This window comes from Syzygium oleosum, unplaced genomic scaffold (genome assembly GCF_021117445.2).
Source record: "Syzygium oleosum isolate NSW1041296 unplaced genomic scaffold, Sole_v2.1 Sole_v2.03, whole genome shotgun sequence".
Lineage (NCBI taxonomy): Eukaryota > Viridiplantae > Streptophyta > Magnoliopsida > Myrtales > Myrtaceae > Syzygium > Syzygium oleosum.
In genome coordinates, this window is record NW_026607487.1 from 19,299,918 (window position 1) to 19,571,501 (window position 271,584).

The window sequence follows — 271,584 nt, forward strand, 5'->3', positions numbered from 1 at the left end:
CGAGAGAAGCCTGAAGGTTTTAAGTGAAAGAAATTTGCTATGTGGTTATGTGGCTAATGAACTGAATATATGCAGGTGCTTTGATTTAGATCAACGGCGGAAAGTGCAGTTCAGTACGGTTGTTTAGGAAACCACGTATATTGCAGAATTAATTCACTTAGATGTTCGCAGGTTGTCGCGATTTCCTTCGAGGAAGAGTGCCAGATTTATGCTAACAGTTGTTGATGACTACTCGAGGAAGACTTGGGTGTTTGTGCTTAGGCACAAGTTTGATACTGTTGTCAGGATCAAGCAGTTAAAAGCTTTGATCGAAAAGGAGACTGGTAAAACGATCAAGCAGGTGCGGACTGACAGTAGTATGGAGTTTTGCTCAGAGCTGTTAAACAAATTCTGCATGAGGGAAGGCATAGTGAAATATTGCATTAGTGCCATTGAACCACAACCGGTTGCAGAGTTGATGAGCAAGATATTACTAGAGACGGCTCATAAAATGCTCTCTAGTGCTGGTATGGTTAGGAGATTTCTGGCGGATGCGCTTAGTATGACGAGCTACCTGAAAAATAGATCCCTATCGACTGCGATTGAATGTCAGACTCCCGAAGAAGTGTGGTCAGGTAACGTTGCTGATTATTCTGTTCTTAGAATATTTGGTTGTCCATGTTTTGTTCGAGTTAGTGATGGTAAGCTCGATGGAAGGACAAGAAAGTGCATGTTCCTAGGTTATGCACAAGGTGAGCGGGGCTATAAGTTGTGGTGCCCGGAATTAAATACACCTGTTGTCAGCAGAGAAGTTACATTTGACGAGTCTCCAGTACTTCTGGCTATGAGTGTTAATAGCAGTGTTTATACGGATCTAGACGGTATTCAGCTTAAGGTGGAGTTGCAACCAGAAACTCCTGAGGTAGCGGGTACTAGTGAAGTAATCGACACGGATGGTGCTTGTAGCGAGGTGGAGCCTATTGAGCCAACGGTTGCTATAACTGCTGATATTGACAAATTGCTATAACTGCTGATATTGACAAGGTGTGTATTCGGTCTCCTTGTAGATATGGATGCAACGATGATTTTGCTTTATCTGCGATTGAGGAGGTTGTGTCGGAAAATCTTTGTGGAGCAGTTAAAGGTGCATGTGAAGTTGGTATTCTGATGAGGTCCACGGCTATGGCGAAGTTCAAGCGAGGCTTGGACTTGAAAGACGTCTGTGGCGGTTGAGCCTATCGAGGGCTGTGGGAGAGTAGTAATGAAATTCGGATTCTATCAAAGCGATTGTGACTTGGCTCAAACGTTGAGCCAATGTGGAGATTGTTAAAAATATATCTCGAGTTTGAGCCCAAAACGAAAATCTGAATATTTCGAATTGATATTTTGCGGACGTCCGAAATTGAGCATAACAAAATACGATAACTGTTCTTTGGCAAGTTGAAGTCCGTGAAGAAAGAAAGAAAATATACGCACGAATTGGTTTCTACATTGAAGTCAAAGTTGGAGAAGTCTGATTGTGTCAGAAAAGGAAAGTCACTATTCTGGACTTTGTTTCCTAATCCCAGTCGGCGTGGACTCCTTTGACTGAGCAACAATGGACTTCTTTACTCGGTGCATATATATATATATATATATATGGCTTTCACGTTGGTTCCAGAGCAAGAGTTGATCGTGAGTCTTGAAGCGCCCTTTCTAAGTGAGTGCTTGGCAGTGGGTTCGTGTTTTTGTTCGTGAAATTACACCAAGAGTTCAAGTGTTTGTAGCGATTAAATCTTGTGGTAAGATTTGTGTATAATTCCTTTGCGAGATTGAGAGATTATTTCGTGAGGAATTGTAGGGCTAAACACTGTGTGAGTTATTGAGTGGAATTCCGTGCTGCTCTCCCCGTGGACATTTCCATCTACTTAAGCACGCAAGAAAAAAGGGTAAGTTTGCAGTCTACAATTGTTTTTACCTGCTGGAAATAACTGCTCTTCCCGAAATGAAAAATGAGTTTAATCACAATCTGCTTAGAAAAGTTGAATTCTGGTTTCCCACATATTTCATAAAAGACAGCAAAAGGAGCACCCACCCCCTTGTCTTTGAATGAGGAGAAAGCCTACTTGATGGGCTCAACTAAATATCCAGGTGTTCTTCTAATAGTTTCAGTACCCACAGGGTTATTAACAGTACATTTTTCGAGAATGTTAATAAATTTTGAAATCCATTTCGTCGTCCAGTATTGAAAACTGTATTTTTGATTGGTATTGTAGTGGCTCTTTGGTTGGGTATTGGAGTAACATTACCTGTTGATTCAAAAAATCGCGACTTATAATATTTAGGGAATAGTTGCTTCAAATTGAATTTTCCCTAGATACATCCGTTTAGTTAAATATGGATTCATTCCAAACATATAAATTATCCTAAAGGTGAAATAAAAGCCATTTCGTCTTATTTTTCTTTATAAAAGAAACCAAAAAGGACTATTTCGAATTTATTCTTCGTCAAATGGGTTTTGTGAAAAATGATTTTTCTATTTCTAGGCTGTCCACTAAATGTTTTAAATCTTCTCTGCCAATATCTTCCACTTTCATGTGTGTCCATCAATTAGGGCCCATCTTGGTTTCTACGGAAAATTTTTGTGCAACCAATTGGACCAAGCCAAATTCTTGATCAAAAAATTGGACCTAGCTAGTTTGCTGTCGTTTAGGAGGTCCAGCATTATAATTTAGTCCAATGACCATTTGACATTGGACAAAGCTCTTTTCTGGCCTAACCAAGTTCTGCTTGACTATCAAGCTTGTTCTTTATTTCCAAGATTCCACTGATGTCCATTGTCCCCACCTCTAGACCTAAAGGGAAAAGCTATGTACACCTAGTTTTGTAAGTTGCTAGTTCATGAAGTTGACTTCGGTTATGTCCCTGCATTATACACATATCGCGACGAAATTATTCTCTTTTTAGGATTAGGATCTTCTCAATTTTAGTAAGTAAATTGAACTAAAAGGTGATTCGCATTGCCCTTATTAGAGATCTGACACATCTTACGTGCCCATGTCTTTGAGATAACAGCTACCACTAAGATGAGAGACTAACATATATCGGGTATGTTCAATTGATACGGCACCATCTCGAAAGCAAAATTCTTCTTGACCAAATCTGAAATAGCTTAATTAAGTATACTACTTTTCTTCTTTGACTTTAGTGGATTCAATCTTTATCTCCATATATTCCTATTCTATTCTTTTCCTTTTGCTATTCTGGAGAGAAAATGCCATCGGCAAACGTCGTGATAGGTGAGCAAACTCAACCCCGAGGGTCTCTTTAGTAGTAAGTTTTCCATCCTCTTCATTGAAGAACTGAGTTCGAAACATTGTCTTAATGCATTCTCTTGAAGCCAATCTTGAAAATACTAATCAGTGTGTCTATAATCAGTGTGTCTTCAGTAATTGCAAGTGCGCGCGCAACGGGGGAGGCCATCGTAGCCGAGGAGGATTTACCATATGCTCAAGCAAGCCTCGGACACCCTCTCAATGTTTTCTTTTAAATAAATAAAAAAAGCGAGTAGACTCATCCTTTAAAAAGTGAGAAAATGACACAAATAGTCCTCGAACTTTGGCCCAATGTGCAATTTGATTCCCGAACTTTTAATTTGTTCAATGTAGTCCTTGAACTTTATTCTAATGTTCAATATATTGAATATTTTCATGTAGTTCAGGAACTAAATTGAACATGTACCAAAAGTTTAGAGACGACATTGAACATTAGAATAAAGTTCAGAGGCTACATTAAACAAATTAAAAGTTCAGGGAACAAATTATACATTTGACCAAAGTTTGAAGACTGTTTGTGTCGGTTTTCCTAAAAAAGTAGGTGAGCCTATCTCTAAGATAGTGAAGTTCTAGTCCAAAAGATAAGATGACGAGTGGAAGGGATACGATCAGCAATTAGCTGGCACTAGCAGAGAGTGAAAGAGACCGCCATCGCAGTTTCCATCCAATTAACTCTGTATCCAACTATCCAATATAACATAAGATGATGAGCGGAAGGGATTTGATGAGCAATTAGCAGGCACTAGCAAAGAGTGAAAGAGAGCGTCATCGCAGACTCCATCCATTTGATGAGCAATTAGCAGGCACTAGCAAAGAGTGAAAGAGAGCGTCATCGCAGACTCCATCCAACTAACTTTGTATCCAACTATCTAATATAAAATGAATTTAACGCTCCGTTTATTTTGCAAATAAATAAATGATTTTGAAAATATTTTTTTCTAAAAATGATCACTTATATCACTTATAAAATTGAATGAACGAAAAATATTTTCATCGTTCACGAAAATATTTAGACATAAATTTTTGTCAAAAGCGAAACATTTTCCATTGACTAATTATTATAAGCGATACAAGCAATTGTTTTTAGAAAGTTCAATGATCACATTAAATAATTTAAAAGTTCAGGAACAACGTTGCACATTAGATAAAGTTCAAGAAATATTTGTCATTTTCTCTTTTTTTTTTATACTATCATAATCATATTGATGGAATCTTGATCAAGTAAGAAAACGTTTGATTTCGAAAGTATTGGTTACACATATCACGAAAAGAATTAATTTATTGAAAATCGATCTACTTCCTTATTTAGTTACTTAACAAGTGTCGTCTCGTGGGCATTCATTAACAGAACTCTTATTAAGAAGTGGCCCTTTAAATTTTTTAAACTACTCAAGTAAAAAAGATGTTTGTAAATGTTAAAAATAGTTTGGAGAGTTTCGTTGCCAAAGTAGATTGATCCCTAGTTCAGCTAATCGGACCTCCTGAGTATGAAAATAGATTCACCACCATTTTATGAGCAACGTGCTTAATTCAATGGTCGTACATTACAAATTGAAGATCTATCCAATTTCCTATTTATTTTTTTATGACTAGGAAACCAGAGGTTTCAAGTTCACCAAATACACACTGATTTCATGAAATTCAATAAGACGCGTCACGATTTATGGGGTTGCTTAAGTGATAAGCGTGATTGTCCCCCTCACTTAAAATTTGGGTTCAGACCACCACGCATGCGCATTCTTTTGGCGCAACTCTAGAAGTACAGACCTGTATGTGCGAGACGGGTGGACTGTTGTGCTCAATTAGGGATTAGTTGGGTTCTCAAAAAATCCCGAGAAATCCTTTAAGACGTAGTACGAACTAGAAATTTACTCAATGACATGAGAAATTAAAACGATTTCGATGTCCTACTGTTCACTTGGAAATCCATCAATCTTTTTCTTTTGTTGAACATAAATCAAACTTTGGTAAGTAATTTTGGGCATTGATCTGCAGTCTGTCCTCTCCATATATAAATATTTATACCAGCTTGAGCCAAAACTAATCTGAGAAATAAATATATATATACCCGTTGACTTCCATTTCAGGAATCAAGATTCCCTATCCCAGCGGATTTGCGCGTGATTCCCTCTCCTGGCAACTGAAGGTTGATAGCAAAACAAAATATCATCATATTTAATTTTCTATACCATCACCTCCTAATTAAATGGATATTATTAACAAATTTCCCAAGAACACATGTTAAGCATCTTTATAAAAAAAATTACATCATTTTCAAAGCACTATTTTCTTAGTGCCTCGCACACTCGATGCATTGAAAATGAAATTCTTTACTATTATGTATGGTTAATGAGTGTTTTGAAAATACTCGCTAATAAGATTGTAATTAAATAAACCCGGTGTAAGATCTGAAGACACCTACCATCCGAGTGCCTCGAGACATGTGCTTCACGCAACCCACATCACCAAGTCACTATATTATTATTATTCTTTTGCCTATTAAAGGTTAATAGTAAAGTTAAAAAGACTAGCTATTTTAATTTAGTACACCCCTTATTAATAAACACAAACGCAAAAAATAAGAACCTTTTCAACGGTTTGGTGATACCCACTTAATTTCTTCTTCTTCTGTTTTTTTCACTCGAATATATATATTTTTCGAGTCATTTTATTTTCTTGATTTTTAAAAATCCAAAAACAGTATTGTTCAAAATATTGAACACAAGTGGTCCTTGACATAATAAAAGAGTATAGCTCGAACGGGACTTCAATTTATTAATAATACATTTGGGGTCATGATGAGGAATGAGATGTATTAACAATAATAATATGACAAATGAGTGATTTGGAAAATATTTTCCGAAAAATGATTGTTTATATTGTTTAGAAAAATTAGTCAATGAAAAATGTTTTCATCATCAGTAACAATGTATGTCTAACTATTTTCGTAGGCAATGAAAAAAATCTTCTATTCATTTATTTTTATAAGTGATATAAGCAATTATTTTTTGAAAACTTATTTTCTGTGAAACGAACGCACCCTTAAATCCCAACAAATTTAAGCGACGTGGGATATCGCAACAAGTACCGCGTACTCTTTTAAACGTGCAAAAAATAAGAAGAAAAAGTGAAAAAAGAAAGCGAAGAGATTCAAGATTTACGTGTTTTTTTTTTTTTATTCCTATGACCAAACCGCAGATTCCTGCCCACGAATCGAGCGGGTAAACAAATACCGAGAAATTCAGTAGGAGGAATCTACAAATAATGCACATTGCGAGGGCTTGGTAGCAATAACCCGAAAGTATCGAAGCTATAAGGCGCTTTTTACGTAAGCTCCACGTGGTATGATATCACTGCCTTGCTCCTCTCCTCGTGCGTGCGGGAACGCCGGAGCTCTTCCGGTCGTCGCCGGTGACTGCATCGGCCTCGTTCTCCCTTCGAAATCGAGGTGCGTCCATGGCGTCTCTCTCTGTGTGCGCACGTGCGTGAGCATTGTTCTCTGTTCTTAACCTGCTTCGAATCCGCTCGCGTCGTCGCTAACGTTGCAAGTTGTGGACAGTCACGATTTTCTGCTGTTCCGACTGCGGCAACGTCGACGTGCGGATCTTCTTTAGCTTGTCGCCGGTGGTCTGAAGAATGCTTAGGTTGTTTGCGCGTGTCTGCAAATATTTGAGAGTGCGGTTTGCAGCTAATCGCCAACTTATTTTGTAAAGCGGTGGTGAAATCTCTCAGGCGACGGTTGCAGTGGCCGATTGCCTGAAATTTCTCGAATTTTGTTGGTTTTCTGTCGTCCTGAATCGGTCTGTGAGACAGGATTCGACACTGAAAACATGTTGAATTTAAGTATTGAGGAATCCCATGATGCGATCTTCATGAACGTGGTGCTTGTAGTGCATGGAATAAAGTTAAAAAGACATTTTTTGAATGGGAGGACCTTATTCTTTAATTTAGTATTCTTTCTTGGGAGGATATGATTGTTTAATGGATTGTTCTTTGGTCTTCCTCTGTGGATGATAAAGTTAGGGTGACGCCTGTTTAGGAATGCTCTGGTCTCGTCCCTGTGGACTACTCATTCCTGGGTGAGATTCGAAACGCAGGCCATAGTTGACGTTGAAAGATACCACAGGCACTAGTAACGTGAAATATTTCTTTGATTTTCCGAATAGAAGTAGCATTCTACTGATAACTATTCCTGTTTGACGAGAAATTATTAATTCCAGAGTCCTGATATGAGTCTGTTTTAGATCGACCTGCTTACCGTGATGTTGGCTTGCTGAGTTTTCGGGTGGTTCTTTTGAAGTTACATAGGTTATTCAGAGTTTGATGGACATCATGGCCGAAGAGGATATTTACACAAAAGATGGGAAGGTGACCATCCGTGGTGATCCTGCCGATAAGACGAAAACTGGGAACTGGAAGGCGTGCCGCTTTATTCTGGGTATGGTTCAGAGGCGCTATTTGTCCATCTTTAACATTCCATATGTTGAACTGGTTGTAGGATTCCTCTCTTGTCTGGAACTGCATGACCTTGAGAGTGTTATATTCTAACACAGATTCTTCCATCAGGAAACGAAGGTTGTGAAATGCTGGCATTCTATGGCATGGGCGCCAATTTGGTGAACTATCTCAAAATTCGCCTGAACCAGGGTAGTGTTGCTGCATCAAATAATGTTACCAATTGGTCAGGGACCTGCTACATTACTCCGCTGATCGGAGCCTTTCTAGCGGATTCATACTTGGGACGATATTGGACAATAGCCATCTTTTTAGTGGTTTACGTTCTGGTAAGCATGGCCAAGAATATCAATGCTATTGTGAGTGTTCTCATATGACTGCACTACAAATCGGAAGCATTTCGATGCATGCGTGTCTTTGTCTCAAAATCAACTGGATAATTATGGTACCAATTAGATGTTACAATCATGAATATTTCTTCTGCCCAAAGAAGACCAGGAAGATTTTCTTAGCAAAAGAAAAAAACGACTCTGAGATTTGGTATAGGCCTTGCCGTTAAAACAAAACAGAATCTGATATTGAAGATTTACTCCTAATTCACTCTTTATAGATTATAATGGCTTTTCTTCTTTTCCTTCTGGTTGTATCAAGGTCAATTGAAATGCATCCAGTGTCTGTGATGGTGTCTTTTGATCGAGCATCTCTGCTCCTTTGATGGGGAGAATAACTTGGAATCGCGTTCAGATGGACGGCTAGATTATTTGGGAGACTTGTAGAGATGATGAAAGCTGAGATATATGAAGCATCTTTACGTATTCTTTTTCCCCTTCTTTTGACTGAGTTTTAAAAAAGATGGATCTTCTAAATCTTCTGCAGGGGATGACGCTGTTAACATTATCTGCTTCTGTTCCTGGACTAAAGCCTTCCTGTGAAAATGATAAGTGCCATCCTTCAACATCCCAAACTGCAGCATGCTTTGTGGCACTGTATCTGATTGCTCTTGGCGTTGGTGGAATCAAGCCTTGTGTTTCATCCTTTGGTGCCGATCAATTCGATGAAACGGATGAAGCTGAGAGAAAAAAGAAGAGTTCGTTCTTTACTTGGTTTTATTTGTCAATCAACATCGGCGCACTTATTGCATCATCGGTCTTGGTGTGGATTCAAATGAATGTTGGTTGGGGATGGGGATTTGGAATCCCAGCAGTTGCAGTGGCCATTGCAATGGTATTTTTCTTGTCTGGTACCCGGTTGTACAGGATACAGAAACCCGGAGGCAGTCCCCTCAGAAGGATTGCTCAGGTAATAGTTGCATCCTTCAGAAAAATGAATGTAGAAGTTCCAGCTGACAAGACTCATCTACACGAGACAGCAGATGCAGAATGCACTATCAAAGGAAGTCGCAAGCTTGAGCACACAGACGAGTTGCAGTAAGTGTCTAACTCCCCTGATTTTTTTAGGTTCAAAATATTTCAAAGATTTTCTGGGAATTTGTACACATCGTCATTTATTTATGCCAGATTTACCAGTGGTCTCTGTTAGGATATGTTTCCACGAAATAATGAACGTTGAAGCTTAGTGAGTAGGTTAAATTCCTAGTAGATTTGGATAGTTAATTATGTCCTTGCGAAGGATATGGATTGCACAAGTCAGTCGCTGTTGTTGCATCTTGCTGTCTCCTACCACATGTAGAAGCAAATATCTCTTCTTTATAGTACGTTCCACAGTATACAATTTGATGCTCCTTTTCCGATACCATAGGTGGCGTGAGAAGCTGTTTGGCTCGTCTCGCATAAAAAAAGTTGGGATGTGTTCGTGACTTATGCTTCTGGGCACACTTTTACCTCCTAATTATGCCTTACAATTACAATGCTGAACTATAACTGGGCATTTTAATTTGTAGTAGATTGACACAATCAGCTTTAGCAAGCTTATAACATGCTGACGATTGTAGATAGTTTAACCTGTGGCTGCTAATCAATTTCAAATTGCAGGTTCTTTGATAAGGCTGCTGTTGAGATCCCAACCGATAACATAAGGGGGAACCCAGATCCCTGGTGTCTTTGCACGGTCACACAAGTGGAGGAGCTTAAATCAATCGTCAGGTTGCTTCCAGTATGGGCATCTGGAATAGTCTTTTCGATGGTGTACAGCCAGATGAGCACGATGTTTGTTATTCAAGGCAACACTTTGGACCAGCACATGGGACCACACTTCAAGATCCCATCGGCTTCCCTCTCTCTCTTTAACACTCTGAGTGGCATCTTCTGGGCTCCTGTATATGACCGAGTTATCGTCCCCTATGCCAGGAAATACACTGGCAGGGAACGCGGGTTCAGTCAGCTGCAGCGGATGGGCATAGGCCTCGTAATTTCTATCTTCTCCATGGTTGTTGCGGGGGTTCTGGAAGTCATTCGTCTCGCCATTGTAAAGAGGAACAACTACTACGATCTTGAGTACATCCCCATGACGATATTCTGGCAGGTCCCTCAGTATTTTCTCGTGGGTTGTGCCGAGGTTTTTACTTTTGTCGGGCAGTTGGAGTTTTTCTATGACCAGGCACCGGATGCAATAAGAAGCTTGTGCTCTGCTCTCTCTCTTACAACCGTGGCATTGGGAAATTACCTGAGCACTCTGCTTGTGACCATAGTGACTAAAGTGACCACTCAAAACGGAAAGCTTGGATGGATTCCTGATAATCTGAACCGGGGGCATCTCGACTACTTCTACTGGCTCTTGGCGATTCTGAGCCTGATCAACTTCTTGGTCTTTCTCTGGATTGCAAAGTGGTATACATACAAGAAAGCGATAGGTGTTGCTCATTGACAGAGCCCAGTTTCTGTGATGCTGCACAATTTGGTTATTTATCTTCCCTCTGCTTTGGAGTTATATTTCAGTGTCTTGCGTCTGGCATACATGATGATGTGCTCGTAGTTTGTAAATATGTTGATTCCCTTGGTGTATTTTGGACAGCAAGTTGTTGATTGCTCTATTAGATTCTGCCTTTTCCTTCTCTGACACATATAAGATTACTTTCTCTTGGACATTGTTCATTACTTGGTTGCTCAATTGGCGATCAAGCTTCACTCACGTGTTTGCTCGGAGGTAATGGAGCGCGCAACGCATCTTGATCCTGGCTCCTATTCCGTTTTCCTAACAGCTGTTTGGTAAGATTACCTTATGTTCATGATGACTTCTTCCGTTGGCCGGCTAAATAGAAACTTAGAGAATAATGACATAAGTGGTCTCTGCATCTCACTCGAAATTGAAATTTGTCTTTGCACTTATTTGGTTCAAACAGTCTTTGAACTTCCTTAAATGAAACGAGGGCTTGTGGTGGTAGGACGAGGGGAAAATAGAGATTGGCGCTTGGCGCTTAGATGTGAAATAAAGGCTATTGGAATATTATTACTCTTGGTGTTTTAGCCTAGGATGTTAAGCGGTAGTTTTAGAAATAGAGGATACAAAGCAGTATATCTGTCACTCTTACATTATGTATGGTTAATGAGTGTTTTGAAAATACTCAATAATAAGATCGTAATTAAATTAACCCAGTGTAAGATCTGAAGACACCTACCATCCGAGTGCCTAGAGGCACGTGCTTTGCGCAACACACATCACCAAGTCAATATATTATTATTATTCTTTGGATTAATACAATGAAAAACCTCAAACTAGTACACCCATGACAAATTTATCCCAAACTAACCTCAAACTGGTACACTTGTGACAAATTTACCCTCCATTAGTTTTCGTTAAATTTTACCATCAAATTTATGAATTGGATGACACGTGACAGTTGACTGGTGTACCAGTTTGAGGTTTTACCCTTCCGTTTATCACAGGTTTACCAATTTGTGATTTTTCATGATATTAATCCAATTTAACGGAGGGTAAATTTGTTACGAGTGTACCAATTTGGAATTTTTTATGGTCACAAAATTAGTTTGGGGTAAATTTGTCACAGGTATACCAGTTTGGGATTTTTTGTGGTCAAAAAATTAGTTTGGGGTAAATTTGTCACATGTATACTAATTTGGGGTTTTTCGTGATATTAACCCTTATTCTTTTGCCTATTAAAGGTTAATAGTAAAGTTAAAAAGACTAGCTATTTTAATTTAGTACACCCCTTATTAATAAACACAAACACAAAAAATAAGAACCTTTTCAACGGTTTGGTGATGCCCACTTAACTTCTTCTTCTCCTTTTTTCACTCGAATATAAATATTTCGAGTCATTTTCTCTTCTTGATTTTTAAAAATCCAAAAACAGTATTGTTCAACTGAAAGAGTATAGCTCGAACGGGACATGAATTTATTAATAATACAATTGGGGTCATGATGAGGAATGATATGAATTAACAATAATAATACGACGGCGTAATGTGAATCGTCAATCGCAATCAATTGCTTACATCTCTGCACGAACATAAAATCATCTGCTCCATCAGTTACCCGGGTCAGGCGCGCTCAGGTGTAAATATTCAATCGATTCAAATTCACACGAATCGGCAAAGTGATATTTTTTTTGGGCTCAAAAGTGGTTACCTATATGAATCGCACGCAAATTTCACAAAATTCAACGGCTGTGATTGTACTCAGTCGATGTTCGAAATTCATATATTTCCGCAGTATCTATGTAAAGGAAAAACGCCAGCCGTTTATGCACTGTCGTGGGAAATGCAAATTGTCCAAGAATGTTGTCTTTGACCTAAATTGGTCGGTGTCTGTTTTTCCATGTACAAAAAAAGCCAAAAACGGCATTGAGGATCCGTATAGTGCCAGCTAACAACATACAAGATAGGGGTGATCGGTTCCCGATTTCCAAAATTGGGAACTGGGGACTAGACCGGTTGGTCCTAGGATCGGGAACTAGACCGGACCGTCGATCCGGTCCGGTTCCAGTCCGGTCTAATAGAACCGGTCACTTAGGATTTAGTTTTTTTTTTTGGTCAAACACTTAGGGTTTAGTTCACATTTTAATAATTTTTGTCAATGAATTTATATTAATGAAGTTCACTTCGGGTTTAGTTCACATTTTACTAATTTTTATCAATGAATTTATATCAATGAAGTTCACTTAGGATTTAGTTTACATTTTACTAATTTTTTTTAACAAAAAATATGTCGGTCTGGTCCGGTCGGTCCGGTTCCCCCTTGGAGCCGGGAATCGGATCGCCTAGACACCAGTTTCACTTTTAGGAACCGGGAACCAGATCAACACTCCTCAGAACCAGACGAAACTAGCAGGTCCAATCCGAGCGGTTTCCGGTCCGGGCGATCCGTTTTGCACACCCCTAATATGAGGGCGATAAATCCGACAGATGAGGTGGATTCATGACTGCTCCAGGATGCCCACCTAAATTTGCCAAATCCATACTACTAGTTTTCTCCGAAGGGCTTCTATTCTCTGGTATTTGTGCTTTTGGCCCAACATATTTGCAACAGCCGCCCATAATTCATGACTAGAATATTACGAATTTTGCTCGGAAGTCCAACTCGGAAAGTTTAAATTCATAGGTCGAAAAAGACTGCATGTATATAAAGAGCATATATGCCTCATAGTCAAGCGACGTGAGATATTAGCTGGAGTAGGATTGACGAGTGGAATTTGACGAATGACACGCACGCAAATAAATCGGAGGCAGCACCCGAGATTCAATGTCAGAGAGTCCAGCCCATTTATAGGTGGATGGAGACGACATGTATGAAAAGAATATATAAGGCTTCCGTAGTTTCGCAGAAAATGAATGATTTGAATATTTTTTAAAAAAAATGATTAGTTGTATCACTTGAAATAATTTGTCAACAAAAAATATATTCATTATCAATAACAATTTATGTCTAAATATTTTCGTGAATAATGAAAATAATTTTTCACTTACTCATTTTTTTTGGTGATACAAGCGATTTCTTTAAGGACGATATTCTCCGGATCATTCATTTTTCCGTGAAACGAAAGTACTATTAAATCCCAAAAAATTTAAGCGACGTGGGATATCGGCAACAAATATTGCATACTCAGAGGATATACTCGACCTTTCGACGCGGTGCTCGCACGAGTAGGGGTTGACTTGAACGTGCAAAAAATAAGAAGAAAAAGCAAAAAAGAAAGCGAAAAGATTCAAGATTCACATGTTTTTTTCATGACCAAGCCGCAGATTCCTGCCCCCGAATCGGGCGGGTAAACAAATACCAAATAATTCCGTGGGAGGAATCTGCAAATAACGCACATTGCGAGGGCTGGTAGCTATAACCCAAAAGTATCGAAACTATAAAGACGCTTTTTACGTGAGGTACACACAGTATGAGATCCCTGCCTTGGTTCTCTCCTCGTCGTCGTCGTCTTCCTCTCCTCGTGCGTGGGGAAAACCGGAGCTCTTCCGGTCGTCGCCGGCCACTGAATCGGCCTCACTCTCCGTTCGAAATCGAGGTGCGTCCATGGCGTCTCTGTGTGTGCGGGCGTGTTGTTCTGTGTTCTTTACCTGCTTCGAATACGTCGCGAGAACGGGGGCGTGCTTCCGTTCTCGCGTCGCTGCTAACGTTTGCGAGCCGTGGAAAGTCGTGATTTCCTGCTGTTCTGACCGCGGCGACGTCGATGTGTGGGCGGATGTTCTTTTTGGACAGTTTTAACTTGTCGCCGATCGTCTGAAGAATGCTTAGGTTGTTTTCGCGTGTCTGCCAATATTTGTGGGTGCCGCTTGCGGCTAATCGCCAGCTTATTTTGTAAAGCGGTGGTGACATCTCTCGAGCGAGGGTTGCAGTAGCCGATCGCCTGAAATTTCTCAAATTTTGTTGGTTTTTTTGGTCATGCTGAATCGGTCTGTGGGACAGGATTAAGAATTGAGGAATCCCATGATGCGATCTTCATGAACGTGGTGCTTGTAGTGCATGGAATAAAGTTAAAAAGATGGATCTTCTAACTCATCTGCAGGGGATGACGCTGTTAACATTATCTGCTTCTGTTCCTGGACTAAAGCCTTCCTGTGAAAATGATAAGTGCCATCCTTCAACATCCCAAACTGCAGCATGCTTTGTGGCACTGTATTTGATTGCTCTTGGCACTGGTGGAATCAAGCCTTGTGTTTCATCCTTTGGTGCCGATCAATTCGATGAAACGGATGAAGCTGAGAGGAAAAAGAAGAGTTCGTTCTTTAATTGGTTTTATTTGTCAATCAACATCAGCGCACTTATTGCATCCTCGGTCTTGGTGTGGATTCAAATGAATGTTGGTTGGGGATGGGGATTTGGAATCCCGGCAGTTGCAATGGCCATTGCAATTGTATTTTTCTTCTCTGGTACCCGGTTGTACTGGATACAGAAACCTGGAGGCAGTCCCCTCAGAAGGATTGCTCAAGTAATAGTCGCATCCTTCAGAAAAATGAATGTAGAAGTTCCAGCTGACAAGACTCATCTACACGAGACAGCAGATGCAGAAGGCACTATCAAAGGAAATCGCAAGCTTGAGCACACAGATGAGTTGCGGTAAGTTTCTAACTCCCCTGATTTTTTTGGGTTCAAAATATTTCGAAGATTTTCTGGGAATTTGTATACACAATCATTTATTTATGCCAGATTTACCAGTGGTCTCTGTTAGGATATGTTTCCACAAAATAATGAACGTTGAAGCTTAGCGAGTAGGTTAAATTCCTAATAGATTTGGATAGTTAATTACAGAGAAATGTCCTTGCGAAGGATATGGATTGCACAAGTCAGTCGCTGTTGTTGCATCTTTGCTGTCTCCTACCACACATAGAAGCAAATATCTCTTCTTTAGTACGTTCCACAGTTTACAATTTGATGCTCCTTTTCCAATACCATAGGTGGCGTGAGAAGCTTTTTGGCTTGTCTCGCATAAAAAAAGTTGGGATGTGTTTGTGACTTATGCTTCTGGGCACACTTTTGCCTCCTAATTATGCCTTACAATTACAATGCTGAACTATAACTGGGCATTTTAATTTTGTAGTAGATTGACACAATCGGCTTTAACAGGCTTATAACATGCTGACGATCGTAGATAGTTTAACCCGCGGTTGCTAATCAATTTCAAATTGCAGGTTCTTTGATAAGGCTGCTGTTGAGATCGCAACCGATAACATAAAGGGGAACACAGATCCCTGGCGTCTTTGCACGGTCACACGAGTGGGGGAGCTTAAATCAATCGTCAGGTTGCTTCCAGTACGGGCATCTGGAATAGTCTTTCGACAGTGTACAGCCAGATGAGCACGATGTTTGTTATTCAAGGCAACACTTTGGACCAGCACATGGGACCACACTTCAAGATCCCATCGGCTTCCCTCTCTCTCTTTGACACTTTGAGTGTCATCTTCTGGGCTCCTGTATATGACCGAGTTATCGTCCCCTATGCCGGGAAATTCACTGGCAAGGAACGCGGGTTCAGTCAGCTGCAGCGGATGGGCATCGGCTTTGTAATTTCTATCATCGCCATGCTTATTGCGGGGATTTTGGAAGTCGTTCGTCTCGCCATTGTCAAGAGGAACAACTACTACGATCTTGAGTACATCCCGATGTCGATATTCTGGCAGGTTCCTCAGTACTTTTTCGGGGGTTGTGCCGAGGTTTTTACTTTTATCGGGCAGTTGGAGTTTTTCTATGACCAGGCACCGGATGCAATGAAAAGCTTGTGCTCTGCTCTCTCTCTTACTACCGTGCCATTGGGAAATTACCTGAGCACTTTGCTTGTAACCATCGTGACCAATCAAAACGGAAAGCTTGGATGGATTCCTGATAATCTGAACCGGGGTCAGCTCGACTACTTCTACTGGCTCTTGGCGATTCTGAGCCTGATTAACTTCTTGGTCTATCTCTGGATTGCAACGTGGTATACATACAAGAAAGCAACAGGTGTTGCTCATTGACAGAGCCCGGTTTCTGTGATGCTGCACAATTTGGTTATTTATCTTCCCTCTGCTTTGGAGTTAAATATCTGTGTCTTGCGTCTGGCATACATGATGATGTGCTTGTAGTTTGTAAATATGTTGATTCCGTTGGTGTGTTTTGGACAGCAAGTTGTTGATTCTTCTATTAGATTCTGCCTTTTCCTTCTCTGTCACATATAAGATTACTCTCTCTTGGACATTGTTCATTACTTGGTTGCTCAATTGTCGATCAAGCTTCACCGATTGCGTTTGCTCGGAGGTAATGGAGCGCGCAACGCATCGTGATTCTGGCTCCTATTCCATTTTCCTAACAAATGTTTGGGAAGAGTACCGTATTCATAATGACTTCTTCCGCTGGCCCGCTAAATAGAAATTTAGAGTCTGTTTATTTCGCGAAAAATGAGTTATTTGTAAAATATTTTCCAAAAACTGATAGCTTGTATCAACTAAAATAATAAGTCAACCAAATATATTTTCATTATCGACAATAATTTATCTAAAATTTTTGTAAATGATGAAAAAAGAATTTCGCTTGTCATTTTTGAAAGAGATACAAATGATTATGTTTTGGAAATTTCAAAACGTTTATTTTCCGCGCAATAAACACACCCTTAGAGAGTAACGACATAAGTGGTCTTCGTGACTCTTACTCGAAATTGAAAGTTGTCTTTGCACTTGTTTGGTTCAAACAGTCTTTGAACTTCCTTAAATGACATGAAGGCTTGTGGTGGTAGGACGAGGGGAGATTAGAGATAGGCGCTTGGGGCTTAGATATGAAAGAAGGCTATTGGAATATTATTACTCTTGGTAGCCTAGGATGTTAAGCGGTAGTTTTTGTCACGCACCGACTCCCATAGAGCACGCGACTTACCTTCTATGGTCGATTGATGCGATGTCCCAGGGTATCGCCGACCCAAATTTCTTATCAGAGATTTAAAACGATCAGCGGAAACCTCAAATACCCGGATAATAAAAACTGGGGAATCAGGGAGAATATACATACTCATTTCCATTTACCAAACTTGTATAATATTCACAATTTACAAGCCACCAACATACATTAGCACACCGTGCTATAAATCACCGACAACAAAAAGATCGATGACCTGGATACCCTATCCTCAAAAGTGGTACACTCCCAAAATCTGATCATAACCCCTAGTCTAACCCTTACGCCCTCTGCTTGGCGTCCACTCTGAGTCAGACTCCTCATCATCTGAATCTGAGTCCCCCTGAACAGTCTGCTCCTCCGAGGACTCTGGCTCGGCCTCAATCTCGATTAGGTGATCTATATCGCCCGACTCAGCTGGAATCTCGACCTGTTCCTCCTCGACCAGCTCCTCAAAGAAATCGTCCTCGGGTACAAAATTGGGATCCATCCACTGTTCAAACGGGAGTATATACTCCGGTTCTTCTGCGGACTCAGCGGGTTCATCCTTAGGTTCAACCTCGGGTTCTTCCTCCTCTGGTTCCTCCTCTGGGATCGGCTCAAGATCCACATCCATCGGATCGTACTCCGCCTGCGATCCTTCGGGCTCTGGTTCCTGCTCGGCCCCCAAAGACTCCGGCACTGCTGACGCAGGGTGAAGTCCTGACTGCGCTAGACTAGTCTCCAAGCTAGTCAACTCGCCATCCGGAGGAGGTATAGCAAACGGGTCCCAGTCCCCAACTCCATCAAAGGGGACGTCAAATCCTCGGACGGGACCGAACTCATCTATCCCGTCTCGGAAGAACCACGCGGTATATGTATGGGACTCCCACAGGGGTAATCCTACGTCTACAAAGACTACAGTTGTATGCTTAATGCAGGTCATCTGGTCATCTATAGGAAACTCTACTACACTATGCTCGGTATACATCGGTACTCCAAAACGTTCATGCGGCGGCGGCGGAGGATTCATTGATCAGGCCGGGGTTCTGAAAAATATTGGTTGAAACAACCATGAGATTACATCTCAGTAAGTACACCCCTAAACCCCACCTAGGCTATCACGTACCTCCAGACAATCACAACACACAATCACACACCCAACCATCACATAGCAGGCACATCATTTATTCTTACATGGGCCTATCCTGCGTGCAACCTGTACGTTAGTCACAACCACACCATATGCAATCACATGCATGTTCAAAACTCATTTCACGCATACGTTCGGATTTCATCACATCTTTTCCACAACTCACGCCAGTGACCCGCGTTGAAGTACACGCCTCAGGTCCACTGCGACCAACTCATCACAACACTCCAGGACCCGTGTTACAGTACACGCCTCAGGCTATGTATCTTGCCCGCGTTGAAGTACACGTCTTAGGCTCAACACCTACCACCTACGGCACAACCCGCGTTGAAGTACACGCCTCAGATTGACCGTCCTCCGGTAATACCGGGCATTGTCCCGCGTTGAAGTACACGCATCAAGACGGCACAATTCCCCACGTAATAGTACCGCCTCAGGGATTTCCACAATCACACATATTGCACCACACGCACTTTCTCACTCGTTCACATGCTCAACAATTGGCCATTCACACTTGGCACGTGCACGCATCAAACCACGCATTTCTCATGCTCAATCAACATTCAAACTCAGCCAATTGATAATCAATTCAATTCGGCTCATGCGTGCACATAATCAAGCATATATTAATCAATCAATTACACACCAATGCACCCAATTTCATCACCACAATTCAGCCACATTACAAATACACAATCGACATACAAATTCTCATTTTTCCACTTCCAAACTTCGGCGAATCAATTCCGGCCCTTCACGACATTTTCTCACAATTAATCGCCGAATCCAAATACCCAATTTACGTACCGAACGGCACATCACAGCACACCTATCAGCCCATCACAGCCCACTTTTGGTCTCCAATTTTCCACCAAAGTCTCCCAAATTTAATCCTTAGGCCCGCTAACAATTTCCGTTCCTAAAATCATACAAATCCGCGCCTAATTAGACCCAATCACACCTCTAATTTTGTCCGTCGATACCCGACGTCCTAAATAGGGTTTAGAGCACGACTTACCAAGCTCTAGACTAGCGCGGCTAGAGCGGAAAGCGGCGGCTATCTGCAGGGACGGCGGTGAACGGCGGTACGGCTTGGCGGCGTGGACGGCGCCGGCGATGGTGAGCGGCGGCGATGACCTCCTTGCTGCGGCTCACTCACGGGAGGGAGAGAGAGACGGCGGTTGAGGGCTGGTGGCTCGGCGGTGGCGCGGCACGGCACGGCAGAGGCGGTGGCTGGCGATCGGCGGCGATCGGACGGGCGTGACCGCCGGCAACGGTGATCGACCAAGGGGGGGGGAGAGCTCACGTGAGGGAGAGGGAGAGAGAGAGGGAGTTCTCGGTGGGAGGGGGGAAAACCGTGAGAGAGGAGAGAGAGAATGAGGAGAGAGAGAAAGTGGGTCTTGACTAAATAGTCCAATTTTGACCCATTTTGGCAAATGACAATCTTGCCCATCTCTAACTATCCAAATCGATGGCCCAGATTCGATCTTATCTTGAAACCGACGGCCGAGATCGAATCTTTCCAAAAATATCCAAGGGCAATTTGGGAATTTCATAAAATTCCAAGGGCAAAAATGTCCAATCAAAAAGTTAGGGCAAAATGACCAAAATGCCCTTCCCTCATAAAATATGCCCTTCATAAATTCCCAAGGGTAAAATGGTCACTTTTCCATTTTCTTGCCGAAATTGAATTTTTCCAAAGGATTCGGGACATTCCAAAGTTGCACGTCCCATCCGCAACGTCGTCCTAACGCCCCGTTATGACTTCCAAATTTTCCGATGTCCAATTTGGGCTCAATTAAATAATTAAATTTTATTAAACGTAACTCGAGCGTTTCTCAAACTAACGGGCGGCTTTTTGGGGAAATTCGCATATTCGACCCGTGACTGATTATAAATCGAGTCACGTGTAAGTTTATTCAGGTCGTGACGACTTCGATTGCCACTTAATCGCGAGGATCGATCGCTAGATCCGAGGGGCACGATTGTTTGGTATAGGTTCAGGATCATTCGTCAATTCATTTCGTGGTCCGACGGAATCACCCGCGATCCACTACTATGACAGTGGCGAACTAACTCCTGGCTACCCTTGGATCGGCCAACAGTGGCTCAAAATGTCACCTCGGCGATTTTATGGTCGAAATTCAATTCACGATGGAATTTCCTCTTAGTCGTACGAATTTAAATCCCTAGTGAGCCTTTCCCTAATGGTTAGTATCCCAGGAATGATCAGTTCCGGGCGAGAACTAACTACGAGTACGTTCATAAAACCCAGCATTTCATAATTCCCAAATGGACAAATTTTCAGGATGTCACAGTTTTTGAAATGGAGGATACAAAATAGGGGTGAGTATGGTTCCAGAGTAGAAATTGAAATCTGAAAACCTGACCGATGGAAACCTAACTCACAAAAGGTATGCAAGGTAGGTTCCAGGTTTCATAAATTGCGGAACCTGTTTTGACGGGTAAGTTTCAGATTCTAGGTAGGTGGAACATGGAACCTTTAATAAGATATTTGTGTTTTTTCTTGGTCTATGTCTTCGTGTGATTCTGCGTTGTTCTATGGAATTAGATGATAAATGTATAATCAGGAACCACTAGTCTGAACTTTTATTTTATGACTTGTTAATGTTTCATATTTTTCGTCTCTCTAAATGTAAGTTGTAGTCAGTGGATTGTAACAGTAAGTGATGGTAGGGTGAGCATGGTTCCAAGATAGAACTTGGAATCTAAGAACTTGATCATTGAGAACCTATAGGTTCCAAGTTCCAAGATATACATGGTAGGTTACAGGTTCCAAAAATTGGATAACCTATTTCGACGAGTAGGTTCTAGATTCTAGGTAGGTGGAACCTTAAACCTTAAACCTTAAATAAGATTTTTGTGTTTTTTCTTAGTCTATGTCTTCTTGTGATTCTACGGTGTTCTATGGCGTTAGATAATGAATGTATAATGTGGAACAACTAGTCTGAGCTTTCATTTTATGACATGTTAATGTTTCATATTTTTTGTATGTCTATATATAAATTATGGTAAGTGGATCGTAGCAGCAAGTGATAGTCATTAAAGGTGATGATTCGTTGCAATTGTTCAATTAATAATACAAGTAGAACCTGAATAGATTCCGGAACCGACCTTGGAACCTATGACAGGTAGGTTCTAGGTTCCAAAGTATGTAAGGTAAGTTCCAAGTTCTAAAAAATGAGGAATATGTTCCCATGATTAGGTTTCAGGTTCCAAGTGAAACCTTTACAGAACCTAAAACCACTTATCCCTAATACAAAGTAGTATAACTCTCGCATTGACCGATTCCAATTTCCGAACATTTGAACCTCATATATATAATCGAGTTCACCGTCGTGACTAGTGTTTAGAACCCTTACCTTCTACTAATTAGGTTTTAGATTGTCGTTAGCAAAGGGCAAAAGCCGTCTCTGGCGAGAGTCTCTCTCTGTATTGATGTGAAATTAATCGGGTCAAAAAGCGATATGTCCCATTTGTCAAATTGAGCAATTTGACGGAAGGCCTAAGATATAACGATAATTATCATCGCTCATGAGTTATTATTACTCACCATGTGGACTAATAATAATATTATAACTAGGCAGCATGTAAGAATAAGATAATGCAGCACAAAAACGAGAGGTACAAAAACAGTCCCAGAAAATGACAAAAAAGAAAAATCCCTTCTTCCTCTTCTTCTCATTCTCCTTCTTCTTCCCCATTTTTCAACCAAAGAAAAGATTTTCCAAACGATGATCGCACTCAAAATCCTGCACACCTCCTTCTCCCCCACCGACCCCTCCTCCTTCCTCCCCTCCAACCCCAACCCCAAGAAGAAGCGCCCGGCCCTCTCCCTGTGCAGGTGCAAGCACGACGGCTCCTCCTCCTCCTCCGTCCCCCCTCCCGCCGCCGCCGCCGCCGGAGGGCGACGCCCGGAAGCAGGAGCTGCTGGCCCAGATGGCGATGCTCCAGGCGCAGAAGGTCCGGCTCACCGACTACTTGGACGAGCGGTCGGCGTACCTTACCCAGTTCGGCGAGGAGGCCGGCGACGAGTTCGACAAGATCGGGGAGGACGCTTTCCGAGGCCTCGACGAAGCGGGTAACCGGTTGTGTTCATCCTCATGATTTTTCCAGATCCGATTAGATATTGGGATAGGAGAGTGCGATTGGTCGAAGTGGAAAATATTAAAAAAGAACATTTCGAAATTGGTTTTTTCTCTTTCTAATGCTGCCTTCTAATTTGGGAAATGGCAAAAAGAATATCGGTTGGTACTAAATTTTTGCAGTTTACTTGATATTATGATATTACGCTTGGAATTAATTTATATGCTAAGCATACTACTGTTGCATAATAAACTTTTGGGCTAACGTAAGTAACAATGGTGATCTTTTGCACCCTCCGTCTAGTGAGAAGTATTTTGTATGGCGGATATATCACGTAATAGGAACACGTGGTGTAATCGGCCAATCACAAGTGAGATGTATATACAAGATGCTGTCAAGTATGATAAGATTGATAGCGCGTCGGTAATCGGTAATGTCGATTGGTTGGTTATATCACGTCATAGGTGTCACTTCTAATGTTTTTTTTTCTCATTATGTATGTACATGTATACTTTCTCTGTATTATGTAAATAATATCTTTTTCATTAGTTAGTAATTTAAATATTTATAATAAGTTGATCTTGCAAAATCTTTTAAATGTTAATTTTTTGTATGGACGCAGGTGTGTGCACCTTTTCTAGTAGGGAGATATTTCTTGATATTGCTTTCATTGTGGTACATCATGTTTTACAAGGAGAAACATAATTTTTCGGGTATCTTTTTGAAAGCACATGTATGTCTTCCTTTACACGTATTATTGGCAGATAATGGAGAACATAGAGAGCAGAATGCAAGCATTTGAAGAATCCACGGAGCTCAACAAAATGGAGATCGAGGAGAGCGACAAGAAGTTGGCAGAATTCGAGGGACAGGTCGAGAAGGACCGCAATGAGGGGCTCTTCTTCAAGAGCCTCACCCAGAAGAAGCCGGTCGAGAAGGCGAAAGCCAAGGAGGAGGCGAAGAAGATCCAATACGTCGCAAAATAGAGCGCCGGGTCGAAAACCCGAAGGAACATCTACCTCGTGCTGATTGGCATCCTGGTTGCCGGGATCGCTGACTCTTTCATCTCTTCCTTGCCCGATTGGAGAAAAGTTGCGGTCCTTGGGGCGATTCTAGTGGCTTTGATTACTTAGTTCACATACGAGCAAGGGATGCGGTCGGCAACAGAGCAGACGGAGAAAGAGAGATGCGATCGAGAAGATAAGTAAAATTTCGACCTTTTTTTCCCTCCATGATCTAAATGTACATTCTTTGCTCACTGATGACTCGGGCAATAGACAGGATGATGCCATACTATAAAGCAGAGTCCATAGTTTGGTTTTGATATGATATATGAAGTTCGTTCTTTCTTTCCTTCCCTTGACTATGTATTGTCAGGATTAGGATGTTTTAGGATATCTCGTGCATGCATACTCAAACATAGAGATTTTCAAGAGCTCTTCAAAAGGATGGTTGGCCTTGTCGCTCTCCGGGTGAAAATGCTCTGCTTTGCATGGTACTTCCTTCGGTGCCTCAACATATCTCAATAGTTGATAAAAATCTCATCATAAACTAATTGTCGAAATTTATTAAAACAACAAAGATGGTACCGTGCGGGATAAATGATTCACGTCCTTCTCATGTATTCATATTTTTCGTCAAACTGAGTAGCTTTCACAGAAAAGCTTATGTGACATTCTGAATTTCGACTCATTTTCAGGATTTATGAAATTAATATTTATTCAATGCCCATTCAGTTAAATCTCGCTCGGAATTGATCACTCTCGAGTAGACTAACCGTTAGGGAATGGTTAGCTAGAAATCAAGTACGTGGACCTAAGAACTTGGCCATAGATCGACATTTCGACCATAAGAATTGACGAGGGGATATTTTGGGCCGTTATAGGCTAATCCAAAAATGGTTATGGAACGATTCGCAAATGTGTGCAATTGAATCGGGGGTGATTCCGCATAGCCATTGTACGAATTTCGAACGATCCTAAAATTAATCCGAACGATCGCGTCATTCAGAACTAGTGATTGACCCTCGCAATTACATAACAATCGAGGTCGTCATGCTGGCATCAGAGTCCAGATTACCAACAAGTCTAGACTCAACAAGTTCACGGGAGAGATACAGGTTGTTGCTGCCTATGTAGCATCGACACATTGGTATGGCCAACGTGTCTGTGTCCGACACCGACACGAGATCAAACAAGTGTCAGATTTCCGACATGCGGTCAACGCCTCCGACACGCGAGTCTGGAATCTCGACACGCGATTCCGATATGCACGGGGTCAATTTTATAAATTTTCAAAAACTTAGGGGTCAAAATGTAAACTTATAAAAAAAAAAGAAAGAAAGAAAAAATGGAAGAAAAAGGGGCCAAACACACACGCTCTTTCTATTCCCATCTTCTTCGCTTACCCAGACAACCTCCCCCTCTCAAATTCTCTTCTTTCTGTCCTTTCCGTCAACCAACGACCATCGCAAGGCTCTCTCTACGCCACTCGCCGCCGCAGCCAGGTACACCTCTCTCTGCTTCTTCCCCTAATCGTATTGCTCTTCTTCACTCAACCTCCAGTTCTTCGTTGTCCGCCCTTGGGCTCTGTGACTCATTCTGCTTGATGTTAGGTTGCCTCGGCAAGATCCACTGGAAATTGAGCGAGAGAGGCATTCTCCATGATTTTTTATGGATGTGTTTAGTAATTAGAATCTGAAGCTATTTCTATAAGCAACAAGCATGTGCTACCAAACAAATGCAATTGCGTCGGCATCTTATCCGGTATACCCATCTTCTTCGTCCCTTTTGAGCCCAAAAATACCAATTGTTTTTTGGAGGCTGAGCACATTCAATGCTACATTCAATTTTAGGAAGAGGGAATAAGGTGATATCTTAATGAAACACACTCCTTTTCAACACCGTAATTGCATGTAAGTTGATAATGCCGTGAATTTATAATTATAATTGTTTCATCACATCAGTGAGTTTTCTCCTTATGCCCCTCGGACAAGGTCTCTCTACTTCTTCTTGTATGATTGTTTGCAACATTACCATATCAACATCAAGTTTTCCTGAGTCCTAGATGCTTTCAGCCTACGTTTCGTTAGGGTTGGAAGAGGCCAGTGAGGGCCGCCCTTGCCGCTCGCGGCCTGGGTGAGGGTCCAACTCTTGCCAGATCCGGCGAGGGCAGCCATCGCCCAGGCCGCGAGGGTCCAGCCCTCGCCCTCACTTGTGGCCGGCAAGGGCCGCGATGCCCTCGCCGGCCACCGACCACAGGCCAAGAAAGAAAAAGAAAAAAAAAATTTCTCTTCTATTTTTTATTCTTATTCCTGAAATCAAGAATCAACTATTTTTTTATTCTTGATTCTATTTAAAAATTATCCGTGGAACAAAAAATTTACTAAATGAATTTCTGTTTTTTTGTTCCTTAGAATAAAAGAATAGAATCATGCACTATTTGATCGGTTACTAAACAGCCCTTAGACTACTGTGTTTATCTTGTTAAAGCTCCATGTCCGACAGGCACAGAGCTCGAACTTATTTCAATCACACTTGTCCTGACGCAATCTCTCTGATTCTTACGGTCTTTTCTGGCAGCTTTTATGTTGGAAATGATCGAAACTGCCTAAACATTTGAGAAAGATTTTGTTGTTTACACCCAGCTTAATTACCAGCACGTGGACAGTCATGTTCTCCCTTTTGTTGACCATATATCTGTAAATTTACTATAATATAAAGGAGGGTTTTAATATAATGGGCATATATCACGAGGCAGGGTTAGTCTTTTTATTTACTCTTTCTTCTCTATTTTCCTTTTTTTTGCCATCTATTATCTCATTAAGAATGAATGGGATAATTGTTTTTATCAGGAATTTTGAGTAGAGTTTAATTTATGAATTAAGCAATAATTTCATTTCAATTGATTTTATTGTGTAATTGAAATTGATATGAAAATGATCCTTACTTTTGATTTCTACTTTGGAAAAAAAAAACTTGCAATTTTGATTATGTTGATCATATATTATGGTCTGGTCCAAACAAAATTTGATAAAAAGGACATATTTACCAACTCAGTTTCATAGATGAAATGTGCAGATAATTTTGTTGATTTGGCATAGATCAAATTACCTTCTAATAAGGAAAAAGGATATAATAAATACTCCGTGTTCTTAAGAAGGAGAGTCTCTCCATAAAGAGGATCTTTCCCGACATGTGTACAACTTGATTCTCTTGCGCGATTTAAACAAAATGTAGTAATTTTTTCTTATTAGCAATGCAAATAAAAATGAATGAAGGGTTACATCAATGTAAAAAAAATTATTAAGCATCTACAAAAATAAAATTTAAGATAAAAACGATACTTGCTGCAAAACACAGGTTTTTCACTATTTGCACATATATTAAAGTGATTGCGCGATGGATAGTACATTAGTAATCACATGATGTGGCCCTTTGAGAGTTTTCCGATGACTTTTATATTATATTCCAAACAAATTTTCTTTATCTATATAAATTTATATTCGTTCTTTCACCTGACCCTAAAACAACTATGTTTATCCAATATGTTATTATGAATAAGTGGCTGAAATGGTAACGATGGGATCATGTTCTCCTGAGGATTTCTATTTTCTAATGAAGTTCCTCCAATATCACATTCCTGTGGATTCTTACTTTCGAAATGAACTCAAATTAATGCAAAATACAAAAATTTAAATAGTAAGAGATTACGGAGGTGCTGGAAAGTTTCTTAATGAGAGTTTTACTTTCTATAAGATCCACACTTTATTATTTTGTTTTTCTTCTTACTTTTGATTTCGCATTACTTTTGAGCTAACATTATAGTAGTATTTTTGCATGACTCGTGATGCTACGTAATTATGTTATTTTGAGTTCTTCATGTATTTTGCAAGCAATTTTTTTTGTTTTTTGAAGCAAATTCCAATACAAATTGTATGTAGTAATGAGTAAAATTTAATCAGTCCCGTGCATCTCCACGTGTTAGATTCTAATTTTACATTAAATTGGGTAGGGCCAAGTGCGAGTGCTTCCCAATGAAGTTATTAGAAACTTGTCTTTCCCGTTCAATTATTACCTTTTTCTCTAAGTAAAGATGAGTGAAAACTAAGGTGAGAGAGATCAGAGATAGTATAAGGTATTTTATATGTTGATTACACAAACTGACGTGGTATAACCAACCAATCATATTATCTGGGTGATTTGTGTCTCATCTTATTTGGTGCTTAATCTTGAAAACATTCAATTTTAATTGGCTTGATGCATCTCGTGTCGCTGTCATGTGATACATGGTATAGCCATGCGATATCTAAATCCAAGAACCAGCACGGCAGTTTCAAAGATCACTTAACTTTTAGAATCACGAAAAAAGTAAAATATACCTTTGTGCTAGCACAGATATTTGTTATTGGCCTGGCATGCTTTGGAATGGCCTTTTCTTTCTTTCTTTTTTATCTTTCTTTTGTAACTTTTAACAACTTTTTAACAGCCTCTAGCAATTGAATTTTTCCATTTACAGTGCAAAAATCTGTTTGCGTGCCCAGTCGAAAACGTGTGACCAATATAAAAAATTTTAAAGCGTGCAAATGTGTAGCAAATGCGATTCGGAGACGAAATTTCTAGAATGATGAAAAAGGTATAATTCAAAAAGACGAGCGAGGAAGTGGGTTGAGTTTGTTATGGCATGAACAAGCCATAACTTTTAACAAGCCCATCACATCAATTAGGAAAGCTCATTTAAGGTTGCTATACTTTAGCAGAATCCATCATTTTTTGCATATTTGGGGTAACTTCCTATGTTGAGCCCCCTTGTTAGAACTCCTTTGGCCCATTTGTAATCTTTACCATGTTTATAGTTTAGCTGTTTTTCAGGACATATTTTCGTGTTAATTAGGGTTTCCTAGGCTTTTAAAGGTACTCTTATTTGTTTTTGTCTATCTCGGACACTCAATATGGCCTCTTTTCTAAAAATATAAATTGCTCGAGAGTTTCCTCGATTGCGCTTGGGCGTGTTGCGCCTCTCGTGCGTATTTGGTCAAGTGGGAGCCCCAATTCGTGTTTAATCGTTTACATTAGGTCGGAAGGACTCCTGATCTTTCAAGACAAAAAACAACTGTTGGATCCTATTCTTTAATGGTCTTCTCAAAGAGGATATGGAAGAAAAACATTGTAAAATGCATTAATAATTATATTACTGGATTCAACACTCTTCCACCTTGTTTCCACATACTACATGTTATATTACTTATGATGTACAACTGGGTCCTGCCATTGTTTCGAGATGTAGATCTTGATTTGAAATTCTCAATGCAAAAATTGGTTGATTTGTTATTTTATTATACTTGGGAATCAAAGAAACCCTAAAAAAATAGGAGGGCATTATCGTAATATTCTTTGGCGATTGAATATGTATAGGCAAAGCCAAATAATATTGCTTAGAAAAGTTGCATTTGGAAATGTGTAATAATCACGAAACTCGATCACTACGGTGGGGTGGATGGAAAATAATATAGGATACAAACTATACTTGGCGCCCATATTTGTGTACAATGAGCACGTATCATTTAGCTTGGATCAGATTGGAGTTTTTTCTTATGCGTGCTCCAAAACTCAGGCAATGTGAATTAGTCAAAGTACCTTTAAACTCCATTCTATTCTAGTGAGTTATAAGATATATTTTGCACCACATTGAGAATTCGTCTCTTTGAATCTTGATGGCACTGGATCGGCACTCACAGGGTACCAGACCCGTCCCAAATCCTGATAAAGTTTGCGGTTGTAGTTAAGGGTAGCGGGATGAAATTCAGTTACCAAACCCAATAGGGTTTGAGACGGGTTCAGGATTTGTGTTGTCGTTGCCCTGAAACATATACCCCGAGAGCCATTTCACTAAAGTATTTGTATTCTCATGAAGAATATAAGGCCACCTATGTAATTGTATACACCCAAAATAGATCCTACTTGTGCCCATTTACATTCTTATTGCAAACATTCATTGTTTCCACATCATTTTTTATGATTCCTAAAATTTATCGGAGAATTTGAAATTAAAATGGTTGTGAAATTGTGGATTTGCAAGATTACATGTGTAATTATGAGATGGTTTACTAATTATTTTGTGTTAAACCAATTTTTAATAAGAAATTGTATAGGAGAAAATAATAAGCATAGTAGTTCCGAAAACCCGTTGAAAACTCGATGGATACCTGAAAAAACGCAAATAGGACGGGTTTGGGATTTTATTTATAAATTCTATAATAGAGTTTGGGACTGGTTTGAGAAATACCCAATAGTGGGCTAATGAGCTACAGTCTCTCTTTGGGTCCATGGGCCTTCATAACATCTTTTGAAATGAACATGTTGACATCTGTGGATTTTTTTTCTTTTGGTCAGAAGATATATGGGGATTAGTACACATAATTATTCCAGTAAGTACATCTTTGTCCTTGAGAAATTGCGTCCTCATGAGGAACTGATGTGGGAGAAGAGACGCAAGATAAAAGGGAAGAAATACAGAAGAATTTTATTTTATTTTTTCATGATCAGGGCACAAGCGAAAAGATCTGACTATTTGGAAGAAACACAGAAGAAATTTAAAAAAGATAGACAAGAACTTCGGAAGGAGTAACTCAATATCAGTGTAATCTTAATCATACGAATAAATGAAAAGAAAATCCCAGGCTAAACAGTGTATTTGTAGTGTCGACGGCTTGCTTGATAAGAAACGAAAAATGAGAGCAACCAGAAACAAATAAGAATTATGGAATATATCAAATAGGAAAAACCTAGAATAACGGGAAAATTGTTAGGCAAGTGTTAAATCTATTGCATTTATGCCAATTTAGTCTTAAATCTTTTAATTGTGTCAATTTAGTCTTGAACCTTTTGACCTAGAGCCAATTCAGTCCTTTCGGTTAATTTTGGCTGGATATTGCCTATGTGGACACTGACTGGCGCTAACGTGAATAACTTTTAATAATATTTTCATTTTTGATTGATTTATTTATTTTTCCTTTTATTTTCTTTTCTTCCCTTCCTTCTTCCTCCAGCTGGTCGCCAGACCTCAGCAACTGGCTAGAAGCAAGGGCTGGCCTCGCCAGTAGCTGTGCGAGGTACGATCTCACTGGATTTGGCGAGGTTAGGCTGCACCCATGGCCGGCAAGGCTCGCCCCTCGTCAAATCTAGCGAAGGCGAGGCTCACTAGAGGCTGGCGAGGTTGACCTTGCCGGCCCTCTCCTCTAGCCAATCAAAGAGGTCAATGATTGACCGGAGGAAGATGGAAGGGAAGGAAAAAAAAATAAATAAATAAATAAATAAATAATTGAAAAAATATTTAAATATTATTAAAATTTATCCACATTAGTGCCGACTGGCCTACATGACACGACCAGTATCCACGTCAGCAATATCTAGCCAAAATAAGTGGAAAGGACTAAATTGGCTATTGGTCAAAAGATATATGACTAAATTGGAACTATTAAAAGGTTTATGATTAAATTGTCACCAATGAAATAGGTTTAAGACTTTTCTGACACTTTTTCCCTAGAATAACAATCTGACACCCACTTGTTTATTTAGAATTAAGTTGAAGTGAATAATACTTTTATGCTTTGCCGCTAAAAATTTGAAATATAATCCAAATTTTAATTTTTTTTTTAAAGATCTGTATGTGAATTTACGCGTTAATATTTCTGCATGTTTCAAGTGATTAGGATGAAAAAAATTCAAAGTGATGCATCGCAAGATTAAAGTTAAACAAAAGTTAAAAGTTAAAAGTCCATCTAGATACTAACAAAATTATAAGTTTATTCTTTGAGGGGCATGGTGTCGCCCTGATCTTAGGTGCAATTTCGACACTTCATGTGCTCATCAGGAACTGTATAAATTGGCTCCAGTGGTGCTTTAGTTATTGATCTGCTACTCTTATCCTTAATGGTATAAATGACATAATAGTATGTCGCGAGTCAAAATCCAAATGGGTGGTCTCGATATTGGATTTTTTGCAATGCGTAATATAGGGAGTGAAACTTTGTGCCATTGCTTAAGTTAATGTATGTAAATGCACGTCAGTAGGCTTTATGAAGAAAAATTTAAGAGCGCAACGTAAAAAAATCATCGATCCAACGTAATTAAAAATGTTCAATCCAAGATCGGTATATAGATTTAGAACACCTAAATAACAATTCGATAAACAAACACTTGATGAAATCAAATCACACACTGCCGGTCTCATCATGAGAGTTGGCCGTACCCAAAGTCGTTACTTTAATTGCAAGAAGGGGGATGCCGAAGACATGGTCAGTGACTCTGTAGCAAGGTAGTTGTATTTGAACGTGCAGTTTGATCACCTCCTTTTTGGGGAGAGCTAATGTTTGTTGGATATTTAGGTTTGATATTGCTTTACACCCGAAAAGAGGTGAGCTACATTGAGTTCAACTTGCATATGGAAGTTATCTTTCGTTTATGGATGGTGAAGTAAGACCAGGCTCACAAGCCGAGTCCTTATTTGAGACTGATTAGACACTTCATGATTTTATTTGACACTTTGTTTACTTTGGACCCCTGTTTGAGAAAAAGCCTCCACTTGGGGTACCAAAATGAAATTTTCCCATATTTCTTTTCTCCGGCTAAATCATGCATTCAGACGTCATCTCTAGATTCGCCCGCAACCCGATGATCGATCTTGTACGTCGTACGTCTAATTTATGACGACTAGGACCACATCATCATCATCATCAAAAAATTTGTTTTTAGGAATAATTATATAAATAGTCAATCAATTTTGATTCAATATTCAATATCATTATTGTGTTTTAAAATTATTTAATGTGACCCATCAATTTTGATCCAACGTGCAATGTTATCGTTGAATTTTTAATTTATTCAATATAAGGGATACGTATAGAATGCATAAATTGAGTAAGGACACCAACTGCATATGCAAGAGCAGGTTGCACGAAAGAAACTAGCATCTCATCTCATCTAATAAGGAATAGGAACCGATGAACTTTTGTTATATATTCAATTTAGATTAAAACTGTTACGGAAACATTGAATATTTTCATATAGTCGAGAGACAAATTTAAACATATATCACATTAAATAATTTAAAAGTTCAGGAACAACGTTGCACATTAGATAAAGTTCAAGAAATATTTGTGTCATTTTCTCTTTTTTTTTATACTATCATAATCATATTGATGGAATCTTCATCAGGCAAGAGAACGTTTGATTTCGAAAGTATTGGTTACACATATCCCGAAAAGAATTAATGTATTGAAAATCGATATACTTCCTTATTTAGTTACTTAACAAGTGTCGTCTCGTGGGCATTCATTAACAGAACTCTTATTAAGAAGTGGCCCTTTAAATTTTTTAAACTACTCAAGTAAAAAAGAAGTTTGTAAATGTTAAAACTAGTCTGGAGAGTTTCATTGCCAAAGTAGATTGATCCCTAGTTCAGCTAATCGGACCTCCTGAGTATGAAAATAGATTCACCACCATTTTCTGAGCAACGTGCTTAATTCAATGGTCGTACATTACAAATCGAAGATCTATCCAATTTCCTATTTATTTTTTTTATGACTAGGAAACCAAAGGTTTCGAGTTCACCAAATACACACTGATTTTATGAAATTCAATAAGATGCGTCACGATTTATGGGGTTGCTTAAGTGATAAGCGTGATTGTCCCCCTCACTTAAAATTTGGGTTCGGACCATCACGCATGCGCATTCTTTTGGCGCAACTCTAGAAGTACAGACCTGTGTGTGCGAGACGGGTGGACTGTCGTGCTCAATTAGGGATTAGTTGGGTTCTCAAAATATCCCGAGAAATCCTTTAAGACGTAGTACGAACTTGAAATTTACTCAATGACATGAGAAATTGAATCGATTTCGATGTCCTACTGTTCACTTGAAAATCCATCAATCTTTTTTCTTTTTGTTGAACATAAATCAAACTTTGGTAAGTAATTTTGGGCATTGATCTGCAGTCTGTCCTCTGCATATATAAATATTTATACCAGCTTGAGCCAAAAATAATCTGAGAAATAAATATATATATATATATATATATACCCGTTGACTTCCATTTCAGGAATCAAGATTCCCTATCCCAGCGGATTTGCGCGTGATTCCCTCTCCTCGCAACTGAAGGTTGATAGCAAAACAAAATATCATCATATTTAATTTTCTATACCATCACCTCCTAATTAAATGGATATTATTAACAAATTTCCCAAGAACACATGTTAAGCATCTTTATAAAAAAATTACATCATTTTCAAAGCACTATTTTCTTAGTGCCTTGCACACTCGATGCATTGAAAATGAAATTCTTTATTATTATGTATGGTTAATGAGTGTTTTTAAAATACTCGCTAATAAGATTGTAATTAAATAAACCCGGTGTAAGATCCGAAGACACCTACCATCCAAGTGCCTCGAGATATGTGCTTCGCACAACCCACATCACCAAGTCACTATATTATTATTATTCTTTTGCCTATTAAAGGTTAATAGTAAAGTTAAAAAGACTAGCTATTTTAATTTAGTACACCCCTTATTAATAAACACAAACACAAAAAATAAGAATCTTTTCAACGGTTTGGTGATACCCACTTAATTTCTTCTTCTTCTGTTTTTTTCACTCGAATATATATATTTTTCGAGTCATTTTATTTTCTTGATTTTTAAAAATCCAAAAACAGTATTGTTCAAAATATTGGACACAAATGGTCCTTGACATAATAAAAGAGTATAGCTCGAATGGGACTTCAATTTATTAATAATACATTTGGGGTCATGATGAGGAATGAGATGTATTAACAATAATAATATGACAAATGAGTGATTTGAAAAATATTTTCCGAAAAATGATTGCTTATATTGTTTAGAAAAATTATTCAATGGAAAATGTTTTCATCATCAATAACAATGTATGCCTAACTATTTTCGTAGGCAATGAAAAAAATCTTCTATTCATTTATTTTTGTAAGTGATCATATAAGCAATTATTTTTTGAAAATATTTTTCAAATTACTTATTTTCTGTGAAACGAACGCACCTTTAAATGCCAACAAATTTAAGCGACGTGGGATATCGCAACAAGTACCGCGTACTCTTTTAAACGTGCAAAAAATAAGAAGAAAAAGTGAAAAAAGAAGCGAAGAGATTCAAGATTTACGTGTTTTTTTTTTATTCCTATGACCAAACCGCAGATTCCTGCCCCCGAATCGAGCGGGTAAACAAATACCGAGAAATTCAGTAGGAGGAATCTACAAATAATGCACATTGCGAGGGCTTGGTAGCAATAACCCGAAAGTATCGAAGCTCTAAAGGCGCTTTTTACGTGAGCTCCACATGGTATGAGATCACTGCCTTGCTCCTCTCCTCGTGCGTGCAGGTTAGGCAGTTCAATATATAATAATCACGACACGTACGTGGCACACATTATCACATGTACGCCAATCACATGCTCATGCACCGAGTCTCACACACTCGCATGCCAATCCATGCATGTTCACGCATGCAAATGTCGTCGACATGTCACGTGTATTTCCCGACCCACTGGCCCACACTGGCAATCGCCCAATTTATTAATTATTACGACGACTCGAGTCAACAACATTTACGGCCCGGTGCATCTAGCCTGCTTCAAAGTGCATGAGGCGCAGCAACCGATCTGACCCAGTGTCTCTAGCCTGCTTCAAAGTGCATGAGGCGCAACACTGAACTCCTTACAAACCAGAGCCTGCTGCAAAGTGTATGAGGATGGTCGTCTTCCGGACGTACCGGGCATCGTCCTGCTTCAAAGTGCATGAGGACGGTATCGACCCGAAGGTCACGACCCGAAGGCCCTTAGGTGATCACACAACCCATTATTATCTGAACCCAGCGTAACACACATCAGGGTATTTTAGGTGATCACATGCTCATGACAGGCACGCAGTCTCACACAATTTCATCACAAGCCTCATTCTCGGCATTCATAATACGTGCCATGAAATGCAACATGAGCATCCACATAACATAGGCATATGCACACAGTTCAATCAGAGTCATTCCACAGTGCCTAATTCACAAGCCACGTGCTTACTTGGCCTATTAATACCGTGCGGCCCAATTCCAAATACACAATTCAAGCCATCAATTGGTCAATCACACTCCGCACGATTCCGCCACACAAGCACGCAATATGGCATTTCACAATTAAACACAATTGATCACCAATCAATCAACAGCCAACCATTCTGGGTAATCCCGGCCATTCAACTAATAATTCTTGCTGTCCATTATAATCCGGTACATTCCTCAAAATATGGACAGCCGTTATTTCATCAATCCGGGCCCAACAATTATCCGTAATAATCCCACTAATTTCCTCGGATTTTATTTCCACCAAACCATCCTCAATCCAGTCCGAATTACACACTGATACTACCCAAACCTGTCCAAAATACACCGATAATACCTAAGCCAGTTCAGAAAATCGCACTATCAGTCCTAATCCGGGTTTAGGAATTTTACTCACCTAATCCAAGGTCACGACGACGGGGAACGGCGGCTGATCACTGGTGAACAATGAAACCGGCGGCAGAATTCCCGGCGACGGCGTACGGACGGCATGAACAGTACCCCCGTACGGACGCTGAGAACAGTAACCCCTGTACGGACAGGCTGGGAACGGTGGCCGGCGCGACGGCCGTACGGACGCGACCGTACGGCGCTACAGTGCCGACCGTACGGACAGTGCATCTTTATTGGCGTCGTACGAAGGCGTGGGTGGGACGGCGGGCGTTGACGGAGCAGCGATCGGAGCTCCGGCGAAGCTCCGGCGGCCCTATTTGTCGGACGGGAAAGAGAGAAAAAGAGGGAGAAAGAGAGAGAAAGGGAGAGAGAAAGGGGTCGGACAGGGACAAGACTGAGGCTGGGGGATGAGGTGGTCCACGGCGGGGCACGGTGGCCGGCGGTGTGCTCCGGCGAAGCCAAACCAAGAGAGAAAATGAGAGAAAGAGAGGATGATCTGCTGGTGGGGGTGGTCTGGCCGTGAGGGAGGGTGAGGAGAGAGAGAAAGCAGTCCAAGTTGGTCAAATATATCAGCCCACAAGTGCTACGTGTCGCCGATCCGCGAAAAATGACCAAAACGCCCATAATCTAACGGTTCTAAAGAGATAGGCTTAAATAATTGAGGGGCAATTAGGTCTTTGGTGCCAATAATGCAGCTGATAACCTCTGGTAATTATCCCAAAAATATCCCAAAAATTCGGACCCGAAAATAGCCCAGGGGCAAAACCGCCATTTTCCGGTCCCGGGGCGAAATTCCAGTTTTTGCACGTACGTGTTCCATATGTGTGTGGCCAACATAATGTGGTGTCGGAATCGCGAAATTCATCGCGCAAGCCCTCGAAAATTGACTGCAAAGTTCCGGGAATAAAATAATATTATTTTTCCAATTTTTGTTGAAATTCCAATTTTTGGCCAAAACCACTCTAAATGTGCGCGGCCACCCCAAAATGACCTTGGCCACGAAAAATAACCTCAAACGGCCTCCGAATCCAGCTTCGATGCCCACAGGGGCAAAACCGTAATTTCTTAGTTCCGGGTCGAAATTCCATTTTTCAACCGTACTTACCCCAAACATGTGTGGCCAACATAATATGACGTCGGAATCATGAAAATAATCTTTTAAGCCTTCGAAAATCGACACTGAAATTTGGGTCCAATTTCGTGATCAAAACTCGCTAGATTTCAAATTTTAAAGCCTCTGACTAACAGGCGGCTGTTTAGGGTTTACGCGTATCGACCTAGGGTTATCCGAGTCATGACGGTCTCGATTACTCAGAGAATGAGAGGAATTATCGCTAGTTCCAGAGGTCACGATCGTTTGGTACAAGTTCGGGACTGGTTGGCCACGTGCACTTTCGGACTTGCAGAATCACCTGCGATCCGATGGCACATCGTTGGCCTTGGCCAAACCAAATCCGTCACTTTTCCTAAGATCAGCCCGCATTGACCCAAAATATTCCCTCATCATTTCGCGAGATCGGGGTTCGATTCTGGATCGGGTCCCTGGTCCACGTACTATTCTCCTAGTTAGTCATACCCTTTTGGTTAGTATCCCTAGAGTGATCAGCTCTGGGCGAGACTTGCTAAAATGAAATACGAAATATTGTCAGTTTTATTGATCCCGGAATCATATCGAAATTGAGGCTGTTACAAAACGTATGCAGGGTAGGTTTCAGGTTTCATAAATTGCGGAACCTGTTTCGACGGGTAAGTTTCAGATTCTAGGTAGATGGAATATGGAAACCTGTAATAAGATATTTGTGTTTTTTCTTGGTCTATGTCGTCGTGTGATTCTACGTTGTTCTATGGAATTAGATGATGAGTGTATAATCGGGAACCACTAGTCTGAACTTTTATTTTATGACTTGTTAATGTTTCATATTTTTCGTCTCTCTAAATATAAGTTGTGGTCGGTGGATTGTAACAGCAAGTGATGATAGGTTGAGCATAGTTCCAAGATAGAACTTGGAATCTGAGAACTTGATCATTGGGAACTTATAGGTTCCAAGTTCCAAGATATGCATAGTAGGTTCCAGGTTCCAAAAATTAGATAACCTATTTCGACGAGTAGGTTCCAGATTCTAGGTAGGTGGAACCTGAAACCTTAAACCTTAAATAAGATTTTTGTGTTTTTTCTTAGTCTATGTCTTCTTGTGATTCTACGGTGTTCTATGGCGTTAGATGATGAATGTATAATCTGGAACAACTAGTCTGAGCTTTCATTTTATGACATGTTAATGTTTCATATTTTTCGTATGTATATATATAAATTATGGTAAGTGGATCGTAGCAGCAAGTGATAGTCATTAAAGGTGATGACTCGTTGCAATTGTTCAATTAATAATACAAGTAGAACCTGAATAGATCCCGGAACCGACCTTGGAACTTATGACAGGTAGCTTCTAGGTTCAAAAGTATGTAAAGCAAGTTCCAAGTTCTAAAAAATGAAGAATCTGTTCCCATGAGTAGGTTTCAGGTTTCAAGTGAAACATTTACAGAACCTGAAACCACTTATCCCTAATACAAAGTAGTATAACTCTTGCATTGACCGGTTCCAATTTCCGAACATTTGAACCTCATATATATAATCGAGTTCACCGTCGTGACTAGTGTTTAGAACCCTTATCTTCTACTAATTAGGTTTTAGATTGTCGTTAGCAAAGGGCAAAAGCCGTCTCTGGCGAGAGTCTCTCTCTGTATTAATGTGAAATTAATCGTGTCACGCCCCGTACCCCACGAAGCGCGAGCATCCCACCACAGGTCGATTTGTGCGCGACGTCCCAGGAATCGTCGCCGACCCAACGCCCAAATCAAAGAACAAACACAAGGGGAAGCAATTTAAATAATTAAACAAACCCCGACAGATAATAAAGGAGACCAGAGTAACCAAACAGCCACCAAACACTTCAGAAAAATATGCACAATGGTATTGCTATAGAAAACCTTTTTACAACGTACTTCATACAGATCAAAAGATTATAATGAAGACAACAACTTCTAGCAGCCACCAGATCAAAAAGGTATTATGGCTGGGGAAAGGTGGGGTCAACTACAGGGAAGATCGCAGTCAAAAAGGTACTAGATTCCCTATAAAGAGTTGGGATCTAAGCTAGGGCTCCCAATCCGGATCTGACGATTCTGAGGACTCCCATGCTGAACTCTCTTGAGGCTCGGACTCTTCGGAATCCATATCCGATGCTGCTGCCTCTTCGTCTTCCGTATCCGGTTCAAGCTCTGGGTCAAGATAAAGCCCTAACTCATCATCGAGTCCTACTTCTACATCCGATCCTACCTCTGCTACTTCCCCATGGTCTTCATCAGAATCTAGATCCATGTCCTCCAGTTCGTCTTCTTCCTCGGCATCTTGGTCTAGGTCTTCAGCTATCACCTGTGGCTCCCCATCCATAGGTTCATCAACGCCATCTACATCGTAAACATCCTGAGGATTGATCACCTCGCCATCCGCATAAATGGATTCCATCAATCCATTTTGACCGATTGGCGCATCAACAGTCCTATGAGGTTGCCCGAGGTTTCCGTCTGCATTTCGCAAGCACCAAGCCACGTACTCTTGAGTCTGATGAAAATATTCTCTCACGTTCACGAACACTATGGATCGGTATCTTACATACGCTTCCCCGTTCCCTGCGGGGAAGACTCTCATCGTACGATGAATCTGTACAGGGATCCCAAAAAGTGGTGGCGGCGTCGGCATGCTCAGGGCTGGGGGTCTGAAAATGTGGGTTATTACAACCGTGAGACGAATCTCAGCGAGTGTAACCCCTAAACCTAGGCTAGGCTAACATGCATTCTCCTGACAGGGAAAACAATCACACACACTCACAAACAACAATAATGGCCTAGGCCCTCGGGCCCAGGTTGGCCACATTCTTGACCCTGCAGGTTAGACAATTATATAAAATGCCCAAGGCACACACGTGTACTCATTTAGTCACACGTGTACTCATTTAGTCACACGTACGTCAAACGCATGCTCATACTCATAAATGTTCATGTTGCACATCAGTCATCGAATTGCACGTTCTCGCACTCATGCACCCACGTGCCTCTAATATGCCATGCTCATGACTCGGCTCAATATCACACGCTGCCAATATCTCAATTTATTACTCGACCCGCGTAAAACGCATCAAGTCTCTTTCTTAGATCACAACACTCCGTGGCCCGCGTTAAAACGCATCAACTGGCCCAGTGTCTCTAGCCCGGGTCAAAACGCATCAGGCGCAACACCGCTCTCCTTACGAACCAGAGCCCGCGTAAAACGCATCAGGTTGGTCGTCTTCCGGACGTACCGGGCATCGTCCTGCTACAAAGTGCATGAGGACGGCATAACCCGCGTAACACACATCAGGGCGAAATGTGATCACACGTACACACAACTGGTTATTATCTGAACCCCGCGTAAAACGCATCAGGGCATAATTAGGTGACCACATGCTCATGGCAGACACGCATTCTCGCACAATCTCATCACGCGCCTCATTCTCGGCATACACAATGCGTGCCCATGTAATGTCACACCATGCACCATGAGCATCAAACATAACTCAAGCACTCAATTAATTCAATGCCACAAACACGTGGTCGGTTTATAAATAGTATGCTCACTTGGCCAGTTAATACCGTGCGGCCCAATTCCCAATACACAATTTCATACTCAATTCGAGCCGTCAATTGGCCAATCACACTCCGCACGATTCAGCCACACGAGCACACAACATGGCATTTCACAATTAAGCACAATTAATCACCGATCAATCAACAGCCAATCACTCGGGGTAATCCCGGCCATTCAGCTAATAAATCTCGTTGCCCGCCATAATCCAGTATATTCCTCAAATCTATGGACAGCCACTATTTTCCCAATCCGATCCGATAATTATCCATAATAATCCTACCAATTTCCTCGGATTTTATTTCCACCAAACCATCCTCAATCCAGTCCGAATTACACACTGATACTACCCAAGCCTGTCCAAAATACACCGATAATACCTAAGCCAGTCCAGAAAATCGCACTATCAGTCCTAATCCAGGTTTAGGAGGTATACTCACTTAATTCAAGGTCACGACGACGAGGAACGGCGGCCAATCACTGGTGAACAGTGGAACCGGCGGCAGCGTTCCCGGCGACGGTGTACGGACGGCGTGAACAGTGACCGTACGGACGGCGGTGAACAGTGACCGTACGGACGCTGTATGGACGGCGATGAACAGTGACGTACGGACGTCGACAACGTCACAGTGGCAACAGCTCAGCCGATCGGGCTCCGGCGCGGCGGCGGTGAGGCTCCGGCGCGGCGGCGGTGCTAACCCGGGAGAGAAAAAGGGAGAGAAAGGGGTCGGGTGAGGCTGAGGCTGGGGACAGAGGTGGTCGACGGCGAGGCACGGTGGCCGGCGGTGAGCTCCGGCAAAGCCAAGCCGAGAGAGAAAATGGGAGAGAAAGAGTGATCGGGAGGGGAGAGAGAGCTCTGGCCGAGAGTGAGAGTGAGAGGAGAGAGAGAGGATTAAATTCTGGTCAAATAATAGGGGCTAGGGCGCCATGTGTCGCCAATCTAGGCAAAATGACCAAAACGCCCCTAATCTAACGGCCCTAATTAATCCTTATCCAAAAAGTGAAGGGTAAAATGGTCTTTAGCCCCAATAATGCAGCTGATAATCATCAATAATTATCCCAAATAATTTCCTAAAAATTGGGACCCGAAAATAGCCCAGGGGCAAAACCGTCATTTTTCCGATCCCGGGGCGAAGTTCCATTTTTCGCCCGTACCAACCCTCCATGTGCGTGGCCAACATAATGTGGTGTCGGGATCGCGAAAACAGCCCTTTAAGCCTTCAAAAATCGACTGCAAAGTTTCGGGAATAAAATAATATTATTTTTCCAATTTCTGTCAAAATTCCAATTTTTTGCCATAACGACTCCTGGTATGCGTGGCCACCCTAAAATGGTGTCGACCTCGAAAAAATAACCTCATTTGGTCTCTAAATGCAACGCTGGCGTCCCGAGGGGCAAAATCGTAATTTTTCAATCCCGGATCGAAATTCCAATTTTCAACCATACTTACTCAAAATATGCGTGGCCAGCATAATATGACGTCAGATTCCCAAAAATAGTCTCTTAAGCCTTCGAAAATCGGCATTGAAATCCGAGCCCAATTTCGTGATCATAACTCGCTCGATTTCAAATTTCAGGGTCTCTCACTAACGGGCGGCTGTTTAGAGGTTACGCGTATCGACCTAGGGTTATCCGAGTCATGATGGTCCAGATCATTGAGAGAATGAGATATTATCACTAGTCTCAGAGGTCACGATCGTCCGGTTTAAGTTCAGGACTGGTTGGCCACGTGCACTCTCGGTCGTGCAGAATCACCTGCGATCCGATTGTACATCGTTGGCCTTGGCCAAACCAAATCCATTACCTTCCCTAAGATCGGCCCACATTGGTTCATAATATTCTCTCATCATTTCTCGTGATCGGTATCCGCTTCACGATCGGATCCCTGGTCCACGTACCGTTTTTTCCAGTTAGCCATACCCCATTGGTTAGTATCCCGAGAGTGATCAGCTCCGGGCGAGACTTACTAAAATGAAATGCGAATTAATATCAGTTTTATTGATCCCGGAATTACATCGAAATTCGGGCTGTTACAAATCGGGTCAAAAAGCGATATGTCCCATTTGTCAAATTGAGCAATTTGACGGAAGGCCTAAGATATAACGACAATTATCATCGCTCATGAGTTATTATTACTCACCATGTGGACTAATAATAATATTATAACTAGGCAGCATGTAAGAATGAGATAATGCAGCACAAGAACGAGAGGTCCAAAAACAGTCCCAGAAAATGACAAAAAAGAAAAATCCCTTCTTCCTCTTCTTCTCATTCTCCTTCTTCTTCCCCATTTTTCAACCAAAGAAAAGATTTTCGAAACGATGATCGCACTCAAAATCCTGCATGTGGCATCCTCAAATTTCGACCATATTCGGGATGTAATGAAATGATGATTTTAATCGATGCACTATTAGTAATTCTCACTCTGAATTAATCACTCATGAGAGACTAACCGATAGGGAAAGGCTGTTAAGGAATTAAGTATGCACGACCTGAGAACTCGACCAGGGATTGACAATTCGACCATAAAGATTGACGAGGGACAATTTTGAGCCATTATAGACCGATCAAGGGATGGTTATAGAACGATTCGCCAATAGCATACAATCGGATTGCGGGTGATTCCGCTTGACCGTTGTATGTATTGCGAACGATCCTAAACCCATTGACTGATGATCGCGTACTTTGGAACTAGCGATTGATCCCTCGCAATTACATGACAATCGAGATCATCCATGGTTCGAGAAAACATAAATGTGGTTTGATACCGAATCAACCACGGGTCGAATTCGCGTAACTCCTAAAAGCCGCCCGTTAGTTTGAGATATACTAAAGTCGGAATTGATTGATTTTTACCAAGAATTAGAATCCGAATTTGGATGTCGAATCTCCGAGGATTTCAAAACTAAATTATTGGACACCGCCTCATTGATTTGCTCGTTTATCGGTTTGCTCGAAATTCTCGGAAAATGATTTATCGGGCCGAGAATTTGAGCCCACGAGGAAGTGGGCCGGATGAAGGCACATTGGGTCTCAAGCCCAATGTGATTCGGCCACATGAGCCCAAGGCAAACCCAAGTGGCCCAATTTAGCCCATTGAACCCAATTTCAAGCCCAATTTGAATTCAAACCCAAGTTTGAGCCCATTAGCATTTTCAAGTCCATTCATAATCCGTTTGAGCTCAAATTTGATTTATACGAGTTCGTACAAAATTCTAGCTCGTATACGCATATAAATATTTTTATACCTTGTGAAATTACCAAAATACCATTCTAGCTTTTATGACAAAGAAACAAAGGCATTTAAGAGAAAGAAGACTTTTGTGCATTTTTGAATGATGAAAGAGGACTTTGAAGGCTTGCCTTAAATGAGAGAAATATCTCTCTTTTGTCTCTCTTTCCTCACTCTCTCTCATTTCACGTCCACCCCCTTCTCTCTCTTTTCTATCTCTCCATTTTCCTCTCAATTTTCACTCTTCTTCCCCCTTTTCTTCCTTTCTCGACCAAACCAGCAGAACAGCCTTTGGGCTGCTGTTCTTGCTGCCTTACACCACTACTGAACCACCAGCAGCTCGCCGTGTTCTCCTGGAGCCGTACACCGCCCGTTCAAGCCTTTTTCCGCCGCCGGTTCAAGGCCGCCGAGCCAAAAACAGCCGCCCCAAAGCTGCTGTCCAGCCGAGACCCAGTCGTCTTTCCGTGTCAATTCCGGACCGTGCAAAGCGTAGCCCTCGCCGCCGCCGACGCACCGGTGTCTCCGGAATTTTAAGCGGGTGAGTTTTCGCACTAATCCTTTGATTAGTATGTTAAACTTGCTTAGGATTGATTAGTTTAAGTTAATTGTGCTTAGTACTCATTGATTAAGGATTAGTGATAATCTATTTGATTAATTATATTATTATTTTATTAATTTTCGGAAATAAAATAATAATATTTTATTAATTTTCGGAATTAAAAATATTATTATTTTATTAATATTTTTGTGGAAATTCCGAAATTAAATTGTGTTTATTTTAGGCTTAAATTGTGATGCCTAAGCTAGAATTTGCCTTATATATTGGTTTGTATGCCAAATTGAATTGTTTGGTTACGGTGAAATATAAAATTACGGGTATTTAATTAATAAACCCTGAGGTGTCGGGTTTATTTGTTAAGTTTTATGTGAGAAATATGTTGTGGATACTTGAATATAGAAGCATGCCAAGATTGGGAATTTATTGATATGTGCATAATCACGTGTGAATATTTTAGTACATTTTTTTACGTGTGAAAGTTGCAATATTTCAACCTATTAGCACGGATCATGTTTACATCTGCTATTGAAAATTATAATGATGGAACCTGAGTGTTGCTATGTGTGCATGATCACCTAAAGGTTCCTTTCGTGCCCGGTTATACCGGAAAACCGTATACCGGATGACCGCCAACCTAGGGTTTGGCCGTGGCCCTAACGGGTGTCCCCAATTTGGTAATTGGAAGCCGTCGCTGGTAGCAGGGGAGACGTAGTCATTCGCGAATCGGATTCGGAATGAGCCCATTTATGGGATATGCCGTCATTGAGGTTGGTGAGACGATGCCGTGCCCGATGGTTGATGCGTATTCTGATTGCATTATATGCTTATTGGATTATCATGGCATATGGTGAATTATAACGTATAGGGCGTGTGCATGTGCCAAGACAAGGTAAGGCTGCCTGTGATTGTGTTGTGAAGTACCTGTATGTTCTATATTGAGTTGTCTGCCATCGATGTATCGTTGCATGGGTTAGGTACATCAGAGATGAGTTGACCTCCTAGTCGAGGCTTAGGTCGTAAACTCGCTGAGATTTATCTCATCCGTTGTTGTTAACCACTTTTCAGGTCATCCGAAATGAGTACACGTACCGTTTCTTGGGAACCGGCTTTTTGAGGGAGAATACCTTTTGCGATTATCCTCGTAGATAGAGGAGCTAGGTTAACCCCTACCTGTTCTGGTTGTAATCGGGAAGGTTCGCATGGCGGACTTGTAATATATTAACCCGATGTATTGCTGATGATGTTGTTTAAATTGAGGTGTGTTTTCCTTACTATCCCGTTTATTGATTGCTGTTGGGTGAATTAAGTTCGCTTCCGCATGCGTTTAATCGTTAGTAATTCGATTGGGTCGGCGATGCATCCTAGGACATCGCATTTATAACGACCTTGGTGGGATGTTAGTGCGCTCGAGGGTCGGGGCGTGACACTGCACACCTCCTTCTCCCCCACCGACCCCTCCGCCTTCCTCCCCTCCAACCCCAACCCTAAGAAGAAGCGCCCGGCCCTCTCACTGTGCAGGTGCAAGCACGACGGCTCCTCCTCCTCCTCCGGCCCCTCTCCCGCCGCCGCCGCCGCCGGAGGGCGACACCCGGAAGCAGGAGCTGCTGGCCCAGATGGCGATGTTCCAGGCGCAGAAGGTCCGGCTCACCGACTACTTGGACGAGCGGTCGGCGTACCTTACCCAGTTCGGCGAGGAGGCCGGCGACGAGTTCGACAAGATCGGGGAGGACGCTCTCCGAGGCCTTGACGAAGCGGGTAACCGGTTGTGTGCATCCTCATGATTTTTCCAGATCCGATTAGATATTGGGATAGGAGAGTGCGATTGGTCGAAGTGGAAAATATTAAAAAAGAACATTTCGAAATTGGTTTTTTCTCTTTCTAATGCTGCCTTCTAATTTGGGAAATGGCAAAAAGAATATCGGTTGGTACTAAATTTTTGCAGTTTACTTGATATTATGATATTACGCTTGGAATTAATTTATATGCTAAGCATACTACTGTTGCATAATAAACTTTTGGGCTAACGTAAGTAACAATGGTGATCTTTTGCACCCTCCGTCTAGTGAGAAGTATTTTGTATGGCGGATATATCACGTAATAGGAACACGTGGTGTAATCGGCCAATCACAAGTGAGATGTATATACACGATGCTGTCAAGTATGATAAGATTGATAGCGCGTCGGTAATCGGTAATGCCGATTGGTTGGTTATATCACGTCATAGGTGTCACTTCTAATGTTTTTTTTTTCTCTTTATGTATGTACATGTATACTTTCTCTGTATTATGTAAATAATATCTTTTTCATTAGTTAGTAATTTAAATATTTATAATAAGTTGATCTTGCAAAATCTTTTAAATGTTAATTTTTTGTATGCACGCAGGTGTGTGCACCTTTTCTAGTAGGGAGATATTTCTTGATATTGCTTTCATTGTCGTACATCATGTTTACAAGGAGAAACATAATTTTTCGGGTATCTTTTTGAAAGCACATGTATATCTTCCTTTGCACGTATTATTGGCAGATAATGGAGAACATAGAGAGCAGAATGCAAGCATTTGAAGAATCCACGGAGCTCAACAAAATGGAGATCGACGAGAGCGACAAGAAGCTGGCAGAATTCGAGGGACAGGTCGAGAAGGACCGCAATGAGGGGCTCTTCTTCAAGAGCCTCACCCAGAAGAAGCCGGTCGAGAAGGCGAAAGCCAAGGAGGAGGCGAAGAAGATCCAATACGTCGCGAAACAGAGCGCCGGGTCGAAAACCCGAAGGAACATCTACCTCGTGCTGATTGGCATCCTGGTTGCCGGGATCGCTGACTCTTTCATCTCTTCCTTGCCCGATTGGAGAAAAGTTGCGGTCCTTGGGGCGATTCTAGTGGCTTTGATTACTCAGTTCACATACGAGCAAGGGATGCAGTCGGCAACAGAGCAGACGGAGAAAGAGAGATCTGATCGAGAAGATAAGTAAAATTTCGACCTTTTTTTCCCTCCATGATCTAAATGTACATTCTTTGCTCACTGATGACTCTGGCAATAGACAGGATGATGCCATACTATAAAGCAAAGTCCATAGTTTGGTTTTGATATGATATATGAAGTTCGTTCTTTCTTTCCTTCCCTTGACTATGTACTGTCAGGATTAGGATGTTTTAGGATATCTCCTGCATGCATACTCACACATGGAGATTTTCAAGAGCTCTTCAAAAGGATGGTTGGCCTTGTCGCTCTACGGGTGAAAATGCTCTGCTTTGCATGGTACTTCCTTCGGTGCCTCAACATATCTCAATAGTTGATAAAAATCTCATCATAAACTAATTGTCGAAATTTATTAAAACAACAAAGATACCGTGCCGGATAAATGATTCACGTCCTTCTCATGTATTCATATTTTTCGTCAAACTGAGTAGCATTCACAGAAAAGCTTATGTCACATTCTGAATTTCGACTCATTTTCGGGATTTATGAAATGAATATTTATTCAACGTGCTTTCAGTTAAATCTCGCTCGGAATTGATCACTCTCGAGTAGACTAACCGTTAGGAAATGGCTAGCTAGGAATCAAGTACGTGGACCTAAGAACTTGGCCATAGATTGATATTTCGACCATAAGAATTGACGAGGGGATATTTTGGGCCGTTATAGGCCAATCCAAAAATGGTTATGGAACGATTCGCAAATGTATGCAATTGGATCGAGGGTGATTCCGCATGGCCATTGTACGAATTTCGAACGATCCTAAAATTAATCCGAACGACCGCGTCATTCAGAACTAATGATTGACCCTCGCAATTACATGATAATCAAGGTCGCCATGCTAACATCAGAGTCCAAGTTACCAACAAGTCTGGACCCAACAAGTACACGGGAGAGATACAGGTTGTTGCTACCTATGTAGCACCGACACATTGGTATGGCCAACGTGTCTGTGTCGACACCGACACGAGATCAAACAAGTGTCAGATTTCCGACATGCGGTCAATGCCTTCGACACGCGATTCCGACACGCACGGGGTCAATTTTATAAATTTTCAAAAACTTAGGGGTCAAAATGTAAACTTATAAAAAAAGAAAGAAAGAAAAAATGGAAGAAAAAGGGGCCAAACACACACGCTCTTTCTATTCCCATCTTCTTCGCTTACCCAGACAACCTCCCCCTCTCAAATTCTCTTCTTTCTGTCCTTTCCGTCAACCAACGACCATCGCAAGGCTCTCTCTACGCCACTCGCCGCCGCAGCCAGGTACACCTCTCTTTGTTTCTTCCCCTAATCCTATTGCTCTTCTTCACTCAACCTCTAGTTCTTCGCTGTCCGCCCTTGGGCTATGTGACTCATTCTGCTTGATGTTAGGTTGTCTTGGCAAGATTCACTGGAAATTGAGCGAGAGAAGCATTCTTCGTGATATTTTCTAGATGTGTTTAGTAATTAGAATCTGAAGCTATTTCTACAAGCATGTGCTACCAAACAAATGCAATTGAGTTGACATCTTATCCGGTATACCCATCTTCTTCGTCCCTTTTGAGCCCAAAAATACCAATTGTTTTCTCGAGGCTAAGCACATTCAATGCTGATTTCAATTTTAGGAAGAGGGAATAAGGTGATATCTTAATGAAACAAATTCCTTTTCAACACCGTAATTGCATGTAAATTGGTAATGCCATGAATTTATAATTATAATTGTTTCATCACATCAGTGAGTTTTCTCCTTATGCCCCTCGGACAAGAAGGTCTCTCTACTTCTTCTTGTATGATTGTTTACAACATTACCATATCAACATCAAGTTTTCCTGAGTCCTAGATGCTTTCAACCTACGTTTCGATAGGGTTGGAAGAGGCCAGTGAGGGCCGCCCTCGCCACTCGCGGCCTGGGTGAGGGTCCAACCTTTGCCAGATCCAGCAAGGGCAGCCATCGCCCAGGCCGCGAGGGTCCAGCCCTCGGCCTCACTTGTGACCGGCAAGGGCCGCAATGTCCTCGCCGGCCACCGACCACAGGCCAAAAAAGAAGAAGAAAAAAAAATTTTCTTTTCTATTTTTTATTCTTGTTCCTGGAATCAAGAATCAACTTTTTTTTTTATTCTTGATTCTATTCCAAAACTATTTTTGGGAACAAATTTGTTCCTGGGAACAAAAAATTTACTAAATGGATTTCTATTTTTTTTGTTCCTGAGAACAAAATAATAGAATCATGCACTATTTGATCGGTTACTAAATAGGCTCTTAGACTACTGTGTTTATCTTATTAAGCTCCATGTCCGACAGGAACAGAGCTCGAACTTGTTTCAATCACACTTGTCCTGACGCAATCTCTCTGATTCTTACGGTCTTTTCTGGCAGCTTTTATGTTGGAAATGATCGAAACTGCCTAAACATTTGAGAAAGATTTTGTTGTTTACACCCAGCTTAATTACCAGCACGTGGACAGTCATGTTCTCCCTTTTGTTGACCATATATCTGTAAATTTACTATAATATAAAGGAGGGTTTTAATATAATGGGCATATATCACGAGGCAGGGTTAGTCTTTTTATTTACTCTTTCTTCTCTATTTTCCTTTTTTTTGCCATCTATTATCTCATTAAGAATGAATGGGATAATTGTTTTTATCAGGAATTTTGAGTAGAGTTTAATTTATTAATTAAGCAATAATTTCATTTCAATTGATTTTATTGTGTAATTGAAATTGATATGAAAATGATCCTTACTTTTGATTTCTACTTTGGAAAAAAAAACGTGCAATTTTGATTACGTTGATCATATATTATGGTCTGGTCCAGACAAAATTTGATAAAAAGGACATATTTACCAACTCAGTTTCATAGATGAAATGTGCAGATAATTTTGTTGATTTGGCATAGATCAAATTACCTTCTAATAAGGAAAAAGGATATAATAAATACTCCGTGTTCTTAAGAAGGAGAGTCTCTCCATAAAGAGGATCTTTCCCGACATGTGTACAACTTGATTCTCTTGCGTGATTTAAACAAAATGTAGTAATTTTTTCTTATTAGCAATGCAAATAAAAATGAATGAATAGTTACATCAATGTAAAAAAAAATTATTAAGCATCTACAAAAATAAAATTTAAGATAAAAACGATACTCGCTGCAAAACACAGGTTTTTCACTATTTGCACATATATTAAAGTGATTGCACGATGGATAGTAAATTAGTAATCACATGATGTGGTCCTTTGAGAGTTTTCCGATGACTTTTATATTATATTCCAAACAAATTTTCTTTATCTATATAAATTTATATTCGTTCTTTCACCTGACCCTGAAACAACTATGTTTATCCAATATGTTATTATGAATAAGTGGCTGAAATGGTAACGATAGGATCATGTTCTCCTGAGGATTTCTATTTTCTAATGAAGTTCCTCCAAACTCACATTCCTGTGGATTCTTACTTTCGAAATGAACTCAAATCAATGCAAAATACAAAAATTTAAATAGTAAGAGAATACGGAGGTGCTGGAAAGTTTCTTAATCAGAGTTTTTTTTTTTTTTTTTTTTTTGGTAACCCAGGGAACCTCCGCACGGCCAACAGCCAGGGGAGTAAACCCTGGGGGCGACACGTGCTAGCCACCACACACGTGCCACCGGTTAAGTCACTCTGCGGCGCCCGGGATTCGAACATTCAACCTTTTGCGAGAGGAAGAGTGCGCGCTCCAGTAGCGCCACCCAGGCGAGTGGTCTTAATGAGAGTTTTACTTTCTATAAGATCCACACTTTATTATTTTGTTTTTGTTCTTAACTTTTGATTTCGCATTACTTTTGAGCTAACATTATAGTAGTATTTTTTGCATGACTCGTGATGCTACGTAATTATGTTATTTGAGTTCTTCATGTATTTTGCAAGCAATTTTTTTATTTTTTTGAAGCAAATTCCATTACAAATTGTATGTAGTAATGAGTAAAATTTAATCAGTCCCGTGCATCTCCACGTGTTAGATTCTAATTTTACGTTAAATTGGGTAGGGCCAAGTGCAGGTGCTTCCCAATGAAGTTATTAGAAACTTGTCTTTCCCGTTCAATTATTACCTTTTTCTCTAAGTAAAGATGAGTGAAAACTAAGGTGAGAGAGATCAGAGATAGTATAAGGTATTTTATATGTTGATTACACAAACTGGCGTGGTATAACCAACCAATCACATTATCTGGGTGATTTGTGTCTCATCTTATTTGGTGCTTAATCTTGAAAACATTCAATTTTAATTGGCTTGATGCATCTCGTGTCGCTGTCATGTGATACATTGTATAGCCACGCGATACCTAAATCCAAGAACCAGCACGGCAGTTTCAAAGATCACTTAACTTTTAGAATCACGAAAAAAGTAAAATATACCTTTGTGCTAGCACAGATATTTGTTATGGGCCTGGCATGCTTTGGAATGGCCTTTTCTTTCTTTCTTTTTTATCTTTCTTTTGTAACTTTTAACAACTTTTTAACGGCCTCTAGCAATTGAATTTTTCCATTTACAGTGTAAAAATCTGTTTGTGCCCAGTCGAAAACGTGTGACCAATATAAAAAAATTTAAAGCGTGCAAATGTGTAGCAAATGCGATTCGGAGACGAAATTTCTAGAATGATGAAAAAGGTATAATTCAAAAAGACGAGCGAGGAAGTGGGTTGAGTTTGTTATGGCATGAACAAGCCATAACTTTTAACAAGCCCATCACATCAATTAGGAAAGCTCATTTAAGGTTGCTATACTTTAGCAGAATCCATCATTTTTTGCATATTTGGGGTAACTTCCTATGTTGAGCCCCCTTGTTAGAACTCCTTTGGCCCATTTGTAATCTTTACCATGTTTATAGTTTAGCTGTTTTTCAGGACATATTTTCGTGTTAATTAGGGTTTCCTAGGCTTTTAAAGGTACTCTTATTTGTTTTTGTCTATCTCGGACACTCAATATGGCCTCTTTTCTAAAAATATAAATTGCTCGAGAGTTTCCTCGATTGCGCTTGGGCGTGTTGCGCCTCTCGTGCGTATTTGGTCAAGTGGGAGCCCCAATTCGTGTTTAATCGTTTACATTAGGTCGGAAGGACTCCTGATCTTTCAAGACAAAAAACAACTGTTGGATCCTATTCTTTAATGGTCTTCTCAAAGAGGATATGGAAGAAAAACATTGTAAAATGCATTAATAATTATATTACTGGATTCAACACTCTTCCACCTTGTTTCCACATACTACATGTTATATTACTTATGATGTACAACTGGGTCCTGCCATTGTTTCGAGATGTAGATCTTGATTTGAAATTCTCAATGCAAAAATTGGTTGATTTGTTATTTTATTATACTTGGGAATCAAAGAAACCCTAAAAAAATAGGAGGGCATTATCGTAATATTCTTTGGCGATTGAATATGTATAGGCAAAGCCAAATAATATTGCTTAGAAAAGTTGCATTTGGAAATGTGTAATAATCACGAAACTCGATCACTACGGTGGGGTGGATGGAAAATAATATAGGATACAAACTATAATTGGCGCCCATATTTGTGTACAATGAGCACGTATCATTTAGCTTGGATCAGATTGGAGTTTTTTCTTATGCGTGCTCCAAAACTCAGGCAATGTGAATTAGTCAAAGTACCTTTAAACTTCATTCTATTCTAGTGAGTTATAAGATATATTTTGCACCACATTGAGAATTCGTCTCTTTGAATCTTGATGACACTGGATCGGCACTAACAGGGTACCAAACCCGTCCCAAATCCTGATAAAGCTTGCGGTTGTAGTTAAGGGTTGCGGGATGAAATTCAGTTACCAAACCCAATAGGGTTTGAGACGGGTTCAAGATTTGTGTTGTCGTTGCCCTGAAACATATACCCCGAGAGCCATTTCACTAAAGTATTTGTATTCTCATGAAGAATATAAGGCCACCTATGTAATTGTATACACCCAAAATAGATCCTACTTGTGCCCATTTACATTCTTATTGCAAACATTCATAGTTTCCACGTCATTTTTTATGATTCCTAAAATTTATCGGAGAATTTGAAATTAAAATGGTTGTGAAATTGTGGATTTGCAAGATTACATATGTGTAATTGTGAGATGGTTTACTAATTATTTTGTGTTAAACAAATTTTTAATAAAAAATTGTATAGGAGAAAATAATAAGCATAGTAGTTTCGAAAACCCGTTGAACACTCGATGGATACCTGAAAAAACGCAAGTAGGACGGGTTTGGGATTTTATTTATAAATTCTATAATAGGGTTTGGGACTGGTTTGAGAAATACCCAATAGTGGGCTAATGAGCTACAGTCTCTCTTTGGGTCCATGGGCCTTCATAACATCTTTTGAAATGAACATGTTGACATCTGTGGATTTTTTTTCTTTTGGTCAGAAGACATCTGGGGATTAGTACACATAATTATTCCAGTAAGCACATCTTTGTCCTTGAGAAATTGCGTCCTCATGAGGAACTGATGTGGGAGAAGAGACGCAAGATAAAAGGGAAGAAATACAGAAGAATTTTATTTTATTTTTTTCATGATCAGGGCACAAGCGAAAAGATCTGACTATTTGGAAGAAACACAGAAGAAATTTAGAAAAGATAGACAAGAACTTCGGAAGGAGTAACTCAATATCAGTGTAATCTTAATCATACGAATAAATGAAAAGAAAATCCCAGGCTAAACAATGTATTTGTAGTGTCGACGGCTTGCTTGATAAGAAACGAAAAATGCGAGCAACCAGAAACAAATCGGAATTATGGAATATATCAAATAGGAAAAACCTAGAATAACGGGAAAATTGTTAGACAAGTGTTAAATCTATTGCATTTATGCCAATTTAGTCTTAAATCTTTTAATGGTGTCAATTTATTCTTGAACCTTTTGACCTAGAGCCAATTCAGTCCTTCCGATTAATTTTGGCTGGATATTGCCTATGTGGACGCTGACTGGCGCTAACGTTGACAACTTTTAATAATATTTTCATTTTTGATTGATTTATTTATTTTTCCTTTTTTTTTCTTTTTTTCCCTTCCTTCTTCCTCTAGTTGGTCGCCAGACCTCAACAACTGGCCAGAAGCAAGGGCTGGCCTCGCCAGCAGTTGGGCGAGGTATGACCTCACCGGATTTGGCGAGGTTAGGCTGCACCCATGGCCGGCAAGGCTTGCCCCTCGTCAAATCTAGCGAAGGCGAGGCTCACTAGAGGCTGGCGAGGTTGACCTTGCCGGCCCTCGCCTCTAGCCAATCAAAGAGGTCAATGATTGACCGGAGGAAGATGGAAGGAGAGGAAAAAAAAAAAGGAAAAAGAAAAGAAAAAATAAATAAATAATTGAAAAAATATTTAAATATTATTAAAATTTATCCACATTAGTGCCGACTGGCCTACATGACACGACCAGTATCCACGTCAGCAATATCTAACCAAAATAAGTGGAAAGGACTAAATTGGCTATAGGTCAAAAGATGTATGACTAAATTGGCACTATTAAAAGGTTTATGATTAAATTGGCACCAATGGAATAAGTTTAGGACTTTTCTGTTTTCCCTAGAATAACAATCTGACACCCACTTGTTTATTTAGAATTAAGTTGAAGTGAATAATACTTTTATGCTTTGCCGCTAAAAATTTGAAATATTATCCAAATTTTAATTTTTTTAAAAGATCTGTATGTGAATTTACGCGTTAATATTTCTGCATGTTTCAAGTGATTAGGATAAAAAAAATTCAAAGTGATGCATCGCAAGATTAAAGTTAAACAAAAGTTAAAAGTTAAAAGTCCATCTAGATACTAACAAAATTATAAGTTTATTCTTTGAGGGGCATGGTGTCGCCCTGATCTTAGGTGCAATTTCGACACTTCATGTGCTCATCAGGAACTGTATAAATTGGCTCCAGTGGTGCTTTAGTTATTGATCTGCTACTCTTACCCTTAATGGTATAAATGACATAATAGTATGTCGCGAGTCAAAATCCAAATGGGTGGTCTCGATATTGAATTTTTTGCAATGCGTAATATAGGGAGTGAAACTTTGTGCCATTGCTTAAGTTAATGTATGTAAATGCACATCAGTAGGCTTTCTGAAGAAAAATTTAAGAGCGTGATGTAAAAAAATCATCGATCCAACGTAATTAAAAATGTTCAATCCATGATCGGTATATAGATTTAGAACACCTAAATAACAATTCGATAAACAAACACTTGATGAAATCAAATCACACACTGCCGGTCTCATTATGAGAGTTGGCCATACCCAAAGTCGTTACTTTAATTGCAAGAAGGGGGATGCCGAAGACATGGTCAGTGACTCTGTAGCAAGGTAGTTGTATTTGAAGGTGCGGTTGGATCACCTCCTTTTTAGGGAGGGCTAATGTTTGTCGGATATTTAGGTTTGATATTGCTTTACACCTGAAAAGAGGCGAGCTACATTGAGTTCAACTTGCATATGGAAGTTATCTTTCGTTTATGGACGGTGAAGTAAGACCAGGCTCACAAGCTTATTATTTTAGGTCGGAACAAGTTGATAGGATTTCCTTGTAGATATCCCTATGCCCCTCCGGCGTGGCGATATAGGTGCAGAAAGGGAAACAGAGGGATGTGGTTTCTCCTGCTTTTGACATAGCGGGCCTCGGGGAAGGCCCGCACGACAGGCTATTAGTTTAATGGCAAAGAATGCTCCAAATAATTGCATTGTTGTCTCTGTGACGGCTCTTGCCCACATGGATAATTCAATATATGGAATCTAAGGGAATTTGGTTTTGGTCAATCCCTTTTGGGTTCGGTCTTCCTCTCCAATCTAGGACATTTGTGCTAGGAGTGGACTTTAGCTATATATATAACAAAGCCCGATGTGATTTGATCATGTAATTGTATTATGAGTATCTAGTATTGTCTCTAATAAATTTTATTTGCTTTACAACGGCCTTTTTTTTCGCAAAACAAAATATTACCCGATTGATGTTAGCCGACGGCTATAGAATTTCTAATACTTCATCCACAAGTACTACCATCCAGTCTTTTTCCAAGATCGTGTAGCCTCTGTTTTGAGAAACTGGTCAAGAATTTGCAACTTCAGCAAATGGCAGAATCTTTTTCTTATCCAGAAAAAAATTTACAGCACCTCTCTGATTAAAATAATCTCTTACGAAATACCAAAATTGCAATCAAAACAAGGACTTTTCTTTTAAAAAAAAAATTCAACATGCTTGAGCAATAGTCTCCCTACATCTGCTCAAGAAACAATTCCGATCTTCATTGTACTAAGTCAAAACCACCTACATAAGCCATTTCCTTTGTGGTCAGGCTCTCCTTTCTCTTCTCAACACTCTTCATCTCGAGCTGCCGCATACGAATTTTTTCCTTGTGGATCAACACTTCGGAAGATCGCTCGGAGGCGGTAGAAGCGACGGGTTCGGGCCTTTCCCGTTGTCCACCAAGAAGGCCATCTTCAGTCCCCACGTCGTGTGAATTTCCAGATAACAATGCATGAACCAAACGCCTGCACAAAGTTTCAACGACAGGGTTCTGAAAAACTTGCAGAGTAGTTAAATTTATAGTTTAGGCTATAGAGTAACGAGAATAGTACCGGGATTATCTGCTCTGAATCTGATTGCGACCCATCCACCAGACGGTACTCCTATTGTGTTCCTCTCAACAGGATCAACAAGATTGAACTTCTTCTGATCCGCTTTTGGATTATAATTCCCTAATCCCTTCCCGACAGCGAAGAAATTGAACCCGTGAAGATGGATTGGGTGGTTCTCCGGGGCGATGATCCCGGTGTCTTGAAACACAAGCTGGACCGTCGAGTTATAACGCAACCGGTACACCTTGGTCCCGCTTGTGGTCTGCAAATTTGATGGCAGCATCCCCGTGTAGTTGAATTTGGTCGGCAGGTTACCAGGGAAATCGATCGTGAAGACGCCGCTCATGTTGAAGAAATGCGCTTGGAGAAGGGCTGTCTTCGGCATCACGAACGTCACGTTGTTCATGCTTGCCACGACTCTGCTTCCGTTGCCAGCCTTGCACGAAGGGCAAGGGTTGATTCCTAGTCCAATCGTGAAAAGGAGGTTGTGATCGATGGTGAGCGGGACTTTGGCAGGGTAGCTCTTTGAGTTGAGGCTTCGGAGCGAGTTAATGAAATTATTGGCCACCGTGGTGGCATTTTGGGGGGGAGTCTTGGTGAGGGTCGTGGAGGTCGTGGCGAGTGTGCCGGAGTAGTGTAACGTGGCGGTCACAGTCACGTTGTCAACGGCAATCGGGGAGTCCATGAAAGGGGAGGCGGCAACCAAGTACTTGCCCGAGCTCTGGTCAGCGGAGACGAGGGCATTGGTGGTTTGGCCTGGCGCGATCACAATCGTGTCCATCTTGAAAGGCTTGACGTAGGTGGCGTCGACCTCCACGATGGTCAGCTGGTGTTCAGCGATCTTGAAGGAGAGCTCCTCATTGAGCGCAGGGGAAAAGTGCCAAAAAAGTCCTAAACCTTTTGCATTAGTGCCAATTTAGTCCTAAACCTTTTTTTGGTGCCAATTCAGTCCTAAACCTTTTGCATTGGTGCCAATTTAGTCCTAAACCTTTTTTTTGGTGCCAATTAAGTCCTAAACCTTTTAAATTGGTGCCAATTCAGTCCTAAACCTTTTGTTTTTGTGCCAATTTAGTCCTTCCGGCCAATTTAGACCGGAATTTGCCTACGTGGACGCCTGCCGGCCGGCGGCCGGTCACCGGCACCGACGTGGCGCCGACGTGGACAACTTTAATATTTTTTAATATTTTTTTGAATTTTATTTTTTCCTTTTTTTTTTTTTTTTTTCCACTTTTTTTTGGTTGTCTTCCTCCTTACTCGCCGGTCGCCGGTCGCGACCGGCAGTAGGCCGGAGGCCGGCGAGGGCGAGCCTCGCCTTGGTCGGGCGAGGCTCGAGCCCTCGCCGGAGGCCGCAGGCGAGGGCGAGCCTCGCCATGGTCGGGCGAGGCCCGACCTCGCCGGATCCTGGCGAGGTCGAGCGTCGACCAAGGCAAGGCTCGAGCCCTCGCCGGAGGCCGCGGCGAGGCGAGCCTCGCCATGGTCGGGCGAGCCCCGACCTCGCCGGATCCCGCGAACGCTCGACCTCGCCGGATCCAGGCGAGGTCGGGCCTCGCCCGACCATGGCGAGGCTCGCCCTCGCCGCGGCCTCCGGCGAGGTCGGGCCTCGCCATGGTCGGGCGAGGCTCGCCCTCGCCGCAGCCTCCCGGCGAGGGCTCGAGCCTCGCCATGGTCGGGCGAGGCCCGACCTCGCCGGATCCGGCGAGGTCGGGCCTCGCCGACAGCCGGGCGAGGCTCGACCTTGCCGGATCCGGCGAGGTCGAGCCTCGCCCGACCATGGCGAGGCTCGGCCTCGCCGGCGAGGCCGCCCTCCCGGTGGCCGGCGAGGTCGAGCTCGCCGGCCCGCGGCCTCAGCCGGTCGCCGGACCGGCGACCGGCCGAGATGAAGAAGAAACCAAAAAAAAAGTGGAAAAAAAGAAAAAAAGGAAAAAAATAAAAATTCAAAAAAATATTAAAATATTATTTAATTTGTCCACGTCAGCGCCACATCGGCGCCGGTGACCGGCCGCCGGCTGGCAGGCGTCCACGTCAGCAAATTCCGGTCAAAATTGACCGGAAGGACTAAATTGGCACAAAAATAAAAGATTTAGGACTGAATTGGCACCAATTTAAAAGGTTTAGGACTTAATTGGCACCAAAAAAATGTTTAGGACTAAATTGGCACCAATGCAAAAGGTTTAGGACTGAATTGGCACCAAAAAAAGGTTTAGGACTAAATTGGCACTAATGCAAAAGGTTTAGGACTTTTTTGGCACTTTTCCCTTGAGCGCAGCATTGATGATTCGGAGCATGTATCTCTTGCCACTCTCAACAGGCAATGTGAATCCACCCAACATCAGAGTAAATGAAGGTCAGCATCAACTCAGTTTAAACATTAAAAGATTCAGATGTTCTTTTCATGGCAATTTTTGTCGATGGATTGTTACCCTGGGAAGGGCAATTGGAATTTGGCCCTGGATGGCCATTGATGGTGTGAGCATCGGAGAAGTTCAGCGCCAATCCGGACTAGATGGCTTCATTGATCACGGCTTCTGTATCAGACTTCCACCATTCACCTGATTCACAAACCCCAGAAGGGTGAACAAATGTAAAGACAGAAGGGAGAATAATTCAGGGTAAATTCAGATGGTTCTGCCAAAATTGAACATATATTGCCTAGGCTAGAAACGCGGTCGATTGAGCGGTTCGAACTAGCCAAAGGCGACCTTCCACCGCATCAATGCAAAAGGAAACACCGGTTTGGCGGATTCCGTATGGCCTATAAATCCCGACAGTACACACCACTCTTTCTATCGCGGATCGACTCTACACAAGAATTTGTTCAAAATTTCTTATTTTGGTGAAAATTTGGAAAATATGTTTTCTTTGTCTTTTGACCCCTCGTTCAGAACTTGTAATACATGCAGTTGACCTAGCAATGATGGATCTTTCATTCTGGAAGTGAAGTAGATTGGAAGTGAAATGGAGCATACCCAGTACGACAACGACTTCCTTGTGGGGTTTAGGGAAAGGGTATGGAACGCCACGCTTGGGCAAGATGACAATGGCTCCGTGCAGGGTTGCCCTCAGCCAGAGTATGTGGGCATGCCAGAGGAGGGTGCCCCGTTGACCTGTGATGGTGAAATTGTGCACGTAGCTTTGGCCCGTCGGGATCAGGCATTGGGTAATGTACGCCGGCCCGTCGGCCCACCCCGTCCTCAGCTGCCGGACACCGTGCCTGGCCACACATATACACCGAGATCAATATGAAATCTCTCGAAGATGGCGGTTTAATTTTAACGCCCAGTTGAGCTCACCAGTGGATGGTGACATCATATTTGACGCAGTTGGTGACCCTCACCAGCACGGTGTCGTCTTCCCTAGCGTAGAGAGTGGGCCCCGGGAACCTCCCGTTCACGGTCACGATGGGCTTGCTCGAACACAGCCTACTCGTATTCTTCATTACGACCTGCCAATTAGGGGAATAAATACATATCGCACCATGAGCTACGTCCGAACGAGCAAGTTTTACAGAGGAATACTTCATTTATACAATGTTATTACTTAAATTGAATGTGTAGTTCCGAACTCGGCCCTCGACCACGGCCAGAGCGATGAATGCAGCGAGAACAAGGATTTGAAGCCAAGAGTCCATCTCTTTTTAGCTTAATTCGAAGCAAGCTTTGTTCTGGTGATCATCTGATGCAAAATTCGGACACTTAAATAGAGGGGGGACAATCGCCACCAGATTGCTGCTACGTCGTTTTCTTTATCGTTAGGTTGATATGGAGGGGATTCTTACAAATCAAGATTCATTACGAAACGAATTCAGATCACTTCTATGCGATTCGAAATTTATAATGTTCGAAAAATAATTTATTTAGCAAGGACTCGCATAGAGCTAGAACGACCCTCATAAATTGCAAATTCTGATTCGTTAAAAATTAATCGGATCAAAACCATGGCGTCATCGTTTGTTAGAATATGTATCTATCAAACAAATTGTTGGAACTTCTAAAGTTATACGTTAACTAGAAAAATCCTTAATTGTGGGTCTCATAAATCCCTTAATTATCTATCTAGTTTTTTTTTGTTAAATTATTCCAAAGGACTAATGAGGTACATTCCGTTAGAAGAAAGTACCTTAAATTTCGTTTTCAATGTACCATTCGAAGCTTTAGTTGGTTCCAACTTAGGTAAGTTTCGGTGCTTTTTTTTCTTAGGAAAACTCATAACCAACTTGATTGTGAGATTTCGACCAATTTGACAATTCTTGACTAGCATTTGACTTTTTGTTTCTCTCATATCTTACGCATGCTCGAAGGAGGTTCATGATAAGGTTCTTTACTGTTACTTTTTTTGTTCCTCATGCTTGTCGTGCTATGTTTCATGTTCTAGGTTCCATGATTATAATGTGTTAGGGGCTCTGCTGCATGCGCTGCCATCCGCTTGAGGTTAGAACACCTTAAGTGTGCATTTGACCTTGAGATGACATTTTGACCTTCAGTTTCATCTTTCATCCACATAATCTTTTAAAGCTTGGATTTGATGTCAATTAACTCTTAACATGTTACCCAACTTGAGATTGGCCCAGTGGTAAGCGCGTTCTCAGGTTTTTCACTTAGGAACGGATGGATGTGGGTTCGATTCCTACCGTGGGGAACTTGGATTTAAGTGGAGGACCATGAAGGCGAGGTGTTGTACTTAGTTCTTCTCCAGGTAGCCAGTTAATTACGATTGTACCCGTGGATCAGAAAAAAGAAAACTCTTAACATCTTAAATCATCAAACACCTACAGAAGTATTACCACAAAATTTGTTTTTTTTTTTAATTTTTATAAATGAGAATGATTTTCATGCTTTGGTGGGAAATTTATAGGCAAGGTAAAGAAAAAGAACAGACATAAATGGAGACAAAGGAACTCAATAGACATGATCATGAGCTTAACGGTCCTCGGCGCGAAGGCATTTTGGGCGAGCTTGGGCAACGTCATTTAGTGAAAAAAAATAAGCCCAACCCGATTGGGTCCAAGCCCGACTCAGCTCGACTCAGCTCGGCTCGGTTCGATGGTTTGTATATAAAAGTTTGGGCGAGCGTGTAAAATGTTTTATGCCTAACCTGATTGTGTCCGAGCCCAGCTCGTCTTGGCTCGGTTCGGCTCAATGAGCGCGGAAAATATTTTACGCCTAACCTTACGGCACTACTCGAGTCTGCCGAATGATCCTATAGCCCCCCGAGTAGGATCTCAATCAGCGTGTTGCACTAATATTGTCCACGAAATTTCCTGTGCTGTTTCGGAAGATTTGTACGTGATTTTTATATGCTTTCTTTTTGTTAAGAAATATATTATAAATAAATTGTTGACATGTTCTCTAACAGCTTAAATTCAAGGAAAAGTAGTTTGTTTAACCCAGTATCTAAGCGCCCGTTAAGAGTTCAATTTGATGCTCTCAAACTCATTACTCATGGCGAGTTCACAACTTGCTCACACAACATAGGAGCCGTGCCCATTTCATAACATAGAGACGAGTCTTGCATTACAGGGACGAGCTTGCACGCCAGGGAGAGCACTAAGAAATATGTTATAGATACTTTAGTAATACGTTTCTAACGGTTCAAGCTTATGGAAAAAAAAAGTTTGTCCAACACTTCTCTTGACAATTTAAACTTTAGGAGGGAAAAAGTGGTTATTCAATGGGAAGAGGACACTAGATGTGTCATAACTTTCGTACGGTGCTTATTTTAGCACGCCGGATTATTTGAATGCCAAATTCAATTGCCATTGGCTGCGCTGTAGAGGGTGAAATTGAGTTTGCAAGGAAGGTATTCGTTGGAATGACAAAGTTGAACTCTATTTCGAGGAGTTTTTGTTCGAGATAGTGATTCATCTTAGGTCTTCTTCATTGTCCTCAAATCCCCAGAAAATCGCCACTACCGTTGCTTTCTGCCGCGCCCATGGCCATGTCGGGCCAACCTTTGTTCGCCCTTATTTTTGGAAGCCAACTCTGAAAAGCTCATGCTGCGGCTGCCATTGCTTCACTTGTTAAATCCAATCCTCAGAGTTGCTTTCGTGACGCTCTTGTTCTGGTTCAGTCCTTGATTGCTTCAAGTAGTCCTTCTATATTCGATCAATCGTGTTGGCTTCATCAAGTCTTGTCTGAAATAGGGTTTGAAAATTTTGGGGAAATGGCTTGGATTTGTCCAAATTAGGGTTTATATTTAGAGCAAACATGTAAACGACATCGTTTGAAACTATTAATGTTGACTGGCCAAGCCACGTGAGTTGGAAAATTGATGAAAAAATTTCATATCGGATTTCCGGTGTCCCATATCGAAATTGGCATTTAAGTGATCTTTTTTTTTTTCAAAAGTGTTACTGAAATAACCCAACGAAAAATTTTGGCACCAAAATGAGCTCCATGCAAAAGTCGAAATTGTTTCGACCTGCTTCGAAAGCAGTGCTTCCCATAAATATAATTATCTATTTCATGTGGTTATTACATTCACATCTTATGTTCTACATAAGTAGATCAACTCAGAAATATGAGAGTAATGATGAGATAATTGTTATACACTGTATAAGTCACCGACGGCTTAAATTTAAACCTTGCACGGTTGCATTGCATAGACACAATTTGACAATTTTGGTTGACAAGTACCTATCTTCAAGTTTTCTCTTAGGAAGAAGCAGACGTCATCATGAGTTTTGGAATGCAATAAGATGAAACCGAAGGTGGGTGAAGAGGAACCACTCACAGCACTATACCCTCCTCCCCACTGATTGCGTGACCATTTCTGGTCATTTCCATCCACTTAAGCACACAAGAAAAAAGGGTAAGTTTGCAGTCTACAATTGTTTTTACCTGCTGGAAATAACTGCTCTTCCCGAAATGAAAAATGAGTTTAATCACAATCTGCTTAGAAAAGTTGAATTCTGGTTTCCCACATATTTCATAAAAGACAGCAAAAGGAGCACCCACCCCCTTGTCTTTGAATGAGGAGAAAGCCTACTTGATGGGCTCAACTAAATATCCAGGTGTTCTTCTAATAGTTTCGGTACCCACAGGGTTATTAACAGTACATTTTTCGAGAATGTTAATAAATTTTGAAATCCATTTCGTCGTCCAGTACTGAAAACTGTATTTTTTATTGGTATTGTAGTGGCCCTTGGTTGGGTATTGGAGTAACATTACCTGTTGATTCAAAAAATCGCGACTTATAATATTTAGGGAATAGTTGCTTCAAATTGAATTTTCCCTAGATACATCCGTTTAGTTAAATATGGATTCATTCCAAACATATAAATTATCCTAAAGGTGAAATAAAAGCCATTTCGTCTTATTTTTCTTTATAAAAGAAACCAAAAAGGACTATTTCGAATTTATTCTTCGTCAAATGGGTTTTGTGAAAAATGATTTTTCTATTTCTAGGCTGTCCACTAAATGTTTTAAATCTTCTCTGCCAATATCTTCCACTTTCATGTGTGTCCATCAATTAGGGCCCATCTTGGTTTCTACGGAAAATTTTTGTGCAACCAATTGGACCAAGCCAAATTCTTGATCAAAAAATTGGACCTAGCTAGTTTGCTGTCGTTTAGGAGGTCCAGCATTATAATTTAGTCCAATGACCATTTGACATTGGACAAAGCTCTTTTCTGGCCTAACCAAGTTCTGCTTGACTATCAAGCTTGTTCTTTATTTCCAAGATTCCACTGATGTCCATTGTCCCCACCTCTAGACCTAAAGGGAAAAGCTATGTACACCTAGTTTTGTAAGTTGCTAGTTCATGAAGTTGACTTCGGTTATGTCCCTGCATTATACACAGATCGCGACGAAATTATTCTCTTTTTAGGATTAGGATCTTCTCAATTTTAGTAAGTAAATTGAACTAAAAGGTGATTCGCATTGCCCTTATTAGAGATCTGACACATCTTACGTGCCCATGTCTTTGAGATAACAGCTACTACTAAGATGAGAGACTAACATATATAGGGTATGTTCAATTAATACGGCACCATCTCGAAAGCAAAATTCTTCTTGACCAAATCTGAAATAGCTTAATTAAGTATACTACTTTTCTTCTTTGACTTTAGTGGATTCAATCTTTATCTCCATATATTCCTATTCTATTCTTTTCCTTTTGCTATTCTGGAGAGAAAATACCATCGGCAAACGTCGTGATAGGTGAGCAAACTCAACCCCGAGGGTCTCTTTAGTAGTAAGTTTTCCATCCTCTTCATTGAAGAACTGAGTTCGAAACATTGTCTTAATGCATTCTCTTGAAGCCAATCTTGAAAATACTAATCAGTGTGTCTATAATCAGTGTGTCTTCAGTAATTGCAAGTGCGCGCGTAACGGGGGAGGCCATCGTAGCCGAGGAGGATTTACCGTATGCTCAAGCAAGCCTCGGACACCCTCTCAATGTTTTCTTTTAAATAAATAAAAAAAAGCGAGTAGACTCATCCTTTAAAAAGTGAGAAAATGACACAAATAGTCCTCGAACTTTGGCCAAATGTGCAATTTGGTTCTCGAATTTTTAATTTGTTCAATGTAGTCCCTGAATTTTATTCTAATGTTCAATACATTGAACATTTTCATGTAGTTCAGGAACTAAATTGAACATGTACCAAAAGTTTAGGGACGACATTGAACATTAGAATAAAGTTCATAGGTTGTATTAAATAAATTAAAAGTTCAGGGAACAAATTATATATTTGATCAAAGTTTGAAGATTGTTTGTGTCGGTTTTCCTAAAAAAGTAGGTGAGCCTATCTCTAAGATAGTGAAGTTCTAGTCCAAAAGATAAGATGACGAGTGGAAGGGATACGATCAGCAATTAGCTGGCACTAGCAGAGAGTGAAAGAGAGCGCCATCGCAGTTTCCATCCAATTAACTTTGTATCCAACTATCCAATATAAGATAAGATGATGAGTGGAAGGGATTTGATGAGCAATTAGCAGGCACTAGCAAAGAGTGCAAGAGAGCGTCATCGCAGACTCCATCCAATTAACTTTGTATCCAACTATCTAATATAAAATGAATTTAAGGCTCCGTTTATTTTGCAAATAAATAAATGATTTTGAAAATATTTTTTTCTAAAAATGATCACTTATATCACTTATAAAATTGAATGAACGAAAAATATTTTCATCATTCACGAAAATATTTAGACATAAATTTTTGTCAAAAGCGAAACATTTTCCATTGACTAATTATTATAAGCAATACAAGCAATTGTCTTTAGAAAGTTCAATGATCACATTAAATAATTTAAAAGTTCAGGAACAACGTTGCACATTAGATAAAGTTCAAGAAATACTTGTTATTTTCTCTCTTTTTTTTCTATACTATCATAATCATATTGATGGAATCTTGATCAAGTAAGAAAACGTTTGATTTCGAAAGTATTGGTTACACATATCACGAAAAGAATTAATGTATTGAAAATCGATCTACTTCCTTATTTAGGTACTTAACAAGTGTCGTCTCGTGGGCATTCATTAACAGAACTCTTATTAAGAAGTGGCCCTTTAAATTTTTTAAACTACTCAAGTAAAAAAGATGTTTGTAAATGTTAAAACTAGTTTGGAGAGTTTCATTGCCAAAGTAGATTGATCCCTAGTTCAGCTAATCGGACCTCCTGAGTATGAAAATAGATTCACCACCATTTTATGAGCAACGTGCTTAATTCAATGGTCGTACATTACAAATTGAAGATCTATCCAATTTCCTATTTATTTTTTTTATGACTAGGAAACCAGAGGTTTCAAGTTCACCAAATACACACTGATTTCATGAAATTCAATAAGACGCGTCACGATTTATGGGGTTGCTTAAGTGATAAGCGTGATTGTCCCCCTCACTTAAAATTTGGGTTCGGACCACCACGCATGCGCATTCTTTTGGCGCAACTCTAGAAGTACAGACCTGTGTGTGCGAGACGGGTGGACTGTCGTGCTCAATTAGGGATTAGTTGGGTTCTCAAAAAATCCCAAGAAATCCTTTAAGACGTAGTACGAACTTGAAATTTACTCAATGACATGAGAAATTGAATCGATTTCGATGTCCTACTGTTCACTTGGAAACCCATCAATCTTTTTCTCTTTGTTGAACATAAGTCAAACTTTGGTAAGTAATTTTGGGCATTGATCTGCAGTCTGTCCTCTCCATATATAAATATTTATACCAGCTTGAGCCAAAACTAATCTGAGAAATAAATATATATATACCCGTTGACTTCCATTTCAGGAATCAAGATTCCCTATCCCAGCGGATTTGCGCGTGATTCCCTCTCCTGGCAACTGAAGGTTGATAGCAAAACAAAATATCATCATATTTAATTTTCTATACCATCACCTCCTAATTAAATGGATATTATTAACAAATTTCCCAAGAACACATGTTAAGCATCTTTATAAAAAAAAATTACATCATTTTCAAAGCACTATTTTCTTAGTGCCTCGCACACTCGATGCATTGAAAATGAAATTCTTTACTATTATGTATGGTTATAATGAGTGTTTTGAAAATACTCGCTAATAAGATTGTAATTAAATAAACCCGGTGTAAGATCTGAAGACACCTACCATCCGAGTGCCTCGAGACATGTGCTTCGCGCAACCCACATCACCAAGTCACTATATTATTATTATTCTTTTGCCTATTAAAGGTTAATAGTAAAGTTAAAAAGACTAGCTATTTTAATTTAGTACACCCCTTATTAATAAACACAAACGCAAAAAATAAGAACCTTTTCAACGGTTTGGTGATACCCACTTAATTTCTTCTTCTTCTGTTTTTTTTCACTCGAATATATATATTTTTCGAGTCATTTTATTTTCTTGATTTTTAAAAATCCAAAAACAGTATTGTTCAAAATATTGGACACAAATGGTCCTTGACATAATAAAAGAGTATAGCTCGAACGGGACTTCAATTTATTAATAATACATTTGGGGTCATGATGAGGAATGAGATGTATTAACAATAATAATATGACAAATGAGTGATTTGGAAAATATTTTCCCAAAAATTATTGCTTATATTGTTTAGAAAAATTAGTCAATGGAAAATATTTTCATCATCAATAACAATGTATGCCTAACTATTTTCGTATGCAATGAAAAAAATCTTCTATTCATTTATTTTTGTAAGTGATATAAGCATTTATTTTTTGAAAAATATTTTTCAAATTACTTATTTTCTGTGAAACGAACGCATCCTTAAATCCCAACAAATTTAAGCGACGTGGGATATTGCAACAAGTACCGCGTACTCTTTTAAACGTGCAAAAAATAAGAAGAAAAAGTGAAAAAAGAAAGCGAAGAGATTCAATATTTACGTGTTTTTTTTTTTTTATTCCTATGACCAAACCGCAGATTCCTGCCCCCGAATCGAGCGGGTAAACAAATACGGAGAAATTCAGTAGCAGGAATCTACAAATAATGCACATTGCGAGGGCTTGTAGCAATAACCCGAAAGTATCGAAGCTATAAAGGCGCTATTTACGTGAGCTCCACGTGGTATGAGATCACTGCCTTGCTCCTCTCCTCGTGCGTGCGGGAACGCCGGAGCTCTTCCGGTCGTCGCCGGTGACTGCATCGGCCTCGTTCTCCCTTCGAAATCGAGGTGCGTCCATGGCGTCTCTCTCTGTGTGCGCGCGCGCGTGAGCATTGTTCTCTGTTCTTAACCTGCTTCGAATCCGCTCGCGTCGTCGCTAACGTTGCAAGTTGTGGACAGTCACGATTTTCTGCTGTTCCGACTGCGGCAATGTCGACGTGCGGATCTTCTTTAGCTTGTCGCCGGTGGTCTGAAGAATGCTTAGGTTGTTTGCGCGTGTCTGCAAATATTTGAGAGTGCGGTTTGCAGCTAATCGCCAGCTTATTTTGTAAAGCGGTGGTGAAATCTCTCAGGCGAAGGGTTGCAGTGGCCGATTGCCTGAAATTTCTCGAATTTTGTTGGTTTTCTGTCGTCCTGAATCAGTCTGTGAGACAGGATTCAACACTGAAAACATGTTGAATTTAAGTATTGAGGAATCCCATGATGCGATCTTCATGAACGTGGTGCTTGTAGTGCATGGAATAAAGTTAAAAAGACATTTTTTGAATGGGAGGACCTTATTCTTTAATTTACTATTCTTTCTTGGGAGGATATGATTGTTTAATGGATTGTTCTTTGGTCTTCCTCTGTGGATGATAAAGTTAGGGTGACGCCTGTTTAGGAATGCTCTGGTCTCGTCCCTGTGGACTACTCATTCCTGGGTGAGATTCGAAATGCAGGCCGTAGTTGACGTTGAAAGATACCACAGGCACTAGTAACGTGAAATATTTCTTTGATTTTCCGAATAGAAGTAGCATTCTACTGATAACTATTCCTGTTTGACGAGAAATTATTGATTCCAGAGTCCTGATATGATTCTGTTTTAGATCGACCTGCTTACCGTGATGTTGGCTTGCTGAGTTTTCGGGTGGTTCTTTTGAAGTTACATAGGTTATTGAGAGTTTGATGGACATCATGGCCGAAGAGGATATTTACACAAAAGATGGGAAGGTGACCATCCGTGGTGATCCTGCCGATAAGACGAAAACTGGGAACTGGAAGGCGTGCCGCTTTATTCTGGGTATGGTTCAGAGGCGCTATTTGTCCATCTTTAACATTCCATATGTTGAACTGGTTGTAGGATTCCTCTCTTGTCTGGAACTGCATGACCTTGAGAGTGTTATATTCTAACAGAGATTCTTCCATCAGGAAACGAAGGTTGTGAAATGCTGGCATTCTATGGCATGGGCGCCAATTTGGTGAACTATCTCAAAATTCGCCTGAACCAGGGTAGTGTTGCTGCATCAAATAATGTTACCAATTGGTCAGGGACCTGCTACATTACTCCGCTGATCGGAGCCTTTCTAGCGGATTCATACTTGGGACGATATTGGACAATAGCCATCTTTTTAGTGGTTTACGTTCTGGTAAGCATGGCCAAGAATATCAATGCTATTGTGAGTGTTCTCATATGACTGCACTACAAATCGGAAGCATTTCGATGCATGCGTGTCTTTGTCTCAAAATCAACTGGATAATTATGGTACCAATTAGATGTTACAATCATGAATATTTCTTCTGCCCAAAGAAGACCAGGAAGATTTTCTTAGCAAAAGAAAAAAACAACTCTGAGATTTGGTATAGGCCTTGCCGTTAAAACAAAACAGAATCTGATATTGAAGATTTACTCCTAATTCACTCTTTATAGACTGTAATGGCTTTTCTTCTTTTCCTTCTAGTTGTATCAAGGTCAATTGAAATGCATCCAGTGTCTGTGATGGTGTCTTTTGATCGAGCATCTCTGCTCCTTTGATGGGGAGAATAACTTGGAATCGCGTTCAGATGGACGGCTAGATTATTTGGGAGACTTGTAGAGATGATGAAAGCTGAGATATATGAAGCATCTTTACGTATTCTTTTTCCCCTTCTTTTGACTGAGTTTTAAAAAAGATGGATCTTCTAAATCTTCTGCAGGGGATGACGCTGTTAACATTATCTGCTTCTGTTCCTGGACTAAAGCCTTCCTGTGAAAATGATAAGTGCCATCCTTCAACATCCCAAACTGCAGCATGCTTTGCGGCACTGTATCTGATTGCTCTTGCCGTTGGTGGAATCAAGCCTTGTGTTTCATCCTTTGGTGCCGATCAATTCGATGAAACGGATGAAGCTGAGAGGAAAAAGAAGAGTTCGTTCTTTACTTGGTTTTTTTTGTCAATCAACATCGGCGCACTTATTGCATCATCGGTCTTGGTGTGGATTCAAATGAATGTTGGTTGGGGATGGGGATTTGGAATCCCAGCAGTTGCAGTGGCCATTGCAATGGTATTTTTCTTGTCTGGTACCCGGTTGTACAGGATACAGAAACCTGGAGGCAGTCCCCTCAGAAGGATTGCTCAGGTAATAGTTGCATCCTTCAGAAAAATGAATGTAGAAGTTCCAGCTGACAAGACTCATCTACACGAGACAGCAGATGCAGAATGCACTATCAAAGGAAGTCTCAAGCTTGAGCACACAGACGAGTTGCAGTAAGTGTCTAACTCCCCTGATTTTTTTAGGTTCAAAATATTTCAAAGATTTTCTGGGAATTTGTACACATCGTCATTTATTTATGCCAGATTTACCAGTGGTCTCTGTTAGGATATGTTTCTACGAAATAATGAACGTTGAAGCTTAGTGAGTAGGTTAAATTCCTAGTAGATTTGGATAGTTAATTATGTCCTTGCGAAGGATATGGATTGCACAAGTCAGTCGCTGTTGTTGCATCTTGCTGTCTCCTACCACATGTAGAAGCAAATATCTCTTCTTTATAGTACGTTCCACAGTATACAATTTGATGCTCCTTTTCCGATACCATAGGTGACGTGAGAAGCTGTTTGGCTCGTCTCGCATAAAAAAAGTTGGGATGTGTTTGTGACTTATGCTTCTGGGCACACTTTTACCTCCTAATTATGCCTTATAATTACAATGCTGAACTATAACTGGGCATTTTAATTTGTAGTAGATTGACACAATCGGCTTTAGCAGGCTTATAACATGGTGACGATTGTAGATAGTTTAACCCGTGGCTGCTAATCAATTTCAAATTGCAGGTTCTTTGATAAGGCTGCTGTTGAGATCCCAACCGATAACATAAGGGGGAACCCAGATCCCTGGTGTCTTTGCACGGTCACACAAGTGGAGGAGCTTAAATCAATCGTCAGGTTGCTTCCAGTATGGGCATCTGGAGTAGTCTTTTCGATGGTGTACAGCCAGATGAGCACGATGTTTGTTATTCAAGGCAACACTTTGGACCAGCACATGGGACCACACTTCAAGATCCCATCGGCTTCCCTCTCTCTCTTTAACACTCTGAGTGGCATCTTCTGGGCTCCTGTATATGACCGAGTTATCGTCCCCTATGCCAGGAAATACACTGGCAGGGTACGCGGGTTCAGTCAGCTGCAGCGGATGGGCATAGGCCTCGTAATTTCTATCTTCTCCATGGTTGTTGCGGGGGTTCTGGAACTCATTCGTCTCGCCATTGTAAAGAGGAACAACTACTACGATCTTGAGTACATCCCCATGACGATATTCTGGCAGGTCCCTCAGTATTTTCTCGTGGGTTGTGCCGAGGTTTTTACTTTTGTCGGGCAGTTGGAGTTTTTCTATGACCAGGCACCGGATGCAATAAGAAGCTTGTGCTCTGCTCTCTCTCTTACTACCGTGGCATTGGGAAATTACCTGAGCACTCTTCTTGTGACCATCGTGACTAAAGTGACCACTCAAAACGGAAAGCTTGGATGGATTCCTGATAATCTGAACCGGGGGCATCTCGACTACTTCTACTGGCTCTTGGCGATTCTGAGCCTGATCAACTTCTTGGTCTTTCTCTGGATTGCAAAGTGGTATACATACAAGAAAGCGATAGGTGTTGCTCATTGACAGAGCCCGGTTTCTGTGATGCTGCACAATTTGGTTATTTATCTTCCCTCTGCTTTGGAGTTATATTTCAGTGTCTTGCGTCTGGCATACATGATGATGTGCTCGTAGTTTGTAAATATGTCGATTCCCTTGGTGTATTTTGGACAGCAAGTTGTTGATTGTTCTATTAGATTCTGCCTTTTCCTTCTCTGACACATATAAGATTACTTTCTCTTGGACATTGTTCATTACTTGGTTGCTCAATTGGCGATCAAGCTTCACTCACGTGTTTGCTCGGAGGTAATGGAGCGCGCAACGCATCGTGATCCTGGCTCCTATTCCGTTTTCCTAACAGCTGTTTGGTAAGATTACCTTATGTTCATGATGACTTCTTCCGTTGGCCAGCTAAATAGAAACTTAGAGAATAATGACATAAGTGGTCTCTGCGTCTCTCACTCGAAATTGAAAGTTGTCTTTGCACTTATTTGGTTCAAACAGTCTTTGAACTTCCTTAAATGAAACGAGGGCTTGTGGTGGTAGGACGAGGGGAAAATAGAGATTGGCGCTTGGGGCTTAGATGTGAAATAAAGGCTATTGGAATATTATTACTCTTGGTGTTTTAGCCTAGGATGTTAAGCGGTAGTTTTAGAAATAGAGGATACAAAGCAGTATATCTGAGTTTAGGGATTAAAAGGGTTTTAAACCCCTAAAAAGGATTAGACAAACCAATAAATCATGCTTATTGGTTTTTTCACTTATAACTTGTACTTATAGTTAAATAAAAGATATAGATTTGAATGCAAAAAATTGGGAATAGAAATTTTGTGCGATTCTACCAAATGCATTTTGTTCTTTTTCTATTCCAGGAATAGAAATTTTGTGCGATTACCAAACACATTTCTATTCTAGAAATAGAAATTTTGTGCGATTACCAAACGCATTATTTTGCTCGAAACTCTTCCGGGGAAATAGAAATAGAAAAAACTATTTCTGAAAAGAAATTGTTCCCAGAAATAGAAACGTTACCATACGCACCCTTATTACTCTTGGTGTTTTAGCCTAGGATGTTAAGCGGTAGTTTTAGAAATAGAGGATACAAAGCAGTATATCTGTCACTCTTACATTATGTATGGTTAATGAGTGTTTTGAAAATACTCAATAATAAGATCGTAATTAAATTAACCCAGTGTAAGATCTGAAGACACCTACCATCCGAGTGCCTAGAGACATGTGCTTCGCGCAACACACATCACCAAGTCACTATATTATTATTATTCTTTGGATTAATACCATGAAAAACCTCAAACTAGTACACCCATGACATATTTACTCCAAACTAACTTCAAACTGAAACACCTATGACAAATTTACCCTCCATTAGTTTTCGTTAAATTTGACCATCAAATTTATGAATTGGATGACACGTGACAGTTGACTGGTGTACCAGTTTGAGATTTTACCGTTCCGTTTATCACAGGTTTATCAATTTGTGATTTTTCATGATATTAATCCAATTTAACGGAGGGTAAATTTTGTTACTGAGTGTACCAGTTTGGAATTTTTTATGGTCACAAAATTAGTTTGGGGTAAATTTGTCACAGGTATATCAGTTTGGGATTTTTTGTGGTCAAAAAATTAGTTTGGGATAAATTTGTCACAGGTATATCAATTTTGCGTTTTTCGTGGTATTAACCCTTATTCTTTTGCCTATTCAAGGTTAATAGTAAAGTTAAAAAGACTAGCTATTTTAATTTAGTACACCCCTTATTAATAAACACAAATACAAACACAAACACAAAAAATAAGAACCTCTTCAACGGTTTGGTGATGCCCACTTAACTTCTTCTTCTCCTTTTTTCACTCGAATATAAATATTTCGAGTCATTTTATCTTCTTGATTTTTAAAAATCCAAAAACAGTATTGTTCAACTGAAAGAGTATAGATCGAACGGGATATGAATTTATTAATAATACAATTGGGGTCATGATGAGGAATGATATGAATTAACAATAATAATACGTCACGGCAGTAATGTGAATCATCAATCGCAATCAATTGCTTACATCTCTGCACGAACATACAATCATCTGCTCCATCAGTTACCCGGGTCAAGCGCGCTCAGGTGTAAATATTCAATCGATTCAAATTCACACGAATCGGCAAAGTGATATTTTTTTTGGCCTCAAAAGTGGTTACCTATATGAATCGCACGCAAATTTCACAAAATTCAACGGCTGTGATTGTACTCAGTCGATGTTCCAAAATTCATATATTTCCGCAGTATCTATGTAAAGGAAAAACGCCAGCCGTTTATGCACTGTCGTGGGAAATGCAAATTGTCCAAGAATGTCGTCTTTGACCTAAATTGGTCGGTGTCTGTTTTTCCATGTACCAAAAAAGCCAAAAACGGCATTGAGGATCCGTATAGTGCCAGCTAACAACATACGAGGTAGGGGTGATCGGTTCTTGATTTCCAAATGGAAGTCCGGGACCGGGGGCCTGGTTGGTCCCGGGGTGAACCGGACTAACCATTCTTGATTTTCAAAATTTGAGCCTGGGACGCTTGGTTGGTCCCAGAGGATCGAATCTCGGGACCAATCGACCCGGTCTCGAACTAATAGAACGGTCCCACTTAGGATTTAGTTTTGTTTTTTTGGTCAAACACTTAGGGTTTAGTTCACATTGTATTAATTTTTGTCAATGATTTTATATTAATGAAGTTCACTTAGGGTTTAGTTCACATTTTACTAATTTTTATCAATGAATTTATATCAATGAAGTTCACTTAGGATTTAGTTTACATTTTACTAATTTTTTTGAACAAAAAATATGTCGTACGTCGATTCCCCCGTGGGAGCGGATCTCGCCTAGACACCCGGTTTCCTACTTTTAAGGAACCGGGAACCGAGATCAACACTCTCGGAACCCGGACCAAACCCTACTCGGTCCGGTCCGAAGCGGTTTCCGGTCCGGGCGATCCGTTTTGCACACCCCTAATACGAGGGCGATAAATCCGACAGATGAGGTGGATTAATGACTGCTCCAGGATGCCCACCTAAATTTGCCAAATCCATACTACTAGTTTTCTCCGAAGGGCTTCTATTCTCTGGTATTTGTGCTTTTGGCCCAACATATTTGCAACAGCCGTCCATAATTCATGACTAGAATATTACGAATTTTGCTCGGAAGTCCAACTCGGAAAGTTTAAATTCATAGGTTGAAAAAGACTGCATGTATATAAAGAGCATATATGCCTCATAGTCAAGCGACGTGAGATATTATTGGAGTAGGATTGACGAGTGGAATTTGACGAATGACACGCACGCAAATAAATCGGAGGCAGCACCGGAGATTCAATGTCAGAGAGTCCAATCCATTTATAGGTGGATGGAGACGACATGTATGAAAAGAATATATAAGGCTTCTGTAGTTTCGCAGAAAATGAATGATTTGAATATTTTTTTTAAAAAATGATTAGTTTTATCACTTGAAATAATTTGTCAACAAAAAATATATTCATTATCGATAACAATTTATGTCTAAATATTTTCGTGAATAATGAAAATAATTTTTCGCTTACTCATTTTTTTTGGCGATACAAGCCATTTCTTTAAGGAAGATTTTTTATGGATCATTCATTTTTCCGTGAAACGAAAATACTCTTAAATCCCAAAAAATTTTAGCGACGTGGGATATCGGCAACAAATATTGCGTACTCAGAGGATATGCTCGACCTTTCGACGCGGTGCTTGCACGAGTAGGGGTTGACTTGAACGTGCAAAAAATAAGAAGAAAAAGCAAAAAAGAAAGCGAAAAGATTCAAGATTCACATGTTTTTTTCATGACCAAGCCGCAGATTCCTGCCCCCGAATCGGGCGGGCAAACAAATACCAAATAATTCCGTGGGAGGAATCTGCAAATAACGCACATTGCGAGGGCTTGGTAGCTATAACCCAAAAGTATCGAAACTATAAAGACGCTTTTTACGTGAGGTACACACAGTATGAGATCCCTGCCTTGGTTCTCTCCTCCTCCTCGTCGTCGTCTTCCTCTCCTCGAGCGTGGGGAAAGCCGGAGCACTTCCGGTCGTCGCCGGCCACTGAATCGGCCTCACTCTCCGTTCGAAATCGAGGTGCGTCCATGGCGTCTCTGTGTGTGCGGGCGTGTTGTTCTGTGTTCTTTACCTGCTTCGAATACGTCGCGAGAATGGGGGCGCTTTTCCGTTCTCGCGTCGCTGCTAACGTTTGCGAGCTGTGGAAAGTCGTGATTTCCTGCTGTTCCGACCGCGGCGACATCGACGTGTGGGCGGATGTTCTTTTTGGACAGTTTTAACTTGTCGCCGATCGTCTGAAGAATGCTTAGGTTGTTTGCGCGCGTCTGCCAATATTTGAGGGTGCCGTTTGCGGCTAATCGCCAGCTTATTTTGTAAAGCGGTGGTGACATCTCTCGAGCGAGGGTTGCAGTAGCCGATCGCCTGAAATTTCTCAAATTTTGTTGGTTTTTTTGGTCATGCTGAATCGGTCTGTGGGACAGGATTCGACACTGAAAACACGTTGAATTTAAGAATTGAGGAATCCCATGATGCGATCTTCATGATCCTGGCCCAGGATATAAGAAAAGTTTGGAAGTTCATGTGTTTGAAGGTGGGCTTTGAGAGTTAGAATTGAAACGAGGGGCTTTGATCTTCATAATCAACACAAGGATGACTAATTACATAGTTCCTACCATCTTTTAATCATTTCTCTCCTTCATAGTATTTACAGGCTTTCTACATGCTATTCAATATATGATTTAGGAAAGTAAATGTAGTCAATATGCTATGCTATTGACTGTGAGTTTTATTTTTCACTTTGTTTTTGGTTTTGCTATGATTTACTATAAGATCGCTACAAAGTTTTTATGTTTTCATTGAGTCAATATGACTTAAAAAATCTACACTGTTTTTGTTTTAAGTATTCCTTGCCCAGTCATATTCACTAAGTACATCTAAAACATATTGCTTTAATTGATAGGTTCCATGTAATATTGAAATATAATATCCTCATATATATTAGTGTTGACACTTCAATTTTGGCATCGTATTTAATAATTCATTGCATAGAAAATTATGAATCGACCTTGGTCCCTAAACAAAAAAATCAATTAGTTTGCATATAGATTTTAGGAGCATTTAGCATATAGATAAGCCCATAAATTGCATTTAATTGGACCGGTAGTGGATTAAGGTTCTGAGCTTGATTGAATTATATGGAAGGAGCCCATAAAGACAGCGAAATTTGGCCAAGCCCATGCACACTAGGCTAGTTGAAAAATCACAAGAGAGGGGGGGAATATTGAACTTTAATTGAGGTGTGTTAAGCCAATAAGAGCTTGAATTAATAAAAGGCCTTGAACTTAAAGTTAATAGAGCCCATTGACCCTTAATGAGGCTTGAAATTAAGCCTTTTAATCTGATTAAAGATAGGTTTTTGCTATAAATATGTCATAATCCTCACGAGTGAAAAGAGGTCGGCAATTAGAGAATTAGAGCATACATAGAGAGAAAACACACGAGAGAGATACAGAGAGCAAGAGAGAGAGAGCGCTCGCAATTGAGCTTCATAATCGTGACCCGTCGTCGCCGACCGCGTCACCAGCCTTGTCGAACCCCATGACGTTGCTGCTCTGCTTTTCTTCTCCCACCGACAAATGACGACGCTTGGTGAACTCTCTGTTCCACAAAGACAACGCCACTAGTTGCTTTGCTCCGAGCCCTCCGGCAGCGCTCTTGCTGCTCTGCGTGTCGAATGCGGCCTTGCGACATACGCCTCCCTGCATCCGCGATGAAGGCGTCGTTGCTCCCTCCGGCCAAACGGTTGAGCTGTTGTATCCTCACCGGCGTGACAACGACGCTGCACTTGCGAGCCTTGCACACCTGCTGTAACACGCCCTTGCACTTATTCCTCACGAGCCGGTGGTCCCTCCTCGACTTGGAAAAATTCTCTGTTTTGTAGGCTTGTCGACCACCAAATTGAGAACCCTCACCCACGACGCACCACCAGTCCAAGTGTCCTTTGGCCGAGGTCCCCTGCCGGCTTCCGTCCGAGCTTCACCGTTCATCGGTCCTCGATTTGGAAACAAGATTTACAAACTAGGTAATTATCAATTTCAAATTCGAATTCAACATTTTATTACCTATTTTAATGATACTGTGATCAAACTTTGAATATTTTAGATTTCAAATTGGGCAAACTTTCCTAATTCATAGCGCACGTATAATTGGTAACTCAATCTCTAGGCATTGAGATAGGGTTACTGATTGAATGGGAAATCAATAATGTGATCTTTAGGCCCTAAGATCGGGTTGCTGATTTTTTTTGTTTCCAAATTCGAATTGGATAATGGAACCATTTTTTGAGCTTATCTAGTTTGATCTTATGCTTATCTTATTTGGCTTGGTGTTTATCTTGATTTACCTTATTTGAAAAAAATACAAAAAGATTGCATGCTCGAATAGGATAGTTTTCTAGGTAACATTGCATTTTAGGAAGGTCCTGTTCGGCTCCATCTCCAACAAGATCCGCAGCCTCCTCGGTCACGACGACAAAGACAGCGATGCCGAGGACGACGGAGACATTACTGTAGTCGGCTAAGTTCGTATATCAGAAATTAAAATCAAACGTTAAGAAAAAAACTAATATTGGACAATCGTCTCCAGATAATTGGCTCCAAAAGGTTTAGTATTCGGAGGACTCCAATGAACGGTTTAGGGAGAACAATCGCAAATGACAAAAATGCGTAGGTTTAAAATGAACGCCACACTATATGCAAAACTAAACTTTTTGGCACTCCTTTCCCTATGCTATTGACTGTGAGTTTTATTTTTCACTTTGTTTTTGGTTTTGCTATGATTTACTATAAGATCGCTACAAAGTTTTTATGTTTTCATTGAGTCAATATGACTTAAAAAATCTACACTGTTTTTGTTTTAAGTATTCCTTGCCCAGTCATATTCACTAAGTACATCTAAAACATATTGCTTTAATTGATAGGTTCTATGTAATATTGAAATATAATATCCTCATATATATTAGTGTTGACACCTAAATTTTGGCATCGTATTTAATAATTCATTGCATAGAAAATTATGAATCGACCTTGGTCCCTAAACAAAAAAATCAATTAGTTTGCATATAGATTTTAGAAACATTTAGCATATGGATAAGCCCATAACTTGCATTTAATTGGACCGGTAGTGGATTAAGGTTCTGAGCTTGATTGAATTATATGGACCGAGCCCATAAAGACAGCGAAATTTGGCCAAGCCCATGTACACTAGGCTAGTTGAAAAATCACAAGAGGGGGGGAATATTGAACTTTAATTGAGGTGTGTTAAGCCAATAAGAGCTTGAATTAATAAAAGGCCTTGAACTTAAAGTTAATAGAGCCCATTGACCCTTAATGAGGCTTGAAATTAAGCCTTTTAATCTGATTAAAGATAGGTTTTTGCTATAAATATATTATAATCCTCACGAGTGAAAAGAGGTCGGCAATTAGAGAATTAGAGCATACATAGAGAGAAAACACACGAGAGAGATACAGAGAGCAAGAGAGAGAGAGCGCTCGCAGTTGAGCTTCATAACCGTGACCCGTCGTCGCCGACCGCGTCACCAGCCTTGTCGAACCCCATGACGTTGCTGCTCTGCTTTTCTTCTCCCACCGACAAATGACGACGCAGCTGAACTCTCTGTTCCACAAAGACAACGCCACTAGTTGCTGCTCCAAGCCCCTCCGACGACGCTGCTGCTCCTCTGTGTCGAATGCAGCACTGCGACATACTGCCTCCCTGCATCCGCGATGAAGGCGTCGTTGCTCCCTACTGACCGATGGTTGAGCTGTTGTATCCTCACCGGCGTGACAACGACGCTGCACTGCGAGCCTTGCACCTGCCTGTAACACGCCCCTGCTGCACTTATTCCTCACTGAGCCGGTGGTCCCTCCTCGACTTGGAAAAATTCTCTGTTTTGTAGGCTTGTCGACCACCAAATTGAGAACCCTCACCCACGACGCACCACCAGTCCAAGTGTCCTTTGGCCGAGGTCCCCTGCCGGCTGCCGTCCGAGCTTCACCGTTCATCGGTCCTCGATTTGGAAACAAGATTTACAAACTAGGTAATTATCAATTTCAAATTCGAATTCAACATTTTATTACCTATTTTAATGATACTGTGATCAAACTTTGAATATTTTAGATTTCAAATTGGGCAAACTTTCCTAATTCATAACGCACGTATAATTGGTAACTCAATCTCTAGGCATTGAGATAGGGTTACTGATTGAATGGGAAATCAATAATGTGATCTTTAGGCCCTAAGATCGGGTTGCTGATTTTTTTTGTTTCCAAATTCGAATTGGATAATGGAACCATTTTTTGAGCTTATCTAGTTTGATCTTATGCTTATCTTATTTGGCTTGGTGTTTATCTTGATTTACCTTATTTGAAAAAAATACAAAAAGATTGCATGCTCGAATAGGATAGTTTTCTAGGTAACATTGCATTTTAGGAAGGTCCTGTTCGGCTCCATCTCCAACAAGATCCGCAGCCTCCTCGGTCACGACGACAAAGACAGCGATGCCGAGGACGACGGAGACATTACTGCTGACCAAAGCAGGGCCGTGGTGCTGTACGAGGCCAAGGCCAACGAGACACGGCCAAGCACGAGCAGCACGGAATTTTACGGCGGACATGACGCTGAGGCTGATGATAAGTATCCGGACCTGAGGCACTCGCTCTTCGACGAGGAAGAGGACGACGTCGACTTGGGCGGGTCAGTGATCGACCTGGTCAAGATCGCGAAAGAGGAAGGGGATGAGTTCTGCCTCGAGGATGAGATTGACCACGTCGCGGATCTGTTCATAAGAGGTTCCACAAGCAGATACGGCTGCAGAAGCTGGAGTCGTTCAAGCGGCTCCAAGAGATAATCGCATTACATGTCGGCTCGTGGAGCGACGGGGTGGTGCAAGGTTCAACTAGGTCTTCACTTAGGGAACCAGCTGATCGCTAACCGGCCTCGACTCATCGTGCTTGGGTTTTAGAGGGAAATAATGTTATGTTTCTAATTACCTCGTATTCTACTTCCTAGTCGAGTGGACTGATTGCATATGAGCTCAATGAATCCTGATCATCAGATCACCTAAGATTCATAAAATTAGTAGTTGTGATGTATTAGGTTCATATGAGTCCAATTCGTTTACAAAATCTGTTGATTTCACGAGAAAGGCGACTGGTACATGTGAATTTTCCTTTACGGAAAAAACTCGTGGCATCGTACTATACTTGTAAAGCTAGTAAATCATAATCGGATAAGATACTATAGACCTTTGCTATCTCTAGAAATAATTTGCGTGTATACGAAGTTTTTGCCCGCGACCAATAATGATGTGGGTGTTAATATTGAACACTAAAAAATGCGACTCAAAATTAGCAATAGGTACGACTCAAATTGAACATTTTGCTGTGCATGTAAAACTCTTATTATAATATCCAGGAGCTCACTCATGCCGGTTGCTCCTTCCCACACTTTTAGGTATGACTCAAACCAATAATTGATACCGGTGCTAGTGCCCGAGTCCTCGGTGCCTCGGCCCGTGTCAATTAAGGCCGGGCCCGAGTTTATCAAGGTCTGGCTTGGATCCTCGGTGCTTGTGCTCATATCCATCGAGGCTGAGCCTAGGACCTCAGTGCCTATGCCCGAGACCCTAGTGCTTGGGCTTGTGTCCCAAGTCCATTGAGGTTGAGTCTGGGACGCCGGTGCCTGCCTTAGTCAATCAAAGCAAGCTCGAGACCCCAGTACTAGCGCATAAGTCCATCAAGGGTGAGGCTGTGTCCATCAAGGTCAGGTTGCCGAGATCGGGACTCCGGAGCATCCTTGGCGCTTGGTTCGGGGTCCATCGAGGCTGCACCTAGGAACTTGGTGCTCATACCTAGTTCCGCAGTTGCTTATGTGCAACTTACTAGTGCCCCTCAATAATGTATGTCTTTTATAAAAAAAATCAAATAAGATTTTCCTTACCAAATGTCGAAAAATATTTTCTAGTTCATTTTCAGATTTCAGCCAAATACCGAAAAATATTGTCATTTTCTTGGAAAATATTCTATGGAAATATCACATTTTTCGCGAAACAAACGGAGCCTAAACCTTTTAATTTGGCCAATTGAGTCCTAAACATTTTAACGATTTGTCAATAAAGTTTTTCCGGTCAATTTTGGAGAGAAATCGCTAACATAGACGCCGGCTGTCCTATGTGGAGTGGCCAGAATTGATGTGAACAATTTTTGCAATTTTTTATTTTTTTTTTCCTTTTTTCTTGTGGTCAGTGAAGTGAAGGCCACGCTCACCAGTTGCAGGCGGGGGTCACCCTCGCCGACCACAAGCAAGCCTGAGCGACGATTGCCCAATCGAGGGCGGCTCTCGCCGATCGTTGCCCTTGCAAGATGTGGTGTGGCAAATAGTAGCCCAAATGAGGGCAGCCCTCACCTGTGGTTAGCTGGAAAGGGCAAAGAAAGGAAAGAAAAGGAAAAAAAAATTAAAATATTGTAAAAATTATTTATATTAGCACCCTATGTCATGCAGGATAACTAGCGTCTATATCAGTTATTCGAGCTAAAATTAGCCGAAAGGACTACATTGGTAAATCGGCAAAAGGTTTGGGACTCGATTGGTCAAATTAAAAGGTTTATGACTGAATTGCTAGAAATATAATTTGTTTATGACTTTTTTGATAATTATCCCTGCTTAAATCCATGGGCGAATTTAATAGTTTAGAAATGGTCTTTCATGTATAGCAATTAGGTGCACAACCTAATTTACCCTTTTAACCACTGAACGTAAATAATTCAATATATTTGATGTGCGCTCGGTCTGAACTCAGTCTCACCTAATTCTCGAGGTTATTAGAGCATTTCCTGAGCCTAGAGTTCATTCGCCTAAAATGGATTTTTATTTTTTAATTTATCAAAGAGCGATCATCGTTCCTTTGATATTGTTGCTAGTCACCACCGCGACCAACTAGCTATTGACGCCATGTTTGCCGCCATATCGGCGCTCTTGCAATGTTTGAAGGAAATCTATGTATCGTGAACTAAATCAAATATTGAGAAATGGCCATTGTCAATAAACTGAAAATGCCAACCGATGGAAATCCTTTCGACAGAAACAGAAGATTTGGTATTGTTGCCAATATGAAAGGGTGTCAATGGGTCGGGTCGGGCCAGGTCTTCATGATACCCGACCCGACCCGAAACCCAAGAGTGACGTCCTTGACCCGAATTGACCCGACCCGAGACCCGTTCAGCATATAACCACAGCGACGGGTCGGGTCGGGTCGGTCCGGGTCGAGTTTCGGATTTTTTTTTTTTGGGGGGGTCTCACGGGGTACCTTTAGAAGCAAGTCCAGCAATATATAAAAAGTGATATATATATATATATATATATAAAAAGAATGAAAATTTGTTTACCCACTCAAAGACTGGGCAGAACGAACACGAGGCAACGACCCGAAAAGATCTCACAAAAAATGCAAGAAGAAAGTTCAATGACTCGGGCATTAATTTATTGAGCAAATCAATAGACAAAAGAAAAAGAAGATATCAGCATACCCATTCTTGATCCGTCACTATCAGCAACAGCATCAACATCCCACTTCTACTTGAATATACAATATAAATTTACAAAAAAAAAAAAAAAAAAAAAAAAAAAAAAAAAAAAAAAAAAAAAAAAAAACAAAAAAAAAAACAAAAAAAAAAAAAAAAACATCGAGGCAATGCTCTTGCAATGTTTGAAGGAAATCTATGTATCGTGAACTAAATCAAATATTGAGAAATGGCCATTGTCAATGAACTGAAAATGCCAACCGATGGAAATCCTTTCCACAGAAACAGAAGATTTGGTATTTTTGCCAATATGAACGTTATATGCAATCGGAACTTCGAATGGGCCGGGGCGAAACAGAGCCTTTCGGCCCAAGAGGTAAACAGAGCCCAATAGGCCCAAAGCCCACTTCGTGGACCCACGACCAATCGTCGTCCCCGGCATCGCCACGTCAGCCTAATTGGCGCCAAAAGTTCCCGCCAAAACAGCCTCACCCGCTTCTCCGAGGGATAGAGATTGCCCTAATCCAAGCCAGCGCCACCCAGAACAACCGCTGCAACAAGCACACCGGCGCTTCTCGTTTCTCTCTCTCGGTAAGGAAAACATGGCGAGCGACGGAGACAACTCCGGCAATCCGCCTCCCGGCAACCCGCCCTCTACGCCGGACTCGCCGGCGTTCAACACCGATCAGCTGCCGTTCAACACCAGCCGCACCTCCGAGAACTTCTCCACCGACGACGAGGCCTCCGTCGACCCCGACATCATCCGTGACGAGCCGGAGGAGGTCGAGGAGGAAGAAGAAGGAGAGGATCTTTTCAATGACAATTTCATGGAGTCAGTTCTTCGGATCCCCTAACTTTGCTCTCTAATCGAGTCTGCATCCGTTTACCGGTCTCGTTGACGGAGTTGTTGTCGGCGGTTTCCTCGCTTTGTTTTTGATATGCAGCGATTATCAGAGAATGGAGGAGAACGATCAGTATGAGTCGCTTGGGCTCGACGAGTCGTATGAGGACGAGAGGGACTTGGATCAGATCATGGCCGATCGTAGGGCCGCTGAAGTCGAGCTCGAAGCCCGCGATGGCCGTGTCAATAATCGCAAGCTCCCTCAGCTTCTCCACGACCAAGGTACACATAAACATATTGCGGTCAGATTTCCAAATTTGGCACGGGTTTGGCAATGTTAGCACCAGCTCTGTGTTAACTCAGTACATCGAAGCTTCTGTTTGTGTTGAGATGTAGAGATCTCCCCAAATTCGTGAAAGAATGGAATTTGGCTTGTTCTAGTTTTTTGTTAAAGAATCGAATTTGTCGACGAGTCCCTATGAAATGATTACTACAGAACAACGATATGCAGAAATTCTTGTATCCTGACTTCAATTTGCCGCCACAGATACGGATGATGACACCTATAGACCTTCAAAGAGACATAGAGCTGATTTTAGACGTCCAAATAGGCCGAGAAGCACTGATGATACTGATGGCCCGCCAAGTCCACCAGGAAGATCGCCAGGGGGACACTCAAGGGAGGATGTGCCAATGACTGATCAGACTGATGATCCATACGAGGTGATGGACTGCATCACATATATTCTTGTGTATCAATTTTTTCAATGTGTCTATATCTCGTGCTGTTCTAGGGGTCAAAATAACCTCCCTTTCTCTGAAATGCTGTGAGGTGATTTTGCAGGATGAGGACGATGAGGAAGGGGAGTTTGAGATGTACCGTGTCCAGGGAACACTGAGAGAATGGGTAACCAGGGATGAAGTGCGGCGTTTCATTGCCAAGAAATTTAAGGAATTCCTACTTACATATGTTAATTCCAAAAATGACCGTGGAGAGCCTGAATATGTTCAGCTGATCAATGAGATGGTGTCAGGTAAATCATCTCATCCTACTCGTACTAGTAAAAATGGAGAAGGGAATAGTCAACTGATTCATAGTTGTTCAAGCGGTGGATAATTTTTTCAGTGAATTTGTACTCCAGCTAGTCAGTGTTCCTTTTTCCTCATAGATCGATCCCTTTTTGCAGCCAATAGGTGTAGTCTGGAGATTGACTACAAAGAATTCATATATGTCCATCCAAATATTGCAATCTGGCTGGCAGATGCCCCTCAACCTGTTCTTGAAGTCATGGAAGAAGTAGCCCAGAAAGTTGTATTTGAATTACATGAAAAGTACAGGAACATCCATCAAAAGATCTATGTTCGTATTACGAATCTACCTGTTTATGATCAGATACGTAATATAAGGTAAGAAGGGACTGCAACGATGAGGTAGATGTTTCTTATCCTTCATATACTTCTTCATGACTTATTATTTTCAGGCAGATCCACCTGAATACCATGATTCGAATTGGGGGAGTTGTCACTAGACGTTCCGGAGTCTTTCCTCAGTTGCAGCAGGTAAAGTATGACTGCAACAAGTGTGGGACTATTCTTGGACCATTCTTTCAGAATTCCTATTCCGAAGTGAAGGTTGGTTCTTGCCCCGAATGCCAATCCAAGGGACCTTTCACCGTCAATATTGAGCAGGTAATGATGATCCATGGTCCTGTTTATTTCACCCCAATGTTGCAGATAATGCCAATAGGATTAAGAGTGATTATATTTCACGTTGTGATTGAGGATGCATTATTGCAAAGTCGAGAAAGTAATATAGGGCCTAGTTGATATTGATGATGAATTACGTAACTGAGCTCACATATCCATTATCCTTGCTTGTTCCAGACAATCTACCGGAATTACCAAAAACTTACACTGCAAGAGAGTCCTGGAATTGTTCCTGCTGGTCGGCTTCCCAGATACAAGGAAGTGATACTGCTAAATGATCTCATTGATTGTGCCCGCCCTGGGGAAGAAATTGTACAGTCATCTTCAACTTCTCTCTTGAGCTGGTGATTATACCCTGATTTCTAATGAATTCTATTCTTCCAGGAGGTTACTGGTATTTATACCAATAATTTTGACCTATCTTTGAATACAAAAAATGGATTCCCTGTCTTTGCTACTGTTGTTGAAGCAAACTATGTGGCAAAGAAGCAAGATCTCTTTTCTGCTTACAAGCTCACTCAAGAAGACAAAGAAGAAATTGAAAAGCTGGCTAAAGACCCCAGAGTAGGTGAAAGGGTACGTCATTGTGATCTTCCCTATTCCACTTATCTGATATGTGACTTGGCAGATTATTGTTTTTGCTCATTACATTGCCAAACTAAACTTCCAGATTATTAAATCTATCGCTCCGTCAATATATGGTCACGAGGACATAAAAACTGCGATAGCCCTTGCTATGTTTGGAGGACAAGAAAAAAATGTTGAGGGGAAGCACAGACTGCGTGGAGATATTAACGTACTTCTCCTTGGTGATCCAGGCACCGCAAAATCACAATTTCTCAAGTAGGTATTTTTTGAGGTCAACTATGATTTTTCCAAACTGATACAAATATATACTTCAATTATTTGAGGATTTTGTTGAAGGTATGTGGAGAAGACGGGGCACAGGGCTGTGTACACCACCGGTAAGGGGGCCTCTGCCGTGGGTCTTACTGCAGCAGTACACAAGGATCCAGTCACAAGGGAGTGGACTCTTGAAGGAGGAGCCCTTGTCCTGGCTGACAAAGGAATCTGTCTCATCGATGAATTTGATAAGATGAATGACCAGGACAGGTTTGAGAGGATATATCTGACTTGAAGTTACTGGACCATGTTGTTTTTGCAACACCCTCCTTAAAACATGGACATTTCGCTTTTCAGGGTGAGCATACATGAAGCAATGGAACAGCAGAGCATTAGCATATCGAAGGCTGGTATTGTCACCTCTCTCCAGGCGCGGTGCTCTGTCATTGCCGCTGCAAATCCAATTGGGGGAAGGTATGCTGCAGTTAGTTTACTTAAGTTGGAATAAAAACATCACAGGAAGTGAGCACTAGTCACTAATTCACAATGCCTCGTCTTAATGATTTCATAATCAGATATAATTTTCCAAAAAGCGCATAAAGAGAGAACTGTTTGCCTTCAGAGCAGAGAAACTGTGCACCTTTCAGTGAATTTGTTGTTTATGCAGCTAACTGTATCCCCTCCTTTTCCTTGTGAACCTGATCCATAAATAGGCGTTTAAGTATAAGCTAAAATGATTAACAGTTTACTTGACTGCAGAAATAGAATCAAGCTTCATGTTTGATAGATTACTTGTTATGCAGATATGATTCCTCAAAGAATTTTTCACAAAACGTGGAGTTGACAGATCCTATTGTTTCTCGTTTTGACATTCTCTGTGTTGTAAAGGTTTGTATTTGCAAATGCTGCTGTTCCCTTTTTATGGATTCCGGTATCTAGAGTTATATGCTGACTGGAATTAAATTAACTGGGCAGGATGTGGTCGATCCAGTTATTGATGAGATGCTCGCAAGATTTGTTGTTGATAGTCATTTTAAGTCCCAACCAAAAGGTGCAACTATAGATGATCAGTCTCAGGGGGGATACGAGGAAGATAGTCAAGCCTCTGCTGTACCTCTTGATCCTGAGGTTCTAAACTATTCTCTTGGCATTTTTTAAGTAGTTTATTTTGTTGTTTGTGCTTGTTCACCTTCCTAACCATTTTGATTTCTATATTTTTGTGCAGATACTTCCACAAGATTTGCTGAAGAAGTACATAACTTATGCCAAATTGAATGTTTTTCCAAGATTGCACGACTCTGATATGGACAAGCTTACACATGTTTATGCGGAACTTAGGAGAGAATCCTCGGTAAGTTCTCGCTTGTATGGGATTTACTTTGTCTTTGGGCCTTATTCTCTTGGCAGTAACATGGATGCTCTTATTGTTCTGATATGCAGCACGGGCAAGGAGTCCCAATTGCCGTGCGTCACATAGAGTCAATGATACGTATGTCTGAAGCACATGCGAGGATGCACCTTAGGCAGCATGTCATACAAGAAGATGTGGATATGGCAATTCGTGTCCTACTTGATTCATTTATTTCTACACAAAAATTTGGGGTACAGAAAGCTCTGCAGAAGGTATCAAACAAATTAATAATCAATCTCGTCTAATGCACTTTTTCTTATTTCTCTTGGCATAAGTTGTGGTAATTGAGCTGTTATATCTTTCTTCATGTTTCTTCTCCTTATTTATGAACTCCTTAATTTGTTGTTGTCGTGTGTAATGAATACAGACTGTTGATTCTGCATATAGCATGACCATGAGGGATGCTTTGAGTTGGCAGATACCCATAGTTGAAGAAACTTGTCTCAAAATCTCTAACCAGTGAAGAATGTATAATGGATTTGAATGTTTCATCAGTACTTTGTCCTATTTTTTTTAGCACCGTCTCTAACCTCATTTGTGACTCCCACTGGGCAACTGTGCAATCTCTGCAAACCCAACCCTACATACTTTGCTTGCGGTCTATTTCAGCTTTATATGATTGACACTAGCACTGACATATTGAGTCAAAATTTGGCTGGTAGGCCATAAAAGCTCAAGTTTTTTTGTACCCTTGAAGCTCTTGAGGTGGCTGGCTGACATGATTTGAAATACATCGTTGCAGAGCTTTAGAAAGTATATGACATTCAAGAAGGACTACAACAAACTGCTCCTCCATCTTCTCCGTGAACTTGTGAAGAATGCACTTCATTTTGAAGAAATTGTAAACGGTACTTCTTCAAGGTTCATCACCCAAATTGACATAAAGGTAGAAGAACTGCAGAGCAAGGTAATTGAACCTCCGAATTCACCCATACTTATCATGTGGAGTTTTGGTCTGTAGGTGTTTAGAACCAGACTTACAATTTTTTGCCTCTGACTATATCACAGGCGCAGGAGTACGAAATTTACGATTTGCAACCTTTCTTTTCAAGCTCCCACTTTTCGAGTGCTAATTTTGAGCTTGATGTCGAGAGAGGACTGATCAGGCATCGTCTGCCTGGACCAGATGTTTCCTAATGACTGACAAGTTCTCGGTAACTTGAAGATTGCTTAGACTTCAAGGAGCACGATTGAATATTCTGGCAGTTGGAAGTCGCCATCTAATTTGCTAAAATCCTGTATGGAGATCAAATTCCTGAGTTCAGAATGTATGCAGGTGTCCTTTAAAGGCAGTGCTCAAGAGTGAACTACGATTAGACAGTGAATATCTTAACCCGTGTGATGTAACACCTGAAAGCTCAGCATCAGTGTGATCATGTCTTATACAGACTTTAGCAACTATAAATTAACCTTGTGGTTTATTTCGCGAGCTTGCATGGCAACATTAATGTGCTTCAAGACATTGACCATTATCACTTCTTCGCCACCTCGGACCTTGGACGTTCTTTTGATCAACTTAAGAGCAACTCGCATGAATGAGATGTGGAGACATGAGTATCTACTTCTCCCAACTTCGATGTAATGTAAGTACTCCCTTGCTTGATTCGTCGGAAGTCGAAAATGCCCTTTAACAGGCTAGGTAGATCTTAGTATGTTCAATATAGTTACAATCTATGCGATAACCTGTGAGCATCATCATCTTGACTATGTATATGGTAAATTTAGGTAGTGGTGTCCTGCAATTAGCTACTTTCACATGATTTTCGTAATATTGGTTAGTAATGTTTAGAAATGCTTTCTAAAACTAGTTTATGTAACTCATTTGCAAAGTGACTCTATCGATTGACCCTTCGGGGTAATCAATCACAATTAGTCATATCAATTTTGTAAGCTGATTTTTGCAGACCAACATAATCATATTTAAGTTTTTAGGGGTTTGAATTTCTCTACAAATTAAATGATAAAAATAAAACTACTCGGGTCATGGACAGGAAACATCGAACATCCACCAACTTTCTCGCGTACTAGGATAGGAAGCTGCCCGTGTAAAGCCCGCCTAACGGAAAGTCAACGTCAACGACGACCCGCGCACGACCAAACCACCACCACTCGGTTAAATCCCTCTTCCAGAAGGTTCCCAAGTCACATCAGGACTCGAGGTCTGCCACCAACCAGAAAATTTTAAAATGTCCGCTTTGGCTTAGTTTGGTCATCAACCGCGCCCAGGGATATCTAATCCCATCTCTCAAACACCTCCCTCGAGACGATGACATATCAAAAAATCAATCGATCAAAAATGAATGCAAAAATATAAAATGACAGCGCCCGCAACAATTTAATCGGCCTATCGTATTATATCATCTCAGGAGTGTGATTGTTGCATGAAACGTTATTTTTACTATATTAATTTTAGAAAAATTAATCAATAAAAATGAATGCGCGTCATTTTTCCGTTATGATGCAATTTTGCCATATTTAATTTTTAGAGCATTGATCAGGTAAAGCTCACAATAAAAAGGATAGAGCGGAGGTGTATATGGAGTGTTGTAATACGCCAGTTCTACAACAGTATTGTACTGTACATAACCTCGCACGTGCTGGACGTGTCTCGTGATCAATTGGTTAGTTACACGTCCGTACAAGTATCACTCTTTTTTTCCTTCCCTAAAATGACCCCGGACGGCGGCTTTTGAGAATGCAACGGTGCACTGGCACAGCAATAGCACCAGTCTTTCCTTTCTCTCGCAGTATTTGTACTCGTGAGGTCGAAGTCGTCGTTCGTCTCGAACACCACCGCAAGTCTCTTCCCTGTTGCGTCCCGTTTCCCCCGATTCCGATAGCGAGCGCCGCTCAACGGTAACGACCTCCGGGCTCGTCCTCCGACCTCCGATTCTTTTTAGTAACTGCGTCGAAGCCAGTGCAGTGCTGAGGATCGGGCGTCTCTAGGGTTTCGATTCGGTTTGGTTTCGTTTCGGTCGTCGCTGAAATCGATTCTTGTTGTGCGTTCGCCGTTCTTTTTCCAGCGCCGTTGATGAGGATGGAGGGAAGGAGGCGGATCCCTCGGCTCGCGCCGGCGTTGACGCTGTTGCTGACTGGCTTCGCCTTTCTTCAGATCCGCGCGTCCGAGGTAAAACGCGCGTGCTTCGATTGAGCTGCGCTCTCGAGCTGTATTTGTGTTTGTTCAGCGTGCGGAATCAGGACATGTTTGTGTGCAGCCATGGATTTTCGATTCGAGCTGATCTTTGCTTTGTTGTTGTTGTTGTGGTTGTTGTTATTTTTGGTTGTAGATCTTCTACGAGTCGTTTGAGGAGCCATTCGAGGGAAGGTGGGTTGTGTCTGAGAAGGATGACTACAAAGGTACGGATTTTTGTTGCATCGTCGAGAGTGAGTGCGTGTGCTTGGTGCAATTCGACTAGTAATGTTGACAAAGTTTCTGGTTTCGGGAATGAATATAGTTTTCTCAAGCTAAAATTGCATTTGCCCCTTCTTCAAGCGCATTTAAAGTTGAAGGTGAACAGCCGATTTTGTTATGTAATTGAGAAGCATTCTTGGTAATGTTATTGCCATTTTTGATGTCTAGGTTTTATTGGTTTTTTGTATAGTTTATCTTATCTTATTTCATTGTCCTTTTGATACCGATTTCTTCGTCGGATGTCGTAGATTGCGGGAATCTCCTTTATGCCATATATCTGCCTCACACCAATCTCCTATTGAGCAAGTTTATTTCTAACAAGTGTGTTGTTGGAATGTTTGTGCAATATAATTAACGCACCTTGACTTTAAGGTAACAATCTAACAAGTGGATTTTGCAAGGAAATTCTTTTGACTATCCATGTCTTATGAAGGTTTGATCAATTTGAGGCTTTTACCATTTTGTTACTGATTAAGTACCATTTGAGATGTTTCCTGCTTTCAACTTGAGTTAATTGTGACACGTGGCAATCAATTAAAACAACAAGATTTGGGTCCATAATGGCTCGAGTGATGGTAACATGGTGACATGCTTAAAATAACATCTAAATGAAGGTATAGGGTCTCACTTGCATGCTAGAGAGAACGATATTCTCAAACAGAGCAATGAAGCCTTTCCTCTAATGATTTCTATGTGGCTGTGATGATGGATTTCAAACGATTTCTCAACATGTTAGTACTGCAGTATGCATATGCCTTTGGGCTTCAGAATATAATTTTCGACTAGCATTATCGGGTGGGTTGCTGATTATTATCTTTCACTTTTACTGCATTGATTAGGCTTTTGTTCTCTCTCTCTCTCTCTCTCTCTTCACATCCAACTGCCAATACATTGTCGCATGAATGGCCAGAAATGTCCTGATCGCCGAATATTCAACCCACCATCTGGCTGCTATGTCTATTTTTCCTGCATTTCCTTTCTCTAAATGAGGCGCGTTCTGTCAGTTTTGCCGGCCGGATCATTTTAGGATGCCCATACTATTATGATTTTCATGGTGCAAAGGCATGTAAACTGTTATTCTGTTTGAAGATATCATTTGCTTGCAAAGATGAAGCGTACATGAATGGGAAGATCATTGCATTAGCATCTAGGATTCCCATCCGTAGTTGCCGTGGTGTATCCTGTGGTTCCATTACTCAAAATTATCTGCATGATGCTTCATGCTTTAACGTTTGAATGTGTTATGCAGCATACTAAACGGTTTTCTTTGTCAATTCTGCGGTTAATATATGTATCATATTTGGATTCAGGTGTATGGAAACACTCCAAAAGTGAGGGACATGATGATTATGGTCTTCTTGTCAGTGAGAAAGCAAGGAAGTATGCAATTGTGAAAGAACTTGATGAGATGGTTAGTCTTAAGGATGGAACGATTGTCCTGCAATATGAAGTTCGACTCCAGAATGGGCTCGAGTGTGGTGGTGCATACTTGAAGTATCTCCGACCTCAGGCTGCTGGATGGAAAGTCAAGGAATTTGATAACGAGTCTCCTTATACTATCATGTTTGGACCAGACAAATGCGGTTCAACAAACAAGGTGCATTTCATTTTCAAGCACAAAAACCCCAAAACTGGAGAGTACGTGGAACACCATCTCAAGAACCCTGCATCTGTGCCCAATGACAAACTCTCTCATGTCTACACTGCTGTATTGAAGCCTGATAATGAGCTGAGGATATTGATAGATGGTGAGGAGAAGAAGAAGGCAAATTTCCTCTTGGCTGAAGACTTCGAGCCGGCACTCATCCCACCTAAGACAATTCCCGACCCAGATGATAAGAAGCCAGAGGATTGGGATGAGCGAGCGAAGATCCCAGATCCTGATGCAGTGAAGCCAGATGAATGGGATGAGGATGCCCCGATGGAAATTGTAGATGAAGAGGCAGTGAAGCCCGAAGGTTGGTTGGATGACGAGCCCGAGGAGATTGATGATCCTGAAGCTACAAAGCCTGAGGATTGGGATGACGAGGAAGATGGTGAGTGGGAGGCTCCCAAAATTGACAACCCCAAGTGTGAAACAGCACCTGGTTGCGGTGAGTGGAAGAGGCCAATGCAAAGGAACCCTGCATATAAAGGGAAGTGGCATGCTCCTCTAATTGATAACCCGAACTATAAGGGCATCTGGAAACCTCAAGAGATCCCGAATCCTGACTACTTCGAGCTTGAAAGACCAGACTTTGAGCCGATAGCTGCAATTGGTCTTGAGATTTGGACAATGCAAGATGGAATTTTGTTTGACAATATACTAATCGCAAGTGATGAGAAGGTAGCAGAGACATATAGGGAAACAACATGGAAACCCAAGTTTGAAGTTGAAAAGGAGAAGCAAAAGGAGGAGGATAAAGACGCTGATTCCCATGGTCTCTCAGCCATCCATGTAAGTGTTGATCCCTTTTAGCTTTTGAAGTTTTTTGTTTTCCTATCTTCTTCAATATTATTCTGAAAAGGAGTTTGGGTGATGCTTCCAGAAGAAAGTTTTTGACGTCCTCTACAAGATAGCTGATGTGCCTTTCCTGGAGCCATATAAACCTAAGATCTTGGTATGGCTATCGTGCCTGTACTTTCAATAACCTTGATATCAAATTATCAACAGCTAAATTAAGTCTTTTTTAACTCAACTAATTTTTTGTGCTTGCAGGATCTTATCGAGAAGGCAGAGAAACAGCCGAATATAACGGTCGGCGTGCTGGTTTCCATTGTGGTCATAATTTTGACATTTTTCTTCAAGATCCTTTTTGGTGGGAAAAAACCAGCGGTATGTGCACAACCTGTCTCCATTTTGCTAATTTTAGCCTAAGATATGTTGGAACAGTTAAAGCAATTCTTCTGCTGCCATTTGTGTTTCACCCTCCCCTGCAATTTGAAGGTCATTGTGCCGGAGGCACGGAGTGAAGCAGCTCCCGATACTTCCGATGGTCAAGGTAGCGGTGGAGACGAGGAAGACGAGGACGAGAAGGAAGAGACAGCTGCTGCTCCTCGTAGGAGATCTACCAGAAGGGAAACTTAAGCGAGGCACCTGTGAATGGCTTTCTGCGTCATGACTACAAATTTTGAGAAGTAGTATATGTTGCCGGGCATCAATAAAAGTTGTAGTTGGATGATTTTTCGATTCTGTCATGGGGTGAAAACTGAATAGATATATGTAGAAGCCTAGGTTCACCTGAATTACGTCTCGAAATGTTGTGTTGATGGGATTTTGTTGCAGATATTTAGGTCATTTGGGCCGGAAAAGTTTTCAGAGGAAAGAGAGCGTTGAAGTACAGCATTTCTTTCGACCAAAAAAAAGTACAGCATTTCTAACATTGTCAGGCTTTGTATAATCGTATCTTCATTTACCTACTACGCTTTTTATTCTTCGGAGTGGTTAGTATTCACCGTGTCATCAGCTTATGACGAAGTCTAGTTAGCTCTACCCAAAAAGGTAAAATGTATCCTCTCGCAAGTTAGGTCTACTCAAAAGAGTCTCATCAGTTGGAAAATAAAAAATTAAGGCTCTCATCGTTTTGCGAAAAATGTTATATTTGCGGAAAGTATTTTTCAAGAAGTCATTTTCTTGAAAAATGGCACAATTTTTCGGTGTTTGGCTGAAATCTTAAAAAATCTCAGAAAATATTTTCCGTTATTTAGTATGAAAAATATTTTCCTCTTTTCAATATTTTTAATAATTCTTTATTTTTTAAAAATATTTTTATTTTTATTTTTTTCTTTTTTCTTTTTCCTTTTCTCCTTTTTCTTCCTCGGCTAGTCGCCGGCCACGGTAGTGGCCGACGACCGGCCACAAACGAGCTCGCCCAAGGCCGGTCGAGCAACGCCCAAGTTTGCCGACCTCGGGCGAGCTCGGCCTTGCCACAGGCTGCTCACCGACCGCCGCCGTGGTCGACGACTGGCCAAGGAAGAAGGAGAAGAAAAGAAAAAGATCATTAAAAAATATAATAAAAAATTAGACTTTTAAAAAAAGAAAAGAAAATAAATATAATAAATGATGAAAGAAGGAGAGGGAAAATGTTTTCCTCTTTTCAAAAAGTGGAAAACATTTTCCTCACTTTTGAAGGTGTTTTGTACATTGAAGGAAAATGTTTTTCATGACTAATTTATTATTTGTGAAACGAACGCCGAAAAATCCGGAAAATATTTTTCTAAAAGTTATTTTTCATGAAACGAATGGAGCCTAAAATTGGAGACTCTTTTTTTCTCTCTCCTTTGACTAGCAATCTGAAAAAAGGACGGAGCACAAGCAATAATAAATGCTCACGTATAAACTTTTGCGTAAAATTCTCTCATCTTTTCGATATTCAAGGCGTGTATGTGAGAGAGAGAGGAGTCAGCTAATGAATTATAGCCATTGATGGGGCTTTGGAGGTGGAGGTAGACATGGCCACGGGCCGGTTTCGGCCAAGAACCGGCCCGAGTCAAACCCAAGACCGGTCCGTTGACCGGCCCTACGGTTCGGAATCAGAACTGGCCCGTGGTCTACGGGCCCAGTTCCAAAAAAAAATTCATTCTTTCTCTCTTTTTTTCCCCAAATTTGATTACAATGTACATTTTAATTACATTTTATTGAATAATTCATTATTTTCATAATTTGATAATTCATTATTTTTTTATTTCATAATTTATTTTTTTAATTTTTACCGGCCGGTTCCAGTTCTTACATGGCCACAAATCAGAACCGGCCAGTTCCGAACCGTGGCCATGTCTAGGTGAAGGCAACGGTGGCTGGGGATCCAACAGCTACCGACAGGTGTTTTGGGGGAGGTAGAGGCAGTGGAAAGTGCTAGAGAAAGAAAGAGAGAATGTGTCTTCGTTGTTCTTTTCTAAGAGAGAATGTAAAAAGCCATTGAAAATTGAAAAGACGGGGGAGAGTTTTAAGCATGAGTTTAAATGTGAGCAATGCTCAATCCTTTTTCAGTCTGCCGAGAAGAGAAAAAAGAAAGTCTCCGATTTTAGTTTTTTTTTATATTTTCCAGCCAATCCATGTCAAAGGACGCGTGTCGTCCTTTGAATAGAACTAACTAGGCTCACGTACACCACGTGAACCGATGATGTTATGGTTACTAATCACCGAATATATTTCTTCTTGTAGAGGCGTTGTTTAGTGGGCTAGTTGACCATCATCAACGCCACGGGATAATCAAACTCGCGTGGGCGTGTAGAATGGGGTCGCAAGAAATTGGCGTATACGTGGGGAGATGCTGAATGCGCTCAGTGTCGTGTCCAACGGGGGAATTGGATTCATTCAACCATGTTTTTGTCGTCTGAAGGTGTAGAAATTGTCATGCTTGGCTAGGACCGGCCATCCGGCCGTGCCTGGGCCGGCATATTGTGGCGCCGGGACGTGCGCATGGGATTTTCCCCTGTTTGGTCCACGTGTCTAGGCCCCACATTTTCTTAAAATAACTTTTACTTGTATAGAAGAAAAATTCAAAAACGTAAATAGAAAATTTGAATTTCATAAGTCGCAATATTGAATAAACATTGCAAGAAATGCGAACTTTTACTAATCGCAAACCAAGTCGCAACTTTTGATGTCAGCCGTCGATCGATTTCCAACACCGGGGCGGGGCCCACGACATCCTAGCTGTCCTCTCCTGATTCGCCCCAGTGATGTGGCACCATTGCGGATCCAACATTTACTCGTTACTTAAGAGCAAACATCGTCGCCTTCACAGAAACTCGCATCCAAATCTAAAAGCCTCCTCTCGAGTTCGATCCGATCGCATCCTCCCCTCCGATTCCGGTTGTTCGTCACTCATCACGGTGAGCAATCCCCGTCCTGCATTGCTCCGGATCGGAGCTTAAAATCCTTTCTCTTCCGGTCGCTAAGGTCGAAGGTCGATGGTGTTTAGGGTTTTTGATTTGGTTTGCGATTGATTTCGTTTTTGTGTTTCTTTGGGGCTGCGTGTTTGCAGGTTCTGTGATGATGGGGGAGAGGCGGATTCGTCTGCTGGCGGCGGCTCAGGCGTTGACGGTGTTGCTGATCAGCTTCCAGATCTGCGCCTCTGATGTGGTGGGTTCTTCGGGCGACCGTGCCGGACGGTTCATTTTGTTTCGTTTGACGTGTGAATTTCGGACGACGCGCGCGTCTATTTCGACGGAAGTTGATTTGTGTTTTGGGTGGTTGGCAGATCTTTTACGATTCGTTCGATGAGTCTTTTGAGGGACGATGGGTCGTGTCAGAGAAGGAAGATTACCAAGGTAACCAATTCTGTTTAGTGCTCGACCTTGCGCTGTTGCGCTTTTCAGTTTATATAGATATGCTTTCTTCCTTTTTTGAGGAGGAACGTAGTTATGCTCCCATGATAGTGACGTCCTATAATGGAAATGCTCCAGCAAAATGCCTAGTATATTGCCCTGTATATGCTTTCTGAAGTTCTGAGAGGATGCATTACTTGTTTGAGCTTTTCGCTCTTTATAGATAGAACTGTAGCGTAGGTCAATTGGTACGAATATGTGTCTTCTGAGTATCTAGCGTGTACAGTCGGGTTGCCCAAAACTCTGCTTTACATTGATTTCTCATTGAATGAATGATTTGAATAATGCAAATAGTGTATATCGAGTAATGTAAGATTTTGGAAAGATAATGGAAGATTTTGGTATGGAAAGGAAGCTCCTTTTCGTGTAGCGCATCTTGTGATCTTAATTAGTTTGATGTTTTCAAGCCATTGTTACAAATAACAATCGGCAATGGTATTAAGAATGGTTTAACATGGCATGAGCCATGGTGAAGTGTAGTGCCGGTACATGATCTTAGTCTTTGTAGTGAAGGTATTTGAATATTTGACAGATCAAAAGCATTGTGGTTCTCTGGTCAATGATCTATTTTCTGCGGCATAAAACTTACCAAGTTTTCAGTGTACCAATGTTTTCCTCTTACGGTCTTGAACAGTGTATGGAAATATTTTTTTGGAATTTGACTTTGAGATTGTTATGGTCAAATGAGCTGATGTGTTTGAAGCACATACGATAGCCATGGACACTTACATGGTCATTTAGACATTACAGAATACTCTGTGCTCTTGAGAATTTTATGTATCTGTTAAAGCCTTGTAGGGGCATTTTTGCTACTCATATGAAGCATGTCAAATAGCTATTACATAACTTTGAACTTAGTGTCTCTGTTTAATCTTGTATTTAGGTGTGTGGAAGCACTCCAAAAGTGAGGGACATGATGATTATGGCCTTCTCGTCAGTGAGAAGGCAAGGAAGTATGCGATTGTGAATGAGCTTGATGATGCCGTGAGTCTTAAGGACGGAACTGTAGTTCTACAGTATGAAGTCCGACTCCAGAACGGGCTTGAATGTGGCGGTTCATACTTGAAGTACCTCCGTCCACAGGATGCTGGGTGGAAAGTCAAGGAATTTAATAATGAGTCTCCATACACTATAATGTTTGGGCCGGATAAATGTGGTGCTACCAACAAGGTGCATTTCATTTTCAAGAACAAAAATCCCAAAACTGGGGAGTACGTGGAACACCATCTCAAGTACCCTCCATCTGTGCCCAATGACAAACTCTCTCATGTCTACACTGCTGTATTGAAGCCTGATAATGAGCTGAGGATTTTGATAGATGGTGAGGAGAAGAAGAAGGCAAATTTCCTCTCGGCTGAAGACTTCGAGCCGGCACTCATCCCACCTAAGACAATTCCCGACCCAGATGATAAGAAGCCAGAGGATTGGGATGAGCGAGCGAAGATCCCAGATCCTGATTCGGTGAAGCCAGATGATTGGGATGAGGATGCCCCGATGGAAATTGTAGATGAAGAGGCAGTGAAGCCCGAAGGTTGGTTGGATGACGAGCCCGAGGAGATTGATGATCCTGAAGCTACAAAGCCTGAGGATTGGGATGACGAGGAAGATGGTGAGTTTGAGGCTCCTAAAATTGACAACCCCAAGTGTGAGACAGCACCTGGTTGCGGTGAGTGGAAGAGGCCAATGAAAAGGAACCCTGCATATAAAGGGAAGTGGCATGCTCCTCTAATTGATAACCCGAACTACAAGGGCATCTGGAAACCTCAAGAGATCCCGAATCCTGACTACTTCGAGCTCGAGAGACCCAACTTTGAGCCAATAGCTGCAATTGGTATTGAGATTTGGACAATGCAAGATGGAATCTTGTTTGACAATATCTTGATCTCAAGTGATGAGAAGGTGGCAGAGTCATACAGGGAAACAGCATGGAAACCCAAGTTCGAAGTTGAAAAGGAGAAGCAAAAGGAAGAGGATAAAGCTACTGGTTCCGATGGACTCTCAGCCATTCAGGTAGGTTCCTTATTTCCTTCAGCATTTGAAAATTGGTTTTACTGATTAGTACCATAGTTTCTGATTTACGTCTTGAATGATGCTTCCAGAAAAAGGTTTTTGATGTCCTCTACAAGGTAGCAGATGTTCCTTTCTTGGAGCCATACAAACCTAAGATCTTGGTATGTAGGCAAGCTTGGACAATATTTTTATGGCCATCTTATATGGCTTAGCTTTGTATTTTGCTTAGTCAATTCCGTTAGGTTCGCTGAGTGAATCTTGTTTTCGCAGGAACTCATCGAGAAAGCTGAGGAACAGCCAAATATAGCAATTGGTGTACTCGGGTCTATTGTGGTTGTCATCCTGACCGTTTTCTTCAAAATTCTCTTTGGCGGCAAGAAACCGGCGGTATGTAGCTCAGTACTTGTTGTATACTGTTTCTAACAAACTATTGCAAACTTATCATGGACCAATTTATACTGCACGATTGAATGGTCTTCGATCTCATTCCTTGCCTGTGAATTTTGAAGGCCAATGTAGTGGAGACACGGACTGAAGCGGCTGCTGAGACTTCCGACAACCAAGGTAGCCGAGGGGACAAGGAAGATGAGGATGAGAAGGAAGATGAGGATGCTACTGCTGCCGCTGCTGCAGCACCTCGTAAGAGGTCTAACAGAAGGGAAACATAGAGTCAGCACGTCAATGTGGTTCGATGTCTGTCCTTCGTCTCTGAAAGGTTCCCACCGTTGTCATTGATTATTCAGGTCTCTAGGTTTTCTGAGATTGCTTATCGAGCTCTTTTTCAGGCCTCTTTGGTTATAGTTATGTAGGAGTTTGATAAAATTTTGACGAGAAACATTGAAAGTGTAACATTTCAGATTTAATTTTCCTTCATGTGGTTGTACTTTTTGCCGTGGCCTCCCGATTTCTCGTACTCCCGTATTATATGGGATGGGCATATCATTGGCGATCTTGAATGGTGGTTAGAAATGGCTCAGTTGCTAATTTCCACCACCACAGGACGGTGGCTTGCATATTTGGATTTCAGATCCCCCGGAAAGGTAACTTTTTCCTTTTTGGACGACAATAGGGTGTGTTGTTGGGAAATTTTCGCTTGTATTTGTCCCGTCTTTCATCTGTTATTATTATAATTGGATTTCAAGACATGGGTTGCTAGGTGAGTTTGGCTACCTTATAAGATATTAGACCTCAATCATGTGAAGCAATACCCTATTTTACGGATATCTAATTACAATTGTTGTGAGATTTTGACATGTAGATGATGTAACATGCGCGGGAAAAGTACAATTATATCGAAAGAGCATACGAGAAAAAGCCGATCGAACTTGTTTAGGTTCTCATGTGCTAATGTGAGAAATGAAACGGGCTCGAATTCACATTTTAAGTGCAACTCGTTGGGTTTGGTTTTGAGACGGTATCGGCCATCCTTCCTCTTTTAATCCCGTGGTGCTGGCCGAAACTCGTTCATACTACTGCATCCAGAGTCACAGTTCACGGGTCGCGTCTCAGTTTTAGATCATCTGGGATGTGTACTTGATCATCTGGAATGTGTATGCTGGTTGGTAGAAGACCATCAAAACTTGAAAACACCCTGCTTTAACGTTTCTTCTACGGACAATCAACTTTCCCTACTTCCGCGAGCAGCACATGTCGTGCTCACTGTGCCTCCTTAAAAGGAAGATATCCACCGCAAGCATAATAAAGCTCGTTGATAATATTGCAACCAGCTCGATGACGAAGTCAATGAGGTATCGCTCAAACATCTTTGCGGATGCATTAGACTACAAGTACTGGCCGAGATAACTGACCCTTACAAGAGCGTCATTTATTTGACTGTTCTGATCTTGTAACAAGAATGCCTTAGAAAATATAATGAAAATAGAAGCCGAAACAGTGCAATGAAGACTGTCACGCTTGGAATTTATCTCAACTTGCGGCCCCGAAAACATGACAGAAGAAAGGTTCCAATTTCAAGGGTTTCCCTCTCTTCTACAGAGCTGGCAAGAAGAAGCATTTCCCCAAAGATGATGTATGTCTTTGCCCCTGTGATTCTGGGAAGTGGAACTCTTGTTGTTTGCAAACTATTCCTCTTCTCGTCAGCAATTATGTGAACGCAAAAATCTTTCTATTTGAGATCACAACAAGAGCACAGCCCATCCCTAAAATGGTGAAACCGATGCAGATCTTTCACTATAACTTCTCGCTGTTCCAATTTGGAGATTGCTTTCAAAGCATCATGGCAGCTGTAGCAAACTCGGTGGTTCTTTGTCACACGGATAGTCGTCCCAGCTTGCTTGCTAATCAGACCAAATGAGACGGCCAGCATTTCACTATGTGCCATGGGACTGCACTCTCTCTCTTCATCCACGTCATGGAGGCTGAAATCTAAATCACGCAGTGGCCCCTTGTTTCGCATCTTCTCCATCAGTTGCTCTAGTTGCCAGTATATTTTCTCAGACCTCGGGTGAGAGACATCCCCAGTTCCGAATACATGGACTTTGTTTCGATGCTCTATCCAACTGTAAGCCTTTTGAGGTTTCAAACCCATGTCATTCATCATTCCTTTACATTTATCAACCATATCCCATTTTTCGTGGTGCGCAAACCAGTTTGACTGCAGCACGTAGTTATCAGCATTTAGAGGTTCCAATTCACAGAGCAGCTCAATAATGCGCTTGCCTAATTTTACTTCACGGTGAATCCTGCACCCGTCAAGCAGTGCTCTCAAAACATCTACATGCCGTTCAATCTGCCATTCCTCAATGAAGGCACTTGCCTCATTAAAGAGTCCAGCACGAGCTAGAAGAGAAACCATTAAAGTGTAGTGTGTGATATTACGATTCCTAATGCAGTTGAAGTAAAACTTCCCTTCCTCGACAGCGCAAGCAGTGACACAAGCATGGAGGACTGCACCATATGCTAATTGGTCAATTTGAAGGCCTGCATCTTCCTCCATTTTATGGAACAAACTAAGAGCTAGGTTTCCTTCTCCGTGTAGGCTATATCCTAAAATCGTCACAGTCCATGAAATAACATCTTTTCGATCAATTCCTTTAAAAATCTTGTGGGCATATTCGATATATCCGGCTTTCATGTACATGTCCATGACAGCATTCTGAACAGTAAGATTGAGTTTCATACCACTTCTGAGCAAGTGCCCGTGAATCTCTTTCCCGTGCTTACATGCTGTCATCCTTGCACAAGCTGGTAGTAAAGTAGAAATCGAAAGTGCATCCGGTTTTATTCCATCTTTATTCATATGCTGGAATAACTTCAGGCTCTCATGGAACCCTCCCTGCTTCACGTAACCATGGATAATGGTTGTCCATGAAATAACATCTCTAGAAGGCATTTGATCAAAGATTGCCCTAGCATCACTGATGCTCGCGCAATCAATGTACATTTGTAAGAGTGAGTTTCCAACTAAAACATCAGATTCCAGTCCACATCTTCTAGCAATCTCCTGAAGTTTTCTTCCTTCATGCAGCGACTTCAGCTGACCACAAGCGCCAATAGCAGTTGCTAATGCAACCGAATCAAATTTGACCGCCAAGTTCACCATCTCGCCGAACAGATCGAGAGCTGACCGCGGTTTGTTTTCTGTCAAGTACAATCTAGCTAGCACAGTCCACGAAACCGAGTCCTTACAAGTGGACTTATCGAACAATGATCTCGCAGCACCAACGCTATCAAGCCAGCCGTACATTTCGATCAAAGCAGTAGTGACATAGCGGTCGCCATATAATCCAAGCTTTAAAGCATGCCCATGAACCTGTTTGCCAAATAATATGTCACCGGCGAGACGAGAAGCAGTCAGAACGCGAGGCAGAGTGTGCTTGTCGGGACAAACGCCCCGAAACATCATCTGCTGATAAACGAGAATCGCATGACCTATGTCTCCACTGTTGACGGAGGTCTGAATGAGGTTGTTCCAAGCAAAAGTACTCGAGAGGGGCATTTCGTCGAACGCCTTGTGGGTCAATACAGTGCCCGCATGTTTAACCGCCACGGCCGCATCGCCTTGCACTTTACGCGCATTCTTGTAAAGGGCATTGCTCTGCGCCTGTGGTAGCACAGCGTGGAACAGAGTCTGAACGTGGGTCAGCGAAAGGACCTCCATTGGAGCTTCGTCGGCGTTCGCTTCCTGCGTTTGTTATCAGTCTACAAGCCTTAACATGAATCTACGTCGGACGAAGAGAATTCCGAGGAAAGATTGCGCGAATGTAGGTTTAGAGACGCCGTAACTATTACGAAACGAACGGATTTTCTTGGAAACATCGAAGGGTGGTTGGAAATATGATGTTGGATCGAGTCTCCACGGCCGTCCGGCGTCAGCACCATCAGCGAGTCTGCTTCGAGATGGTGCTGACGATGAGTTCTTGAATGGTAATATCTTTTTGGGGTCTTGGGAACGAACCGTAGAAATGATTACTTTGCTTAAAATGCTTTTTGGCACACTTTGGTAAATTAAATATCGGACATAAGGGAAAGTTCTTTAGTGCAAATTGTCAAAATTAGCATTTCCAATTCTCTACATTATATGTAGTTTTGAATTTCGACTCTATATATCTTGTGAATGCGATTGCATACTTATTAGTATATTACAATATACCATGTCACCGGAAAAATTATCAAAAAAGCTGTAAGCCTACTATATTTATGCAAAATAATTCTTAATTTTTTAATTTGTTCAATTTAATCCTAAACCTTTCAAAAATTGGCCAGCAATGTAGTCATTCCGACTTATTTTGGCTAGAATTTGCTGACACGAATAGTTTTTGCAATTTGTATTAATTTTTTTAGAATTTTTTAAATATTTTTTTCTTTTCCTTTTCATTCTTTCTCCGCTAGTCACTAGGCCTCGGTGATAGTTGGCGACTGGCCAAAGGCGACGATCAGCAAGGGTTGCCCTTGCCGGCCTTAGGTGAGGCCACCTTCCCTGGGATTGGGCGAGGGGCAACCTTGTTGATCGTGGCTTATGGCTGATTGCTGGCCATTGCCAAGGTCTAGTGACCAATGGAAGAAGAAGGAAAAATAAAGAAAAAAAATAAAAATTACAAAAATTATCTACATCAGCTTTGGTCGTATCACATAGGACGATTGATGGCTACGTCGGCGATTTCTAGCCAAAATTAGTTGGATGGACTACATTGGCAAAATGTCAAAAGATTAAGGATTCAATATGTCAAATTGAAAGGTTTATGACTGAATTGACACAAATGGAATAGATTTATGATTTTTTGATGATTCTCCTCCATGTCGCTTGAATGACGCGATGCTCAATACTTACCAAATTTTTTCTCAGAATATAGCAAATAAATCAACTGGTTCTATGCTTTCATTTAAATAGATCGACTTATTTCATGCAATTATGATTTGGGTAAAAATTCAATGGAATGTTGAAGTAAATGGGACCGATCATTTAGTGATCAAAGTCAATTAACCATCTAACGAGATCTTCCAAAATGAAATTTAATTGGAGGACTTAAAAGTTATCATCAAATACTAAGAGGACATTGAGCGCCGTTCCCCTTCATCGCGGGCTCTGTTGGGCTCAACTCCATTCATCACGGCCCAATACACCTTCCCAGGCCCACCTCGGGCAGGGCCCAAAGGATCCCACCTATAAAATTGGCTCGTCAACAACCTCTAGGGTTTCTCTCAGTCTCTGCGAAGCTAGCCAGCGAGCGAGAGAGAGAGAGAGAGGGAGGCGACAACTAGCTTAGCTGAGAAAATGCCGGCGGGTCATGGAGTGAGGGCGAGGACGAGGGACTCCTTCTCTCGGCCCTTCAGGAAGAAGGGGTACATCCCGCTGACGACGTACCTCCGGACGTACAAGATCGGCGACTACGTCGACGTCAAGGTGAACGGCGCCGTCCACAAGGGCATGCCCCACAAGTTCTACCACGGCCGCACCGGACGCATCTGGAACGTCACCAAGCACGCCATCGGCGTCGAGGTCAACAAGCAGGTGCTCCCTCCCCTTCTTCGCCTCCGCCCTTCCTCTGTTCTCTCATTTATCCGTGTGATTTTGATTCCTCCTTATCTGTCTGGTTGGTGTTGATGTGGCCGTGTGTCGGTTGTTGAAACGTTGGTTGTGTGTTGCATCAATCGTTTTTTTTTTTTGGGCTATGTGTTTTCTGGTCTGTGTTCGCTGTGATGATGTGGGTCTAGGTGATTTTTGGTCTTGGAGGGCTGGAGCTTATTGAGCGTAGAGCTAGGTTTGTCATCGCCGTGTAAAGTGAACTTTGGTTGATGAATAAGGTGATTCTGCGAGGTTCATGCTATATACTGTTTGATATGCATCTTGGGCGAAGCAGCATAACGGGTGAAGTATGTGTTTAGGACACAGATTACCTGTTTTCTAGAAATGATAGTATATTGTTCAGCCTGGAAAAAAAATTGCGAGTGAAGGGAATGCGTGAAAGGACCACCATCATGCTGAAGTGCGTGTTTTGGACTACTTTGGAGCTTGGGTTTTGCTTTGAACTGCTGAGTTTGCGTGTTCTCCGGGAACTTACTTTGGGTTAACAATGCTATTTGTATTCATTCTGCTTTAAGCATGGACTAAACTATCCTCTTGCGTAGCTGAGGCTGAGTGTCTCAGGGACCTTAAGGAAAAGATATTAGATAACTCTACTAGATGACATTGCCTCTCTGGGATGATAGTGTCCATGATTTTAGTGCCCTAAACATAGTTTTGACATGAATGTGTCCACGTCGGCAAGACTGCCCTTTGTTTTAGTGGTTGTTGTAGTTAAGATTCTCTTTCTTATTACCGCTGGGTTGAAGGGAAGCTTTTGCTATAGGTGATAAGAGGATGACTTACTTGTTCTCCTGTCCTAGCTCTAAGGGCTGTATGTTTTGTAATATGTGAGGATGACTTACTTATTCTGAGACACTTGTGCAGGTAGGGAACCGAATTATCAGGAAGAGGATCCATGTGAGGATCGAGCATGTTCAGCCCTCGAGGTGTCAGGAGGAGTTTAAGCAGAGGAAGGTCCGCAACGATGAGTTGAAGGCGGCGGCGAAGGCACGCGGGGAGAAGATCAGCACGAAAAGACAGCCTAAGGGGCCCAAACCCGGCTTCATGGTTGAGGGCGCGACCATGGAGACTGTCACTCCTATTCCGTATGATGTCGTCAACGACTTGAAGGGTGGTTACTAGTTCAAGTGGCCCTCGGATGTTTTCAGGAGTCTTATCTTCAGCTCAGTGTTTTGTTACATTATCTTCTTTCCTATCTTGAACTGCGGATGAGCAATTGTGTTGGGTCATAGACTTATAAGTCGAATCAGTTTTGTTTTTTACTTTTTGACTCATCTGGAATGAACCTCAGTTACTGTTTAAGCGTGGTGCTTCATCCGGTCATTTTACGCGTTGATCAGAGTCCACATTTCCTCTGCGCGAGCAGCATATGAATGTGAGCAATTTGTGATGAAAGATTTAGAAGGGGTGATCACTTGTTTTCGTGGGCTTCCCAGCTCAGTCCAAGATCTGTCCGACACTTTCTTGTATTTTCTTTTACTCTCTAGGGAAAATTTCAAATAGAGGCTTAAAGTGAAATTTCAAAGTGAGGATTGTGTCAAATAAGGACCGTAAGTGGTCAATTTAGTCTCCAATAGGTGCTTGATTTCACCGGCTGGCCAAATTTTTTTTTTCTCCTCTTGGTTTTTCTTTCATCTTTCTCACGCATCCTCCTTCGTTATAGCTCTCCTCTCCCACCAGTTCTCGCGATGAACCCAAATTGAAGTTATTTGCTGCCGGTTGCCTAGCTCTCCCACCAGTTCTCGCGATGAACCCAAATTGAAGTTATTTGCTGCCAGTCGCCTTCTTCGATGAGGAAATCCTCAGTTTCTTAGGACCAGATCTCGACTAGCTTGTGCTTGATTTAGAGCTCCAATCCTCACAAAATTGTTTTCATTTGGAAAAGGACTAGCACAATATAGAATTTATTTTCTCATCTAATGTTTTTTTGGTCGGATATTTTCTCATCTAATTGAAAAATTAAAATTTTGGAGTATAATAACTTCCAAAAATATGAGATTTTCCTTTTAATTTATAAGATAAGGTCCTAAAATAACCATGAGAAAGCCACCAGTAAAATCGGCACCCCGTCCATGACATGGTTAAGTTGTACCATACGTGTGGTCAACTGACCCAAGCCTGGTTAACTTAGGGTTTCAGGGCCACCCTCGCGTATTCAGCATTTATAAATTGGCGGCGTCCGTCGCTGTGGTCCTGGATCGCCGCCCTTTACGCCCATCTCAGCCGCGCACGGAGCAGGTAACGGGGACAGACTCTTTCGTTTCCGATGCGATTCGCTTCTGTTGCTTCGATAGGATATCGTCAAGCGCTGTTTCTGCACGGTATCGTGTGCTCGATCAATGTGAAATGCCGATTGTAGCGCGGGTGGTTGCATTTTTCCTTGCCTCCCGTTCGCTGCCTGCGTGTCTCTGTACTGAATATCCAGCTAGTAGAACGCCAAGCCGAGCGTAGGATAAGTTTAAGTGCTGCTCCGTGCTTGGGAACGTAGGGATTGCATCTGTTTTCGTGGTGATTATTACTATGATGCTCGCCGGTGAGAAGGTGGTAGGATCGTTGTAGATTCGCGCATGTGCTTCGGGAGTTGATTTTAACTGCATTGTCATTGTTGTATTATTGTTTGGCCTCTGCTTTATTATTATTATTATTATTATTTGGTTTCACGAAGAGAACTTTTGTCTTGCGAAAAATTGCATCCTGATTGAAACCCGGCGATACGCTCCTGGCCTTAACTGGCCGGGTTGTGCCTCCGGTGCTCTTACTTTGAAGAAATAAGAGTGTTCAAAGCAAGCTTACGGACTGTATGCATTAGCATGTGATAACATCATACGATTCCGGTCCTATTGTGTTAGTCTTCGGGATTGGAGTAATGATTAACGGGGACAGTTGGGGGCGTTCGTATTTCATAGTCAGAGGTGAAATTCTTGGATATATAAAAGACGAGCAACTATGAAAGCATTTGCCAAGATGTGTGATTTGCGTGTGTGAGATTATCTTTTTTGGTCTGCGGATCAAGCTTGATCAGCAGATTCGCTTGATCTTCTCGTAGCTCCTGATGATTGGATTGTTACATAAATAAAGTTTCAGCCTTGTCTGAGCATAAATGCTGAAGAACTGTGTTCTGAGGGAGCTTCGATGTTGACTAATTTATCATTTTTCGATTCCATTTTTTCCTCATGGCGTCCCCGAAAGAATTTTGTAATATGTACTGTTCTCGTATCGTTTTGCATCTGCAATGACTATATCTTTAAAAGATATTTGTTTTTATGTTTTGTAATATTGTGTTTTGGGTGCTTAGGAGACACCATGGGTCAAAGGCCTGCAAGATGCTACAGGCAAATCAAGAACAAGCCGCACCCAAAGTTTTTTTCACGAAGCTAACTTTTGTCTTTCGAAAAAATGCATCCTGATTAAAACCGATGTGTGATTTGCGTGTGTGAGATTTATCTTTTTTGGTCTGCGGATCAAGCTTGGTCAGCAGATTTGCTTGATTTTCTTGTAGCTCCCGATGATTGGATTGTTACATAAATAAAGTTTCAGCCTTGTCTGAGCATAAATGCTGAAAGACTGTGTTCTGAGGGAGCTTCGAGCTTGACTAATTTATCATTTTTCGATTGCATTTTTCCTCATGTCGTGAATCCCCTAAGGAATTTTGAAAAATATGTACTATACTCATATCGTTTGGCATCTGCAATGACTATATCTTTAAAGTTATTTGTTTTTATGTTTTGTAATATTGTGTTTTGGGTGCTTAGGAGAAACCATGGGTCGAAGGCCTGCAAGATGCTACAGGCAAATCAAGAACAAGCCGTACCCAAAGTCAAGGTACTGCAGAGGTGTCCCTGATCCCAAGATCAGGATCTACGATGTGGGCATGAAGAAGAAAGGGGTCGACGAGTTCCCGTTCTGCGTCCACCTCGTATCCTGGGAGAAGGAGAATGTGTCCAGCGAGGCCCTTGAGGCTGCCCGCATTGCCTGCAACAAGTACATGGCCAAGTTTGCAGGAAAGGATGCCTTCCACCTAAGGGTCCGGGTCCATCCCTTCCATGTCCTCCGCATCAACAAGATGCTTTCGTGTGCTGGGGCTGATAGGCTCCAGACAGGGATGAGAGGCGCCTTTGGCAAGCCTCAGGGGACCTGCGCTAGGGTTAGCATCGGCCAGGTGCTCCTCTCCGTACGATGCAAGGACGCGAATGGGAACCACGCACAGGAGGCTCTTAGGAGGGCCAAGTTCAAGTTCCCGGGAAGGCAGAAGATTATCGTGAGCCGCAAATGGGGATTCACCAAGTTCAGCCGAGCGGACTACCTTAGGTGGAAGCAGGAGAACCGGATCGTTCCCGATGGAGTTAATGCGAAGCTGCTGGGGTGCCATGGCCCTCTAGCTAATAGGCAGCCCGGGAGGGCTTTTATCTCAGCAGTGAATTGAAATCTGCAGCCTAAGCTTTTGTTATGGAAGCAATTTTTCCAAAGTGGATTTTGTTTTGAGACTTTGATTTTTGCTAGTTGGTAATTGTTTCCATGTGCTGGTCTGGGAATTTTGCTTTGAGTTTCGAAGTGAGGTTTATACTGAGGTAATTTGATTATGCTTTAGACTTAGACAACAGCGGCAGTCGGATCATTGGTTCCTTGATTATGCTTTTATACTCTGCTGTTTGACGTTATTTGTTATAGAAAGTTAGTGAATAACAGTGAAATAGCATTGAAAGCGCTACGTCAAACGCGGCCTTAAACGGGTGCTACTTCTGGTGCCCGCTCTATGTTTGAAATTTTGTTCTTTCGGAGATACTTGAAAGTTCATACGACAATTAGATCCAGTTCGAAGGTCATGCTTTTATTTATTTATTTATTTATTTGGGAATTTGGCTAAAGGGTTTTCAAGGAATGCACGCCCTATTTGTATGAAGGACTTTAGGCTTTTCCTTATAAAAACAATGACCCTCGACAACTCGCAAAGTCGGAAGTTTTGGCGACGACCGATGCCGAGGTCGCGCAACCTTATGCGAGTCAAATTTGTAAAATTGACCAGCGAGTAGCAAGTCAAATCTGTAAAATTGATCAGCGAGTGCCGCCAAGACCGCGCGACCCTTTGAAATCTCGGCGAATGTCGGTGGAGCAATGAGAACAGCCATAGAGAGAGACAACGAATGGTGCCAACATTCGGGGGTAAAGAGGAATACGGAATACGAAGAATCAGCGAAATGCTGGTCTGGTCTGTAATGGCCTTGAGAAAAAGGCGTTTAGTAATGTATCGCGCTTATCAAATGGGCTTTACAAATGTATTTGCATTTCGTGAAAGGCCGGTGCGGGCCCTTGTCAATGACTTTGCTAAACGCTCCCATGGTAGACTTGCTCTTGCTCACATGATTACAGTGAAATGGGCGGCAAGGTTCGAAGTACCTTTTTGTTATTTGGAAGTTTCGGTACTTAAATAAAACCCTTCTTTGATATGTAGAAAACCAAGTAGCGTTAAGTGAGTACGTGAGATTTGCAGAATAAAATTAATGACCATGAAATATAATAAATGGGGGTAACTTTGTAATTCTTCCAAAAAATAAGTCCAGGATGGGATGATGATTTCATACATGAGATTAGAGAAAATGACATGAACAGTCCAAGAATTTTGGTCTAATGTGCAATGTCGTCCATGAACTTTTAATTTGTTTAACATAATCTATGAATTTTGATCTAACGTGCAATATGATTATTAAACTTTTAATTTGTTCAATATGGTCTTTGAATATTTATCAACAGCTCATGGGCCATATTGAACAATTTAAAAGTCTAGAGATGACATTGCATACTAGTCCAAAGTTCAGAGATCTCATTACACAAATTAAAAGTCTAAAGACGACACTGAAAATTAAACTAAAGTTCATGCGCCATTTGCGCTATTGTGCCGAATAAAATGTAATGGGCACCAAAAATAAATAAATAAATATATAAACAAATAAATAAAGACTAAAGCCAAGTCATCGCGCGTGTGTATGTATATATATATATATAAAGACTAAAGCCAAGTCATCGAGACTTCTGTTTTTTTTTGGGTCGACAAGCCATCGAGACATGGAGAGCCGCTTGATCCGCGATGGAAGGTTCTCGTCAATTCCCCCCTCCTCCCCTCCGTCGGACTCCAATAATTCCAGACGACGAGGCTCTCCCTTCCCTTCCCCCTCAAAACAAATTTGCCCAACCACCACGGCACCACTGAGAATCTCCGCCGCTGCGAATTCCTCCTCCTCCCATTCGCGAGCTTGAGAGACAGGACGGCAGATTGAGCCCTCCTCGCAATCACCGCCTCCGGAAATCAAAGAAGGTCGCATGGCGCGGTTTGCCCTGCGGCGGCGGCTGCTGCCGCTGCCGCTGCTGGTGGTGGTGGTCGCGGCGGTGGCGGCGCCGGTGCTTGCGGAGCGCGTGAACAGGTCGGCCTCCGCGGGGCTGTTCTGGTCCACCGCGAAGGAGGAGGCCGATCTGGTCAGGATGGCCGATCCTCAAGAGGACCCGACGGCTCAGGCTGTTAATGAGCAGGACGGCCTCGACGGAGGGTTTTCTTCCCTCGATGGAATGTTACAGTGGGCGATAGGTAAGGCCTATATGCCACTGGGAATTCGTTTAATTAGCAACAAGGTCCGTTGATATTCACGAAGTATAACTCGTTGCAGAAGGTGTTTGTCTTCCGATTGTTAAGCTGGTGTTGAGGTAAATGATGATTTGAATGCTGGGAGCTTGACTAAGTTGTTGGAATCGTCTATGGTTAACCAGGTCACTCCGATCCTGAAAAATTGAAGGAAAGAGCGCAAGACGTTCAGCGTATGTCCGCCAGCGACCTCAAGAAGCGTCAGATGGAACTGAAGGTTGTGTTATATCCATATCACTTTGTCATATCGTCGAATCTCTTAGAGAAAGGAACTAGTGGATCTTAATCTTATATGGGCTGGTAAAATAAATTTGAAAGTGTTCTAGTTCAGTTGCTATTTGTTACCGCAAGTCGCTGCAGTTTATCATGTCAGTCAGAGTTTAGAATGGAGTTGTATAATTACACGACCGCATAATTTTGTCCGTAACATCTTGAGATTGATTGGTGGAGTTTGATTTGTACTTATACACATATCATCGTAAGTTGTCTTGTTGATATAGCTGTGCTTTTTCTGGTGGCTCTGTCTGCCCATTAGCTGTTCCTTCTTATGCCCTTGATAAAACGACGTTCCACATTACTTTGTACTTTGGTTTAGACTTTTGGAGGAACTGCCCTCTTTTAAGGCAAATCACTTTTATTTCCTTTAAATGATCTCTTGCTATTTACTAATACCTTGCTAGAGTTCTTCCATTGTGGGGTCAGGAGAGTCTTTGCACCTTTGTCTTTTGTTTTCTTACCATGCTAAAGGAGCTTAAGAAATTTTGACACAAAGTGGTACTCCTTAGTGAATGTACATAACGATCTATACCTCGTAAATTGGAATGCAATTCGCCAGTTCATTGAAATTATCAAGTTAGGATTTCTTGTTCCTTTGTTTCCCATTGCATTTACATGCATGATTTGGTCATTTGACATTTTAATGGATCTCTTAGGAACTCATGGAGAAACTAAAAATGCCATCAGACGCTCAATTGATGCAAATTGCTATAGACGATTTGAAGAATTCCTCCTTATCTTTGGAAGACCGCCATCGTGCTTTGCATGAGCTCTTGATACTTGTTGAGCCAATTGATAATGCAAATGGTATGTTGTTGTTGGTTCTTGCCTCCCTTGTTCTAGTCATTCTGGTTAATTGACTCTCCATGCTTTGTGTTCTCGTGCATAGTCTCTTCTACCTGCTTTAGAGCAAATGATGCTGACAAAATCTCACGTTTAAGAAAGCACAAAGAAGTGACTCTCTTGTATATGAGCAGGCGGGGGAGAAAGAAGAATCCGGGTTTTTTTAATACCTTGGGATGCCTATTTCATCAAACTAACAGTTTTTGAGCAATCTTCTGTTGAAAATTAAATTTTATTCTAACATATCCCTGACCTTGGGCTCCGGTGAAGGGTAAGCTTTTTTTTTTTTAATAAGAAAAAATTCCAAAGCCCTTTGGAAAATAAGATTTGCCAAACACTACTTGGGCCAAAGTAGCTTCACAATGCATTTTTTACCAAATGCAATTTGCATTTCCCCAAGGGGCTTTAAGTTAAAGGTATTTGCATTCCCCCAAAGCCCCTTGGGAACGCTGAACCAAGTGCACCCTTTATGCTGTTTATGTAATTAGGTCAGATTGCTGACTTTACCTTATGCCCCTCACAAACTCAAATTTCCTGCTCTTCCGGCGGTCCCCTTTTTCTGGCCTTGTTTCTCCAAAAACTTGAGAGATCTCTCATACCTTCCTTTTGATCAGTTTCACATTCTGTGGCATGTGAAGCTGTTCTCACCATATTCTATTCCTGAGCTTACTACATTAAGTTTTCATCCATCAGAGTTGGCTATGGAAGTTTCTAAACTCTTATAAAGGTTTGGAACTCCTAATAGCGGTACAAAATATTCTGGAACTTCAAGGAATTCCATCTTTCGTGTTTGAGCCAATCTCAGAATTGAGAAATGACAGGTATTTAAATTTGAATATCCGATGACCACCACTGGAGTTTTGAGAAAATTAAAAGTAAACCAGAGAACTGCACCGAGCTAGAATCACTGGGCTTTATTTGCTGTGAACAGTTTTTGTGGAGTGAATATGTAAATGGTTTTTTGTGAGTTATTGGTTTTTGACTAGAGGGATTCCTTTGGTTCTCACGCTTGTAAAACTGCCACCTAAGACCATATTGGGCAAGTTGCTGGCTCATAAAGTGAGAACCTTACTTCTGAGTTGTGACTGCATCGGATGGGGTTCTGTTTTCGAGAACATCAGCAGAAATACCTCTGCAAACACATGATGAAGTTCGTGGACTGATGAAAATTGAGGATACACATTATATTTCTTGTTGTTGTGGTTGTTTCCTCAACCTTTCTTTTCTTTCCTGCTCTGAAATCTGGCATATCTTGTTTTTCTTGCTCTTTACATGACGACATGGTTCCTCTCATTGATGTTAGATTTGCCTAAAATTGGGGGGCTTGCTGTGGTTATAAGAGAGCTTGACCATCCTGATCCAGACGTAAGGAAACTTTCTGCATGGGTTCTAGGGAAAGCCAGTCAGAATAATCCGCTCATCCAAAGGCAGGTATGTTTTCCTTCCATAACTCTGTAACTTGGGTTTTGCATACCACGTTGCATTTGGTCATCAAGCTAACTGAGACATTTTCTTTTCTCAGGTCTTGGAATTGGGGGCACTAGCGAAGCTGATGATGATGGTAAAATCTGAGTTTGTGGAAGAAGCCATTAAAGCATTTTATGCTGTTTCTGCTTTGATTCGAAATAATTTAGCTGGTCAGCAGTTATTTTATGCACAAGCAGGCGATTTAATGCTGCAGGTAATGCCGTCACATAAGGTTAGACATTTTTGCTTAAGAGAGTGGCTCGACACTCATGGATTTCTGTATCTTTAGGACATTTTGAGCAACTCAAGCATTGATATTAGACTGCGGAGAAAGGCTGTGTTTCTTGTCGGTGACCTGGCAGAGCGCCAATTAGAAGCTTTGAATGAAGATGAGCTACCTTTCTTCAGGAACGAAATATTCTTGAAGGCCGTGGTTGATCTGTTGGCATCGACTGACCTTGATCTCCAGGAAAAGGTACTTGTCTGATTACATCCATGTTCTCACTGCTCTGCTAGTTTTTGCATCATATCTGATTCAGTAACTTCTATGAACATCTCCCCATGGGAAAGCAGACTGGTGCAAAAAGCAAATTGTTCTGCATTCCGAGTATGGAAGCCTGATAATTTAATTTAAGACTCGTGTTGAGTAAAACCGTGTCGCCGCTTGAATGTGTGACTTCAGGCACTTACTGCAGTCAAGAATCTGCTACATCTAAGATCTACCCAAGCTCTAATTTTCAAGGAGTTCTGTGGTCTGGACGCGGCATTGGAGCGGATGCGGCAGCAACTACAGGATTTGATGGCTGAAGAATTTCAGAGAGATTATGCGACGGATGTAGAAAGTCTTCGCAGAGAAGTGGAGTTAATTTATCAGTGGAAGCTGGGAAAGGTTGGAAAACCTCCGTTGTTCTCGGAAAAGAATACTTTTGTGCGTTTTCTTTCCTTGTAGTGTCTTAAGTTTGGCACACCGATTGTCTTCTGCAGGTGATGCAGGTTCCGACTTGATACCACTAAGTCGCCAGCATGCAATGGTCAAGTTGTCAAGATGTATCACAAGTCACTGTCGACCAAGAGGAGGAAGTCTGTGGATCAGCTGATATTGAGAGAAAGGATTCCTTTCTCCTTGAAAATTCTTTTAAAAAATTTATCTATCTGATTGATGATTCACAGTGATGATTTGTTGGGTAATTAGGACGTCGGTTCGATTTCCTCGGTCCAAATAGCTGCTTCTGCTCGCATCCCTATAGGCTTATACTTGGTAACAATTGGCGCGATAAAGATTGGCAGAGTCATTGTTTCTGTTTTTCATCACGTAGGTAGGAAGGAAATGCAAGCTTAAAGCTAATATGGCGTGCTTGCAGAATCTTTTTGCGATTTTAAGCACGAACCTGTGAGATTGTCCTCGTATAAATCTTAATTTCGCTCTCTTGTATATCGATACACTAATACTAATCTCCAAATTTCATACCAAGGGTCTTGTTTTGGCCAAAACCTTATGACGCAAATCCATAGAAGCACAGCTGCCGTTCTTTTTGGGAAGAACGAAATGCCAAGGAATGCAGCCCCCTATGTCATCAGGAGCGGCGTCTACGTATTGCCGATCTGCAACTAATAGAGTTAATCCAAGCACACTGTTTTGAAAAAGGTGTAACCTTGGCGACTTCTACTCGGCGATTGTCTTCGATCGTCAGTCAAAACATACGAAGCTCGTGGTAAGACTCATTACGTGCTAATTGGGGACAAAGGAGGGGAAAACACGGAGAGCAGGTAAATTGCCAATTATGTCGCCTTAAAAAATTGTTCAATGGCGATTTTGACTCCGGGAAGGCTTGAAGAAAAAGAAAAAAAGAGAAACCCCAGAGACAAGTGGAATGCGGAAAATTCCGGGAAAAAGAAAAAATCAGACGCGAGGCGATGACGCAGCAATCCCCGATTCAAACCGACGAATAATATTAACTATTAAAGCGGTCACTCGATCTACCGAGTCTTTTGGGCTCGCGTTTCAACTCGATCCCAAAAGCTCACTTCGATCGGCCGGACCAGGTCAGTCCGCCGCCCTCCCTCCCTCCCTCCCTCCCTCCGTTTCCTAAAGCACGAAGCAGAAGAGGAACGAAAGAGGGTTTTTGGGAAACCACCACCGGCCTCCCAATCTCAAACCCTCCCTCCGCCATCGACCGATTCTTCCCCAAAATGGCGTTGCAGAGCAATAACTGCTTCGCTCTCCTCCTCTCAAAACCTTCCTCCCCCTCCCCCCGCAATGACCGCCCCGCCCTCTCCGCCTCCGCCGCCGCCTCCGCCGCCGGGTTCCTGAGAAGATCGCCGCCGCCGCCGCCTCGGCCTCGTGTCCTCCGCCTGGCGTGCGCGAGCGTCTGGGGCGACGCCGCGAGCAGCAGCAGCAGCAACATGAAGAAAGGATCGGTGCCGAATTCCAACTACGTCGTCCCCCTGGACCGGTCGTTCTCGTCCTCCTACACCTCCTTCATCACCCGCCCGCTCGTGGAGATACTCCGCGACCTCAACAAGAGGATCCCCGACGACGTCGTCAAGCCTCGGCCCTCGCACGATCACGCCTCCTCCCCCAACTCCATTCCCTGGTCGGTCGTCGTCCTCCTCCTCCTCTCGGGATCTCTCGGAGCCTTCCGATTTTCTTTCCTTTTTGGAAATGATTTCTGTTGTTCGATCTGATCTGATGGTGCTTGTTTGATGTTTGTTGTTCTTAGGTACCATGCTAATCGGATGATGAGCTTCTATGCCCCTGGTTTGTGACTTTCCTCCTCTCATTCTTAGCCATCACACTCTCGGTGAAGATCGTTGTTCTTTTCTTTTGAAGCTTTATTTGATGCATCACGTCTTTGTTAACGTTGTCTATCTAGTGAGATGCAATTCTTTGTTCTCGCGTAATTCAATTATCATTGTCTTGTCACCTGAAATGTTCATGGCTTGTATTCTGCTGGTATTTGTGTTTGTTGCGTCCTTGCGAATGTGGTTGTTTGTACTGCAGTGCTTCCCAACTTCTTCAATTCCTTATTGCTAAGTGTCTCTATGGTTCGATATCTGGCGTCTTGTGCCACGAAATTCCCATTTGACGTGTTTCTCAATTTTGTTGTTTCTTGATGACGACCATGTATTAGAACAATTGCCTTTCTGCTCTAATGTTTTGTTACTTGATGCTCATATAAGTATCAATTTCCAGTTTCTTGGTGAAGTCAAAGCAAGCTGCTTATGTTTAATTCGGCTGTGTTGTGAATTTCCGTAGCGTGACTTGCATCATGATATTTTACTGATATTCCTAGCAGTGCTCTCTGCTCTTGACTGCTGTCTCCCAGTTAAGATTGTGACTGATCTAACCTTTGTTTTGAGTTCTTCTTGAATAATACTCATTTTGGCGTGAGCTGTCTTATCATCCATTTCTTTGACCTGACCCATCTCTCATTTTCCTCCTTCACATTAGCATGTATTTATTTGCGAATTGTGTGCAAAAGTAGAACCTCCCTTGCTCTTTCTGCAATTAACTTATAGAATGACTCCCAAAGTCTTACTGGAAACTTTGGGGGCTCGTTTAAGCACGTGTCATGTCAAATCAATAGCTCATATGTAAGCCTTTTGCTATCAAACTCTTTAATGTTCTGTATGGTATGGAGATGCTAACAGCAATTACACAGGGTGGTGCGGAGAAATACGTGATGTTATATATTCTGACAGCGGAAGTGTGACTGTGGTATACCGTGTTACCATAAGAGGATCTGATGGAGAGGTGAGGCTCTTATTTCATCCTTCATGATCCTTCTTTCATCAAAATTAAACTATTGGGTTTCTATGACATTATAGAGGAATATTATTCTTAAAGGTGGTCTAGGATTAGAATCTTCCATGACGTAATGTCCCGTGAAACCATTGTGGCCTTCTTGTAAGGTTGCGCTTGGCATGTGTAATGAAAATGAAAGCTCTTGCAAGAGTTGGCTGTTTGAATGTTCCTCGCTTCAACCTTTCTGGTGCCGAATTTTTTCTTTCCTGACCAGATTTCATTGCCCTTATGTTCCTGGATACATAGATCTCAGTTATCCAAGGAACTTAAATGCAATTTATCTTTGCATGAGCGTCATGGATGGTGACAGATGATATCAACCATGCAAGTGGATACTAATGGTAAAGTACAATATGATGTATGCTAGGTTATCTGGGTCTTCACCTATGTAATATTGTTTGGTCAAGCCGGAGGAAAAGTTGCTTTTAGGCCATTCCTTTAAATCCTGGCTACAGTTCAACAGTTCCTTATTGAACTTTACATTGGCAATTTCGGCATCAGTATACCAATGTAAAAAATGCTTGGACATATTAACTGGGGAAAACAATTTGCAAACATTTCAGAATAATTGCTTTTAGGACATTCCTTCAATTCCCATATCGATTTTCAATAATTCCTTACTGAGTTTTTCATCGGCAATCTGGGCATCAGTTTTACCAGTGTACAAGGCTTGGAAATATCGAGGGCTGAAAACAATACTTGAATATGGAAAACTACGCAAGGAAGAAACCTGTACACAAGATATAAGACTGGTGTTGATAATAATGGTTGATTTTTTTTAGGGGGGGAAGAGAGAGTAGTAATTTGTGCGGTTACTTTTTGTATTTTCGCATAATACGTGTGAACTCTTATGACCGCTGTGGTTTTCAATCATCTACAATCAATGCGCAGTAATGAATGGTTTGTCTAGTTTATTAACGGAAACTTTGGACAGAAAAGGTTTATCTTTTCAGGTTGAAGATCCCATGTGTAATATTCTTGATAATCTTGGTTTTTGTTCAGACAACTGCATGCCTGTCCGTGATAATCCTGCTGTGTTATCTTTAACCTGCAAACCTTGCATGCTGATGCAGGCATATCGAGAGTCAACTGGGACGGTTTCATGCAGCCATGGTGAAATTGCAGACCCAGTGGCGGCAGCAGAGGAAATAGCTTTCTGTAGAGCATGTGCTCGGTTTGGCTTAGGCCTGTATCTGTATCATGAAGAGTAGATGCCGTTCTCTTTGAGGGCATTAACTTTGTTCGTTTCGTTCAGGAATTGGCTGTAGTTTGTCAAACTCCACGAATATGTGTACATAAAAAGTAGACGAGATGTGGTCATCTATCATATTCACAGACAGAATAGGATTGTGAATATCAAGGCATAGTTTTTTAAATTGAATGGAAATTTCTCATGGATTTAGCACATAAAGTTTGCGACTTAGAATTAGTTTGTGATCTTCATTACTTGTGATGCTGGGACCTCCTTTTTCCTGTCGTCAACGTGTGATGGATCAATAGGATCCTAAAATGCCGACATTCCCTAATCTTGGTTGTACTGCCATTCCCTAATCTTGGTTGTACTGCCTCGCAGTTCTCTTTTAGTCCCCAGAAATTAACTTAGCCTTGTGTTGAGCTTTCTACCGGAAGAATTAGTCATCTTTGAAATCAAGTTGGGCTAATATCGTCGGTATTTAGCATTTGGCATCATATGATTGCGGTCCTATTTCCCTTTTCCATGCTAGGAGTCTGTGTCTTTGCCATTGCTTAGTACAAACTTACGATCATCGTTGCCATTTTCCTTCAAGCTTTAGGGAATACCCTATGCTGCTCACTCCAATCGACGGAAGACAAGCTTCCGAACACGTTTATTATACCATTAAGGGCACCTATGTATTGATAATTTCCACAAGGCACACTCGGCTGAGCAGTTCTTTCAAATGCCGAGAAAACTATCCCTGCAAGGGTAATCCTAGATTTTCCACTGGCACATGTTAGGTCGTCTTTAGAACGTGAGATCTTTGCTTGAAAATACAAGAGGAAACACAGTAAAATATCATTACAATATGCACCAGATGGTCCACTTAAATCCTTTACACAAATCTTTCATCAGATAGCATCAACAAGACATTTTTTCCCTCAGTGAAACATGATGCTTCAAACATCATTTGTCTACACGTTCCCACATATTTCTTCTGTTGAAACACGTGCTCTCTTGTTGACACCCAGAAAATTATCCCTATACAGAACATAGGACCCCAGGAGGGCTGAAAAGAGGGGGGCTCGATCCAACACATTTACAATAGTTTCTGCATAATTCAACAAGCACTGCAAACTGCTTTCCCCTTCTAGATTCTTGACACGACCTTCCCACCAGAAAGTGTCCCGAACCCTTCCATTATTAAGGCCTCAAAAGTTTGGGACCTGTGTTTGAAGCCATCCATGATGTAACGACATCGACAAGCACGTCTATGTCCTTGGATATTTCTGCACGAAGTATCCTCGACCTTGAGTCAACACCTAAAGTATTTCCCATCTCTTTGGCAACTGTCTCCCACGGTGTCCCCACCGTCAAATTTGTGAGGAACTCACTTCCCCTGTTTACTGCATCAGCCATTGCTGGTGGAACATCTGGAAGAGCCTGCAGAGAAAGGATGCTCCAATGAGTTTTTCACCACAGGTCGAAGGCGATCCAAAATTCAAAACCAGGAATTATAATTAAAATAGTAAAAGTTTATCATGGCAAATATCCATGCAGATATACCTGCTGCAGAGGAAGACCATGATCTCCCGGCAACAAACGAATTGACATGTCCAGCATTGAACTAATAGCCGATTCTGAACTGAGGACCTGTGCTAGTGTTGATGTTTCATCAATGGTATCATCCTTAAATTTTATCAAAAGATTCCTTGAGATTCCGTAATAGGACTTTATCTGGAATGTCCGGCAATATTAATAACAACAAGTAATGTGATCCTTGGGCCCAAAACAAAGAAAAAAAGACCAAGATCCATAATGTTTCAGAAAAAGAGAATGCTCTCACAATTTACATGATGGAGCAGTGTTCAATGACAATGTAATGAAGACTTGCTCACCATAATATCAAAGAGGGCCAATAGAAATCTACATGCATAAACTCCTAAAAGAGAACACAAGATTAAAATCTGATTCTATTAATGAAAATGAGAGTGCACGACTATGATATAACCCAATAAAATCGAAAAGCTTAACAAGACTTGCTAAGACAACTTACCACTATACTGCAGAATAAAACATTCAAGGATAGTTCGTATGTGTTATTATTCAGACATAAGGTAGTCAATCAAGAAGGAAACACACATGAAAATAATTCCATTAATAAAACATGTTTCATGTATTCACGTACAAGTCGTCGAGTTTCTTCTGGCTTTGGAGAAAAATCCTCTCTCCCCTTGACCAAGTCCATGTACAATGGAGGGAGTTGCTCAACTAAAGGAAGTACTTGCTTCATGATGGGAGGGCTGAGGTTCTCTAATTGCTTTATAGTCATTTCTGCCTGCATGAATGTCATGAAAGATGTCACTTATCACAGTAGTAATCCTAACACCTAGGAAAATGGCTTGAGGAGAATATTATTCTAAAGCTAAATCCCTACTTGATCTAAAATCAGATAGCACAGAAGCCAACAACTCATAAACTTTACCCCGAGTCTGACTGTCGGCGATGATGTTATTTGGGATAAAAATGGACCCAAGCTTTGGGCCATTGGAACCAGAACAGGTGAGAACAAAGGAATAGCCAAGCTCGCCTCCTGTCAAACAAATAAATCATCTGAAAAAATTTCTCATAAGCACATCAAGGAATCGTCCTCCTGTAACTGCAAGTACATAGGCACAAAAAGTTGCACTTGCAAGCTTAGGAAGAAGCCAACCAGTTATATGGGAGGAAACCCAATTTCAGTTATTTTACAGTATCTTATAAGTGAAGTGTTTCACTAATAATTTTTTTTGAATATCCTAACTAGTGGAGAACTTAAAGGGGATTGACGAAAATCACTTTTCTTTTTAATTTGCAGCGCTAGCAGGACAAGTACCTTGTTGTTGAATGCCATTAATATGTTTCCATTTCTTTGCACAGCATATCTTGATCCTGATCAAATGAATCGTTTAGAATACAGGTACAAGCAGTTACCGTGTTGCAAGTGATACAAACAGTACTTTTCCCTACCAATCAAAAGGTGGATGACAGATCCCAACGAGTGTCCGATGCCAAAAGTAGGAAGATCATGTACCTATATAGCAGCTAATTAGTCCCCCTCTCATAAGTCTATGAAAATGAGAAAATAGACCTGAATAGTTGGTCTATCCTTCAAATCAACTCACTACTTCTTGTAGATACCGATGACAACGATCAAATTTGAATTGCACTTCATCTGCAATGAAGAAGTGATCAAACCCACTGGCATATGGTGTCGCAATCACTAAAATACCCCTATATCACCACAAAAAGTCCAATGATGCTTGTCCTCGGTTGAGAATCAATATCTATCATAATCATCAGCAAAGAATTGGGTATATAGACAAGAATTACTTGGGGATAACAATATTCAAAACTATCACAATCTAGTCAAATATCAGTACACCATCAGATGCTGGCCAGCCCAACACATAGTGAAAGTACAATTAAATTCTAGCAAAAAAGAGAGGAGAAGACGTATGTTTATAAACATAATTGCAGATAAGCTTTCGCAAAGAACAACAACAACAGCAATAATGATAATAATAATAATAAGACGAAATAAATGCTTCCATTTTGGAGGAAACACTCACTTTTCTGCAAGCCGCTCAAGGAATAGACGGTAGGTTAGCTGAGGGGCAGCTCCCACAAATATTCCACCAATAAAATGGACGACTGCATTTGGCTTTGAGTCTCTTGGTTTAAGGACCCAAGCACCCTGTGACATTCATGAAGAAATTCGCTCAAATTATTTACAAAGATGATTGCAAAGTCTAAACAACAAATAGATAAACCTTCCTACGAAATGACATGTTTAGCAATGCTGTCATCTCATTTCGCAGCATCAGCATGAATGAGACATATACATATTTTTGACACTCCCACACTTCATTTTCCTTCTAAATGAAACAAAAACAAGTAATACAACCATCAACCTAACAGAAATGTCCTTACTTTATCTACGAGCAAATTTCCCAGAATCTTATCATCAAACCTAACAGGACAACAAATGAGCAACTGAAACATCCTATTCAAAGTACATTTATCAGATGTCTGGTGAAAAGAGAGTAAGAAAGCACCTCAATTTGGCTCCAGTCCCCTGTAATACCCCAAGCATTTTGAGACTGGCGTACTGTCTCAGTAAGCACTCTGAAAAACACAAATAGAGTGACTTGGCTTATTGATTGTGGAGCGGAAAGGAATTATGCGTGGAAAGCTAAATCCCACACTTTTTTAAGACGGCACAAGCATCATTCGCATTAGACTAATATATCAGCTCCAATTAGTACATCTTGATCAAAGGATCTTCAATAACCGTATAGTTGTCGGAACAAGTACTCGTTTTTGAGCCTTTCGTGATAATGAGTTTAAGTCAACGAGCTCGACATAAGTGGAAGGCACGTAAATCTTTTTGATTCGTGTGAAGTTGTGATGTGGGTATAGAAGAAACTTCATATGAGAATAAACATTAGGTTGTCATCGTATGACGACATGGAGTGCAAAATCAAATAACAATGTGCTGCTAATGAAGTAACCAGCTCCCTATCTCCCACCCTCCCTCTTTTCTCTCACCAAAGCTACCGTGTTTCGTGGAATCAGTAGCCCCTCTGATTTTGATTATGATGAGCTGACCTGAGACTCGTTCCACTTAATATGATCAAAGCAACCAGAATCCGTTCACAGTAATTGCAAAAATTCCAATCCAATTTTGCAAAATTGAATATCTGACATTCCTCTAAGCACGCAGTCCTGGAAGACTAAACATACTAATACCGATAAGGAAAAACTGTACACGGCCGAACATATTTGACAGAGAGCAGAAGCTATTACCTCTCAATCTCGCTGTAGAGTCGAATCCCCGTGGACTGAGACGGCGGCTGCTGCGGCGGTCCCTGATTACCGTCATCGTAGCTGCAACGAACCCTGCTCCGCCGCGGCCGCTTCAAGGCGATCGGGCGGCGGCGACCGCGGAGCGAACAAGGCGCGACATCGCGACAACCTCGAGGAGGAATCGGCAGCTTCCGCTCGCTCCCGGCGCCGAGGGCGGCGACGCTCCGGTGCGGATGGAACTGAAGCCAGCTCGAACACGCCATCGTCCGCTACCGAGGACTCGATGTTGGAGGGGACAAAGAGAAGCAGGCTCGTTCGGCTCGATCGTCTGTTGCTTCTGCGAGACGGTGCGTTTGTTTGTTGTGTCTTGTTGAGTTTGGACTCTCCGAGGGGAGAGAGAGAGAGAGAGAGAGAGACAGCGACGAGTTGTTGAAATTGTTTGACGTTAACGGCGGAGTCATCGGTTTAGAAAAGCTCGGAGAAACCGAAGAAGGAGACAGACGGCCCCCCTGTACTGTTCGGACCAACCAAATCCAATCTCTGTATTTCAATTTTAATCTGTTTCACGTGTATTTCTGCAAAAAAGAAACTCTTTTTGGGGGAAAAGAAATCATCTATATGGCTATGTTCTATATGCCAAAAAACAATCTTTACATCAAAATCACATCTATCGTCATCATGTTTAAATAAGTTTTTCAATTGCTTCGTTTGAACTCTGAGATATTGTATTTATAGGAGAGAGAAAAGAAAAACTTTATCTTCAATTTGGAAGATATGTGTGCGAGCATCGACATGTAAAAATAAAAAACGTAATCATGTTAGCCCGTTAAATATATACACCTGGACAAGCAGGGCGGCTCTAATATAAAGCTTATGCTTTCCTCGACAATCACTAAACAATCATTTAAGATAGGCCCCTCCTTACCGAGGGTCTCGCTTCTTCTTATCATCATTCTGGTTGATCAAGAGGAAGGGAAAAGAGCAATTAAAAGAAAATTGGTAATTATTTATTTAATAAACCTCAAAAGCAGAACATTCAGTTGGGCCGGCAGTTATTGAGGAAAGGAGGCACTCTATCTATGCGCCAAAATAAATAAGGAAAAAAAAATAAAAAACAAGTAAAGACGAAAATGAAAGCGGCAAATCCCACCACAATTTATAGTTTTGTCCGATTAATTATCTCAACTCCCTCCATCCTTCTTCTTCTCCACCGCGCACTTCCCTGTCGTTCTTAACGAGCAGTTCGCCGGACGCTGCTCGCCGGTCGCCGCCATGTTCATGCTCACGAGGAGACCCAAACACCACCACCTCCACCACCACCAACCTCTCCATCGCAAGCTCCTCGTCTTGCTAATCGCCTTCACCCTCGCGTTCCTCTTCTACCTCTCCTTCTTCTCCGACTCCAAGCCCGTCCGCCCATCGCTCCACTCCGATTCGCCGTCCGTCACAGTCGCCGCAGCCGAATCTCCGAGAGCCCAGAGCTCGTCCCTGGGATCGCAACCTCACTCTCCCTCCGCGGACCCGAGCTCTCCAGTTCCCACCTCTGCATTTTCAAATGCGGATGCTCCGTCTCCGCCGAAAAAGGAGAGGAATTTCGGTCCCTATCACGACTGGGTCTCTTTCGCTGCTGATTTTCAAGAAATGATGCGCTCCTTCAAGATTTACGTCTACCCAGACGCTTGTAACTCCTCATCCTCTTCGTCTTCTTCTACTCCGTTTGCCAACATTTTCTTGCCCCACGTCGACCCTTTTAACCCCAAGCTTGGCAACTACTTCAGCGAGCACATGTTCAAGATCTCTCTGCTTCGGAGCTCGCTCGTCACCTCCCATCCCCAGCAAGCTCAATTCTTTTTCATGCCCTTTTCCATCAACAATATGCGGAACGACCCTCGGGTGCGTCACGAGGGGACGATAGCGGACTTCGTCGCAGGTTACGCCGCGAGGATCGGCCGGGAATTCGGGTTCTGGAATGCGTCGGGGGGCGCCGATCACTTCTACGCACACTGCCACTCCGTCGGCCGGGACGCGGCATCGAAGCACCGCGAATTGCTCAACAATGCGGTGCAGGTCACTTGCTCGTCGAGCTATTTCCAGAGGTCTTATGTGGCACATAAGGACGTGGCGCTTCCGCAAGTCTGGCCGAGGAGAGATGAGCAGGTTCTTAGCCCTCCGAGTGAAAGGTACGATTGAGGGCGTCTACATTTTTGTTACTGCAAAGGTCCGTGTAGTCTTGTTCATGAAAATTTGATGAATCATCGATGTTTGTCTGCTGATTCGTGGATTTCAGATGCTAGGCTTCTTTAGGAGGTTGGTGGGATACTATGTTAGAATTTCCCTTGAAGATTGTACGAGACAATCATTTCAAATTTATTTTTGTGCCTCGGGAAGTTTGTCTTGTTTAGTCGCCCAGTTGCTTCACGAGAAAGATGTGCGTGAAATTTCTGGTCAATTACAGGAGTTAGTTGAAGTGATTAAGTCAACTCAGTACCCCAACCATCAACTTCATCGATTTCTTAGAGAGGATAAGATTTTTGGCTATTCCCTTCCTATACCCACCCATAATCTTAGAACAGGTTAAATCTATGCATGATTGATTAGAGACTGCTCATTTTTTTTCCTTTCATCAATTTATCATGATGCTGTGGGCTTCAATACCGATGTATCTTCTGGGTCGTTTTGTAGGAACCGACTTGTTTTCTTTTCTGGGCGCATCCAAAATTCTCGCATTCGCCAAGAGTTGATAGACATGTATGAAAACGATACTTCCATGGATATTTTTCCTAAAAGTCCCTTTCCTTATGAGGAAGGTTTCAAGGGAAGCAGATATTGCCTCCATGTGAAGGGTTATGAGGTGAACACGGCAAGAGTCTGTGATGCTATACATTATGGTTGTGTTCCCGTTATTCTTTCAAATTATTATGACCTTCCATTTTCTAGCATCTTGGACTGGAGCAAGTTCTCCGTCATTATCAACCATGGGGAGATATCGTCCTTGAAGGAAAGACTATTGGCTATACCGACAGAAATTTACCTCAGCATGTACCATAATCTGTGCCAAGTGAGAAAACACTTCATGTGGCACACAACACCAAGAGGTTACGATTCCTTTTACATGACTGCGTACCAGTTATGGGTTAGGCGAGGCGTGCATCGTCTGTTGCATTGATCACCTTCAAGTTCATCATTTTAGTGCATACATGTTGGCAAAACCAGAAACTTTTTGTTCTTTTATTTTTCCTCTTTAAAAATAGATTGGTGTTTGATATCGCGGGAGAATTGCTCGCTTCAGACAGAGCTGACTGGATAATGGCGAAAGTTAAACAGAACCATACTAGTTATGGAGCTGTAAGTGGGCTTACATACTTGCTTGTTCAAGAAAAGATATCTGTCGATAGGATATGCAGATGTGGTTTCTGGTAGCATGAGTCAGCCACTATATCTAGCGCCAGCTCCGAGCAGTTTGGGAGTGGCAAATTGCCAAGCTCTGGGCATTAGAACTTTATAATGCATTGTAATAATGAGTGGATTTAGTTTCTAATATAGTTCAAGCCACTTGCAACCAGGAGTTGTTATGGGGGAGTAAGTTATACATTGTACTTACATTGCTCATTTAAATTGTGTTGCTATGTGATTCTTTTTTTTTTTTGGTAAGTTGTTGCTATGTGATTCTTGCTCTGTTCTAAAAACATAAAAAGGCATGTTCCATGCACAAATATCTGTAGCAGTTTGTGGTGGTCCATCAACCATGTGAGAATACTACCAACTCATCCAACAGCCAAGATATCCTAGTGAACCACTTATAAAAGTAGATCAATATGCACGGTGGCTCAATTTGGAAGCTAAAACCTAAAAGCTGATTAACTGATGGAATGTGCAAAAGCTGCGGACAATGACGATAGGAGAAGATGGCTCGGTGGAGGATGATGTTCATCTCCATGCTTTTCTTTTTGGGTCCTATTTTCTGTGGTGCAGAAGGTTCAACGGGAGCAAGTTCTTATTTATGTTACAGATCGTAAAGTGAAATCAAGGGTCAACGAGGAAAGGTTGTCACGAACTTCCATGCACGGAAGAGACTTATCTGCCTGAGAATAAAATCTTTTTTTGACCTAGAATGATTATGGATGGACTGCAATCTGCACCGGTTCAATCTATGAGGCACTTAATGGCATGCAATAACGAGGCCCTCAGTTCTTCCTGAAAATGCCCCTACTTATTGCCAAGAAGAGGTGAGCACCATCTATAATTTGATTACAGTCCTCTTCATAAGTTGATCTATGAAATTTTGTATATGGAAGAATTCTGATATTTCTGGTTCTTTTACTTAATTTCCTTTCATATTTGCACACATCATTTAATTTTAAACTATAAATAAACTGCAGTTGGGGGGCAATCTGAGATATTTATAAGCAAAGTTTTCGAAAATAAATGTTTTCATGGGTTATTGGTTAAGCAGTCAAGTTTTAATTGTTTTATCCACTATGGTGTCTACAACAAGGAATTGTTGCACCTTACCAAAAAAAAAAAACAAGGAATTGGTGCAAGTAAACTGCGGATAGATGACAGTGTGAAACCGAATCTGTCGAAAGAAGATGCTAATCTTTATATTTGAAGAAAGACTCAATGCCTAAATCATGAAGCCAAGTGTCTCGTTATCACTCTGGAGAAAAAGGTGAATGCATTATCCAATTGTCAGAGCGGTTTAGAAAAGGAGAAGGGTATTAAGGAACTGTGCAGTAAAAATAATATGAGAACCAGTATTTTGTGGTTTTTGGCTGAAAACTGCTTGGGTAAGGGTAATTGACTACTTCCTCGAACTAACCTTTAGTAGCAAGTGAGGTTCGTTTCGTAATAAAGTGGCACAACGGAAAAACATACATAGAAAATGCTGTTGAATTTTCTATCTATACCATATATTTCAAGTCAAGAATCAGTTTCTCAATAATAAACATGTGCATGTCCCTTTATCTCTTTGTATTTGCAATGACATAGGTGGTTCTTCTTTTAGGTTTACGCTTGAGTTCTCAACATAAATGATTACTTGTCAATATGGCAAAGAAGTTTCTTCACAGCTGGCTCCCGTAAGTGCTTCTTCCATCACTCCTCTCGATCACCCTTGACTCTGCCAGCACGAGCTGTGCTGCTGGAAGTTTAGATGGTGTAAGGTGGAGGTTTTGGCAGGTCCTTGATAATACCGCAGAGCAGGGCATTGTCAGGGATATTGTACTCATCTCGGAGAGATCGCTCAGGGGAAAGAACACTAATGTAAAGCTCTTGGCCCAGGTAGTGCCTCTCTGCCAACTCCGACCTCAAGTTCCACATCCCGGCATTATCAAATGTCAACATGATGGCCGCCCAAGATTTAGGGAAGACCTGGACTGTGTGCCTGCTCACGGCATCAAGGAGATTGTAGTTCTTTCTCTTTTCTGGAGTCCACCTTCCTGGCTCAACTCTGTTGCATGGTTCCAAACAGATTGCCGACATTAGTACTCGCTTAATAGCACACTTACAATTATGCCTGTAAACAAAAAGACATGGCGGCAGATACTTACGCAACTGCAAAGAAGGAATATCCGTCAAGATGCCATGATTGGATGCTCTTCTCGTGGTTTTCGAAAATGATCTCCACGAAAGTGCGGAAAGTGACGTTGGCCACGTTTGGTTCCAGAGTTATCTTGTCTGAAGCTGTTGCTGGTGCATCATCAGACATGGTCTCATACTTGAAGATCTTGTCTGCGATTCCATAATATTCCGCAAGCTTTAGTGGGGTTGCGGGGTTTGTGTGTGAGACTCCGTTTATGGCGTATCGAAGCTTGCCTCCCTCCCTTCTGGCCGAGTTTACAAGCTTGATGGTGCGAGTAATGTTTATCTGTCCGTAGTGGTAGGAACCCTGAGGGTTAGGCCTGGCGGCGCTGGCTGTGAGATTCCAGCGGAAGGAGCGGAACTGATTGAGGGTCCAAGCCCAGCCCACGGGAGCCTCGGGAAGGACAGGCGAAGCAGGACCTTTGCCATTAGTGTAGCTGATAACAGCTGTGGTGGTGAGCACGGTCTTGGTGTATCGAGTTGAGGCTACCATGTAGTAGTCCTTTGGCTCTTTATCAGCTGTGACAAGGACGGCAAGGCATTGCCCAACGTGCACATCGAGGGAGTCGTAGGAGTTCTGGATCGTGTGGGACCCCTCCATCTCAACAAGCTTCATCGGGTGGCCTTGAATCCTGAAGTTGAGGGTGTTCTTGAGACCGACGTTGCAAATCCTGTATTTGTACGTCTTCCCTGGCTTCATGGTGAAGAGAGGCTCTTCCTTGCCCTTGCTCTTGCCAGATTTGCCATTGATGAGCACCCCATCAGGTCTGCCGAGGGCTCTGCCGCTGTCCAGGAACTTCTGGAGAGTGGTGTGGCTCTTGGAGTACCAGTCTCCTATGAGGACGGTGTAATCATCCTCAGGGTCAGCATAGGGGACGGGAATGAGCAAACGGCTGTTCACGCGGAGGCCACCGAATCCACCGGCCGCCCTGTGCATGGCGGTGGTCGGGTAATAGGAGTAGCTCCCAATCTGGTCCTTAACTTGGAAGCGGTACGTATAATTATGTCCTGGAGGGATTGGGCAGCTGGCTCCGAGCGTGCCATCTTGCCACGAATTCTTCCTTTGTTGGATGCCGTTCCTGAAAACAAACAAAAGATGCCGTGTGTATGAAACATGTGCAAGCAGCATGCTTGACGATGCACCGGCATTTTGCTTAGCATATGGACGAATGCATTTTTTGTGTATTAGAAGATTTACCAGGTGAGGAGGAATGGCTCGTCCAGATTGTTGAACACATTGATGACGATGTTGTTGTTGGTGGTGGAGTTGATATTCGGCCCGGGGAATTGGCCATTGATGAGAATGCCTTGCTGGGGGATGCCCAGAGGAGCGATGATGCCATAAGTGACGTTCCACGTGAAGAACAAATACGGGTCTTCGGCCCCGACCATCATAGCCCCGGCCGAGAGGCATGATAACAGCAGTAACATCACTCCACCCATCTCTCTAAGTAGTTTTAAGATCGCTACTCTATTTCATTTATCCAAACTATTCTATTTTGTATGGAAGAAGATGGGTTTTCTTCTATCACCATTCATCGACGAGCTTTTTATACAAGGAAAGCTGTGAAGTTTTCAGGGATTGTCAAACCATTGAACAACCATTGAACCACCGTCAATTTCTCTCTTTGCCACCTTTCTCTCATTGGTTTGGCCTGTAACGGGCCTCTTGCCTTTGTCCATAGATAGAATTTTGTTGGGGGACACCTTCAATATAACCGAAGGTTAACAGAAACTCGATCGTTTTGTGGATAAAAAATCATGCTGGAGCAATAGCTCAAACAGAAAGTTTGACCATTCTTCAGCATTCTGTTCTGCAATATTGGCCTAACATAGTAACCATCTCTCGGCTCTCAATAATGAAAATTTTCCATCAAGGATTTTACTACTGTGGAGAATTATAATAATATGCTAGCAAGATACACGTGCATTGCACAGGTCTAAAACTATAACGTCGACACGTTTTGTAAGAGAAATATTATGCAAAAATTATAACAAAAATAAATATTCACATCAATCAAGTTCCCCATTAAATTTATGTGTAATTTATTTAACGTAGATCAGAACTCATCATGTAGGTTTATCCTCCATAAGACAAAATTGCAGTAGTAATGGAATTACAATATAGAAACATGCTATAGTTCGAGCATGTAAAATATTATGAGTTAGCAAGAAATATGAAAATATAAAGTAAGAATATGAATTCTCTTTTCTTAATAGTTTTTGTTCATTTGTCAGATTATTTATGTAGAATCCTCTCAAGAATAAAATGTTTCTGCTCTCTTTTCCATTTGGTCATCTCTATTTATACATAACTAGAGGTGATTTCTTCACGTTCATCTTCCATTTCCATATATTTCAGTTTCATTTTTTTATGGAGCTTCTCCCTAATCTTTTTGGTAACCACTTGATGTCTATTTTTGTATTTTGGCAAGAATTTATGGATATCTTATTATTCATGACAATGTATAACAAAAATAAATGGTGGATATCTTGCGATATTTAATGTGTATTTTTAGAAAATTCAGTATACTTCTTTCCTCAAGAATGCATATCTAGAAATCCCCAGATTTTTTTTTTCAAAATAACAATATTCACATATTCTTTCTTTTCCTGGTGAAAATTTCGTTGCCAACAGTAGGTTGTTTATGTATTTTGCATTTGTTGATGCTTAAAGTTAATTATTTTCCCAACTTTGTAAAATTTAATTTGGTTGTATCGTGATTATCAATTGGGTTTTTCTTTTACTTGCCTTACTATATTTAATATGTTATATAAACATTCATGTTAATGATGAAATTTTGGCAGCCCCATTCTTTAACATCTCCATGAGAAAAATTGATATTAAATTAAAAGAGAATGAGATATTGTTTAGAAGCTACACTAGATTCAATAAATATATCTTAAAGCGGACAATATTGACTTTATTGCTGATGTAAGAATACGCTTTGAAATAGCAATATTAGTTAAATAAAAATCATCAGAATTCCAATAGATGATTGAAAAAAATTTAGTATATTGATGTACTCCATGGATATAAAACATCTCAATCGTTATTTTCTCGATAGCATTGTTTTATTTTTCCTTTAATAACTCCAAACGCGTACCCATTTATCTTATATGTTTTAGAGATGTAACATCTACCATAACAATTAACAACATAAAGTCCTCATTATCATTACCATAACTAGGTAAAATGGTAAGGCTAACTTTAATTATGCATTTAATCATTAGGGTTGCCACTAATTGTGTTTTTAGTCATAATTATCCATGAAATATGAAGGATCATGTCATATGTCCCTTTAAAAGTATACTACTAAACTTTTGTAATGTCAGACCAAAAAAAAATTGTAATGATGGGTCCTTTTTGTTTTTATTTTATAACAGTTATTTCATTGATTTGTTAATTTTAATTTATTTGTAAAAGATGAGCTATAATTTTACAATGATGAATTTGTTTTTTGATCCTGTAATGTCGTTTATTAATCAAATAGAGGGTGAAGTGTTATTTAACTTTTCCAACGATAATCTAACATCACATACTAATGAAGCATGCACTATCGTGTCATGAAGACCTTTTCAAGTAATAGTTTCTTTCTAAAAAATATTTGTGCACATGGGAAATTTATTATTGATGATGAATTTATTTATGGATCGATATCCTCTAATATTGTTTATTTATCAAATAGAGGGAGGCGTGTTATATAAATTTTTAAATAATTATCTAATACTATTTATTGAGGAAATATGGCAGTATCATCTGGTTGATGAAGATAATTAGATGATATTCTTTTCCTTGAGGACATGCAAAAGTTTAGGGTGAATATGTCCAACGGAGCATACTTTAGGATTTTCCATGAGTTTTTGCCGATTCAAAGTCGTGGTGGTCGTGCTATTAAACATGTTCAATCAAATGGAAAACATGTGAAATTAGAACAATTTAGAACTTCGATCTACAAAATACTCGAAATACAAATTTATCGATCAATTTTTATTTGTATGAAACGTAGTAGGCAGCAGAAAACGATGAAACGAATTTACTAACTCTAGCTTGTGGTCGAGTCACGTAGCGTAATCATGGGCGTGCAAATTATGGGTATTTTGAGCTTGAAAGTAAAATGGGTAATTATACAAATGGTCCATAAACTTTGGTTCAATGTGCAATGTCGTTTCTGAACTTTTAATTTGTTCAATATGGTCCATGAACTTTATATTAATGTGCAATGTCATCCATAAACTTTTAATTTGTTTAATGTGGTCCCTAAACTTTTAATACATGCTCAATCTAATTATGAAAATGTTCAATATTGTCCCTGAACTGGATTAACGGAAGAACAATATTAAACATTTTCATATAGAACCGGGACTACATTTAGCATGTACCAAAAATTCGGAGATCATATTAAACAAATTAAAAGTTTAAAGACAACATTGCACATTAAGCAAAAGTTCAAGGATCACATTGTATAAATTAAAAGTTTGGAAATGACATTGCATAGTGGGCCAAGATTCAGGCACCATTGTGCCATTTTCCCAAAGTAAAAAGGAGCATGATAACCCATGAATCACGTAGGACCATTTGGCATTTTTTTGATACGTCAGTTGCATCTATATCCTGGAAGTCTTCCAATGGCTAGATGTGCAAAACTTTCAGCATGGTGAGTAAAAAAATGTCCAAATCAACTATTTGTGTTCTACGTAGTGATCGGACCATGTAGTCAGTCACAGCGCCAAGATCTTCTCCTTCCTCGGAGAATTTCCACATCTCAACCATGTCTTCGTTTCTTGCTGTAAAAACATAGGACGGCCATGTGGATGTGCTTGGGAGAGAGAGAGAGAGAGAGAGAGAGAGAGAGAAAGAGATGAAAGGAAAAGCGTAAACCAAGGGGCCAGAAGGGAACGATGTCAGGCACGGAGAACTTGACGGGGCTTGTATGGCCGAGGACAAGAATCATCTTTAGACAGTTGGTCCCAAATAAAATGGCGAATGGTAACAGCCAAATGAGATGGTAGAAGAAGAGTCATCATCTTCTTCCGCACAAACGTAGGAAAAGAGGGGCTGAGAGAGATGGGAAGGGTGACAATTCTGCTGTTATGCCTCTTAGCCGGGGCTGTGACGGTCCACGGTGAAGACCCGTACTTGTTCTTTACCTGGAACGTCACCTATGGCACCATTTCTCCGCTAGGAGTCCCTCAGCAAGGAATCCTCATCAACGGCCAATTCCCCGGCCCCAACATCAACTCCACCAGCAACAACAACATCGTCATCAACGTCTTCAACAATATTGACGAGCCCATTCTTTTCACCTGGTAACTAGGAAATCATTGCAATGAACAGTATAGCCTGCTCATGTTTTTCTCCCTGTTTTTCCTAGTTCCAAGATTGGGCTGAACTATGTTGCTGTTGTTGTCAGGAATGGAATCCAGCAAAGGAAGAACTCATGGCAAGATGGAGTTCTAGGAACCAACTGCCCAATCCTGCCAGGAAAGAACTATACCTACCACTTCCAGGTCAAGGATCAGATTGGTAGCTATTTCTACTACCCCACCACGGCAGTGCACCGTGCGGCTGGTGGCTTCGGTGGCCTCCGCGTGAATAGCCGTTTGCTCATCCCTGTCCCTTATGCGGATCCTGAGGACGATTACACTGTCCTTATTGGTGACTGGTACTCCAAGAGCCACACTGAACTCAGGAAGTACCTGGATGCCGGCCGCCCTCTCGCCAGGCCCAACAGTGTCCTCATCAACGGCCAAACAGGCAAGGGCAAGGATGTCAAGCCGCTGTTCACCATGAAGCCCGGCAAGACTTACAAGTACCGGATTTGCAACGTCGGCCTCAAGAATTCCCTCAACTTCAGGATCCAGGGCCACCAGATGAAGCTTGTCGAGATGGAAGGATCACACACCGTCCAGAACACCTACGACTCCCTTGATGTCCATGTCGGCCAATGCTACTCTGTGCTCGTCACCGCTGACAAGGATCCCCGGGACTACTACATGGTGGCCTCGACCCGGTTCACAAAGAGCGTGCTCACCGCCACGGGGATCATCCGCTATGCCAATGGCAATGGCGCCCCCGCCTCCCCTGTCCTCCCTAAGGCCCCCGAGGGCTGGGCCTGGTCTCTCAACCAGTTCCGCTCCTTCCGGTGGAACCTGACTGCCAGCGCTGCCCGACCCAACCCCCAGGGCTCCTACCACTATGGCCAGATCAACATCACCCGCACCATCAAGCTCATCAACTCGGCCAGCAGTGTCGGTGGCAAGCTCCGCTATGGCATCAATGGCGTCTCCCACGTCAACCTCCCAACCCCGCTCAAGCTCGCCGAGTACTACGGTGTCGCCGACAAGGTCTTCAAGTACAACACCATCCCTGATGAGCCCTTGCTTGAAAAGGCCGCCCTGGTCACTCTTGCCCCCAACGTGATGAACATCACCTTCAGGACCTTCGTCGAGATCATCCTAGAGAACCACGAGAAGAGCATCCAGTCCTGGCACCTCGATGGCTACTCATTCTTTGCCGTCGCGTAAGTCCTACGACACCAAAAAAAACTTCCCCAGGATATATTGAATCTCTCCAGGTTACGTCCTATATTTGTTAGTAGACATGTCCTAGAACTACTTAACTGAGGATATTTGATGTGCCCCAGGATCGAGCCAGGGAGGTGGACCCCAGAGAAGAGGAAGAACTACAACCTCCTCGACGCTGTGAGCAGGCACAGTATCCAGGTTTTTCCCAATTCCTGGGCCGCTATCATGTTGACCTTTGACAACGCTGGGATGTGGAACCTGAGGTCCGAGCTGACCGAGAGGCGTTACCTGGGGCAAGAGCTTTACATTAGCATCCTCTCGCCCGAACAGTCTCTGAGGGACGAGTACAACATTCCTGACAACGCCCAGCTCTGCGGCGCCGTTGCAAGTCTGCCCAAGCCCACTCCTTACTCCATCTAAAGAGTTGTTGCCCGATGTCGTTACTGTAGGTCCCATGAATTGTTGTTGTTGTTGTTGTTGTTATTTTGTTAATTCTTTGGGGGAGTGAGAAATTGTTGAGGGCTGTATGTACCCTTTTTGCGAAAAATGACAGTTTTTGCCTATTCTCTAATGTCAACTGTGGTATTGTTCTATCTTTTTTTTGTTATTTCTTATTATGTTCACGTTGCTGTTGCACGTGAAAAATACGAAATGCTGCTTTCCGCCATACATGGACTGTGTCACCTTCCTGACCAACGGCTACTTATCACTAACAACCCACCTGCACAGTGCAGATATGTATTAAGAACATTAAGAATTCAGACTAAAAAGGATGGTGATGTCCCATGTTTAACAGATTTGCTGAATTTGGATGGTAGATTAATAGCGGTGAATCCATTGGCAGGGGAATTTTCAGGGGTAGCAAGTGAGCACTTGAACTCTTTTCCCCGTCTCGAAATAGAAAATCAGCAGGTTGTGTAAAAAGCAGGTGATGTTTCACGGCGTAACCTAAGTGTTTTAGGAAATGCCCCCCAGAAATTTTGTCTATTGGAGAGCTGCATCAGGGCTATCCCATCACTTGAAGCAGAATCTGATTCATGTGTGGGAAATCAAAAAGAAGCTTCAAGGTTTCTAATGGGTAACGGAATACGGAATGGTCAATTGTACTGCCACTTGGTTCTAGAAGCCACGTTAAGCATTTTTTTCTCTTAGCCATGTTGGTCTATTTCTAGAAGAAGGATATGCTGAATTCCCCCGTCCTACCCAGACCTGTTCCCCGGTGCTCCACTCAACAAATCACCGTGATCGTAAATTTTGAGAAGGATATGTTTCTGCAGACGAGATCATACAGGTATACAAACGATAAAACGTGAACAATACAGGAGATCATGTATTCCACCACGGCTGCGTCTTATATATTTAATTGCATATAGTACGCAGAGGACTTTCTTCATCTGCACCCAGGATAACACACTTGAGAAACCAAGCGGTGTTTTGTACGCCTCATGAGCTTGAGCCCGAAAGGTCACATGGTGGGAATCATGAGCAGTAATGGACACCTCGTGAGCTGAGTAATAGTCCTTCTTGTGATAGAAAAGATGGCAGTGATACAAGGAATGGTAAGGCACCCGAGTGCTGGTTTCTTTGTTTAGTTTTATGGGTCAATCTTAAAGTCATCTAGTGGATTGAATTTGTTGAGAATATGTGTCTAGTTTGAGTAGGTTCCCTAAAAAATGTTTCCTATGTATCTACCCTGATGTTAGATTCACTAAAGCAAACAAGAGGAGTGTCAGATTTTCTCTTTGTGAGTTTTTTGAGTGAGTTCTCTGATAGAGATTGTGAGATAATATTTGTGTTTGGTTTGGGTGTAATCTAAAGCTGGGAAACACTTGAGCGATTGTAACTCTAATTCTCCTCATGGATTATTAGTGGATTATTTGCTGCTAGCTTATCCCTGGAGTAGGTACCGACACTCAAATCGAACCACATAAATCTTTAGTATTCTTTATTGTTCCTCGTTTATTTTTTTTGTGATTTTGCATTGATTTAATTGCAAGATCTAATTTCCTTCCACGTTATATTACAACAATTGGTATCAAAGCTAAGGTTAGGGTTTCTAGATTTGATTTAGGGTTTTTGCTTGTCCAATGATTATCCATAAATTATGTTATTGCAATTATGTCTGTAGCGAAAGTTGAAACTGAAAAGTTCAACAGGAGGAACAACTTTGGGTCATAAAGCATTAAGATGCATACCCTATTAAAAACCAAGATATGGTGAATGTGTTAGATGGCAAGAATAAATTGCTAAAAACAATAAAAGAGACCAATAAGGTTGTCACACCTCGAATCCATTAAAAATGGTCGCGCTTTTTCCACTCCTTCGTTAGCTAATACATTCCCTATAATAGTATTTTGACCATATTATCCTCAGTGAGTCCCACTTTTTCAGCATCCTCTGTTATTTAGATTCTTTTTTTTTATGGGGTCCCACCTTCCTCCTCCTTCTTAATTCTCTCTTTTCTCTCTCTCTCTCCCTAAGGTAATTGCCATCTCTTATTCCTTTTAGTTGAATCTAATCATTGTTCAAGTCTAGGTGGCAATTCATCAATTATCTAGAAATGAAGATAACCCCCTCTCATCTCAATTCCGCTCCAAAAAATATTTACATTTTCCAATTAGCCAAGAAGATAGAAAAAAAAGGGAGAAGAACAAGCTTTAAAGTCAAAATTTTGTTTTTCTCACTCTTATCTAAAGCAATTGGAGACATTTCGTTGCTGGGTTTAATCTTTTTCGTTTTCTCGTCCGAGCGTCATCCACCCCTGGTTCACTGAGACCTACTCTTGGGATACTGAGACCCTTACCAAAGCCCGCCACTACTACCACCACCTCATCCAATAACTCCGACACCCTCACCCCGACGTCGTCTCCCCCTTCCTCAAACACCACTTCGAGCCCTCGCCTTCTACCCCTGCCGCCAACGCAGCTCCCTTGGGTTCGACCAGGAGGCCACAGTGAAGTGCAACGAGTCTCCATTCCGACCACCAATATGACTACCAACATCGTCTGTTGAAAAAGATAAGATGGAAGGTGGGACCCACAAGTAAAGAAAAAAAAGAGAAATCAAACCGACATCACATTCGAGAAAGAAAAATGAAACACTTTTGGTAGAGTAGTAACAAAGGATACTGAAAAAGTGGAACCCAATGAGGATAATATGGTCAAAACACTAAAATAGGCAGTATATTAGCCAAGGAAGGAGTGGAAAAAGCGCGGCCCCATTAAAAATGGCTGAATTATAAGGTCGATCTTCTACCACGCAGCATCAATTTAATTAAAGATAGTTTTAGTTTTTTCTATACTGCTTTGAGTAAAGATAAAATCTATCTTTTCGATCATTTTGCGTTTTGTTTTGTTTTTCTCTTTGCTTGCTTTTTTTTTAATTAATTAGAGACAAATTTACTTTGTTCTATTTTTTCAACCTATCGTTGAAGCTATCGCTGTGCTTTGTTATTTTGTATTTCCTAATTAGCCTACTCATATGGGTTTTATGATTATCATTTTATAATTTTTTAGCTTTTTCAACGGCTTGAATAATTTTGCAATAACTATTCAAGTTTGAGAAAAAAAATTCTTATTCGTTTGTCGTATCTTATTTTAAAAAGGTATTGCTTGGATAGAGTTGATGAGCGCATTTGCATTTACGTTTTTTTTCATTATTTATCTTTCTTGAAATTCTTTGATTTTTCTCCGTGTTATGAGTATTTTCTTACGCTATATTTATTGATAGATGAACCAAAAGAATCCCATTTATTATCGTCTTCTAAAAAATATTATCTTTTCTATCAAATTTTAAAAAAAAATTAGATTTGAAATTAGGATTTTTATTAGGTCCGTTTCTAGTGCAAAAGATAAGTTATGCATTCCCCGTTAGATGTAGTTTGCATGTGGATCTAATCCAATTATAAAGCTACCTCCAAGCACAACTATCACGTTTTTTCCTCCTGTTTTTTTTGTTCTGTTAGATTTTTATTGCATCGAATATATATTATAATGGCATTAGTATTCACGCTACAGGATCTGAACGCCACCAATACTTTTAATGTCTATAACAGTATGGTTAACTTATCAAATATTCTATATCCATACATGGTTGATTGAATTTGTTTGATCTTCGGGCAACATGACATTTCATAATGCACCAGACCTAGGTTCTTCAAATGCAATTCGAGCAAATAAATGTTGCGCCAATGTTATTTAGCGAATAAAATCATATTGACAATTTCATTAAGTTTCACATTACACAATTTTCGACGTGAATATATTGTCCGATCTATTACACCTTTAACCACTAGTTTGGCCCATAAATAACGTGAAAAAATTGCTGCATGTTGTACCTCACATTCTTCTTTTTCTTGGCTGTAATATCACATAAAAAAAAAAAAGCACACTTGCCGCATGATTTATCATGGTACATACTAAATAGAAAAGTAAACTTCTGTGGCCTTTTCTCCAAAGAAACGGAGTCCTTTACCTAATCACTTACACAAGTTAGCTTTTACTTTGTGGACACAAACGGTGCTTTTCAGATACCAATGCTCGGGAGTCTATAGATGAACATATATCTCCCTCGAATTTCACAAAGATACAGAACTTTTAATGGACAAATAAAGAATTGCGCCAATGCCATGCTTACTCTTCGGCTATCAGGCGCCCTTTGTCTCTGCATGCTACGGTTACTTACTCAATTCGACGGATCGCCAATCACACAAACATGTCGAAAGCCTGGATTGCAGTTTGCACTTGCACCGAAACATTGCGAATAAAGTAGACGAAGACACGCAGATAACGACTGAGAAGTCCATCTCTACATTCGCACCCGAAGCAGTATGTTCATGTGCAACATTCCCAAAATTAAAAATGAGAAAATGAGAAACTGTTGATTGCTCTCCTCTCATAACCCTTATATCCATCAAAACCTCCTCACCGTCAAACTAGCTTTTCAAGAGAATAAGAACACCAACGGACTTACACCCCCATCTTTACTATCCACCATTCAGAGGAATTCAATCTCTCTCGCAGAAGCATCCATTTGCTGAGAAAAAATCAAAGAAAGGCTGGTCACTGTTGTTACAACCATCTCGAGCCTCCGAAGAAGAAGTGGAGGTCATAGCCGAACAATCTAGATCAGCGTGAGAACAATCGCGATCAGCAAGAGAACACTTTGTCGTATCTTGTACAGCATTGCCAGTTGGGTGTAAAGGAAAGAGGTCCAGAGTTTCTTGATTTCTCTCGACGGTGTTGTCGTTGTCGCTCTCAGCTGTTTGGTGGACCGTCACGTCATGATGATGTCCTTGGGGGTGCGCGGGATACGCAAAACATGTACGACAGAATGTTTTTGTTCTCTCCAGTAAGTCAGTCCTCTGTCTCCTCTTGATGCCACAAGGAAGAAGCACCTTCGGGCATTGTGTGTACATCGTCCCGATGTCACTCCGTGGCACGAAGTACGGTCCACAAACAGCTGAAACCAAAACAAGAAAACATAATCAACCTCAGAAGACTTTATGACCAAAAAAACCTCAGTGGCCTTGACTACGTTATAAAAGAGCTTTGCATGTCCACACGCGTCAGGTACAATGCCAAAGAAAGAAATGAAAATGCAGGGTTGTGGTACGATCAAGAAAGTTGATAGAATATCGTTCGACGTCAAAACGAGGTACCCCACGTGTATGTTGCTGCAGAAGTAGAAAAAAAAAGGCCGTATACAATGCAAAGTATGTACAACATAATACTAGGAGGAGGAGGAGGAGGAGCAGGAGGAGGAGAAGAAGAAAGTATCGGCCATGACTGTTATATTTTAAACTATACGTCAAAGCTTGAACGCGATCTGTGCATATGCACTCAAGGCATATTTGAGTGCAGTACAGGTAACTACATGACACCAGAATTGCCATATTGAATCCTTGCATGCGAGAGACCAAGTCGGAATGCAAACAGTGTTATCGCTTCATGACATGTTCTTTTAGCTAGTAATGAAATGTTCAGAAACAGATACCAAACTGTACCAAAAGGGCCAATCGTACAAAAAGGGAAGTTTGTTTGAGCAATGCAAAAAGAAATGAATTAGGACGGACCATTTGGGCAAGGAGGATGGAAGGCGGGACGGGCAGACTTGTGGAAGTACCGGTTGAGGTAAGTCAGGCTCTCCTGCTTCTCCTTCTGCCTCTGGCGGGCCTTGTGGTTCTGGAACCAGTAGAACACGTTCTTGCCCTCGATGTGCCCATACGCCTTGAGCCTCCCCGTTATCTGCTGTATCTGCTCCGCCGTCGGCGTCCTTATCCCTTGCCTGTACAGGTTCTCCAGTATGCTGATCTGCTCCTTCGTCGGGTTCCACCGCGAGCTCGCCGGCGAGCCCCCTCCGGAGCCGCCCATGGCTCCCGCGCGATGATGGTCCTCAGTACCGATCTCCATGATGAACTCGCGAGTTCTTTTTTGTTTCCCTTCGGTCTTCGTATGAAGGTCTAGGGTTCACACGAACAGACGCTTCGCAAGCTAGAAATGTGCTGTTGCGCAGGAGAATGTGAGCCTATAATGAGAGAGAATGAGAGGGAGTGGAGTGTCACATGCTCGTTGCATGGTTCTGGTACTCTTGCGCAACGAAGAAAGAGATAAATAAGGGGGGAGAGAGAGAGAGAGAGAGAGAGAGTCAAACAAAAAGGCGAGAGAGAGAAATTTAGGGCATTGACACGCGTATTGTATTTTGTGCAGAAAATCTCTGAAAACATGACGGGTAGCGGCCGGAGGAGGAGGCTCTCTACGCAGGAGGTTTCGTGATTTTGGGAGAAAAATATATATACTTAGAGAGAGGGGGAGAGAGAGGATTATTAACAAATTACATGTTTTGTTTTTTTGGGTAATGAGATTTGGGATGTAGTGGTATTGTGGGATTGTTCCGTATAAATGTAGGTCTCGGGAATGACAGAGGACAGAGAGGGAACATAGGTTACGCCATTGAAGGAAAGCAAGGGCAAGAGAGTAAATACCGGGAAAAGGACAGCCGGTTGGGCTGTAAGGAAGTAGGGCGGGGGAGCTATCGCTAGGGCTTTGGGAATTGAAGAAGTTGGAGCAGAGACAGGTGGAGTTGAAACGTCTTCCTGGGTCCAGGTTGCTTGTCTTTGCTCTTGTTCTTTCTGGTTGCCTCTTGGCCTCCTCCTCCTCCTCCTCCTTAATGGTCTTATTAACACCAACTCTGTTAACAAACAACCCTTCTTGAGTTTGCCTTTCGGGCTCTCAGGTGGTCTTTTTCGTCGCTCGTCGGTATGAAGATATTGACATTACAGTCCATTTCCATTTGCCTTCGAAGAAGAAGAGGATAAAACACAGAGCTGCAAGCATGGCTACTCTTCTCAATACTTGTCATTATACGATATAGTAGCTCTTTCAATAAGATTCTTCATATGCATAAGTTTGCATTAAAGAACTTCTCTGTGATCTTCTTTTGGAGATTAAAATGATCCGAATTCAGATGAGCAATATTGTCTAGTTCCCACTTCAAGTCGTGCTCAATCAATTCTTGAATTGGCAGTAATTTCGAGGGTTTTGATTAAACTAGTTTTGGCAAAGATACATTGGGGGTACCTTGATGTCTTCAAAACTAAGTTGCCAGATTTTAACGCTTCATATTCTTAAAGCCTTCCTATTGTAGATTCGGGTTACTTGCTGGTTAATTACTTAAGCAATCAATCTAAAATCGCCATGAGTCTATTTCAACTGCATTGCTAGAAAACCTAGGTATTAGAGAAAAAGTTGTCCACCATCTAACTCGTGGGAATGCTGCTAGGCATATTTGTATGACAACCTAGAGCATTTGTTTTGATGGTTCAACTTCATGTACTAACGTATTAGCATCCCGCAACGCCCTTTCAGAGTCACAATTACACTCATTTTAGTCTTAATGTACAACTACCTATGTTTTTTTGCGGTCTAAGCTTGGTAATCGTTGTTTATAGTGAAACATCGCCGCAATCACTATCCAGCAAAAAGCGTTACGAATGAAACAAATAATCATTCGTTTAATAACGCAACACCATCAATATATGCATCTGAAATACTTACGGTACAACGAATACGCATGCATATAATCTATCACATGATGAATGCAAACAAATAAGAGTATTTTGTGAACAATCTCATGTAATATGTGTCATTCCCAAATGCGCAAACAAAATTGAAAGTTCACTTAGTAGGAGTTTAGAGGAGATTTAGGCAATGTGAAATGCTTGAAGAACGAGTAAAAACGAATATTTCAAACTTAGCCTTCAAGGAAATATTTGAAAATATATATGTTTGCACCCTAAGCAACTTCCAGAGTAAATATAAAGAACACAAAACGCAATGATTTTCTCAGCACTTTTTCTACCGTGTTGTCGGTTGAGTTCGATTCATCTCAGTTTGGTAAAGTTCATTTAGTCACGTGAGCTCTTATTTAGTTTCAAAGTCTTCTCGTACAAACTTTTTTATCATCTTTTTATCAACTACTTTTGTCATTTAGCTTCTAAGACAGGTCAATCAAATTATTTATTTTCAATGCCCTCCTTTTCTCCGAGATTTAATCGAAATTATTCAATGCCAACATATCATGAATAATCAAGAGTTTCTCGGTATCATAAAAATGAAACCGACGGTTCTATCGATAAACGTATTTGTGTTCGATTAATTATTTACTTAATTATTAGGTTGAAGAGTCATAAATTTTGATTTAAATTTTTAAATCGCGAATGGTATCGAGTGACATGATAATTGAAAAATCCATAAGAAATTTCTGCTTCTCTTTTTTGAAAAATTTGAAGAATTACTTGTCCCTTCAATCAATGAATGATTGAAGGAGGGGTGGGTCGTGAACGGAGTTCAAGTTGTGGGTCGTAGGTTTGTCGTGTTGTTAGTCATGAATACGATCAGGTGCCGCCACCTATCAGCGCCGCCTTGTTCGGCGCGACCTCCAAATCGCAGCCCCAATTTCCCGCACCGAATAAGATGCAGATGGACGGACGCTCCCCCGATTTTTTTTTTCTATCTCTCCGACGTTGCACTCTCTCTCTCTCCTCCTTTCTTTTCAATTTGGTCAGCACGAGACAAATTCCATTTTAACCTGACGTGTTTGGCCGAAAGCGGTGAAGAGAGAGTGCCATGCAGATGCAATCGGGATTCTCAGTTTCGTAATTGGTGCAGATCAATGGTTGGACAAAAAGTAATTGTTTTTTTCGGTCTAATTCCTTAAAAAAAAAACTCTCTAACTTTACGTCGAATTTTAATTTTGCTTCGAACCTCTTTCTTTGCGTCTAAAATAGAATCATCAACTCTCACTTTAGTTTCAAAATCGCTGATAGTCGTCCAAAAAGCTGAATGTAGATCATGCAGATTGTACATGATCCACATGTAGATTTTTTTTTTTAATTTAGATATAGGATTTGTCAAAATGGGTCATGAGTGAAAATCCGCATCGTGTGGTTAAGATTGATTTTTAGATTTTTGGATGGAGGGTTAACCGACAAATTTGAGATTATAGTAAAAATTAATTTTTATTTTTTAGATGAGGAAAAGTTTTGGACAGAATTGATACTAAACCTAAAGTTTGAGGATTTTTAAAACAATCAGGCGGATTTTGTTATTATGTGATCCTCGGATCAAGCATATAATGTGTACGCCATCATAGAAAAGATATACACATACGACATGACACAAGTACGGATAAATTAATAATAGTCAAACCTATTGTAACCAGAAGTCGACAACCAAATACATATATAAGTTTTGACCGTGCCGCATCCTTTTCTTTTGTCATTCACGCCACATTTTGTTAGCAACTTTTTACCATTAGCTCACTATGATTGAATATCATCATATGGGTATTCTCATCATAAAGAATATGTCTATTCACTTTTAAATAGATTAGAGTTGAGCATGGTTTTAGAGTAGAATCAAAACTGAACCGATGGGAACCAAAAAACTACCGGTCCGGTTCCAGAGTATGTAGATTCCAAGTTCCAAAAATTGGAGAAATCGGTTTCGACGGGCACGTTCTAAATTGTAGACCTAGAACAAGTCTTTGTATTTTTCTTGTTCTATGTCTTCGCGTTGGTATCCCATGACATGCGATAATGAGCTTGTAATCTGGAATCACTAGCCTAAGCTTTAAGTTTCATATTATTCGTATCTAAATATGAATTGTAATCAATGAATTATGGCAGTAAATGGTTGTCATTAGAGATAACGATTCACTACAATACTTCAATCAAGGATATAGGTGAAACTTGAATAAATCCTAGAACGTATCATGTTCCAAGTTTCATAGTATGCTGGGTAGAATCCAAATTTCAAAAATTTGAAAATCGATTCTAATGAGGAGGTTCCAAGTTTTAGGTAAAACCTAGCCGACCCTGAAGGTCACCCCTAAAACATATGCCATTCCTTAACATGACAAGACCTTCAATTCGTAACTCTAGAATACGAGTGAATGCCACTTCATAAAGTGGTGGAAATGGAAATGGATGCTATGTAAAAAGATGATGGCCCTAAAAACAATTGAAAGTTTTCTCAGATGAGAAACTCCGTCTTTGCCGAGGGGTGCAGGTCCTGCAGGATTCTTCGAAAGAGCGCGGGCCAACTCGAAGACCGGGGACCTCAGCTTAACAAGGGATGAAGGGACACCGCTTTCTCCACTTGCGGCTTATGCAGTGGTCGGCCTTCTTCCTCAGACGACGCCATCAATCTATTCCAAATTGCACAATAGGAAGATCTTCCTGCCCGACAAAAACTCCATTTCACTTTTTTCACATGGTTTTTCCCCTTTCCACAGGTAAACACAAGAGAAATACAAATTCCGTATTAAGGAATAATATATATCTGAATACATGACATCTCTTCCACTTAAAAAGGTAGAGGATGATCACAATTTTACATCTCGGATAGTACATTCGCATCAACGTTGGAGACATCAAAACTCGCAGCTTTTCTTTCACCGTCCATTCGTTGAATGAGCCCTACAGTCCTCAAACAACACAGACCAATGAATTTCTTGCTTCACAAGTGGACAGGCAATCTTCCACCTTCCCCTTCGACGTGAAACCCTTCTGAATACGTTAAATCAAACCAAGATCACAAAGAAAAAGCACACAAGAGGTGGTGAAAAGCTTCAGTTATCGTTATCAACTACATGTGCAGTCGAGGGCGGCTCTGAAGGCTGAGCATCGGCCTCAGCCTCAGTCTCAGCCTGTACCTGAACCTCCACCTCGGTCTCAGCCTGTACCTGAACCCCCACCTCAGTCTCGGCCTGTACCTGAACCCCCACCTCGGTCTCAGACCGTACCTGAACCTCGACCTCAGCCTCGGTTTCGGCCTGTGCCTGTGCCTCCTGCTGCTGCTCAGCCTCAGCTTCGGCCTGTGCCTGAGCCTCCTGCTGCTGCTCAATGAAACGGCTCAATCGCTCAAGCAATTGAGCAGCCTTTCGCTTCCCTCTGTCTGTTCCATTTTGTGCCAATTCCACCAGTGGGTCCATGATTCCAAGTTCCTTCGCCTCTAACAGATGATGCTGATCTCCAGCCCAAAGATGCACCAAAACGGCAGCTGCGTTCTCCTTGTTCCTAGGAGAACCAATGCGAATAAATTCTACAAGAACTGGCACTGCCTTTGCAGCACCGATGGTGGCCCTCCCTTCAGTATGACTGGCTAAGATCGCCAGTACAGCCAGTGCCTCATCCACCATAACGCCTCCAGGTTCAGTTAGAAGCTGCATCAGGGTGGGTACAATGCCAGCCCTAACAGCCTTCCCTTTGTTACCTTGATAAATGCACAAATTAAAAAGAGCTGTTGCAGCATCCTTCTTCCCCCTTTGGCTTCCTTCGCTTAGAAGCAACACGAGTGGAGGAATTGCGCCAGATGCACCAATTGTTACTTTATACTCATCTACAACTGAGAGGCTGAAGAGTGTGGCCGCTGCATTTTCCCGTGCTTCCATACTCCCAGTCCTCAGAACATGGACTATGCCTGGAACGGCTCCAGAGGAGACAATATTACCTTTGTTCTCATCGCATATTGAAAGGTTGAGTAGTGCGGTGACAGCATGCTCTTGGATACGTGAGTCTGGAGTTGAAAGAAGGCGTACGAGGAAGGGAATCGCACCTGCTTCAGCTATGGCGACACGGTTATCTGCATTACGTTTCGCGAGAAGGCGAATCTCACCTGCAGCTGCTCGCTGTTCCTCAGGATTCCCAGAAGCAAGCTTGCGCAGGAGAAGTTCAATCTTAGCGCATTCAGCAGGGAAGCAGGCTGAGCTAGTTTTAGTGGGTCGAGAGCTGCTGGGTGGTTTGGGTGGCTCAATGCCATTAACCTCACACCATACAGCTATAAGGCTGCGAAGGACATAGTTGGGTGTAAGAGTTGTACTAGAAAGGGTTTGCTGTGTCTTTGGACATGTCCTACGACCTGCTTCCAGCCATTTCTCAATGCATGAGCGTTCATAGGTCTGCAGCAGGAAAAACAGTGATCAGTACATAAGGACTGTGGATATATGCAAACCATATCCAGGAGCATGCCCGCAGGGCCGGGGTGGGTGGGAAAATCTGTGTCTATATAGTACTATGAGTGAGCCTGCTCAAAAGTAGAAGTTTTTGCATTTTGTCAGTTTTAACATATGCTAACACGAGAGCCTAGAGTTGCTAAGGGTTATATGCTAATATGAAAGTCTAGAATGCTATATGCTGGGGCCAAAAAGGACTCTTGGTCCATAGTTAACTACAATCACCCATCAGACTCAGAATAGATTGGTTTGTTATGTCCTTGAGATATAGTTGGATTCCCATGATAGTGCAACTGCAACATAGTCAAGACCCCACAATCCAGGAAGAACAAGTAATGCACTTACCTGGCCTGTTGACACAATAACAGGATCGTTCATCAACTCCAAGGATATTGGGCAACGGAAATCATCTGGGATGACCGGTGTTTTTTGATTGTTATCAGCTGATGATTGCCCGCTCGAACTGGGAAGAACATTCTTTTCGATAGTAGGCGGATCCATATCAAGGTTCTCTGTCTGCACAAAGTCTTTAAATTTCTTCAGCAACATCGATAACCTCTCAATGCTCTCGCCAGGATCTCCACCACTTGCACAAACCATCTCATGTAGAGCCAGTGACTCCTGTTTAAGGTCAGCAATCTTCATTAACTCAAGCTTTTCAGCCAATCTTCTTAAGACAGCTGGATCCGAGGTTGTGTCACTACTCTGGTTATAAAGAGCTAAGAGCTCTTCATACAACTCAACATCAGGTAAATCGACTCTTCCTTTAGCTCTTCTAAATTGTCCAAGGATGAGCTCAGCCTGGAAGCCAAAAGTTAGATACTCTTCATTGAAGTATCGAAACTAAAAACTCAATGTTAAGAGTTCTAATGCCTTGCAAGAGAAGTATTCTTAACGTATTGGAGATAAAGAAGTTTTGAAATAGATGAAGTCCACTCTTGTGTGCACAACTTTCCAGTCAGTTATATTTTTATCAGTACTAACCATCATATGTAAGGGTCTACGTAACGAGTAGATTCCACAAAAATTATGTCGACATCACCAAGAAAATAACATACTGCATAGTTTAACCGTAACCACATCCCAGATAAATTGAAAGAACATGCTTTCAAGGATGAAATCTTACCTGTTCCTTCACTTCATCTGATATGTCCAGGTCTTCATAGGAAATTCCACTTAGAGCTTGTTCCAGTTGCGAGGTCACCTCATGACATTTATTCATAATCTGCTCCCTTTCTAAGACCTGCAAGAGGATTGGAACAAAAAAATATAGTTTAAGGAATGAAAATTAAACAGACTAATTTCATGGAAAGAATCATGCGTTACAGTTATTAAACGGCCCTTCTTTGATCCTTCCTCCAGAGAAATCGAATGACTAATTTAGCAGCAGATAAGTGTATAACCGTGTATGCAAGCCCTGTTGTAGTACAATTAGAAAAGTGACATTTGGTCGACACTTTGCATCGCCAGTTGAATAAGAGAGAGAGAGAGAGAGAGAGAGAGAGAGAGAGAGAGAGAGAGAGAGAGAGAATAGAGTGGTTTTATGGGGCTGCACTGGTACCAAAGTAAAATGTGGTTGCACTCCATTCAGTGAGAGAATCCATAAAATTTACAGAGGCAACACAATTCAGTGATGGATATTCCAACTACCAACCCTGCAACCCTCCTTTCCCAAATGCCAATTCACTATAAATTAGACATGTATCCAGTCTTCAGACACAATGATGGGAAAGCTGGTTAAATCTTCACGAAATTTTACAATAAGCAGGATATTCTCGTGCAGTAGAGTCATGAGGCATTAAAAGAAGTGACGCCACTGAACTTGCAAGAAGAATCAACTTATCCCCTCCTCTTGGTCTTTCAATGCCAAACACCGAGAACCATAAATCAACCTCGAGCATTAAGAGCATTGGCAATTGCTACAATCATCACAAGCTACTAAGCTCATAGATGTAGCCCGTGCTACAAAGAGTCCCCCTCACATGGAGATGTCGAAACATGTTAACAACAAATCTATAATACGCTCCTCTTGGCATTTGATGCTACTAATTATAACCAAGACCATTGCTCCAATGTTGCATCTTCTGTCCTCAGACAGTACGACACCTCTAGTCGATATGCGTCTGACTACTTATTTACCAAAATGTGTATTAAATACCACCTATTCTACCTCTAGGAGCTCCCTCTTCAAGCTAATTCGCAATGGTCCGCTCCTATTGTAGACTCTCGATTGAACTTTTCACAGAATTGACCCCAGAAAAGGGCAAATCTCCACTAAAACTTCACATCAAACCAACATGAACGGGGATGTAAAAGTAACCAGCAAACTACTCGAAATGGCTCTGATATCTGAAAGTTCCTCGGAAACAAAAAAAAAAAAAACCAAAACTCTTAAGGGCGGAGCAAACAGAATCCAACAGACCAAGGAGCGCTTAACGAACGGGCACGCACCAGGTAAATCTTGCTGCCTTCGGTGCCGAACCTCAGCAGCTCCTTCGCGGCACTCAGAGCCTCCAAGAGCGAGGCGAGAGCCCCGATCGTGCCTTCGGGCATTGACTCCCTGCAGTCCTTAATCTCCTCGAAGAGCGGGGTCAGCAGCTTCAACCGCCGGGCCAGGTTGCAGTACTGCCTCTTGATCGTGCTCCTGTACCCCGAGATGGAAGCTATCTCGTTGACCGCGTCGATGACTCTCTGAGCCAGCGCTCCTTTGTCCTCCTCCGCCATGGCTCGCGCGCGCGCCTTCCGATATTGGGAGCGGCACCTCCGGCGAGGGTCCTCGAGGAACGTAGACTGCTGACTTTACTGAGAGGTACGCGAGCTTTCCCGTGGGGCTAAGTTTGGAGCGACGGGAGGGCGTCGATGTCACAGGCCATGCCGGACTCCATTTGAGAGAGAGAGAGAGAGAGAGGGTGAAGTAGCGAAGCTAATAATTTGCGTCTGAAAGTTAGAAAATTAGTAAAAATCGAGCGAGCAAAACCTGCTTTTTGGGCCCCCCCCCCCCCCCCCCAAAAAAAGAAAAACAAAAAGGCGAACGCTCGGAGCCGAGTGTGGAACTGACGACTGCAGTCGGCTCGGCTCGGCTTAGGTTATTGCTTGGTGGAACTTTAGGAGAGGGTTGAGTTGGGTTAGTTGGACCCAACCCAACCCCTACGGCGTGCTCTCTAGAGGAGAGGTGGGCCCACCCGCGCCCGTTTTTGGACAGATCGTTGCAAGTTCAAAACGGGTGGGTTAAAACACGACTATTTTTTTTTTGGAAAAATTTTATTTTGGTATTCAAAATGGGGTCATTTTCTCAATTTGATACCTAAAGTGAACATAATCTCAAATTGGTACCCAAAGTGCCCATTCAATCTCAATTTGGTACCTGAGTTCGCCGGCCGGTCAAATGCTCACCGGCCGGCTACCTGAACAATATTTTTTTTTACTTTTTTATTTTTTTTTCTTTTTTCCTTTTTCTATTTTTTTTCTTTTCCTTTTCCTTTTCTTTTTTCCTTCTTCCCTCTGCCAGCTATAGCCGTGGCCGGCGGAGGTCGTCGACGTCGGGTGAGGGCCGCCCTCGCCTGGGCGGGCAAGGGCCGACCCTCGCCGGATCTGGCGAGGGTCGCCCTCGCCTGCGTCGAGCGAGGACCACCCTCGCTCGGGCGGCCCTCACCAGATCCGGCGTGGGCGAGGCTTGCCTCGCCGGATCTAGCGAGGGAGGCCGCCGGGCGAGGGCCCCGCCGGCCGGCGAGGGCGGCCCTCGCCGGCCGGCGAGGGCGAGGGCCCTCGCCCGGGTTGGCGAGAGTCACCCTCGCCTGGGTCGGGCGAGGGCCGACCCTGGCGAGGGTCGAGGATGCAGCCGAAGAAGCGAGAGCAGTAGGCGAGAGAAGAGAGGGAGTAGGAGAGACAAACGAAGTGGGAAGCCACGAACTAGTCCTGCTCGAGCCCCATGACGATGATCTGGGCGTGCAGCTGGTGGATGTGGGCGGAGTTCTTGCAGGACTTGAGGAGGGTGACAATGGACGGCAGCTTAGCAGAGGTCGCCGGCATCGGCCCTCGCCGGCGTCGGGCGACCCTTGCCAAATCCGGCAAGGGCCGACGCCGGCGACCTCCGCAGGCCACGGCTATGGCCGGCGGAGGGAAGAAGGAAAAAAAAAAGAAAAGGAAAAGGAAAAGAAAAAAAATAAAAAAATAAAAAAGCAAAAAAAAATACTGTTCCGACAACAAATTTCTTGCCGGCCGGTGAGCATTTGACCGGCCGGCGAACTCAGGTACCAAATTGAGACTGAATGGGCACTTTGGGTACCAATTTGAGACTATGTCCACTTTGGGTACCAAATTGAGAAAAGGCCCTCACTTTGGATACCAAAATGAAATTTTCCCTTTTTTTTATAACTCAAAAAAAAAAACATGACTATTTTTTTCCACCTAGAAAAAAAGAACAATACTCTTTTTTCTTGCACGTCATTCAACCCAGATCATTTTCATATTTACGATTTAATCTCCGTTCGTTTCGCAAAAAAATTAATAATTTAAAAAAAATTCTAAAACTTATTATTTGTATCGTTTAAAATAATTAACCAATAAAAATTAAATTTTATTATCAGTAATAATTTATGTCTTTTTCATTTTTTGTAAGCGATATAAAGGATCATTTTTTAAGAAAATATTTTTCGAATTATTCATATTTCGCGAACCAAACGGAGCATGATATCTTTTAAAAATTATGGACAGGTTTGGGCATGAATTTGTACGTCCATCCTCAAGCCCAGCCTAATATGCCAAATGCATGTTATGATCAACTCTAGTGCCTTTGGATGTGTTTTCCTCTAGATTGTTTATTTGAAATTTAGCAATGACGTTCGGGGTATTGACGGTTTTGCATATACTTTCCCAGTGTGCTTGGAAAATCAATCCTGCGATTTTCGAACCAAATGTCATTAAGCGTGACCATCCAATAAGTTCCTTAGAGCGGAGTTATCAACAAATGTATTGAGTGCGTTATTTTTCGCAACACAGAGTATTTCGACAAAATGTATCCAGATTAATAATATCGTTAATGTTGTGCTTAGAAGGAGAAAGATCTCGGGGTTTGGATTCCAAATACAAAAGATCCATATTCAAATAATTATATTATTTGCTTAGAGCAACTTTAGGACTTTCGTACCTCACGTGACGAGATGAGTCTTGCTAAGTGCATGTTGACACAATAGTTTGGATGTATTCGTGAAATTAGTTTGGTAGAAAATTAGAATTCCCTGTGTTATTATTTTCACTATAGCATGCCTCGTGCTGTAAAAAAAAAAACCCTCCGAAATATTTTATACGATATTAAATATCTCAAATTATACTTGCCGCGACATAGTTGCCCTAACTTTTACTTGTGACATAAAAAGCCCCAAACTTATACCTATGTAACACATTTACCCTCTGTCAAAGTTCCGTTAAATAACTTTTGAGCTAAAACAACGTTTTCATTTCACTTAAACCACATATAGTCAAAATTGTTTGCTTTCTAGCGTCGATATAAGTAGATTTTTAATGATTCTCATTGATAAAACTTTGACGGAATAGGGTAAATGTGTCACATAAAAAATTTCATGATAAATGTATCATAGTGAGCATAATTTAGGGCTTTTTCTTATGGCTTTTGCTCAATTTTATAACAAAGCTTTACAAATTTTGTTTTCAAAATACTTGATTTGACATGCTCCATATTAGATATCAAGTATGATAATTGAGCGATACACAATAAACCAAGTATAAAATGCATTAAATCGATTGAATATTTGAAGGGTATTCGGTTGGAGCGACTTATCTAATCGGTGGCACGATTTTCTTAAAGATTGCTCATCATTATATAATTTGAAACGATTTTGTAGATGTTGCAGAAGATGCAATGACGATATAAAGTAGTAAAATGTACGATTCCAAATCAAAAGTACATAGTTTTGGAAATACGAGATCTAATATAACCTGAAGGATTATTATTTTATTTGCGGTTTTGTCGAGCATAGATATGTTATATGCAGCTAAATTTTAAAAAGCTAAGCATTGAAAAGTACATAGGATCTTATCAATCAATTCGGAGGCAAGTGGCCATACCAACGCGTACACGCATTTCACACCGGGGAATCGAATAGACACCGTACACGTGGAACCAGGAAACACGCGAGACGTCAGATTCCGGACCAACTCCTGGAGTGGGCCATGGGCCCATCAGATTGTCGACACGTGGCCCACGTTGGCTCAAGTGTATGGTGTGTTTATTAATAGCCCCTTGTTTTGGTCTTCGTCGTTCTTCTGACACGGACCGGGTCGTGCCGACCCCGAAGTTCCGAGCGACTCCTTGTGCCAGCCGGCTCGGCTCATCGGCTCCTCCCAGCTTAGCTTGCGCCGGCTTAATTAGCCACTTTGGTTTGGACTGGCAGTCTATGTACGGATTTCAATTTGAAAAGTGCCGTGAAGAAGACATCATTATTTTCAATCAATATTTTGGAATTTAACATTTTCTTTTTCTGATTATTTATTTATATTTAGCAGGTGCCTCTACGGGTAAAGTTGTCCATGATTGCGTCCGACAGCGAGCCGTCGCACGCCTTATACTTGGAACGGAAATGAACCAGAAAAGTACGATAGATTAGAACATGAAAGGAGCTTAGGGTGCTTTTGACAATCATTCTATTTTTGAAAATAATTTTTATTTAATTTTTTTTATTTTTTATTTTATTTCTGAAAATAATTTCTAAGCCTTGAAAGCGTTGGTAACTGCTCAAAATTTCTAATCTTGGAATAGAAAAAGAAGAGAAATGAGTTTAGTAACTGCACAAAATTTCTTTTTTTTTAATATTTTAATAATATGTTGAATTTTTAAATGTTTTTTTCTTATTATTTTTCCTTTTTTCTTTTTTTTTTCTTTTTCTTCCCTTCATTGGCCTAGGGCCAGGTCGAGTCGCCGGCGCCAGCGACCAGCCACAGGCTAGGGCCGCTAAGGGCATTGCGGCTACCGACCTAGCGAGGGTCGCCGTCGCCAGATCCGGCGAAGGCGACGGCGAGGGTGCCCTCGCCCTCGCCGACCACAGGCCAGGAAGAAAACAAAGAAGAAGAAGAAGAAAAAAAAATTCTTTTTCATTTCTGATTCTTGTTTCCATAATCAACAAGCAACTTTTTTTTTCTTTTTGATTCTGTTTCAAAACTGATTCTGTGTGCCCGGGAACAAAAAATTTACCAAATTGATTTTGGGAATAAAAGAATAGAATCAGTTACTATTTTGCCAGCTACCAAACGCACCCTTACTTGGCCGTCTGCCGACGTCTCGGTTACATCGTCCGCGAGCTACAAGTTCTTCTTCACGAGCTTCAATTCCGTCGACCGCATATTTCAAGTTCGTCGTTGGTGAGCTTTAAGTCCCAACGCTTGATAAATTTAGGGAAAATTCTCCCAAATTAGATGAGATTTATTTGGAATGCTTCGTTGATGCTTGTTTTGTCTCCTTTCAATTTTGATAGTGATTAGTCATATATGAAGCATAATTCTTCAAGAAACACAAGTAGGAATGCTTTTCTATTTCTTCTTAGTGCTGATAATCTAATTCTCGATTATCAGCGGTCACTGTCATTTTGTTTTGTGGGAATTCGCATTAGCTGAGTCGGAAATGGAAGTTCTTCCTCTCCCATTTCAACGGTTATGAAAATGAATTTGCATGTGGTGGCAATTCTTTTGCTCTTCACATTTTCAATTTTGGCATTATACATGGAATCGTGAGTGTTGGGATGCTCGGTGTTGTTGCCGTTGACTACTGAGTTAGAGAGAAATGTCATAGGTTATGAGCCGCCTGTGTAGTTGGGCTTGCACTAAATGCATGTGTCCATGTTTGTCTATGTGTTACTTTCTGTTGGTTAGAAATACATATCAAGGGAGCCCAGCTTGGTCGACTTATACCTTTGTTGTCTCTCTCTTTTTCATTACTTTGACCCTAGGGCATGATGCGGTTCAAAAGGTCACCCCGTACCACGTGGTCAGGCACGAGGTCTTACCAGGTTCATTCGTTCTGATGACCCAACCTTGATCTCTAAGCAGCAACCTTTTGCTAGAATTGTTGGCGGATTGGGCGGCAGAAACAGCTGAAGGAAGTGATTTTTGGGTAGTCTTGAGGTTGCTTTATAGGTGCAGCAGGCGATTTGCAGCAGATCACTGGCTTGGCAAAACGGGTGATTTGAGCAGCTCACCATTTCATTTGCACTTCATCTTGAAATGCCAATAGATATCCAAGTTTGAAATTTTTAAAAAAAAAAAAAAACCCCCCCCCCGGGGGGGGCCCCCCCCCCCCGCCGCCCCGCCCCCCCGCCCCGGGGCCGTAAAAAAAAAAAAAAAAAAAAAAAAAATTTAGTCCTTTCAAGTTTTATAGGACAACAATGTTTGAAGGGTCGAGAAGACTGGCCTCCCAATTCGGTCCGTAAAATTATAAGTTGCTCCAAAGTCCTATACGCATTAAAGCAGAAGACTTTGCTCACTTGCTTGCGGAGACCTACCATTTAAGTCATTTTCACAAAGTTTCTTGCTCTGATTACTGTCAAAGCACAATTCCAAACGACCTTTATCGCCAGTTCTTCCCTCCCTTAAAAAGTAAAAAGCTCGGTTAGCTAGTTGAAAACGACATTGAATTGGTATTTTATTCATATGCAGATGGTGACCACATTTGGGATGTCTGAAATTGGCCCATGGTCTGTGCTGATTTAATCATGAGGATGATGACTGGAAATGATAATTTGGATCAAATTCCACGTCCTAATTATCCCATTAAATGCCAATAGGCATGCGGCCCTGCTAGTAAAGAGATTGGGGGTAGAGACGCTAGTATCACAAGTACGGGATTTGACTCCCGCGCTGTGCAAAAGGTAGAGCAAAAGTCAGAGAGTATGGAGAATTAGAGATACGACAGACAGAAAAAATAAATTATCCCTTTAAATTCCAAGTCACGGTACATCTATAGTTATATTTGTTTACAATAAAAAATGATTGCATTTATAGCACCAACCCAACAAACTACTAAAATAATTAATTACCGAAAGCTCTAATAGTCCATCAACTCCCATAACATATTCGACCAAAAAAAAAAAAAAAAAACCTCCTAACGTCCTTGGCCATCTTCGATCTAGGTGGGAGTCTTCCAAAGACTCTTGATGCAGCGTGGGTAACATAAGGGTCTATTAGACCCATTTTCTAACATATATTATAAGTTTTAGTCTATCCGTATATCACCCTATTTATTAAATATGAGTTAAAATGCGAGTCCATGACCTATTTTGCTATCTCTAATTCTAACTAATAGGCTCGGTCCCTTTGAATAAAACTTTTTTTTTCCGACAATATGAGTCTAGCTTGATTTTCAAATATTGCTCCTTTTTTTCCATTTTGGGCCGTCAATTGGGCTCCAAGTTGGGCTGTTTCAGTTGTCCAACCCATTATGAAGCTTGAAACAAAATAATAAGCCCATCAGCATGAGAGTAGTCAAACCGGGGACGCGTATACGACGCAGATTGTAGGCGCTGACCACAAGCTCGGATAAAAAAAAATCAGATAAAATAACATAAACATAAAATTAGATAATTTAATAAATTTGACAATAATTGTTCAAATAAGGTTTTCTCGAACTAGAAAATTTCTAATTTGCAAAATAAATCGTTTGCTAGAGTTAATATTACGTAGAAGTTATTGTTTTTACTTTCCCTCACAACTTAAAATATTATCTAAACTTCAACAAATTATAATAAGTATATGTAAATTCTCGTATCATGGTAAAAAAGTTTAGAATTAAAAAAGCTGAAATGAGTCCTCCGTAAAATTCAAATTAAATAAAACATAAATAAAATCCTCAACTTTAGGTCAAGTCCCAAATCTACCCGAACTTTTTTTTATCTCAGAAAAAACCCCAAACTTTAGGTCTAGTTCCAAATCTACCCCGAACTTTTTTTTATCTAAAAAAAGATCCAAAACTTTAAGTTCAGTCCCAAATTTGCCCCGAATTTTGTTTTGTCTAAAAAAAATCAGCAAATTTCAATTTATTTTGTAAAATATGCTCCCATGATCCAATCACAACTTGACGTGATACTTTCACGTCTTTAACAAATTCACATCAGCAAAGTAATGGGATGATAGGTACAGACCGACGTCGCATTTCCACTTCGATAACAAATCAAACCCAATAAAAATTGTTGAAATTCTTTAAAATAAAACATTCTAGGATATGAAAGTTAGAGACAATAACAAATCCACTCCAAATTTTTTTAATTAAAAAAACCCAATTTTTAGGTTTAGTCCAAATTTTTCCCAAACTTTTCTTTGTCTAAAAAAAGTCCCATTACTTTGATGTGGAAGTGCCACGTCAATTTGAGACTAGATCACCGGGTATATTTTTTAAAATAAATTGAATTTTAGTAATTTTTTTACACAAAATAAAATTTGGGGCAGATCTAAGATTGGACTAAAAGTTGGGGGTTTTTTTTAGACAAAAAAAAGTTTAGGGCAGATTTGGGACTGGACCTAAAGTTTAGAGTTTTTTCTGAGACAAAAAAAAGTTCGGAGCAGATTTTGGACTTGACCTAAAGTTTGGGATTTTTTAGGCTGCGCATGACAATTTGCCAAACAGTATTTGATTCTGTTTTTTTGTTCCCAGAATCAGTTTGGGAACAGAAATACGTTTGTTTAATTTTTTGATTCTGGGGCACAATTTTGTCAAAAATTGGTCCCAGAATCTGTTTTCAAAAATAAAAAAAAAAGTAGCTTCTTGATTCTGAGAACAATTTTGAGAATCAATTTTTTTTTCTTCTTCCTTTTCTTGGTTTTTAATGTAACTTCTAATGTCCGGCCCGAGGACCGCCCTCGCCGAATCTGACGAGAATAAAATATTTTAATAAAAAATATTATTAAAATAAAAAATATTTTACCGGTCATGGTCGGCGATCAGGCAATGGCAAAAAAAAGAAAAAAAATATATTTTTAATAAAAATATTTTAAAAAAAAATATTATTAATAAAAAAAAATATTTTACCTGCCATGGCCGGTGACCAGGCCACGGCAAAAAAAGAAAAAAAAATATTTTTAATAAAAATATTTTAATAAAAAATATTATTAATAAAAAATATATTTTACCGGCCATGGCAAAAAAAAATAAAAATGTATATTTTTAATAAAAAATATTATTAATAAAAAAAATATTTTACAGGCCATGGCCGGCGATCAGGCCATGGAAAAAAAAGAAAAATATATATTTTTAATAAAAAAAATATTTTACCAGCCATGGCCAGCGACCAGGCCATGGCCAAAAAAATAAAAATATATATTTTTAATAAAAATATTATAATAAAAAATATTATTAATAAAAAAATATTTTACCGGCCATGGCCCAAAAAAATAAAAATGTATATTTTTAATAAAAATATTTTAATAAAAAATATTATTAATAAAAAAAATATTTTACCGGCCATGGCCGGTTTGCCGGCCATGGCCAAAAAAATAAAATATATATTTTTAATAAAAAATATTATTAATAAAAAATATTTTACCGGTCATGGCGGCGACTAGGCCATGGCAAAAAAAAGAAAAAATACTTTTAATAAAAATATTATTAATAAAAAATATTTTACGGTCATGCGGAAGGTGCCATGGCCAAGAAGGAGGAAAAGAAAAAAAGAAAAGAAAAAAAAGAAAGAAATATTAAAATATTTAAAAATATTATTAATAAAAAAGAAATTTTGTGGCGTTACCAAACGTATTTCTATTCTTTTTCTATTCCAGGGATGGAATTTTGGGCCGTTAACAAACGCCTTAAAATACTCAGAATCAATTCCGGGCACAAAATAAAAAAGAATCATTTCTCAGCAGAATCTGTTTCCGGACACAGAATCGTTGCCATACGCAGCCTTAAGGGAATTAGGCCAATCTAATGAGACCCGTCTGAAAATTTTTGTTTTATATAATTTTTCACGTTAATTTATTAGACGAAAAAAGAATTTGATAACGTGATTGAAATTATCCGGGAGCATCTACTTTTTTGTGAATTCGGGCAACTGCAAAATTGACGGAGAAGAAGGCGGCGAGAAAACCAACGGCGGGAGCCGCAGCAACCTCTGCAAAAGCTGACGATTTGGTGATTATGTTGGCGTCCGGCATCCATGGCCGCCCTTATCCAGCCCACCACCGCCGTCGCTCTTCCCTCTCCTTCTGTCCTCCCAAAGCTCTCCTCTTCGTCCCCACCTTCCTCGTCACTTTCTCTCTCTAAACCGAAGCTCCTCCAGTCCGCCGCCGTCGCCGCTGCCGCCTCTTCCGCCTCCGCCTCCGCCCAATTTCTCTTACCTCAGCCTCCACCTCCACCGCCGCCGCCACTCCCACAACCCTTTCTCTTCGAAAGCCGGCGCCTTTTCCCGTCCGAGCCCTTCGATGGCCCTCCTCCGCCGGACGCGACGGATTCTCTCGCTGACAGCTGTTTCGACTTGCTTCGTCTCTCTGTAAGACACGGCGATGTCGACCTCGCCAGAGCCGTGCACGCTCTCGTCCTCAAGCTCGAGGAACATCCCAGTTTGTGCAATGCTCTCATCGTGGCGTACCTCAAACTTGGCCGCACTTCGGATGCTTACGGCGTCTTCGGCGGGCTTTCGCATCCCAATGTGGTTTCTTATACGGCCGTCGTCTCCGGTCTCGCGAAGGCGGACCGAGGGTTCGAAGCGGTGGAGGTTTTCTTCAGATTGATGAGTTCAGGTATTCAGCCAAATGAGTATAGCTTCGTTGCTATTCTGACCGTTTGTATACGGCTCACTGAGTTGGAGCTAGGTTTGCAAGTCCATGCTTTGGCGGCTAAAACGGGTTATTTAGAAAGCGTTTTCGTTTCGAATGCACTTATGGGTATGTACAATAAATGCGAGTGTCTGGATTCTGTTCTTGAATTGTTTGACGAAATGCCTAAGAGAGACATTGCTTCCTGGAATACTGTAGTTTCGGGATTGGTGAAGGCCCAAATGTACGAGAGGGCATTTGAATCTATTCGGCAAATGGACCAAATGGATGGTTTTAGAGTTGATTATATGACTCTTTCTGCGCTTTTGACCGCCTGTACTGATTCTAGTAGTTTAATTAGAGGAAAAGAAATTCATGCTCATGCCATCAGAATTGGTATGGCGACTGACTTGAGTGTGAACAATGCACTCATCAAGTTTTATATAAAATGTGGAACCATAGATGATGTGGAGACCTTGTTTGAGAAGATGGCCACGAGGGATGTTATCACTTGGACAGAGATGATTAGAGCCTATGGGGAGTTTGGGTCGATTGATATGGCTATGGATATGTTTCATACAATGCCAGAGAAGGATTCTGTTTCTCGCAATGCCCTTTTGGCAGGACTCTGTGAAAATGGCAAAGCTTTTGAAGTGCTAGATTTATTTATTAGTATGGTGGAGGAGGGCTTGGAGTTGACTGACTACACCTTAACTACTGTTGCTAAGGCCTGTAGGTTGCTTGGGGCACGGAAACTTAGTGAGCAGTTGCAAGGGTTTATTATCAAGTTTGGTCTCCTGGCAAATGCTTGTGTTGAAGCAGCTTTGCTCGATATGTGCACTCATTGTGGGAGGATGGTGGATGCTGGAAAGATGTTCAAACGGTGGCCCTTTGAGTGGGATAGCTCTATCATATGTACTTCGATGATATGTGGGTATGCACGTAGTGGGCTGCCGGATGAGGCAATGTCACTATTTTGCCGTTTTCGAGCAGAAGGGAGCATAATTCTTGATGAAGCTGCATCAACTTCAATACTCGGTGTTTGTGGAACTCTAGGGTCTGATAGGATGGGTGAGCAAATTCACTGTCATGTTCTTAAATCTGGATTATCTTCAGATTTAGAGGTAGCAAATGCGTTGATCAGTATGTACTTCAAGTGTTGGAATATGGATTCTGCTAAAAAAGTCTTTAACATTATGCCTGCACATGATGTAGTTTCATGGAATGGCTTGATTGCGGGGTTCATCATACATAGGCGGGGAGATGATGCCCTCACAGTCTGGTCAAACTTACACAAAGCAGGGATAAAGCCTGACAAGATCAGCATCCTTTTAGTTATATCAGCTTACAAATACACTAAAATGTGTTTAGTCGATGAATGTTGTAGATTCTTTTCATCCATGCGAACAGAATTTGATATAGAACCTTCACAGGAGCATTATGCATCATTTGTTGGTGTTTTAGGAATCTGGGGATTTTTTGAGCTTGCAGAGAAAACAATCAGCAATATGCCTTTTGAAGCAGAGGCTTCAGTCTGGCGAGCTTTGCTTGATGGATGTAGAATCCATTCCAATGCAATTCTCGGTAAAAGAGTTATAAAGCATTTACTTTCAATGGAACCACAAGATCCTTCCACCTATGTGCTTGTTGCAAATCTGTACTCTGCCTCTGGAAGATGGCATTGCTCTGACACAGTGAGGAAAGAAATGAGAGTCAAAGGGTTTCAGAAACAGCCTTCACGGAGTTGGGTCATCCATCAAAACAAGACAATATCATTTTATACAAGAGATAAGTCCCATTCCCAAGCCAAGGACATCTATAGCGGGTTGGAAATCCTAATTTCAGAATGCCAAAAAGCTGGGTATGTGCCTGACACAAGCTTCGTTCTCCATGAAGTTGGAGAACATCAGAAAAAGGATTTCTTGTTCTATCACAGTGCAAAACTTGCTGCAGCATTCGGGCTTTTGATGAATAGACCGGGAAAACCCATCAAGATTGTAAAGAACATCAGCCTTTGTGAGGACTGTCATCAGTTCTTGAAATACACATCAGCCATCACAAATAGACAAATACTCTTGCGGGATGCTTCGGGATTTCACTACTTCTCAGGTGGGCACTGCTCGTGCGACGACCGATGGTAAAGCTCGTGCAGGTTATGCTCCCACGTCTTTTGCTCAAAGTGTGTGGTTGTCTTAAGTATATTTGCATCATAGAATTTATTTAAGCTTTTTGAAGAAAGAGTAGATGTACAATTGATTTAATACCTCCCAATAAAAGAAAGGGATGGAAGACAGCAAAAAACATCAGATCAACTTTCAAGAAGGGAAGTCTTTTACAACATCTTTTAGTGTTATGCAGCTTTTAGTTAATTGGAATACAGGAGTTGAAAAATTATGAGAAAAAAATTAATGTCCTTGAAGAAAAGCTGTTTCTATTTTTTTTTTTTGGACCAAAAAAAAACACGAGGTAATGTTTTTAGTTGGTTCTTTTGAAGAGCTAAATATGTACACCCCAATGTTCTTGCACCCCCTAAAATTACCTACGCTAAAAAAAAAAAAAGAACCCCTGAAATTACCTGCTTCTTTGTACCATTGGAACACTTTCAATGAGAGCTTTCCAATGCGCCCAATATTGTTAGGTGAATCGCAAAATCATAGATCCGAGATTTCAAGTTTATGAATCGGGTGTAGTTTTGGTAACTTATACCTTCAAAAATCATTATTTATCTTAACTTAGAGGTCTGTTAATTTCATTCGATTGTAAGACCTCTAGGTATGGTTTTCCTCACTGGGATCTTTCTTTCGGATATCGGAAGGCTTGACCGAAATTTGACTAACAATTACTCCCTTGTTCAACATTCCTTCGGAACCGATTTTTGTTGTGTTGGGATGCTAGCAATCTCTAATCGCGAGATGTGCAATTGAAATCGAGAATTCGTAAACTTCCCGTTACTGTGGAAAACAGACGACCGGTCCGAAGGATAAAAAAGTTGACCATAAGATCGGGGTGGTAAAATGGGTGTCAAAATATTCATTTTGATGAGTAAAAACCATTTTTGATGTTTAATATGTGCTTTGGCTCTTGTATCTCGCTGATCAATGTTTGCTCAAGAATTTAATGATTTGAAAAAACTGGAGGTAAAATTTGAGGTGACGAACACCTATGTTTTTTGTAGTTTCATGAGAATATTATATGGTCTAATTTTATGTCGAGTTGGTGTCTATGTTGTGGTGTGGTTTGCATTAAGTTGAGTAACCATTCTCAAGGACAGTTATGTGGATGAGTAACTTCCCTTTCTATGGGGAACACCTCTGAACAAGCTAAATCAAAACCAAAATCACGAATAAAAAAGCACAAAAGAGGTGGTGAAAAGCTTCAGCTATCATTATCAACAACATTTGCAGTCGAGGTCGGCTCTTATGGCTGAGCATCAGCCTCAGCCTTGGTCTCAGCCTGTACCTGAACCTCGACCTCAGCTTAGGCCGGTGCCCGAGCCTCCTGCTGCTGCTAAACGAAATGGTTCAACCGCTTAAGCAATTGAGCAGCCTTTCGTTTCCCTCTGTCTGTGCCATTTAGTGCCAAATCCACCAGTGGCTCCATGATTCCTAGCTTCTTTGCCTCTAACAGAGGATGCTGATCTCCAGCACAAAGATGCACCAAAACAGCAGCAGCGTTCTCCTTGTTCCTAGGAGAATCAACGTGAATCAATTCTACAAGAACCGGCACTACCTTTGTAGAGCCAATGGCAGCCCTCCCTTCAGCATTACTGGCTAATATTGCTAGTATAGTGAGTGCCTCATCTACCATACTGCCTCCAGGTTCAGTTAGAAGCTGCATTAGGGTATGTACAATGCCAGCCCTAACAGCCTTCCCTTTGTTACCTTGATAAATGCACAAATTAAAAAGAGCTGTTGCAGCATCCTGCTTCCCCCTTTGGGTTCCTTCGTTTAGAAGCAACACGAGCGGAGGAATTGCGCCAGATGCACCAATTGTTACTTTATACTCGTCTACAACTGAGAGGCTGAAGAGTGTGGCTGCTGCATTTTCCCGTGCTTCCATACTCCCAGTCCTCAGAACATGGACTATGCCCGGTACGGCTCCAGAGGAGACAATATTACCTTTGTTCTCAGCGCATGTTGAAAGGTTGAGTAGTGCGGTGACAGCATGCTCTTGGATGTTTGAGTCTGGAGGAAGGGAATCGCACCTGCTTCAGCTATGGCGACACGGTTATCTGCATTACACTTCGCAAGAAGGCAAATCTCACCTGCAGCTGACCGCTGTTCCTCAGGATTCCCAGAAGCAAGCTTGCGCAGGAGAAGTTCAATCTTAGCGCATTCAGCGGGGAAGCAGGCTGAGATAGTTTTAGTGGGTCGAGAGCTGCTTGGAGGTCTTGGTGGCTCAATGCCGTTAGCCTCACACCATTGAGCTATAAGGTTGCGAAGGGCAATGGTGGGTGTAAGAGTTGTGCTAGAAAGGGTTTGCTGTGTCCTTGGACATGTTCTATGACCCGCTTCTAGCCACTCCTCAATGCATGAGCGTTCATAGGTCTGCAGCATGATAAAGAGTGATCAGTGCATAAGGACTGTGAATATGTGCAAACATATCCAGGCCCACCCGGGGGGGGGGTGTGGGGGTGTGGGGTGGGGGCGCCGAGAAATCCTGCTCAAAAGGTGTAAGTCTTTGCATTTTTTAACTTATGCTAATAGAATGCTAAGGATTTTATGCTAATACGGGCCTATAATGCTATATACTGCGGCAAAAAAGGACTCTTGGTCCATACTTAACTAACTATCTCCCATCAGACTTAGAATACATTGGTTTGACAAATCCATAAGATACAGTTGGATTCCATAATAGTGCAACTGCAACCTCCGTCAGGACCCCACAGCGAAGGAAGAACCAGTAATGCACATACCTGGCCTGTTGACACTACAACGGGATCCTTCATCAACTTCAAGGATATCGGGCAACGGAAAGGATCTGGGATGACCGCTGTTTTTTTATTGCCATCGACCGATGGCCCGCTGGAACTGGGAAGAACATTCTTTTCGCCGGTAGGCGGATCCATGTCAAGGTTCTCTGTCTGCACAAAGGCTTTAATTTGGTCCAGTAACATTGGTTTTCTCACAATGCTCTCCCCAGGATCTCCACCACTTGCACAAACCATCTCATGTAGAGTCAGTGACTCCTGCTTAATGTCAGCGATCTTCATTAACTCTAGCTTTTCAGCCAATCTCCTTAAGACAGCTTGATCACTACGCTGGTAATAAAGGGCTAAGAGCTCTTCATTCAAGTCGACATCAGATGAATCAACTCCTCCTTTAGCTCCTCTAAATTGTCCAAGGACGAGCTCAACCTGGAAGCCAAAAGGTTAGATACTCTTGATTGTAGTATCGAAACTAAAAACTCAAGGTTAAGGGTTCCAATGCCTTAGAAGAGAAGTATTATGAACATGTACAAATTGGGGATAAACAAGGTTTGAAATAGATAAAGTCCACTCTCCTGTGGCTAATTTATCAGTGAGGTTTTTTGGTGGTGTATTTTCACCGGTACCGGCCGGCATGTGTAAGGGTCTATGCAACAAGTAGATTGCACCAAAATTATGTGAACATCACCAAGAAAATAACATACTCCATGCAGTCTAATTGTAACCAAGTCCCAGATAACTGAAAAGAACAAACTTTCAAAGATGAAACCTTACCTGTTCCTTGGCTTCATCTGATATGTGCAGGTTTTCATAGGAAATTCCACTTAGAGCTTGTTCCAGTTGGGAGGTCACCTCATGATAGTTATTCATAATCTGCTCCCTTTCTACGACCTGTGAGAGGAGCAAAATATATAGTTTAAGAAATGAAAATTCAACAGCCAAAATTCATGAAAAGAATCATGCGCGACACTTATTAGACGGCCCTTCTTTGATCGTTCCTCAAGAGAAACGGAATGACTTATCTAGCAGCAGAAAAGTGTATAACCGTGTATCCAAGCCCTGTTGTAGTGCAATTAGAAGAGTCGCATTCGGTTGACACTTTGCATTAGTAAGAGACTACATCAAATTTACAGAGGCGAGACCATTCAATGGATATTCTAACTACCAACCCCGCAACCCTTCTTTCCCTAATGCCTAATTCCACCATAAGCTAGAGACATCTCCATCTCCAGTGTTCAGACAATGATTGGAAACCTGCTTAAACCTTCATGAACTTTACAATAAGCAGAATATTCTCGTGCAGTAGAGGCATAAGGCATTCAAAGAAGCAATGCTGCTGAAATTTCAAGGAGAGCCAATTTCTTCCTTCCTCCTCGGTCTTTCAATGCCAACCGAGAATCATAAAATGAACCTCGGCCATTAAGAGTAGCAGCAAATATCTACTATCATCACAAGCTACTAAGCTCATAGATGTAGCCCATGCTTTCCAGGGTCCCTCATATGGAGATGTCCGAACATATTAATATCAAGTCTGTAATACACGCTTCCTGGCATTTGATGCTACTCATAATAACCGAGACCAATGCTCTGAGTACTTTTTTTTGACAAAGATGTATTAAAACCACCTATTCTACCTCTAGGAGCTCCCTCTTCGGGCTAAGTTGCAATGCTCCGCTCCTATAGCAGACTCAGCTCAATTTTTCACTGATAGCTTCTCGTTTATCGGAAGCCAACCCAGAAAAGTAAGAACTCCAATGAAATTTAACGTCAAACCAGTGTGAATGGGGATGCAAGAGTAACCTGCAAACCACTCGAAACGACTTTGATGCCTGAAAGTTCCTCGGAAACAAAAATCAAAACTCGACGGGAGGAGCAACAGAATAAAAAAAGATATTACACCAAAAAATCGACTCTCCAAAGAGCACATAGAACTGCGAGCGCGAAGTGTACAGCACGCACCATGTAAATTTTGCTGCCTTTGCTCCCGAACTTCAGCAGCTCCTTGGCGGAACTCAAGGCTTCCATGAGCGAGGCAAGAGCTCTGATCGTCCCTTCGGGCATTGACTCCTTGCTGTCCTTAATCTCTTCGAACAATGGAGTCAACAGCTTCAGTCTCGTCGCCAGATTGCAGCACTGCTTCTCGATCGCGCCCCTGTAACCCGAAAGGGAAGCTATCTCATTGACGGTGTCTATCATGCGCCGAGCCAAAGCTCCTCTGTCCTCCTCCTCCATGACTCACTCTCCCAGTTGAGCGGAGAAGAGAAAACGCGCTGCCCGCGAGAGTCCTTGAGGAATGAACCAGTTGACCTTGTTCAGAGCACGCGAGCTTTCCGTGCGCTAAGGTTGGAGAGATGGGAGAGCATCGCCGTCGCAGGCCATGCTGGACACCATTTGAAAGAGAGAAGCTCCTTGGGTCTTTCTATCCGTCAGAAGCTCTTTCGGTCTAGGAATAGAAGGTGAGGACTCCCGCTAGCATGACCGCTCCGTCATTCAAGCTGGAAACTATAAGCCAACAGGTTTTCTTGTTTTCATGCCTATTCTTCAATTTATTCAAATAATGCTGACTAGTTAATTTACTCGTGCACGATACGAAAGAAATAATTTAGTTTGCATCTCACGAATTAGGGCACGAATGACAACATTTCTCGTCCCCGATCCTATTTCTAGCTAGAAATAGAAAAATATATTTCTCTTCCCCGGACAAGTTTCTGAGTAAAAAGTAGCGTTTGATAATGACACAAAATTTCTGTTCCCGAAATAGAAATTCGTTTTATAAGTTATTCTTAAATTTCTATTTCCGATGGCCAGCCGGCGATGGCTAGGTGGCAGAGGACGGTTGGTGAGCGGCGGTGGACAATCGGTGGGGGGCGGCGGAGGATGACCGGTGGGCGGTGGTGGGCGTCGGAGGACGGCGGCGAACGACCGGAGGTGGGCGGGCGGTGTTGGCGGACGGCCGGCGAGCGGCGGCGGGCGAGCAGTTTGCGATGGAGGATGGCAGCGGAAGGCTGGAGGTGGGCGGGTGGGTGGCGGCAGACAGCCGGCGGGCAGCGGTGGAGGATGGTCGACGGGCGGCAGTGGAGGATGACGGCGGACGGTTGGAGGTGGGCGGGCAGCGACGGACGGCAGGCAAGCAGCGGAGGCGGGCGGTGGAGGACTGTAGCGGACAGTCAAAGGTGGGCAAGCGGGCGAGTGGCAGGCGGCGAGTGGGTGGCAATGGGTGGCGATGGGTGGCAAGAGTGAACAATAAGATAGAGTTGTTATTTCCATCTATTTTTGTTCCAAAAATAAAAATGTAGAAAATTTTAACTTCTCATTTTTGTTCCAAATCTATTTTTGGATCAAAATTTGTCCAAGAAATAAAAAAAATGAAATTATTTTACCAAACAGATTTCTGTTCCAAACCTATTTCGTGAAACAAAAAAATAGAAAAATAGAGAAACAGAATGGTTATCATTCGCGCCCTTTATCTTTACTTGAGCATTGGACGTTAAAATTTACAACTAGGAAGATTATACTAATTAACATAGAATCATAAAAGCAACCTTAAAATTTTCGAATCAAATGTCATTAACGGTGACTGTTAAATAAGTTCCTTCGAGTAGAGTTACCCACAAATGTGTTGGATGTGTTATTTTCTAAAAAATATATCTCACACATCGGGTAGTCCTAATTAAATGAATTTGGATAAAGATATCGTTAATATTGTGCTCGAAATGAGAATGTCTCAACGTTTGATTCAAGGAAAAAAAAAATCAAATAAAGGACTGACATGGATAAGTTGACAGATTTATACAATTCTCTATTAAATTCATCGTTTTATTTGTTGATTTTCGAAACCGGTCTCTTAAGCCAAAGAAAGTGCTCGAATTGAAACCAAAAATGACTAATCAATGGTTTCAATCTTGATTATCAATCTTTCATTAATATTCCAAAGTACAACACTTTCAAGATGATACTGTTTACAATATGTGTGTTAGAACTTTCGACTAGATTAGTCCCGCATATACACAAAAAGTTTCTATTTTCTAATTGCGGATGAAACAACTTCACTCAAAAGTAGCCAATTTTCCACTTGAATGAGAAGAATACTATATAACTCGAAATTAGCTGGATCGAAATAAATATTGAAATACACAAGGCCCGATTATTTTAACTTTCCGAAAAACGGTTATTCACTGATTTTTTTTGTCGGTAGTTATAATGTGAATTAAGTTTTAGAAAGACGAAAGATATTACTATTAACCTTACCAAAAAAAAAAGATATTACTATTAATCTTTATTATTTTGAGAAAACTCGTCTATCTAAATAAAATTTAGAGATAAGTGCATTAGAAGTCCTAAAATTTATCATGAAAGTGCAATTGAGTCCTAAAACTTGTCACGAAAGTGCAATCAAGTCCTAAAACTTTCAAAAAATGCAATTAAGTCCTAAAACTTATCACGAATGAGCAATTAAGTCCTAAAACTTTCAAAAGGTGCAATCAATGGAAGGACTTGATTGAATTAATTTGACAAGTTTTAGGAATTATTTATACTTTTTGAAATTTTTCGGAATTCAATTGCACTTTCGTAATAAATTTTAGGACTCAATTACACTTTTGTGACAAATTTTAGGACTTTCAATGCATTTATCCCTAAAATTTAATTTGTGTAAGCTCCATATAAAAGGTCAGAAGGCGAGTCTTCAATTTTTCCGCTGAAGTGAAAAAGGGGAGTCATTGCTCGTCTGCCTTCCGCAGCTCCACTTCCCTCGCGCACCTCAGCTTGCTGCAATGGCGTTGAAGCCGGTCCTGCGCGAGTATTTGCCGGAGAAATGAAGGAATCGGAGCAGGGAAAATGGCTGAAATCGACGACCAGAGGGCGCGCGACGCTCGCCGGAGCTCAATCGGACGTTGCGTCGCTTCCGGCATCTCCGTCTTCCTCACTCAGTTCACCCTCGCTCTGATTCCTCACTTCTTCCACGCCTCTCCGCTCCTCATCCAGCTCACCCTCTCAGGTCTCCTCTCTCTCTCTTTCTCTCTCTCTCTCTGCGGATAGTTCGGATTTCGCGATATGCGAATCGCATGCTGACTTTGTCCTGTGCAGCTCTGGTGCTCGTGGTGGTTGTGGGGTTAGGAGGGAGGTGCAGGCGAGTTCTCGGGGTCTATGCATCGGCCCCTGCCTTCGTTGTTATGAGCATCGTATACATCTGGGCTGTCTACGTCACCGTCATCAGAGAAGGTGATTGATTCTCTCCTTCCTTTCGTAAAAATAAGCAGCACATGGCTTCGGGATAGTATGTACTCTTTGATTCGATAGTTGTTCTATGCCCGTGATCGTCCGGGAAATCGGAGTGGTGTCCGCTGGGCACCGAGTTATTTATTTCAGCCTGATCGGACTACGGTCAGCAGCTGGTGATTATGGTCGAGCAGTGCACAGCACGAGACTCTCCATTACGATTAGCAACGATTGTATCCATGGGGCTGCGAACGGTTCTCTTAGCTTCTTCTAGATGGATGCTAAGTTCGTTACGGACTGGCCTTTTTGTTGGAGTGGCATTCCGTGCTTCCAATGGACCAATATAGTAGAGTTGCTTAGCTGACAAGTCAAACAAATATTGATCAAATAGTTTCTTTTTTTATCCGAGGAAAGGTGTTTTAGTTCGTATCGTCCAATGATTCATCATGGATTGGATTTTCTGCAACATAATTAGGTAGGGACATAAATGAACACAGCATCCTGGCTCATTGTTGTATACTTTCCATCACAGCGGTTCCACTGTTGATGGATATTTTGTTCCATGGAGAGGTTGCCATGCTTATAATTGGTCTTTGCAGGTTGGTCCTCTCTATTCCTCCAACTTTTAACACCTGTGTAAATTAATTCATTCTGACCTGTTTTTATTTAGATGCTTGTGCTGATATCTGTGGTGATTGATTCTATGCTGATAATCATGTATATAAATACAGTATTTTTAAAAGAGATCCTGGTCGTGTAACTCCTGGACCTTCCTTATCAAGTGAACTTTGTGATGGATCCATCTCTGAAGTCAGTGAGGTACTGCAAATTGTGAAGTGACTAAACATGTGATTATACTTGGTTGCGATCTATTTTTCCAATTGACTCATTCCATCCATTACTTAGCCGTAGCACATGTCATTATCACTTAATTGGCAATACCATACGTGCAGAGGAATTAAAGTTTCAGTTATCTAAACGTTGTCCGCCCTGTCTTCTTTTTCAGACTAGCTCTTTGATGGGAAGAGTAAGATATTGTAGAATTTGCGAGGCCTATATCAAAGGGTTTGACCACCATTGCCCTGCGTTTGGAAATTGTATAGGTAATGGTAAGCTCCACTTTGCAATTGAACTCTTAAGAGACTCCTTGATATAATTATTCTTCATCATTCTTACCTATAATCATGAAGCACATTTCCTCCGCATCACATTGGTGTTGGCATCGCTATGCAGGTCAGAATAACTATTTCCTTTTCATGGCTCTTTTGGCTGGATTTCTTATCACCGAGTCTTCTTTTGTAGCCAGCTCATCTAAGTGTAAGTTTGGCTAATGCTGCCTGACTTTATCCAACTCTTTATATACATTAAATTAGCACTGGGACATTCCCCCTGGAGTTTGAGCTGGGGTCAGAATGATTTTGCAGGTGAAGTGAGCCTAGATTATGAAAGAAAATTTTTGATATTAGACCAAACTATATGCCATTAAATTTCCCAAGCTAATCATTTGCATATGCATCTGCCAGTGCTACTCCATATAAATGCTGGTATTGCTCGTTATTTGGCAGATATGCAATCATTATTTGCAGATTAATGGATGAACAGACAGAGAAATTGGTCATTTATTGCTGAGATAGTCTTAAATGAATTAGGGTATGTGAGGAGGCATCCATCTTCATCCAATCAAGGTTTAAGCAATATATAGGTTCCTGAAGGACAATTGTAACCCGGCACACTGTATTTACTCATGTCTCAGGTTAGAAATGTTCCAAAGCTGTGATACACAGGTTTCTTCAAGACAAATAAAAGTTAACTTCTGTGTACATTTAAAAAATTGGTAAATAGTTCCGCATGCTGTATACACTACCTTTGATCAAAGAGCAAAGGTTGTTCCTCTTTTTAACCTTTCAGGCTTGGAGCTGGTCTTTCTCTCCACTAGTCATGCTTTACTTGTTAGAAATTATTCATCTTCCAGCCTTTCACGTGTTCTTTTTCCTGTCTTGTGCATCTGTCTGCTGACCGTCAGTTGCTTCTAAATCTTCAATTCCGTACCAAACTAGATTGGAGGTTAGTAATTGCAGTTTGAGCATCTTTTGAATTGTATAAAGTACAAATGGCTCATCGAATGACTTAGTGACCTTCTAAAACCATCTTTTTATGGCTTCAGAGTAATATGGAGGCAGACTTGGTCATTGGTGGATTGCTGTTTTCTCTGCTCCAATTGATATGGCAGGTCTAATTTTTTGCTTGTGTGCAAGTTTCTTATCAGTAACTTCTTGCAACATGTAATGGTATTGTGCGAGCGTATAATTTGTTTTTGTCGTGCAGGGTATATTCTTAATGTGGCATATATACTGCATATGTTTCAACATTAGAACTGATGAGTGGGTAAGTGCACAATCAGTGGGGCACTTTCTCCTGAACATATTTCTTTTTACTTGGATGAATTCTGGAGTACGCATCATCCTGGCATGCATCTTTTTCAGATAAACTGGAAGAAGTATCCAGAGTTTCAACAACAAGTTAAATCTGAACAAGGTAAATTTACTTGCTTTTCTTATTCCATCAGCTCGATGGTTCTTCCCAAACTTTTAGAGAGAGATTCTTTGTTTGTCTTAACTGTTTCATCATTTGCTTATCTAGGGCAAAGTTCTACTAACTTGGCGTTCCGGAACCCATATGATAAGGGCATCCTGGGGAACATTAGAGAGTTCCTATCATAAAAACAACAGATAACCTATGCTTCTCCTGACGATGGAAGCACAGCAACGTAAGTCACCTGAATTTGTTGCTCTTACTGCAATTCTGATACGTAAGGAACTGTGCCTGCTTCTGACAAATTCTATCACTGACCTTTCGGGATTGTACAGTGAAGGATATTTATACGGGGTTCACCTTCTGATCTCTCAGCTCATCCACTATAGAATTAAAGTAAATTTGCGCTCTTCTAGAGTTTTGTTGGTATCTTATTTATTTATCAAAGAGTTGAAGTAAAAAGGAAGAGCTGATGCGGAGATTTTTTTTCTTAGGGTCTGACCCATCTAAATATGAACTTTATAATAGTAAGCTGATGGCAAGAAATGAAATTTCTAACAATACTCTGAAAATATAGAACCTCCTTTTCCAATTTTCCCCTTTTTCCATTTACTTCGTCTGTTTTATTGAGCTTGCTACATAACCCGAGATAAATATGAGGAACTTTCTAAGAACTCAAACGATTCAAGCTTGAATTATTTTCACTAAAAAAGTGATAGCTGATTACATATTTTTGGATATACTAGAACACGAGCACACAATGAAACACACAAGCAAATCATTTATTCACAACTCATAGAGTTGTATTCGTGGCATTGCATATTGCATTGCATTAGCACAACACACTCCTGGATTAACCAGAGATATCAATGGACTTCACCTCCGGCTTCTTCTCCTCTTCCTTAGGCACAGTCACAGTGAGCACCCCATTCTCCATACTTGCCTTGATCTGGTCCATCTTTGCATTCTCTGGGAGGCGGAACCGCCTCATGAACTTCCCACTGCTCCTCTCAACCCGGTGCCACTTATCATTCTTCTCCTCCTTCTCCTTGCTTCTCTCCCCACTGATCTGAAGGATTCTCCCCTCTTCCACCTCAACTTTCACTTCCTCCTTCTTCAGCCCCGGAACATCCACTTTGAACACGTGGGCCTCTGGAGTTTCTTTCCAGTCAATTCGTGCATTCGCGAATGCTGAAGTTTCGCGAGCCGAGGCAGGCACATTAGTGAGCGAGGAGGTGAAGAGGCCATCGAGAGGGTCCCAAATGTCTAGAGAGAATGGGTCGAAGACGTCGGTTCGGCGGCCTCCAAAGATGCTGGGAATGAGCGACATTGTGATCACTGATCAGAGAATTCTGGAAAACTGAGATGATTCTGCAATGTATGAATGGACGTTGTCGGATGATTCTGGTGAGAGCTGAGCAAGGACGTGTGGTGTTTATATAGAGCTTGCACGAGCATTCTGGGTCTTGTTCGAAAGAGGAAAAGAGACATTGGAGAACTCTAGCGTCTTCAAGTCGCTTGTTCTCTCACCTAGTCAAAAGATAAAGTAGTGCTAATTATGGACCCTCAGACTCTCAAACCTTCCACCATATTCGCGATGCATCTTTCTTTTCCTTAGTACTGATCCAGATCGAGTGGAACATTCTGCACTGGACCTGGACAAATACTCCTATTTACTTTGTGGCTTATATATTAATTATTTACTTACTGCAGCAGAAGGCGCTGATTCTTCTCTCGTGTCTCAGACGATTATTTATTGTTGGACCACTTGTTATTTGGCTATTTTGCTGCTTTTGCAAATCGCACGCACTATCGCCACTTTATAAATGGTTAAACGCGGAAATTAAGTCTAAAGATGTTATTATGATCAAAGGGCAAGTAGAATGTCAGTTCAACTGTTCTTTGCAAACACTTAAGCGTTAGCCAGGAAGGACATAGAGAATGTGAAGATAGTAGTTTGAATCTAGCAAAGGTCGAGCGGGTGAGAATACGAATTGGTGGCTTACAAGCAAACATCACGACAGACAAAATCTATATGTTGCAATTTCCAAACATTAACGAAGAATTCATGTTGATTCTAACTTCACAGGTTTTTATCGCTGCACGAAATTCTTTCCTAAGATTCGAAGTTAACGCATCTTTCCATTCTCTTCTTTCACAGATGAAACTGTTCTTGTTGGTATCGTTGTTGATTACATCGGAACATGAGGCAACGATATCGATATTGCCTGGCAAAAACCCAAAAGCATGCGACCCTTCAGGTAAACTCAAATGGGCCTAACCAATAGGTGGGTTTGCGACAGGCCCCAGAAAAAAATGGATCGATGGTTGCTTTGGGGTCAGTGTTAGTCAGACCTTAAATCCTTTCTCGAGCCTAATTAATAACGATTAAATTCCCATTGATTGCTCTAAGTGGGTCCTGCTGGGCCTGTCTGGTCTAAACTATTTGTCCGCGCCTGCCATATGATGGCTTCGCTTATATGGGCGTGTCGTCGGACATCATATCCGGACCTTGACATGTCCCTAAGGTTGCATTTGGTTGTCCGGATTTGGATTAGGATATGATAGAATAAAGTAGGATTAGAAATTCTCTCGATATCCTCCCGATTGTAAATAATCCTATCATGTGTTTGGTGTAACCTGAATTGAAAATTTTTAAAAATCTTTAAAAATCCTCCAAATATCTTTCTCTAATCATCCTCCTCCATTCTTCATGCCTTCACTGTTTCACTAACGACCGGTGGAAACTCCTTTCTCCCGTAGCTTGTTTGGTGAATGAAACCGCCTCATGTGTGGGCTACCGCGAGAGAAGGCCACTTCATCTCTAAATCCATCAACACCAACTTTTCATTGATGGTAATTACAACCAAGAGTTTGAAGGGCGTGATAAGAACAGTGAAAATAAGAAAGAGAGAGAGAGAGAGAGAAAAAAAAAAGAAATGCAGAAAAACCCATTGAAAAGCCAGAGATAATATAATAAAAGGATTAACTACCCTCAAAGTTCATCACTATCTTGATAAAAAGCCAATATCAAGACCTGCAAATTGGAAAAGTAACAGCTGTGAACGGATTTATTACCTTAAAATTCACAATTTCTTCAAACTTCAAGAACTCTGTATGAACATCCTCGTAAAACTCCTCAAATGAGTGTTCAACCTCTTCGTCTGTGTACTGAAAAGAATCAAAAACCTTGATCACTAGTCAGTGTGAAGCAGAGTGAATTTCGGGAATTTTTCAGAGCTTTCTTGTCTTCGTGTGGTGGTGGGTGACTCGTGAATGTGAATAGAGTAGAAAAAACTCGGAGAAGAGGAGGGAGAGAGATGCGGGAAGAGAGGGCAAAAGCTGCAAAGATAGCAATTTGCCGATATTCTGAAATTTATTTTTGTTTTTTATTAACTTTTTTTATATTTTACATATCCTATCCGGGCCTATCCCACCCCCTAGGTGGGATTTTTTTATCCGTACTATATCTGGGCTAATATCCGATCATATCCGGATTTTGCGTCACTCCAAACACCGGATAGGATCCTATCCGGGATTTTATCCAGTCCACCAAATGCAGCCTAAAAGGCTACACCTGGATCACGAAGTGTAAAAATAAGTTGGGTATTGCCGGGGTCGGGACAAGAAAAGGATACTAACTCAACAAGGGAGACCGGGTCGTGCTGGCACCGGAACATTTAAATAAGAAATGCATTGGTGGAGCCTACCTAGTTGTAGGACAGGCCGCCAAGGCCCCTGCTAGCGATAAACTCTAGGCTAATTGTAAACCTAAGCTCCCAACCAAATTAGTCAGATTTTGCAGCCAACGAGTGGCTATTTCCTCTCTCTCTCTCTCTCTCCAATAGCTGAGCGAATGAGACTTTTTCGTGGGTTGAGTTCAGATTTGATCCTCGGATCTTTTGAGGCTTTTACGATGGAGTTCTCTCACTTTGCTTATGTTCAATCAAATGCTTTGATGATCTGCTGCTAAAAAGTAAAAGCTCCATGAACACGGATTGAAAAGAGAAGTTCCGGCTGCACTTAACCTCTGGAAATTTTTGTGACGGGACTCATGAAACCTAACAAAACGTAAGCAAGGGATCTGACTCGCCGATTATTGGTGCATCTGGCAAAATTTTAATGGTTTCTTCGCGGCGGAAACGTATTCAACCGTCGCACCTCATGTAGCCACAATCAGCACGCAATCGAGTGTAATTCGATTAAAATGGCTGCGTGAGGTTGGTACAATGGAGGTTCCGCAAGGAATCTCTCGATTATAACAAAGATTCCACGTGAAAAAGACAATAAGATCCGTATCTAAGCTGAATCATTGTGACAAGCACTCATGAGATTCCTACTCTGTCACTCCAAAACGTGGGTCCGTTCTTCTCTCGCCGCCATGAACAATCCATCGCTGCAACTTCCATGGACACTCCACACAATCTTTCCTTCCCCATTCGCGCAAGTACTGTCGATAACCTCTGTTCAGAATCAAGAAGAGCCAACGAAAATAATGATACACGAAGCTTGCTCGTCAAATTCACATCATTCAAGTCATCAATACGTACCAATTCAAGCTGCACGTTTTGATTCAGCAAACCGAGTCTTTTGGCGCTCACTTAATGCACGCGTACAAGTTAGCGCTGAGTTTCTTAATTACCCACTTGCGATCTTTACCTGTCCCATGCTTGGTTGGATTGTTTCGATTGGGTAGTAAAGACCAACGCTCAAAGCTTAGTTCGCACTCTTTGGATGTATGAACACACTCGTGGCTTCCGATGTCTCTTTCACCAATCAATTCATCGACGTACTGTAAGCTCTTGCTTGAAGAAATATGTTGAATCCCACTTTTAAGCGGGACTCGCGTAATTAATCATAAATTCCGCTGTCCGGCTAGGCAATCTCGAAACGTAATCGGTTGCGTCCTCAATCTCCAGCTTCGCCATGCAACGAAACTTTGAAGCTTGCCTCTCCGGTTTGATCTTCAAGGAAATCGATTCAGAACGTCTTATGGGAAGGAGGGAAAAGAATCAGCTTTCAGATTTCAAGCAAAGATCATACAGTCCAGTAAATTGAGGAGAGATTGAATAAAACGTCTCAACTCAATATAGCTCATTAGAATGGCAAAATATGTGATTCGTAAATTAACGAAATCTCGTATCGGATGGGAGAGAGCTTGTGAAGCAATTCGTAAGTAAAAACCACAACAATTCATTAAATGGTCGAAACATGTGCTCTTTCTAAGGAGTTTCTGCTCATGTTAGTGGAGTTAAGTTGTTGCAAACAGCATAAAAAAAAGTACCCCTTTACTCGGTACGCAGTTTGAAGACAAGCCAAGTACCGAATTTATTCCGCAAGTGATAGTCATGCCAAAACTGGCTTGGACGAGATACAACTCAAAGTACGAGAATATTATTTCTTTGAGCGAAGGAGCTTGTAACTCCTCAAGTGACAACCGGTTAAACACTACGTCGCATCATTTGGCTTGGTCGCTAAAGACAGTCTAATGGTGGTTGAATACGGCTTATCTATTTAAGTGGTCATTCATATTTGGTACCTAGGAATAGAAGGGTACCTTCGTTCAGCCCAATGAATAGGGTTATTATGTCATTAGGTGAACGTGGAAGATCTAACGTTTAATAAACTTATGGTCGAGTTTTCATTCTTCGGCTCTTTCAGATGGCCATGAGCAACTATGAACCAGCACGGAGTTGGTTGGCCCATGATGGCGTCGCAGGTATCAAGAAGAAAGATCAAATTCAATGGCTTTGTTTAATAGTTGGGATTAGGTTCAACCAAGTTCAATTAGAAAGGAGTGTTTTGTAATCATCGTAGGAACGGTAGATTCAGATACATATGATAGCTCAATGTCCCTGGTAGATCCAACATCCCTAACGCATACATTATTTTCAGACTTGTTATTTGATAATTGGGTTTATTATCTATAGAATTGCTTCGTCTGGAACTTCAAGTCACCTTTTCATTTGCATATAGTCATGCAATGTAACTCCATAAGTTCGTATGTCGGTAGAAAATTAGAAACATTAGAAGATTGCGTAGTCAAACTAGATTTTTGTCGCTGACGTGTAATATTGCTTGCCGTGCTTTGGTAGGTAGAATGTCGGAATCCCACAAATAATTCAACATCGAAAAACAATCTTATCCTCAACGACAAAATATCTACTTAGATATCTAACGCGCGGAAGTAGGTGTTTATCAGCTAGCTAATGATCTAATTAGCGAACATAATTAATACAGGCCAAGTTGGAACCGGAACACATTGGGTTCGATCAGAAATGTTCAAAATCAAGCTAATATAAGAGGCTCCAAAGCACGAGCGACGACGTACGAAGTTGTCTATCAAAGCACCTAACATGTTTGATACGAGTCTTCGTTTATCATACAAAAAGTCGGTATGTTATGTGACTCTTCAAGTTGAAATATAACTTTAAAATGCGCAAGTTTGAAAATTTCGGTCGTGACTATGCAATATCGTGCGTTGACCATAATGATTCATATTATCATCTGAGATCAATAGGATCTATCATTTGTAAGGAAAATGGTTAATACGTAATTCGAAAGTCGTTAGTAAAAATTATTTTTGAATATGACATGATTAAATGATTGTCCGTCGCACTAGATGTATTTATGTTGATTTGAATGCATCCAAATCGAAATAGTTCGAATTTTCTTTCTACGAACAAATCGCATCAATATGAATTACTTTTGATTTGTTAGTACTATCTTTTTATGTGATTTCCCATCATTAGAACTTAATGGGCTATAGATATACACGCTTTTGAAAAATGATGACCAAAACCCACACTTTCGGCTCGAGAATCGATAGTTGCAGGTTCGATTTCGGCCTTGGAGGGCTCTAATTTAAACAGAGATGTCAAAACGGTGGGTTACCGTGCTAATTTCCAGAACCTACTAATTATGATCTCACGCCCTGAAACATCAAGGAAAAAAAGAACAGAAAAACTCTGACCAAAACAGATGACAAGCTTCCCAGCAGGGACCTACAAAATAGCTTCCAGGATATTTTCCATCCTTTTCTCTCCTCCGCAGACCTCTCTCGATGTGATTGCATATCCACGTCTTATCGTCGTCCCATCGTTTCCTAGCGAGCATTGCGACTTTGCTTGTTTTTGCTTCACGGTTAGAGCATCTGCCACAGAATTGCAGCCTAGCTACAGTATGAACTCACTGAACCAAGCCTAGGTGGCTGGTTCCAAAAATATCTCTACTTGTAATGATCACGATGCTTAACCTAAGTTCACACCATCGGTTTAAAGACATTCCATTCATAATCTCCGAGCATTAGGACTAAACCTTTTCCTTTTGGGTCCGCTCAGCGGGCTTAGATAGTTACACTTACAACAGAAGGAAACAACTAAAAGATACTCTTCTGTATTTTTCGTAGCAGTCTCAACTCCATTGGGTAAGTACGAGATTCTTGTTTACATGTCAAAACCCTAGCAGAAGAAACTCCTTATCTTCTTGAATTAACTTACGAAGGGCAAAAAAGAAAAGAAAACTCATCTGATCTTCTCTAACATCTATACACCACCGTACAGCACTGCCACCGACACCTTGTCCCCTAGTGAAATTGTCTAAGTCTAGCCTCGGTTGACCCGCAAATCTTAATCTCCCCCCGGGTTTATCTAGGAAAATAAAAACCTGAAGAGGGAAATTCAAGAAACATGGAATAAAAAATGAAAGAATAGTTGAACACCCAGTTCTACTTGCAGTCGCATGCACCAGCAAAATATTCACACAGATTCACCGTGACACTGTCATATGGCATTTACTCGACTCTGATGACTTGATATGCGCACAAGGAAACCGGAGACGTGATTTCAAAGGACGCGACGCAAAAAGTAACGCCATAACACGGGAAGTTAAGTATAAGCCGTCTTCCCTTTATTAAAGACATGATATGCACACAAGGAAACCGGGGACGTGATTTTGAAGGACACGACGCGAAGATTAAAATGATAACGCGGAGAAGTTCACCATAAGCCTGTCTTCTCTTTATTAAAGACATAGATGGAAGGTTGAGATGACAGTGCAACAAAGATAAGTTCCTAAGCGACAGCATTTGCTTGGACAGCAACACTTCGAGGCGATTCTCCAGAAAAAGCTGGTAGAAGAAGACGTTTACTTGTTCGACAAATTTGAAGATTGTTCAGATACAGGGGTAAGAGGAGGAAAAGAGAAAAGGGTGAAATGCAAGTGTTTGGCTTGACAGGAAAGGCGTTTTTTTTTTTACCCCGGAAAGCGCCAACCATCGCCAAGATCGCCAATGGTAGTTTGAGATTTTATGCTTTGCTTGTTGTATGATTCCAAGGACTTAAAATCCATTATTTCCCACATCCTTTTCCAAATGTTTTTCTTTGTCTGCGGGCTTCCTCAAGCCCCCTCCTGTGCACCGAAAGTCGTTTCGGTGCACCATCTTCCTGGGTTCAACTCCTGCCATCCACGTTCACGGCTCTTGCGCAAGGGCCAAACAATGTCGGATACAAAGACTAATTCACCGAGTGATAGAGCTAGATCACGAAGAAGTTGCTGACGGCGAGGGAATTGCTCTCGAATGTTTGACTCGTCGTACCGTTTCTTGTATTGCATATTTCCCTAGCGTCGGAATGGTTTACTAGTTCTTCGACTTATGCCTAATTATGTATTAAATTTCTATGATATTGGTATAATTTACTAATTCTTGAAACTATTGTTCAGCATGCGCAAGAGAAAAAAGCATGAACTTGGGTCATTTGGAGGAGGTTAATTGGAGGCGCCACCGGGAGCCTTTGACATGTACACCCACCTCCCCTTTGCAGCCGGCGGCGGCGCCACCACCATCCAAGGCGGAAGTCTTCCGAAAGGCGCGTCGTCATTGGCCAGCCAGACGTCCAAAAAACACGGGTTCAAATTTAAAATAAACAACCCGAAATTCCACTTCTACCCCCTCCCACAGAATAAGATCGCCAGGGACTTTTGACCCGCTCATGCACCGATTTGTACGATCGGCCCCGCCCACTAATCAAGTAATATTTGATGCCCATCGAGTAATTATCTAAAAATATCTATAAAGGTGCGTTCGCACGTGCGGACTAAGAAATTTTGAGGAATAAAGGAAGAGATCACATGGAGTGTAGAAAAAGATGAAAGGAGGGTGCTTGAGTTTCTTTAATCTTGGTCGTGTGGAGAGATTAGCTGATAATAGAAGCATTGTAATTAAATGTCAAGTGGAAGGAAAAAAGTAAGGACAAATTTAGAAATAACATCGCATGTGCGAAACTTTGCAGGACGCTGCCAACTAGGCTGCATTTATTATTTTGTGGAAAATAAATGATTCAGAAATCACTTTCCCCGAAAATGATCGTCGTATTGCTTCGAATTAACCGACGAAAAATATTTTCATCATTGATAACTATTTATGCTTGAACATTTTTATGGACATTGAATATTTTATCCGTTCATTTTTTTTATAAGCGATATAAGCAATCGTTTTTTAGAAAAAAAATTATTTTTCAAATTATTCATTTTCTGCGGAACGAACGCAATTTATGAGTAAAAATATATAATGGGAGAGACAAATAAGGGGACTGAAAAAATCCGTACTCGAGCCTCCTGTTATGATGACACGAAAGATTAGCATAAAAGATTTTCATGGGATCGTCGCCGACCGTTCCAAAAATTTAAACTGTTATCTGGAGATGTGGTTTTACATTTAAATATTCTGACGCCACGTTCCCGCTCAGAACCCGAAACTAGTGTTCCTTCCCACACCAATTTCATCGACACGCAAATGCTCGATTTTATTATCAAATCTCTATCGAAAATACAAAAGAAAAAAAAAAGAAAAAGCGAGCCAAGGCTAGGAAATGATTTTCATTCCAACTCTACTGAACATTTTGCCGTTATTTAATTAACAGGGATGAAAATTTTTTCAATTGGCCAATTTTTATAAATGGTGTAAGCAATTATTTTTTAAAAAATATTTTTTAAATTACTTATTTTTCGCGAAGCAAACGTACCTTAAAAGTAAGAAGAAACAAAAAAAAAAAGAGAGGAAAAAGGAGAAAAAGAGCCGTGGCAAACCAGAAGAAAGCACGGGGTCCGTTTTTCGGACAAGGACCGTAACAGTAAAATCTAGGACGCGGTCTCGGACTTTAATCTAACGCGGAATCGAATGAGATTTAAGATTAAGAATTCCATTCAACGGCCCCACGCGAAAAAAATATCTGACTCCTCCTCCCTGCCCGCTGCCCAAAACAGTCGCGGTCGCCGGTACGGTCAGCCTCCCCTGCCTGGCCGCCCCTCCGGGCAGATCCAGCCTCCAATACGAATCTAGCCCCTAACCCCACCGTTCGCTGCCGCTTTGATTTTTCTCCTAATCCCCGCGATTAAATTAATTAATAAACTAATTAAATTTTAAAAAAATAAAAAGAAAAGTCCTTCGCTTTCTCTCTCTTCTGTGCGTGGGTGGGTGTGTGTCCCTGCGAGTCCTCTTCTCGCACAGAGGACTCGCAGATGTATACGATGCTCATAACAACGAAGGCAGGGGCCGATGCATAGACTCCGAGAACTCGCCTGCACCTCCCTCCCAATCCCAAAACCACCACGAGCACCAGAGCTGCACAGGACAAGCGAAACCAGCATGCGATTCGCATCTCGCGAAATCCGAACTATGCAGAGAGAGAGCGAGAGAGAGAGAGAGAGAGAGAGACCTGAGAGGGCGAGCTGAATGAGGAGCGAAGAGGCGTGGAGGAAGTGAGGAATCAGAGCGATGGTGAACTGAGTGAGGAAGACGGAGATGCCGGAAGCAATGCAACGTCCGATCGAGCTCCGGCGAGTGTCGCGCGTCTTCTGGTCGTCGATTTCAGCCATTTTTCCTGCTCCGATTCCTTCATCTCGCCGGCAAATACTCGCACAACACCGGCTCAGACGCCATCGCAACAGGCTGAGGCGAGCGAGGGAAGCGGAGCTGCGGAAGGCAGACGAGACGAGCAATGACTCGCCCTTTTTCACTTAAGCGGAAAAGAGAAAAAGAAGGCTTGCTTTCTGACCATAGCGCTTACACAAATTAATTTTAGGAAAAATTCTAAATCAGTACCCACAAGGAGGTCATTTTCTTAAAAAGGAATTCAAAGTGAACATAATATTAAATAAGGGCCTGAAGTGCCCAATCAATTTTAAATAGGAGTCTGAAGTGCCTAATTAGTCTCAACTAAGGGTCTGGGTTCGCCGGCCGATCAAATATTCATCAGTCGGCAAGCACGTCATTGTTCCGACCGCTGGAACAGTGACAATTCGTCTTTTACCTTCTTCTTTTTCCCTTTTTCTGTTTTTTTCTTTCCCTTTTCTTTTTTTTTTCTCTTTTCCCTCTGCCGGCCATAGCCGGGGCCGGCGGAGGTTGCCAACCTCGGGCGGAGGCCGCCCTCGCCGGCGTCGGGCGAGGGAAACCCAGGGTCGCCCTCGCCGGCATCGGGCAAGGGTCGACCCTCGCCAGATTCGGCGAGAGCACGGGAGGATGTTGGCGCCGACCCACCGGGCGGGGCACAGCAAAAAAACCAAGTGCCGAGCAGAGAACAACAACGTTAAATTTTGCAGCTTTAGTTTCCATCCTCAAGTCCTGGCGATTCCTCCCATGCACTCGCCAGATCTGGCGAGGGTCGCCCTCGCCCGCCTAGCCCAGGCGAGGCGACCCTCGCCCGATACCGATGAGGGCGACCTTGGGTTTCCCTCGCCCGACGCCGGCGAGGGTGGCCTCTGCCTAAGGCCGGCAACCTCCGCTAGCCCCGACTATGGCCGGCGGAGGGAAAAGAGAAAAAAAAAACGAAAAGGGAAAGAAAAAAAAAAGAAAAAGAGAAAAAAAGAAGAAGGTAAAAGACGAAATTGTCACTATTCCGCCGATCGAAACAGTGACGTGCTTGCCGATCGGTGAGTATTTGACCGGCCGGCGAACCCAGACCCTTAGTTGAGACTAATTGGGCACTTCGAGCCCCTATTTGAGACTGATTGGGTACTTCAGGCCCTTATTTGACATTATGTCCACTTTGGACCCTTTTTTGAGAAAATGACCCCATTTTGGATACTAATTTGAAATTTTTCCTTAATTTTATTTAGGCAGACGAGTTTTCTGAAAACATTAAAGAGTAAGGGTGCGCATGGAATGCATTCCGAAATAAAAATTCTGTTTCGGAATGCATTCCGGAACAGAATGGCGTTTGTTAAAAAATTTCGGAATGCATTAGAGCGATTTTGCATTACTGGAATAAAAATGCGTTTGTTAAAAATACTTTTGATTAGGAATCTTTCTTGATTAGAATGCATTTTTGATTCGGAATGAGTTTTTGGCAAGAAAAGAGAAGCTACTTTTTGTAGCTTCTTGATTCGAATGCATTCTCCTATTTTCTCACAATTTTTTTTTTCAGAAAATGCATAAAAATTGAAAAATTCTAGAAAAATCCATAAAAATTTCCAGAAAATAAAAAAAAGTCCGATTTCGGGAAAATATGAAATTTGGTGAATTTTTTTAAAAATCAAAAAAATCAAAAATTTCAAAACTTCAGAATAGCTTAAAACACATGTGGCCACCACTTTGAAGTGAAATTTAAATTTTTGAGGTGCCCAAAAAAATCAAAAATTTCAAAACTTCACAAAATGGCTTAAAATACCTGGCCACCTACTTTGAGTGAAATTTAAATTTTTGAGGTGCCCAAAAAAAAGAAAAATAATAAAAAATAAAAATTTCAAAACTTCACAAAATGGCTTAAAATATGTGGCCACCTACTTTGAGTGAAATTTAAATTTTTGAGGTCTTAAAAAAAGAAAAATAATAAAAAAATAAAAATTTTCAAAACTTCACAAAATGGCTTAAAATACCTGTGGCCACCCACTTTGAGTGAAATTTAAATTTTTTGAGGTGGCCCAAAAAATAAAAAAAAAAAAAAATTTATAAACTTCTCACAATGGCTTAGAATATCTGTAGCCACCCACTTTGAGTAAAATTTAAATATTTTGAGGTGCCCAAAAAAATAAAAAAATTCAAAACTTCACAAAATGACTTAGAATACCTGTGGCCACCCACTTTGAGTGAAATTTAATTATTTTTAGGTGCCCAAAAAAAATTTAAAAAAATCAAAAATTTCAAAACTTTACAGAATGGCTTATAATACATGTGGCCACCCACTTTGAGTAAAATTTAAATTTTTTAGGTGCAAAAAAATCAACAAATCAAAAGCAGTTTACGCCTGAAATCAATTTACGGAGCGGGAATTAGTCATGTTTTACCAAAGAGATTTCTCCTTCAGAAATCAATTTCTGGCAAGAATTTGATTTCTGGAGCAGAATGGTTACCATTCGCACCCTAATAGTATTATTTTTCGTCTTTCCAAAACTTAAATTAATATTGTAAGTACTAACAAAAAAATCAGTAAATAACCGTTTTTTTTTGGAAAGTTAATATATTGGGCATTGTGCAATTTCAATATTTAATTTTTTTTTGTCTGCCATATTTCTAATCCACCTTACTCTCTAACTTTTGTTCTGTCTCATGCAGAGCGCAGGAATCGAACCCCGCACCTGTGATACTAGCGTCCCTACCCTCCAATTCCTTACCTAGCATGGCTGCATGTCTATTGGGTATTTCAATATTTAGTTTGATATAGCTAATTTCGAGTTAAATAGTACTTTTCTCATTTTGAGCACAAAGTTGGCGATATCGTTATCCGAATTCATTTAGTTACGACTACCCAATGTGTGAAATACATTCTTCATATGTCTAACTCCACTTGAAGGAACTTATTGAATGGTCACCGTCAATGACATTTGAATTCGAAAAATTAAGATTGCTTATATGATTCTATGTTAATTAGTATAATCTTTCTAGCTGTGAATTTTTAACGTACAATGCACCAGTGAAGATTAATTCGTACGATGAAAAATAAATTATTACTTCCATGTGGCGCACGAGTAAATTGGCTAGTCAGCATTATTCGAATAAATTAAAGAATCGGTGAAAACAAGAAAACCTGTCGGCTTATAGTTTCCAGCTTTTGACTTGAAAAGCTGGTGGCGCCAATGAACGACGGAGCGTTCATGCTAACAGGAGTCTTCGTCTTGGTCTTCATCTTCGGCTTCATCTTCTATTCCTATAGACCGAAAGAGCTTTTGACCCTGAAAAAGACCCAAAGAGCTTCTCTCTTTCAAATGGTGTCCCGCATGGCCTGCGACAGCGATGCCCTCCCATCTCTCCAACCTTAGCGCACGGAAATCTCTCGTGCTCTGAATAAGGTCAATTGGTTCATTCCTCCAGGACTCTCGCGGGCAGCGCGTTTTCTCTTCTCCACCCAACTGAGAGAGTGAGTCATGGAGGAGGAGCACAGAGGAGCGTTGGCTCAGAGCATGATTGATGCCGTCGATGAGATAGCTTCCATCTCGTGTTACAGGGGCACGGTCGAGAAGCGGTACCGCAATCTGGCCACGAGACTGAAGCTGTTGACTCCATTGTTCGAAGAGATTACGGACAGCAAGGAGCCAATGCCCGAAGGGACGATTGGAGCTCTTGCCGCGCTCATGGAAGCTTTGAGTTCCGCGAAGGAGCTGCTGAAGTTCGGGAGAGAAGGCAGCAAAATTTACGCGGTGTGTGCTCGCAATTTCTCTGTGATCTTTGGATAGTCAATTTTTTGGTGTAATATTTTTTAATCCTGTTGCATCCCCATTCACACTGGTTTGACGTTAAATTTCAGTGGAGTTTTTACTTTTTGGATCGGCTTCTGATAAACGAGAAGCTATCAGTGAAAATTTAACCTGAGAGTCTGCAATAAGAGCAGAGCATTGCAACTTAGCTTGAAGAGGGAGCCCCTAGAGGTAGAACAGGTGGTATTTAATACGCCTTTATCAAAAAAGTACTCAGACGGAAGCAGTGTCGTATTGTCTGAGGACAGAGGATGCAAAATCAGAGCATCGGTCTCAGTTATTATGAGTAGCATCAAATGCCAAGAGGAGTGCATTACATACTTGTTATTAATATGTTTGGACATCTCCATGTGAGGGACCCTGGAAAGCATGGGCTACATCTATTTGCTTAGCAGCTTGTGATGATAGTAGAAATTTGCCGCTACTCTTAATGGCCGAGGTTGATTTTATGGTTCTCGGTTGGCATTGAAAGACCAAAGAGGAAGGAACATATTGGCTCTTCTTGGGATTTCAGTAGCATTGCTTCTTTGAATGCCTTATGCCTCCACTGCACGAGAACATCCTGCTTATTGTAAAGTTCATGAAGGTTTAAGCAGCTTTCCAATCATTGTCTGAACCCTGGAGATGTGTCTAGCTTATGGTGGAATTGCCATTAGGGAAAGAAGGGTTGCCGGTTGGTAGTTGGAATATTCATTGTTGAATGGTCTCGTCTCTGTAAATTTTATGAAGTCTTACTCGTGCAAAGTGCCAACCAAATGTGACTCGTTTAATTGCACTACAACAGGGCTTGGATATACACTTATCTGCTGCTAAATAAGTCATTCCGTTTCTCTGGAGGAAGGATCAAAGAAGGGCCGTCTAATAAGTGTCAACGCATGATTCTTTCATGAATTTCTCCTGTTTAAATTTTGCATTTCTTAAACTGTATATTTTGCTCCTCTTACAGGTCTTAGAAAGGGAGCAGATCATGAATAACTATCATGAGGTGACCTCCCAACTGGAACAAGCTCTAAGTAGAATTTCATATGAAAACCTGCACATATCAGATGAAGTCAAGGAGCAGGTAAGACGTCATCTTCAAAAGTTTGTTCTTTTCAGTTATCTGGGACATGGTTACAATCAGACTGCATGGAGTATGTTATTTTCTTGGTGATGTTCACATAATTTTGGTGCAATCTACTTGTTGCATAGACCATTGCACATGCCGGCCGGTACCAGTGAAAATACACCAACAAAAAAACCTGACTGAAAAATTAGCCACAGAATTGTGGACTTTATCTATTTCAAACCTTGTTTATCCCCAATTTGTACATGTTAAGAATACTTCTCTTCTAGGACATTGGAACCCTTAACCTTGAGTTTTTAGTTTCGATACTACAATCAAGAGAATCTAACCTTTTGGCTTCCAGGTTGAGCTCGTCCTTGGACAATTTAGAGGAGCTAAAGGAGGAGTCAATTCATCTGATGTCGACTTGAATGAAGAGCTCTTAGCCCTTTATTACCAGAGTAGTGACACAGCTCCGGATCAAGCTGTCTTAAGGAAATTGGCTGAAAAGCTAGAGTTAATGAAGATCGCTGACATTAAGCAGGAGTCACTGGCTCTACATGAGATGGTTTGTGCAAGTGGTGGAGATCCAGGGGAGAGCATTGTGAGAATATCAATGTTACTGGACCAAATTAAAGCCTTTGTGCAGACAGAGAAACTTGACATGGTTCCGCCTACCGGCGAAAAGAACGTTCTTCCCAGTTCCAGCGGGTCATCAGTCGATGGCAATAAAAAAACACCGGTCATCCCAGATCTTTTCCGTTGCCCAATATCCTTGAAGTTGATGAAGGATCCCGTTGTAGTGTCAACAGGCCAGGTATGTGCATTACTGGTTCTTCCTTCGCTGTGGATTCATGACGGACGTTGCAGTTGCACTATTATGGGAATCCAACTGTATCTTATGGACTTGTCAAACCAATGTATTCTAAGTCTGATGGGAGATAGTTAAAAAAGGACTAGGGAGATAGTTAAGTATGGACCAAGAGTCCTTTTTTGCCGTAGTATATAGCATTATAGGCCCGTATTAGCATAAAATTTTTAGCATTCTATTAGCATATGTTAAAAAATGCAAAAACTTCTACCTTTTGAGCAGGCTATCCCCCCCCCCCCCTCTCTCGTGGGCGCATGCGTGGATATGTTTGCACATATTCACAGTCCTCATGCACTGATCACTCTTTATCCTGCTGCAGACCTATGAACGCTCATGCATTGAGGAGTGGCTAGAAGCGGGTCATAGAACATGTCCAAGGACACAGCAAACCCTTTCTAACACAACTCTTACACCCAACAATGTCCTTTGCAGCCTTATAGCTCAATGGTGTGAGGCTAACGGCATTGAGCCACCAGGACCTCCAAGCAGCTCTCGACCCACTAAAACCATCTCAGCCAGCTTCCCTGCAGAATGCGCTGAGGTTGAACTTCTTGTGCGCAAACTTGCTTCTGGAAATCCTGAGGAACAGCGGTCAGCTGCAGGTGAGATTCGCCTTCTTGCGAAGAATAATAGAGATATCCGTGTGGCTATTGCTGAAGCAGGTGCGATTCCCTTCCTCGTACACCTTCTTTCAACTCCAGACTCGCGCATTCAAGAGCATGCTGTCACTGCTCTTCTCAACCTTTCAATATGCGATGAGAATAAAGGAAATATTGTCTCCTCTGGAGCCGTACCAGGCATACTCCATGTTCTGAGGACTGGGAATATGGTAGCACGGGAAAATGCAGCGGTCACACTCTTCAGTCTCTCAGTTGTAGATGAATATAAAGTAACGATTGGTGCATCTGGTGCGATTCCTCCACTCGTGTTGCTTCTAAATGAAGGAACCCAAAGGGGGAAGAAGGATGCTGCAACAGCTCTTTTTAATTTGTGCATTTATCTAGGTAACAAGGGGAAGGCTGTCAGGGCTGGCATTGTACCCACCCTGATGCAGCTTCTAACTGAACCTGGAGGCAGGATGGTGGATGAGGCACTCGCTATACTGGCAATATTAGCCAGTAATGCTGAAGGGAGGGCTGCCATTGGCGCTGCAAAGGTAGTGCCGGTTCTTGTAGAATTGATTCACGTTGATTCTCCTAGGAACAAGGAGAACGCTGCTGCTGTTTTGGTGCATCTTTGTGCTGGAGATCAGCATCCTCTGTTAGAGGCAAAGGAACTGGGAATCATGGAGCCACTGGTGGATTTGGCACAAAATGGCACAGAGAGAGGGAAACGAAAGGCTGCTCAATTGGTTGAGCGTTTGAGCCATTTCGTTGAGCAGCAGCAGGAGGCTTAGGCGGTGCCTAAGCCGAGGTCGAGGTTCAGGTACAGGCTGAGACCGAGGCTGAGGCTGACGCTCAGCCAAAGAGCCGCCCTCGACTGCAAATGTTATTGATAATGATAGCTGAAGCTTTTCGCCACCTCTTTTGTGCTTTTTTATTCGTGATTTTGGTTTTGATTTAGCTTGTTCTGAGGTGTTCCACATAGAAAGGGAACTTACTCATCCACATAACTGTCATTGAGAATGGTTACTCAACTTAATGCAAACCACGCCATAACATAGACACCAACTCAACATAAAATTAGACCATATAATATTCTCATGAAACTACAAAAAACATAGGTGTTCGTAACCTCAAATTTTACCTCCAGTTTTTTCAAATCATTAAATTCTTGAGCAAACATTTATCAGCGAGATACAAGAGCCAAAGCACGTATTAAACATCAAAAATGGTTTTTACTCATCAAAACGAATATTTTCACACCCATTTTACCACCCCAATCTTATGGTCAACTTTTTTATCCTTCAAACCGGTCGTATGTTTTCCACGGTAATGGGAAGTTTACGAATTCTTGATTTCAATTGCACATCTCGCGATTAGAGATTGCTAGCATCCCCACACAACAAAAATCGGTTCCGAAGGAATGTCGAACAAGGGAGTAATTGTTAGTCAAATTTCGGTCAAACCTTCCGATATCCGAAAGAAAGATCCCAGAGAGGAAAACCATACCTAGAGGTCTTACAATCGAATGAAATTAACAAACCTCTAAGTTAAGATAAATAATGATTTTTGAAGGTAATAAGTTACCAAAACTACGCCCGATTCATAAACTTGAAATCTCAGATCTATGATTTTGCGATTCACCTAACAACATTGGTCTCAATGGAAAGCTCTCATTGAAAGTTTCAGGGGTTCTTTTTTTTTTAGCGTAGGTAATTTTAGCAGGTGCAAGAACATTGGGGTGTACATATTTAGCTCTTCAAAAGAACCAACTAAAAACATTACCTCGTGTATTTTTTTTTGGTCCAAAAAAAAAAAAAGAAACAGCTTTTCTTCAAGGACATTAATTTTTTCTCATAATTTTTCAACTCCTGTATTCCAATTAACTAAAAGCTGCATAACACTAAAAGATGTAAAAGACTTCCCTTCTTGAAAGTTGATCTGATGTTTTTTGCTGTCTTCCATCCCTTTCTTTTATTGGGAGGTATTAAATCAATTGTACATTCTACTCTTTCTTCAAAAAGCTTAAATAAATTCTATGATGCAAATATACTTAAGACAACCACACACTTTGAGCAAAAGACGTGGGAGCATAACCTGCACGAGCTTTACCATCGGTCGTCGCACGAGCAGTGCCCACCTGAGAAGTAGTGAAATCCCGAAGCATCCCGCAAGGCTGCGTTTGGTCGTCCGTATTTCTGGTCAGGATAGGATTGGATAGGATAGGATAGGATAGGAAATCTAGGGATTTGGCCATATCATATCCACTGTTTGGTGAAGTACGGATTCAAAGTCGGATATGCTCATATCCTATCCTATCCTGTGTTTGGTAGAAACTGTATATCAATATAAAGGACATATATACCCCTACGTGATGCTCATGAAATATTTTGATCTTATTACTATAAAAATAACATTCTCATACACAAATAAACTTGAAAATATGACATTTTATTAGATTTTCAAATTTTTTTGCAAAAATAAAATAAAATGAAAATAGAAACAAATGAGACAAGAAAATTGTCATCATCGTCTTTCTTCGAGCGCTTTTCCGCAAACAAATCATTCTTCAGCTTCTTCTTAGGCGGAGGCTTCACCGCACCCGCACCCTTCTTCTTCTTATTAACAGCCAGGCCACCCATTGATCTGCAAAAGCATCAAATACCAGGGTTTACACATAACAACGTTGGAAGAACATCTTAAATGGGATAACAAAGATGGAACTCGAATGTGAAATAAAAAAGCCATCTTTCGACATCAACTGAAGCCGCGAAAAGCGGAGAGACAAGCTCCAAGTTACCAAACCTCAACTCCACCAAACCACAGAGCATCGCAAGCACAAAACAAACAATCGAAACAGCGAGATGGTGGGTTCCTTCATCGTCCGCAATCACGTTGTTTTTCGAAACAGACAAATCCAACAGAACTGAATCAGCAATTGCAAGGACGAAGGGCCACCGATTCCTTGCTCCACCGCGAACTAGATACCATTCGACGAACACGACGAACGCCATTGACGACGGTGCGAAACTGGAGAGGACAGTAACAATACCTGAGCTGAGCAGAGCAGAGCAGTCGGCGCGCCTAGAAGAAGAAGAAGAAGAAGCGACGAAGAGGTTCGGAGCTTCTCTGATGTCGCCGGCGAGGTGCGGAAAAGCGCTTCTTCCCGGCAAGCTTCAACAGTATTTCCGCGGACGACCACCTGATCTCCTCCTCCTGCGGGTCCTTCCAGTTCAGCATCTCGACGAGCCGCGTGGGTGAAGAGTGCGTGAATGAAGGGTAGGGTTTCTAAAAATTTGCTTTTATGTGACGGATAGGAGAAATCCTATCCGACTTTATTCTACCCTCTCCCCTCGGATTTTTTTATCCGGGTTATATCCCCTCTATATCCGACATTATACTATCCGGGACACCTACCAAACACGGGATAGGATAAAACATATCCTATCCCGAGTTTTATACGGACGACCAAACGCAGCCCAAGAGTATTTGTCTATTTGTGATGGCTGATGTGTATTTCAAGAACTGATGGCAGTCCTCACAAAGGCTGATGTTCTTTACAATCTTGATGGGTTTTCCCGGTCTATTCATCAAAAGCCCGAATGCTGCAGCAAGTTTTGCACTGTGATAGAGCAAGAAATCCTTTTTCTGCTGTTCTCCAACTTCATGGAGAACAAAACTTGTGTCAGGCACATACCCAGCTTTTTGGCATTCTGAAATTAGGATTTCCAACCCGCTATAGATGTCCTTGGTTTGGGAATGGGACTTATCTCTTGTATAAAATGATATTGTCTCGTTTTTATGGATGACCCAACTCCGTGAAGGCTGTTTCTGAAACCCTTTGACTCTCATTTCTTTCCTCACTGTATCAGAGCAATGCCATCTTCCAGAGGCAGAGTACAGATTTGCAACAAGCACATAGGTGGAAGGATCTTGTGGTTCCATTGAAAGTAAATGCTTTATAACTCTTTTACCAAGAATTGCATTGGAATGGATTCCACATCCATCAAGCAAAGCTCGCCAGACTGAAGCCTCTGGTTCAAAAGCCATATTGCTGATTGTTTTCTCTGCAAGCTCAAAAAATCCCCAGATTCCTAAAACACCAACAAATGATGCATAATGCTCCTGTGAAGGTTCTATATCAAATTCTGTTTGCATGGATGAAAAGAATCTACAACAATCATCGACTAAACAAAGTTTAGTATATTTGTAAGCTGATATAACTAAAAGGATGCTGATCTTGTCAGGCTTTATGCCTGCTTTGTGTAAGTTTGACCAGACTGTGAGGGCATCATCTCCCCGCTTATGTATGATGAACCCCGCAATCAAGCCATTCCATGAAACTACATCATGTGCAGGCATAATGTTAAAGACTTTTTTAGCAGAATCCATATTCCAACACTTGAAGTACATACTGATCAACGCATTTGCTACCTCTAAATCTGAAGATAATCCAGATTTAAGAACATGACAGTGAATTTGCTCACCCATCCTATCAGACCCTAGAGTTCCACAAACACCGAGTATTGAAGTTGATGCAGCTTCATCAAGAATTATGCTCCCTTCTGCTCGATAACGGCAAAATAGTGACATTGCTTCATCCGGCAGCCCATTACCTGCATACCCACATATCATCGAAGTACATATGATAGAGCCATCCCACTCAAAAGGCCACCGTTTGAACATCTTTCCAGCATCCACCATCCTCCCACAATGAGTGCACATATCAAGCAAAGCTGCTTCAACACGAGCATTTGCCAGGAGACCAAACTTGATAATAAACCCTTGCAACTGCTCACTAAGTTTCCGTGCCCCAAGCAACCTACAGGCCTTAGCAACAGTAGTTAAGGTGTAGTCAGTCAATTCCAAGCCCTCCTCCACCATACTAATAAATAAATCTAGCACTTCAAAAGCTTTGCCATTTTCACGGAGTCCTGCCAAAAGGGCGTTGCAAGAAACAGAATCCTTCTCTGGCATTGTATGAAACATATCCATAGCCATATCAATCGAGCCAAACTCCCCATAGGCTCTAATCATCTCTGTCCAAGTGATAATATCCCTCGTGGCCATCTTCTCAAACAAGGTCTCCACATCATCTATGGTTCCACATTTTATATAAAATTTGATAAGTGCATTGTTCACACTCAAGTCAGTCTCCATACCAATTCTGATGGCATGAGCATGAATTTCTTTTCCTCTAAGTAAACTACCAGCATCAGTACAGGCAGTCAAAACCGCAGAAAGAGTCATATAATCAGCTCTAAAACCATCCATTTGGTCCATTTGCCGAATAGATTCAAATGCCCTCTCGTACATTTGGGCCTTCACCAATCCCGAAACTACAGTATTCCAGGAAGCAATGTCTCTCTTAGGCATTTCGTCAAACAATTCAAGAACGGAATCCAGACACTCGCATTTATTGTACATACCCATAAGTGCATTCGAAACGAAAACGCTTTCTAAATAACCCGTTTTAGCCACCAAAGCATGGACTTGCAAACCTAGCTCCAACTCAGTGAGCCGTATACAAGCGGTCAGAATCGCAACGAAGCTATACTCATTTGGCTGAATACCTGAACCCATCAATCTGAAGAAAACCTCCACCGCTTCGAGCCCTCGGTCTTTGTTCCATGGAGAGGTTCCACTGCTGATGGATATTTTGTTCCATGGAGAGGTTGCCATGCTTATAATTGGTCTTTGCAGGTTGGTCCTCTCTATTCCTCCAACTTTTAACACCTGTGTAAATTAATTCATTCTGACCTGTTTTTATTTGGATGCTTGTGCTGATATCTGTGGTGACTGATTCTATGCTGATAATCATGTCTATAAATACAGTATTTTTAAAAGAGATCCTGGTCGTGTAACTCCTGGACCTTCCTTATCAAGTGAACTTTGTGATGGATCCATCTCTGAAGTCAGTGAGGTACTGCAAATTGTGAAGTGACTAAACATGTGATTATACTTGGTTGCGATCTATTTTTCCAACTGACTCATTCCATCCATTACTTAGCAGTAGCACATGTCATTATCACTTAATTGGCAATACCATACGTGCAGAGGAATTAAAGTTTCAGTTATCTAAACGTTGTCCGCCCTGTCTTCTTTTTCAGACTAGCTCTTTGTTGGGAAGAGTAAGATATTGCAGAATTTGCGAGGCCTATATCAAAGGGTTTGACCACCATTGCCCTGCGTTTGGAAATTGTATAGGTAATGGTAAGCTCCACTTTGCAATTGAACTCTTAAGAGACTCCTTGATATAATTATTCTTCATCATTCTTACCTATAATCATGAAGCACATTTCCTCCGCATCACATTGGTGTTGGCATCGCTATGCAGGTCAGAATAACTATTTCCTTTTCATGGCTCTTTTGGCTGGATTTCTTATCACCGAGTCTTCTTTTGTAGCCAGCTCATCTAAGTGTAAGTTTGGCTAATGCTGCCTGACTTTATCCAACTCTTTATATACATTAAATTTTCACTGGGACATTCCCCCTGGAGTTTGAGCTGGGGTCAGAATGATTTTGCAGGTGAAGTGAGCCTAGATTATGAAAGAAAATTTTTGATATTAGACCAAACTATATGCCATTAAATTTCCCAAGCTAATCATTTGCATATGTATCTGCCAGTGCTACTCCATATAAATGCTGGTATTGCTCGTTATTTGGCAGATATGCAATCATTATTTGCAGATTAATGGATGAACAGACAGAAATTGGTCATTTATTGCTGAGATAGTCTTAAATAAATTAGGGTATGTGAGGAGGCATCCATCTTCATCCAATCAAGGTTTAAGCAATATATAGGTTCCTGAAGGACAATTGTAACCCGGCACACTGTATTTACTCATGTCTCGGGATAGAAATGTTCCAAAGCTGTGATACACAGGTTTCTTAAAGACAAATAAAAGTTAACTTCTATGTATATTTAAAAAATTGGTAAATAGTTCCACATGCTGTATACACTACCTTTGGTCAAAGAGCAAAGGTTGTTCCTCTTTTTAACCTTTCAGGCTTGGAGCTGGTCTTTCTCTCCACTAGTCATGCTTTACTTGTTAGAAATTATTCATCTTCCAGCCTTTCACGTGTTCTTTTTCCTGTCTTGTGCATCTGTCTGCTGACCGTCAGTTGCTTCTAAATCTTCAATTCCGTACCAAACTAGATTGGAGGTTAGTAATTGCAGTTTGAGCATCTTTTGAATTGTATAAAGTACAAATGGCTCATCGAATGACTTAGTGACCTTCTAAAACCATCTTTTTATGGCTTCAGAGTAATATGGAGGCAGACTTGGTCATTGGTGGATTGCTGTTTTCTCTGCTCCAATTGATATGGCAGGTCTAATTTTTTGCTTGTGTGCAAGTTTCTTATCAGTAACTTCTTGCAACATGTAATGGTATTGTGCGAGCGTATAATTTGTTTTTGTCGTGCAGGGTATATTCTTAATGTGGCATATATACTGCATATGTTTCAACATTAGAACTGATGAGTGGGTAAGTGCACAATCAGTGGGGCACTTTCTCCTGAACATATTTCTTTTTACTTGGATGAATTCTGGAGTACGCATCATCCTGGCATGCATCTTTTTCAGATAAACTGGAAGAAGTATCCAGAGTTTCAACACCAAGTTAAATCTGAACAAGGTAAATTTACTTGCTTTTCTTATTCCATCAGCTCGATGGTTCTTCCCAAACTTTTAGAGAGAGATTCTTTGTTTGTCTTAACTGTTTCATCATTTGCTTATCTAGGGCAAAGTTCTACTAACTTGGCGTTCCGGAACCCATATGATAAGGGCATCCTGGGGAACATTAGAGAGTTCCTATCATAAAAACAGCAGATAACCTATGCTTCTCCTGACGATGGAAGCACAGCAACGTAAGTCACCTGAATTTGTTGCTCTTACTGCAATTCTGATACGTAAGGAACTGTGCCTGCTTCTGACAAATTCTATCACTGACCTTTCGGGATTGTACAGTGAAGGATATTTATACGCAGTTCACCTTCTGATCTCTCAACTCATCCACTATAGAATTAAAGTAAATTTGCGCTCTTCTAGAGTTTTGTTGGTATCTTATTTATTTATCAAAGAGTTGAAGTAAAAAGGAAGAGCTGATGCGGAGATTTTTTTTCTTAGGGTCTGACCCATCTAAATATGAACTTTATAATAGTAAGCTGATGGCAAGAAATGAAATTTCTAACAATACTCTGAAAATATAGAACCTCCTTTTCCAATTTTCCCCTTTTTCCATTTACTTCGTCTGTTTTATTGAGCTTGCTACATAACCTGAGATAAATATGAGGAACTTTCTAAGAACTCAAACGATTCAAGCTTGAATTATTTTCACTAAAAAAGTGATAGCTGATTACATATTTTTGGATATACTAGAACACGAGCACACAATGAAACACACAAGCAAATCATTTATTCACAACTCATAGAGTTGTATTCGTGGCATTGCATATTGCATTGCATTAGCACAACACACTCCTGGATTAACCAGATATATCAATGGACTTCACCTCCGGCTTCTTCTCCTCTTCCTTAGGCACAGTCACAGTGAGCACCCCATTCTCCATACTTGCCTTGATCCGGTCCATCTTTGCATTCTCTGGGAGGCGGAACCGCCTCATGAACTTCCCACTGCTCCTCTCAACCCGGTGCCACTTATCATTCTTCTCCTCCTTCTCCTTGCTTCTCTCCCCACTGATCTGAAGGATTCTCCCCTCTTCCACCTCAACTTTCACTTCCTCCTTCTTCAGCCCCGGAACATCCACTTTGAACACGTGGGCCTCTGGAGTTTCTTTCCAGTCAATTCGTGCATTCGCGAATGCTGAAGTTTGGCGAGCCGAGGCAGGCATATTAGTGAGCGAGGAGGTGAAGAGGCCATCAAGAGGGTCCCAAATGTCTAGAGAGAATGGGTCAAAGACGTCGGTTCGGCGGCCTCCAAAGATGCTGGGAATGAGCGACATTGTGATCACTGATCAGAGAATTCTGGAAAACTGAGATGATTCTGCAATGTATGAATGAACGTTGTCGGATGATTCTGGTGAGAGCTGAGCAAGGACGTGCGGTGTTTATATAGAGCTTGCACGAGCATTCTGGGTCTTGTTGGAAAGAGGAAAAGAGACATTGGAGAACTCTAGCGTCTTCAAGTCGCTTGTTCTCTCACCTAGTAAAAAGATAAAGTAGTGCTAATTATGGACTCTCAGACTCTCAAACCTTCCACCATGTTCGCGATGCATCTTTCTTTTCCTTCGTACTGATCCAGATCGAGTGAAACATTCTGCACAGGACCTGGACAAATATTCCTATTTACTTTGTGGCTTATATATTAATTATTTACTTACTGCAGCAGAAGGCGCTGATTCTTCTCTCGTGTCTCAGACGATTATTTATTGTTGGACCACTTTGTTATTTGGCTATTTGGCTGCTTTTGCAAATCTCACGCACTATCGCCACTTTATAAATGGTAAAACGCGGAAATTAAGTCTAAAGATGTTATTATGATCAAAGGGCAAGTAGAATGTCAGATCAACTTTTCTTTGCAAACACTTGAGCGTTAGCCAGGAAGGACATAGAGAATGTGAAAGATAGCAGTTTGAATCTAGCAAGGTCGAGAGCGGGTCAGAATACGAATTGGTGGCTTACAAGCAAATATCACGACAGACAAAATCTATATGTTGCAATTTCCAAACATTAACGAAGAATTCATGTTGATTCTAACTTCACAGGTTTTTATCGCTGCACGAAATTCTTTCCTAAGATTCGAAGTTAACGCATCTTTCCATTCTCTTCTTTCACAGATGAAACTGTTCTTGTTGGTATCGTTGTTGATTACATCGGAACATGAGGCAACGATATCGATATTGCCTGGCAAAAACCCAAAAGCATGCGACCCTTCAGGTAAACTCAAATGGGCCTAACCAATAGGTGGGTTTGCGACAGGCCCCAGAAAAAAATGGATCGATGGTTGGTTTGGGGTCAGTGTCAGTCAGACCTTAAATCCTTTCTCGAGCCTAATTAATAACGATTAAATTCCCATTGATTGCTCTAAGTGGGTCCTGCTGGGCCTGTCTGGTCTAAACTATTTGTCCGTGCCTGCCATATGATGGCTTCGCTTATATGGGCGTGTCGTCGGACATCATATCCGGACCTTGACATGTCCCTAAGGTTGCATTTGGTTGTCCGGATTTGAATTAGGATAAGATAAGATAAGATAAAGTAAGATTAGAAATTCTCTCGATATCCTCCCGATTGTAAATAATCCTATCATGTGTTTGGTGTAATCTGGATTGAAAATTTTTAAAAATCTTTAAAAATCGTCCAAATATCTTTCTCTAATCATCCTCCTCCATTCTTCATGCCTTCACTGTTTCACTAACGACCGGTGGAAACTCCTTTCTCCCGTAGCTTGTTTGGTGAATGAAACCGCCTCATGTGTGGGCTACCGCGAGAGAAGGCCACTTCATCTCTAAATCCATCAACACCAACTTTTCATTGATGGTAATTACAACCAAGAGTTTGAAGGGCGTGATAAGAACAGTGAAAATAAGAAAGAGAGAGAGAGAAAAAAAAAGAAATGCAGAAAAACCCATTGAAAAGCCAGAGATAATATAATAAAAGGATTAACTACCCTCAAAGTTCATCACCATCTTGATAAAAAGCCAATATCAAGACCTGCAAATTGGAAAAGTAACAGCTGTGAACGGATTTATTACCTTAAAATTCACAATTTCTTCAAACTTCAAGAACTCTGTATGAACATCCTCGTAAAACTCCTCAAATGAGTGTTCAACCTCTTCGTCTGTGTACTGAAAAGAATCAAAAACCTTGATCACTAGTCAGTGTGAAGCAGAGTGAATTTCGGGAATTTTTCAGAGCTTTCTTGTCTTCGTGTGGTGGTGGGTGAGTCGTGAATGTGAATAGAGTAGAAAAAACTCGGAGAAGAAGAGGGAGAGAGATGCGGGAAGAGAGGGCAAAAGCTGCAAAGATAGCAATTTGCCGATATTCTGAAATTTAGTTTTCTTTTTTATTAAATATTTTTATATTTTACATATCCTATCCGGGCCTATCCCACTCCCTAGGTGGGATTTTTTTATCCGGACTATATCTGGGCTATATCCGATCATATCCAGATTTCGCGTCACTCCAAACACCGGATAGGATTCTATCCGGGATTTTATCCAGTCCACCAAATGCAGCCTAAAAGGCTACACCTGGATCACGAAGTGTAAAAAGAAGTTGGGTATTGCCGGGTCGGGACAAGAAAAGGATACTAACTCAACAAGGGAGACCGGGTCGTGCTGGCATCGGAACATTTAAATAAGAAATGCATTGGTGGAGCCTACCTAGTTGTAGGACAGGCCGCCAAGGCCCCTGCTAGCGATAAACTCTAGGCTAATTGTAAACCTAAGCTCCCAACCAAATTAGTCAGATTTTGCAGCCAACGAGTGGCTATTTCCTCTCTCTCTCTCTCTCTCCAATAGCTGAGCGAATGAGACTTTTTCGTGGGTTGAGTTCAGATTTGATCCTCGGATCTTTTGAGGCTTTTACGATGGAGTTCTCTCACTTTGCTTATGTTCAATCAAATGCTTTGATGATCTGCTGCTAAAAAGTAAAAGCTCCATGAACACGGATTGAAAAGAGAAGTTCCGGCTGCACTTAACCTCTGGAAATTTTTGTGACGGGACTCATGAAACCTAACAAAACGTAAGCAAGGGATCTGACTCGCCGATTATTGGTGCATCTGGCAAAATTTCAATGGTTTCTTCGCGGCGGAAACGTATTCAACCGTCGCACCTCATGTAGCCACAATCAGCACGCAATCGAGTGTAATTCGATTAAAATGGCTGCGTGAGGTTGGTACAATGGAGGTTCCGCAAGGAATCTCTCGATTATAACAAAGATTCCACGTGAAAAAGACAATAAGATCCGTATCTAAGCTGAATCATTGTGACAAGCACTCATGAGATTCCTACTCTGTCACTCCAAAACGTGGGTCCGTTCTTTTCTCGCCGCCATGAACAATCCATCGCTGCAACTTCCATGGACACTCCACACAATCTTTCCTTCCCCATTCGCGCAAGTACTGTCGATAACCTCTGTTCAGAATCAAGAAGAGCCAACGAAAATAATGATACACGAAGCTTGCTCGTCAAATCCACATCATTCAAGTCATCAATACGTACCAATTCAAGCTGCACGTATTGATTCAGCAAACCGAGTCTTTTGGCGCTCACTTAATGCACGCGTACAAGTTAGCGCTGAGTTTCTTAATTACCCACTTGCGATCTTTACCTGTCCCATGCTTGGTTGGATTGTTTCGATCGGGTAGTAAAGACCAACGCTCAAAGCTTAGTTCGCACTCTTTGGATGTATGAACACACTGGTGGCTTCCGATGTCTCTTTCACCAGTCAATTCATCGACGTACTGTAAGCTCTTGCTTGAAGAAATATGTTGATGACTCCCACTTTTAAGCGGAACTCGCGTAATTAATCATAAATTCCGCTGTCCGGCTAGGCAATCTCGAAACGGAATCGGTTGCGTCCTCAATCTCCAGCTTCGCCATGCAAGGAAACTTTGAAGCTTGCCTCTCCGGTTTGATCTTCAAGGAAATCGATTCAGAACGTCTTATGGGAAGGAGGGAAAAGAACCAGCTTTCAGATTTCAAGCAAAGATCATACAGTCCAGTAAATTGAGGAGAGATTGAATAAAACGTCTCAACTCAATATAGCTCATTAGAATGGCAAAATACGTGATTCGTAAATTAACGAAATCCCGTATCGGATGGGAGAGAGCTTGTGAAGCAATTCATAAGTAAAAACCACAACAATTCATTAAATGGTCGAAACATGTGCTCTTTCTAAGGAGTTTCTGCTCATGTTAGTCGAGTTAGGTTGTTGTAAACAGCATAAAAAAAAGTACCCCTTTACTCGGTATGCAGTTTGAAGACAAACCAAGTACCGAATTTATTCTGCAAGTGATAGTCATGCCAAAACTGGCTTGGACGAGATACAACTCAAAGTACGAGAATATTATTTCTTTGAGCGAAGGAGCTTGTAACTCCTCAAGTGACAACCGGTTAAACACTACGTCGCATCATTTGGTTCACTAAAGACAGTCGAATGGTGGTTGAATACGGCTTATCTATTTAAGTGGTCATTCATATTTGGTACCTAGGAATAGAAGGGTACCTTCGTTCAGCCCAGTGAATAGGGTTATTATGTCATTAGGTGAACGTGGAAGATCTAACGTTTAATAAACTTATGGTCAATTAGAAAGGAGTGTTTTGTAATCATCGTAGGAACGGTAGATTCAGATACATATGATAGCTCAATGTCCCTGGTAGATCCAACATCCCTAACGCATACATTATTTTCAGACTTGTTATTTGATAATTGGGTTTATTATCTATAGAATTGCTTCGTCTGGAACTTCAAGTCACCTTTTCATTTGCATATAGTCATGCAATGTAACTCCATAAGTTCGTATGTCGGTAGAAAATTAGAAACATTAGAAGATTGCGTAGTCAAACTAGATTTTTGTCGCTGACGTGTAATATTGCTTGCCGTGCTTGGTAGGTAGAATGTCGGAATCCCACAAATAATTCAACATCGAAAAACAATCTTATCCTCAACGACAAAATATCTACTTAGATATCTAACGCGCGGAAGTAGGTGTTTATCAGCTAGCTAATGATCTAATTAGCGAACATAATTAATACAGGCCAAGTTGGAACCGGAACACATTGGGTTCGATCAGAAATGTTCAAAATCAAGCTAATATAAGAGGCTCCGAAGTACGAGCGACCAGGTACGAAGTTGTCTATCAAAGCACCTAACATGTTTGATATGAGTCTTCGTTTATCATACGAAAAGTTGGTATGTTATGTGATTCTTCAAGTTAAAATAGAACTTTAAAATGCGCAAGTTCGAAAATTTCGATCGTGACTATGCAATATCGTGCATTAACCATAATAGTTCATATTATCATCTGAGATCGATAGGATCTATTATTTGTAAGGAAAATGATTAATATGTAATTTGAAAGCCGTTAGTAGAAACTATTTTTGAATATGATATGGTTAAATGATTGTCCTTCGCTCTAGATGTATTTACATAGATTTGAATGCATCCAAATCGAAAAAGTTCAAATTTTCTTTCTACGAACAAATCGCATCAATATGATTTGCTTTTGATTTGTTAGTACTATCTTTTTACGTGATTTCCCATCATTAGATCTTAATGGGCTATAGATATACACGCTTTTGAAAAATGATGACCAAAATCCACACTTTCAGCTCGAGAATCAATAGTTGTAGGTTCGATTTCGGCCTTGGAGGGCTCTAATTTAAACAGAGATATCATGACGGTGGGTTATTGTGCTAATTTTCGGAGCCTACTAATTATGATCTCACACCCCGAAACATCAAGGAAAAAAAGAACAGAAAAACGATGACCAAAACAGATGACAAGCTTCCCAGCAGGGACCTACAAAATAGCTTCCAGGATATTTTCCATCCTTTTCTCTCCTCCGCAGACCTCTCTCGATGTGATTGCATATCCACGTCTTATCGTCGTCCCATCGTTTCCTAGCGAGCTGTTCGCTCGTTTTACGACGAGGAATATCCTTCACCGAAACTTCGATTTTCGGTTTTTATTAAGGTAGGTTCTGTGGCTTGATTTCTAGGAGAATTGTGGCGAAAGACAGAGTGTAACACAGGATTATATGGAATGGATAGAAATTGAATGGACTGGAAATGGATCTGAGATCAACAAAGTTCCAAGCTACATTACAATACTCCTATGAAAGCTGTAAAAGACTTGAAAGTTAACTAAAGCTACAGGAAGCTGTAAATACAGGAAGTAAAGGTGCGTAGGAAACTAAAGTGCAGGTAAGCTTGAGTGTTTTTGCATTGTTGTTGGTCGTGTCCTTTCCTCTTTGCTTCCTCTGAGTATTTGTATCTCCTCCTATCTTGCAACTGCTTGTCGGTTACTTCCATGTTTTCAAACTTTGAATATTTTGGCGCTTTCAATAACTGCCTTTTCTAACCACGTTTTTCCAGTTTTATTGTCCGCCAAAACTTGATCTCAACCGCTAAGATGATTTGAAATCTGGACAAGTAACTTCCCATAATATGCTCGTGCTCACTATTCCCGCTTCTGCTCGTAACTTCTTGCTATCGTGACTTACATGACTGGGTTGTGATTCTTCAGTGTATTCCTGAAGTGTGAACCTCTCGAATTTCGAGAAAGGGTCATTATCCTGAGGCATAAATATTCCAACGTCCCGAACTATGACTCTCCATATTTCGGTGAATATACATATTTTCATCAATTACCGAATTCGGGACATGATGCCATTCACACTTGCTTCTCAGCATGTTTCCGAATTTGGTCCAGACATGTTTCGGAAGATGGCTGATTTCATTATACACCAAATTCGGCATTAAAGCCGATTCAGCAATTATGCCGATTCTTATTTTGGTGTCAACATATGCCCCCTTTTAAAAGGATTAAAAGAACTTTTAATTCTTTTAAATGCCAAAAGAAAAGACACTTACGTCTTATTGCTGTCGCTTCGTCACCTTGCTTCACGCGCTTTGCCCTTTCGTCTTCGAAACACTTCTTCTAAAAATCGTTCCTTTCTTCGTGCCCTTACATTCTCACCTTTTCGACTCTCTGCAACTTTTCGATTCTCTGCACTCTCTCTCGGTTTTCATCTGAACCTAATGGCTTCCAAGGCTTTCAAGGAGCAAACTTTTTCTTTTTCTGCATCAGAGGCTCTTGATCGCTACCATATATTCCGAGATTCTGAAGATTTCAACGAAGAATTTCATCTGTTCTCCGTGGAGAATGACTTCGAGGATTCTTTCATCCTTGGTCCAGCAGTTCACAATCATTTTTCCGTTCCAAAGTGTCTATCAAGCCACTTCCCACGTCACCAATTTGAGGTGCTTCCAGTCCATGAGTCATCTATCTTGGCGTATCAGTGGCACTCTCGTCCTCCTCGTCTTAGGGCTTTCTCCGACTTTGAACCAGATTTCTACCAATGGTATCTTCGACTCCTCCCTTCTAAGAGTCCCCTTTGGGATACCCTTTCAATTCATAATGCTCTGCGTCTTAGCTGTTTTGATTACCATTTGAATCGTGAACTAATCGGAGCATTATCTTGCTTTTGGTCGACTTCCACTAATTGCTTCTTTTTCCCTTTCTCCCCTATGTCGGTAACCTTACTTGATGTATACTGCCTCACTAGGCTCTCTCCTTTGGGTACAGACCCATCTACCCTGTCTCCCGATTCTCGTTCAATGCTTGGTAAATTATCTGACTCTGAAATGGCCTATGGGGCATTTATAAAAAAAGTATTTCAAGAAAGAGAGCATAGTTACCGACGATGAGCATACTGCTTTTCTTTTATATTGGCTCTGTAAATTCATTTTCTGCCATCCCATAGTTAGGATTTCGAACGATTTTGTTGTTGTTGCCTCCGCTCTAGCATCAGGGACCCCACTGGCTCTGGGCAAAACCATGTTAGCCTTGTTATATCGGTGCTTAGCCCATGCTTCCTCCTCTATTGCTTCAGAAGAAGTTAGTGGAGTTTTTGGTGGTCCTCTCTGGCTCCTTCAAGCATGGGCGGCTTTCTATTTCCCTGCCTGGTTTTCTAAGGATTAAGTTATCCAACCCCTTTCGATTTCCATTCCTGACCACCCAGTCTGCCAGGCCTTGAGTAGGAAATTAATCCGTGTTTCCGAAGAACCATCTTCTTATCTTCGGTATTTTATTTCTCAAATCTATTCTGTTGAAGAGAATCCATATTCCTTCACTCCTTTCTTTGTTTCCCGATTTAAGTCCTACCTCTCTGCTTTCCAGAAAAATAGGAGTAACTTCTGGCAAACCGTTCCGACTTCTGTTGATCTTCCTATAAGATTTTCAACAAAAGGCAGATTCGTTGCTGGTTTTGAAATTTACTCTCCCCAATACTGTGCCAGACAGCTTGGGCTGATTCAAGGGGTTCCTGTTCCAGCCCTTTATACTTTCTCTTATGCTTCCTTTGACAAAATATCCTGCAAGCTAAAAGATAATCAACCTTTTGTTGAACTGACCACACTAGTTCGGGGTATTCATTGATTGTCTCGTGTTGTCGAATTCATTGGATATCCCAACCGTTCTTCAGCCGATTTTGATCTCTGGTGGGATGGTTATCGAAAGACCGTATTTTCAGATCCTCTGGATCAAATTCTCCCGAAGATAAAGGATGCTATTCCTCTTACATTGTCAAAAACAATCGAAGCTGCCAATGTACCTTCAACTAAACCAGCAGAGACTTCTAAAGGTAACTTGATTCTGCTTTTTCATATCCATGTATTTCGTTTGATACTCAACTTCCAATCTGACTTTTTATTCTTATAGTGAGTAAGAAAAGGAAAGCTTCAGACTCACCTGCCCCTGCTCCAAAGAAAGTACCAGCAAAACGTAGTGTGAGGAGAGTGATTATTCGATCCTCAGAGTCACCTCCAGAGAGCTCTCCAACAATGAATCAATCTCCCGAACCCACACTACGAGCCATGATAAAGCCACGTACTCCAAAAGGTAATTCTCATACTTTACTTTTGGAGGTTATTACAGCACTAACTTGTTTATCTTCTAATTAATCCAGGAACTCATAAGACCTATCAGCCCAGTACTGCTTCTCCTGTTTCCCTTCCTAGTAAGGATCTTACCCCACTAGCTTCCAGTCCTTTACCGATGATCCTTGCTCCTTTGGCAGAGGCTGAATTGATTCAAGAACAACCTTCTGTTCCACATCCAAAAGAGAGTATACCACAAAAGGATACTCTTGCACCTGTTGTAGGATCTGAAAAAGATCTTTCTTCGTCTTTCATCGGTAAATATTACTATCTTTTGTTTGATTCAAGATTTTATACTGTTGTCTAATATACATAGGCCAACATTTGCAGTTACTGATGAGACCACTCCTGTGCTTCAAGAGACTCCAATTTTTGAAAAAGCATCAAGTGTACCACCATTTGCAGACACTGATGAGCCTCAAGAGACTTCAATTTCTGAAAGAGCATCAAGTGTACCACCATTTGCAGACACTGATGAGCCTCAAGAGACTTCAATTTCTGAAAGAGCATCAAGTGTACCATTACTACCTGCTACTTATACAATTACTGTTTTGGCTCCCTCCACATCTCGTGCTGTGCCTAGTCCACCTGCCAAGATAGAAATTTTTTCTCAAGCTGAACAGGCAGAAATGAAAAGGATTTAGCAGGTACTCATCATGGCTCTTCCACAGCTCCTGATTCTCCAGAGTCCTCAACTTTATCAATGTCTGCTGAAATTCCTAGAGAAATAGCCAAAGCTAAATGGGAAAAGCTCCTTAACTTGTTGGAACCTGGCTATGGAAAGTTGATCAATGACTCTGATAAGGAGCGCCAGGCAAGGATTCTATTCCAGGAAGTATGCTCTGGTAATCCATCCTTTGTTTTATCTGAGCCTTTCCAGGACAAGATTGATCTCTTTGCTGTTGGCTTTGTGGATGCTGTGAGCACAATAAGAGTCAACCTTGATCAACTTCCTCGCCTTCTCTTTGGGGAAAACCGAGGACTGGCAATCTAAGATGAGCTAGCCTGTAAGCGTGAAGATGCTCGTCTTTTCTACAACAATTTCAAAGTTGAAGAGAGCAAACTTCAACGCTTGGAGGTCAGGAAAAAAGAGCTTGAGGCAGAGCTGAGGATGGTGAATGCTCAATTAGAAGAATAGAAGCTCACAGTTTCCACTTTTTGTCCTATACTCAGGCGCAAAATGAATCAGTGTAGGGAGTTGGAAAAAGAATTTGATGCTTCTATTGGAATAGTCAGAGTCCATGAAAAGAAAAGAGCTGAGATTATGGATGAAAACCATAGGCTTGAGACTGAATTGAGAGATTTTGTAATCGAGGCCAAAGCTCTATTGGCTAAATGGAAATAAATTGAAAGTCCTGCTTGCTAGATTTTGATCTCTTCTACATTCACTTAATATCCCGATGATACAAACTCCCGACGCTGTACTCTGTTCACATCAATAATTTAACCCTCTTGACCAAAGTTTAAACCTAATCTCGATTCGGCTCCTTTGACATTTAAACCAATTCAAAGAAAATCGCTCCATTGCAACTTTCATAACTTAAAGGTCAAATAATAACCTTCCCTTTTGCTTATTCTCTCTAGAATTACTAACTTCAAAGATAACTGTTTGTCTATATGCATAAACCACGTTCTGCCTCTATCTTAGTTCCCAAAAAGAACTCTGGCGCACTACTACCCACGATCTGCTCCATATCCTTTACCTTTATAACTACCCAAGCTACCAAATCTTTCCTGGAAACTCACAGTCCTGTTCATGATGTCTTCACATGGTTCTTCATCCCAATTGCTTCTCTGGTCCCGATCAAGACGTCGCATTTCCTATGAAGGTAAATTTTCCACTGAACATTACCACATTTGGATTTTGACAACTATCTAACATGGATAACTTGTTTATTCCACTATCTAGGTGATCGGTCCTTATGGAGGCGACTGCACGAATTACTATCTCAAGGACATCATGCTTTATTATTGAATTGCAAGCATAAGGTAGAAGTTACCGATTTGACCAACTTCTTTAGATCCAAAGTGTTTCTGTCTGCAGATTCTGCCTTCCTAGATCTGGTTTGGGAGCTATGCTCCTTATTCCCTGCTAGCTTTGATGAATTCGAGCATAATGTGAGGGAAATTTGGAATTTGGAGCCTACCATTGTGGAGGCTGACGCCCTTCATCTTCATATTGAGGAAGAATCTTCCCGATTACGACATTCCAAAGAGAAATATGCTCAAGCTCAGGACTACTGTACTCAAGCTAGAGATGACGTTGAGATGACACGTCAACTTCTCAATTTCCTTTCCAATCATCATCGTGTGGAGCGGAGGATACTCAGAGATGAAATTTCCCGTGTCAAGTCTATGGTTGAAGTTGCTTCAAACAAGTACAGGCAATTGCTTCAAGAAGCTTGGGAGAAGTTTGAAATCGTCCGCTTTCATTCTCGTCACCTGGAGTATCTCGAGGGACAACAATCTAAACTCCATCAGGATCTTGCTTTGCATTCTCATCATGTAGCTCAAAACCTCAAACTTGTTAATGACTTGCAGACCTTTGTCACCAAGATTAGAATGTACTTTCATTTCGAATGAATAGATTAATTTCCTTGTGTTTCCCAGATTGATTGATGATATTTCTTCAAAAATTTCCCATTTATAGAACGTGATAGTTCTTTTTCATTGATATCCATCAATCGGTATGTATTCCCACTAAGCACTTCGGTAACCAAATATGGACCTTTTCAATTTGATGACCATTTACCGAATCTCTTATTTTGGAGGTTGAATGGCAAGATTGCTTTCCACACTAAATCTCCCACAATAAACTGTTTGACTTTAACCCTTTTATTAAAAGCTCTGGCCATTCTTTTCTTTTGTGCAATCAACTGATCCAAAGAAGCCGCACGAACCTCATCTAGCTCATCCAAATTTATGTGCATCCAATCTCTATAATCTTCGGACAACATTTCACTCTGCAATTGGACTCTTAAAGATTGTACTGTTATCTCCATCGGTAAAACTGCTTCTTGTCCATATGTAAGCATATAAGGACTGACACCTGTGCTTGATCTTCGTGATGTTCGGTATGCCCACAACACCATTGACAATAAAACATCCCATTCTCTTGGATTTTCTCCTAGATGTTTCTTAATCAGTCCAATAACAACCTTATTAGTTGCTTCAGCTTGTCCGTTCGCCTAGGGATAATATGGTGTGGAATAGACCATTTTGATTCCTCTTGATCGTGCAAATTCTATTACTTCACTTCCAGTAAATACTGTTCCTTGATCCGCAGTAATTGACTCAGGCAAGTCAAACCGATGAATTATATTTTCTTCAATAAACTTGACCGCAGTCTTTTGTGTAATACTCTTATACGGAATGGCTTCCACCCACTTTGTAAAGTAATCCGTAGCCAATAAAATGTAACTATGCTTATGAGAAGAGGGTGGATAGATCTTACCTATTATGTCCATTGCCCATCCCCTAAATGGCCATGGCTTTATGATAGAATGGAGCTCCATAGCAGGTACATGTTGCAACGGTCCATGCTTTTGACACGAAAGGCATGCTTTGGCATAGTTGATACAATCCTGCATCATTGCTGACCAAAAATATCCATACCTTTTTAATAGCCATCTCGTCTTGATTCCTGCTTGATGGGCTCCACATATACCTTCATGTGCCTCTGCCATAACCAATTTCGCATTATCTTCATCAAGACAGCGTAAGAGCAATCCATTTGAGGATTTTCGGTATAATTCTTCTCCTAATATAACATATTTCTGGGCTTGCATCCTCAGCTTTCGATCTCTCGAATATGGATTCTTCAAATATTCAATGATGGTTTGTCTCCAATTCTCTTCTCGAACTACTTTGCTAACTGCTATCGGTATTGTTCTATGTTCAATAGAAGGTACCGACAGCGTTATAGTAGTCACGATGTCTGCCACTTCTTTTGATATTCGGTACTCAGAAGCTACTTGAGCCAACTTGTTAGCCTCGAAATTCGTGTCTCTTTTCACATGAATTATGTCGTACTCTCTGAATTGCTCTAACTGCCTCTTGGCCAGATAGTAATAATCAATCAAATTTTCATTTGAGCATTGGTATTCTCCCTTTAACTGTTTCACCACTAATTGTGAATCACCAAATACTTTGATAAACTGTACTTTCAGCTCAGTCAATATCCCCAAGCCAACAATTAGTGCTTCATATTCAGCCTGATTATTTAAACATTCAAAATCTAACTTACAAACGCATCTTATAAATTCCCCATCGGGAGAAATTATTATCAATCCTGCTCCAGCCATACTCTTAGCACGTGATCCATCAAAGTACATAGTCCATGGTAGCACTTGACTGAAGCTTTGCTCATTTTCTTCCATTTGTAAACATGGGTATTCAGTAAGAAAATCAACAATGGCCTGACCTTTTACTGCCTTGATCGGCACATATGTTAAATCAAATTCAGACAAGATGAATGCCCATTTGGCTATACGCCCTTTTATAACAAGTCGGGACAGCATGTATTTTATTATATCAGTCTTACCGATCACATGCACTGTAGTTGGCAACAAATAATGCCTTAACTTCATACATGCAAAGTATAAAGATAGACATAATTTTTCAATTGCGGTATATCTTTTTTCAACATCAGTTAGTGTTCTGCTCAAATAATGTACCGCTTGTTCTTTTCTACTTTCATTCTCTTGTGCCAACATACTCCCGATAGTTATATCGGTAGCCGATAAGTACAATTTCAGTGGTTTGCCTGCTTTTGGCGGCACTAATACAGGAGGATTCATTAGATAGGCTTTGATCAAATCAAACGTCTTTTGTTGTTTCTCTCCCCATACAAATTCGTCCTGATTTTTAAGACGCAGAAGCTGTGTCATCGGCTCCATTTTAACAGACAAATTGGCAATGAACCTTCTAAGAAAGTTTATTTTTCCAATCACCATCTGCAATTGTTTCTTTGACGTAGGATGAGAAAGCTCCATAATAGCCCTTGCTTTGTTCTTGTCTATTTCAATTCCCCTCTGATTGATTAAAAATCCCAAGAAATTTCCTGCTCGTACTCCAAAGGCACACTTGGTTGGATTCATCTTCAATTTATACTTCCTCATCCTAATAAATGCTTGCTCAAGATAATCTAGATGATCCTCTTGGGCTGATTTCACCACCACATCATCAATATAAACTTCTAAGAATTTACCGATTATATCATGAAAAATAAAATTCATTGCCCGTTGGTATGTGGCTCCTGCATTCTTCAATCCGAAAGGCATAACTACCTACTGAAAAGTCCCGATCGCACCAGGACATCTAAATTGTATCTTCGGGATGTCTTTCTTAGCAATAAAAATCTGGTTATAACCCGAATGACCATCCATCAAGGATAACATCTCATTTCCCGACGCTGAGTCTACTAACATATCTGCCATGGGCATTTGGTATTCATCCTTTAGAGTAGCATTATTTAGATCCCGAAAATCAATACAAACCCTCAGCGTTCCATTCTTCTTTTTCACAGGGACAATATTTGAAATCCACTCTACGTACCTGGCTATTTCAATAAATTTTGCCTTCAGCAGCCTTTCTATTTCCTCTTTGACTTTATCAACTACATCAGGAGCAAATCTTCTTGCTAGCTGCTTATGTAGATGAAATCCCCTCTTGATTGGAAGGCGATGTTCTACAATATCTCTTGATAAACCAGGCATTTCATGATAATCCCATGCAAAGCAATCTTTATACTTTTTGATCAGGTTAACCAACTTGTCTTTCATGCCCCCTTGCAAAAACGTATTTACATACACTGGGCGAAAACAACCAGGTTCTCCTATATCAACCTCTAATAATGGATCTTGAGCCTCCATTGTTCTCTCTTCTTTGATTAACAACTCTTCCCATTCATCAATACAATCTGAGGCTTCAACATTTTGCTTTGCCATTTCCGCCAAGTGTGTGAAGTACTTTTCACAAACTTCTTGCAATGCGAACTCGTTTTCCATAAAGAATGTGTAATTCTTCTAATGCCAAGCTTGATTTGGGGATCCATTCAGCTTTCCTATCCCCGAAGCGGCAATAAGCAAGGGACTGTGGATCTATCTTTGGTAATTCAATAGCATAACGCTCATGTAAACAATCCCGATGTTCTTGACAAATGTCAGTCCACCCGATTGAAGCATATCCCGAATCTGCCTCAACATATTCCACTTTCTCGCCATTCCAAAATGCCAATATTTGATGCAAAGTTGAAGGTACACACTGATTAGAGTGTATCCAATCTCTTCCAAGCAACAGATTATATGAACCATCAGATTCTACTACAAAGAAAGTCGTTTCAGACGACTTAGAACCTATGGTTAAATCAAGAACTACTGCCCCCTTGACTTCGGTAACTTCCCCAAGAAAATCAGATAACTAAACATTGGATGGGATGATGTCATTATCATCTTTCCCTAATTTCTTGAAGTATTTGTAAGATATAAGATTCAAAGTAGCTCCAGCATCTACAAAGATTTTATCGACAGACCTACCATTGACCCTTCCTGAAACAATCAAGGATCTTAAATGCTTTGCTTTTCAAAGGGTACCTTCTCAAACTTGATAGCTTCTTTGTAGGGAAACTGAAATTCTGCCATGGCTGTCTCTTTTTCTGAAATGTGTTCGATGTCTTCTTCCACTATCAAATTAGTTCCATACCTCGCCGGAAGTCTAACATGGACCATGTTTATCCGTATTGGAGAACCATACCTCTTCGATATCTTGGAATAGCCAGTTCGGTAACTTCTGCCATCTTTTTGTGACAACTTAGGATCTAAGTCCTTTTGTTCCACCTTCTCTTGTTGCTTTGGGTTAAGAGCTACGGTAATCGCCCCAAAATTAATTGACGTGGAACTCGAGCAGCTCTCCTTTCTCCCTTCTCATTTGAATGTGAGAGCCACTTCCCGAATCACCTGGTTCTGGTTTACTCTGATCTTTTTCATCGGGATTTCTTCTCCAAACCCAATTACCTTTCCTACTGACAGACGTGAAAGGTAAACCTTGCCTTGCTATACCTCTAGCTTGGCCACTCTCAAAATTCCTTTGTCTATTTCTCATTCGCTGGAAACGCCTCTTGATGGTTCTATAAGATGCCTGTCCTGGTGATTTAACTGTTGACCATTTTCCCTCGGGAGGGTCACACGGCACCTTAACCGTTTTTCTTCTGTGGATTTCCTGAGACATTAATAGTGGTGGTGGTGGATCATCGAACTCATCTCCCCAACCAGTTGGCTCAACTGGCAATGATGGAGGTGGATAATCGTCTGTATTTCCATAATAGACCACATAGTCAAACTTCCCACTAGGTTCTCCAAGCAATCCAACCTTGGGATCACCTTCCTTATATCGTTGCCACAAACTCTTTTTCTTTGCAGACTTTGGTAATGTTTCGTTTTCTTCATGAACTTGCGTATCCAACTCTCGAATTGGTGAGGCTAATCGAGATGAATCAAGGTGATATTCCTTCCTCTCATGCTTATGATCAGCATCTTTTCTTTCTAGCACCTGTGCTGTCTGCCTTGGGTAAATTGCCTCCTCTCTTGTTTGTACTGAAGAATTTTCGGTAGCTACAATCTCAGATCTTACCCGTGGTCCGCTTACCCTACGAACAAATGATCCCGATCGGTATCTTCCTCTCGTTCCCCTCATGAATTGGAACCTGGGAAACTCCCGATCTTGCCGAGTCAGCTCCTGGTGACAACGAGTGCAAAGTTGTTTGTTGTCATCGTCTATTGTCTCTCGTATATTAATCATGTTGATCATGTTCGGGAAAGGGTCTGTGTCTACTTTCATTAGGGCCTTGCCTTTGTCTTCGGCAAATTTAATCTTGCCTTGGCGAATTGCCTCCTGGATTGTTTTTCTAAACACAATGCAATTTACCGTATCATGAGTTGTAGAGTGATGCCATTTGCAATATCTCTTATCTACTATTTCCTCATTTGATGGGATTACTTGTCCTTCAGATAATTTGATCATTCCATCTTTCAACAACAGGTCAAATATCTCATCTAACTTATAAATATCAAAGGAATAATTGTTGGTCTCCTTAGCCTTGAACTTGGATACATCCCTTACCCTGGCCGGTTTAAGTGCTGGGCACACATACGGTTTTTCAAGTACCATAGTTGCTACGGCTATCTCATTCTCCTCTTCAGCTATCCCACCATGTTCGGTACTTTCAGCAAATGCAACTGCCTGCCGATTGTCCTTATTCGGCTTCTTATCTTTCTCCTTCAACAAGTGTTCATACTTAGAAACCCGAGCGTTTAACTGAAAGAGATCATCAAAGGCTTGTCCTTCAAATCTTTCCTTAAGGTTAAACCTTAAACCGTTAAAAGCCAAATCTGTGAACTCCTTCTCAGTGAGTGATGTTAAACATCGATTTCTGGATTTCTTGAAACGTGCAATAAACTGATCTACTGTCTCGGTACTATATTGATACATCCTAGCCAAATCGGCTACTGTTACCTCTGGTACCGTTCGGTTAAATTGAGAATGAAACTGCCTTTCCATCTCAGCCCATGTTTAAATAGAATTCGCAGGCAAATTTGTATACCAAGTGAATGCTGTTTTGGACAAAGACAATGGGAACAACCTTAGCCTTAAATACTCATTAGTTTCAGCTTCTCCACATTGTGCCAAGAATCGACCCACATGCTCCACAGTTGACTGATCCTCCTCTCCGGTAAATACAGCAAAATCTGGCTTCTTGAAACCCCTTGGATATGGTATGTTATCAACCCAATCGGGATGTGGCTTCCTATATACTGGTCTTGGCAATCCTCTCTCTGCTCCCAATTGTTGCATTACCAATTCTACGACTCTATCTGGGTTCCATGGCCTTAAATTTTGCTGGCCTAACCAAGGATCTTGACATCTAGGGTCGAACTGTTGAGGTCGATTCACCCCTTGCTGCTCCATGTTAAAATTAACAGGTAGTGGTGGCCTATAAAGAGGATTTTCTATCACATGAGGATACGGTTGAGGCGCAGGTGGTCTGATATGGTCAACATTAGGCATATTTACTGGTGGAGGTACATTCATCACTGGTGGTGCATTTGTGACCATGGGATTAACCAAATTAACATCATTTGGGGCATTTTTAGGGAAATTGTAAGCACTCACACCATTCACAAGGTTTATAGGGGTAGGATTCTCTGGCCTTGGTATAATCCTAACAGGAGGTTGAGAATTTGATCTCCCATTACCGTTATACCCCACATGAGGAAGTCCCAATGTTGGTGGGAACGATGTTGTCCCAAGAGGATTTGCATAAAAGGGTGGAACTTGAGAAGATGAACTGGGACGTGATATTACCTCATTTATAGTATTGATCACCATGGGCTTTATCACATCAGTCACATGTCGCACTATATGATTGGTAAGGTTGTTCTGCTGTTCCTCAAACATCATTTTCATCGTGGCTACCAAGGTATTATCTGGTGCCAACGCCCGGGCTTGTTCTTCAGTTAATTGCCGAGGAATGTCGGCATTCTCCTCAACTTGATTAGCCGCAGAATTCTCAGAATGTGATCCATCAACTGGATTGTTGACGTTACCCACCGGTATTCCTTCAGATTGCCTGGTTCTCACCATTTCTCCAAATCTTACCACGCCTGTCCCACCGGGCGTGCCAAAAAGATGTTCGCTCGTTTTACGACGAGGAATATCCTTCACCGAAACTTCGATTTTCGATTTTTATTAAGGTAGGTTCTGTGGCCTGATTTCTAGGAGAATTGTGGCGAAAGACAGAGTGTAACACAGGATTATATGGAATGAACTGGAAATGGATCTGAGATCAACAAAGTTCCAAGCTACGTTACAATACTCCTATGAAAGCTGTAAAGGACTTGAAAGTTAACTAAAGCTACAAGAAGCTGTAAATACAGGAAGTAAATGTGCATAGGAAACTAAAGTGCAGATAAGCTTGAGTGTTTTTGCATTGTTGTTGGTCGTGTCCTTTCCTCTTTGCTTCCTTTGAGTATTTGTATCTCCTCCTATCTTGCAACCGCTCGTCGGTTACTTCCATGTTTTCAAACTTTGAATATTTTGGCGCTTCCAATAACTGCCTTTTCTAACCACGTTTTTCCAGTTTTATTATCCGCCAAAACTTGATCTCAACCGCTAAGATGATTTGAAATCTGGACAAGTAACTTCCCATAATATGCTCGTGCTCACTATTCCCGCTTTTGCTCATAACTTCTTGCTATCGTGACTTACGTGGGGGCTGTGATTCTTCGTGTATTCCTGAAGTGTGAACCTCCCGAATTTCGGGAAAGGGTCGTTGTCCTGAGGTATAAATATTCCAACGTCCCGAACTATGACTCTCCATATTTCGGTGAATATACATATTTTCATCAATTACCGAATTCGGGATATGATGCCATTCACACTTGCTTCTCAGCATGTTTCCGAATTTGGTCCAGACGTGTTTCGGAAGATGGCTGATTTCATCATATGCCAAATTCGGCATTAAAGCCGATTCAGCACTTATGCCGATTCTTATTTTGGTGTCAACACGAGCATTGCGACTTTGCTTTTTTGGCTTCATGGTTAGAGCATCTGCCACATAATTGCAGCCTAGCTACAGTATGAACTCACTGAACCAAGCCTAGGTGGCTGGTTCCAAAAATATCTCTACTTATAATGATCACGATGCTTAACCTAAGTTCACACCATCGGTTTAAAGACATTCCATTCATAATCTCCGAGCATTAGGACTAAACCTTTTCCTTTTGGGTCCGCTCAGCGGGCTTAGATAGTTACACTTACAACAGAAGGAAACAACTAAAAGATACTCTTCTGTATTTTTCGTAGCAGTCTCAACTCCATTGGGTAAGTACGAGATTCTTGTTTACATGTCAAAACCCTAGCAGAAGAAACTCCTTTTCTTCTTGAATTAACTTACCAAGGGCAAAAAAGAAAAGAAAACTCATCTGATCTTCTCTAACATCTATACACCACCGTACAGCACTGCCACCGACACCTTGTCCCCTATTGAAATTATCTAAGTCTAGCCTCGGTTGACCCGCAAATCTTAATCCCATCTCCCCCCGCCCCCCGGGTTTATCTAGGAAAATAAAAACCTGAAGAGGGAAATTCAAGAAACATGGAATAAAAAATGAAAGAATAGTTGAGCACCCAGTTCTACTTGCAGTCGCATGCACCAGCAAAATATTCACACAGATTCACCTAGACACTGTCATATGGCATTTACTTGACTCTGATGAATTGATATGCGCACAAGGAAACCGGAGACGTGATTTCAAAGGACGCGACGCAAAAAGTAACGCCATAACACGGGAAGTTAAGTATAAGCCGTCTTCCCTTTATTAAAGACATGATATGCACACAAGGAAACCGGGGACGTGATTTTGAAGGACACGACGGGAAGATTAAAATGATAACGCGGAGAAGTTCACCATAAGCCTGTCTTCTCTTTATTAAAGACATAGATGGAAGGTTGAGATGACAGTGTAACAAAGATAAATTCCTAAGCGACAGCGTTTGCTTGGACAGCAACACTTCGAGGCGATTCTCCAGAAAAAGCTGGTAGAAGAAGACGTTTACTTGCTCGACAAATTTGAAGATTGTTCAGAAACAGGGGAAAGAGGAGGAAAAGAGAAAAGGGTGAAATGCAAGTGTTTGGCTTGACAGGAAAGGCTTTTTTTTTTTACCCCGGAAAGCGCCAACCATCGCCAAGATCGCCAATGGTAGTTTGAGATTTTATGCCTTGCTTGTTGTATGATTCCAAGGACTTAAAATCCATTATTTCCCACATCCTTCTCCAAATGTTTTTCTTTGTCTGCAGGCTTCCTCAAGCCCCCTCCTGTGCACCGAAAGTCGTTTCGGTGCACCATCTTCCTGGGTTCAACTCCAGCCATCCACGTTCACGGCTCTTGCGCAAGGGCCAAATAATGTCGGATACGAAGACTAATTTACCGAGTGATAGAGCTAGATCGCGAAGAAGTTGCTGACGGCGAGGGAATTGCTCTCGAATGTTTGACTCGTCGTACCGTTTCTTGTATTGTATATTTCCCTAGCGTCGGAATGGTTTACTAGTTCTTCGACTTATGCCTAATTATGTATTAAATTTCTATGATATTGGTATAATTTACTAATTCTTGAAACTATTGTTCAGCATGCGCAAGAGAAAAAAGCATGAACTTGGGTCATTTGGAGGAGGTTAATTGGAGGCGCCACCGGGAGCCTTTGACATGTACACCCACCTCCCCTTTGCAGCCGCCGCCGGCGCCACCACCATCCAAGGCGGAAGTCTTCCGAAAGGCGCGTCCTCATTGGCCAGCCAGACGTCCAAAAAACACGGGGTCAAATTTAAAATAAACAACCCGAAATTCCACTTCTACCCCCTCCCACAGAATAAGATCGCCAGGGACTTTTGAGCCGCTCATGCACCGATTTGTACGATCGGCCCCGCCCACTAATCAAGTAATATTTGATGCCCATCGAGTAATTATCTAAAAATATCTATAAAGGTGCGTTCGCACGTGCGGACTAAGAAATTTTGAGGAATAAAGGAAGAGATCACATGGAGTGTAGAAAAAGACGAAAGGAGGGTGCTTTAGTTTCTTTAATTAGTTTCTTTAATCTTGGTCGTGTGGAGAGATTAGCTGATAATAGAAGCATTGTAATTAAATGTCAAGTGGAAGGAAAAAAGTAAGGACAAATTTAGAAATAACATCGTATGTGCAAAACTTTGCAGGACACTGCCAACTAGGCTGCATTTATTATTTTGTGGAAAATAAATGATTCAGAAATCACTTTCCTGAAAATGACTGCTCGTATTGCTCGAATTAACTGACAAAAAATATTTTCATCATTGATAACTATTTATGCTTGAACATTTTTATGGACATTGAATATTTTATCCGTTCATTTTTTTTATTAGCGATATAAGCAATCGTTTTTTAGAAAAAAAATTATTTTTCAAATTATTCATTTTCTGCGGAACGAACGCAATTTATGAGTAAAAATATATAATGGGAGAGACAAAAAAGGGGACTGGAAAAATCCGTACTCGGGCCTCCTGTTATGATGACACGAAAGATTAGCATAAAAGATTTTCATGGGATCGTCGCCGACCGTTCCAAAAATTTAAACTGTTATCTGGAGATGTGATTTTACATTTAAATATTCCGACGCCACGTTCCCGCTCAGAACCCGAAACTAGTGTTCCTTCCCACACCAATTTCATCGACACGCAAATGCTCGATTTTATTATCAAATCTCTATCGAAAATACAAAAGAAAAAAAAAAGAAAAAGCAAGCCAAGGCTAGGAAATGATTTTCATTCCAACTCTACTGAACATTTTGCCGTTATTTAATTAACAGGGATGAAAATTTTTTCAATTGGCCAATTTTTATAAATGGTGTAAGCAATTATTTTTTAAAAAATATTTTTTAAATTACTCATTTTTCGCGAAGCAAACGTACCTTAAAAGTAAGAAGAAACAAAAAAAAAAAAAGAGAGGAAAAAGGAGAAAAAGAGCCGTGGCAAACCAGAAGAAAGCACGGGGTCCGTTTTTCGGACAAGGACCGTAACAGTAAAATCTAGGAGGCGGTCTCGGACTTTAATCTAACGCGGAATCGAGGGAGATTTAAGAATTCCATTCAACGGCCCCGCGCGAAAAAAAATATCTGACTCCTCCTCCCTGCCCGCTGCCCAGAACAGTCGCGGTCGCCGGTACGGTCAGCCTCCCCTGCCTGCCCCCCCCTCCGGGCAGATCCAGCCTCCAATACGAATCTAGCCCCTAACCCCACCGTTCGCTGCCGCTTTGATTTTTCTCCTAATCCCCGCGATTAAATTAATTAATAAACTAATTAAATTTAAAAATAAAAATAAAAAGAAAAGTCCTTCGCTTTCTCTCTCTTCTGTGCGTGGGTGGGTGTGTGTCCCTGCGAGTCCTCTTCTCGCACAGAGGACTCGCAGATGTATACGATGCTCATAACAACGAAGGCAGGGGCCGATGCATAGACTCCGAGAACTCGCCTGCACCTCCCTCCCAATCCCAAAACCACCACGAGCACCAGAGCTGCACAGGACAAGCGAAACCAGCATGCGATTCGCATCTCGCGAAATCCGAACTATGCAGAGAGAGAGCGAGAGAGAGAGAGAGAGAGAGAGACCTGAGAGGGCGAGCTGAATGAGGAGCGAAGAGGCGTGGAGGAAGTGAGGAATCAGAGCGATGGTGAACTGAGTGAGGAAGACGGAGATGCCGGAAGCAATGCAACGTCCGATCGAGCTCCGGCGAGTGTCGCGCGTCTTCTGGTCGTCGATTTCAGCCATTTTTCCTGCTCCGATTCCTTCATCTCGCCGGCAAATACTCGCACAACACCGGCTCAGACGCCATCGCAACAGGCTGAGGCGAGCGAGGGAAGCGGAGCTGCGGAAGGCAGACGAGACGAGCAATGACTCGCCCTTTTTCACTTAAGCGGAAAAGAGAAAAAGAAGGCTTGCTTTCTGACCATAGCGCTTACACAAATTAATTTTAGGGAAAATTCTAAATCAGTACCCACAGCGAGGTCATTTTCTAAAAAAAAAATTCAAAATGAACATAGTATTAAATAAGGGCTTGAAGTGCCCAATCAATTTTAAATAGGAGTCCGAAGTGCCCAATTAGTCTCAACTAAGGGTCTGGGTTCGCCGGCCGATCAAATACTCACCAGTCGGCAAGCACGTCATTGTTCCGACCGCTGGAACAGTGACAATTCGTCTTTTACCTTCTTCTTTTTCCCTTTTTCTGTTTTTTTCTTTTCCTTTTCTTTTTTTTTTTTCTCTTTTCCCTCTGCCGGCCATAGCCGGGGCCGGCGGAGGTTGCCAACCTCAGGCGGAGGCCGCCCTCGCCGGGGTCGGGCGAGGGAAACCCAGGGTCGCCCTCGCCGGCATCGGGCAAGGGTCGACCCTCGCCAGATTCGGCGAGAGCACGGGAGGATGTTGGCGCCGACCCACCGGGCGGGGCACAGCAAAAAAACCAAGTGCCGAGCAGAGAACAACAACGTTAAATTTTGCAGCTTTAGTTTCCATCCTCAAGTCCTGGCGATTCCTCCCGTGCACTCACCAGATCTGGCGAGGGTCGCCCTCGCCCGCCTAGCCCAGGCGAGGCGACCCTCGCCCGATACCGATGAGGGCGACCTTGGGTTTCCCTCGCTCGACGCCGGCGAGGGTGGCCTCTGCCTAAGGCCGGCAACCTCTGCTAGCCCCGACTATGGCCGGCGGAGGGAAAAGAGAAAAAAAAAAAAAAGAAAAGGGAAAGAAAAAAAAAAGAAAAAGAGAAAAAAGAAGAAGGTAAAAGACGAAATTGTCACTATTCCGCCGATCGAAACAGTGACGTGCTTGCCGATCGGTGAGTATTTGACCGGCCGGCGAACCCAGACCCTTAGTTGAGACTAATTGGGCACTTCGAACCCCTATTTGAGACTGATTGGGCACTTCAGGCCTTTATTTGACATTATGTCCACTTTGGACCCTTTTTTGAGAAAATGACCCCACTTTGGGTACTAATTTGAAATTTTTCCTTAATTTTATTTAGGCAGACGAGTTTTCTGAAATTAATATTGTAAGTACTGACAAAAAAATCAGTAAATAACCGTTTTTTTTGGAAAGTTAATATATTGGGCATTGTGCAATTTCAATATTTAATTTTTTTTTGTCTGCCATATTTCTAATCCACCTTACTCTCTAACTTTTGTTCTGTCTCATGCAGAGCGCAGGAATCGAACCCCGCACCTGTGATACTAGCGTCCCTACCCTCCAATCCCTTACCTAGCATGGCTGCATGTCTATTGGGTATTTCAATATTTAGTTTGATATAGCTAATTTCGAGTTAAATAGTACTTTTCTCATTTTGAGCACAAAGTTGGCGATATCGTTATCCGAATTCATTTAGTTAGGACTACCCAATGTGTGAAATACATTCTTCATATGTCTAACTCCACTTGAAGGAACTTATTGAATGGTCACCGTCAATGACATTTGAATTCGAAAAATTAAGATTGCTTATATGATTCTATATTAATTAGTATAATCTTTCTAGCTGTGAATTTTTAACGTACAATGCACCAGTGAAGATTAATTCGTAAGATGAAAAATAAATTATTACTTCCATGTGGCGCACGAGTAAATTGGCTAGTCAGCATTATTCGAATAAATTAAAGAATCGGTGAAAACAAGAAAACCTGTCGGCTTATAGTTTCCAGCTTTTGACTTGAAAAGCTGGTGGCGCCAATGAACGACGGAGCGTTCATGCTAACAGGAGTCTTCGTCTTGGTCTTCATCTTCGGCTTCATCTTCTATTCCTATAGACCGAAAGAGCTTTTGACCCTGAAAAAGACCCAAAGAGCTTCTCTCTTTCAAATGGTGTCCCGCATGGCCTGCGACAGCGATGCCCTCCCATCTCTCCAACCTTAGCGCACGGAAATCTCTCGTGCTCTGAATAAGGTCAATTGGTTCATTCCTCCAGGACTCTCGCGGGCAGCGCGTTTTCTCTTCTCCACCCAACTGAGAGAGTGAGTCATGGAGGAGGAGCACAGAGGAGCGTTGGCTCAGAGCATGATTGATGCCGTCGATGAGATAGCTTCCATCTCGTGTTACAGGGGCACGGTCGAGAAGCGGTACCGCAATCTGGCCACGAGACTGAAGCTGTTGACTCCATTGTTCGAAGAGATTAAGGACAGCAAGGAGCCAATGCCCGAAGGGACGATTGGAGCTCTTGCCGCGCTCATGGAAGCTTTGAGTTCCGCGAAGGAGCTGCTGAAGTTCGGGAGAGAAGGCAGCAAATTTTACGCGGTGTGTGCTCGCAATTTCTCTGTGATCTTTGGATAGTCAATTTTTTGGTGTAATATTTTTTTATCCTGTTGCATCCCCATTCACACTGGTTTGACGTTAAATTTCAGTGGAGTTTTTACTTTTTGGATCGACTTCTGATAAACGAGAAGCTATCAGTGAAAATTTGAGCTGAGAGTCTGCAATAGGAGCAGAGCATTGCAACTTAGCTTGAAGAGGGAGCCCCTAGAGGTAGAACAGGTGGTATTTAATACGCCTTTATCAAAAAAGTACTCAGACGGAAGCAGTGTCGTATTGTCTGAGGACAGAGGATGCAAAATCAGAGCATCGGTCTCAGTTATTATGAGTAGCATCAAATGCCAAGAGGAGTGCATTACATACTTGTTATTAATATGTTTGGACATCTCCATGTGAGGGACCCTGGAAAGCATGGGCTACATCTATTTGCTTAGCAGCTTGTGATGATAGTAGAAATTTGCCGCTACTCTTAATGGCCGAGGTTGATTTTATGGTTCTCGGTTGGCATTGAAAGACCAAAGAGGAAGGAACATATTGGCTCTTCTTGGGATTTCAGTAGCATTGCTTCTTTGAATGCCTTATGCCTCCACTGCACGAGAACATCCTGCTTATTGTAAAGTTCATGAAGGTTTAAGCAGCTTTCCAATCATTGTCTGAACCCTGGAGATGTGTCTAGCTTATGGTGGAATTGCCATTAGGGAAAGAAGGGTTGCCGGTTGGTAGTTGAAATATTCATTGTTGAATGGTCTCGTCTCTGTAAATTTTATGAAGTCTTACTCGTGCAAAGTGTCAACCAAATGTGACTCGTTTAATTGCACTACAACAGGGCTTGGATATACACTTATCTGCTGCTAAATAAGTCATTCCGTTTCTCTGGAGGAAGGATCAAAGAAGGGCCGTCTAATAAGTGTCAACGCATGATTCTTTCATGAATTTCTCCTGTTTAAATTTTGCATTTCTTAAACTGTATATTTTGCTCCTCTTACAGGTCTTAGAAAGGGAGCAGATCATGAATAACTATCATGAGGTGACCTCCCAACTGGAACAAGCTCTAAGTAGAATTTCATATGAAAACCTGCACATATCAGATGAAGTCAAGGAGCAGGTAAGACGTCATCTTCAAAAGTTTGTTCTTTTCAGTTATCTGGGACATGGTTACAATCAGACTGCATGGAGTATGTTATTTTCTTGGTGATGTTCACATAATTTTGGTGCAATCTACTTGTTGCATAGACCCTTGCACATGCCGGCCGGTACCAGTGAAAATACACCAACAAAAAAACCTGACGGAAAAATTAGCCACAGAATTGTGGACTTTATCTATTTCAAACCTTGTTTATCCCCAATTTGTACATGTTAAGAATACTTCTCTTCTAGGACATTGGAACCCTTAACCTTGAGTTTTTAGTTTCGATACTACAATCAAGAGAATCTAACCTTTTGGCTTCCAGGTTGAGCTCGTCCTTGGACAATTTAGAGGAGCTAAAGGAGGAGTCAATTCATCTGATGTCGACTTGAATGAAGAGCTCTTAGCCCTTTATTACCAGAGTAGTGACACAGCTCCGGATCAAGCTGTCTTAAGGAGATTGGCTGAAAAGCTAGAGTTAATGAAGATCGCTGACATTAAGCAGGAGTCACTGGCTCTACATGAGATGGTTTGTGCAAGTGGTGGAGATCCAGGGGAGAGCATTGTGAGAATATCAATGTTACTGGACCAAATTAAAGCCTTTGTGCAGACAGAGAAACTTGACATGGTTCCGCCTACCGGCGCAAAGAACGTTCTTCCCAGTTCCAGCGGGTCATCAGTCGATGGCAATAAAAAAACACCGGTCATCCCAGATCTTTTCCGTTGCCCAATATCCTTGAAGTTGATGAAGGATCCCGTTGTAGTGTCAACAGGCCAGGTATGTGCATTACTGGTTCTTCCTTCGCTGTGGATTCATGACGGACGTTGCAGTTGCACTATTATGGGAATCCAACTGTATCTTATGGACTTGTCAAACCAATGTATTCTAAGTCTGATGGGAGATAGTTAAAAAAGGACTAGGGAGGTAGTTAAGTATGGACCAACAGTCCTTTTTTGCCGTAGTATATAGCATTATAGGCCCGTATTAGCATAAAATTTTTAGCATTCTATTAGCATATGTTAAAAAATGCAAAAACTTCTACCTTTTGAGCAGGCTATCCCCCCCCCCCCCCCCCCCCCCTCTCGTGGGCGCATGCGTGGATATGTTTGCACATATTCACAGTCCTCATGCACTGATCACTCTTTATCCTGCTGCAGACCTATGAACGCTCATGCATTGAGGAGTGGCTAGAAGCGGGTCATAGAACATGTCCAAGGACACAGCAAACCCTTTCTAACACAACTCTTACACCCAACAATGTCCTTTGCAGCCTTATAGCTCAATGGTGTGAGGCTAACGGCATTGAGCCACCAGGACCTCCAAGCAGCTCTCGACCCACTAAAACCATCTCAGCCAGCTTCCCTGCAGAATGCGCTGAGGTTGAACTTCTTGTGCGCAAACTTGCTTCTGGCAATCCTGAGGAACAGCGGTCAGCTGCAGGTGAGATTCGCCTTCTTGCGAAGTATAATAGAGATATCCGTGTGGCTATTGCTGAAGCAGGTGCGATTCCCTTCCTCGTACACCTTCTTTCAACTCCAGACTCGCGCATTCAAGAGCATGCTGTCACTGCTCTTCTCAACCTTTCAATATGCGATGAGAATAAAGGAAATATTGTCTCCTCTGGAGCCGTACCAGGCATACTCCATGTTCTGAGGACTGGGAATATGGTAGCACGGGAAAATGCAGCGGCCACACTCTTCAGTCTCTCAGTTGTAGATGAATATAAAGTAACGATTGGTGCATCTGGTGCGATACCTCCACTCGTGTTGCTTCTAAATGAAGGAACCCAAAGGGGGAAGAAGGATGCTGCAACAGCTCTTTTTAATTTGTGCATTTATCTAGGTAACAAGGGGAAGGCTGTCAGGGCTGGCATTGTACCCACCCTGATGCAGCTTCTAACTGAACCTGGAGGCAGGATGGTGGATGAGGCACTCGCTATACTGGCAATATTAGCCAGTAATGCTGAAGGGAGGGCTGCCATTGGCGCTGCAAAGGTAGTGCCGGTTCTTGTAGAATTGATTCGCGTTGATTCTCCTAGGAACAAGGAGAACGCTGCTGCTGTTTTGGTGCATCTTTGTGCTGGAGATCAGCATCCTCTGTTAGAGGCAAAGGAACTGGGAATCATGGAGCCACTGGTGGATTTGGCACAAAATGGCACAGAGAGAGGGAAACGAAAGGCTGCTCAATTGGTTGAGCTTTTGAGCCATTTCGTTGAGCAGCAGCAGGAGGCTTAGGCGGTGCCTAAGCCGAGGTCGAGGTTCAGGTACAGGCTGAGACCGAGGCTGAGGCTGACGCTCAGCCAAAGAGCCGCCCTCGACTGCAAATGTTATTGATAATGATAGCTGAAGCTTTTCGCCACCTCTTTTGTGCTTTTTTATTCGTGATTTTGGTTTTGATTTAGCTTGTTCTGAGGTGTTCCACATAGAAAGGGAACTTACTCATCCACATAACTGTCATTGAGAATGGTTACTCAGCTTAATGCAAACCACGCCATAACATAGACACCAACTCAACATAAAATTAGACCATATAATATTCTCATGAAACTACAAAAAACATAGGTGTTCGTCACCTCAAATTTTACCTCCAGTTTTTTCAAATCATTAAATTCTTGAGCAAACATTTATCAGCGAGATACAAGAGCCAAAGCACATATTAAACATCAAAAATGGTTTTTACTCATCAAAACGAATATTTTCACACCCATTTTACCACCCCAATCTTATGGTCAACTTTTTTATCCTTCAAACCAGTTGTATGTTTTCCACGGTAATGGGAAGTTTACGAATTCTTGATTTCAATTGCACATCTCGCGATTAGAGATTGCTAGCATCCCAACACAACAAAAATCGGTTCCGAAGGAATGTCGAACAAGGGAGTAATTGTTAGTCAAATTTCGGTCAAACCTTCCGATATCCGAAAGAAAGATCCCAGAGAGGAAAACCATACCTAGAGGTCTTACAATCGAATGAAATTAACAGACCTCTAAGTTAAGATAAATAATGATTTTTGAAGGTAATAAGTTACCAAAACTACGCCCCATTCATAAACTTGAAATCTCAGATCTATGATTTTGCGATTCACCTAACAACATTGGGCTCAATGGAAAGCTCTCATTGAAAGTTTCAGGGGTTCTTTTTTTTTTAGCGTAGGTAATTTTAGCAGGTGCAAGAACATTGGGGTGTACATATTTAGCTCTTCAAAAGAACCAACTAAAAACATTACCTCGTGTATTTTTTTTTGGTCCAAAAAAAAAAAAGAAACAGCTTTTCTTCAAGGACATTAATTTTTTCTCATAATTTTTCAACTCCTGTATTCCAATTAATTAAAAGCTGCATAACACTAAAAGATGTTGTAAAAGACTTCCCTTCTTGAAAGTTGATCTGATGTTTTTTGCTGTCTTCCATCCCTTTCTTTTATTGGGAGGTATTAAATCAATTGTACATTCTACTCTTTCTTCAAAAAGCTTAAATAAATTCTATGATGCAAATATACTTAAGACAACCACAACACTTTGAGCAAAAGACGTGAGAGCATAACCTGCACGAGCTTTACCATCGGTCGTCGCACGAGCAGTGCCCACCTGAGAAGTAGTGAAATCCCGAAGCATCCCGCAAGAGTATTTGTCTATTTGTGATGGCTGATGTGTATTTCAAGAACTGATGGCAGTCCTCACAAAGGCTGATGTTCTTTACAATCTTGATGGGTTTTCCCGGTCTATTCATCAAAAGCCCGAATGCTGCAGCAAGTTTTGCACTGTGATAGAGCAAGAAATCCTTTTTCTGCTGTTCTCCAACTTCATGGAGAACAAAACTTGTGTCAGGCACATACCCAGCTTTTTGGCATTCTGAAATTAGGATTTCCAACCCGCTATAGATGTCCTTGGCTTGGGAATGGGACTTATCTCTTGTATAAAATGATATTGTCTCGTTTTTATGGATGACCCAACTCCGTGAAGGCTGTTTCTGAAACCCTTTGACTCTCATTTCTTTCCTCACTGTATCAGAGCAATGCCATCTTCCAGAGGCAGAGTACAGATTTGCAACAAGCACATAGATGGAAGGATCTTGTGGTTCCATTGAAAGTAAATGCTTTATAACTCTTTTACCAAGAATTGCATTGGAATGGATTCCACATCCATCAAGCAAAGCTCGCCAGACTGAAGCCTCTGGTTCAAAAGGCATATTGCTGATTGTTTTCTCTGCAAGCTCAAAAAATCCCCAGATTCCTAAAACACCAACAAATGATGCATAATGCTCCTGTGAAGGTTCTATATCAAATTCTGTTTGCATGGATGAAAAGAATCTACAACAATCATCGACTAAACAAAGTTTAGTATATTTGTAAGCTGATATAACTAAAAGGATGCTGATCTTGTCAGGCTTTATCCCTGCTTTGTGTAAGTTTGACCAGACTGTGAGGGCATCATCTCCCCGCTTATGTATGATGAACCCCGCAATCAAGCCATTCCATGAAACTACATCATGTGCAGGCATAATGTTAAAGACTTTTTTAGCAGAATCCATATTCCAACACTTGAAGTACATACTGATCAACGCATTTGCTACCTCTAAATCTGAAGATAATCCAGATTTAAGAACATGACAGTGAATTTGCTCACCCATCCTATCAGACCCTAGAGTTCCACAAACACCGAGCATTGAAGTTGATGCAGCTTCATCAAGAATTATGCTCCCTTCTGCTCGATAACGGCAAAATAGTGACATTGCCTCATCCGGCAGCCCATTGCGTGCATACCCACATATCATCGAAGTACATATGATAGAGCCATCCCACTCAAAAGGCCACGTTTGAACATCTTTCCAGCATCCACCATCCTCCCACAATGAGTGCACATATCAAGCAAAGCTGCTTCAACACAAGCATTTGCCAGGAGACCAAACTTGATAATAAACCCTTGCAACTGCTCACTAAGTTTCCGTGCCCCAAGCAACCTACAGGCCTTAGCAACAGTAGTTAAGGTGTAGTCAGTCAATTCCAAGCCCTCCTCCACCATACTAATAAATAAATCTAGCACTTCAAAAGCTTTGCCATTTTCACAGAGTCCTGCCAAAAGGGCGTTGCAAGAAACAGAATCCTTCTCTGGCATTGTATGAAACATATCCATAGCCATATCAATCGACCCAAACTCCCCATAGGCTCTAATCATCTCTGTCCAAGTGATAATATCCCTCGTGGCCATCTTCTCAAACAAGGTCTCCACATCATCTATGGTTCCACATTTTATATAAAATTTGATAAGTGCATTGTTCACACTCAAGTCAGTCTCCATACCAATTCTGATGGCATGAGCATGAATTTCTTTTCGTCTAAGTAAACTACCAGCATCAGTACAGGCAGTCAAAACCGCAGAAAGAGTCATATAATCAACTCTAAAACCATCCATTTGGTCCATTTGCCGAATAGATTCAAATGCCCTCTCGTACATTTGGGCCTTCACCAATCCCGAAACTACAGTATTCCAGGAAGCAATGTCTCTCTTAGGCATTTCGTCAAACAATTCAAGAACGGAATCCAGACACTCGCATTTATTGTACATACCCATAAGTGCATTCGAAACGAAAACGCTTTCTAAATAACCCGTTTTAGCCACCAAAGCATGGACTTGCAAACCTAGCTCCAACTCAGTGAGCCGTATACAAGCGGTCAGAATCGCAACGAAGCTATACTCATTTGGCTGAATACCTGAACCCATCAATCTGAAGAAAACCTCCACCGCTTCGAGCCCTCGGTCTTTGTTCCATGGAGAGGTTCCACTGTTGATGGATATTTTGTTCCATGGAGAGGTTGCCATGCTGATAATTGGTCTTTGCAGGTTGGTCCTCTCTATTCCTCCAACTTTTAACACCTGTGTAAATTAATTCATTCTGACCTGTTTTTATTTGGATGCTTGTGCTGATATCTGTGGTGACTGATTCTATGCTGATAATCATGTATATAAATACAGTATTTTTAAAAGAGATCCTGGTCGTGTAACTCCTGGACTTCCTTATCAAGTGAACTTTGTGATGGATCCATCTCTGAAGTCAGTGAGGTACTGCAAATTGTGAAGTGACTAAACATGTGATTATACTTGGTTGCGATCTATTTTTCCAATTGACTCATTCCATCCATTACTTAGCAGTAGCACATGTCATTATCACTTAATTGGCAATACCATACGTGCAGAGGAATTAAAGTTTCAGTTATCTAAACGTTGTCCGCCCTGTCTTCTTTTTCAGACTAGCTCTTTGTTGGGAAGAGTAAGATATTGTAGAATTTGCGAGGCCTATATCAAAGGGTTTGACCACCATTGCCCTGCGTTTGGAAATTGTATAGGTAATGGTAAGCTCCACTTTGCAATTGAACTCTTAAGAGACTCCTTGATATAATTATTCTTCATCATTCTTACCTATAATCATGAAGCACATTTCCTCCGCATCACATTGGTGTTGGCATCGCTATGCAGGTCAGAATAACTATTTCCTTTTCATGGCTCTTTTGGCTGGATTTCTTATCACCGAGTCTTCTTTTGTAGCCAGCTCATCTAAGTGTAAGTTTGGCTAATGCTGCCTGACTTTATCCAACTCTTTATATACATTAAATTAGCACTGGGACATTCCCCCTGGAGTTTGAGCTGGGGTCAGAATGATTTTGCAGGTGAAGTGAGCCTAGATTATGAAAGAAAATTTTTGATATTAGACCAAACTATATGCCATTAAATTTCCCAAGCTAATCATTTGCATATGTATCTGCCAGTGCTACTCCATATAAATGCTGGTATTGCTCGTTATTTGGCAGATATGCAATCATTATTTGCAGATTAATGGATGAACAGACAGAGAAATTGGTCATTTATTGCTGAGATAGTCTTAAATAAATTAGGGTATGTGAGGAGGCATCCATCTTCATCCAATCAAGGTTTAAGCAATATATAGGTTCCTGAAGGACAATTGTAACCCGGCACACTGTATTTACTCATGTCTCAGGTTAGAAACGTTCCAAAGCTGTGATACATAGGTTTCTTCAAGACAAATAAAAGTTAACTTCTGTGTACATTTAAAAAATTGGTAAATAGTTCCGCATGCTGTATACACTACCTTTGGTCAAAGAGCAAAGGTTGTTCCTCTTTTTAACCTTTCAGGCTTGGAGCTGGTCTTTCTCTCCACTAGTCATGCTTTACTTGTTAGAAATTATTCATCTTCCAGCCTTTCACGTGTTCTTTTTCCTGTCTTGTGCATCTGTCTGCTGACCGTCAGTTGCTTCTAAATCTTCAATTCCGTACCAAACTAGATTGGAGGTTAGTAATTGCAGTTTGAGCATCTTTTGAATTGTATAAAGTACAAATGGCTCATCGAATGACTTAGTGACCTTCTAAAACCATCTTTTTATGGCTTCAGAGTAATATGGAGGCAGACTTGGTCATTGGTGGATTGCTGTTTTCTCTGCTCCAATTGATATGGCAGGTCTAATTTTTTGCTTGTGTGCAAGTTTCTTATCAGTAACTTCTTGCAACATGTAATGGTATTGTGCGAGCGTATAATTTGTTTTTGTCGTGCAGGGTATATTCTTAATGTAGCATATATACTGCATATGTTTCAACATTAGAACTGATGAGTGGGTAAGTGCACAATCAGTGGGGCACTTTCTCCTGAACATATTTCTTTTTACTTGGATGAATTCTGGAGTACGCATCATCCTGGCATGCATCTTTTTCAGATAAACTGGACGAAGTATCCAGAGTTTCAACACAAAGTTAAATCTGAACAAGGTAAATTTACTTGCTTTTCTTATTCCATCAGCTCGATGGTTCTTCCCAAACTTTTAGAGAGAGATTCTTTGTTTGTCTTAACTGTTTCATCATTTGCTTATCTAGGGCAAAGTTCTACTAACTTGGCGTTCCGGAACCCATATGATAAGGGCATCCTGGGGAACATTAGAGAGTTCCTATCATAAAAACAACAGATAACCTATGCTTCTCCTGACGATGGAAGCACAGCAACGTAAGTCACCTGAATTTGTTGCTCTTACTGCAATTCTGATACGTAAGGAACTGTGCCTGCTTCTGACAAATTCTATCACTGACCTTTCGGGATTGTACAGTGAAGGATATTTATACGCAGTTCACCTTCTGATCTCTCAACTCATCCACTATAGAATTAAAGTAAATTTGCGCTCTTCTAGAGTTTTGTTGGTATCTTATTTATTTATCAAAGAGTTGAAGTAAAAAGGAAGAGCTGATGCGGAGATTTTTTTTCTTAGGGTCTGACCCATCTAAATATGAACTTTATAATAGTAAGCTGATGGCAAGAAATGAAATTTCTAACAATACTCTGAAAATATAGAACCTCCTTTTCCAATTTTCCCCTTTTTCCATTTACTTCGTCTGTTTTATTGAGCTTGCTACATAACCTGAGATAAATATGAGGAACTTTCTAAGAACTCAAACGATTCAAGGTTGAATTATTTTCACTAAAAAAGTGATAGCTGATTACATATTTTTGGATATACTAGAACACGAGCACACAATGAAACACACAAGCAAATCATTTATTCACAACTCATAGAGTTGTGTTCGTGGCATTGCATATTGCATTGCATTAGCACAACACACTCCTGGATTAACCAGAGATATCAATGGACTTCACCTCCGGCTTCTTCTCCTCTTCCTTAGGCACAGTCACAGTGAGCACCCCATTCTCCATACTTGCCTTGATCTGGTCCATCTTTGCATTCTCTGGGAGGCGGAACCGCCTCATGAACTTCCCACTGCTCCTCTCAACCCGGTGCCACTTATCATTCTTCTCCTCCTTCTCCTTGCTTCTCTCCCCACTGATCTGAAGGATTCTCCCCTCTTCCACCTCAACTTTCACTTCCTCCTTCTTCAGCCCCGGAACATCCACTTTGAACACGTGGGCCTCTGGAGTTTCTTTCCAGTCAATTCGTGCATTCGCGAATGCTGAAGTTTTGCGAGCCGAGGCAGGCATATTAGTGAGCGAGGAGGTGAAGAGGCCATCAAGAGGGTCCCAAATGTCTAGAGAGAATGGGTCAAAGACGTCGGTTCGGCGGCCTCCAAAGATGCTGGGAATGAGCGACATTGTGATCACTGATCAGAGAATTCTGGAAAACTGAGATGATTCTGCAATGTATGAATGAACGTTGTCGGATGATTCTGGTGAGAGCTGAGCAAGGACGTGTGGTGTTTATATAGAGCTTGCACGAGCATTCTGGGTCTTGTTGGAAAGAGGAAAAGAGACATTGGAGAACTCTAGCGTCTTCAAGTCGCTTGTTCTCTCACCTAGTAAAAAGATAAAGTAGTGCTAATTATGGACCCTCAGACTCTCAAACCTTCCACCATGTTCGCGATGCATCTTTCTTTTCGTTCGTACTGATCCAGATCGAGTGAAACATTCTGCACAGGACCTGGACAAATACTCCTATTTACTTTGTGGCTTATATATTAATTATTTACTTACTGCAGCAGAAGGCGCTGATTCTTCTCTCGTGTCTCAGACGATTATTTATTGTTGGACCACTTTGTTATTTGGCTATTTGGCTGCTTTTGCAAATCGCACGCACTATCGCCACTTTATAAATGGTAAAACGCGGAAATTAAGTCTAAAGATGTTATTATGATCAAAGGGCAAGTAGAATGTCAGATCAACTTTTCTTTGCAAACACTTGAGCGTTAGCCAGGAAGGACATAGAGAATGTGAAAGATAGCAGTTTGAATCTAGCAAGGTCGAGAGCGGGTCAGAATACGAATTGGTGGCTTACAAGCAAATATCACGACAGACAAAATCTATATGTTGCAATTTCCAAACATTAACGAAGAATTCTTGTTGATTCTAACTTCACAGGTTTTTATCGCTGCACGAAATTCTTTCCTAAGATTCGAAGTTAACGCATCTTTCCATTCTCTTCTTTCACAGATGAAACTGTTCTTGTTGGTCTCGTTGTTGATTACATCGGAACATGAGGCAACGATATCGATATTGCCTGGCAAAAACCCAAAAGCATGCGACCCTTCAGGAAAACTCAAATGGGCCTAACCAATAGGTGGGTTTGCCACAGGCCCCAGAAAAAAATGGATCGATGGTTGGTTTAGGGTCAGTGTCAGTCAGGCCTTAAATCCTTTCTCGAGCCTAATTAATAACGATTAAATTCCCATTGATTGCTCTAAGTGGGTCCTGCTGGACCTGTCTGGTCTAAACTATTTGTCCGTGCCTGCGATATGATGGCTTCGCTTATATGGGCTTGTCGTCGGACGTCATATCCGGACCTTAACATGTTCCTAAGATTGCGTTTGGTTGTCTGAATTTGGATTGGGATATGATAGAATAAAGTAGGATTATAAATCCTCTCAATATCCTTGCGATTGTAAAAAATCCTATCATGTATTTGGTGTAACTTAAATTGAAAATTTTTAAAAATCTTTAAAAATCCTCCAAATATCTTTCTCTAATCATCTTCCTCCATTCTTCACTCCTTCACTGTTTCACTAACGACCGGAGGAAGCTTCTCCCTCCCATAGCCTGTTCGGCGAATGAAATTGCCTCATGTGTGGGCTACCTCGAGAGAAGGCCACTTCATCTCTAAATCCATCGACACCAACTTTTCATTGATGGTAATTACAACCAAGAGTTTGAAGGGCATGACAAGAATAGTGAAAATAAGAAAGAGAGAGAGCCAAAAAAAAAGAAATGCAAAAAAACCCATTGAAAAGCCAGAGAGAATGTAATAAAAGTATTAACTACCCTCAAAGTTCATCACCATCTTGATAAAAAGCCAATATCAAGACTTGCAAATTGGAAAAGTAACAGCTGTTAACGGATTTATTACCTTAAAATTCACAATTTCTTCAAACTTCAAGAACTCTGTATGAACATTCTAGTAAAACTCCTCAAATGAGCGTTCAACCTCTTCGTCGGTGTACTAAAAAGAATCAAAACCTTGATCGCCAGTCGGAGTGAAGCAGAGTGAATTTCAAGAATTTTTCATAGCTTTCTTGTCTTCATGTGGTGGTGGGTGAGTCTTGAACGTGAACAGAGCAGAAAAAACTCGAAGAAGAAGAGGGAGAGAGATGCGGAAAGAGAGGGCAAAAGCTGTAAGGATAGCAATTTGCCGATATTCTGAAATTTAGTTTTCTTTTTTATTAAATTTTTCTATATTTTACATATCCTATCTGGGTCCATCCCACCCCCTACGTGGGATTTTTTTATCCGGACTATATCCGAGCTATATCCGATCATATCCGGATTTCGCGTCACTTCAAACACTAGATATGATAACTTTTATCCTATTTGGGATTTTATCCAGCCCACCAAACGCAGCCTAAAAGGCTACACCTGGATTACGAAGTGTAAAAATAAGTTGGCTATTGCCGGGGTCAAGACAAGAAAAAGATACTAACTCAACAAGGGAGACCGAGTTATGCGGGCACCGGAACATTTAAATAAGGAACGCATTAGTGGAGCCTACCTAGTTGTAGGACAGGCCGCCAAGGCCCCTGCTAGCGATAAACTCTAGGCTAATCGTAAACCTAAGCTCCCAACCAAATTAGTCAGATTTTGCAGCCAACGAGTGGCTGTTTCCTCTCTCTCTCTCTCCAACAGCCGAGCGAATGAGACTTTTTCGTGGGTTGAGTTCAGATTTGATCCTCGGATCTTTTGAGGCTTTTACGATGGAGTTCTCTAACTTTGCTTATGTTCAATCAAATACTTTGATGATCTGCTGCTAAAAAGTAAAAGCTCCATGAACACGGATTGAAAAGAGAAGTTCCGGCTGCACTTAACCTCTGGAAATTTTTGTGACGGGACTCATGAAACCTAACAAAACGTAAGCAAGGGATCTGACTCGCCGATTATTGGTGCATCTGGCAAAATTTTAATGGTTTCTTCGCGGCGGAAACGTATTCAACCGTCGCACCTCATGTAGCCACAATCAGCACGCAATCGAGTGTAATTCGATTAAAATGGCTGCGTGAGGTTGGTACAATGGAGGTTCCTCAAGGAATCTCTCGATTATAACAAAGATTCCACGTGAAAAAGACAATAAGATCCGTATCTAAGCTGAATCATTGTGACAAGCACTCATGAGATTCCTACTCTTGTCACTCCAGAACGTGGGTCCGTTCTTCTCTCGCCGCCATGAACAATCCATCGCTGCAACTTCCATGGACACTCCACACAATCTTTCCTTCCCCATTCGCGCAAGTACTGTCGATAACATCTGTTCAGAATCAAGAAGAGCCAACGAAAATAATGATACACGAAGCTTGCTCGTCAAATCCACATCATTCAAGTCATCAATACGTACCAATTCAAGCTGCACGTATTGATTCAGCAAACCGAGTCTTTTGGCCCTCACTTAATGCACGCGTACAAGTTAGCGCTGAGTTTCTTAATTACCCACTTGCGATCTTTACCTGTCCCATGCTTGGTTGGATTGTTTCGATCGGGTAGTAAAGACCAACGCTCAAAGCTTAGTTCGCACTCTTTGGATGTATGAACACACTCGTGGCTTCCGATGTCTCTTTCACCAGTCAATTCATCGACGTATTGTAAGCTCTTGCTTGAAGAAATATGTTGATGACTCCCACTTTTAAGCGGAACTCGCGTAATTAATCATAAATTCCGCTGTCCGGCTAGGCAATCTCGAAACGGAATCGGTTGCGTCCTCAATCTCCAGCTTCGCCATGCAAGGAAACTTTGAAGCTTGCCTCTCCGGTTTGATCTTCAAGGAAATCGATTCAGAACGTCTTATGGGAAGGAGGGAAAAGAGCCAGCTTTCAGATTTCAAGCAAAGATCATACAGTCCAGTAAATTGAGGAGAGATTGAATAAAACGTCTCAACTCAATATAGCTCATTAGAATGGCAAAACACGTGATTCGTAAATTAACGAAATCTCGTATCGGATGGGAGAGAGCTTGTGAAGCAATTCATAAGTAAAAACCACAACAATTCATTAAATGGTCGAAACATGTGCTCTTTCTAAGGAGTTTCTGCTCATGTTAGTCGAGTTAGGTTGTTGTAAACAGCATAAAAAAAAGTACCCCTTTACTCGGTATGCAGTTTGAAGACAAACCAAGTACCGAATTTATTCTGCAAGTGATAGTCATGCCAAAACTGGCTTGGACGAGATACAACTCAAAGTACGAGAATATTATTTCTTTGAGCGAAGGAGCTTGTAACTCCTCAAGTGACAACCGGTTAAACACTACGTCGGATCATTTGGTTCCGTCACTAAAGACAGTCGAATGGTGGTTGAATACGGCTTATCTATTTAAGTGGTCATTCATATTTGGTACCTAGGAATAGAAGGGTACCTTCGTTCAGCCCAGTGAATAGGGTTATTATGTCATTAGGTGAACGTGGAAGATCTAACGTTTAATAAACTTATGGTCAAGTTTTCATTCTTCGGCTCTTTCAGATGGCCATGAGCAACTATGAACCAGCACGGAGTTGGTTGGCCCATGATGGCGTCGCAGGTATCAAGAAGAAAGATCAAATTCAATGGCTTTGTTTAATAGTTGGGATTAGGTTCAACCAAGTTCAATTAGAAAGGAGTGTTTTGTAATCATCGTAGGAACGGTAGATTCAGATTAATATGATAGCTCAATGTCCCTGGTAGATCCAACATCCCTAACGCATACATTATTTTCAGACTTGTTATTTGATAATTGGGTTTATTATCTATAGAATTGCTTCGTCTGGAACTTCAAGTCACCTTTTCATTTGCATATAGTCATGCAATGTAACTCCATAAGTTCGTATGTCGGTAGAAAATTAGAAACATTAGAAGATTGCGTAGTCAAACTAGATTTTTGTCGCTGACGTGTAATATTGCTTGCCGTGCTTGGTAGGTAGAATGTCGGAATCCCACAAATAATTCAACATCGAAAAACAATCTTATCCTCAACGACAAAATATCTACTTAGATATCTAACGCGCGGAAGTAGGTGTTTATCAGCTAGCTAATGATCTAATTAGCGAACATAATTAATACAGGCCAAGTTGGAACCGGAACACATTGGGTTCGATCAGAAATGTTCAAAATCAAGCTAATATAAGAGGCTCCGAAGCACGAGCGACCAGGTACGAAGTTGTCTATCAAAGCACCTAACATGTTTGATATGAGTCTTCGTTTATCATACGAAAAGTTGGTATGTTATGTGATTCTTCAAGTTGAAATAGAACTTTAAAATGCGCAAGTTCGAAAATTTCGATCGTGACTATGCAATATCGTGCATTAACCATAATAGTTCATATTATCATCTGAGATCGATAGGATCTATTATTTGTAAGGAAAATGATTAATATGTAATTTGAAAGCCGTTAGTAGAAACTATTTTTGAATATGATATGGTTAAATGATTGTCCTTCGCTCTAGATGTATTTACATAGATTTGAATGCATCCAAATCGAAAAAGTTCAAATTTTCTTTCTACGAACAAATCGCATCAATATGATTTGCTTTTGATTTGTTAGTACTATCTTTTTATGTGATTTCCCATCATTAGAACTTAATGGGCTATAGATATACACGCTTTTGAAAAATGATGACCAAAATCCACACTTTCAGCTCGAGAATCAATAGTTGTAGGTTCGATTTCGGCCTTGGAGGGCTCTAATTTAAACAGAGGTGTCATGACGGTGGGTTATTGTGTTAATTTTCGGAGCCTACTAATTATGATCTCACACCCCGAAACATCAAGGAAAAAAAGAACAGAAAAACGATGACCAAAACAGATGACAAGCTTCCCAGCAGGGACCTACAAAATAGCTTACAGGATATTTTCCATCCTTTTCTCTCCTCCGCAGACCTCTCTCGATGTGATTGCATATCCACGTCTTATCGTCGTCCCATCGTTTCCTAGCGAGCTGTTCGCTCGTTTTACGACGAGGAATATCCTTCACCGAAACTTCGATTTTCGATTTTTATTAAGGTAGGTTCTGTGGCCTGATTTCTAGGAGAATTGTGGCGAAAGACAGAGTGTAACACAGGATTATATGGAATGGATAGAAATTGAATGGACTGGAAATGGATCTGAGATCAACAAAGTTCCAAGCTACGTTACAATACTCCTATGAAAGCTGTAAAAGACTTGAAAGTTAACTAAAGCTACAGGAAGCTGTAAATACAGGAAGTAAAGGTGCGTAGGAAACTAAAGTGCAGATAAGCTTGAGTGTTTTTGCATTGTTGTTGGTCGTGTCCTTTCCTCTTTGCTTCCTCTGAGTATTTGTATCTCCTCCTATCTTGCAACTGCTCGTCGGTTACTTCCATGTTTTTAAACTTTGAATATTTTGGCGCTTCCAATAACTGCCTTTTCTAATCACGTTTTTCCAGTTTTATTGTCCGCCAAAACTTGATCTCAACCGCTAAGATGATTTGAAATCTGGACAAGTAACTTCCCATAATATGCTCGTGCTCACTATTCCCACTTATGCTCATAACTTCTTGCTATCGTGACTTACATGGCTGGGCTGTGATTCTTCAGTGTATTCCTGAAGTGTGAACCTCTCGAATTTCGAGAAAGGGTCGTTATCCTGAGGCATAAATATTCCAACGTCCCGAACTATGACTCTCCATATTTCGGTGAATATACATATTTTCATCAATTACCGAATTCGGGACATGATGCCATTCACACTTGCTTCTCAGCATATTTCCAAATTTGGTCCAGACGTGTTTCGGAAAATGGCTGATTTCATTATACACCAAATTCGGCATTAAAGCCGATTCAGCAATTATGCCGATTCTTATTTTGGTGTCAACATATGCCCCCTTTTAAAAGGATTAAAAGAACTTTTGATTCTTTTAAATGTCAAAAGAAAAGACACTTACGTCTTATTGCTGTCGCTTCGTCACCTTGCTTCGCGCGCTTTGCCCTTTCGTCTTCGAAACACTTCTTCTAAAAATCGTTCCTTTCTTCGTGCCCTTACATTCTCACCTTTTCGACTCTCTGCAACTTTTCGATTCTCTGCACTCTCTCTCGATTTTCATCTGAACCCAATGGCTTCCAAGGCTTCCAAGGAGCAAACTTTTTCTTTTTCTACATCAGACGCTCTTGATCGCTACCATATATTCCGAGATTCTGACGATTTCAACGAAGAATTTCATCTGTTCTCCGTGGAGAATGACTTCGAGGATTCTTTCATCCTTGGTCCAGCAGTTCACAATCATTTTTCCGTTCCAAAGTGTCTATCAAGCCACTTCCCACATCACCAATTTGAGGTGCTTCCAGTCCATGAGTCATCTATCTTGGCGTATCAGTGGCACTTTTGTCCTCCTCGTCTTAGGGCTTTCTCCGACTTTGAACCAGATTTCTACCAATGGTATCTTCGACTCCTCCCTTCTAAGAGTCCCCTTTGGGATACCCTTTCAATTCATAATGCTCTGCGTCTTAGCTGTTTTGATTACCATTTGAATCGTGAACTAATCGGAGCATTATCTTGCTTTTGGTCGACTTCCACTAATTGCTTCTTTTTCCCTTTCTCCCCTATGTCGGTAACCTTACTTGATGTATACTGCCTCACTAGGCTCTCTCCTTTGGGTACAGACCCATCTACCCTGTCTCCCGATTCTCGTTCAATGCTTGGTAAATTATCTGACTTTGAAATGGCCTATGGGGCATTTATAAAAAAGTATTTCAAGAAGGAGAGCATAGTTACCGACGAGGAGCATACTGCTTTTCTTTTATATTGGCTCTGTAAATTCCTTTTCTGCCATCCCATAGTTAGGATTTCGAACGATTTTGTTGTTGTTGCCTCCGCTCTAGCATCAGGGACCCCACTGGCTCTGGGCAAAACCATGTTAGCCTTGCTATATCGGGGCTTAGCCCATGCTTCCTCCTTTATTGCTTCAGAAGAAGTTAGTGGAGTTTTTGGTGGTCCTCTCTAGCTCCTTCAAGCATGGGCGGCTTTCTATTTCCCTACCTGGTTTTCTAAGGATTAAGTTATCCAACCCCTTTCGATTTCCATTCCTGACCACCCAGTCTGCCAGGCCTTGAGTAGGAAATTAATCCGTGTTTCTGAAGAACAATCTTCTTATCTTCGGTATTTTATTTCTCAAATCTATTCTGTTGAAGAGAATCCATATTCCTTCACTCCTTTCTTTGTTTCCCGATTTAAGTCCTACCTCTCTGCTTTCCAGAAAAATAGGAGTGACTTCTGGCAAACCGTTCTGACTTCTGTTGATCTTCCTGTAAGATTTTCAACAAAAGGCAGATTCGTTGCTGGTTTTGAAATTTACTCTCCCCAATACTGTGCCAGACAGCTTGGGCTGATTCAAGGGGTTCCTGTTCTAGCCCTTTATACTTTCTCTTATGCTTCCTTTGACAAAATATCCTGCAAGCTAAAAGATAATCAACCTTTTGTTGAACTGACCACACTAGTTCGGGGTATTCATCGATTGTCTCGTGTTGTCGAATTCATTGGATATCCCAACCGTTCTTCAGCCGATTTTGATCTCTGGTGGGATGGTTATCGAAAGATCGTATTTTCAGATCCTCTAGATCATATTCTCCTGAAGATAAGGGATGCTATTCCTCTTACATTGTCAAAAACAATCGAAGCTGCCAATGTACCTTCAACTAAACCAGCAGAGACTTCTAAAGGTAACTTGATTCTGCTTTTTCATATCCATGTATTTCGTTTGATACTCAACTTCCAATCTGACTTTTTATTCTTATAGTGAGTAAGAAAAGGAAAGCTTCAGACTCACCTGCCCCTGCTCCAAAGAAAGTACTAGCAAAATATAGTGTGAGGAGAGTGATTATTCGATCCTCAGAGTCACCTCCAGAGAGCTCTCCAACAATGAATCAATCTCCCGAACCCACACTACGAGCCATGATAAAGCCACGTACTCCAAAAGGTAATTCTCATACTTTACTTTTGGAGGTTATTACAGCACTAACTTGTTTATCTTCTGATTAATCCAGGAACTCATAAGACCTATCAGCCCAGTACTGCTTCTCCTGTTTCCCTTCCTAGTAAGTATCTTACCCCACTAGCTTCCAGTCCTTTACCGATGATCCTTGCTCCTTTGGCAGAGGCTGAATTGATTCAAGAACAACCTTCTGTTCCACATCCAAAAGAGAGTATACCACAAAAGGATACTCTTGCACCTGTTGTAGGATCTGAAAAAGATCTTTCTTCGTCTTTCATCGGTAAATATTACTATCTTTTGTTTGATTCAAGATTTTATACTGTTGTCTAATATACATAGGCCAACATTTGCAGTTACTGATGAGACCACTCATGTGCTTCAAGAGACTCCAATTTTTGACAAAGCATCAAGTGTACCACCATTTGCAGACACTGATGAGCCTCAAGAGACTTCAATTTCTGAAAGAGCATCAAGTGTACCACCATTTGCAGACACTGATGAGCCTCAAGAGACTTCAATTTCTGAAAGAGCATCAAGTGTATCATTACTACCTGCTACTTATACAATTACTGTTTTGGCTCCCTCCACATCTCGTGTTGTGTCTAGTCCACCTGCCGAGATAGAAATTTTTTCTCAAGCTGAACAGGCAGAAATGAAAAGGATATTAGCAGGTACTCATCCTGGCTCTTCCACAGCTCCTGATTCTCCAGAGTCCTCAACTTTATCAATGTCTGCTGAAATTCCTAGAGAAATAGCCAAAGCTAAATGGGAAAAGCTCCTTAACTTGTTGGAACCTGGCTATGGAAAGTTGATCAATGACTCTGATAAGGAACGCCAGGCAAGGATTCTATTCCAGGAAGTATGCTCTGGTAATCCATCCTTTGTTTTATCTGAGCCTTTCCAGGACAAGATTGATCTCTTTGCTGTTGGCTTTGTGGATGCTGTGAGCACAATAAGAGTCAACCTTGATCAACTTCCTCGCCTTCTCTTTGGGGAAAACCGAGGACTGGCAATCTAAGATGAGCTAGCCCGTAAGCGTGAAGATGCTCGTCTTTTCTACAACAATTTCAAAGTTGAAGAGAGCAAACTTCAACGCTTGGAGGCCAGGAAAAAAGAGCTTGAGGCAGAGCTGAGGATGGTGAATGCTCAATTAGAAGAATAGAAGCTCACAGTTTCCACTTTTTGTCCTACACTCAGGCGCAAAATGAAGCAATGTAGGGAGTTGGAAAAAGAATTTGATGCTTCTATTGGAATAGTCAGAGTCCATAAAAAGAAAAGAACTGAGATTATGGATGAAAACCATAGGCTTGAGACTGAATTGAGAGATTTTGTAATCGAGACCAAAGCTCTATTGGCTAAATGGAAATAAATTGAAAGTCCTACTTGCTAGATTTTGATCTCTTCTACATTCACTTAATATCCCGATGATACAAACTCCCGACGCTGTACTCTGTTCACATCAATAATTTAACCCTCTTGACCAAAGTTTAAACCTAATCTCGATTCGGCTCCTTTGACATTTAAACCAATTCAAAGAAAATCGCTCCATTGCAACTTTCATAACTTAAAGGTCAAATAATAACCTTCCCTTTTGCTTATCCTCTCTAGAATTACTAACTTCATAGATAACTGTTTGTCCATATGCATAAACCACGTTCTGCCTCTATCTTAGTTCCCAAAAAGAACTCTGGCGCACTACTACCCACGATCTGCTCCATATCATTTACCTTTATAACTGCCCAAGCTACCAAATCTTTCCTGGAAACTCACATTCCTGTTCATGATGTCTTCACATGGTTCTTCATCCCAATTGCTTCTCTGGTCCCGATCAAGACGTCGCATTTCCTATGAAGGTAAATTTTCCACTGAATATTACCACATTTGGATTTTGACAACTATCTAACATGGACAACTTGTTTATTCCACTATCTAGGTGATCGATCCTTATGGAGGCGACTGCACGAATTACTATCTCAAGGACATCATGCTTTATTATTGAATTGCAAGCATAAGGTAGAAGTTACCGATTTGACCAACTTCTTTAGATTCAAAGTGTTTCTGTCTGCAGATTCTGCCTTCCTAGATCTGGTTTGGGAGCTATGCTCCTTATTCCCTGCTAGCTTTGATGAATTCGAGCATAATGTGAGGGAAATTTGGAATTTGGAGCCTACCATTGTGGAGGCTGACGCCCTTCATCTTCATATTGAGGAAGAATCTTCCAGATTACGACATTCCAAAGAGAAATATGCTCAAGCTCAGGACTCCTGTACTCAAGCTAGAGATGACGTTGAGATGACACGTCAATTTCTCAATTTCCTTTCCAATCATCATCGTGTGGAGCGGAGGATACTCAGAGATGAAATTTCCCGTGTCAAGTCTATGGTTGAAGTTGCTTCAAACAAGTACAGGCAATTGCTTCAAGAAGCTTGGGAGAAGTTTGAAATCGTCCGCTTTCATTCTCGTCACCTGGAGTATCTCGAGGGACAACAATCTAAACTCCATCAGGATCTTGCTTTGCATTCTCATCATGTAGCTCAAAACCTCAAACTTGTTAATGACTTGCAGACCTTTGTCACCAAGATTAGAATGTACTTTCATTTCGAATGAATAGATTAATTTCCTTGTGTTTCCCAGATTGATGGACGATATTTCTTAAAAAATTTCCCATTTATAGAACGTGATAGTTCTTTTCCATTGACATCCATCAATCGGTATGTATTCCCACTAAGCACTTCGGTAACCAAATATGGACCTTCCCAATTTGATGATCATTTACCGAATCTCTTATTTTGGAGGTTGAATGGCAAGATTGCTTTCCACACTAAATCTCCCACAATAAACTGTTTGACTTTAACCCTTTTATTAAAAGCTCTGGCCATTCTTTTCTTTTGTGCAATCAACTGATCCAAAGAAGCCGCACGAACCTCATCTAGCTCATCCAAATTTATGTGCATCCAATCTCTATAATCTTCGGACAACATTTCACTCTACAATTGGACTCTTAAAGATTGTACTGTTATCTCCATCGGTAAAACTGCTTTTTGTCCATATGTAAGCATATAAGGACTGACACCTGTGCTTGATCTTCGTGATGTTCGGTATGCCCACAACACCATTGACAATAAAACATCCCATTCTCTTGGATTTTCTCCTAGATGTTTCTTAATCAGTCCAATAACAACCTTATTAGTTGCTTCAGCTTGTCCATTCGCCTGGGGATAATATGGTGTGGAATAGACCATTTTGATTCCTCTTGATCGTGCAAATTCTATTACTTCACTTCTAGTGAATACTGTTCCTTGATCCGCAGTAATTGACTCAGGCAAGCCAAACCGATTAATTATATTTTCTTCAATAAACTTGACCACAGTCTTTTGTGTAATACTCTTATACGGAATGGCTTCCACCCACTTTGTAAAGTAATCCGTAGCCAATAAAATGTAACTATGCTTATGAGAAGAGGGTGGATAGATCTTACCTATTATGTCCATTGCCCATCCCCTAAATGGCCATGGCTTTATGATAGAATGGAGCTCCATAGCAGGTACATGTTGCAACGGTCCATGCTTTTGACACGAAAGGCATGCTTTGGCATAGTTGATACAATCCTGCATCATTGCTGACCAAAAATATCCATACCTTTTTAATAGCCATCTCATCTTGATTCCTGCTTGATGGGCTCCACATGTACCTTCATGTGCCTCTGCCATAACCAATTTCGCATTATCTTCGTCAAGACAGTGTAAGAGCAATCCATTTGAGGATTTTCGGTATAATTCTTCTCCTAATATAACATATTTCTGGGCTTGCATCCTCAGCTTTCGATCTCTCGAATATGGATTCTTCAAATATTCAATGATGGTTTGTCTCCAATTCTCTTCTCGAACTACTTTGCTAATTGTTATCGGTATTGTTCTATGTTCAATAGAAGGTACCGACAGCGTTATAGTAGTCACGATGTCTGCCACTTCTTTTGATATTCGGTACTCAGATGCTACTTGAGCCAACTTGTTAGCCTCGAAATTCGTGTCTCTTTTCACATGAATTATGTCGTACTCTCTGAATTGCTCTAACTGCCTCTTGGCCAGATAGTAATAATCAATCAAATTTTCATTTGAGCATTGGTATTCTCCCTTTAACTGTTTCACCACTAATTGTGAATCACCAAATACTTTGATAAACTGTACTTTCAGCTCAGTCAATATCCCCAAGCCAACAATTAGTGCTTCATATTCAGCCTGATTATTTAAACATTTAAAATCTAACTTACAAACGCACCTTGTAAATTCCCCATCGGGAGAAATTATTATCAATCCTGCTCCAGCCATACTCTTAGCACGTGATCCATCAAAGTACATAGTCCATGGTAGCACTTGACTGAAGCTCTGCTCATTTTCTTCCATTTGTAAACATGGGTATTCAGTAAGAAAATCAATAATGGCCTAACCTTTTACTGCCTTGATCGGCACATATGTTAAATCAAATTCCTACAAGATGAATGCCCATTTGGCTATACGCCCTTTTATAATAAGTCGGGACAGCATGTATTTTATTATATCAGTCTTACCGATCACATTGCAGTATATCTTTTTTCAACATCAGTTAGTGTTCTGCTCAAATAATGTACCGCTTGTTCTTTTCTACTTTCATTCTCTTGTGCCAACATACTCCCGATAGTTATATCGGTAGCCGATAAGTACAATTTCAGTGGTTTGCCTGCTTTTGGCGGCACTAATACAGGAGGATTCATTAGATAGGCTTTGATCAAATCAAATGCCTTTTGTTGTTTCTCTCCCCATACAAATTCGTCCTGATTTTTAAGACGCAGAAGCTGTGTCATCGGCTCCATTTTAACAGACAAATTGGCAATGAACCTTCTAAGAAAGTTTATTTTTCCAATCACCATCTGCAATTATTTCTTTGACGTAGGATGAGAAAGCTCCATAATAGCCCTTACTTTGTTCTTGTCTATTTCAATTCCCCTCTGATTGATTAAAAATCCCAAGAAATTTCCTGCTCGCACTCCAAAGGCACACTTGGTTGGATTCATCTTCAATTTATACTTCCTCATCCTAATAAATGCTTGCTCAAGATAATCTAGATGATCCTCTTGGGCTGATTTCACCACCACATCATCAATATAAACTTCTAAGAATTTACCGATTATATCATGAAAAATAAAATTCATTGCCCGTTGGTATGTGGCTCCTGCATTCTTCAATCCGAAAGGCATAACTACCCACTGAAAAGTCCCGATCGCACCAGGACATCTAAATGCTATCTTCGGGACGTCTTTCTTAGCAATAAAAATCTGGTTATAACCCGAATGACCATCCATCAAGGATAACATCTCATTTCCCGACGCTGAGTCTACTAACATATCTGCCATGAGCATTTGGTATTCATCCTTTGGAGTAGCATTATTTAGATCCCGAAAATCAATACAAACCCTCAGCTTTCCATTCTTCTTTTTCACAGGGACAATATTTGAAATCCACTCTACGTACCTGGGTATTTCAATAAATTTTGCCTTCAGCAGCCTTTCTATTTCCTCTTTGACTTTATCAACTACATTAGGAGCAAATCTTCTTGCTAGCTGCTTATGTGGATGAAATCTCCTCTTGATTGGAAGGTGATGTTCTACAATATCTCTTGATAAACTAGGCATTTCATGATAATCCCATGCAAAGTAATCTTTATACTTTTTGATCAGGTTAACCAACTTGTCTTTCATGCCCCCTTGCAAAAACGTATTTACATACACTGGGCGGAAACAACCAGGTTCTCCTATATCAACCTCTAATAATGGATCTTGAGCCTCCATTGTTCTGTCTTCTTTGATTAACAACTCTTCCCATTCATCAATACAATCTGAGGCTTCAACATTTTGCTTTGCCATTTTCCGCCAAGTGTGTGAAGTATTTTTCACAAACTTCTTGCAATGCGAACTCGTTTTCCATAAAGAATGTGTAATTCTTCTAATGCCAAGCTTGATTTGGGGATCCATTCAGCTTTCCTATCCCCGAAGCGGCAATAAGCAAGGGACTGTGGATCTATCTTTGGTAATTCAATAGCATAACGCTCATGTAAACAATCCCGATGTTCTTGACAAATGTCAGTCTACCCGATTGAAGCATATCCCGAATCTGCCTCAACATATTCCACTTTCTCGCCATTCCAAAATGTCAATATTTGATGCAAAGTTGAAGGTACACACTGATTAGAGTGTATCCAATCTCTTCCAAGCAACAGATTATATGAACCATCAGATTCTACTGCAAAGAAAGTCGTTTCAGACGACTTAGAACCTATGGTTAAATCAAGAACTACTGCCCCCTTGACTTCGGTAACTTCCCCAAGAAAATCAGATAACTAAACATTGGATGGGATGATGTCATTATCATCTTTCCCTAATTTCTTGAAGTATTTGTAAGATATGAGATTCAAAGTAGCTCCAGCATCTACAAAGATTTTATCGACAGACCTACCATTGACCCTTCCTGAAACAATCAAGGATCTTAAATGCTTTGCTTTTCAAAGGGTACCTTCTCAAACTTGATAGCTTCTTTGTCGGGAAACTGAAATTCTGCCATGGCTGTCTCTTTTTCTGAAATGTGTTCGATGTCTTCTTCCACTATCAAATTAGTTCCATACCTCGCTGGAAGTCTAACATGGACCATGTTTATCCGTATTGGAGAACCATACCTCTTCGATATCTTGGAATAGCCAGTTCGGTAACTTCTGCCATCTTTTTGTGACAACTTAGGATCTAAGTCCTTTTGTTCCACCTTCCTTTGTTGCTTTGGGTTAAGAGCTACGGTAATCTGCCCAAAATTAATTGTCTGTGGAACCTGAGCAGCTCCTTTCTCCCTTCTCATTTGAATGTGAGAGCCACTTCCCGAATCACCTGGTTCTGGTTTACTCTGATCTTTTTCATCGGGATTTCTTCTCCAAACCCAATTACCTTTCCTACTGACAGACGTGAAAGGTAAACCTTGCCTTGCTATACCTCTAGCTTGGCCACTCTCAAAATTCTTTTGTCTATTTCTCATTCGCTGGAAACGCCACTTGATGGTTCTATAAGATGCCTGTCCTGGTGATTTAACTGTTGACCATTTTCCCTCGGGAGGGTCACACGGCACCTTAACCGTTTTTCTTCTGTGGATTTCCTGAGACATTAATGGTGGTGGTGGTGGATCATCGAACTCATCTCCCCAACCAGTTGGCTCAACTGGCAATGATGGAGGTGGATAATCGTCTGTATTTCCATAATAGACCACATAGTCAAACTTCCCACTAGGTTCTCCAAGCAATCCAACCTTGGGATCACCTTCCTTATATCGTTGCCACAAACTCTTTTTCTTTGTAGACTTTGGTAATGTTTCGTTTTCTTCATGAACTTGCATATCCAACTCTCGAATTGGTGAGGCTAATCGAGATGAATCAAGGTGATATTCCTTCCTCTCATGCTTATGACCAACATCTTTTCTTTCTAGCACCTGTGCTGTCTGCCTTGGGTAAATTTCCTCCTCTCTTGTTTGTACCGAAGAATTTTCGGTAGCTACAATCTCAGATCTTACCCGTGGTCCGCTTACCCTACGAACAAATGATCCCGATCGGTATCTTCCTCTCGTTCCCCTCATGAATTGGAACCTGGGAAACTCCCGATCTTGCCGAGTCAGCTCCTGGTGACAACGAGTGCAAAGTTGTTTGTTGTCATCGTCTGTTGTCTCTCATATATTAATCATGTTGATCATGTTCAGGAAAGGGTCTGTGTCTACTTCCATTAGGGCCTTGCCTTTGTCTTCGGCAAATTTAATCTTGCCTTGGCGAATTGCCTCCCGGATTGTTTTTCTAAACACAATGTAATTTACCGTATCATGAGTTGTAGAGTGATGCCATTTGCAATATCTCTTATCTGTTATTTCCTCCTTTGATGGGATTACTTGTCCTTCAGATAATTTGATCATTTCATCTTTCAACAACAGGTCAAATATCTCATCTAACTTATAAATATCAAAGGAATAATTGTTGGTCTCCTTAGCCTTGAACTTGGATACATCCCTTACCCTGGCCGGTTTAAGTGCTGGGCACACATACGGTTTTTCAAGTACCATAGTTGCTACGGCTATCTCATTCTCCTCTTCAGCTATCCCACCATGTTCGGTACTTTCAGCAAATGCAACTGCCTGCCGATTGTCCTTATTCGGCTTCTTATCTTTCTCCTTCAACAAGTGTTCATACTTAGAAACCCGAGCGTTTAACTGAAAGAGATCATCAAAGGCTTGTCCTTCAAATCTTTCCTTAAGGTTAAACCTCAAACCGTTAAAAGCCAAATCTGTGAACTCCTTCTCAGTGAGTGATGTTAAACATCGATTTCTGGATTTCTTGAAACGTGCAATAAACTAATCTACTGTCTTGGTACTATATTGATACATCCTGGCCAAATCGGCTACTGTTACCTCTGGTACCGTTCGGTTAAATTGAGAATGAAACTGCCTTTCCATCTCAACCCATGTTTAAATAGAATTCGCATGCAAATTTGTATACCAAGTGAATGTTGTTTTGGACAAAGACAATGGGAACAACCTTAGCCTTAAATACTCATTAGTTTCAGCTTCTCCACATTATGCCAAGAATCGACCCACATGCTCCACAGTTGACTGATCCTCCTCTCCGGTAAATACAGCAAAATCTGGCTTCTTGAAACCCCTTGGATATGGTATGTTATCAACCCAATCGGGATGTGGCTTCCTATATACTGGTCTTGGCAATCCTCTCTCTGCTCCCAATTGTTGCATTACCAATTCTGCGACTCTATCTGGGTTCCATGGCCTTAAATTTTGCTGGCCTAACCAAGGATCTTGACCTCTAGGGTCGAACTGTTGAGGTCGATTCACCCCTTGCTGCTCCATGTTAAAATTAACAGGTAGTGGTGGCCTATAAAGAGGATTTTCTATCACATGAGGATACGGTTGAGGCGCAGGTGGTCTGATATGGTCAACATTAGGCATATTTACTGGTGGAGGTACATTCATCACTGGTGGTGCATTTGTGACCATGGGATTAACCAAATTAACATCATTTAGGGCATTTTTAGGGAATTGTAAGTACTCACACCATTCACAAGGTTTATAGGGGTAGGATTCTCTGGCCTTGGTATAATCCTAACAGGAGGTTGAGAATTTGATCTCCCATTACCGTTATACCCCACATGAGGAAGTCCCGACGTTGGTGGGAACGATGTTGTCCCAAGAGGATTTGCATAAAAAGGTGGAACTTGAGAAGATGAACTGGGACGCGATATTACCTCATTTATAGCATTGATCACCATGGGCTTTATCACATCGGTCACATATCACACTATATGATTGGTAAGATTGTTCTGCTGTTCCTCAAACATCATTTTCATCGTGGCTACCAAGGTATTATCCGGTGCCAACGCCCGGGCTTGTTCTTCAGTTAATTGCCGAGGAATGTCGGCATTCTCCTCAACTTGATTAGCCGCAGAATGCTCAGAATGTGCTCCATCAACTAGATTGTTGACGTTACCCACCGGTATTCCTTCAGATTGCCTGGTTCTCACCATTTCTCCAAATCTTACCACACCTGTCTCACCGGGCGTGCCAAAAAGATGTTCGCTCGTTTTACGACGAGGAATATCCTTCACCGATGTTCGCTCGTTTTACGACGAGGAATATCCTTCACCGAAACTTCGATTTTCAGTTTTTATTAAGGTAGGTTCTGTGGCCTATTTCTAGGAGAATTGTGGTGAAAGACAGAGTGTAACACAGGATTATATGGAATGGATAGAAATTGAATGGACTGGAAATGGATCTGAGATCAACAAAGTTCCAAGCTACGTTACAATACTCCTATGAAAGCAGTAAAGGACTTGAAAGTTAACTAAAGCTACAGGAAGCTGTAAATATAGGAAGTAAAGGTGCGTAGGAAACTAAAGTGCAGATAAGCTTGAGTGTTTTTGCGTTGTTGTTGGTCGTGTCCTTTCCTCTTTGCTTCCTCTGAGTATTTGTATCTCCTCCTATCTTGCAACCGCTCGTCGGTTACTTCAATGTTTTCAAACTTTGAATATTTTGGCGCTTCCAATAACTGCCTTTTCTAACCACGTTTTTCCAGTTTTATTGTCCGCCAAAACTTGATCTCAACCGCTAAGATGATTTGAAATCTGGACAAGTAACTTCCCATAATATGCTCGTGCTCACTATTCCCGCTTTTGCTCATAACTTCTTGCTATCGTGACTTACGTGGCTGGGCTGTGATTCTTCAGTGTATTCCTGAAGTGTGAACCTCCCGAATTTCGGGAAAGGGTCGTTGTCCTGAGGTATAAATATTCCAACGTCCCGAACTATGACTCTCCATATTTCGGTGAATATACATATTTTCATCAATTACCGAATTCGGGACATGATGCCATTCACACTTGCTTCTCAGCATGTTTCCGAATTTGGTCCAGACGTGTTTCGGAAGATGGTTGATTTCATTATACGCCAAATTCGGCATTAAAGCCGATTCAGCACTTATGCTGATTCTTATTTTGGTGTCAACACGAGCATTGCGACTTTGCTTTTTTGGCTTCATGGTTAGAGCATCTGCCACAGAATTGCAGCCTAGCTACAGTATGAACTCACTGAACCAAGCCTAGGTGGCTGGTTCCAAAAATATCTCTACTTATAATGATCACGATGCTTAACCTAAGTTCACACCATCGGTTTAAAGACATTCCATTCATAATCTCCGAGCATTAGGACTAAACCTTTTCCTTTTGGGTCTGCTCAGCGGGCTTAGATAGTTACACTTACAACAGAAGGAAACAACTAAAAGATACTCTTCTGTATTTTTCGTAGCAGTCTCAACTCCATTGGGTAAGTACGAGATTCTTGTTTACATGTCAAAACCCTAGCAGAAGAAACTCCTTTTCTTCTTGAATTAACTTACCAAGGGCAAAAAAGAAAAGAAAACTCATCTGATCTTCTCTAACATCTATACACCACCGTACAGCACTGCCACCGACACCTTGTCCCCTATTGAAATTATCTAAGTCTAGCCTCAGTTGACCCGCAAATCTTAATCCCATCTCCCCCCGCCCCCCGGGTTTATCTAGGAAAATAAAAACCTGAAGAGGGAAATTCAAGAAACATGGAATAAAAAATGAAAGAATAGTTGAGCACCCAGTTCTACTTGCAGTCGCATGCACCAGCAAAATATTCACACAGATTCACCTAGACACTGTCATATGGCATTTACTTGACTCTGATGAATTGATATGCGCACAAGGAAACCGGAGACGTGATTTCAAAGGACGCGACGCAAAAAGTAACGCCATAACACGGGAAGTTAAGTATAAGCCGTCTTCCCTTTATTAAAGACATGATATGCACACAAGGAAACCGGGGACGTGATTTTGAAGGACACGACGCGAAGATTAAAATGATAACGCGGAGAAGTTCACCATAAGCCTGTCTTCTCTTTATTAAAGACATAGATGGAAGGTTGAGATGACAGTGTAACAAAGATAAATTCCTAAGCGACAGCGTTTGCTTGGACAGCAACACTTCGAGGCGATTCTCCAGAAAAAGCTGGTAGAAGAAGACGTTTACTTGCTCGACAAATTTGAAGATTGTTCAGAAACAGGGGAAAGAGGAGGAAAAGAGAAAAGGGTGAAATGCAAGTGTTTGGCTTGACAGGAAAGTCATTTTTTTTTTACCCCGGAAAGCGCCAACCATCGCGAAGATCGCCAATGGTAGTTTGAGATTTTATGCTTTGCTTGTTGTATGATTCCAAGGACTTAAAATCCATTATTTCCCACATCCTTTTCCAAATGTTTTTCTTTGTCTGCAGGCTTCCTCAAGCCCCCTCCTGTGCACCGAAAGTCGTTTCGGTGCACCATCTTCCTGGGTTCAACTCCAGCCATCCACGTTCACGGCTCTTGCGCAAGGGCCAAATAATGTCGGATACAAAGACTAATTCACCGAGTGATAGAGCTAGATCGCGAAGAAGTTGCTGACGGCAAGGGAATTGCTCTCGAATGTTTGACTCGTCGTACCGTTTCTTGTATTGTATATTTCCCTAGCGTCGGAATGGTTTACTAGTTCTTCGACTTATGCCTAATTATGTATTAAATTTCTATGATATTGGTATAATTTACTAATTCTTGAAACTATTGTTCAGCATGCGCAAGAGAAAAAAGCATGAACTTGGGTCATTTGGAGGAGGTTAATTGGAGGCGCCACCGGGAGCCTTTGACATGTACACCCACCTCCCCTTTGCAACCGCCGGCGGCGCCACCACCATCCAAGGCGGAAGTCTTCCGAAAGGCGCGTCCTCATTGGCCAGCCAGACGTCCAAAAAACACGGGGTCAAATTTAAAATAAACAACCCGAAATTCCACTTCTACCCCCTCCCACAGAATAAGATCGCCAGGGACTTTTGAGCCGCTCATGCACCGATTTGTACGATCGGCCCCGCCCACTAATCAAGTAATATTTGATGCCCATCGAGTAATTATCTAAAAATATCTATAAAGGTGCGTTCGCACGTGCGGACTAAGAAATTTTGAGGAATAAAGGAAGAGATCACATGGAGTCTAGAAAAAGATGAAAGGAGGGTGCTTTAGTTTCTTTAATTAGTTTCTTTAATCTTGGTCGTGTGGAGAGATTAGCTGATAATAGAAGCATTGTAATTAAATGTCAAGTGGAAGGAAAAAAGTAAGGACAAATTTAGAAATAACATCGCATGTGCCAAACTTTGCAGGACGCTGCCAACTAGGCTGCATTTGTTGTTTTGTGGAAAATAAATGATTCAGAAATCACTTTCCTGAAAATGACTGCTCGTATTGCTCGAATTAACTGACGAAAAATATTTTCATCATCGATAATTATTTATGCGTGAACATTTTTATGGACATTGAATATTTTATCCGTTCATTTTTTTTGTAAGCGATATAAGCAATCGTTTTTTAGAAAAAAATTATTTTTCAAATCATTCATTTTCTGCGGAACGAGCGCAGTTTAAGAGTAAAAATATATAACCGGAGAGACAAATAAGGGGACTGGAAAAATCCGTACTCGGGCCTCTTGTTATGATGACATGAAAGATTAGCATAAAAGATTTCCATGGGATCGTCGCCGACCGTTCCAAAAATTTAAAATGTCATCTGGAGATGTGGTTTTACATTTAAATATTCCGACGCCACGTTCCCGCTCAAAACCCGAAACTAGTGTTCCTTCCCACACCAATTTCATCGACACGCAAATGCTCAATTTTATTACTAAATCTCTATCGGAAATACCAAAAAAATACAAAAAAGAAAAACCGAGTCAAGGCTAGGATTTGATTTTCGTTCTAACCCTACTGTACATTTTGCCGTTATTTAATTAGCAGGGATGAAAATTTTTTCAATTGGCTAATTTTTATAAATGGTGTAACCAATTATTTTTTAGAAAATATTTTTTAAATTATTCATTTTTCGCGAAGTGAACGTACCTTAAAAGTAAAAAGAAACAAAAAAAAAGAGAGGAAAAAGGAGAAAAAGAGCCGTGGCAAACCAGAAGAAGGCACGGGGTCCGTTTTTCGGACAAGGAACGTAACAGTAAAATCTAGGACGCGGTCTCGGACTTTAATCTAACGCGGAATCGAGGGAGATTTAAGAATTCCATTCAACGGCCCCGCGCGAAAAAAAATATCTGACTCCTCCTCCCTGCCCGCTGCCCACAACAGTCGCGGTCGCCGGTACGGTCAGCCTCCCCTGCCTGGCCCCCCCTCCGGGCAGATCCAGCCTCCAATACGAATCTAGCCCCTAACCCCACCGTTCGCTGCCGCTTTGATTTTTCTCCTAATCCCCGCGATTAAATTAATTAATAAACTAATTAAATTATAAAAAAAATAAAAAGAAAAGTCCTTCGCTTTCTCTCTCTTCTGTGCGTGGGTGGGTGTGTGTCCCTGCGAGTCCTCTTCTCGCACAGAGTGCTGCGATACAAATATATGTGAGCCCACTTTTTTGTGGGGAGGCGCAATGAGCACCCCCAGCCCCAGGCCACCACCTCTCCGGGCATAGAGGCGGAAGCGCGCCCTTCCCCGGCGGAGGCGGCGGCGGCGGCGGCGGGCGAAGAGAGGAGATGGGTCAGGGGCTGAGCTGCGGGGCGAGCCAGGAGCACGGGCTCTTCACTGCCGTGCAGTTCGGGGATTCGGAGATCGTGGGGGCTCTGCTGGAGAGAGATTCCGGCCTCCTTCGCCAGACCACGGCGTATGATCGCCAGTCCGTGCTTCATATCGCCGCTGCAAATGGCCAGATCGAGGTGATTCTCTGCAAAGATCCTTTCTTTTTCCCCTCTGCCCTGTGTCGTCGTTCTAAACTTTTCTCTTTCTTGGTGGGCACCGATGGTTTAATCTGATTACATTTGTTTTCTTTCTTTGTTGATTTGACTCGCATTTCGTCTTCAGTAAAAAGTTTGGGTTTTGTCAGTTTGGTTGAGCTCTGGTGGGTATGATTTGTTTTGCAGATTCTATCCATGCTTCTGGATCGGTCCTTGAATCCTGATTTGTTGAACCGGCACAAGCAGGTGAAGTTCATATAATGTCTGCGTCGTGTTTAATGATCTTAAAGCTGTTCGATCTAGTGAGCTTTCGTTCTTCTTCTTGATCTGGGATTCACTCCTTCTTTTTTCCTTCTTTGGGTTGCGATGTGGTCTCAGACTCCGCTTATGTTAGCCGCAATGCATGGCAGAATCGCCTGCGTGGAAAAGCTGCTTGAAGCTGGAGCTAATGTAGGCGAATTCTAACACTTTGCTTTTTACTATTGTTTGGTTTGCTGATTTGTTACATGGATTGCTAATTGGGGATGATGTCGTTTTTAATCAGGTATTGATGTTTGATTCGCTCAATGGAAGAACTTGCCTGCACTATGCTGCTTATTACGGTCATTCTAATTGCCTCAAAGCCATTCTTTCTGCTGCTCAATCTAGTCCAGTTGCTGTCTCTTGGTGAGTCTCTCTCTCTCTCTCTCTCTCTCTCTCTCTCTCTCTCTCTCTCTCTCTCTCTCTCTCTCTGTGGGGATTGGCATCAGTTGATAACTTTGTGGATGGATTTTAGGGGATATGCACGATTTGTGAATATCAGGGACGGCAGGGGTGCCACACCATTGCACCTAGCAGCCCGTCAAAGACGGCCTGATTGTGTGCACATTCTTCTGGATAATGGAGCTCTAGTTTGTGCATCAACCGGTGGATATGGGTAATTCTTCTTTAAATCCCACGAGGGATTGATAGTTTAAGTTCTCAGTTGTCCACGAGATTGATATTTGTTGTCTATAGGTATCCGGGAAGCACTCCTCTTCATCTGGCTGCAAGAGGAGGATCTCTTGATTGCATTCGCGAGTTGCTGGCATGGGGTGCGGATCGTCTTCAAAGAGACTCGTCTGGGTAGAACCTCTTGGTCTTACCTTTGATTTTGCATATCCACCATCTTATTAGAAAGTGACCAATGGTTAATCTTAAATGGGAAAATTATAAATAATGCCTTGAAAACGTCTTTGGAATTCACGCGATAGTAGGTTTTGGAAGAAAGTGGAAAAAAGATCAAACAAAGAAAGTGGAAACCTTGAAGGGAAGAAGAGGAATACAATGGATTATGTGTGTTCCTTTTGCATCATATATTGTGTCCTCGTCTTGTTATATTTTCTAGATTCACTTGGCAAAAAAAGAAAATAATAACTTTCTAGATTCAGCCTAGCAATAGCAGTTTGACTGGAAAGAAGTTTCACATTCTAGAAGGATTACTGTATTGGCTCCATCTGATTGTTAGATGATCCAGAAAATTTTGATTTCCCTTGTGTCACCTTTGTAGAAGTTTGCTGTTAACTTGGTTTCCTTTCAGATTCTGGGTTTCCTGATCTTCTAATGATGCAGGAGAATCCCATACATGGTTGCTTTCAAGCACAAGCATGGAGCATGTGCCGCTCTGCTAAATCCGTCATCCACAGAGCCTCTTGTCTGGCCATCACCTTTGAAATTCATAAGTGAGCTGGATCAAGATGCAAAACTTCTACTGGAGCGAGCCTTGATGGAGGCAAATAAGGAGAGGGAGAAAAGCATTTTAAAGGGAACTGTATACTCGTTTCCATCACCATCACATTCCGATGTGGGGATCGACGATGATATTTCAGAGGTAATGGTTCCTACTATGAGAACTGCTGGATTTCTGATGTCTCCTTTTTGCCTTGCTCTCTGAAGTTTATTTACGTTCTTCAAGTTTGTGAACTGTAGATTGGCTTTGTTATGAGAGCATTGGTTCGTTAGCTAATCTCAGATTCACATGCATTAGACCAGTTTAGTGAATTATGTTGACAAATAAATCATGGCAAGTGGGAACTAAGCCTGGAGGATGTTGAGTATCCGAGATTCATTGTAACTTTACCATGATATTTGAGACCTTGATGGAAAACACTACAGTTCCTGATGACAGTAGAAGCATTTGATCATGTCATTTTTTCATGCTTTTGTCTGAATTGTTTTTGATCAACTGCCAGATTGCAACCATTTGCTTTATGTCGATGCTTGGAACACTGTTGGGTTCAATGATACTGAAAACTCTAACGGAGCAATCTTGCATGCAGGCCAGCGACACCGAGTTATGCTGCATATGCTTCGAGCAGGTGTGCACAATCGAAGTCCAAGGCTGCGGCCACCAAATGTGTGCACATTGCACGCTGGCTCTTTGCTGCCACAACAAGCCCAACCCCACGACCGCATCCCTAACTCCTCCAGTCTGCCCCTTTTGCCGAAGCAGCATAGCACGGCTAGCCGTTGCTGAGAGCAAGGACTTTGACGAAGCTGATCATGAGATCGGCGACATCAGTTCCTCAAAATTGAGAAGGTCGAGGAGGTCGCGGAACTTTAGCGAGGGAAGCAGCAGCTTCAAGGGCTTATCAGCTGTCGGAACATTGGGAAAGATGGGCGGCCGGGGATCTGGAAGGATTGCGACCGATACCGAGTGGGTCGATAAGCCTTGAGACTATGAGAGGCGGTGGTTGGCGATCAAAAAGATAATTTGGAAGCCAGGAGAGGTATTAAAAAAAAAGAAGGAAATTCTGAAGGAGAAGTCCTTTGTCTGTGCCTGGCCCGCGGTGGTATGTATAGGGTAGCGAAATGAATCTGCTGTTGCCAATTTGGGGAATAAGCAAGAATTGAGTTGCAGGCTTGGATTGGTAAGTTTGTCATCTCAGTTAAAGAAAATTGTTGTAGTCTTTTATGTTTGTACTTTTAGAATGAAGTTGGATTGCTGATTTTTGAGCCTTGTTAGCCGTCTGTACTGGGAAAAAGAAAAAGGAAATTATTTGATCTTCAAAGGGAAGAAATGGTCAACATTCTTGGGTGGCTGCTGCTGCTTTAGACCAAGTGATATGTTTAAGACCCTCTAGAAGGAGTCAAAAAAAGGATATGGTTTGGGTCTTTTTGACTCCCACCTGGTCTCTCCTCTCTTCCCTTTTGATAAAGGCGAAAAAAAAAGGGGCAAGAGTGGCAGCGATATGTAATTGGTAATTTGCTTCTTTTATTCTTGCTCATGTAAAAAAAGAAGATGGAATTGGATGAAGAAATTGAAGAGACAGTGAAGTCCTGTTTGGGGGCATTATGTCGATCTTGTCATGTGGGACTGTGGAGGCTGTCTTGTCTCCAACCTCAGACGGGGTCTCAATAATTTGCGGATGGGTCGTGGATGAGTCATCATCCAGTGGGGTGGGGGGCCCTGGGAAGCGATGATCGATCTGACAAGATACCGACACGTGGACTGTATGGGCGCGTGTGATTTCTCTGACATCGACCCTGAAGCCCCCACGGGGGGATGGGGCCCCGAACCGGTTGGCCGCTTGTTTTCATGTATTTGGTGCCATTCTATATGTAAGAGCAAGACCTTGGGCCCTATCTCAGCTGAAGAGTACCGATTGAGTTTTGTTCTATCTTTATTATAATTTGCGACTTTCCATGGAAATGAATTGAGAACAGGCGAAGTGGGTCACGGCCGGGATTCGAATGGGGCATCTTTCTACATTGCTCCCCTTACGTAGACACGCCTCTTTTGACTTTAGTGTGCTCTGTGTCTGTGTCCCACGGCCGGATTTAGGGGAAAAGCATATGAATGATTTCGGTGCCTGAATGATTATGATCGCATGCTGGCCTACGGGTATCAGCCTTTAGGTTTGAATTCATGATGACGGTTCGGACCGACCCCGTTAGCGTCGCTAAGATGCTGGATCAAGGGGTCTTTTTTCGTTTATGACTTTGGCCCACCAGGGGAATTCAAGCTCCTAGCACATCGAATTGGTATCGGAAAAGAGTATGATCTCTCCGTCTCGAGAGCTTACTTACTTGGATCCGGGTCTGTTGATCCCTTGATCGTGTTCAACCTACCCCCAGGGAACTTTGAGGTATTAATGGCTTTGACGGATTTGGTCCATTTGGATCAACGTCCGGACAAGTTTGAGCCCTCTCCATCCTCTGCGTTTTACTCTAACATCATCTAAATTCAAAACCTGAACTAAAGTGTGATTTAGGATCGCGGGTTGCTTCCATGCCTTTCCACAACGTTTTTCTGTAGCACGAGAAGTTTCGACTAGCCATGTACGATGATCATAAAGTCACGTACTAATAGAGAGTAAATCTTTGTTTTTCATCGTCAATCTTTCTAATTTCCAACTATACTCTTCACCGCACCACATTTACCAACATGAACGGAAATAGCTTCCAGTTGATATTATGAATAGACCATACCATCAAAAGAGAAAATATCTAGCAGAAGGGTGTCGTTTTCGTGGAATCGGTAGACAAGAAGTAACCAATAAATCACACACTAATGAATGCTTCCAATGACATGAATCTTGAAGAAAAGGAACTGGTCATATACGATAAGCACGAGCAAACAACCAATCACCAGAAGCAGCAAACACCCTCCATTTATCAAAATCAACAAACAGTATGTCACCTCAGCTAATCCATTTTATATATATATATATATATTCCAAGAGACATCTCAGCACGACCAAATCCTTTTCGTTCCGTCTGACCCCGCACTAAATTCTTGCACACGCGTCGATTTCGATGGCGATAAAAATTGCTTCTTTAATTTGGGTCGAATCATGTGAGGGAGGGGCAAGTTGGCCACTTGTGGAGGGACAAGACACCAATCTCCATGCGACGAATAATCCTAGTCTTCACACACGGGGTTCGTAAAAGGCGAGTCCTCATGATGAACGTTCTATGTCATTTCCCATACGTTACGAACTCTCGATAAATTATATTTGAATACTCCTCGGTTTCTCCAATGTGAACACGTAATCTCTTGCTGCTCGCGCTGAAGCCTTCCTTTTCAAATTCTAAAACTGAGTTTCCTTTTTCCTCTCTCCCTTTATAATAGAATACTCCTAGGATAGTTTAGTTGAGCAATTTTGACGATATAGAAGTACTGTCACGTAAAATCTCGTACGAAACCAATAATTTCTTTTTGGATATGCATAGTTCCATACCTTATAACACCGCCTAATTGTATTGGCATTTTTTTGGTCTCCATGAGTTGGATCACGACTTTGTCGGTAGACATTTCGATCGAGAAAAGGCGGAACGATTTCTAAAAATATAATGCCGGCCCTAAACAGGAACTATTCTCACATGTCACGAGAATAATCCTAGACGCACAAGAACCCATTTATAACGTGGCTTTATGTATGAATTTGATGAAAGATGATGGTCCGTGCATGGAGATTCTACAAACGCCATGTGTAGGAGCAGTTCTGCGGATGGAAAAGGAACCATCACTTCGAGCAAATGTTCATGGAACTCTCATATCAGTCCACAGACGGTACTGGCATTTCGAAAGGAAAGAAACAAACCCTTGTATCTTTGGAACGGAGCAATGTTTGATATTTTGCCAAAAGAAAGTCCAAAGAGAAAAAGGGCGGGTGCAGGGCCAATCATAACACCCTCCCAGATACAATTTCCCTCTGTTTTCCAGAGAACATTATTGATTGATTGATCTTTTCTGGGTACACGAAGAAGATGACCAATGGCGTTAAGTGGTACTGCTCGTCTTCAGGTACCACGTGCTTGGGCGGTACGTTGTCAGTCAATTTCCTCAGCACTGTCTAGTCTCTGTCCCGTGGAGGACTGCTCCTGCATTTCCTCGTACAGATGTTCTATTTTACTCCCGATGCCCTGCAACTCCCTGTAGCGATTTTTTACAGGAGTAGCGCGAACTAAGTTCTTATTTGAGCCCATAGATTATGGACCTTCGGCTTAAAAATGCCATTGGAGGCCCGACAAGAGACAGATGTGTTAGTCCATCGAGAGGTGCTGAACAGGAACCCGCATGCTATTGAGCGAGCAAATGGGCCTGACGCACGAAGCAAGGGTTTTATGTCCACCGACGTGCATCGCGTCTGATCTAATTATTAATAGAATTGCAATATCGATTGGTTCTTCAGCATGTTAGCATGCGCCATGTAGTGGATGGATACGGTACTTTGTAATAACACATTCAATTTGGTCGATTCGACGAAGAATTTGATCCACATGTGGATGTCGCTCTGTTGCAGAAGAACGTTTTCGGGTCTTGAGCAAGACCGTTTCATGCAACATATAACACGAAATGGCTTCCCGAAAAGTTACTGTCTGCTGCCTAGATAGGCCGAGTTCATGATACGTACCACGAAGTAATAACGAAAACCACGTTGGTAAATGCAAAAGGAAAAAGAAAAAGGAAAAGATATTTTGCAATGCTTGTTCAACATCCTCTAAAACACCACATAATAAAAAACAAAGAGTTCATTTAACATATTTACTGACTTACTGTCATGGTTCATAAATATGACCAAATTTTATGGTTCAGGACCACCAAGTGATTGACAAACCTGTCAACCCACAATGCCTCGACTATAGCTATGGCTTGAATGCTATGACACTATCATAAATCTTCTTAAAGAAATCCTGCAACTGCGTGTTTGCTGAAGTTTAACTCTAGACAGGTTGGCAAATTGGATCGTCGGCCACTTCTCAGCAAGTTTCTGCGAGTCTGCGACTCATTGATGTTTATTATACGCGCACTTGTTTGCTGTTTCGAGTAAAAACTCTCGAATCAACCGGTTAAACCAGCTAACCTTCCACACAAGCTTGGGTAGAATTTGAACAATTGGTTATCCTTTCTTCTTCTGCTCTTTCAAGTTTCAAGTGCACTTGGTATATCCTTTATCCACTTCATCACGCCATGGATCAACAATAAAAATTGCAGGAGATCAATGGGGTCGCGAATATATTGTGCAGATTCTTGGATATAGGAATGCCTCTTTTCTCGCTGCTCGATAACGCAGTATATGAAGTACATGCAGTATTGCGAAATCTATACGTTCATCTAAATCAAGACTGAATTGGGTTTGAGTAATTAAGTTTGGTTATATGTACCCGTTCAAAAGGAGAATGATAAATCATGCTTAACATCTATGCACCTGCAAGACTAAAATCTTCAATGGTCATAAATTGTCTACAAGAAATGCGACATACGCATTAAGTTTGTGAAAATGATCCATAAGCGAACCGAGGAAAACATGGGTCCATGTGGGGACTTGTTTTGATAATAAGCAGCCAAATGTATGTTGTATAGCATTAACCAAAAGGAATGAGTTGAGTTGTCCTCGGTTCACTCCTGAACTGTCTCCCACACTGAGAATGCACAGCTCAGTTCAAGATCTTGAAAATCTTCAACTAGTCATGCCACAATCCACGCATGCTTATAACAATGGAAAGATAAAAATTGATCTCCTGTATTGGCATGATTCAAGAACTTCCCTAATTTAATCATGTGATTCAAAGAAGAAGTCATACTTCGCGCGTTGGTGCTGCGTCCCGTTCCTTGGGTCTCCGGTTTACCTTCCCGCCAAAATTCGTCAACAGAGGAGGTGCAAAGGAAGACTGAATCTCGCTCGACAGATCAAGCAAGACTCGCCGGTACTTCGCCAGCCCTTCAGGTGTTGTCCTCGAGTTCAGAATCTCTTCCGATCTGCGCTTCCTCGGCGCCGGCGGACACTCAGCAAGCGGGGGTATCTTGCTGTCCACGGACGTAGGAGTCTTGAAACCTGCCTCGTCGTCTTCTCTGTCGCCTTCGCCGACGTTACACGGCACTTTGATCACCAGCGATGGCACTTCGATCACGACAGGATCGCACCCATCAGGTTTCGTCGCCTCCTTGGAAGGCGCGAGTTCCGAGGAGCCGGAGGTTCTGGCGGCGGCGGCGTCGGGATCGCCCTCGGGAAGACCAGAAGACACTTCTGAAGTGGACATGCCCATGAATGGGAGGATCTTCTCGAAGTGCGCGAAACAGGGAAAAAGGAAAACAAGAAAGGGACGACGGGGAAAAGAGACGCTATAAGAGAGCGAGAGGACCGAGAAGCGTAAGCGAAGGGACGGGAAGACGCGGTTGACAGAGAATCATCACATCACCCACATTCTTCCTTCTTTGGACTTTACCCACTTACGAAGCTCATTGATAATTGAGAGGGATAGCGGTCATAGATACGGGTCCACCATGAGAGGAGGATCCAATGCAGGTATATCAGGGAACTTCCTACCTAAGCTTTTTATACGGATTTCAAGTGTATCTCAATCTTTGGGTTTAGGGTTTAGCTACTTTGGAGTTAGGCCATCACTAGATATGGTTGCATAGTGAAATAGTTACAGAAAGGGAATCCTTATATTAGGAGATATAACTAAAAGAATTCTACAAAATCTTTTGTTTGGCGGTAAAACAAAGAAATTTCATGGGAAATCTTACGTAGATTAATGTGAAGGCACTGAAAACTTACCCACTTATGAAGCTCCTTGATAATTGAGAGGGAGAGGGGTCATAGATACGGGTCCACCATGAGAGTAGGTATATCAAGGAACCTCCTACCTTAGCTTTTATACGGATCTCAAGTGTATCTCAATTTTCGGGTTTGGGGTTTAGCTATTTTGTAGTTTGGCCATCACTAGATATGGTTGCGTAGTGAAATAGTTAACGAAAGGGAAACCTTATATTAGGAGATATAACTAAAAGAATTCTACAAAAAATTTTGTTTGGAGGCTAAACAAAGAAATCTCATGTGATATCTTTGGTAGATTGACGTGAAACTTATGAAGCTCCTTGATAATTGAGAGTAATCATAGATACGGGTCCACCATAAGAGAAGGATCCGATGCAAGTATATAAGGGAACTTCCTACCTAAGCTTTTATACGAATCTCAAGTGTATCTCAATTTTCGGATTTAGGGTTTAGCTATTTTGGAGTTTGGCCATCATTAGATATGGCCGTATGGTGAAATAGTTACGGAATGGGAAACCTTATATTAGGAGATATAACTAAAAGAATTCTACAAAATCTTTTGTAGGCAGCGAAACAAAGAAATCACATGTGAAATCTTTTGTAGATTGACGTGAAAGTACTGAAAATTACATTGCACACCTAATGGGGAAATTATTTGTGTAGTGTCGCTTATGTTTGATGTGCGATAGTAGATGTTTATTTCACATGTTAGTCCCCAAACACTAGTAGTGTGTGCATATAGAAATCGTTTAATCTGGATTCCACTTTTCTCTTGGTTGTTATTTTTCTCGAGCCAAATACGCTATTGAGTCTATTTTTCTCAAGCAAGACTTATTGATAACAATATCACATTCCCGTTGAGACTAAATGCTAAACTTGATGACAAGGATGATGAAACTCGAAACTCGAGACGTGATTCGAACATACATAAATCTGGATGATGTGATGATAGATGCGAAGTATTTGTATGTCGAGAACTTCAATTGTAAAGCTCTAATGTTAGATTAGATATGATGATTAAGATATGAAACGCTTGTCCTAGAGCAATAAGACACACTCACATGTCCCCCTGTCTAAAGTGAATGAAAGCAAAGCTTTCGGGGGACCCAATAGGGGATTGCTTGGATTTCACACCTTCACAGACATCATGAAGACCTATTTACGACGGAGGACCACAAACTTGTCGGCCCGTGTGTTTCAGTGTGCTTTCGTCTCATTATCTTCTCACAAATTACTTCTCTCTCCCCGTGATCTTCTTATATTCGTGATCTGCTTTGCACATCAGAATCTATGTCGTGTCATCACTGAATTTAGCTTTATCTCGTGAAGGATTCCCTGATGTTGAACCCAGACAAAGAAAAAAAGAGGCGGGAAAACTATAGATTTTCCATACACATGGGAAATCGTCGAATGAGATGTCCACCGTTCCGGGTTCATCTAAGACCACGACGCATTTATGGGACGTGGTCTCGCGAAGACTTTGGATTTGTTGGCCTAAGCTGAGAAGAAGATCCTAATGTATGAATTTTGAGGTGAAGACAAAAAGAGGTGGAGATGGGAATGAAATGATGAGTTGCCCCCCCTTTTATCACACCTTGATAATGGAACGCATTGGTGGTTAGGAAGAAAGAGTGAGGACACAAACACTCACGCACACAAACTCCAACGGCAAATTGTCTGTGCTGCTGCCTCTTCATGCTCGATTGAAGAAACTTCATCATTTCGGTCCCCCTCGAATTGGTGGCCAATCATGCCCAGTGATTACCAACCGGCAATCATCTCAGCCCCTCGGCGTATGGTTTACTTCATCTCCTTCCCGCTTCTTCCTCTCCCACTCAAGCAAAGCCTCTGCATAGATCTTACCTGATTACTGGATGTCACCTACTCGACAGAAAGAAGCACGCGATGTTTGTGCAGTGGACATGCTGAATCCCAGTACGTAAATTCCAAACGAAAGTCAACGCGACACGGCTTTTGGGGGCCT

General features: G+C 41.4%; 29 protein-coding genes, 1 long non-coding RNA gene and 6 pseudogenes across 39 annotated transcripts; 22 read left to right on the forward strand and 14 right to left on the reverse strand.

The window, feature by feature from the left end:
• The first annotated feature begins 6,653 nt into the window (after positions 1-6,653).
• LOC115667108 (protein NRT1/ PTR FAMILY 8.1-like) lies at positions 6,654-10,814 on the forward strand. Its single transcript, XM_056309915.1, has 5 exons — positions 6,654-6,741; positions 7,602-7,731; positions 7,860-8,077; positions 8,625-9,175; positions 9,740-10,814. Exons 2-5 carry the CDS (start codon positions 7,617-7,619, stop codon positions 10,569-10,571), a joined length of 1,716 nt encoding a protein of 571 aa, XP_056165890.1. The 5' UTR covers positions 6,654-6,741; positions 7,602-7,616; the 3' UTR covers positions 10,572-10,814.
• A 3,270-nt stretch (positions 10,815-14,084) lies between these two features.
• LOC115672165 (protein NRT1/ PTR FAMILY 8.1-like) lies at positions 14,085-72,933 on the forward strand. Of its 3 annotated transcripts, none has more exons than XM_056309918.1 (5): positions 14,085-14,178; positions 69,766-69,903; positions 70,032-70,249; positions 70,797-71,347; positions 71,912-72,933. In XM_056309918.1, the coding sequence occupies exons 2-5, from the start codon at positions 69,789-69,791 to the stop codon at positions 72,741-72,743; spliced, it is 1,716 nt and encodes a 571-aa protein (XP_056165893.1). In that variant the 5' UTR covers positions 14,085-14,178; positions 69,766-69,788; the 3' UTR covers positions 72,744-72,933. The 3 variants fall into 3 exon arrangements, with proteins under 3 accessions (XP_056165893.1, XP_056165891.1, XP_056165892.1); XM_056309916.1 differs by lacking the exon at positions 14,085-14,178 and adding an exon at positions 68,806-68,912 and having other exon boundaries at positions 69,774-69,903; XM_056309917.1 differs by lacking the exon at positions 14,085-14,178 and adding an exon at positions 68,818-68,912.
• On the forward strand, positions 14,656-16,960 carry LOC115664816 (protein NRT1/ PTR FAMILY 8.1-like; annotated as a pseudogene).
• LOC115664817 (uncharacterized) lies at positions 22,324-24,126 on the forward strand (annotated as a pseudogene).
• LOC115663996 (uncharacterized) lies at positions 46,380-47,734 on the forward strand. The gene is made up of 3 exons (XM_030585954.1): positions 46,380-46,521; positions 47,150-47,202; positions 47,291-47,734. The coding sequence occupies exons 1-3, from the start codon at positions 46,380-46,382 to the stop codon at positions 47,732-47,734; spliced, it is 639 nt and encodes a 212-aa protein (XP_030441814.1).
• Positions 56,798-60,824, reverse strand: LOC115666440 (laccase-4-like; annotated as a pseudogene).
• Positions 72,934-80,588: 7,655 nt separating the features above from the next.
• LOC115664501 (uncharacterized) lies at positions 80,589-81,976 on the forward strand (annotated as a pseudogene).
• A 2,897-nt stretch (positions 81,977-84,873) lies between these two features.
• Positions 84,874-90,697, forward strand: LOC115694545 (DNA replication licensing factor MCM2-like). The gene is given in 19 exon segments (XM_030621649.2): positions 84,874-85,186; positions 85,299-85,477; positions 85,743-85,774; positions 85,776-85,875; positions 85,878-85,918; positions 86,040-86,229; positions 86,383-86,602; positions 86,677-86,884; positions 87,080-87,214; positions 87,287-87,478; positions 87,573-87,745; positions 87,827-88,015; positions 88,103-88,219; positions 88,549-88,633; positions 88,721-88,873; positions 88,971-89,096; positions 89,186-89,368; positions 89,899-90,063; positions 90,165-90,697. Coding segments are annotated over 19 exon segments (2,847 nt in total). The 5' UTR covers positions 84,874-84,956; the 3' UTR covers positions 90,294-90,697.
• Positions 90,698-91,855: 1,158 nt separating this feature from the next.
• On the forward strand, positions 91,856-95,873 carry LOC115694547 (calnexin homolog). The gene is made up of 7 exons (XM_030621651.2): positions 91,856-92,012; positions 92,180-92,283; positions 92,444-92,513; positions 93,879-95,005; positions 95,097-95,168; positions 95,267-95,383; positions 95,495-95,873. Exons 2-7 carry the CDS (start codon positions 92,188-92,190, stop codon positions 95,633-95,635), a joined length of 1,623 nt encoding a protein of 540 aa, XP_030477511.2. The 5' UTR covers positions 91,856-92,012; positions 92,180-92,187; the 3' UTR covers positions 95,636-95,873.
• Positions 95,874-98,234: 2,361 nt separating this feature from the next.
• On the forward strand, positions 98,235-101,778 carry LOC115694546 (calnexin homolog). Its single transcript, XM_030621650.2, has 7 exons — positions 98,235-98,385; positions 98,538-98,635; positions 98,754-98,823; positions 99,764-100,890; positions 100,980-101,051; positions 101,161-101,277; positions 101,400-101,778. Exons 2-7 carry the CDS (start codon positions 98,546-98,548, stop codon positions 101,556-101,558), a joined length of 1,635 nt encoding a protein of 544 aa, XP_030477510.1. The 5' UTR covers positions 98,235-98,385; positions 98,538-98,545; the 3' UTR covers positions 101,559-101,778.
• Positions 101,779-102,626: 848 nt separating this feature from the next.
• On the reverse strand, positions 102,627-105,272 carry LOC115694544 (putative pentatricopeptide repeat-containing protein At3g23330). Of its 2 annotated transcripts, none has more exons than XM_056309266.1 (2): positions 105,142-105,272; positions 102,627-105,051 (listed from the first exon to the last, which is right to left on the reverse strand). In XM_056309266.1, the coding sequence occupies exon 2, from the start codon at positions 105,008-105,010 to the stop codon at positions 103,016-103,018; it is 1,995 nt and encodes a 664-aa protein (XP_056165241.1). In that variant the 5' UTR covers positions 105,011-105,051; positions 105,142-105,272; the 3' UTR covers positions 102,627-103,015. The 2 variants fall into 2 exon arrangements, with proteins under 2 accessions (XP_056165241.1, XP_030477508.2); XM_030621648.2 differs by having other exon boundaries at positions 102,627-105,034; positions 105,142-105,266.
• Positions 105,273-106,553: 1,281 nt separating this feature from the next.
• LOC115694548 (60S ribosomal protein L21-1) lies at positions 106,554-108,198 on the forward strand. The gene is made up of 2 exons (XM_030621652.2): positions 106,554-106,861; positions 107,801-108,198. The coding sequence occupies exons 1-2, from the start codon at positions 106,625-106,627 to the stop codon at positions 108,056-108,058; spliced, it is 495 nt and encodes a 164-aa protein (XP_030477512.1). The 5' UTR covers positions 106,554-106,624; the 3' UTR covers positions 108,059-108,198.
• A 2,498-nt stretch (positions 108,199-110,696) lies between these two features.
• On the forward strand, positions 110,697-111,534 carry LOC115694541 (60S ribosomal protein L10-like). Its single transcript, XM_030621641.2, has one exon. The coding sequence runs from the start codon at positions 110,697-110,699 to the stop codon at positions 111,357-111,359; it is 663 nt and encodes a 220-aa protein (XP_030477501.1). The 3' UTR covers positions 111,360-111,534.
• Positions 111,535-112,978: 1,444 nt separating this feature from the next.
• LOC115694538 (hsp70 nucleotide exchange factor FES1) lies at positions 112,979-117,585 on the forward strand. Its single transcript, XM_056310040.1, has 8 exons — positions 112,979-113,513; positions 113,693-113,784; positions 114,500-114,650; positions 115,990-116,117; positions 116,209-116,367; positions 116,443-116,628; positions 116,836-117,042; positions 117,138-117,585. The coding sequence occupies exons 1-8, from the start codon at positions 113,252-113,254 to the stop codon at positions 117,156-117,158; spliced, it is 1,206 nt and encodes a 401-aa protein (XP_056166015.1). The 5' UTR covers positions 112,979-113,251; the 3' UTR covers positions 117,159-117,585.
• A 450-nt stretch (positions 117,586-118,035) lies between these two features.
• LOC115694540 (DNA repair RAD52-like protein 2, chloroplastic) lies at positions 118,036-121,369 on the forward strand. The gene is made up of 4 exons (XM_030621639.2): positions 118,036-118,747; positions 118,874-118,911; positions 119,816-119,907; positions 121,032-121,369. The coding sequence occupies exons 1-4, from the start codon at positions 118,344-118,346 to the stop codon at positions 121,167-121,169; spliced, it is 672 nt and encodes a 223-aa protein (XP_030477499.1). The 5' UTR covers positions 118,036-118,343; the 3' UTR covers positions 121,170-121,369.
• Positions 121,370-121,969: 600 nt separating this feature from the next.
• LOC115694539 (uncharacterized) lies at positions 121,970-126,444 on the reverse strand. Its single transcript, XM_030621638.2, has 10 exons — positions 125,984-126,444; positions 125,233-125,302; positions 124,747-124,871; positions 124,300-124,408; positions 124,145-124,208; positions 124,011-124,066; positions 123,621-123,728; positions 123,324-123,473; positions 122,702-122,872; positions 121,970-122,578 (listed from the first exon to the last, which is right to left on the reverse strand). Exons 1-10 carry the CDS (start codon positions 126,244-126,246, stop codon positions 122,339-122,341), a joined length of 1,356 nt encoding a protein of 451 aa, XP_030477498.2. The 5' UTR covers positions 126,247-126,444; the 3' UTR covers positions 121,970-122,338.
• Positions 126,445-127,128: 684 nt separating this feature from the next.
• Positions 127,129-133,172, forward strand: LOC115694550 (probable glycosyltransferase At3g07620). Of its 3 annotated transcripts, none has more exons than XM_030621653.2 (4): positions 127,129-128,163; positions 128,666-129,600; positions 129,636-130,209; positions 130,973-133,172. In XM_030621653.2, exons 1-2 carry the CDS (start codon positions 127,256-127,258, stop codon positions 129,147-129,149), a joined length of 1,392 nt encoding a protein of 463 aa, XP_030477513.2. In that variant the 5' UTR covers positions 127,129-127,255; the 3' UTR covers positions 129,150-129,600; positions 129,636-130,209; positions 130,973-133,172. The 3 variants fall into 3 exon arrangements, with proteins under 3 accessions (XP_030477513.2, XP_056165866.1, XP_056165867.1); XM_056309891.1 differs by having other exon boundaries at positions 130,989-133,172; XM_056309892.1 differs by having other exon boundaries at positions 127,130-128,163; positions 129,273-129,600.
• On the reverse strand, positions 131,132-133,006 carry LOC115694552 (L-ascorbate oxidase homolog). Its single transcript, XM_030621655.2, has 3 exons — positions 132,762-133,006; positions 131,533-132,642; positions 131,132-131,432 (listed from the first exon to the last, which is right to left on the reverse strand). The coding sequence occupies exons 1-3, from the start codon at positions 133,004-133,006 to the stop codon at positions 131,132-131,134; spliced, it is 1,656 nt and encodes a 551-aa protein (XP_030477515.1).
• A 3,382-nt stretch (positions 133,173-136,554) lies between the features above and the next one.
• LOC115694553 (L-ascorbate oxidase homolog) lies at positions 136,555-138,662 on the forward strand. Of its 2 annotated transcripts, none has more exons than XM_056310032.1 (3): positions 136,555-136,873; positions 136,978-138,082; positions 138,211-138,462. In XM_056310032.1, the coding sequence occupies exons 1-3, from the start codon at positions 136,632-136,634 to the stop codon at positions 138,328-138,330; spliced, it is 1,467 nt and encodes a 488-aa protein (XP_056166007.1). In that variant the 5' UTR covers positions 136,555-136,631; the 3' UTR covers positions 138,331-138,462. The 2 variants fall into 2 exon arrangements, with proteins under 2 accessions (XP_056166007.1, XP_030477517.1); XM_030621657.2 differs by having other exon boundaries at positions 136,556-136,873; positions 136,978-138,087; positions 138,211-138,662.
• Positions 138,663-142,917: 4,255 nt separating this feature from the next.
• On the reverse strand, positions 142,918-144,593 carry LOC115694551 (WUSCHEL-related homeobox 2). The gene is made up of 2 exons (XM_030621654.2): positions 144,165-144,593; positions 142,918-143,551 (listed from the first exon to the last, which is right to left on the reverse strand). Exons 1-2 carry the CDS (start codon positions 144,499-144,501, stop codon positions 143,097-143,099), a joined length of 792 nt encoding a protein of 263 aa, XP_030477514.2. The 5' UTR covers positions 144,502-144,593; the 3' UTR covers positions 142,918-143,096.
• A 4,306-nt stretch (positions 144,594-148,899) lies between these two features.
• On the reverse strand, positions 148,900-153,523 carry LOC115694543 (U-box domain-containing protein 13-like). The gene is made up of 4 exons (XM_030621642.2): positions 153,056-153,523; positions 151,731-151,847; positions 150,950-151,405; positions 148,900-150,550 (listed from the first exon to the last, which is right to left on the reverse strand). Exons 1-4 carry the CDS (start codon positions 153,326-153,328, stop codon positions 149,222-149,224), a joined length of 2,175 nt encoding a protein of 724 aa, XP_030477502.2. The 5' UTR covers positions 153,329-153,523; the 3' UTR covers positions 148,900-149,221.
• Positions 153,524-162,615: 9,092 nt separating this feature from the next.
• LOC130137536 (pentatricopeptide repeat-containing protein At5g03800-like) lies at positions 162,616-165,555 on the forward strand. Its single transcript, XM_056309072.1, has one exon. It carries the CDS (start codon positions 162,757-162,759, stop codon positions 165,493-165,495), a length of 2,739 nt encoding a protein of 912 aa, XP_056165047.1. The 5' UTR covers positions 162,616-162,756; the 3' UTR covers positions 165,496-165,555.
• Positions 165,556-166,729: 1,174 nt separating this feature from the next.
• LOC115667387 (U-box domain-containing protein 13-like) lies at positions 166,730-170,683 on the reverse strand (annotated as a pseudogene).
• A 2,308-nt stretch (positions 170,684-172,991) lies between these two features.
• LOC130137772 (uncharacterized) lies at positions 172,992-178,617 on the forward strand. 4 transcript variants are annotated; one of them, XM_056309935.1, is made up of 12 exons: positions 172,992-173,277; positions 173,367-173,501; positions 174,031-174,097; positions 174,230-174,317; positions 174,505-174,607; positions 174,732-174,815; positions 175,522-175,562; positions 175,663-175,728; positions 175,824-175,883; positions 175,982-176,033; positions 176,139-176,265; positions 178,192-178,617. In XM_056309935.1, exons 1-11 carry the CDS (start codon positions 173,118-173,120, stop codon positions 176,216-176,218), a joined length of 936 nt encoding a protein of 311 aa, XP_056165910.1. In that variant the 5' UTR covers positions 172,992-173,117; the 3' UTR covers positions 176,219-176,265; positions 178,192-178,617. The 4 variants fall into 4 exon arrangements, with proteins under 4 accessions (XP_056165910.1, XP_056165909.1, XP_056165911.1 ...); XM_056309934.1 differs by lacking the exon at positions 178,192-178,617 and adding an exon at positions 176,937-177,742; XM_056309936.1 differs by lacking the exon at positions 178,192-178,617 and adding an exon at positions 176,937-177,742 and having other exon boundaries at positions 174,505-174,601.
• Positions 176,577-177,360, reverse strand: LOC130137773 (17.4 kDa class I heat shock protein-like). The gene has a single exon (XM_056309938.1). The coding sequence runs from the start codon at positions 177,358-177,360 to the stop codon at positions 176,884-176,886; it is 477 nt and encodes a 158-aa protein (XP_056165913.1). The 3' UTR covers positions 176,577-176,883.
• A 408-nt stretch (positions 178,618-179,025) lies between the features above and the next one.
• Positions 179,026-187,042, reverse strand: LOC130137718 (uncharacterized). Its single transcript, XM_056309656.1, has 4 exons — positions 186,746-187,042; positions 186,536-186,651; positions 179,109-179,201; positions 179,026-179,067 (listed from the first exon to the last, which is right to left on the reverse strand). The coding sequence occupies exons 1-4, from the start codon at positions 186,903-186,905 to the stop codon at positions 179,026-179,028; spliced, it is 411 nt and encodes a 136-aa protein (XP_056165631.1). The 5' UTR covers positions 186,906-187,042.
• Positions 187,043-190,388: 3,346 nt separating this feature from the next.
• Positions 190,389-194,194, forward strand: LOC130137734 (U-box domain-containing protein 13-like). Its single transcript, XM_056309702.1, has 4 exons — positions 190,389-190,661; positions 191,665-191,781; positions 192,128-192,580; positions 192,954-194,194. The coding sequence occupies exons 1-4, from the start codon at positions 190,389-190,391 to the stop codon at positions 194,028-194,030; spliced, it is 1,920 nt and encodes a 639-aa protein (XP_056165677.1). The 3' UTR covers positions 194,031-194,194.
• Positions 194,195-195,147: 953 nt separating this feature from the next.
• On the reverse strand, positions 195,148-198,852 carry LOC130137735 (pentatricopeptide repeat-containing protein At5g03800-like). Its single transcript, XM_056309703.1, has 2 exons — positions 196,716-198,852; positions 195,148-195,412 (listed from the first exon to the last, which is right to left on the reverse strand). The coding sequence occupies exons 1-2, from the start codon at positions 198,817-198,819 to the stop codon at positions 195,345-195,347; spliced, it is 2,172 nt and encodes a 723-aa protein (XP_056165678.1). The 5' UTR covers positions 198,820-198,852; the 3' UTR covers positions 195,148-195,344.
• Positions 198,853-198,876: 24 nt separating this feature from the next.
• LOC130137736 (uncharacterized) lies at positions 198,877-203,272 on the forward strand. The gene is made up of 10 exons (XM_056309704.1): positions 198,877-198,939; positions 199,072-199,159; positions 199,347-199,449; positions 199,574-199,657; positions 200,362-200,402; positions 200,503-200,568; positions 200,664-200,723; positions 200,822-200,873; positions 200,979-201,105; positions 203,035-203,272. The coding sequence occupies exons 1-9, from the start codon at positions 198,887-198,889 to the stop codon at positions 201,056-201,058; spliced, it is 627 nt and encodes a 208-aa protein (XP_056165679.1). The 5' UTR covers positions 198,877-198,886; the 3' UTR covers positions 201,059-201,105; positions 203,035-203,272.
• Positions 201,535-202,292, reverse strand: LOC130137737 (17.4 kDa class I heat shock protein-like). The gene has a single exon (XM_056309705.1). The coding sequence runs from the start codon at positions 202,198-202,200 to the stop codon at positions 201,724-201,726; it is 477 nt and encodes a 158-aa protein (XP_056165680.1). The 5' UTR covers positions 202,201-202,292; the 3' UTR covers positions 201,535-201,723.
• Positions 203,273-227,001: 23,729 nt separating the features above from the next.
• LOC130137729 (uncharacterized) lies at positions 227,002-229,277 on the reverse strand. The gene is made up of 2 exons (XR_008816103.1): positions 229,163-229,277; positions 227,002-228,800 (listed from the first exon to the last, which is right to left on the reverse strand). It is a non-coding gene; the product is annotated as an uncharacterized LOC130137729 (long non-coding RNA).
• On the forward strand, positions 227,424-231,250 carry LOC115668961 (U-box domain-containing protein 13-like). Its single transcript, XM_056309690.1, has 4 exons — positions 227,424-227,710; positions 228,714-228,830; positions 229,177-229,629; positions 230,010-231,250. Exons 1-4 carry the CDS (start codon positions 227,438-227,440, stop codon positions 231,084-231,086), a joined length of 1,920 nt encoding a protein of 639 aa, XP_056165665.1. The 5' UTR covers positions 227,424-227,437; the 3' UTR covers positions 231,087-231,250.
• Positions 231,251-232,204: 954 nt separating this feature from the next.
• On the reverse strand, positions 232,205-234,601 carry LOC115667053 (pentatricopeptide repeat-containing protein At5g03800). Its single transcript, XM_056309689.1, is given in 2 exon segments — positions 232,205-233,662; positions 233,665-234,601. Coding segments are annotated over 2 exon segments (2,163 nt in total). The 5' UTR covers positions 234,569-234,601; the 3' UTR covers positions 232,205-232,403.
• Positions 234,602-234,635: 34 nt separating this feature from the next.
• LOC115667894 (uncharacterized) lies at positions 234,636-237,697 on the forward strand (annotated as a pseudogene).
• LOC115667895 (17.4 kDa class I heat shock protein-like) lies at positions 237,172-238,108 on the reverse strand. The gene has a single exon (XM_030589425.2). The coding sequence runs from the start codon at positions 237,948-237,950 to the stop codon at positions 237,474-237,476; it is 477 nt and encodes a 158-aa protein (XP_030445285.2). The 5' UTR covers positions 237,951-238,108; the 3' UTR covers positions 237,172-237,473.
• Positions 238,109-260,717: 22,609 nt separating this feature from the next.
• Positions 260,718-264,388, forward strand: LOC115683858 (putative E3 ubiquitin-protein ligase XBAT31). Its single transcript, XM_030608493.2, has 8 exons — positions 260,718-261,057; positions 261,262-261,321; positions 261,454-261,525; positions 261,620-261,741; positions 261,851-261,991; positions 262,072-262,179; positions 262,666-262,924; positions 263,373-264,388. Exons 1-8 carry the CDS (start codon positions 260,878-260,880, stop codon positions 263,766-263,768), a joined length of 1,338 nt encoding a protein of 445 aa, XP_030464353.2. The 5' UTR covers positions 260,718-260,877; the 3' UTR covers positions 263,769-264,388.
• Positions 264,389-271,584: the final 7,196 nt, after the last annotated feature.

Coding starts and splice junctions, on each gene's coding strand:
- LOC115667108 (XM_056309915.1), top strand. CDS start 7,617: ATGGACATCATGGCCGAAGAGGATATTTACACAAAAGATGGGAAGGTG. Junction 7,732..7,859: donor GGCGTGCCGCTTTATTCTGG/GTATGGTTCAGA, acceptor TTCTTCCATCAG/GAAACGAAGGTTGTGAAATG. Junction 9,176..9,739: donor GAGCACACAGACGAGTTGCA/GTAAGTGTCTAA, acceptor TTCAAATTGCAG/GTTCTTTGATAAGGCTGCTG.
- LOC115663996 (XM_030585954.1), top strand. CDS start 46,380: ATGGCGATGTTCCAGGCGCAGAAGGTCCGGCTCACCGACTACTTGGAC. Junction 46,522..47,149: donor CCGAGGCCTTGACGAAGCGG/GTAACCGGTTGT, acceptor GTATGCACGCAG/GTGTGTGCACCTTTTCTAGT. Junction 47,203..47,290: donor TTGATATTGCTTTCATTGTC/GTACATCATGTT, acceptor TATTATTGGCAG/ATAATGGAGAACATAGAGAG.
- LOC115672165 (XM_056309918.1), top strand. CDS start 69,789: ATGGACATCATGGCCGAAGAGGATATTTACACAAAAGATGGGAAGGTG. Junction 69,904..70,031: donor GGCGTGCCGCTTTATTCTGG/GTATGGTTCAGA, acceptor TTCTTCCATCAG/GAAACGAAGGTTGTGAAATG. Junction 70,250..70,796: donor TTTTAGTGGTTTACGTTCTG/GTAAGCATGGCC, acceptor AATCTTCTGCAG/GGGATGACGCTGTTAACATT.
- LOC115694547 (XM_030621651.2), top strand. CDS start 92,188: ATGAGGATGGAGGGAAGGAGGCGGATCCCTCGGCTCGCGCCGGCGTTG. Junction 92,284..92,443: donor TTCAGATCCGCGCGTCCGAG/GTAAAACGCGCG, acceptor TTTTGGTTGTAG/ATCTTCTACGAGTCGTTTGA. Junction 95,006..95,096: donor ATGGTCTCTCAGCCATCCAT/GTAAGTGTTGAT, acceptor TGATGCTTCCAG/AAGAAAGTTTTTGACGTCCT.
- LOC115694546 (XM_030621650.2), top strand. CDS start 98,546: ATGATGGGGGAGAGGCGGATTCGTCTGCTGGCGGCGGCTCAGGCGTTG. Junction 98,636..98,753: donor AGATCTGCGCCTCTGATGTG/GTGGGTTCTTCG, acceptor GGTGGTTGGCAG/ATCTTTTACGATTCGTTCGA. Junction 98,824..99,763: donor AGAGAAGGAAGATTACCAAG/GTAACCAATTCT, acceptor TCTTGTATTTAG/GTGTGTGGAAGCACTCCAAA.
- LOC115694544 (XM_030621648.2), bottom strand. CDS start 105,231: ATGGTGCTGACGCCGGACGGCCGTGGAGACTCGATCCAACATCATATT. Junction 105,035..105,141: donor CAAGAAAATCCGTTCGTTTC/GTAATAGTTACG, acceptor TAACAAACGCAG/GAAGCGAACGCCGACGAAGC.
- LOC115694548 (XM_030621652.2), top strand. CDS start 106,625: ATGCCGGCGGGTCATGGAGTGAGGGCGAGGACGAGGGACTCCTTCTCT. Junction 106,862..107,800: donor GCGTCGAGGTCAACAAGCAG/GTGCTCCCTCCC, acceptor ACACTTGTGCAG/GTAGGGAACCGAATTATCAG.
- LOC115694541 (XM_030621641.2), top strand. CDS start 110,697: ATGGGTCGAAGGCCTGCAAGATGCTACAGGCAAATCAAGAACAAGCCG.
- LOC115694538 (XM_056310040.1), top strand. CDS start 113,252: ATGGCGCGGTTTGCCCTGCGGCGGCGGCTGCTGCCGCTGCCGCTGCTG. Junction 113,785..114,499: donor AGCGTCAGATGGAACTGAAG/GTTGTGTTATAT, acceptor TGGATCTCTTAG/GAACTCATGGAGAAACTAAA. Junction 116,118..116,208: donor ATCCGCTCATCCAAAGGCAG/GTATGTTTTCCT, acceptor TTCTTTTCTCAG/GTCTTGGAATTGGGGGCACT.
- LOC115694540 (XM_030621639.2), top strand. CDS start 118,344: ATGGCGTTGCAGAGCAATAACTGCTTCGCTCTCCTCCTCTCAAAACCT. Junction 118,748..118,873: donor TCCCCCAACTCCATTCCCTG/GTCGGTCGTCGT, acceptor TGTTGTTCTTAG/GTACCATGCTAATCGGATGA. Junction 119,908..121,031: donor TAAGAGGATCTGATGGAGAG/GTGAGGCTCTTA, acceptor ATGCTGATGCAG/GCATATCGAGAGTCAACTGG.
- LOC115694539 (XM_030621638.2), bottom strand. CDS start 126,246: ATGGCGTGTTCGAGCTGGCTTCAGTTCCATCCGCACCGGAGCGTCGCC. Junction 124,067..124,144: donor TGTCATCCACCTTTTGATTG/GTAGGGAAAAGT, acceptor TCATTTGATCAG/GATCAAGATATGCTGTGCAA. Junction 123,474..123,620: donor CGCCGACAGTCAGACTCGGG/GTAAAGTTTATG, acceptor ACATTCATGCAG/GCAGAAATGACTATAAAGCA.
- LOC115694550 (XM_030621653.2), top strand. CDS start 127,256: ATGTTCATGCTCACGAGGAGACCCAAACACCACCACCTCCACCACCAC. Junction 128,164..128,665: donor CTTAGCCCTCCGAGTGAAAG/GTACGATTGAGG, acceptor GTCGTTTTGTAG/GAACCGACTTGTTTTCTTTT.
- LOC115694552 (XM_030621655.2), bottom strand. CDS start 133,006: ATGGGTGGAGTGATGTTACTGCTGTTATCATGCCTCTCGGCCGGGGCT. Junction 132,643..132,761: donor GAGCCATTCCTCCTCACCTG/GTAAATCTTCTA, acceptor GTTTGTTTTCAG/GAACGGCATCCAACAAAGGA. Junction 131,433..131,532: donor TATTCCTTCTTTGCAGTTGC/GTAAGTATCTGC, acceptor ACCATGCAACAG/AGTTGAGCCAGGAAGGTGGA.
- LOC115694553 (XM_030621657.2), top strand. CDS start 136,632: ATGGGAAGGGTGACAATTCTGCTGTTATGCCTCTTAGCCGGGGCTGTG. Junction 136,874..136,977: donor GAGCCCATTCTTTTCACCTG/GTAACTAGGAAA, acceptor TGTTGTTGTCAG/GAATGGAATCCAGCAAAGGA. Junction 138,088..138,210: donor TACTCATTCTTTGCCGTCGC/GTAAGTCCTACG, acceptor GATGTGCCCCAG/GATCGAGCCAGGGAGGTGGA.
- LOC115694551 (XM_030621654.2), bottom strand. CDS start 144,501: ATGGAGATCGGTACTGAGGACCATCATCGCGCGGGAGCCATGGGCGGC. Junction 143,552..144,164: donor CCATCCTCCTTGCCCAAATG/GTCCGTCCTAAT, acceptor TTTTGGTTTCAG/CTGTTTGTGGACCGTACTTC.
- LOC115694543 (XM_030621642.2), bottom strand. CDS start 153,328: ATGGCGGAGGAGGACAAAGGAGCGCTGGCTCAGAGAGTCATCGACGCG. Junction 151,848..153,055: donor AAGGCAGCAAGATTTACCTG/GTGCGTGCCCGT, acceptor ATCCTCTTGCAG/GTCTTAGAAAGGGAGCAGAT. Junction 151,406..151,730: donor CAGATGAAGTGAAGGAACAG/GTAAGATTTCAT, acceptor TTTGGCTTCCAG/GCTGAGCTCATCCTTGGACA.
- LOC130137536 (XM_056309072.1), top strand. CDS start 162,757: ATGGCCGCCCTTATCCAGCCCACCACCGCCGTCGCTCTTCCCTCTCCT.
- LOC130137772 (XM_056309935.1), top strand. CDS start 173,118: ATGGCTGAAATCGACGACCAGAGGGCGCGCGACGCTCGCCGGAGCTCA. Junction 175,563..175,662: donor CGTACCAAACTAGATTGGAG/GTTAGTAATTGC, acceptor TTATGGCTTCAG/AGTAATATGGAGGCAGACTT. Junction 176,034..176,138: donor ACAAGTTAAATCTGAACAAG/GTAAATTTACTT, acceptor TTGCTTATCTAG/GGCAAAGTTCTACTAACTTG.
- LOC130137773 (XM_056309938.1), bottom strand. CDS start 177,360: ATGTCGCTCATTCCCAGCATCTTTGGAGGCCGCCGAACCGACGTCTTC.
- LOC130137718 (XM_056309656.1), bottom strand. CDS start 186,905: ATGGCTGAAATCGACGACCAGAAGACGCGCGACACTCGCCGGAGCTCG. Junction 186,652..186,745: donor CATTCAGCTCGCCCTCTCAG/GTCTCTCTCTCT, acceptor TGTCCTGTGCAG/CTCTGGTGCTCGTGGTGGTT. Junction 179,202..186,535: donor TATACATCTGCGAGTCCTCT/GTGCGAGAAGAG, acceptor GATTCTTTTCAG/TACACAGACGAAGAGGTTGA.
- LOC130137734 (XM_056309702.1), top strand. CDS start 190,389: ATGGAGGAGGAGCACAGAGGAGCGTTGGCTCAGAGCATGATTGATGCC. Junction 190,662..191,664: donor AAGGCAGCAAAATTTACGCG/GTGTGTGCTCGC, acceptor CTCCTCTTACAG/GTCTTAGAAAGGGAGCAGAT. Junction 192,581..192,953: donor TTGTAGTGTCAACAGGCCAG/GTATGTGCATTA, acceptor ATCCTGCTGCAG/ACCTATGAACGCTCATGCAT.
- LOC130137735 (XM_056309703.1), bottom strand. CDS start 198,819: ATGGGTTCAGGTATTCAGCCAAATGAGTATAGCTTCGTTGCGATTCTG. Junction 195,413..196,715: donor AAATAGACAAATACTCTTGG/GCTGCGTTTGGT, acceptor GACCAAACGCAG/CCTTGCGGGATGCTTCGGGA.
- LOC130137736 (XM_056309704.1), top strand. CDS start 198,887: ATGGATATTTTGTTCCATGGAGAGGTTGCCATGCTTATAATTGGTCTT. Junction 199,450..199,573: donor TGGAAATTGTATAGGTAATG/GTAAGCTCCACT, acceptor ATCGCTATGCAG/GTCAGAATAACTATTTCCTT. Junction 200,874..200,978: donor CCAAGTTAAATCTGAACAAG/GTAAATTTACTT, acceptor TTGCTTATCTAG/GGCAAAGTTCTACTAACTTG.
- LOC130137737 (XM_056309705.1), bottom strand. CDS start 202,200: ATGTCGCTCATTCCCAGCATCTTTGGAGGCCGCCGAACCGACGTCTTT.
- LOC115668961 (XM_056309690.1), top strand. CDS start 227,438: ATGGAGGAGGAGCACAGAGGAGCGTTGGCTCAGAGCATGATTGATGCC. Junction 227,711..228,713: donor AAGGCAGCAAATTTTACGCG/GTGTGTGCTCGC, acceptor CTCCTCTTACAG/GTCTTAGAAAGGGAGCAGAT. Junction 229,630..230,009: donor TTGTAGTGTCAACAGGCCAG/GTATGTGCATTA, acceptor ATCCTGCTGCAG/ACCTATGAACGCTCATGCAT.
- LOC115667895 (XM_030589425.2), bottom strand. CDS start 237,950: ATGTCGCTCATTCCCAGCATCTTTGGAGGCCGCCGAACCGACGTCTTT.
- LOC115683858 (XM_030608493.2), top strand. CDS start 260,878: ATGGGTCAGGGGCTGAGCTGCGGGGCGAGCCAGGAGCACGGGCTCTTC. Junction 261,742..261,850: donor AGTCCAGTTGCTGTCTCTTG/GTGAGTCTCTCT, acceptor GATGGATTTTAG/GGGATATGCACGATTTGTGA. Junction 261,992..262,071: donor GCATCAACCGGTGGATATGG/GTAATTCTTCTT, acceptor TGTTGTCTATAG/GTATCCGGGAAGCACTCCTC.